At 46.3% G+C, this 212,500-nt stretch overlaps 10 protein-coding genes and 1 long non-coding RNA gene across 21 annotated transcripts in view; 6 read left to right on the forward strand and 5 right to left on the reverse strand.

Annotated features, from left to right (window-relative positions):
• The first annotated feature begins 29,808 nt into the window (after positions 1 to 29,808).
• Positions 29,809 to 31,948, forward strand: chrm3b (cholinergic receptor, muscarinic 3b). Its single transcript, XM_084669957.1, has 2 exons — positions 29,809 to 30,413; positions 30,619 to 31,948. Exons 1-2 carry the CDS (start codon positions 29,809 to 29,811, stop codon positions 31,946 to 31,948), a joined length of 1,935 nt encoding a protein of 644 aa, XP_084526083.1.
• A 4,274-nt stretch (positions 31,949 to 36,222) lies between these two features.
• fmn2b (formin 2b) lies at positions 36,223 to 79,704 on the forward strand. The gene is made up of 20 exons (XM_084670452.1): positions 36,223 to 37,656; positions 37,750 to 38,455; positions 43,179 to 43,345; positions 45,596 to 45,746; positions 46,772 to 46,833; positions 47,171 to 47,483; positions 47,604 to 48,177; positions 48,405 to 48,549; positions 52,007 to 52,094; positions 57,666 to 57,727; positions 62,080 to 62,171; positions 62,268 to 62,397; positions 62,501 to 62,647; positions 62,801 to 62,860; positions 63,601 to 63,721; positions 67,585 to 67,677; positions 71,127 to 71,178; positions 72,117 to 72,266; positions 78,349 to 78,430; positions 78,606 to 79,704. Exons 1-20 carry the CDS (start codon positions 36,466 to 36,468, stop codon positions 78,630 to 78,632), a joined length of 4,413 nt encoding a protein of 1,470 aa, XP_084526578.1. The 5' UTR covers positions 36,223 to 36,465; the 3' UTR covers positions 78,633 to 79,704.
• Positions 79,705 to 80,208: 504 nt separating this feature from the next.
• grem2b (gremlin 2, DAN family BMP antagonist b) lies at positions 80,209 to 88,895 on the reverse strand. The gene is made up of 2 exons (XM_084670310.1): positions 88,480 to 88,895; positions 80,209 to 81,289 (listed from the first exon to the last, which is right to left on the reverse strand). Exon 2 carries the CDS (start codon positions 81,287 to 81,289, stop codon positions 80,789 to 80,791), a length of 501 nt encoding a protein of 166 aa, XP_084526436.1. The 5' UTR covers positions 88,480 to 88,895; the 3' UTR covers positions 80,209 to 80,788.
• Positions 88,896 to 90,460: 1,565 nt separating this feature from the next.
• On the reverse strand, positions 90,461 to 125,955 carry rgs7b (regulator of G protein signaling 7b). Its single transcript, XM_084669968.1, has 18 exons — positions 125,799 to 125,955; positions 124,985 to 125,103; positions 109,831 to 109,927; positions 106,220 to 106,270; positions 102,341 to 102,447; positions 101,527 to 101,578; positions 99,197 to 99,261; positions 98,822 to 98,898; positions 98,527 to 98,608; positions 95,764 to 95,838; positions 95,548 to 95,646; positions 95,050 to 95,111; positions 94,763 to 94,873; positions 93,621 to 93,746; positions 92,838 to 93,024; positions 92,628 to 92,717; positions 91,608 to 91,644; positions 90,461 to 91,408 (listed from the first exon to the last, which is right to left on the reverse strand). Exons 2-17 carry the CDS (start codon positions 125,060 to 125,062, stop codon positions 91,624 to 91,626), a joined length of 1,380 nt encoding a protein of 459 aa, XP_084526094.1. The 5' UTR covers positions 125,063 to 125,103; positions 125,799 to 125,955; the 3' UTR covers positions 90,461 to 91,408; positions 91,608 to 91,623.
• A 2,033-nt stretch (positions 125,956 to 127,988) lies between these two features.
• Positions 127,989 to 133,781, reverse strand: fh (fumarate hydratase). The gene is made up of 10 exons (XM_084670985.1): positions 133,623 to 133,781; positions 132,869 to 133,000; positions 132,208 to 132,318; positions 131,867 to 132,043; positions 131,591 to 131,773; positions 131,011 to 131,176; positions 130,584 to 130,787; positions 129,601 to 129,728; positions 128,917 to 129,070; positions 127,989 to 128,207 (listed from the first exon to the last, which is right to left on the reverse strand). The coding sequence occupies exons 1-10, from the start codon at positions 133,740 to 133,742 to the stop codon at positions 128,065 to 128,067; spliced, it is 1,518 nt and encodes a 505-aa protein (XP_084527111.1). The 5' UTR covers positions 133,743 to 133,781; the 3' UTR covers positions 127,989 to 128,064.
• Positions 133,782 to 135,916: 2,135 nt separating this feature from the next.
• On the forward strand, positions 135,917 to 139,177 carry hhex (hematopoietically expressed homeobox). The gene is made up of 4 exons (XM_084670301.1): positions 135,917 to 136,412; positions 137,799 to 137,977; positions 138,136 to 138,186; positions 138,394 to 139,177. Exons 1-4 carry the CDS (start codon positions 136,052 to 136,054, stop codon positions 138,640 to 138,642), a joined length of 840 nt encoding a protein of 279 aa, XP_084526427.1. The 5' UTR covers positions 135,917 to 136,051; the 3' UTR covers positions 138,643 to 139,177.
• A 9,608-nt stretch (positions 139,178 to 148,785) lies between these two features.
• Positions 148,786 to 178,660, forward strand: exoc6 (exocyst complex component 6). Of its 6 annotated transcripts, none has more exons than XM_084669825.1 (22): positions 148,786 to 148,920; positions 155,809 to 155,980; positions 157,972 to 158,019; positions 158,151 to 158,241; positions 158,815 to 158,860; positions 159,554 to 159,758; positions 159,973 to 160,161; positions 160,493 to 160,561; positions 162,779 to 162,862; positions 162,978 to 163,145; positions 164,483 to 164,554; positions 164,662 to 164,759; positions 164,984 to 165,089; positions 165,335 to 165,444; positions 167,181 to 167,292; positions 167,411 to 167,545; positions 167,758 to 167,937; positions 168,838 to 168,867; positions 171,319 to 171,460; positions 174,112 to 174,185; positions 176,339 to 176,451; positions 176,824 to 178,660. In XM_084669825.1, the coding sequence occupies exons 1-22, from the start codon at positions 148,823 to 148,825 to the stop codon at positions 176,954 to 176,956; spliced, it is 2,475 nt and encodes an 824-aa protein (XP_084525951.1). In that variant the 5' UTR covers positions 148,786 to 148,822; the 3' UTR covers positions 176,957 to 178,660. The 6 variants fall into 6 exon arrangements, with proteins under 6 accessions (XP_084525951.1, XP_084525953.1, XP_084525956.1 ...); XM_084669827.1 differs by having other exon boundaries at positions 159,973 to 160,131; XM_084669830.1 differs by lacking the exon at positions 176,824 to 178,660 and adding an exon at positions 176,116 to 176,161.
• Positions 178,661 to 179,232: 572 nt separating this feature from the next.
• Positions 179,233 to 182,330, forward strand: LOC146259719 (cytochrome P450 26B1-like). The gene is made up of 6 exons (XM_084670208.1): positions 179,233 to 179,439; positions 179,685 to 179,909; positions 180,013 to 180,288; positions 180,481 to 180,633; positions 180,843 to 181,253; positions 181,427 to 182,330. The coding sequence occupies exons 1-6, from the start codon at positions 179,233 to 179,235 to the stop codon at positions 181,811 to 181,813; spliced, it is 1,659 nt and encodes a 552-aa protein (XP_084526334.1). The 3' UTR covers positions 181,814 to 182,330.
• LOC146259720 (uncharacterized) lies at positions 181,312 to 184,215 on the reverse strand. Its single transcript, XR_014729525.1, has 2 exons — positions 184,092 to 184,215; positions 181,312 to 181,755 (listed from the first exon to the last, which is right to left on the reverse strand). It is a non-coding gene; the product is annotated as an uncharacterized LOC146259720 (long non-coding RNA).
• A 1,055-nt stretch (positions 184,216 to 185,270) lies between these two features.
• On the forward strand, positions 185,271 to 188,169 carry cyp26a1 (cytochrome P450, family 26, subfamily A, polypeptide 1). The gene is made up of 7 exons (XM_084670206.1): positions 185,271 to 185,506; positions 185,636 to 185,860; positions 185,999 to 186,280; positions 186,379 to 186,528; positions 186,789 to 186,923; positions 187,036 to 187,188; positions 187,489 to 188,169. The coding sequence occupies exons 1-7, from the start codon at positions 185,318 to 185,320 to the stop codon at positions 187,825 to 187,827; spliced, it is 1,473 nt and encodes a 490-aa protein (XP_084526332.1). The 5' UTR covers positions 185,271 to 185,317; the 3' UTR covers positions 187,828 to 188,169.
• A 17,135-nt stretch (positions 188,170 to 205,304) lies between these two features.
• jmjd1cb (jumonji domain containing 1Cb) overlaps positions 205,305 to 212,500 on the reverse strand; it is an 83,224-nt gene continuing 76,028 nt past the window's right edge. For all 6 annotated transcript variants that reach the window (XM_084669708.1, XM_084669705.1, XM_084669707.1 and 3 more), the window contains 10 exons: positions 211,690 to 211,910; positions 211,201 to 211,506; positions 210,909 to 211,077; positions 210,577 to 210,667; positions 210,333 to 210,463; positions 209,986 to 210,108; positions 208,150 to 208,289; positions 207,452 to 207,628; positions 207,129 to 207,260; positions 205,305 to 206,535 (listed from right to left, as the gene is read on the reverse strand). In XM_084669708.1, coding sequence (XP_084525834.1) covers positions 206,440 to 206,535; positions 207,129 to 207,260; positions 207,452 to 207,628; positions 208,150 to 208,289; positions 209,986 to 210,108; positions 210,333 to 210,463; positions 210,577 to 210,667; positions 210,909 to 211,077; positions 211,201 to 211,506; positions 211,690 to 211,910 — 1,586 coding nt within the window. In that variant the 3' untranslated portion in view covers positions 205,305 to 206,439. The remainder of the gene's footprint in view (positions 206,536 to 207,128; positions 207,261 to 207,451; positions 207,629 to 208,149; positions 208,290 to 209,985; positions 210,109 to 210,332; positions 210,464 to 210,576; positions 210,668 to 210,908; positions 211,078 to 211,200; positions 211,507 to 211,689; positions 211,911 to 212,500) is intronic.

The following is a 212,500-nucleotide window of genomic DNA, read 5'->3' on the forward strand; positions in this document are numbered from 1 at the left end:
TACTCACAGTGTGATCAAACAGATGAGTTTGACACGCCATGGATTTAACCGTGATCATTAACGCCAGCTGGGAGAGATGGGAGAGATGGGAGAGATGGGAGAGAGGACCAGGCGCTGAGCTGATGGGTCAGCCAGGATGAACAGCGACGACTTCTGGAGGTGGAGAAAGGTGTCTGTGTCAGATGGTTAGAGATGCTCCACTCTTAAGTGCCAAATTTTCCATAATTACTATAAAGTGGTTATACTAATGAGGTTCAACATGAGGATGTGTGCATGCAAGAGTGTGTGTGGGTTTGTGTGTGTGTGTCTCAGTCATGTGGTGGGACTGGGAACCAAGATCTTTTACATTGGGTTCTCAGACATCACTTGTCTGGCAGTAGTCACTATGACAACGAAGACATGGGATTTTATTTTAGTTCCGAGCTCTTACAGGACACTCACACAGACACACACAAATAATCTAAGATCAGGGTGGTTATTCTTGAAGGTGTGTGATTTAAGAGGGGCTTTAGGTTTCATACCGGTCCAACTGGTCTACAGACGATGCCATCGCCCTGACAATGCACACCGCTCTCTCCCACCTGGATAAATGGAATACATATGTGAGAATGCTGTTCATTGACTACAGCTCAGCATTCAACACCATCATCCCTTCCAGACTTGTCTCCAAGCTTGTGGACCTGGGACTAAGCACCTCCCTCTGCAAGTGGATCTTCCACTTCCTGACGGGGAGGCCACAGGTGGTGAGAATCGGTGACCGCACCTCCTCCACACTGATCACCAACACATGCACCCCCCAGGGCTGTGTGCTCAGCCCTCTCCTGTTCTCCTTGATCACTCACAACCGTGCGGCAACGCACAGCAGTTCCAACCTCCTTTTTAAGTTTGCTGACGACACAACCATTGTGGGCCTCATCTCTGACAGTCACGAGTCAGCCTACAGAGAGGAGGTTGATACCCTGACATCATGGAGTCAGGACAATAAACTCTCTCTCAACGTCAGCAAGGCTAAGGAGATGATTGTGGACTATAGGAGGCGACAGGAGGAGGAGCATGCACCCCTACTCATCAATGGATCTGAAGTGGAGAAGGTCAGCTGCTTCAGGTTCCTCGGGGTGAACATCGGCAACGACCTCACCTGGTCTGCTCACACGGACAAGGTGGTCAAAGCGGCCCGGAAACGCCTCTTCTTCTTGAGGAGATTGAAGAAGTTTGGCATGGACTCAGTCATCCTCACTAACTTCTACAGATGCACTGTAAAGAGCATACTGACTGGTTGCATCACAGTGTGGTATGGGAGCTGCACAAACAGGGACCGCAAGGCCCTCCGTAGTGTGGTCCAGTCTGCTGAGTTCATCATCGGCAGGAAGCTCCCAGTCCTACAGGACACCTACCACACACGATGCCTCAGAAAAGCTGGCAGAATTCTAAGAGACTGTTGCCACCCATCCTTCAGTCTTTTTACCCCGTTGCCTTCTGGCAGGCGATTCCGAAGCATTCGATCTCGCACACGAAGACTGGACTATTTCTTTCCAAGGGCCATCAGGCTTCTTAATGAACATTGATATGGACATTGATACACTGTCGACACTCACACTTGTTCAGCCAAGACACATACATAATTGATTTCACCATTTATTCATATACATGAAAATAGGTTTAACTTTGGCGGAATGTATGTACATGGGGAAGCTCTCCCTGCCTTCACTGCAACATGCATGACATGAGGCAGGGAGCAACAAGTGAAATCTCCCAATGGCGAGTACAGACAGACAACATGGGGGAGAAAGGGAAGGTGGTGGGTGGCAGTAGCGCGAAACACTAAGGTAATCGAGGATGGGTGTGCGTGCATGTGTGCAACTTTATAGCGCCGCCTATCGAGCTTAACCTATAGGCTAAGAACACGGCGATGGGTGATATGACGCGTGCTGCCCGAGTGCCATGCCATTCACTGTACACACTGTCACTTCAGCTACTGGTTGCACTTCCAGCTACAGGTTGCACAATCAACCAGGGACTAAGCACTTTTAATAATTGTACCCTACTTGTCTCTAGATTAGTATTGATTATAAGGTTAGTATAGGATATTATGTGTATTACAGGTTTAGTATACTGTATTGTTTATTATTTTGTATATTTAGGAGGTAATTTTTTTATATGCTAGCTTATCATAGGTGTAATCAGGTTGCTTTGCGTTGTCTTGTCCAAATAATTTCAGTGTCCAGTCTGACCCTGTGTTGTTCTGTGCATCTGACAATAAAATATTTGAACTTGAACGTGAGGTGAGGAGATGTTCTTTCAGTCTTCTGCTCTCATCGTTCTATTCTAGGCCAATTGCTGTCAATTCCTATCTATAGGCTTACACAGAATATGTATACACAGAATATGACCCAAAATCAGATAAGTCATATTTATGTGTTTTAAGTGATCAGTGTGAGCAGTTTACTCAAATTATAGTATTTAATTAAATGCCCTGTTGATGGATAAATAAATAAATAAATACAAATAACGTTTTACTGACAAATAGCAATGGCTGCGGGCGCCCCCGCAGTAGATATGCTGCCATCAGAGCGCCGAGCTGCAGTTGTCCTCAAAGTGCGCACTTGACGCGTAACGGGAGGGGGCACCAGCAGTGCAGGGAAAACACCGGAGAGTGAATCACGAAGCTCCAAACTTTTCATTGAGTAAGTGCTGGAGCGCTAAAAGACAGAGAAAGAGACGGTGAACATGATATAAGGGCAATGTATTTAATATTTGTGGCTCACTAACTTGCTCTCGAGCAGATAGTTTTGGAGCATGAAGCACACACTGTCTTGAACCCACAATATACACTCTACTTTGATCACTTTAAATATGACTTAATATTTACCAAAATCAAGATAGATGGAGAATATTGGACATGGAATGCTCTGAGGCCATGAGTTCAGTAGACTGCTGGCGGCCTGCTGGTCCGTTTGAGGTTTAGATCACAGGGGCATTGTGCCACCTGCTGTGTTACGTCACCAACCCTCTGTCCAATCAACCCTGGACCGATAGAAGACCGTTTCGCCGGCGCTGTTGTCAGTCCAGCGGTGAATCAAATCATCGCTCAAGTGCAAGTGTTGGGAGTTTTCTGTTGCGCTTCCGTTTGTTGCGCGACTCGTTTTCCAGGAAGAAATATTTTACATTCTGCGCAGCCATTTAGGGTACAGCAGAAGGTGTGTATAGTCGGGATATCTTCTTGGAAGTGGATTCACCAGGTCAACGGAGCTGTTTTTGATGTTTCTACAAAATACTGTTTGACGTCTTCTGTGACTATTTAATTTCAGATTTTACTCAAAAATGGTAAGGGGAATTTGCATTTTATTTAATCAAGGTTTTTATTATTGCCCTGTTCTAGTCCACGCTATTTAAATCTATCCAATATATATATTTTTTTAATAAATGCAATGAGCACTTACATAATTAAAAATGGTGAACTTATTGAACACAAAATTGTATCACATTTTATATTGTATTATGTCCTTGATAAATTGATTAAGATTCACATTTTCGTTGAAGACTTGGTTATAATAGTGCGTTTTCTCATCTAGAGGTATGGACATTAATCTGCAATGATGTTACTTAAGTTCTGAAAAACGTATTTGCACACAGAAACGTTGTCTCTGGTCGACCAGCATCCCTTCAATTGAGAAATCTCCCGCCTCTCGTCGTAGTTGGACAGACCTCTGGTGAACTCGCACGGTAATATAATGACTAAAAGTCACTATAAAATTCAACTGCTATTTCATAGATTATTGGATAATTCTGTTGCTTCTATATTCTCTTACTTTGTGCCAAGCTATTTGCAGTTTGATTTATAGGCTATTGTCAGCATCCAATTTAAGGATTTCTTTTATTAGCACACACATAATCGCCATATTCAAATAATATCATCTTTGTTTGGATGACAGTACTGATTTATGCCATCTGCGTTGCATGAGCTGGACAATGATGCTGAAGGCTATAATGAGTGGTCACCGCTAAGCCTCCTGGGAGGGAAAGAATAGATGGATAAAACAGGAGATATGGGCTGACATTTTTATGTCATTTGAACCCACATCACCCAGGGCATTAGTAGTCAAATGATGGTACACCAGTAAACTCGAATTTCCCTGTGGGGATGAATAAAGTATCTTATATTTTTCTATTCTAAAATATCTCCTCATCTATTGCAACAGATAAATCACCCTCTTCTGCTGTTGATACATTGTATTGTGTTGAAGATGTAAAAAAGCGACACAATGGTAGGCTAGAGCATGTCTTGGATGTGTGCAGTGTAGTATGAGATATCTCACACGACTGTAGATTTCATCTCCAACTGAGGAAAGGCTGGCCTCAGCCCGTATTCACCTGTCCTCCTCTGACGGCTCCATATTCAGGGACTATTCAGATCTCCAGAACGTAACTTCCTCAGCTCACCCTCACTGTAATTCACAATGCCTCTTACAATAATTCATTTTTTCAAACCCAGGGAGGCATCAACTAAATGTGTTCCGTGTTTAAATCAAGATTATCAGTGGAGTTCTCTGACAGCCGGGGGACTTGCCACCTGAGGCAAAGTGGCAAAGTCAGACTTGGATAGTAGATCTCTACATACAGTTCACAGAAAGTGTGAGGTATTCAAATGTAAACATGCTTCACCCTGGAACATATTTCTCTACCTCATCTCTCTCTGATCTGTCTATCTGTTCCTCTCTGTCTGTCCCTCTCTCTCCTTCTCTCTCTATCCATCTGTCTCGTTCTTTCTCCCTTTCTCCCTTTTACCAAGACTCACTCGCTTACCCCCTTCCCTTCTTTCTTGCTCTCTGTCTGTCTGTCTTCAGTTTAGTAAATATTGCTGTCTATACATGGAAAGGTGTAAGAAATGGGACCGATCTGGCATGTGTTCAGTTGATAACAGACTTGCACTTCAGTCTGTTTCACTCTGTCTCAACACTTCTTATACTTTTCATCAGTACATGATCAACTGTAAATACACTGGAGATAGATGTTCAAAAGAAAAAACCATCATAACCACTTAAAACAGCTAATATAGATGTATTGGAAATTGTGCTTTTACTTGACCCAGAATCTTGTTTTGTCATTACATTTACATTTAGTCAGTCAATTTAGTAGACGCTTCTATCCAGAGCGACTTACAGTAAGTACAGGGACATTCCACCGACGCAAGTAGGGTGAAGTGCCTTGCCCAAGGACACATCGTCATTTGACACAGCTGTGTGTGTGTGTGTGTGTGTGTGTGTGTGTGAATTGGAAGGAGAGAGACAGAGAAGAGATCAAGAAAGAAAGAGAGAGAGAGAGAGAGAGAGAGAGAGAGAGAGAGAGAGAGAGAGAGAGAGAGAGAGAGAGAGAGAGAGAGAGAGAGAGAGAGAGAGAGACTATCTTTCACAAGGTACACAAGTACACAAGGAAACTTTTACAGTGTTCACTTTTTTAGTGTCCAATCAGGACTATTATCTCTATATTGAATTGTAACTGGAGCAGCTATTGGCAGATATACTTCTAGACAGCAAATACGATCTTGGTAATATTCCACCCAGAAGCAAATGAGCTGCACCATATTTAGTCTTAACCACTCATGTTCCATACTTTTATCTTTCCAAATATGGCTTTCTTCTTCCCAAACCCCATTTGAAACAAATTAACTGGAACTGACCACACAAGAACCAGTTTGAGAGTTACAACTCCAAGAGTTGTGCAACACATTCATTTTGTTATGGTTTGATGATTTTAGGAACACCTACAGGCACGATTTCCTTTAAAAGTGAAAGGTTGCTACTTGAGATTATGGCATGAATAAAGGAGCTTGTGCATGGTTTATCAAGGGCCCATTAACCCTGGCACTAAAGGCTCCACAACCATCACATCACATGTACGTCACGCTTCAACATCATGATATTTACTGATAATCAGTAACACAACGAGGATTTAGTTTAGTGGTGATGAATGTCCATTAATCTAGATCAAGTTGAGGCTCAGTTGCCAAGGCCAATGTCCTGTCAGTATGTCTTGAGAACCAAATACTTGTGTGACTCATTCATTGAGTATGAATATCCATGGGTATTATGTTTGACTAATGGAGTGTAAATCCATAGAACTTTGGCAGTTGTGTGAATATTGTCGTGGAAGTTTTTGAGAGCATCAATTGTTAAGCTGAAGTCGGGTGAAGTACAGAGTTAAGGTTTATTTGACGTATGAAGTATACATAATAACGTTACCAACATAACATAATTGACACACAAACTTAAGACAATAACACAAAGACAATTGCATACAGCTCCTTCTAGCATTCTAGAATGGAACCTGGAGAATCCAGCCCACCAGCACTACCCAGCTGATGGCCATGAACCCCCCAGAACATCTTCATATATCAAATCTCTTCTGTCATTGGCTAACTCCTTAGAACAATACAGTTGAATCCATATTGTCTTCAGACCAAATTCTTCTTCCTCCCTAGGTGATAAGAACTCTTTCAGGTCACCCAAACTTCACGTATCCTAGTTAGGTGTCATAAAACTACAGATGGAGTTGAATCAACATTCACTGTATCAAGCATGACCCAAATCCTTTTTACCAACTGTAAACTATTTTTAAATGACTATTAAAATACATTCATTGTACATAAGCCCAATTCTTTTTTCACAGTATTTAAAAATATCTGCAGTACATTTATATATTATATAATTATACATTTACAGTATAGAATTTGACCATATGCTGTCTTATACTGCCAACCTAAGATCTGAAGTGTTAAAGACCAATTTCCTCTTCCAGAGGTGTGAATATACCACAACACAAGCTCAATTATGATTTTGTGGTTTATTGAATTAATATTCTCTGAAACATACACACACTCAGAAACACACATGCACAGACTATATGGAGAGAGATAACGACTGCTTAGGGGGCAGTGTCAGCTGTTGCAGATAATGTTACCATGCAGGTAGGGAGAATCTGCTGAATCTGCTGTTGTTTCTGTTTCTATCTCATTCCTGAGGTCGGACTCAGTTTCTATTAGAAGAGTTCCTAAGAGACTCACTAGCCTATAGGAACTCTCCTGCCTGCATCCAAAGAGGAAAGCCGCTGTTAGTCCACGTCTGGAAAGCTAAACATGCAGCTTTAGTAACCCTCTCAGAATGTCACTGTTGCTTAGGGGAATGTCTGACCACTTCCAATGGTATGCTTCAGGTATAGTATGGACACCTAGCATTCAATGCTAGTACACAGATGAAGTCCAGAGCCCAACTCTTTGTGAATTTCAATGAGAATTAGTCATCTTTATCAGAATACACTGAGCGTATAGGCTACGCTGTTTAGGTTTACGTGCTAAATATTACTGTAACCAGCGGGTGGGAGACTAGTTTCCTGTTGACTGGGTGGACGTGGGATTACTAACTAACTGAAAGGTGGTGCTTACTTCATTGCACAGATCATTATGAAGGAAGATAATGTCATACAGAGAGCATGTGTGTGCATCTCTTCCTCTGTTCATTTGTCTGTGTGAAGATGTGTCCGTGTGTGTGAGAAAGAGGAGAAATGAAAGCGATTGTGTGTAAAAATGGATCTTGCCTTCATGCTGAATAATGCTGCTAAGGGACTGACCTCTTTATCTGGAGTTTGGTACTTTCTCATGGAAATTCGGTCTTGGTTTTGAACTCAATTAGAGAAAATGTAGATTATGAAAAAAAATCGCTATCAGTCATTGGCCGTTGCTCACAGACACACACAATCTGGAAACAGACCCACAGATCTTAGCATTCAAGGAGGCGTTTAATTGCACTTTTCTGGTCACCCTGGATGAGAAATTCAGATGTGCTGGACATTCTAATTTGGCTGCATTCACTGTGTGCTCCATCTCCATGAAAGCAGAGGAGTGCTGTGTGTGTAGACCTGCTGTGAGCCCCAGGGCTGTTCAACACAGACATACTCCATTTATGTAGGTAGGTGCTCACGTTGTCAGGTGTTTAACAAGTCAATTCCCCCTAAAAGAGGTTGATTGGTAAAAGCATGTCGGAGCCATTTTTGTCATCCTAGCATGTTTCGGCTGTTTGTGAGACATGAATAGGTCCCTTGAAGGCACGGTCGTGAGACATCAAATAGAGAGAAGCTTACCTCATACCATAGGGTAGCTCATAATGAGCCTGTATTTTTCATATTTGAAATGGTTTATTGTGTTACGTCATAAATCACGACGCGTTTTGTTAAGATGACATTTCTGTAACAGGATGTTCCTGTTGTGTTTATCTTGGGAGGCAACTGTTGCATCAAACAGCAACATAGCAACCATGGTTAAGTGATACACCTATGTGCTGTACACCCTGGCTGCCTCAAGTGGCTCTGCACTTGACTGACCTGTTAGTTAGTACACCAGGTTATGAAGATTGTGAAAGAAACAGCAGCTTTGGTGGACATGCCATCGTAGGGCACAGCATGATGAAAGGGGAACCTTTGAACAGGTAAGTAGAAAGTAAGGAATATGATATTGCCTCGAGGATCTGAAGAGAAACTCGTCAAACTCAAGTTTTTGGCCTTTTAAGCTGAACAGAGTCGATAGTGTTTGCAGGGTTTGCTGTTTTTACTGCAGGGTTGAATTCCATCGAGTGAGTTCATTGAGTTATGGATTTACAGTACATCCACTGTTTTCTCCTCCTTTATTCTGGGTTACGTAGGCTAACACAACATGGTTTGCAATCCTTTAAGCTTTACTTTGTACGTCTGGATTGAGTTGTTTTCAATTTATGGCAGTTTTGATATTTTTGGACTGAACTTGCGCTGTAAAAAGCCCATGCCATGTATAGAAGTACACAGTGGTAGGCACTGGAGTAACAAGGACAAGACACATGATACCAGCCTTTATGAGGGTGACAACTGCAGTTGAGGCAAGGCAATAAACACATTCATCAATACTACACTGGTTCTTCTGACCTTGAACTGGACAGTGTGGGAGCAGCCCATTATACAGACAGTACAGCATCACCAAGGGTCAGGTATTTCAACTGTTAACTCAATATTTTCAAATGGTACAGTGCAGGAGGGATAATTGGTTTCATCCAGCTTCGTTGTTTTCCCTTCACTCAAATCGTCCTCCCCTGCCAAGCTGGATCAGGGTTCATGGTTCTGAATCAATTACTGTCTCCCCTGGGAACATGTTTCTTGACCATGCGGCTCTGATAGTTCCATATGTAATTAGTGCCGTAGCTAAGAGATGGCTATCATAACACCAAGCATGTCCACATTTCGAAAACAGAGATACTGGTGGAGGTTTCTCCTGACCAACTGTAATAGTTCAATGTAATGTTATTGCTGTTTGCTGTTTGCTGTCTCTATCTCGGTGACTTGTACCTTGAAACTATGTTGTAGGACTATATGTCAATGCAGGTCATGGTAACGGGGGAAAAAAGGGTCTTAAAAAGGGTTTACTTCCAGGGTCATGTAGGTGTCAGATTATATATGAGCTGAACCACCAGCCCAGCTGATCACAGCTCAGAAAAAACAACACACTTTAGTCAGTGTCTGTGAAGCAGAGGTGGTGTTGACTCAAAAGATGAGGCAGTCCTGGAAGACTTCTGGTCCTCTTGGCCTTCTGGTAGATGTGGCTTTGGCAACATGATGGGGTTTTAACCCTGCTGGTTATGTGGACACACACTGAGGAAAGCTTTGGTAAACTGCACAGGCCATTTTGTACACACACACACACACACACATACACGCACGCACAATGACACACCCTGTCTCTTTACCTCCCTGCTATGCGCCACGCGACGCAGAGAAGCTTGGAAAGAATCTTGGCAGCACTGTGGTGCTGAGCTGAACGGTGCATAGAGTCAGGGGACACATCAATTAACATGGGGGGGTCTGAGGTCCTGAGCTATCAGACTGCACTCCATTAACTGGGCACGCTTGACAGAGCCCAAACCACACTCCTCCAGCGTTTTGACTCTGCACAAGCATCCACTGAGCTTCTTCTACTACTGTTTAGCACACACACACACACACAAGCACACACACACGCACACACATGCCCACACCGGCGCAGTAAGGCGCTACCTCACAAAAATCTCATACTCCCATACTTTCAGTTCATATTATTCGACACACGTAGTTGGAAATTAGGGCATTATTGTGGAATTGATTGCCTAAAACAATTTTCGCACCTGTAATCACAATTCATGGAATACGCTCAGGCAACTTGATATGTTTTTTATTTCAAAAAGTTGTGTACATTTACGTAACAGAGAAATGTGCCATTTCATTTGTCTTGATGTGCTTCCATCTTAATAGCAACTGCTTCTCCTTCATATAATCAGACTGATTGAGGTGGAAAGGGACCGGCTTCATTTCATTTTCTATTGTTAATTCGGCATCTGATCAGCATGAACCTGCCAATGTGTTTGGCACTGAAAACGGTAAGGAAAGAAAAAGCATTAAGCGTGGCTCATAAATTCTCTGATTGGAAGGCCAGCTTGTGTCTGAAACGACAGGACAGTCAATAGAGGGCTGTTACTGATATTAGTTTTGATATTTGAATCAAGGACTATTGTTTTTGTACATACTGGCTTTCCACGGACAGCGGGCAATGTGTCTGTTCTGTCAACCGTGCTGGCGGAGTGCATTTTTACACAAACATCTTCATATCTAACATTTTCAAATATGCATATAAAATGAATTTGCACTTGCTTGAGTAGGCTGCAAGTGAGGGAGAGAGTGAGGGAGAGAGAAATTAAATAGAGGTAGAGAGGAGATGGGAGACAGTGAACAACAGAGAAAGACAAAGAGAAGCATAAAATGAATATGAATGTGCTTTCTATTTCAAACAACAGGTTCAAAATGTGTCCCTTAAAGTCCATATTTTCCAGAGCCGTGCATGCAGTTGAATCTCATGAGAGAAGTTAGTTTTTATTAAAGCATAGCCCCGCAACCAAGTTCATTTAACTGGCCATCTCTTTATCTGATCTGTCCATCTCTACAGTTGACCCTGAACGACACGCTATCCACAGCAAGGGGTCCGGGGAATATGACTGTCTGGCAATTTTATGACTTCAGAATATTGCAAAGATCCAATAAACATTTCATCAGATTCTTTGTTCCGATAATGTTGGTCTTTAGCGTCCCATACGAGTTAAATGTAGATTCAAATAAGGTTATTTGCATTTCAGATTTCCAGGGGATGCTTTCAAGAATCATAAATCACCTTTTTTGGTGATTTCATGGCTGTAAATCTGGAAATGTAAATACCTTCCAACACGTGATGCATTTCAAAATATCATTTGAATTCAAACCAGATGTCTTTGTTTCACAACGACAATAACCCTGCATAGTTCTGCACCAGGCTTTGTCACCAATGGCAACCACTACACAGTCTGATATGGATGTGTGTGTGTGTGTGTGTGTGTTTGTGTGTGTGAACTCTTGTTCATTCCTCTAGTATCTGGTTACAATGAACCAGTCAGATGAACTTGTGACTTTGGGATGCCTGAGTGCTGGACTGTACTCCAATGAGACATGACTTCACCTGGGAGCACCCTCGTACCACTGGTGAGAATTAACTCCAACATTCACGAGTTGCTTGAGACATCCTACCAGTATTACTTGAAATGGCCTCACATGCAGTTCACGTCTTAGAACCTCACATGATTTATTTTATAATTTATTAGTAAAAGTCATTTTGAAAGTAAACAACCTTTGTTGTGTGGTAGAGAGCAGTATTAGGATGACAGATACCACTGATAAGAGAACCTGTCTGGACAGCCAGAGCTACCCAGCCTTTAGTTTACAGACCACGCTTCACTACCTTGGAATTGGAATCAGTGTTGATTTTGTTCCCTATCAAACCATCAAAAGGCACATAGTACTGAATTAAGCTTCAATGCGTTTTTTTGGGGGGGGGAACTTAAATCCTGCTCAGTTGGATTGCATACAGTGAAATTGACTGATGCTGGAATGTGAGACCGTATGAAGAGAGAGACAGTGAAAACGTAAAGGGTTTTATTCTCACAGTCCATGACTCCTATAGGATGTTGTTTTGGTGTGTGTGGGTATGTGTGTGTGTGTGTGTGTGTTGGTGTGTGGCCACCTGGAAAAAGAAAGAGCAGATTATTGCTAATGGAATGCAACTTCCCTATGTCTCTAAAATAGCAATCAGAGATATAATATGATCAATGTTTATTGTGTCTGGTCCTCAGCTAGAAGGCCAAACAAATAGAACAACAACTAACCAAAACAAAGGTTCTGTTCAAAGACGTCGATGTACTCTCCTGTTTGTTTCCTCAGATTACCCCAGTAGGATGCCTCCCTGGCTGGGGTCAGGTTGTGATGTTTGGTAGATCATTATGCAGCTGGGGTTGCAGAGTATTGAGTGACTCACTGCTGTGCTCTGCTCTGCAGTCCAGGCTTCATTCAGCTGCTGAGCACAGCAAGATGGGAAGTTTGTTCATCGTAGCATCTCCTACACATACCTGAGCTGAGAGGGCCATATGAGGTGGGAGATCTTTGACTAGCTTCCTTTTCCTGAATGGGACAAACTGTACTGTGCGTCCTGGTAAAGATCAACCATGATTCAATTGTTTAGGGTGGTCGCTGATATGGTCACTCTGTATTGTCTGAAAAATCTGTTTGCCTGTTAAACCCAGTTTTGAAATAGCCTCCAGGACACGTCTCATAGAAGCCTTTCCTGTCCTTCAGCCCTCTGGATTAACGGATTTTAATGGATGATTTTATCACAGATGAACACACCTGAGTGCTTTTGTTAGAGTACAATGACACTAATTGATGCACAATTAATAGCTTATTGTCATGGTGATTCCACTGCTCTCTGTTGATTTTTCTGTGTTGATTCTTCTAATGGATTTCACTCTGGCTTTGTAATAGGATGACAAAACCCCCCACTGCACTGTGATACTCATCCCCAAACATGGCAGTGTGTGTATGTGTGAATGTGTGTGTGTGCCTACAACTGTAGTTTCTGACTAGTGGAACATTTGCATAGTGCCCACATGGATAGTCAGATGGAATTGAACTTGACAAAATACGTATTTACACAAAAAAAAGACAACAAAAATTCAACTTTTCAAACTAGATTGGACCACATACTCTTACTATATGCTATAGACACTGTGAAAGGTTTATCTCACTCTCTTTATTCATAAACTAATCTCAATAAGTTCTGCTCTCTCTTTTCCACATATTATATTTATTACACTTGAATGTGCTTCTGTAGGGGAGAGGACTCAACAGAACAGTCAACCAGCCAATTCACCTTCGCTCCTTCTGAGAAATCTTTCTAGTGAATCCATGAATTTGTAAGCACACCATTTGTCCATGTGATGGGTTCAAATCCCATGACTGTACACCACAGACGGGCAGGACAGGAGGACACACACACACACACACACACTAGCTACAAGTCAACATATTCAACATATTAACCATGAAAATAACCAGGTATTCTCAGTGAGGATAGAACTGTGGAATGAATTCTCATTTCTTCATCAGAATCAGAATGTTCCAGACTCCCCTCAGCCCTTTTGCCTCCCTAGTGAGAGGGAAATAACCCCTTCCCACACATCTTCAGGGCACAGACACAGATAGGAAGCATACAGAATCTCCCCGGAGTAAAATAAATTAACATGCAAATTAACTATCCTAACCCTCTTTTGTGATTGTAAAATTCTCATTTTCAGAAAAAGTTATAATTTTTATTTTTTCTCCCTCCCACCTGCATATCATCATTCATTTAACAAAACAAAAAAAGAAAGACTGAATTTGACGTGCTGTGTGCTAGCAGGCTACAACTTAAACAACAAACAAAAGGATCAGAATGTGACATTCATTTTAATTTACATAACTTAACACAAAGCATTATTCAAATGTAACCTACAGCATTTAATGTGATATGTGTCCTGAGTAGAAGGTTTTTGGAGGCAGATATTTTTAGGACCTGTTTGTCTTGGCTGTCCCCACAGTCTCCCTTCAACCTGATGTGTGGTGGCCTTCAGACAGAATACTGGCCTGTCACAGCCTAGAGATGTGACATCATAACGTCAAGCATCTTTCAGTCAGGGGGAGTAAATCCTCTCTGTACTATAACAAATGGAATTGACACATTTGAATGGAAATAGGGCTGCATCTAAAAGTCCCACTTGCTCATAAACATTCACATTGCTGGTTATTTTCCATATACACAAGTCTATGGTGGAGTGGAAGACCATTCTACATAAAATGTGCTTCCTCCCTTTCGTCTTCCATTCCTACCTAAGCTCACATTCCTCTCCGTCCGCACGTATGTCTCCCTCCCTCTCTCTATCCAACCTCCCTCTCCCGCTCTCTTTCCCTCAATGACCTCTTTCACACACTTACCTTCATGCCTTCTGTCACATGCATCATGCCGACCCCCACACACATGCACAGACGTGCACACAAGCCCGCACACATACACACACAGTGACATCTGTGTTTGCTCTTTGTCCAGAATCTTTGTCTATTTAATCATGTTGCCGTTGGGTTGCATGTAGAAAAGAATTCAGACGAAACAGACTCTGTACCCACGCACTTAATGCTGCTCACGTACACACAGCCCTGCAGTCAACACACATCCTGTTACAGCTAACAAGTGATTGACGAATATCGTTACAGCACGCCTTTGAGCTTCAAAGATCAAACCACTTTGTTTGACCTCAGGCGGAATGACATCCAGCCATCCAGACAGACAGACAGACAGGATTCTAACGGCCAGGGCAGGATGGTAACATTGCGCCTCTGTTGCCCCTGCACAGGGGGACAGTGGCAGAGGTGTATGGTCCCTGCCCTGGCACAGGCCCCCAGCCAAATGAGAAAGGAGTCACTGGTAGAGGGCCAACAGAAATTACAGGAGCTGTTAGATGTTGAAGCTTTGGCATGTCAGCAGAAACTAGTTTGAACTTCGTCCATTAATTTACTTTCTATTAGTTTGCCTTTCTGCCTTCATCTTTACACGCACGCACGCTACACATGCACATCATGCGCACACACACGCACACACACACACACACAGATCGAAACACTGTGGTGGGGAAGCAGTGTTAATAGGAATGAATATTGTCTTCTATCCACACACATACCTTCACACCCACACACACAGAAATGCAAACTCCACCCCTTGTGAATAGTCAGTATTGATTCCTGTCCAAGTCAGTGTGCTCCTGCCTCTCTTGAGGATGGGGAGTTTGTCTTTGATCAAATTTTCATGACACCTATTCTCATTATGCATTCCTGACGAGGGGAACCAAGCATGATGTCAAGATAGCAGATGCCTGGACTCTGATTCACAACCTCGTCACATGATAGGTATCACTGCACAGATACTGATCACAGATGCACGTGTAAACACTGTTACTAACACTGAGACAGTAACAGAGATGGAGTTTAAGTCCTGTTTTGCAGCGCGGGGATGTACTTGAACTGACAAATGTGTCTTGCTCACAGCTTAAATGTTTTATACTTTTGAGTTGAAGTTGTCCTGGTGTTTTCTTTGTCGTCCCAGTGATGACATGGAGATCTCTCCCTCCGTCTCTGAGTCTATCAAGTGGGATACACAGTGTCCACTGGGGAGGACGTGACGTTCCCAAGTCGAGCTATTCGTTTCAAGGGCTTCTATTTCGCAAATTAAGAAAGGGTAGAAGGAGAAATGGTTACCCATAGCAACGCTTATCTTAATTTCTGGTTCTTAAGTGTCAACTAGCCTTCTGGGAGTCCCTGGATCTCTTCCCCACGTGCTTGTTCGCATGTGAATCCATGCCGAGAAGGAGCAGCAACTAAGAGAGGACATTCTGAAGACAGATTTGATGATTCTGGCTTTAATTAGTATAGCCTGTATTAGTGATGTCATCTATTCTTTACAGGCTATGCTAATCTATGCCAGAATCAGCAATGCAATGGGACCACAGGACTCAACAACTAACTCTGTTTTAGTGGGGCATTCTTTTGATCAATGTTTTACACATCAATGACTGTACACATGAGAGGGTGAGGCAGGCGGACATGCAGGTATGGAGTTTTTCTTTAAGTCTAACCTTTCGAAGTGTGTACGCTGGGTCATCCAAGACTGTGTTCTCTCTGGGTGTCCCAGCCCACTCTGAAGATCTGAATGTCAGATTGAATTCCACGTCCCCACCCCCCAGAGAGGGAAGCTGCCACACAGGGAGCCCAGACAGCCAGGAGACACACCTCAGTCTGCTCTCAGGTGGACCATCAGACCAAAATAACTGCTTTTAATAAACAATTGGAGAAGCCAGGATGCTCTCGAGCTGAGATTCATAAGCCCCAAATGCTAGCAGTGAATGTGCTGGGCTAGCTTTTTCCATTGTGTTTTTAAAACACAGTAAGCGTTTTAAATGACACAAGGTTATTAAAACCCCTCAATGATCCATATACTGCATGCCTTGTATGTATGCTTCCAGAACACCTCTCGACTAAGACAGCCTGGTCCAGTCCAAATAAGGTGCCTGGTTCTGGAGCCTGACCTGTCCAGGCTCTCCTATCACACTCATCTCGGTTTCATTGTTTTGCGTCGTAGCCAGAGGTAGAACAAATAAACTCAAACACTGCATGAATGACTCAGATTTCATCCAGGTATACTACTGGACCCAAACCACATTTCTCCTTCCCACTGTTCTCCATGGTCCCCGTCAACCTGAGGTGTTACATGGAGTCACAGGCTCACAGACTGTTCCTCTTCCAGCCATCTCCAGCTGTGTGGCTGTGTTGTATCGTCAGGGTTATGGCGTCCCTGTGCCGTCTGATCTGGCTCTCTGATGCTGGACCATGGGGATGTTTGATTGGCTGATTTGGGGGGTCTGCGAGGCTTCCATTTGACAAGCCTCGACTCTGATTGGAACATCACTGCAGGGACGAGAGAGAGAAGCCATTACATCTGAAGAGCTGGATATTTATAGGAGGATGAGTTCTATTGACGATGCTTTGTAGCTGGTTAGAACTGAAAGCCATCCTGCAGCTCCTGTTTGAATGTTCCTGCAGCACCGGTCTAAAGTTCTCCCTTAGGTTGTGGAAAGAGGATATCTGTCTGAGCAATGCTTTATAGTCATCACCCCTCTCCAACAGTCACATTTTTCAAATTTGTAATTCAGTTTTATTCAGTGATAACAGATTATTATGTGTCTCTGTTATTATAAATGAGATGATGAGTCCTAATGGGGTTGAAATACCAACATAGAAATATTCATTAACCGTTATACAGTTGTAATAGTCTTAATGTTGATTGTTCTGATACTGTGAAGTACCAAATACAGCTAACAGGCACAGTGTGAGGGTGTTTATCCATAAAAATGTGCCATTAAACTTAAGGATCCAATGAGGGGGCCTTTTGCTGGTGCCATAATAATTTCCCCTCATAGAGATGTTTTCCATCACTCTAGTCTCAAACACACACACACACACACACACACACACACACACACACACACACACACACACACACACGGTCCATCTCATAATTGAACACTGCCAGGATGGAAAGCCTGCCTGTTCTGTCCTTTTACCATGATTTCCATATCCATCATGGAGTTATGTGTCAGAACACTACAAAAGGACTGTCAGTTCCAAATGCTACGATATGAACAGGCAGGTGTGGGTGTAAGCAGGAGGGTTTTTTAACTTGAAGTTGTGTTAGCTCCCTGAAATGAAGGTTAAGTTTCATCGTAGGGCAATCATAAAGAGGGCCAAACACCATTTATTTACTCACAGCTGTGGAATCTAGGATTTAGATGAGTCGACGCCTTGCTTGTCGCGAAACGTGAGTGGAAATAACCATGTGAAAATAGTTTCTATATTTCGTCAAATACAACCTGAAAACCCCAAAATACAGGTCTACAGGTGAGTTGGGTTTCAAATCCCATCAGTCACAAGTTCTAGAGACATGATTGAATGTGACCTTAGTTTAGATGCCCTAGGGAACACCATGGTGTCTGCTCTGGGTCTTCACTGTACTGCAAGAAGACTGGGTCCTCAACAGATAATCACATTCAGATTGGATCCTCCTCTTGTTGGTGATAGGTATCATACTCTATTATAGACGTAGTCCCTGTTCCGTATCTTTTACATTTGCTCAGTGCTTCCATCATGTTAGAAGAGCACTAGAGAGAGAGAGAGAGAGAGAGAGAGAGAGAGAGAGAGAGAGAGAGAGAGAGAGAGAGAGAGAGAGAGAGAGAGAGAGAGAGAGAGAGAGATGGCTGCACACACTTGCTTCCTGCATCACACACTCACACATGGATACTTACACACTCACGCACTCATACACAGACACTTAGTACCCACACGCGCAAACACGCTCAAACACATGCATTCATACACACACAGTCACCCGCACACGCTCATGCACACACACCAATGTAGTAGACATACACTCACACGTGCACACACTCGCACACACACACCCTGTTCTCCAATTTGAAAAGAAGTCTTGTGTCATGTTGTCCTTTCGACGACGAGCCACCAAGCATTCAGATAACTAGCAGCCACAAGGTCATCTTCCCTGATTACCAGTTGCTCTGATAACAGTCCTTTTTTGATCAACGAGCTGGAAAATCTCAAACAACCCCTAAAGCCTTCTATCTTTCTAATTTCCCCTCCACTTTAAGTACACAAAGGAAAGGTCCCATCTGGGCCGTCTCAGCCTCAGAGCTCTGCTATGCAAATGCTGAAGCCACTGATGGTGGGTATTGTGTGGCCGTCAGCTCGGCCTGTCCGCCTCAGACACAGACTGGGGACGGGGTCAACACTCTCATCCCTGAGGAGGATACTCCTCGCCAACACAAACTGCTGTGCTTGATAGAATCATGACAACGTTTAAAGCCACAATCCAGAGCTTTGTTTTGGTTCAGTGGGGGGCCCTCATCTGCTTATGACGGAATCACTGAAAGAACTATGTCTCAAAGCCACAATGTGACTTTTTATAATGGCCCGCTGACAGTCCTCATAACTGGGTCAATAGCATGGTAAACGGCAGTATAGATACAGTCCTTGTCTATGGACCGGATTTCTCTGTAACGGCAATAGTAGATAATGGTTCCAGTATTGCTTGCTTAAGATAGATGAATTACTGTTCAGTTAATTTACGAAGTATGTGGAATGACAGACAGGATACAGCAGGCTAGTGGCTATGACTCACTCTCACTAGAGCAAATGCCAGTGAAAGTTATCTAGACTAGGATGTCCTGTTTACAGGAGGGTTAGCGTAACACAAGTCCTCTCGCATGGCTGCCACGAACAGCTCTGCAGACTGATCGAAACCATCCATGAGCCCCTGGGTCCTGGAGGCCTGCTTCTGGAAACTCCAGCCCACCACTGTCATCTCAGAGAGGGATAAAATACTACCCCAAACACCAAGCCAAACCACCAAGGCACCTGGCTCTGCATTCACACAGACAGAGTCAAAACAGGGTCCAAGGCTTTCATTACCAAATCGACTTTTTTTTCCTTCATCTGTTAAGTGCCGGTAATGACCTTTCTTGTAGTACGTCACTGTGGCATGTGGTTTGGGTCGCTAGGTTTTGATATATAGACCAGGAGGTGGGTGATTAGCTGTGGCGGACAGAGTTAAGCCCACTCAGAACGGCTGATCCACTCCAAATATTGACCAAAGTCATTTGTGAAGGAACAAGGGTGTGACGTCTTTACCAAGAGTCAACAAAGCAGTCAAATGTTTTTTCTATAGAAAGAATACCCAAACTGACCTCATATAGCAGGTTGGGCTCCTAGATGGATCTGGAGCACACTGTAACCCCTCCATCCAACACTACGACACCTATTTATTGGGGTGGCTAAGGGTGGTCAATGTTACCTTACGACTCAGGGTTAAGCACTACACTACCATAAGTAACTTGTATTGGACCAAAATTAACATTTACTCTTTGTCACTAAAGTTCAGCTTTTTATATAATATCCGCCTTTGGTTGACAGGTTTTGGTTGAGCTCCTACTTCTTCTCAAAGTAGAATCGCTTTCTGTCTGGTTCCACACTTATAGACACACTCAGGGCCTCATTTACATACATTGCGACCGCAGCTTAATATGCGCCTTTGCCAAACCGCAAATAGCGCACGGTGTATTTCTACATTTTGCGTGGTATTTATCAAACCAGATCCTCTTCGGGCAATCAGCGCCCATTACTGTTAATTCGCCGTTAAAAGACGGGAAAATCGCTTGCATGTTACTGCCACCATGGGTGATTTGAGGAAAAGAAAGTTCAGCGAACAGGAGCTAGAAATATACACACCCACTTTCCCTTATACTCTCCCAGCTGCGGTAATCTGCGTTTTTACTCAAGTGCGATGTCTTAGTGTTATGTCTTTACCGCTATTTCACGCCTGAAATGGGCACAATCCTGTTGGTAAATGAGGCCCGCATTGTCTTTCTGTCTGGTTCCACACTTACAGACACACTCAGTGCCAAACATCCTGTCTTATCCCTCTCTTGCTGCCCTGGTGTGGAGGTCTTCAGAGATTTTTTTTCCTCGTTTTTTTCTTCTTATCTGACTCTCCTCCGTCCTGCTCTCCTCAGTTTAGCAGTAACAAGATGGCAGACACCTCCCTGTTGGGGAAGATGAGAAAATTAAATGGGCGTCTCTCTGAGGATGTGGAAGTGCGTGTGTTGGCTCATAATCTGTATGCAGCCCCTAGTCTCTCCTCCATTAAGGGAAAGCCTCAGAGCCCTGCATCACTGGGGGCTCCTGGGTATGAGTGTGAGTGTGTGTGTGTGTGAGTGTGTGTGTGTGTGTGTGTGTGAGTGTGAGTGTGTGTGTGTGTGTGAGTGTGAGTGAGTGTGTGTGTGAGTGTGTGTGAGTGCGTGTGTCGGAGTGTGTCGGAGTGTGTTGGTGTGTGGTGTTTATCTCTCAAATGTTGGGGGAACAGATGAAGGGGTTTTCTGGGTTCTCTCAGAGCTGAGCCCTTCTCCTGGTTGCTTCTATTTATGACAAGTCTCACGCATTGTGCTGAGTGAGTTTCATCCCTCTCTGGGGATGGAGGTCAATTTTGAAAAACATCTCTCTATTCAGATGGATAACATTAATTGTCCTGTCCCTCAGTCTGCGGTAAAAATATTGTTTTTTTCAGTGGGCCTCTATAACATCTATTTACTGTAATTATCACTCTCTCACACTGTTGGCTACTGCATAGAGGCTTACAGAACTGCTACTGATTTACAATCTTCACAGAAAACAGGAGGACTATCCCCACCCACGCACCCCATGCCTATCACCCCTCACTGTTTCCTCCCACCTGCAGGTGTTGCACTCGCAGCTGGCAGCTGTCAATCAAAATGATCCTGTTGATTTCTACTCTTATGAGGGGACATTGCGTTTTGATTGGTGGACAGGCTTTTCTAAAGGTTCTGTCGTTCTCCATCCCCCAGTGTGGGACTTCTGAGTGAGGCAGTGGACAGTTAAAGGCCCATTAATCAAGCCTGTCTACCACTGTTAGTTACTGTGGCAAGGCATGGCTTTAAACACCCATAGACATGGTGTGTGTGTGTGTGTGTGTATTTAGAGAAGTTTTGAGCTTGCTGCATGTGTGAGTGTACTGTATAGTTAGCCAAGCTGAGGTGAAACTGAACAGACATGTACTGTAGGTTTACAAGGAGCTTAAAGGAGCCTGGTGAGATGGAGTTTAGAAGACTGTAAATGCATTCTCCAAGAAGAGGCCGAACCTATAAACCTACAACCAAGTAAAAATACCGTCCAGACAATTTTTTTATTTTTTGTTAAATTGTCAGTTATGACACTCACAATTGGTTAAACATGGAAATACAGTTGTGACAAGACAATTTACTCTTTGTTATATTTCTACTCTTCTCCCCTCTTTGACATTCACGATTTGTAAAATTATGTCTTTGACTTGAAATTGTCCACTTTGTTGCATTTACAGGCCCTTTTCCCCCTCTCCGACGTGCAGATGATTGGTTGAATTTCCACAGGATGTGTTGAAGGATGTTAAAAGGGCTCTGTGAGATGTCACCGTGTGTGCCGTGACATCCTGAATGGATGTTCCACTTCAGGAGAGTTGTTGATGTGTCTTTATACGTCAGTAAATGGCTCTGGCTGCCATATTTCATTAGAGTGAGCCTGACACGGTCCTCCCTCGCCAGCTCTCTCAGCCAGTGCACCCCCTACAGTGCTGTCGGTCCCTCAGCAGTGGAGAGAGACAGCTGCCTGAGTTGGGGGGGGGGGGGGGGTGGAGGGCTGGGGGGGATTGACAGACAATTTTTGCATATCCCACAGGTGGAGTAAAATGTCATAGACATATGTCAATGACATAGAATGAAAAGCACAGAAACGTTCCCCAAAGTCGATGGCACTCTGTCTGAAGCTGAACGTTGAAAAAAGTCTTTGTTCGGTTACATGGGAATAAAAACTGCTGCGTGATGCACCTGCCCAGAGCATTCATCAGACTGCTGGCAGTTAATCAGTCCTCACCAGAAACTGTCTGTCTGACTTTGTGGCCAGATGTGACACTGAAAAGTTCTCAATATTTTGCAGATAAAGTGCTAAAGGGAACTCAGCCAGTGTGTGGTTTTAGCACTGTTTATGCTCAGTGCTCCAGACTTGATATATTGGTTTTTATTGGTGAATTGTTCAACATGTCCACCTTTTTGATGTAACATTTTTAAGAAGACATTAAATAAAATTCTGTCTGGAAATTCTGTCTGGAAATTCTGTCTGGAAATTCTGTCTGGAAATTCTCTCTTTCTATCTCTTTCTTGCACTCTTTCTCACTGTCTCTTACTTTCCTCATCTGTATACATTTCTCGATAACAGACACACACACACATACACCAATTATTTCTCTCTTAATTTTGCAATCAATTTCAATTCCATAGAATAACTCAAGCATCTCATCTTGTAACGTGGGGTCTCCTTGCTTCGCCTCCTCAGTGGGCCCTGGCTGTCTCGCAGGTCTTTGAATGAGATGAGAGTGTGCTGCAGACTGTTTGAGGTTATCCACTTCCTCTGTTTGTCTGCCAACATGCGGGGAGAATGACTTCCTGGAAAGGCTGAGATAATGATTCTCAATCAAAGGAACGGAGCGAGGGAAAAAAGGAGGAACAAAAGAGTCAAATGTGTGTGATTGTGTGTGATTCCTTCTCTCCATCTGGCTCCTACTTTAGTGTGTGGTTCAGAGTTTTAAAACAAACACTTTTTGGCATGGCGAGGGCACACTTTGACACATTCTGATTTCATGACTCTGTCTTTGATTCCAGTTTATGGTGCACAGTTCCATTTCAAATGCAATGTCATGTGTATACCGTAGAAGGAAAGTCTACCTGTCAGTTTTGGAGCCGTGCTAAATCCTCAAATTGATGTTATGTTAGAAGCTGCCACAGGGTTCCTGGTGCTTCCCATGTCTGGAAAATGAAATTATGATCTGAAGGTCACGTTGAAAGTGAAGACAAATTGCAGAGGAAATCTTATTTTTCTGTTCATTTGTTCCAATCTGATGTGCATGGGTTGTCTATAAAAATTTAATTACAGCCATAAAGTTACAAACAGCACTCCTCCAATGTTAAAGTGCTTCTCATTATTCTTCCAGACTTTGTAGATAGCATTTAAGATGCTTTTTAGAGAGGGGTTGTCATATAATGGAGCCTTAGTATAAACCGGCCTGGTTACACATTATTATACATTTCTGCATCTTTGTCACACCTGCAAATCTAAATTTTTTTGGTTTGTTGTTATTCCCATTATTTAGTTAGATTGAGATCCTGTTGTACCCTACTACTCTGATGTGGGATTCAAATCAAACGGATACAGTATCAGACACATCCACTTGTGTGCATGCTCCCTTCTTTGATCTGAGTGTTTTACTGGGCTATGTAACATGGCTGTATTATACAGAGGCATTAGAACTACATTTAAGTTGTGTTATGGTGCATCATTTTCATGCATAATTGAAAATATAAATCACCCCACTCCTGTGATAAAACACCTCCTTTTCTTTTGAAGCCGGTCGTTTTGTTGTCCACGCGTGCATATTTTATGGAACAAAGGCTTTATTACCTGGACCATATGCAAAGTAGGTAGCAGTTTGAGAGCATCCCTATGATTATGCACAGGTTAAGCAAGATGACTGAATGTTCTGTAATGCAGTTAAGTGTGAAGAGTCTTGATATTATGTTCAGAGTGAGAGTAACACAGGCTAAAGTAGTACACTCAAGGCCCAATAGCATTATTCAAGCTTTTTATGACACACAATATCAATAATCTACAAATAATTAATATTTAGAGCAATGGACTTTCCATGCCTGTCTGTCATTTCGATTCTCTATGATGCTGGTCTGGCTGGAGCAAACTGTTTCAGATCGATAGACAGATTGATATTGGTGAACATTATTGCCATGGGTGAAAGAACATTTGACCCTCCATGATGGGGTTGTAATGGTTTTTGGCAGAAAGCCTCCAAACTTCAGATTAGACCCTGTCTAGGACTCTGTCAAGAAATGTCATGAATGACAGTTGAAACACTATACCATGATTTCTCATTCAGAGCTCTTTTTCATGTGTCATGATGCTGAGGGTCAAGGTTTGCTTTGGGAGGGAAATATCCTACAATTACTTCAAAAAGGCCGAATCAATACCAAGGACAGTTTGTATAAACTGTCAGTTTGTTCTGACTTCTTGCTGACTGCTGTCTTCAGTGCAGACATGACACACTGAGTGCTCTCCATATACATGCTACAGAGGCCAGTCCAACGAAGAGGAAATTGCCATCATTATCCAGAGACCCACCAGACTGCATGTTAATTGGAAACAACCATTGAAGTGGCTCAGTCTGACCTTTACAGCAGGATCTGAACTATCAACCTTACCTCGTCATTCAGTTAGGTTCCTCTAGGGGCTATACCTGCAGTTTGACTATGAGCTGCTTCTCTTCCCTCTTCCTCCCCTCTTCCCCTCCCAGTATGAAAGGTCTTCCTCATATTCCATCAGGCTCGGATGAAAAAGCTTGCCCTGGATCAGTGTCAGAAATAATGCAGTGTTCGAGGGAAGCGTTGTTGCTCGACTGAGTCCCTTTTATCATCTATTTGGCCACACAGCCCACCTACCTACGTGCAGATGTGCACATCCTCCCTCCCTCAGACAGCTGACCCGCAAAGCCAATTTCAGACCAGGGCACAAGGCCCCTTCCCCCGCAAGCCTTCATAAATGCATGCAACTGATTGGAGGAGAGAAGACAGCAGATTTGTCATATTGATGGCTGGAGCCCTGGGGTGGTTGTTACTGACGTTCTGCAGGGAGGTTAGTCTCACGGCCCTGTCCATCCTCTGGATGGATTGTAATTCATTTAAGAATTATATTCGGCCTGTTCCTGTCACAATTAAAAGTTATGCGTCTGGGACCAGCTGGGTGGGGGAGATTCAGCTTAACCTGAGCTGATGAGGACTGAGAGCGTGCAGGTCACATCAGGACAGAGGGGTGGGAGATGGGAATAACAATGTTCCTGAAGATATGAGGAGAATGTTAACTGTCACTTCTGTTTCAGCATCTGTAGCCAGCCTTAGTCACCGATCTGCAGTCATGCTCTCAACCTGTCTTTGTGCTCTCACTGGGCCCAGAGCTGCTGTCACTTTAGCCTTGGTCAAATATGGCTAACACAGGCTGTGTTGGCCGTAATGTCAGAACTCTGAATATAAATCTGAATACATTATTCCAGTTTGAACAATGAATACAAGTTGGCCTTTACAAGTGACTTATCTTGCATTGTGATTTGTTGGGTAAACAAAGACAGTTCAAGGTGAAAACAAAATATCAATGTGCCATGTTTTAGCAGGTAGATAAATGTCTATTGATTGTACACTTTGAAGAGTTTATTGTTCGGTTTTATTTTATTTTTCTACAGCACTCACAGATGGGGTATCACCTGCTTCACTAACAGAGTTGATGGTGTGGCCATTTAAAATCCATCATAATGGATCTGCAATTGCTCTAAGTGGAGAGTTTTACGTTTTGAGACAGGTACAACACACTTTATTCCAAGGTATACTTTAACAGGATCATACTGACAAAGTGGAGCATCAAAGATGAACTGCTCTGACCTACAATTGAGGGAATGAATTGACTTTTTAAAATTATATTTCTAAATGCCTTGGATTGTATTGATACACATTGCCTGTATTATTCATGACTGGTGATTTATGACTCGTGACATTTTTGACATTAGATGTTCTCCGACTACAACTGTTGAGGTAGGCTGAGCTTCTGAAACTAAAATGGCTTTGCCTTACGTAATGTAAGTGTCAAAAACATCAATGGAACAAAACAGCTTTCAAATGTGGACACCCCACTGCTTCCGCTAATTTAATTATATGAGGAGAACTCATAGTGAAGCATAATGCCCTTCCAAAACATAATGGGTTTTTTCTTCACGTTCGCCATACTTACAGTAGTCCCTCAGCGCTGGCTCCTGTCTCTGCAGCTTGAGATTCAACACACCAGCTGGATGTTTTCACAAACACTTTCAGCTTTTAGAAATAAATGGAGAGGATTTCAAACTGCTGCCTGTTGACATTAGTCTTTTTTCTGCTCTTTCTCTCTCACACTATATGAGCTGGCTAATAGAGAAAGAGACATAGAAAGAGAGAGAGGCTAAGGGGAGAGAGAGTGAGAGAGAGAGAGAGAGAGAGAGAGAGAGAGAGAGAGAGAGAGAGAGAGAGAGAGAGAGAGAGAGAGAGAGTGAGAATGAGCAAAAGAGAGAGTAAAATCACATAAATGTGATGTGCCTTATATTACAACCCAATGCATGCTGCCCCTGGTAGATAAACAGTAGAACTGGGCCCGTAGACCAGTTTGTTTGGAAGGGGGAATTGAATTGCCAGTGCAGTCTGGTGTGTCTCAGAGGAAGCTAAAGAGAGGAACAGAACCAGAAAAAGACCTCTCTCTCTCTCTCTCTCTCTCTCTCTCTCTCTCTCTCTCTCTCTCTCTCTCTCTCTCTCTCTCTCTCTCTCTCTCTCTCTCTCTCTTTCTGTCTGTCCCTCTCCTTTTCTCTCTGTCTCTCTATCTCTCTCCTCCATAAATTTGTCTAAGCCTTTTTAAGATGTTGGGCTATAGAAATACTACTACCAGCTCTCTGTGTCAAAACAACAACAATGACACAGTCATAGAAGACAGGCCTGTCTAACTATGTTAGTGGTCTTCAGAAGGTGTGTGGGTGCGTAGAAGCATGCTTGCAATGTATGTGTGTGTTTGTGTATCTGTCTGAGTGTGTCAATGTGTATTTTGAAAGTAACACCTTGATCCTTTGAAGTGAGATGGAACTTGAAGCTGTCACTATGTCTGACACTAATCTTCATGGTGGGAAGTCTGCCATGGCAAAAAATGGAGTGATAGAGAGACAACCAACCTTCAGACGAGTGACAGGAGGTAAGGGTGGAGGTATTTAGATATAACTGACATGAAAGGAGAAAGAGAGAATGAGAGGTCAGGAGAGATGGACCGAAGATTGACAGGAGGGAGAGAAGAGTAACACGTGTTATGCCGATCTAGATAGAATCTGCCTGGTGACATTGGTGTCATTTTGCTCCTTTGTGGTTAGAGTGTGTGTGTGTGTGTGTGTGCTGGGGAAGTGGAAGGGATGGCGTCCCGCCGGGCTGACTACAAGGTAATTACACATCTCCCTGTGCTCCCAGCAGCCACGTCAACTCTGATTGTGATCAATTACACACCAGAGAGAGGAGAGAAAGATGAGAGGAAGGAGCGAGAAGAGGAACATGGAAAGATGAGTGAATGGAAAGAGGGGAGGGGGGGCTTTTGTTTCTGTCCATCAGATAGGGTATTGGGGTTGAACACTGTGGCGAAGCAGAGGTTCAGCAATAAAACGTGTTAAATGCTCGTATCATTTCAACGTGTCTTACAGGAGTGACAGTGTTGTCAGGGAAAGAGGGAAGAATAGAAGGGCAGAGAAGGAGCGATGGAAAGAGGGGGAGAGGGAGAAAGGGAGGTATCTAGGATTGTTGCGGCTCAGCTGGTGCTGTCCAGATGGCGTCCATCAATAGGAGGGCTGGAGTGAGCGATGGAGGGCTGGAGTGAGGGCAAGGTCAGAGGAACAAGCAGGGACTCAGGGACCCCGTGGTTGCCTCGTGCCTTTTTCTTGGCTGGTTTCCATGGCGACGCGGTGGCCAAGCCCGATGACAGGTGAGAACCTCACTGCCAGGCTTACCCACGATGCACTAGGGCAGCTCTCCTCAGGTGGGCCTTGCTGCTACTAGCCTGAAATCTGACCCAATGTCAACAACGTCATCAGTCATGACATGGTTTTATCTGTGACAACATTTATTAGGAGATGAGCAGGTACAATAACACAACAGCAAAGGATCACAATGAAATCAGACCCTATGAATAGTCATGGCAACTTTTTTTGAAATTCATAAGTATGAATATCTGTAAGCTGCATATGCCAACATTGTTGCCTACTCCTATTCAGTTTCCCTCAACTTAACCCGACAGATTCCCTTTGGAACAGCAATTTGGCTGTGTTGGGCTCAGCCTATAGGAACTGCACAAATCTCTCAGTGCCGCCTCTATGCTCCTGGCTGTGCCAACCCTGCCCCCATCCTTTCCCAGGGTCACACAGAGGGTAGGAAGTAGTTGGCAGTGAGGATGCAGCGCTATGACTTCACTCTCAGTTAGCCTCGGCAAAGGCTAAGTAGATGATCATCTCTGTAGTGATATATACAGAGAGTAGTTGCCACATACAGTCTCTCTCTTTTTCTTTTTCTTAGTCTCTCCCCACTCTTTCCCTTCTCTAGTCCTGATCTCTTGTTTTACATTTACATTTAGATATTTAGCAGACGCTCTTATCCAGAGCGACTTACAGTAAGTACAGGGACATTCTCCCCGAGGCAAGTAGGGTGAAGTGCCTTGCCCAAGGACACAATGTCATTTTGCACGGCCGGAAATCAAACTGGCAACCTTCAGATTACTTGCCCGCTTCCCTAACCGCTCAGCCACCTGACTCCCTACATCTCACCTGACTTTTCTACCTCTCTTCTTCGCCCTCTCCTCTCTCTCCCTATTCCTTGCTCTCTCGATCTCCCTTTCTCTGGAATGGGACAGTTGGACCATGGTTTGATATCAGGGATGTGCTCTTGGCAGGCAGGCCTTGAGTGTATCACTGAAGGAATCGTTTTTATAGTCTACCTTTAGTCAGCAGAACTGGGAGGCCAAGCCATGACATTTACCACAGAGACTTCATCTTTTGGCTCTGAAATCTATCCAGAGGTCGAACTCAACACTCAGACACACACTCAGACACACACTTTTAACTCAACTCTTTCTTGACCTCTGTTCTTTATGTGCTAATGAAGTAGTAGAGGAGTGGGAGAGATGTGTACACTTTTCTAAGTCTATTGTTTCACGTAGAAAGCTCATAAATAAGGCCAACATGTACATACAGTGTTGTAACTGTATAACACCATGTCCTCTGATTGATTCCAATCCAAACAGTTCTTTCTCCTCTCATTGGAACAATGCCATTAATACAACCTGACATGATGTCAAACAACTGGAAATATATGTGCAATAACCTTTTTAAAATCTTTACTTTTATCTTTTATCTATGAAGTGAAATGAAGTGAACTATACTTTACTTGTGACAGGCTATTCTCAACCTTGGTAATGAACAGAATAATCCCAGGTGTTTCATTTCATGTTTTAAGAGAAAGTGATGCATGACTGGAAATCAGCATTTCTTTTTACTGATCTTTCTTCTGCTCTTTCAGGTCTGTTTCTAGAATATGCCCTGCTGCCATCATGACCCTCAACTCCAGCTCTGCCTCCGACCCCAGCCTCTACTTGTCAAACAGTTCCCCGGGAATGAGAGCCCACCCCGACACCGCCATTATGGGCGGAGCTTACGGGGACAGTACTTTAGTGGGCGGGGCTTACGCTGATTCTGCAGTCTTGTCTGTCGGCGGTAGCCAGTGGGCTCATCCCGTGGACCAAAGTCTGTCCAATGACTCCTCCCACTTTACCAACCTAACACTGGGCGGCACCTCTAACGGAACTGTCCTCATCCCCACGGTGACCTACGACCCCCTGGGGGGTCACACAGTATTGCAGGTTATCATCATTGTCTTCCTCACTGGTTCACTCTCCCTGGTAACAGTGGTTGGCAACATTCTGGTGCTGGTGTCGTTCAAGATCAACAAGCAGCTGAAGACGGTCAACAACTACTACTTATTGAGTCTGGCTTTTGCCGACCTGACCATCGGTACTCTGTCCATGAACCTGTACACCACCTACATCATCATGGGTTACTGGCCTCTGGGGCCTGTGGTGTGTGACCTGTGGTTGGCCATCGACTATGTGGCCAGCAACGCCTCCGTCATGAACCTGCTGGTCATCAGCTTTGACAGGTAGATAGACACCCATCTCATCTGTTGGGTTTGGAATAATGTTCAATCAGTGCACTGTCAGTGTACTGATACCAAGTCTAAAGCAGACAGGATTAAAGGGAAAACTGTTCCTGTTTCATAGTTGTCAAATTAAGGTCAAAATAATGACTTAAAAATGAAAAGTACAAATGTCTGTTAAAGGGTTCTCCTACTCCTCCACCCGCAGGTATTTCTCTGTGACTCGACCGCTGACCTACCGTGCCAAGAGGACCACCAAGCGTGCCATGACCATGATCGCCCTGGCCTGGTCCATCTCCTTCGTCCTCTGGGCCCCGGCCATCCTGTTCTGGCAGTACTTTGTTGGGGACCGGACGGTGGGGCCTGGGGAATGCTACATCCAGTTCCTGACAGAGCCCATCATCACCTTCTGCACTGCCATCGCAGCCTTCTACCTGCCTGTCACCATCATAACTGTCCTGTACTGGAGGATCTACCAGGAGACAGAGAACCGGGCCAAGGACCTGGCGGGGCTGCGGGGGTCTGGCAACCAGGGCAAAGATCACGGGAGCCAGGGAGGGAGCCAGAGGGGTAGCCAGGAGGGAGGCCAGGGTGGAGGCCAGGGAGAGACCGCACCCATGGTCCCCAAGACAGGAAGCTCCAGGAGCTGCAGCAGCTATGAACTCAACAAGCCGGCTCAGAGAGGAGGCCCGGGAGGCAACAAGGCCAGGCCGGGGACGAGGCGCTTCTGTTTCTGGCTGCCGTTACGGGGTCGGTCCAAGAAGGCCACAGTCACCACGGCAACCGGCGAACCGGAACACAGTAGCAGCGACAGCTATAACAACAATGATGCAGGCGCGTCCATGGACCAATCGGAGTCTGAGGACGAAGATGGGGCGGAGCCCAGGGCTATCTACTCTATTGTGGTGGACCTGCCAGGTAAGGCAGGATCAGGGGAGGACTCCCAGAAGACCTCACCAGAGGAGAGAGAAGCGTTGGAGTCTGACCCTCTCCGACCACAGGGGGATGGGAAAAGGGCGTCGTCCAAAGGGCGGAGAGAACACCAGACCTCTATCCAATCAAATACATCCACAGACGGCGCCAAAGCCTCGTCCAGTGAGGGGGGCGGCACCTTGAAGTCTGCCTCATCGGTCGCCGTCTCCATCAAGGATGCGGCTGTGGCCAAGCGCTGTGCCTCCAAGACCAAGAGCCAGAACAACAAGAAAAAGACCTCGGTGGTGAAGGAGAAGAAGGCTGCTCAGACTCTCAGTGCCATCTTGTTTGCATTCATCATCACCTGGACTCCCTACAACATCATGGTGCTGGTCAATACCTTCTGCACTGATTGTATTCCCGAGGCCCTGTGGGCGCTGGGCTACTGGTTGTGCTATGTCAACAGCACCGTCAACCCCATGTGCTATGCCCTCTGCAATAAGACCTTCCGGGACACCTTCAAGCAGATCCTCATGTGCCAGTGGGATGACAAGAGCAAAAGGAACAAACCTCAGTTCCAGCAGAGGCAGCCAGTTGCCGCCTACCGCAAGAAAGACCCTCTGTAGAAGAAGTAAAAGGAGGCGGGTTGATGGGTATTGTAGTTTTTGGAGAGGGGCTAGTCTGGTCGTTGTCTATAGAACATATTTCAGTGTTGTCACAGACTAAACGACCAAAAAAGATTGATGACCGAAGAATGACGATGAATGCTTCCCTGTACTGTGACAGTCGTAGGCAGGAGCGGATGGGTTCTACATTCTGCCTCCTCTACAGTGGAACATTGAGGCAGGCACGTCCAGTGTAGATGGGTTAACTCCTCCGTTGGAGACTCATGTGGACAGAGGAGGTGTTTAAGATGCGGAGAGATTGAGAAAGACTGATGTGTGTTTTTTAACAGGAAATAGTTGTCGAACAGAGCAGTCTATTGTTCTGAGCCTGGTTTGTTAGTGCACACATGCACATAGATGCCCACGCACATTCACATTGATCACAACAACTCACACACATCTGCCTTTCAGGCTGAGACAGCCTGATCAAGGAACAATGACAGATGGGAGTCATTGTTTATGAGGAGTATTGTAAAGGTGCACTATGTTTGAAAGGTCTTCAGTGCTACTCTTTTATTGGCCTCAACACAAGGACTTGAGTGTAAACACTACTTGTTAGTCCACCACCATGATTGAAGAGGTGAGCCAGAAATGTTCTTCCTGTTGTATCTGAAGAAAAATGTGGCTATTTTGTGTGCATGTGTGGTGGTTAATTTACAAATGTGCTGAGCATTGTTGTGGTCTGTCGATGTTGCCTACAGTGAGTCTGTGAGTGTTGTGAGCACAAAACAGTTCAGCTGCTTAGTACATTGACTGTATCAGGTGATATTTACATGGGAAAACAAGTGTGGATAATCATAAATAGATGTTTATGTATGCGGTTTTATGTTTATATAAAATGATTGTCATATTACTTTGTAAATCCAAAATGTGTCCTTGAGATTTTCTCATGTTTTTATGTATCAGTTAAATTGCAATAAAGTAAAATGTAGATCATTGAATATATTTTTACCATTAAGATATTGACTATGGTTCAATAGTATTTGATTATTCATAAGTATCTTTTGGGGATTTCATACGACTAATATTTAAGTAATTTGTCTATGACAGTAACTGCTTACAAAACGGGTGTCCTTGACCATTCCTCATCAGGAAATGGTTTGGAGCGACTTGATGTGAGGGAACAGCTCTACCTAGTGGTGAAGAAGCCACAACACCACCAGTCACAGACCAGAGGACAGACAAAACTGGCTTGTAGGTGCTTTCCTACTGAACAGTTGCTCAAATACAGTTTTATTATATCAATGCCAGAAAAACCAAACTAGACGGTTTTCCATTGATGTGAGGGAAGTTAATGTTTATGTTTAATTAATGTATTTTGTGTTTATCTGCTCATTTCTCGAGATCTGTGAGAATGTGGAGTTCCTCTTGTAGAAAGAAGTATTGGAAGACTAGGCAGGTGTGTAGAAATATAGAGTTGAGTAGATTAAATACACAACTGTATGTAAAGTATTACCATGTACAGGTAAATGTGTGGTGTTTAACTCAAGGTGACATGACTGTTAAATATAGTAACTGGTGTCACCCAACATGGGGTTTGAGATCACCCAGAAGCCTGTTTTGTTTACTTTGACACGTTATATTGTATTGGATGTTCAAAGTTCACTCCCAACACTTACATTTTACACCAGAATTTGTCAGATCCTTTCAGACAATGTTTTTGTGCATAATCTCATTTGCAGAATTTTTTGGATTGGTGTTACTGATATGTGTTACTCAGCTAGAACTAATTATGTGTAGAATTAGTATATATATATATTTCTTTTTTTCTTGATTTCATCACATTAAACACTAAGTGCATGTTCAGTACACAGTATTGAAGTACACTTCATTTTCCATTCACTTTTGAAGGCACATAGTGGTGACAAACCATTATTGTAACCATTCATGTATCACGAATAATAAAGTTTCATACAGTGAAGTTTAAGATTATTCCTATTCTGTGGGTCTCCACACACACACACACACACACACAGACACACACATACACACACACACACGCACACACACCCACATACACTTGTGAGTGAATGATAGACCGGGGTAGGCAGGGAAAGGTTGTATGAGAAAGTCAGAGAGGTTGGACGTGGTTAGGAATTTAGTGGAGTGGTGGGACTGGGTGTTGAGGGTATCAGTTGGGTCTCTTAAGGACACTGGGTTGTGGAGGAGTATGTCATGCTGGTCGCCCGTGAATGGCCTCACCCTCCAGCAGAACAGTAAGGTTGCAGTCATAGGCACCGATTTATGTTTTCCTCCGTGGGTGCTCACGGACGCACAGACCTAAAATGTTTAATTTTAAATGAATGTAGCCTACTGGCAGTCTGGCACACGTGGGTGCTCTGTACTTTCCGTGGGTGCTCGAGCTCCGGAGCACCTACGGTATCGGCGCCTATGGTGGCACCTTACTGTTGGATGCGGTCCGCCAACCAGAACCCAAAGAAGAAGAAAAAGACGGGAACGCTCAATATGCATTCTACCGAGCAGCCACTAGGGAGCAATATTGTATATGTTTGGGAGAATCACCCAGGCTTTCATTTTGCTCTCAACTTTATTTTGAGATTGACACAGTAACGTATGTATAACCAACCATAAAGATTTACATGAGTCATTATTAGAGTAGTACATTAATGCTGCCAATGATAGCCAGGCTGTTGTCCTTGACTCAATCAAGCTGTCAAATTTACACAGGTGAGACGAATCCACCTAAATCAATAATTGTGACGGCTGGACTATGGTGTAGCATTGGTGGACGCAAACCTCAAAGAGCGTAGAGTGAGTATTGAACAATGCAATTTGTTGTAAATAAACACCTCTTTACACATTTCCTAGAAATCGCCAACAAATTAACGCTTCCTGATTCATTTTTTTTTTACTTCATTCATTAAGTAAAAAAAATCAAGCAGTAAACCGACACGTTAAAACTGTAAAAAAAGTAACAGTTGTGAGGCATGTATAGGCTATTACGATGAGACCTGTTCTCAACAGAAACCTAGGATGACTGCTCCATGATCTTGTGAGGAAATGTGTTGGATTAACACAAAGCCTCTTAGTAAAATCTTTGGAGAACCCATCTCCATATGCTATGCATCTGTGAATCACAGCCTACATTGGGCGATTTAAGAAGAAATTAAAAATATCTTGTACCCATTTTGTGCGTGGATGAATCACAAAATAAATTGAAACGACCAAATAGTTTGTTACAAAGAATTGAATGTGCTTGTTCATAATCCAGTCCCTGTGTTAGGATTGTGCTTTCTGTCTGGATTAAGCAATATGGAACAAAAACAACGTTATTTTACTATAATATCTCTATAACTAAATTGCATAGTTCTCTTCAGCTGAAGACATTTTGTTTTCAGTTCAAAGATTCCCTTGACCGGGTTCTGGAGAAGAGGATGCAGACCATCCACACATTGGATAGCCAGGTGCATGCTGTCCTGGAGAGCATTGTCAGAGCCCCCTTCAGAGTTGAGCCTGGGGCTCTGGCCAGCTGGGGCTGTCTGGACAGGGACCTAAACAGGAAGAGGACCTTCATCAGCCTCTCCTCCCTTCAGCCTTACTTCCTCTGCCAACAGCTACATGACAACCATAGAGATGAGAGATATCAGACCCCGTTTCAGACCAAGACACTGCTACACGAAACGTGGCCAAATCATCATATCCAGCACCATTCCCTGCTCCAGCCCCAGCCCCATCCCCTCTCCCAGCCCAGTTTGCCCCAACCCCATCCCCTCTCCCAGTCCTGCCTGCTCCAGCCCCATCCCCTATCCCAGTCCTGCCTGCCCCAACCCCATCCCCTCTCCCAGTCCTGCCTGCTCCAGCCCCATCCCCTCTCCCAGTCTTGCCTGCTCCAGCCCCATCCCCTCTCCCAGTCCTGCCTGCTCCAGCCCAATCCCCTCTCCCAGTCTTGCCTGCTCCAGCCCCATCCCCTCTCCCAGTCCTGCCTGCTCCAGCCCAATCCCCTCTCCCAGTCTTGCCTGCTCCAGCCCCATCCCCTCTCCCAGTCCTGCCTGCTCCAGCCCCAGCCCCATCCCCTCTCCCAGCCCTGCACAGGCGCACTGAGCAGCCAGGCAGAGAGCTCTGCTGAGCATGCCCCGGAGGGACGCGTCTGCGTCAGCCTATTATGCAGACGGGGGGCCGAGCCAGCAGAGCAGAGAGAGAGAGACACTGACGCAGAGGGGCAGTCACGGAGAGAGAGCAAAAGCAGGAGGAGGAGGAGGAGGAGGAAAGCGAGCGTGCAGGCGCGGTTGCTACCGTCGTCGAACGTCTCCCCTGCATCATTGTCAACATCAGCGCTGCTGCCATCGTCATCGGAAAGCCAGCATAACGGAGGACTCTCTGTTCAGCACAACAACAACCACCACCAGCACCACCAGCAGCAGCAGGGAGCAGGAAGCAGACGAGGCCCACACTGGAGCATCTGTTCCAGGCATGGCTTGAGAGGCAAGCGGGGGTGCTGCCGGAGGAGGAGAAGCATCATGGGGAACCAGGAGGCAAAGCAGAGGAAGGCCGCGGCAGCGGGGGATGGAAACACCGTTGCCGCGGACGACGCTCCGGGGCTCCGCGAGGCGGAGAGCACAAAGAAGGGAGGAGGAGGAGCGGGGAAGAAATCCCACGGCAGGCATGGCAAAGGAGGAGGGGACGGAGGGACCAAGAAGAAAAACAAATCCGAGTCCAAGTCGTCCGTGTTCTCCATTCGTAAGCGGAAGAACCAGTCCAAGGGGAAGGGAGGGGGCTCCATGGGGGGGTCCAGGGAGGACGTTCTGATTTCCCAGCAGGACGAGCTGGACAGCGCTCACTCCCTGTGCAAGACCCCAGACCTCTCAGCGGACGAGCTGGGCCAGTCGGACACGGAGGCGGCGGAACACGGCAGCGGCCGTGTCGCCGCGGCCCGGGAGGAGAGCGGGAAGGCAGGAGCCACCACGGCGAAAAGCCCCGGAGAGGAAGGGCCGCGGGCCAGCTCGGGGTCGGACACGGACATCTACAGCTTCCACTCTGCAACGGAGCAGGAGGACCTGCTAGCAGACATCCAGCAGGCCATCAGGCTGCAGCAGGGGGGCCTCATCTCAGGGGCTGAGGGGCTGGGAGGCTGGGGGGGCAATGGAGGCGGAGTGAGGAGGAAGCAGAGCTGTGACACCACCACTCCCACCCCCCCTGAGCCAGAGAGAGAGACCCAGCTCCAGAAGGGGTCTGTGTGTGTGTCTGGACCCCCGGCTGACTCCCTGACTGTCTCTGCCTCCAAGACACAAAATGGCCTGGTTTCAAGCCTGCTTAGTTCCTTGAATGAAGCTGAGGAGAGGGAGAGAGAGGAGAAGGAGGAGAAGGAGGAGGAGGAGGAGGAGAGGGAGCATGCTGCCGCTGTAGCACAGCTAAACGGGGAGCGAAGGGAGCTGGAGGAGCCCGAGGCTCAAGCAGCCCTTTGTGTTGTTGCCGCGGGGACAAAGGACCAGCATGCTGCTCATCTCACTCCCCTCCCTCTTCTCCCCCCCACTACTGCCCCAGAGACGGATAGGGGGCTGGGAGGCCTGGTTGCCAAGACAACCAGCGCTAACAGCTTCATGGATCTCACCGCCTCGTTTGAGAGTGCTGTGGAGCCCCCAGAGGAATTGGAGGAAGTGGAGGAAGTGGAGGAAGTGGAGGAATTGGAGGAATTGGAGGAAGTGGAGGAAGTGGAGGAAGTGGAGGAAGTGGAGGAAGTGGAGGAAGTGGAGGAAGTGGAGGAAGTGGTGGAGGGTGATGAGAACGTCCTGTACCCAGAGAAGCCCTCTCTGTCTGCAGACAGCCATAGCGACCAGAGCAGGAGCCACGAGTTCCAGGGGGATCTCAGTGAGGGGGGGCTGAGTTCCGACCAAGCCTCCGAGGAGGGGGTCCGTCTGGGGGGAGGCACAAGCGTCGAGTCCCTGGAGTGCGTCAGCTCCTCGGAGCCCCTCCCCGAGGACGCCCCGACCGTGGAGCGGAGGAAGAGCAGCGTGTCCTTCTCCCAGTGGACGCTCCAGGAGAGCCCACTGGCCACGCGCCTGCTCAAGTCCAGCCTGGCGGGCGGGAGCGGGAGTGGGGGTGGGAGCGGCGGCGGGGGAAGCCCCATGGTCAAGCCCTACCCTCCCATCTTCCCCTCGTACATCAAGACCACCACGCGCCAGCTCAGCTCGCCCAGCTTCTCCCCGGGCGCCTCGCCGGCCCACAGCCCGCTCCTCCAGCGGCGCTACTACGAGCTGGGCCACCACCGGGCCGAGCAGCGGCGCCTGCGGAGGCAGCGCTCCCACAGCATCACGGGGCCACTCAGCCGCTCCGCCGACTGGACCGAGGAACTGGAGAGGCTGCGTCCGGGCGAGGAGGAGGGCGAGGGGCCCTACCTGGGGTACGGGGGCTCCGAGGACAGGCTGAGAGGGGGCAGCCATCCCCTCTGTGCCACGCGGAGGTCCTCCTGTGGACAGTTATCCACCGGCAGCTTCCAGGACGTCTTCACTGGTGAGTGGGCGAGCTGTGGATCGTCACAGATCCTCACCTTGGGCCGTAGAGGGTACTGCATGAACATGGTATCAGATGCTAGACATTGGGTCAGGGACATTGGGTCTACGTTCTAGAACGTTCTCTGTTTCTAAAGGGCCTTGTATTTTTTGACTGATTTAGACAACCATGTAAACCCTGAACCCAGAGGCAGGCTGCACACAGGACCAGCAGACTGATGCCAGTGACAGTCATCATTGTGTTATCTTAGTGCCAGAATCACCTCAAAGCTAGCAGTGTACTGAATCATTTCAACCTGTCTATGCACATCCACCACCAGCCTGGCAGACATTAGACATCTCTGTGCCCTCACCGTGTTTTCTTGCATGCTATTGCATAGAGAGTGAAAACAGACTTAATCTCTCACTTTCACACTCTCTCAATCTGTTTATCTTTTCTCTCTCTCGCTCTCACGTCTAGGTTTGCCATCCAGCTCATCCATATTAGTAACAGTGGTGGTTTTCTTAACGAGCTACAAAAACAGAACTGGAAGGTCTGCTTTGAGACAGTACTCTCAGTCCTCTAAATCAGAAATCTCAAAATGTTCCTCTACGTAGCCAACAAGTGCACAGCAACACACACCACCTGCATCAGCCTTGCTAGTTGAACTGGAGGATTACTAGGCGGGCTGGAGAGATAGCTGGTGTTTGTGTAGTCCTTGACAGTCAGTGTTCATTTCCTGACATGTTTTGCATAAACACACAGCAGTGCCCATTGAAGCCTAGGGACAGCTAGCTGGCTGAGAAAGACAGAAACCTTTGTCTCTCCCCATTTTTGTCTCCCTCTGTCTCTCTCTCTTCCTTGAAATGACATAGCAATTCCTCCTACAGGCCCGATTGAAAGGAGTAGAGAGAGGGAAAAGAAGCAGAGAGGAGGAGGGAAACGGAGAGAGAGAGAGGGGGATTAGGTCACTTCTTTTCACGTTTGTTCAACGGACAGTTAGCTCAGATGCTGTCACTGTTGTTGTTCTGGAGATGCAGGGTCTCAACCGCTTTTGTTTTGCTCAGCACTCGAATGTGCATGTGCTTGCACGCCTGTGTGTGTGTGTGTGTGTGTGTGTGTGTCTACATTAGAGCTCAGAGCTGTGTCCGTCCTCTGTGGTCTGCTTGGAGACTCATCCTTGAGCGGGAGCCTGGTTTATTAATAGAGTACTGGACTGGCCACAAGCCCTGCCTGCTGTACAGACACCTCATAGACACTACCTGCTATTCCCAGAAGGCAGGAGTAGTGTAGCAAAAAGGAGTCACCTGTGTTTATGAGCAGCTGTGTTTGTCCTGTAGGACTTGTGAAGGTTTAGATGCAGTCGTACAAGCCCACATAGACACACTCTGACGGACAGAACAGAGTGAAGGCCTGTAATCAGGTCTGGTCCCTTTCCAATCTCCTCCTCCCTCTACCAGATGGCTGTATATGTGAGCATGCCCAGTAGACCGCTAGCTCCCTCAATGCTTCCTGACACAACCCCCCCCCCCCCCCCCCTCTCTCTTCACCCCTCCCCTCCATGGCAACGGCCGGGGAGGTGGAGGGATGTTAATATTTTAGATGCTCTAAACCACCAGACAGGTATGGGGGATGATGAAGAACCTCTTTGGGTTGTGGTTACTTCTCTGGTCGTTGACCAGTGGTTGCGTTATTCTTGATTTCAGACCAAACTATAGTCTGTGCGTTCATGTGTATATTCTATACACATGCACATGCACTCAGACACAGCTGGTGTCATGGAAACCTGCTTATTAGCAGTGTGTGTGTGTGTGTGTGTGTGTGTGTGTGTGGGGGGGGGATGGGTGGCAGACCCAGAAACGCATCAATACTGTAGTAATGAGGCTCTTAGACACAATGACACAAACACATACACACATGGGCCCTGCTTCCGAGAGTTATTTTTTTATTTGATTTTTTAAACTTTTTATTTCATTTTATCAAATGCAGTTATACAGTACATCACACCCAATCATTTTTAACGTGGCATTAAGTGCCACGAGTACAAGTTTTAGGCTAGTGGGTTTAATAGTCCATGGACATCTTGGGCCCAAGCCATCAGGATCCAGGATCCATCAGAATTGAGTTACACATATTGTCCACAAACACAATACATCACACTTGACAGTGCATAAAGACAGTATTCTGAAAGAGAAAGTGAATGGCCTGCAAATGTCCATTGCTTAAAAGGAAAAACAAATATACATTTGATATGATAAGGTGTGTGTGTGTGTGTGTGTGTGTGTGTGTGTGTGTGTGTGTGTGTGTGTGTGTGTGTGTGTGTGTGTGTGTGTGTGTGTGTGTGTGTGTGTGTGTGTGTGTGTGTGTGTGTGTGTGTGTGTGTGTGTGTGTGTGTGTGTGTGTGTGTGTGTGTGTGTGTGTGTGTGTGCGTTACTATACACACAAACATGGGGGACCAGTTGTTTATGAATACCTATGTTTTTCCATTGTAATAGTGCAGTCAAGTGTTCCATCCTGTACATATCTTGAATTCTATTCCTCCATTGGGATATTGTGGGGGGCTGTGGCTTCAGCCAGGAAGCTGTTATTACTTTATTTCCTATTAGAAGAAGGGTTCTCAGAAGTTTTGTTTGGCTATTTTCTTCAAGGTTATCAGGCAATATCTCTAAAATATAGTGTGATGGTCCTAACGGTATGTCTATAAATAAACATGTTTTTACTTCCCTTTGTATATTTGGCCAGTATTCTGATAACTGTGGACAGTCCCAAAATATATGTGTGTGGTCTCCCACCTTGCCACAACCCCTCCAACATTGTGCTGAGGTATTGCTCCATTTAGATGTTATAAGTGGAGTTCTGAAGCATCTCATTTGAATCTTTCATCCAAATTCCCTCCAGTTAGGACTACTGGTTACTCTGTGTCCCTGCTCGCGTGAGTTTTCCCATTGTTCATCAGAGATTATTGTGTTCCAGAGAAAGTTATTTAGTAGGAACATTTGTTGTGTATATATATGTAGATATATAAATAGGCAGAGTTCTTATAGGCCAGATGAAAATACATTCACTAGAGTACTCAGGAGTAGAATTGCTCTAAAATATTTTCCTTGAATCCCATAATGACTCACTCACTTCGAGTCTGGCATCACCGTGGAAACCAATGCTTTCATACCCTCCTCTCCCCTTCACTCCTTTCCTGTCAACCTGAACCCCCTTGTCATCAGGGGTGTGGACAACTTGTACTGAAGTTTCTAGGACAGACGTCTGTCAGCCCTGCCATGCTCATATTGACTAATGAATCCAATGGAGCGATGCTAATTGGAATTAGCGTGTTTGCTCTTCAGCTCAACTGTACCAAGGGCCAGACAGCACTGTGGCATGACACAGGCGAGGGCTAAACTAGAGCAGATACTGGCCATTGATTGGTTCTCTCTATCTCAGCTATAAGTGAATTGAACGGTTACGGTATGACCATTCAATTTGGTAAAGTGATTTGTTTTCTTAGCGATGCACAACATTGTCCCTCATGATATCTGTTGTTCCGTTATGTAAATATCCCTCAAATTGAAATGTGTTAATATGAGAATGGTCGACTGTTGATGTTCTTGAGCATTGCTTCATTAAATGAAATACTGCCATAGTCAGTGTTCTACTTGTACTACAGTAAGCACTTGACACAGCCGTTCATCATTTAAGCATGCATATTATTTATTTCTGTCCTTTCCACTACAGTCTGTCTGCTGATGGCAGTCTGAAGTGGCTGTTTCTGAGCTAGCAGGGGTGCTCAAAAGTAGTACTTAACTGTTCACGGGTTTATGCTAAGGTGTTTGCTGCATCGCCTTCAAATTACATTATACCATCTGTCACTGTGATGGGCCATGGAGGACAGGATGGAGGATGAGAGAGGATCTGGAGGCGGGGGATGAGAAGTGAGAGAGATAGAGGATGAGAGGCTGGGAGGGAGGGAGGGAGGAGAGGGTGGCTGGATGGGAGGATGAGTGGGGAAAGGAAATACAGGGACAGAGGCGCCTGTGACTCATCAGTCACCACTATGGTTTAAGAGGGGAGGAAATGCACCAACTGCTGTGCATTCAATACTGAGTCTTTAGGGCTGGGTCTATCACTGGGTTTCAAGAATCCACACACACACACACACACACACACACACACACACAGAATGCATGACGTTGACAGATCCATAAATAGACACATTTTCGACTTGTTGTAAGCATATTTTAAGAGGTGTTGTCACAGTATTGGTTCCAGAAATCCTGTGAACCTGACTCAGAGACATACAGTACTGTACTGTTCAGTGTACTTTATGAACAGTAGTGGATCAATAACATCTTAGCCTCACGGTGTCTCAAGAGAGCAAGAAAACTCTTTATCAACCTCTTCCATTCTACTGCGCCTGTATTGTTGCCCTACACTTCTGTACACTTTACCAAGTTGATATCCCTTTATCTATTAAAAGGCAGATCCAGTTTACTGTATGTGCTGGATCTATGTAAAGTGCCTCCAGTGTGCACCCAGCTGTGCGTGGGGGCATCACAGTAACGTACTGTATCTCACTGGGTCTCCAGTGGTGCTGAAGAAAGAGCCAGTGTTCCTGCGACGTCTGTGCACTCTTTCCCCTCCCTCTGTTTCCAGAGTGTCCTCCAGAGCTGCTTAGGACAGGCTGAACAACCGCAAGGGTGGTGATGCTCTTCCCTGTTCCCCCTCCTGTCTCCCCTCTCTGTGACTCCAGGGCGCACCCTGCTGGAGAAGCTGTTCATGCAGCACGAGTCCGGCCCTCCAGAGGAGGCAGAGCGGCTGTGCTCCCGCATCCTGGCCATGGGCCTCCTCCTGCCCTTCGCCGACTGCTTCCGGGAGCAGCTAGGGGGCAGCACCTCCCACATTGTCTCCAAGTTTGACGTGAGTAGAGCTTCATGCTTTCAGCTGTGGAACGTTTATATTTCATTGCACAGTCCATTGAGATTTGTGCACAACATACAGGAAACAAAGCCCATTTATTTGCTGCAGAATCCTGACAGTTACAGTGCTACTTTGACTAAAACAGCTAGTCTTTGCGGGCCAGCAGGGTTGTTAAACCCAGATGGGGGTTTCTTCATGTTCAGGGTCAGAACCATTAGACTGCTGCTATGCCATGTGCTTGATTCCATCTCTGGATTTCATGCTGCTAGAAACCAGATCATAGAGAACCGTTGATGGTTACCACGACCCAACCGCAGTTGACCTAACTCCAAATTGGAGACAACTGTTCTCAGTTTCACAGCCCTCGATGTGCATGAGGCCGTTAAATTGAATCTTGGTTTGGACCCCACAAATACCAGCTGTACAGTGTAGGAAGAATCGGTCTCCTTTAGGATAACAGATGTTTTATCTTGTTGAGTTGAGGGTTTAACACAGGCCTGCCGTCTGGTACAGTCAGTACTGACATGCCCCAGGTGGGATGCATTGTGGGAGTTTGCTTCCGCAGTCTCATCCATAACATACGTTTTTATCTAAACTTGTTATCAAAAATACATTGTCAACCTTTTGAAAGCAATAGGTTAGCGATACGTTTCTATAAGAGAGCTATATACAAAATGCCCCCTTGTGGAAACCAAATGCCTCCCCATCCGATTCCTTCTGGATGCGATCCTGCTCAGCAGTGTGTCTGGCTCGGCTCAGGCAGGATCATATTAACACATGAGGACGCAGAGTCACTGTACAGTAGCAGTGTCTGGGGACCAGAGCTCAGCTGCCAGCGCTCCTGCACCACGTGTGACTTTGGGACTGTTTTGGACCACAGACTCACCGAGAACGGGACTGGATAGCTTCGCCAGGCATTGACCTGAATTAATCAAGTCATCCTTTGCCACTTTCCTCCATGCCCTCCATCCCCTCCTTACCCGTTACCCCTCCCCACCCTCTCGGTCCCCCCCCCCCCCCTCCATTCACTGCGTCCTCCCTTCTTTTCCCCCCACCTTTCCTTTCTCCTCCACCGTGCACGCCGAGCAGCGTCACTGAGAACCTGATCTGACTGCAAGCCGCAGCCAGGCTGGTCTGCAGCCTAGAAAAAGCTGCAAGGCAAGCAGGAAACCATGCGGGAGGGGGAGAGGGGGGAGAGGGAGACCGGCGGGGACGGGACAGGGTTGTCGTGGCTACGGCGGCCAGATGACCGGCCGAGGACGGGGAGGATGTCAGCTCGGGCAGATCTACAGCAGAGGAAGAGTCTGGATCATCAGGATCTAGGACAGGTGGAGAGAGGCGGAAGCTATCTGGAGCTGAGAGGAGAGAGAGCACTGCAAGGGGCGGGCGACACCTGCGAGAAATGAACACCACCTACTGTACCGCCACAACGCGGTCTGGATATCGGTCCTTTCCCGGGAAAAATGCTGACTCACGACCTTGTTCTGTATTCATCCTGGTTCGTTAAGGATCGTCCCATTCTTCAGGGAGCGCCGTCGAGCGCTGATCCGGCCGTTACCAGAGACACAGCTACACCATGAAATACAGCGCATGTGATTTACAACCCTGAAACTGACAGGAACATGGAGGGTGTGTCGGACAAGGAGACCGATGCGGACAGAAGAAAACACGCGGACCCAGATGGAGAGGCAGATCCCGCAGGCACTGACGCAGAGAGATCCAGGGACACCGCCTCGGAGAGCTACCCGGAGCCCGTCAGCTGCCCTCTCTCTGCAGTGGTGTGTGGGGATGCCGGCAGGTCCCTGGTCCTGGCCCAGGTGCCTGAGCTGGTCCGGGAGCTGCTGACAGTCAGCGGGCAGAGCCGGGGTGAGGAGAGGGAGAGGAGGCTGGACCTGGCTTGGCTCAAACTCAAACAGACCGTGCGGCGGAAATGTAGCCTGTTTGAACACTTGCAGGTTAGCCAGCTGGAGCCGGTGGACCACCTAGCAGTCATCTTCATCCAGCTATCTGGATTCTAATGTCGGTTATGTTGCATTGGATTTCTAGAGGCTCAGTTTAGTATATGGTGATGCCTCTGAGTGTGATGACACGTGATCGTCCTCCATGTACTGTAGCAGTACAGTCAACCACGAGACCTTGGTGCCGGTTTGGGCGGATGCTGATGTGGTTCTTACTGTAGTAGTCAAGTGGTGTATATTCATTTCCTCTACTGGTCCTAACTCACCCACCCCTGTTTCCTCCCGCTTCCAGCAAGACCAGCTGTACACCTGGGCGGCAGTGAGCCAGCCACCCCAGTCCATGGAGCACATTGAAGGGCGCATCCCTGGGCAGATCAGGACCCTGTGGCCTCCTCCCAGACCTGGAGGGGAGGACCGGCCTGGCCTGAAGTACACCGAGGCTGGTAGGCAGGGCCACCATTGTGACCGCCCCCATCACACACACAACACGCACTATATATCAAACAAGTAGCACCCACTATAGTTTAGGGATTGACTACGACTTACAGTAGAGAAGGTCCCCATGTGGGAAAACCCTTCCCCTTTCTGCAGTGAGTTCACTTCTCCATCTCTCCGTCCCTTCGCCAGTCTTATTTGATGTGCTCTATTCCTTCTCAGTCAACCTTTCTCTATAGCCAGCCAGGCACTTGAGACCCAGCTTTGTTTTTTGTGACATTTATGCGCCGATGTTGAAAGAGAAAGGGAAACGAATAAAGCTAATATATGCAGCCCTGCTCTACGCCTCACCTTTTTTACTCTCTGGCTTAAACAGTAGGATGGGTTCTGTCTGAGAGGAGCTTGTTTTAGAGGAAGGTCCCTAGCTTGTTTGAAATCTGCCAAGCATGGCCTGGACAAATGCCAGAAAGGTACTAAATGTTGTTTCTAAATGTAGTCTTTCTTTCTTCATGCATTTTCTTCCTATAGAGGATGAAGAGGGTGAGTAATAACTTGATTTGCATGAATAACTTGAACTTGCGCTTTGTGTTTATGGAGTTACCACTGACTAATTATGTCTTCCAAATGACGTGTGTGTAGCTGTTTTGTTGCTTCTACCGCATGGTTTAAAAGGGGGAGAGGTTGCCTGGCAACAGTGAAAGAGTCAGGGTTTGGGCAAGCAGAGATGGGGTGGTATTCCCACCATCACGTTGCCCCAAATCTCACGCCTGCCTAACTTCCCTTACCCTCTGCCTCACAGACTACCACTAGCTGACCAAAACATGCTTGGTTATTGTTTTTGTGCAATTTTCAAAATGAACCTGTCATCCCTGTTTATATGTCCCACATTGATTCAAATAATAACCATCATCACAATGCATGTTTATCTTGTTTTACCCGATCAGGCGACTGTGCAGCAGTGTTCACCCCTGTCCTCAGCTCTGGGGTCATGTCTGCCTGTTCTGATCTTGTTTCACTCTCCCCGTTTACACAGAGCACCAGGCAGCCATCTTGGGTCTGAAGAGACAACAGAAGGAGCAGGAGAAAGAGCTGCATGTTAGTACCACGTCCCACGTCTCCTTGACGCTGACCACCATGAATACTGTACAACTATGAGCTTCTGATCTTTAGTCTTCTTCAGAACTTTCTACATGCATTATTTGTACATCGCTTTGGATACAAGCGTTTGCTAAATGAAAAAAAATGTTATGTGAAATATAATGTATTATCCAGACTGCTGATCACAACTTATGTCAGCAGGGGGCAGCATTCTCATATATTTGCCTTAAAAGTGGGATCCAGTACAAGCATTCCATATTCCATCTGTCTGTGTAGATTCACCTAGTAGCTCTCTCTCTCCTTCTCTCTCTATCCTTTTCTCTCACATTACCAGGAGGAGTCGGTGTTCAAGACGGTGAAGTTGAAAGAGGAGCATGTAAATGTCATCGAGCAGCTGGAGCAGACCATTGAGGACCTGAGGACCAAGATTGCAGAGCTGGAGAAACAGTACCCCCTGCTGGACAAGGACGGCACTGCCACCAGGGACCAGGAGTGCGGGGGGGAGGCGGGGCTGCTGAGGGCTGTGTGTGATGTGGACCTGCAGACGGACGAGGGACTGGGCCTTCTCCTGGGTCGCCTGGAGGCCAAGTCCGTTCAGACGTCGCCCATGGACGAGAGCTTTAGGTTCAAAGTGCCTTTAATGGACCAGACACAAGCATCCATGGCCCCACCCCCCTCTCCCCCTCCACCTCCGCCTCTCCCATCCCAGAATGGGGTGGCTGTTTCCCCCTCTGGCCCCGCTGGCCTCCCCTCTGAACTACCCGGCTCACCAAAACGGGGGCAGGGATTCGTGTGTACGTGCCAACAGCAGCAGCAGAGTGGTACCCAACCTCCCCCTCCTCCGCCTCCCCCACCCCTCCCCGGCCTACCCGTTCCTCCCCCGCCTCCCCCGCCACCTCCCCCACTTCCAGGGCAGGCCATAGCCCCTCCACCACCCCCACCCTTACCAGGAGGGGCTATGCCTCTACCTCCACCCCCACTCCCTGGTATGTCCATGCCCCCACCCCCTCCACCCTTACCAGGCATGTCAGCACCACCACCACCGCCCCCTCTGCCAGGCGGAGGACCCCCGCCCCCTCCGCCGTTACCTGGGATGGGACCCCCTCCTCCTCCTCCTCCTCCCCCTCCTGGTTGTGGAGCCCCCCCACCTCCTCCTCCTCCTCCTCCAGGAGTGTGTTTCCCCCCTCCGTCTGGAGGGCTGGGCTCCCTGCCCCCTCCACTGCCCCTGGGACTCTACGCCCTGGGAATGGCCCATGAGAAACCCCCCCGGAAAGGCATGGTTGAGCCTCCCAGGCCCATGAAGCCTTTGTACTGGACCAGAATACAGCTGAATATGAAGAAGTACAAATACTTTTACATACCATGTATGCCATTCTAGCATACATAGTAGTTATAGTTGTTGCATGTTATTACATTATACAATGTCATTGTAACTGGACTGGTTTCGGGACACCAGAGTTGAATATTACCAGTATTCAATTCAAAGACATCAAACCTGTAATTGGCTTGCTACTGAATGTCCGCATTTTCTAAAGGTAAAACCTTGCCATGTCCCCATCTTTCCCCAGGGAGGTGAGCTCCTCTCTGGTGTGGGACAAGGTCGAGGAGCCTGACGTTGACTTCCAGGAGTTTGTGGAGCTGTTTTCCAAAACAGCTGTCAAAGAGAAGAAGAAGCCCCTGTCTGATACCATCACCAAGTCTAAAGCCAAACAGGTCAGTCTTCTCCTCCTCGTCATCAGAAGCTCCTGTATGAGGTTGACTGCGTGCTTGTTGAGGTGTCAGAGTTCTAGACTTTGGGCAGGGAAGGAGTCAGCCGAGGCAGGGAGGGAGCTGACTGAGGCCGAGGCAGGGAGGGAGCTGACTGAGGCCGAGCGCATGGGAAGCAGCAGGTTGAGGTTAGGGTAGCTTGATGTTAGAAGGTGTTTTGGCGTCTGTGGCTTCATGTTTACCACTATATGGAAGCGTCCTGTCTCCAACAGTGGCGATGGAAGCGTCCTGTCTCCGACATTTCAAAAAATTCATGGTCAAATGTTTACTATTGTGTTAACATTTTAAATACGTTAGAACACGTTCATATCGAATGATGAGTTAGCAGGTCGACTGACTAATTTCCTTCTCATACATTCCCGTAGTGCTTCCATGGACTTCAATGGGGCTGCTTTGAACAGTTTTTTTCAGTGCTTCGAAACTATACGGTCATTGGATAAATGCTGCGATTATGTCCCGCCCTGGACGCTCAGCGTCTCTGGGGGTGAATGGAGGAGTGGGCTGGACTCGACACTGGTTTTCCGCGTGATGATTGGAGGGTCTGTCGAAAAACAGCATCTCCTTTTGATTGACAGTGATTTTGTACTATAAAAAGTCATCAAAGCTATTCAAGCTCAGTCCCATCGCGGATTTTGCAACTGTAGTTGAAAGACAAACTGCAGCAACCTATTTTGGGGTATTTGCTTGGCAAAATTGCTAACCACCTTTCATCATAAATTTCATACAATTATACACCACGTTCCTTGTTTCAGTTGAACCTAATTTCCAAATGTTCTCCTTCAAGATTAATATTGTTTTGTTAGATTGTTCGTTCATTCATTAATTAATTCAGTAGGTTAGGCTAGTGTTGTAGGGGTGAACTAGCCAGTGACCTAGCCAAATAAATGGTTTTAGGATGTAGGTCGAAAATGAGCTTCCCCCTCTTTGAAAGACCAGCAGCTGCCTCTGGTCTCTGATCTTAGCTCCCCGACCACTGGTGCTAAAGGCTCATTCTACTGTCGTCTCTGTTTTTCTCCCTCTTTCTCTATCCCGCATTCTCTATCTTAGTCTTTTTCTAGTTCAATTAGATGTCATTGAACATCTACTGAATTAAATGTTTTTTTTTTTTCAGTCTTACATTCCTGCAGAATGTGTATTGATCCTGTATAGTGCTTTCTGCTTCATTTTATAATTATTTACAATTCTTACCCATGATTTGATCAGCAGAAAATATGTATTTTATTCATGTTATTAATTTCTAACCACCATATTTATCTTGTTTGAATTATAGTTGTCCCAAAATCACATTACTTTCCGCCAAGTTGTGTTTTTGCTGTAAATCTGGAGGCAATTTTGAGTCGCCAAATAAAAGTGTTTCAGGAATTTTATTTGTTTCAGCAATTGACCTCCTAAATAGTTTGGTTGAAAAAAACCTCTCACCTTTGATGTGCTTCAGAGGAACTGAGAGCTCAGCCAGTCTGTGGTTCCTGCTTTAAACATGACCTCAGACACAAACTGATTGAAATAATTGGTATCTTTTTATTTTTTCTTATTATTTTTTCCCCCCAAGTTTCCAAACGACCAGAAGTTGTCCAGAAACATTTTTCTTCATAGGAAGTAACATGTTTTCTTTACTGAAATTGCAGAAGGCATGTTGGCAATAGGAAGTGTTTAAGTAAGGATATATAATTCATTCCTAGGAGCTCTTAGAGGCTGCTAAAGGGAATGCCAGAGTTCTAAGAATGTCAGTAACACATTTGTGCTTCCATGCTGTTTGTCTAGACAAGGGTGCCCACCCAGCTTTGTCAAGGCTCACTCTTGAAGACGCACCATTGTCCAGCACGTTGATACAGATCTTGACACAAAGTTTGGAGAATGGGCTTTTGTTTTTCCTGGAGCTCTGTGTGAGCACGTGTGTTTGCGTGTAAGCGTGTGCATGTGTGTTTGCGTGTAAGCGTGTGCATGTGTGTGTGCAGGCACAGAGAAAGTCAGCACTGGTTGGAGACCCTTGGTTCTCCAGTATTGTGGTTGAGTGACCTGATATTCCCCTCTGGGCTTGGACCATAAACCCCCTCCCCCCCTCCCCCTCAGTAATGATCTAATCAGTGCAGGAGAGGAGTGTGGGCCAGCTGAGGCTGGTCAGGATTGGGACCCTGCTCCTTTCGGAAGATCATGCACAGGCATCTTTCCAATGTTTCCAATGCCTTGTCTTGTTTTCTTCAACTTTGCTTTTGTTTTTGTTTTCCTCATCAAGAAATGGTGTGCCACGGTGCTGTAGGGGACAGACTATTGGAAAAGTTCACAGACAGATTTATATACGTGTGTGTGTGCTGCAAGTCAAGTCCAGGCAGTATTCTGGGAGCCGTTTTCCCCGGCCCATCACATGTATTGTCAGTTTAAGGAGTTCTTGTCCATGCAGTGCTGCTGCAGTGGGCTCGCTGACAGACTACATCTCCAGGTACACAATGAGCACATCTGCTTCCAATGAACACTTAACGCAAGGAGATTATAAATGTCAGAGGAGCGAGTAACTGCTTAACTGGGATAGCAGGCTTTTAAAGTCAATTGACCATCACTGCCCTTGACTTCTGGGACAGGAGTCAGAGGATGTGAACTAGACAGTCAGTTTGTTTCTTTCTTTCTCTTTCTTTCTTTTTTGGTCTTTGGTTTCCTTCTCTCTATTCCACTATCTCCCTCCTTCATCTCTTCCTTCACCTTGACGTGAGTCTTTTACTCCCTTATGACCAAATTGCTTCAATAATGTAAATAAAGTGATCGTTTAAAGGGAAGATTTCAGCCAAAAATCCAAAATACATATTTGTGGTGCTCAAAGTGCCCAAAAGGGTGTCTCTTGTCTCTCTCCAGAAATCATGACCAGGTTACTCAAGAGAGTCCACAGATTTGTTGTGAGTAGTTTCATGTAGGACCTATTTTCTTTCTACCAAACTTCCTACATGAAACTGCTCACATGAGGTTCTGTGGTTTATCTTGAGTAACCAGGTCATCATTTTTGGAAGGAGACATTGCTGCTGAGTTTATCCAATGCATTTTTGGGCACTTTAATTACCACAAGCCGAGTGCCCATTAAATTCCAGCATATCTTAGAAGGCCAATATCTCTAAAACTCGGCACCTAAACAATTAACATGGATTCATAGTACTACAGGTAAGAGGAAAAATACGATTTTTGGGTGAACTGTCCCCGTAAGGATACATAGTATGTAAAGATGCATGTGCTCATGTAACCAGCTTTATTGATATTTGCATAAAATATTTCTAGCAGACGCTTCTATCCAAAGTGGTGTACAAACAGTGCACAAAGAAAGAACAGCAGAAATTCAAGGATCAGAAGTGCATGGTACTAACATGTTTGGTCATAGATGTTGCGTGTGCTTTCATCAACCCTCTCTACGTGTGTGTTTCAGGTGGTGAAGCTGCTGAACAACAAGCGTTCCCAGGCAGTAGGCATCCTGATGTCCAGTCTGCACCTGGATATGAAGGACATCCAGCACGGTGAGTCCTGGGGGCCAGGCCTCAATCCGCTCCAGACACCTTCCATATGAGGACCATGTGGACCCCGTTGATGAAGGCTGTGAGGCTGTGAGGGCGAGGCCGGTGTGCCTCATATAAATATCCTGACTTGATGCGTTCGGTCCAGCTCGGAGCTCTCCTCAGATTCCAGTAGGAGCTGCTATTGAATGGGGCTTCCTTCAGATAGTCTGTGTGTGCGTCAGAGCCTCCCTTGTATTCCCTTGTCCTCGTTTACTGACCCAGTCTCGCTGTTCCATTGTCGTCATTGTTGTTGTTTGTGTTGTTGATACGATTGTTTGGTTTCAGACATTCTCTGGTTCCGAAAGGTCCCTGGCTGGTATGTCTCTCTCTCTCTCTCTCTCCGTCACTTTCCTATCTCGCCCTCCCCCGTCTCACTTTCAACCCCCTCCTCTCTCTCTCTCCACTTTCCCACCCTTACTCACCAGTGCAGTTTACTGTAAGATGCAGTGCAGTTGCTGATTTGCGTCCATTACATTCTGTGTTAAATCTCCTCTGCCATGAAAGGCAAATCGGGAATTTATTTGTCGCCGCATTTGAATTATAAACAGTAAAGACAAAATTGACATCCATTTGCATGAGTAATGTTGGTTTCTGCTTTTCTCTCAAGCGCCACATCACTCAACAGCAACGTGTTGAGGTTTGGCTGTGTGTCGGAGTCACAGACATGACTGTTTGGTTTGTGTTTTGGAGGTTTCTACAACTCCCAATACAGGACATATGTCTGGATGGTTAATGTAATTCAACCAGCAAGAATCTCAGGAATTCCTTATCCACTACCCCCATTATCCACACAAACACACACATGCACAGACACACGCACAAAATGTTTTCATCAAGCGGGAGACGCATTCGTTCCTGCTAAATCTGTAGCAAGACAGTCAGCATTTTAAGGTGTCAGTGTTCAGGACTCCTGACATTCTGTCAGACTTACAAACACCATAACACCCCCCCCCCCCCCTGCACAGAGCGGTAGCGGCGTAGTGAGGAGCTGGGGCTGGCGCCAGGCGTGTGGTATTGTGGAGAACTGCAAATGGATCTCAGTCAGAGAGGGAAACGTGAAAACAATGATGTGGTCCTGCCTCTCTGTCGGAGCCTCAGCTCTGAGCCTCAGCTCGGAGCCGCTGGGAGCGGAATGGGAACCAACTGAAACACACGGGACACATCGTCTCCCATCTGTTTGTGGTGGTGGTGTTAACCGGTGGGAACCATATATCGTGTGGTCGAGAGAAATGCCCGCTTATCAACGACAGGGAATAGAGTGAGAGGGAGTGTGGGTTGGATCGTTGGGGGGGATTAAAATAATCCCCATATATGAAGATGTAGCTCAGTGTGGCACAAGATGATCATCTGAGAACAGCAATTTGCTATTGTAAGCCAGTTTGGGATAACCTAGTTGCTAGTAGCACATTAACTAGCTGTGAGATGTCCCTGTAGAAGACATTAGTTCACCTCTCACACTGCTGGGGGACAGGGATGGAGAGAGAGACCTCTCACTCTGCTGGGGGAGAGGGAAGGAGAGAGAGAGAGATATTCCGTCCGTTTATTTTAGCTCTGCATATCCATCAGGCCCCTATGGGGGTGGAATGTTGCTGTATATTTTATACCGGTTGCAGAAGAATTTGTCGTTAATTTCCGTCTAATCAATGTGTTTATATGCCAGCGGGCCAGGCATATGCAAGGGCTCTGTCACGAGGATCAGGCCTTTCCTTTGTTAAACATCTAGTCGCAGAATTGAAGGGAGATTCTCCATCGAGCTCTCCCTGGTTCCCATTGGATTGGTGTTAGCCTGCGGTTGCCATGTTTGAGCTCCCCGACCCTGTCCACCCCCCATCCTTGTGAGTCTGTAAAATGATCTTGGGAATTTGTAATGGTGTCAGGAAAGGTGCATGCCCTGAATCCACCCTGCACTCTTGCCCTCTAGGTTTGTGTGTGTGTGTGTGTGTGTGTGTGTATGGCTCCTAAATCAGAGGACCAGGCTGAGGTATGGATGCACTCTGTGTGATTACAGTATCTACAGAGGGGATCAGATAGATTGCCTGTGGTTATTTACAGGAATCTGTAAGTGTTTACATCTTCCATAGATCTCCTTCTCAGACTTGGCAAATTCGCATGGATATGAATCGCTAGCCTGGCGTCTAATAGCATAGTTGTGAACACAGGCAAGCATTCTCTTCACTATTATAAATACAATAGTGATATAAATATCACTATTAATTTCCTTTTGAAAATAAGCTACTTCTAGTCATTATCACATAGCTGCGGCTAGATCATAAAATATGATTTTCTGAAGTTTCCCTGCTGCCACCCCCCCACCCCTCAAAATAAAATAAAGGTTGTTGAGTTTTGGGAGGTTTTAGTGGTTGGGAATCAACTCCTTACAGCTGCCTTCCTTACCGTTAGGTAGAGGGTTTGGTTACTTGTCAGTCAGCATCTGATGAACCCCTGCTGTTCAGATTGCCTCTCCAATAGGTCAAATTCATCCTGTAGAAAGGATTGTATGCAGGTGTGAGAAAAGCCATACACGAGCTGCATCCCTCCCTGTGGTGGTTCTGTACTACTCCCAGTTCTAAGGGAGTTCTACTCCCTTGAGCCAAGCCTTGAGTCATGTCTTGAGTTTGACCTGTAAAAGGATTACATGTGTCTCATATATCCCTTGTCCCATACAGCATCTGTGACTGGACATGTAGTGAGATGGAGAGCTATCCTCCCCCATCTTGCCTCTGTCAGAGGGCTGATTTACAGCCGGTGTGTACATTCAAAATGTTGGCGGTATCTGTTTGCCCTGCCAGGAGGTCAACTCCAAAGAGGAGTTGGATGAGGACACACGCATTCATGCTTGCTGAGTTGCATGCGCTGAACACGCACCTTCTTGCTGTCCATCTTTCTCTCACTTACTCTCACACGCACACTGTATTGTAAAATACAGTAAAGTAGGAGCGTACAAAAGACAGGGTCAGCTTTTCAAATGTAAAATTTGTAAATTATATGTTTTGAGCACAGCTTTGTCTCAATGTTCTGGTCTTTGGTGGTCAGACCAGGAATACCTTGCCAGATACAGAAACCCAGCTTGATTTGACATGGGAATAATGTGCACGTCTACTTTTCAACTGATTAAGATTCAGTCCCAAAATAATATACTATTTAATGTATCAATTTTACCTTGGATTGTCAAATACTTGGACTCCAGCTGGTCTCAGCATCTTGGACCAATGAAGTTTTCTGTGGAATCCAATGAGGCTGTTCCTACTGTGTTTATGCCTGTCTCAGTGTGTGTTTATGTGGTGTGTGTGTGCGTGTGTGCACGGCCCTGTGGTAGAGCTGTTCCTATACCTCGATGTTATGCAGGGGATAAAGCCAAAGAAAGCCAAATAACTAATTTCTGTGTGATTGTTGATAGTGTCATTTTACCAACACACTCCTTATGTAGAATGGACTGTATACATACTGTAATATCTTAATGCCGTTTCCTACAGGTCTCATTTCAAACAGTGAGGAATGATAAACATGGATATCCTTTGAGCTGGGACCACGGCTGGATGCAGTGTTAACGAGGCTGGTTTGATGTGCGTGTGTGTGTGTCTGGCTCTTGTCAACTTCACACCTCGTGCTGAGAAGTTTTTCGTTGCTACCATCAATGCAGTAACACACACAAAAAAAAAAAAACTGTAGCTCATCAGCACTGAGCTCAAACAAGAGACTGGATTTCACCCAGAAGTGTTTATGGTTTAGTGTGTGCTACTCTGCCTCGGATCACAATTGAAAACAATACCACTCCTTTAGCCCTGCTTGGCTGGTTCCCAGGGTGTAAAGGAAACATCCATACTGAAGGTCTACACACCCAGAGCCATGCACGCCTCAGCACTCCCCTCCTCACCAGTGTCGTGGCAGTAGCAGCACAGTAACACGCTCTCGTCCGTTGGGTGCAGTTTCTCACTCGCTCAGACAAACCTGTCCCATATCAACACTCCTGACCCTCACTGGAGGAGTGTTGACTCTCACACACACACACACACCGCACACACACACGCAGATTGACCGATGGGCGGCCGAGCTCCGCCTCTCTCACCTCCTTGCTTCGTGGTCCTCAGCACCAGAGAGCCCTGCGATGTAACACTATATCTTAGATTCAACAATCCACATCTTCAGCTCTGTTTGTGTTCAAACATTTACTTTTAAAGGATTACAGTTGGAGGCGCCAGATCCCCGGCCGCCGAGACAAAGAGGCGACAGCGGGAATTCAGACGCTGCCTCTTTGTTCTCTGACAGGCCCGAGGTAGCGGGCGCTTTCATCAGCGCCCTCGTCAGCGCGGCCATGTGCTGCTGCCTGATTACATGTTGGTGGGCAAATATTTCCACCCTCCGTGGAGGTGAGCGCCTGTGTGTGTTTGTGTGTGAATAAAAGTGAGTTTGTTGCAATGTGTGTGTATGTATGTAGGTTTGTGTTCTCGGAATGCAGACATAGCTGTGTGTATTGGAGTGCTTATGTGTGCGTTTTGTGTTTCTCTCTACCCAGGTGTAGTGTTTCCAGAGACTGTGTCAGCCCACAGTAAAGAGAAAGCTGAAACACAATAGCACGACAGACTCTAGGGGTTTCTGCAGGGCTGTTGAGTGGAGATGAGTAATCCCTGCTCAGTTTGGACAGCTGTCATGTTCCTGTACATGAAGCTTTGAGAGAGATAGACATGCATAGGCTATGATGATGACATGAGTGGTCTAGGTGTGTGCAGCTTGGTATCTGTAGTTTTCAGGTGCTGGACAAGAGTAGTCCCAGTCTGACAGCCTTGACTGGAGAGACCCCCACCTGAGACAAATCTAGTTAATTGCCCCCAGACTCATCACACCCCCATTAAGCTGCTTAGTGGTGTCAAGCTTGGTCGGCTGGAAGGGGTGGTTGCTACAAGCAGTTCGGGAGAGGGTGACATGGGATTGGGGGGATCCTGTGGGTGGCACTGAACCCTGTGGGAATAGGAAAGAAATATGTCCAAATCTGCTGTAAAGCTGTGGGCTTGACACGGCGAGGGTTTGACCTGGAGTAGGGGCCAAGCAGAGAGGTTAATACTGGGAGGGATTAAAGCAGGCCCAGCCAGCCCAGCAGACCTGCCTGTGGGACACCAATGAGCTTATTTGGTGTCGCTGGTACCGGCCACCATCTCTCTCTCTTTTTTTCTCTCTCTCCCCCTCCCTCCCCCCTGCTGTTGGCTGTACGGTTCCCTCCTCCCCTTCCCTGGGCTCTCAGGGCTCCTGATCACGCTCCCTGGCGTCTTGTTGGCGCCTTGTTGGCGCTGGTGAGCGCGGGGTTTAAGACAAGTGGCGCCACGGCGTGTTGTGTCCCTATGGCGACGTGCGCGCGCGGGGGGGGGGGGTGCAGGAGCTCAGGAGCGCTGGCCTTTCACCTCATGACCAGTGGTTACACTCTATTAACCTCTGACGTGTCACTCCTCGTTGGAAACCTCTGATTAACCTCCCTCTATTTCTCGCCCCGTTTCTCTTTTTCTAACAATGTTTCTCTGTCTGTCTCCCCCCTCTCTCCAGCCATTATGAACCTGGACAACACTGTGGTGGACCTGGAGACCCTGCAGGCACTCTATGAAAACGTAAGTATCTCACCCCCAGCTGACCCCTGCATCAAAGGTAGTGAAAGGTCACTGAAGGTCAATCATCCGCAATCCCTTAACCCATCAGAACAGAAGGTATTGCAAGCTTTCTGGGACAGAGTACCACAATGCACCAGTGTAGAATATCTACCAGGAAGGAGACTTGAAGAAACAGACACTGAACATGGCCCCTTCAAACACACTGGAGGGAGAATACCAAGTGTTTCTCATCAAACTCCTAAATGGGTAGTGCTCTGTTCTATAACTTTGAAACCTACTGTACAGAACATACTGAATAATTGAGTCCATCTTGTTATTTAATCTCCTGAGTAATCAGATTGATCCAGAGCCTTTGATACATGGGCAAATAGGGAGGGACAAAGAGAGAGAGAGGAATTTTTGTACAGGATGTATACGCTTGGAATCCTCTCCAATATCTGGACTTCAAATGTAGTCTGGTAAACTTCAAAAAGCCCAAATCGAAATGAACTGCATTAATATTACAATGAATCTGTGGACTGCAAGGGCTGCATAGAAACGCTTTATGTTTACTGCAGAATCAGCCTTGTAAAACCCCAAATTACCCTCCTTATCCATCTCGGAAGAACGCACGTTTGTTTCATGTATAAAACCGGCACCAGAGTTTGGTCCTTTTTTTTCTTTCTTCATAATGTCATGCAATTGACTTTGGTTACACACTGTATCCAGTGACATTATTAATGTTGCTTTCATTAAAAGAAATCACGTAAGAGCAAAAGAAAGAGAGGAGTGCTCCTGGCTCTCTCTGCACTCACATACCTGATATCAATTACTGGAATGTCGTGGTGTATTAGCAGGCCAGTCGCTGGCTCTGTGTAGAAGCAGCGAGGACCCTTAAAAGGTTGTGTCTGGCTGGAGACCACTCACAGCTCCCACCCCCCCCCCCCCCCCCCCCCACACACACACTACAAACCCCCGGTCCCACTGATGGCCTCAATGTCCAATAGACTCTGATGTGTTACAATAAATCCTTAAAGTCAAGGTCAAAAGACTGGCCTCCCGTTCTCTCTCGCTCTCTCGCTCTCTCGCTCTCTCGCTCTCTCGCTCTCTCGCTCTCTCGCTCTCTCGCTCTCTCGCTCTCTCGCTCTCTCGCTCTCTCTCTCACTTCACTTTGAGAAATTAGTTCATCTTTAGTAAAATGAGTCTCTTATTGAGGGATACCTTTTCATTGTGGAGGACGTGTTTGTCTCATTGTGGCCAGACATGCAATGACCATGTACACACTTCTCTTTCTGGTTACCACATCTCGATTATTCTGGTAGCTACTGAATCTTTCCTTTATCAGGATCTGTCTCTGCTTTGTATCTGTCAGAAAATATCATATTTGCTGTCCAGAGCCAAATAGCAGATTGCAGCGCAAATGTTTTTTATCTTTTGTTTCTAACGTTCTTAATATCTTTGGTGCGAGCTTTCGTAAATGCCTTTGTGTTTTGACACAAGATTCTCTCCCTCTCTCTCTCTTCCCCCCCCCCCTCTCTTTTCTACTTGCCTGAGGCGCAGTTTCAAAACCCCCAGTTTGTGTTTCTATATTTTTGTTTTGACTTTTTGCATGCAAGACTCCATCCTGTCGCCCTCTCCTAATTCACCACCATAGAGAGCTTTATGGCAGGCCCCGCCAGGCTCGAACTGGCACAGCTCTCCTCTGGCCCCCTGCTCCTCCCAGGAGACCCTGTTTCTTGTAAGGCCCCCCTCAGCCCTCAGGCGTTCCATGGTTTGGCAGTTTGTCTGCCCATTATGGCACCAGGGCACCCCTGAGAAGGCCTGTGGCTGGAATGTCTTGGAGGATGAAGTATCATCCACTTTTCCCTCCTCTTCACTTCACCCTTCACTTCTGTACGCCCTCATCCCTTGTTCATTCCTTTCATCCATTCTCCACTCCTCTCAATCCACCACCCCTCTCTTTTCTCCTCCCCTCCCCCCTTTTTCACCTCCATGCTCACTCTTCTCAGACGTCAGCCTCCTCTTGGAGCTACAAAAGAGAAAAACATGTAGGGAGTTACAGTACTGTATGAAAAGAGAGAGAAATGGGAGAAGGAAACATTAAGATGTTTGCGTCTGGACAGCTTAGTCAGTAATTATGGAAACCAGGCCTGCCGAAATGGTATTCAGAAGAATTGGAAAAAAGAGAGACACTGTAAAAACATACATTGCTTTACAAATGTTCAATACAGGGTTTTTCCCTTCCGTTATTGCTGCAACTCTCTGGTTCATGTTTCTGGTTCGGAAGTTTAGGTCGTATGTGTTGGGATCGTACCCACACATCAAGATACTATTACTGATTACCCAGAGCCAAGATACATATTTATCCCTCGTGTCTTTTGACAATGGGGCGCTCTCTTGATTTCCCCTCTATGCCTCCCATCCCGAAATCACAATCCCACTGAATGGAAAAAAGCTGCTTTTTATTAAAACTATTTACACTTTAAAAACCTGGTGAATTAGAAGCAGAACCCCTTGCCCTTGTGGACAGATGGCAGAGTGAACAGAATCCTAATCACTGTGTTTGATGCCCACGTTTGAAGTGCTGTGGAAGCATGCTGCAAGCCGAGCGGGGACCTTGAAGCTTTGCCCCCCCCTCCCCTCTGATTGATTTTGGTGATGGAGCTTAATGGATCTGAAGGGTTTTCCAAAGTTTACATTCACACCAAGGCTGCTCTCCTTCCCCCTCCCCCTACTCACCCTCCCTCTCTCTCCCCTCCCTTCCCCTGACCCATGTCACTATAAAAGAGGGAGCTATAATACTACATGATGGAGCTCATTCGTCCTTAGTGGTTTTTTGTCTCCTTTCTTGTTTCCGCTCTCTCTCGCTCTCTCTCTCTCTCTTTCTCTTTTTTGAACACGCTCCATCCTTCCCCCCACCGCTGCTAAGTGGTTAAAACGGTGTTGGGTCGTCAGGGTGTTTGATCTAGACGTGAAGTGTTTACCGTGGTGTTTACTTTACTCTACAGCTGGTATGTTTACAAGGGCTAGCCAATCCATTCCGACAGCCCCTCACACCTAGCGCGCCTCCATCAGTGTTTCACAAAGGCACACCATTGAGTTTGGAGCCGAGGTACTTTGGATTACAATGATTGCCTTTCGGTTTCATGCTAGATGCTTCAACTTGACCAGGAGGGAGTTGGGTTAAAAAACAGTACAGTATGCAGTATAGTATAGTTGATATAAGACATGTTTAGCACATGATGACATGTTCTTGACCATGGAGCATATTGGCCTAATCTTGCTGAATTAAATCATCAATTGGAGGCTGTCAAGGTGTTTTGGTTTGGTCTCTTGTTATGAGCTATTCATTTGTTATCATGTTTATTTGTCAGTGTGTAAATGCACATATCTTGTTTATTTGTCAGTGTATAAATGCACATATCTTGTTTATTTGTCAGTGTGTAAATGCACATAACTTGTTTATTTGTCAGTGTGTAAATGCACATAACTTGTTTATTTGTCAGTGTGTAAATGCACATAACTTGTTTATTTGTCAGTGTGTAAATGCACATATCTTGTGTATTTGTCAGTGTGTAAATGCACACATCTTGTTTATTTGTCAGTGTGTAAATGCACATATCTTGTTTATTTGTCAGTGTGTAAATGCACATATCTTGTGTATTTGTCAGTGTGTAAATGCACATATCTTGTTTATTTGTCAGTGTGTAAATGCACATATCTTGTTTATTTGTCAGTGTGTAAATGCACATATCTTGTTTATTTGTCAGTGTGTAAATGCACATATCTTGTTTATTTGTCAGTGTGTAAATGCACATATCTTGTGTATTAGAAGCCCAGTGTTCTCTGGGGACCGTGCTGCACCGGCCCTCCTGACGTCAAAGAACGATTCAACGTTTTGTATAATTAAGGGCTAACCACATTCTCAGTTGTGCTATAGAATGCTGAGAGAAGGAAACGCTTTAGACATTGTGGCTTCTCTCCTCTTTTATTGCTTCGGTTTTCCTCTTAAGCCCCCTCAGCAAGGAAATGTTTGTTCTGGAGTTGTTGGCTTGTACACAATAGTTTGGGCGGCAGGATCAAAAAGCCTTTCTGGTAAAAGTGTTTAAATGCTAAACCTCAATAATGTTGTTGTGTGTATACCATAGTCTTATGTTGTGGTCCTAGTTCGCCACTCCAGGAAGAGTGAATTATGATATATTGTGTTGTTTACTATATTGTGTTGTTTACTATTTCTCCTATCTAGATTGCATAATCTTTGACCCCAAACCCCTAGTAAAGATCTTACAATTACATCTGGATTACCAATCATGTGTCCTTTAAAACATTCCTGCTGATACAGCAGTTATTGTTTTGTTTTTTCTTCTCCACAGAGAGCACAACAAGATGAGATGGATAAGATTGAAAAGCACATCAAATCCTCCAAAGACAAAGATAACGCCAAGCCCCTGGATAAGCCTGAACAGTAAGACCACCATACTTCCTTGTACAAACATTTCAGTGACTAGAATCTGAAGGCTCGTGGAAGGTCCCACTTATCTCCTTCTCTCCCCCATCCCAGGTTTCTGTTCCAGCTCTCAGAGATCCCAAACTTTTCAGGCAGGGTCTTCTGTATCCTCTTCCAGTCCACCTTCTCTGAGTGCAGCTCCTCCATCCACCGCAAGCTAGAAATCCTACAAAGAGCTTGCACTGTAAGTGTGTGTTTGTGTGTGCTAATTATTGTGTGTACTTTTTGCCCTTGTCCCTTAATCACCACTTCCTCTCTCACTCCCCCCCCTCCCCCACACACACCAGATCCTGCAGAGTGGGAGCGGGGTGATGAAGGTGCTGGGTCTGGTTCTGGCCTTTGGGAACTTCATGAATGGAGGGAACCGGACCAGAGGCCAGGCGGATGGCTTCAACCTGGATATCCTGCCCAAGCTCAAGGACGTGAAGAGCAGTGTGAGTGGGACTGAGCCTGCATCCTCATCATCCTCAGTGCTGCTGAAACCCAGTGCCACAGAATCCAGGGAATCAAGAATCTAGCGAATTAGACCTGTTTGCATATTACTGTAAGTAGTTACTTTGTGCTGTTTTTTTTTTTTTTTATCACAGGACAACATGCGAAGTCTTCTGTCCTACATTGTGGCTTACTATCTCAGGCACTTTGACGAGGTGAGTCCTCAACCTGTTCATGGTCACGTTCCCGACTCCCAGCCTTCTACCATGGATACATGTTTCAGACATGCTGCTCTCGAATGTCTTGGGAAGTGAGGAGAGAGAGAGAGAGTGAAAGAATGTTGTTAAATGTTACTTATTTTCCCTCCTTTATTTTCTGCTCCAACTAATGCTCTGCTCTGTTCTGCTGGCCTGTTCTGCTGGCCTGTTCTCTGCTCTGTTCTGCTGCCTGTTCTCTGCTCTGTTCTTCTGGCTGTTCTCTGCTCTGTTCTGCTGGCCTGTTCTCTGCTCTGTTCTGCTGCCTGTTCTCTGCTCTGTTCTGTTGCCTGTTCTCTGCTCTGTTCTGCTGGCCTGTTCTCTGCTCTGTTCTGCTGGCCTGTTCTCTGCTCTGTTCTGCTGGCCTGTTCTCTGCTCTGTTCTGCTGCCTGTTCTCTGCTCTGTTCTGCTGCCTGTTCTCTGCTCTGTTCTGCTGGCCTGTAGGCAGTTACAGCTGGCAGCACATCCAAAGACTGCCTGTTGTAAATAAGGTGTTTAGCTATACAAAACTGTAGCAATTCAAACGGAGCCAAGCACAACCTCAACCTACATGTGCACACACACACACACACCATGTACAAGAGATGTTTCAGTGTCTGAAAGAAATGTGATTTTGGATCCAGGTTTTTTGGGGGCGTATAAAGGTAATTGGTGTAAAAAAGAACTTGGATGTGTGTGTGTGTGTGTGTGTGTGTTGGCAGGACGCTGGCAGAGAGACGTGTGTCTACCCTCTCCCTGAGCCCCAGGACCTGTTCCAGGCCTCCCAGATGAAGTTTGAGGACTTCCAGAAGGATCTATCCCGTCTGAGGAAGGACCTGCGTGGTACGTTGTAATATCTCTCTGACCTCTGGACACTGGTCTCTCTTTGGGACATGTCTAAGGCCTGGACAGTGATCTCTCTTTGGGACCTGTCCAAGCCCTGGACACTTTGGTCATACTGTCTACTACAGATGCACAGATTGCCTCCGTAGCCTAACTCAGTGATTTATTCGAGATGTACAGACTAACGGCTAAGTGAGGCGGTGAGATAGTGAGACACTGCCTCATCCCTGGCTACTGTGCAACAATCCAGTAATCCAGGTGTTTGGTATGGAGGTTCTGGTGTCTCTGTGGGTAGACTTTAGGACTCTGTTGGGTTAGGAGAGGACCTGGGGGTAGGGTGGGAGAGCGTTTGATCATCTGAAGTGACAAAGTTCAGTGTGTGTTCGCATAAACATTTGAGGCCAGACAGATCCAGAGTCCTGTCACTGTATCAGTAGCATCGAAACGGGCTTTGCACGCCGCTCCTCTCCCCCTAAGGCCCCCGCTCCTGGTTGTGTTTAGGTCCTCTGTAAAGCTTGATCCAAAACATCTGCATGTTAGACGTTTTTCTTTCTTTTTTTTCTTTTTTTTTTTGTGTTACTTTTTCAAAGGAAAAGTCAGAAGTCTTTGACTGTTCTCCAGACAAGGCACACGTAAGCCCAAGGTGTTGTACAGTAACAATAGCCCGGACCACAACGCTTTTTACATGTGTAATGTTCTACTGGGGTAGATTTCTGAGATTATATGCTAATATAGTCCTGTTTTAGAGGAAGCTTTAAGTTATGTGCATGCTTTATTCCACTACAGTACATTTAGATCTGACAAGTGTATATGGAGTGGGGTAGGGGCTCTGTGTTTGTGGTCAAGGACTTTTGATTCAGGGATGCAGATGGAATTTTTGAACTGGGGGGGACTAGTGCCTCTACCTGCTAAAACACGCAAACAGCGTTACACACGCTAATACACGCTAACAACGTTACACACGCTAATACATCGCTAACATCGCCTAATCAGCTGTGCAGTGATTAACTGATGCTTGTGGCCTTACGTAGGGAGAGTGGTGGGGACGGATCGGGGTTAATAGGAATCTGGGGGGGACATGTCCCCAGTGCCATCTGCGCGCATGTTTTGATTGGCTCTCCTGGCCTCCCACCCAATCAAGCCTGAGTTATCAGTGTTCTGATGGAGACCCTGCTGTGACAAGCTCAGCAGAACTTCTTCCTGAACCAGCAACCGAGTTCCTGTTGGATCACCTGCTCTCCATCTCTCTCCCAGTCTCTCCACTGGCCCCCCCGCCCTAACTACATTATGCTCACCTCTGTAATGGCTTTACCATCTTTTCTCCTAGTTTAGAAAATTATACATTTAATGTCATGCTTATAATAATGTGCACACTATGTGATGGTATCTCTCTTCATCCAGTGGTTGTGTGAATCTGAGTTGAGAAGTAAATCATTGTCTTGCTTTTCTTATATTCATGATATAAAGAATGCATGATTGGACTTTTTCTTAAATTATCCAGTTGTCTGACCTAGGACCTTGGGCCAAATGACAATAAATCTACTTCCATAAATATTGATATGATTAGAGTTTGGATAGTTGGCTAGGAAACAGGGCTTTGAAGACAGTTCAATCAGCAGCTGATTACCCAAGGTCAGTCATTACAAGGCTGATGCGTTGAAAATGGGGATCTCTCCATGTCTGTTTAGCATTCTTTGAATCCACCTTTTATTCTCGTTACTCATTCTCAGCTTCCTGTGTGTGTGTGTGTGTGTGTGTGTGCGCGCGCGCGTGTGTGAGCACATGCACTCAAACACAAAGAGCCCTCATGTCTCGTGTCCAACCAGCAAAGTGAGTCAGAGTTACAGTATCTCCTGGAGCTGGTCACATGCTTCGCTGAGAGGGCAGGTCATTTCCTGCATACCCTCCTTGGCAGTAATTGGCTCGACCAATTAGGCTCTCACACACACACACACACACACACACACTCTTACACTCACACACAGACACGTGGACACACCCATACCCTGACAGACTGCTTACAGTACTACACTTTAAAATAAGTGTTTTGAGTGTTTTTAATGATATTAAAGAGAAGGACTTGAGTTTGTTTAGACAGGATAGACAGGGCATCTCCAGAGTGTATGACCCAGCAGCCAGCGCCCAGTCGGCGCTGCTCCCAGTCCCAGGATGAGCTCCCTCTCTGGGGGGTTAAACTGCAGGGTTAGTTTGTGGGCCCTGGAGGATGTTCACTTGTTAGGCTGTCAAAACAAACAAACGGGGGCCCTTGCTCCTTCCTGCCCGGGTGCTCTGGTGGTCCGGACAGAGAGAGGGAGCAAGACGGGGAGATTTTTGTAAACGCTGGGACCAGAAAACGTCATGCTTAAACCTAGTGAGTGTAAATGGAAACTCTCGTAAGAATATGAGCCTGTATATGAGGCTATATACGCAGAGAGGGGGTGAGGAAAGTGTGTGTGTGTGTGTGTGTGTAGGGGGGTGGGGGTCAAGCCATTTCTTTGCTTGTCTCATATATAGTTCAAATACGACGATTGTCCTGGTTCTGGCTCTGTCATTCTCATTTGGGTGTCTGAGAAAGTGGGTCGTGTTTTTATGGAATGTTTTTTTTTGTTTGTTGACTAGCACTTATCAATCAACAGTTCTGAAAGAAAGCAATTGGTTTTCATGCCTGCAAAGAGTCTGTAGCACTTTTTAGTCTTTTTCTTTGTCTGTCGGTCTCTGTCATGTTCTCCCACGGTCTCTCTCTTTCTCTCCCCCCCCCCAGCTCATCTTTCTGTGACTATATCCATTTGAGTTTTTTTATTTCAACACAGTGTAATATTATCTAGATGAATGGCATCTAGCCTGCTGTCATTCTGACAGTCTCATATCAGTGGTTCCATCTGTTAGCGCTGAGGTCTGGGGCAGTGGTGAAAGTAGACTGCAGCACATGTGGAGAGAGGCTGGGGCTGCGGCTGGGGCTAGACTAGGAGTTGAAACTGGATTGAAACCTGGGGCTAGACTAGGGTGTGAAACTGGATTGAAACCTGGGGCTAGACTAGGGTGTGAAACTGGATTGAAACCTGGGGCTAGACTAGGGTGTGAAACTGGATTGAAACCTGGGGCTAGACTAGGAGTTGAAACTGGATTGAAACCTGGGGCTAGACTAGGGTGTGAAACTGGATTAAGACCTGGGTCTGGAGCTAGACTAGAGTTTGAAGCTGTAGCTGGGTCTGGAGTTTATACTGAGGCTGGAAGCTGGAGTGAAAGCTAAAGTAGAGGCTGGGGGCCATGTTAACTAGGTAACCCCAACTATGCGGCACTGCCTGACCACAGGTCAACTAAGTGGTCTGTAATAGTCCAGATGGCATTTAGATTGGCATGTGGCCAGGCTGGGCCAGACCAGGCCAAGCAGGGAGAGATCTAATCCATCATGGCCACTGATTGTTACGTGACTCTCTGAACGTCATGGAAGTTCCAGAATTCCAAGGTTCTGCAGGAAGAGGACATCAGTCTTCTGTCTGTGAACGGTGTGTGTGATTGGCTGTGTGTGTTGAATGGACTGGAATGTAATTGACTTATTGGCTTTGCAGGAACATTCCTCCATATACTTTTCCATCTTTTCCGTTCAACTCTCTTCTGTCAAAGAAAAAGAAGACTGACATTACAAAAGAGTAGAAGAAGATAACTGTTAAATGAAAAAGGGATACAGGTGGTATAAATGTGACTTGCCCAGTAGTACTTCCCCAGAACTGTAACATATATTATGGAAGTACTTCTCTGTATTTACTTAAATATGCTGTGTCTTGTTCTGTATTCTGTAGTTTGTTTTCTTTGTTACTCAAAGTGTGTTCTTGATGTTGGTCTTGGTTCCCTTGTCGTTCCAGCATGCACTTCAGAGGTGGAGAAGGTGTGCAAGGTGTCGTCGGAAGAACATCTGCTGCCCTTCAAGGACAAGATGGATGAATTCATCAGTCAAGGTGAGCAGAGGAGAAAACGCATACACCCAAACATGAAACACACGCACACGTTTGGGCCTCATTGCCTATGACAGGGTGTGAAGCATTAGTCCTGTGGCCTACAGCTGTGAGTCTGTTCCATTGGAGGGATGGCAGTAGGGAGCAGAAGTGGGAAAGCTCTTTTCCCTGGTGAGGTGATGTCCAGTGTTCAGAGACCACGGATGAGTCTCCACTTGGACTGAGCAGGTGTACTAGACTGTCCGACTAAAAGACAATGATAGACACTTCACTGAACTGAAACGGCACATTACATAATGGCTTCTGTCACAAGACAGACAGACAGACAGACAGACACACGCACACTTCTGGTCGGTCTGACTGCCCGTCTCCATGACACCACCAGTGGAGTATGAGGATTTGTGGCAGAGGAGGAGGAAGAAAGGAAGGCTGTTTGGAGCTGGTCTCGGTTAGACTCTCAGACTTTTTTGATGTTGCAATCCATTGATGTTGCAGTACATGTGGTAAGACATGAAAGGCATAGCCCAGATATGTTCTGCATATACAGTCGCCTGCACACACTGCCGTCGCCCATTAACACCAACACTCGCCGGCAAAGAGCAGATCTGCGTTCACACCCTTCTGTTTGAAGACGTTTGGCGTAGATATTTCAACCTAGATCCTGTCACGTTGGGTTCACTCACCCGAATGCCACACAGTTAACCTTTTAATCATTATCTCCCATCATTATCTCTTGATTGTTTGAATGGCAGAGCATTCCTGGCGTTCCTCACCTCTCGTTTCCTCTCAGGGTTTTTTTGTCGGTGACCCCTGGAGCGGGGAATCACTGAATCCAGAGCATGTATAAATCAAAGTGACAACAACATTCTGGCGTGTGTGTATGGTGGTCGTGTGTGTGTGTGTGTGGGAATAATGTGTGCATACATTTGTGTGAGGTGCTGGGTCTCTTTGTGTGTGTGTGTGTGTGTGTGTGTGAGAGAGAGGGAGGATCTGAGAGTTTGTGAAGGGGGGACTGTGTGTGTGGGGATCTGGCTGTGATTAGTCTGTTGAGGATGCTGCTGCTGCCACGCCACTTAACGCGTTTGGATAATGTGTCGTGACCCGGTGACCTGGTGCCAGCCCAGCAGGGGATTTCGATCGCCCTGTGTGGATGCTAATCTGGGAAGGTGACCCATGAGGACCTGGGGTGAGGGTGGGAGAAGGAGAGAAAGGTGACAGGCTTGAACCCCTGGGCTGTCTACTCGACCCCCCACCCTCCCCCATAAGCACTACCTCTCCTCAGCTTAATTCTTCAATCCCTTCTCTGACACGTTACCCCTCCCAATCTCTGCCTCCACAAACACACATTACACACACTCAACACACACACACACACACACACACACACTCCGGTACCACGAGTTCCCCTCGACACCAGAAGCCCAGTGAGGGAGAGAGCCTGCAGGGCCTGCTCTGTGGAGTCTCTTCCCCACAACTGGGCTCAATTTGTCAATGAGCACCCCAGCAGCTGACCCCTGACGCCCCTGCTCAGCCCCCCAGGAAACCCTGTTTCCCCCCCAGCCTCCCCGGCTCCCAGAATGCTGATTGGTTGCTGGTCCGCACGATGCATACTTTCTCATGTACCGTACATTTTATCTCCCTCTCTCTCTCAAGCACTCTGTCTCTCTCCTACTGTCAGCTTATCCCGCTCTCTTTCTCTTCACTCCTTATTTTTCAGGTCTGCATCAAATGCTTTCTTTATAACTCATTATCTGTCTTTAATACTCACTGTCTCCATCTTCCCCTTGTATGTCTCTTTGTGTCTCTCTCTCTCATTCTCTTGCGTGTCATTTCCCTCCATGTGTGCGCGGCTGTTTGTTTGAGTGTGTCCGAATGATTGAAGAAGTGCACTCTGGGAAGTCACCTATGGGAGTGTCCTTATGAGCCTTAAAGACGCTGTTATCCAGAAACGCACGTAATATTGAAATGGATTTTAAACTGTTGCACATGTACCATAGCCCTGGCTTCTACATTACAAAGTATTCACACACACAGACACAGGAGTTCTGTCTTTGTGGGAGTCTCCTCTCCCGGGTACAGCTAGCCGGCTCGAGGAGGTTAGAGGAGGCTATTTGATGTTAGAGCGCCAGGGTCTCCAGCAGTCTGAGCTGACGCCACCAGGAGCAGCTGACAGCAGGCCCATTCCGGCCGGCCCCCTCCCAGCCTACCCTGTTTGACAGACCCTGTCATATCTAAGTGGTGTCTGTGGTGGTTGTCTCTGCTCCACAGTGTCAACAGTGGTTACTACCTGACCGTGAAGCCCGCTGACTGAGCGGGCGGGCGCTAGGGTGTGCCACCTAGCTGTAGGCCCCAAGTGAAAGCAGACCCCGACGGAGCGGCCATGTTTTGTCTATGGACGTTGTTCCCCGCCTCTTCTTTTCCTCTACTGTTTCCAGAACATTCCTGCCAGGGAGAGAGCACGCTCACGGGTCAGAATCCCTCAGAACACCGAAGAAAGAACACTTTGTGTTGTGCTGCCGGGACACACAGCGTCTGTTTTTCATTGAGAGACGGACAATAATGTAATACTTCCAGTGTTGTTGGTGCCGATTGCTTTGGCTCCAGTACGTTCGTGTAGGTTTCCCCACACGGCACCAAGCTGCTGTTTCTGCTCCAGTGAAAAGTGGCAGGCTAGGCCTATCTTACTCCAGCAAATCACAGGGTTCAATAATTCAGAGACGAACTGTGGGAAAAAATGTGGTCAAGCAAGCCAGCATGCTTTATTAAATAGATTGTGACTTACAAAATCTACCATAAACGTAGCTAATTCACAGTGAAAACACAAACAACCAACAATTACCCCCAATACTCCAGGATCCTTCACTGCTAACTTTCACTCTCTGATTAACTGTCCGGTAACAATAGATACCTCATGCTACAAGATCAATAGAAGAGATTTAGTGTTGGAAGCCACATATCTCCTCTTTGGCCATGTCTTTGCAGCTCAGATGTGGCTCTGGCTTCAATTACCCAAGCCTGATTTGATATTCCCCAGGTAGGGAGGACCGTAGATCAGGGCTGGAGGGGAGACCTCATGTCTGTCCAGGCCCCACAGAGTCCCTGCCTCCCTGGGCAGGAGGCGGAGGGGAACAGGGGAGGGTTGTTATGGCTGGGCCTAGTCCTGGATGAAAGCTGGAGCTGGGGAGCAGAGAGGGGTCTATGGATGTGATGGGGTTGTGTGTGTTTTTGGGGGTGAGGGGGCATCGGGGTTGAAGGGCTTGGGTTCAATTTCTTAGATTATATAATTGGACTGTCTCTCCCCACACCACACACACACACACGGTCTGTCTCTCTCCCCTGTTCCTTAGCCAATGCGGTCAGAAGTCATCTACCTAACCCTGATTCGATACGCACAGACTAACTAAGTACATCTAGAATTTACGTTATTCTGTTTTTGTTTTTGTTTTTTTCAGCCAAATGTGAACTGGAGGCTCAGGAGACGCAGCTCAACGGGACGCACAAGATGTGAGAACCCCCTCTACTTTCTGACTGTCCCTGTCCCTCAGTCTACCTTCTGACTGTCCCTCAGTCTACCTTCTGACTGTCCCTCAGTCTACCTTCTGAATGTCCCTCAGTCTACCTTCTGAATGTCCCTCAGTCTACCTTCTGAATGTCCCTCAGTCTACCTTCTGAATGTCCCTCAGTCTACCTTCTGAATGTCCCTCAGTCTACCTTCTGAATGTCCCTCAGTCTACCTTCTGAATGTCCCTCAGTCTACCTTCTGACTGTCCCTGTCCCTCAGTCCACCTTCTGACTGTCCCTCAGTCCACCTTCTGACTGTCCCTCAGTCTACCTTCTGAATGTCCCTCAGTCTACCTTCTGAATGTCCCTCAGTCTACCTTCTGACTGTCCCTCAGTCTACCTTCTGAATGTCCCTCAGTCTACCTTCTGACTGTCCCTCAGTCCACCCCGGATGGATGCTGTAGCAACACCGCTCCAGTTATCCACATTGTGTATGCAGTATGAATAGACTCCCGTTTATGGAATCGAGCTTGTTCCCCTTAATGTGGAGTTTGTAAACCAGAATGTTCTGTGTCAGACACAGACAGGTTGGCTCTGCAGATCAGACTATTACAAAATGGGGTGTGACATGCAGTCAAAACACTTTCAAAAGCCTTTAAATTAAGTTAAATAAGGATCCAATAAGTGTTTTTCAGAGAATATGGCTTTAATTTTGGTCAATTCTGATTGAACTAAAGTGTTGTGGCATCATGTTTGCCCTCAGACAGGCATCTTGACATTCAACAATCGAATTTTGGTCTTTGAGGAGGTTTTTTTTTTTCTCCCAAGAACGTGGTTTATCGTGTCTTTGATATGTAACAATACAATCAATTTTTCATTATGCTGCTTGTAAAATGGGCACTGAAATTTCTCCTTGTGAGCCTTTTTTTTTTTTCTTGCAGTTTCCTGGAGCTGACTGTGTTCTTCTCGGTAAAGGCCAAGATGGGAGAGAAGGAGGTTTCTCCCCACACCTTCTTCTCTGTGTGGCACGAGTTCTCCTCTGACTTCAAAGAGCTGTGGAAGAAGGAGAACAAGCTGATCCTACAGGAAAGGTATGGCTCCCTTGAGATCGACCATAGCTCACGTTGGTTGCTTTACAAGTCGTGCTAAGCATTGATTTCTACCCACAAGTCATGCCTGCGATTCTCATGAGAAAAAAATATATTGCAGCTTGATTTTCCACAAGGACAATGACTTAGGTCCTCATTATCCATCAGTGTTGTGAAAGCACCACTGCTTCACATTGAATGCTGAAGAATGAGCACAACTTGTTTCTAGCACAGACTTCGATCAGGAATACTCACACGGCACATTGTATTTCAGCCGCCATGCATATTCCACTTCCAGGATCTAATAAAAGGAATGTGGTGCCCCCAAAGTGCTTTCCTAGCTGGGTGCACATGGGCTTGTGATCCTCCATTCTCCACTTTATCTTTAGTTGTGCCAAGTTGTCTCAACATTTATTTTCCATCAGATGAAGAAAGATTAGGAGAGCTTTGTCTGTCTGTCTGTCCTAGTAGATCACTGCTCAAAGTTTAATTTAATGTGACCTGATGCTGAATCTCTCATATCCAGGCATGCCATCCTCTTTCTACCTACATACCCCCTCGAAAACGAGATGCTGCATCTCAAGGGGTTATCCTCCAAACAATAAATTAAGTATACAGTTGTTGGCTATAAAACCGGCAGCTCGGAGAAAATACCTCGCCTTGTCTCCTCTCCTCACCTCGCTCCTTCTCCCTCACCATCCCCCTCCTCCTTCCTCTGCCTCCTTTATCCTCTCCATTATTCTCTCGCCTCCCTCTCTTCCTCATCCTCCTCCTCGTCTTCTATCCTTCCTCCATTCTCTTTCCCTCCCAACTCTCCCCCCTCTCTGGAATCTCTCTCCCCCTCACTGCCAAGCTATCTGTCAGAGGAGGCTGAAAAATACTGCAGCTTGACTAAGGTCAAATTTGTTACACCTTGGAGTGAGTGATGGAGAGGGCCTTTGTTGTGACAGGTGATGGTGGATGCAGCAGAATTCCTCACATTAGGTACTCCTGATGGCAGAAATGAATCTTCTCGTTTGCAGTTGAGTGACACTCAACCACACTCTCTCTCTCACTCACACACACACACACACACACACACACTCTTAAACATGCACACCCCTTAGCAGCAGGTTTGATCTAGTCTCACTGAAACGTGTTGTCTCTAACACATCATGGCAGTGTGTTTTAGATCATTATGAAGCTGTGGTTAGTTTAGATCTCTTGTTCCGGTCAACCAGAATACCATAAACTATAGTCTTTCAGGTGAGATGCTCAGCCATTATCCTCCTGGTCTCTACCCACAGCTCTTTTGAGAGATCAAAGTTGGTGGCCACAATGTCTTGACAATCGGAAGCAAGTCAACTCAGCTTAACTGTTCAATAAGATAAAGGTTGGCTTGGCTGAAAGAGGACCTTGAGCTAGACTTGCTATGCTTTCTGAAGGCCTGTTCTGGCCTGGTCTGGTCTGGCCTAGTATTGGGAGGTCTGGGTGTCCCATTAGTATTCTACCACTGTACTCCAACACATCTTTGAACACCACCTTCCCATAACATGGCCCATATGTTTACTATTAGATTCTATCTGCCTCATTCCCATTCACCGAGAGAGGGAGGAGGGCAGGAGGGGGTTAGGCTGGTCTCTGAACCACAGCTCGCTCTCCAGTCTCTGTAATGAGAAGAGGACCTGGCTTGAACGAGTAGCTGCCAGTGGTCCGATGAGGTTTTGCGATAACGCCCCTAGAGTCAACAAATACAAATTAGCCTGCATGGCTAGCTAGCCGCCGATAAGACAGGAGAGCTTTCTACATTATTCATTTCAAACCACAACCAGAGAGGCATGTCTATCAGCCTGCATCTGTACAGAGAACAGCATCCAGTTTAGATCAAGTTCCTCTGATCCTCCATGGAATGTATGGGACATGCCTTGGCTCCTCTGCTATAGGCCTTCCTCATTGTGTGTGCGTGCTGGGGTGTGTGCGTGCTGGGGTGTGTGTGGGGGGCCTTATTGAGAGCGAGAGGACCCAACGGACACTGTCTGACTATATTGTTGGAGGGCATTACCTTGGCGAGGATGGAAGTGGTTTCTAAAGCAAACAGCGGCGGGACATGGCGTCCCCGCAGATGGGTCTCCGGTGTGTGCTGCCTCGTCAGCGAGGGGGGGCTCCAGAGGCTGCCTGGCACAGCTCTGACCTGTACTCCTCACAGTCAGCTCTGACCACGGCCAATTAGTTCTGCACTGAGGAGCACGTGGAGCACACTGCTGCATTTCAGATGGGTCCTATTCTGATCCTGCATTTCAGATGGGTCCTATTCTGATCCTGCATTTCAGATGGGTCCTATTCTGATCCTGAATTTCAGATGGGTCCTATTCTGATCCTGCATTTCAGATGGGTCCTATTCTGATCCTGCATTTCAGATGGGTCCTATTCGGAGCCTTCCCTTCTGCCCAGTTGAAACCGTGGCGAAGCCCTGTTCTACCGCTCTGCACTTCATGTGGTTTGCTATCGATATGGATGGAAGACTTGATAACCGATGGATGAGTTGGACGAGTCGTGCTATTGACGTTGACCAGATACTGTGTTTAACGAATGGCCAGGAATCCCACATGGATTGTGTTTGATTGGACACCAGCCTGTGTATGGATGCGTGTTTGCGTGTATGTGTTTACAAGTGCATGTAGCCAGTATGGAGAGGAGCTGAGTTCTTCCCGTCTCTCTCCTGAGTGACAAAGCAGATTCATCTCTCCGACGGCAAGCCAACAGTCTCCTAGAGGAGTTGGAAACCACAAGGCCTTATTACAATCCACTGGCTGGTCCCCAAAAACATTCTTTCTCTTGTCATTGATCGATCTAATTCATCAATGTTTCGGGACGGATGTTGAATTATTGAGATGAACCAGCGTCTGCCTCTCTGCTTTGAAGTCGAGGCAATGTCTCATCTCTCTCGGTCAAGCTGAACGGATGTCAGTTTGCTTTCTGAGAAGTGTAGCGGATTAAAGAAATCATAGCAACTATCCAGACATCTGTATTAGAGGGAGGAGACAGGCTGTCAGTGTCTGCCTCTGACCTGACTCACCAGGGCACATGGACACACACACACACACACACACAACCCCTCAAACCTTCTCTTTGTCCTTCTTGCTCTCTTTCACACACACACACACACACACACACACACACATGCACACACACCCTTAAACGCCCTGAAACGGACGATGTGTGACTGCTCATGCTAACCCTTCACAGCCCAGGGACCTCCGTCTGCTGCACTGCTAATTGTCAGGATGTGTGTCTCCTGCTGCCTCCGTCATTAGACAGACACGGAGAAGGTTCTGGAACAGAGCGTGACCCTGCCTGAGCCGGCCCTTATTTGGACCTGGCAGATCCTCGGTTCCAGAGACAGACAGACAGATGCGCACGCACGCTCGCTGGATAGCCTTAACCTCTCTCTCTCTGACCCTCCCTCTCTCTGATTTCCTCTTACAGACACACTTAGACACACACACTTACACACACACACCTCCAGCTCTGCCAGTGACGGGAAGCGGGGACTCTCATTGTCCTGTCACTTTCCCTCTCTCGCTCCTCTCTTCTCATCTGGAGTGGTGGTGTTCCAGTGTGGTGTTTAAAGTAGTCATGAAGTGGTAGCTACTGACCTGTCTGACTGACTTGACAAACCATGTGTATGTGCCTCTGTCCTGGGCTTTACCAAGGTCTCATAACTCTGCTCTGTATAAACACACAACCACAAGCGCCCGCCTGGTCCAGAGAGACAGGGAGAGGTATAACAAGGAAAAGAGGGGTTGTGTGTGTGTGTGTGTGTGTGTGTGTGTGTGTGTGTGTGTGTGTGTGTGTGTGTGTGTGTGTGTGTGTGTGTGTGTGTGTGTGTGTGTGTGTGTGTGTGTGTGTGTGTGTGTGTGTGTGTGTGTGTGTGTGTGTGTGTGTGTGTGTGTGTGTGTGTGTGTGTGTGTGTGTGTGTGTTTGGTGGGGGGAGATAGAGGGTGTAAGAAGAGAAGATGGAGAATAAGGAGGATAGCAGAGGGGAGGTGTTTGTGGTGGGGGGGTGGAAGTGAGAAAGAAAGGGGAGAGATGTGAGGGGTAGACAAAAAGGAGAGAAAGAGTGGGAGGTCTTTAATGGGGGAGGATGACTGAGGGGGGAGAGAGCACACTTGGTGGCCAGATTCATCTCCCTTCTCCCCACATTCTTAAGAATGAAGCTTTTTTTCCTTTTTTTTTTTTTTTTTTCTTGACTTCTCTGCAAGATCTGCATCCAAATGGCTCCTAACGTGCCTTCTACTCGTAACATAAGAAAGGGGAACTGGAGAATATGTGAGGCCAAGCTTTCACAGATCATAAGGGTCTACTTCTATCATCCTTTCAGCCCGGTCCACCACCTCATAAGTCAGGCAGAGAGACCCAGAACCAACCCCAGCCTTCTGGGTCAGAGTGGACTAGTCTGACTGGTCTGCCATTGATACTAATGTACAGTCAGACTGTTTGTAAGCAGGGCTTGCTTTCAAACTAGATCCTATTGACACCTTGGGTTCATGAAGATGCAGTAGAATGAAGAGAGAGCCCTGTCTGTGGTTGTCTTGACAGTGCTGGAAGAGATCATGTTGACTAGATTACCTCTAATGGTGTATAAGGAAGACTGAAACACAAACCGCATGCGCACATGTGCAGCACACGGCTTCAAATCCGCAGACAAACACCCACAAAACCAAACGCGTACACATCAGACACACAAAATCCCTTATCATTTTTCTGATTAAGCTAGACCACAGCACTTTCCTCTGGCGTCAAAGCCCACTCCTTGTAAAGCAGGCAGTGTGTCAGGAACATGCTCCCAGTTCTTCCAGTGGTGTGTGTGTGTGTGTGTGTGTGTGTGTGTGCGTGCGCGCATGGGCAGTGTACACCAATGTGTCAATAACGTGCTGCTAGTCGCTGACTCGCACACTAACACATTGCCAATTATGGGTCTGCAGAAAACCTGTTGCTGCTTTTGATGGTTAGGAGTTGAGGGAAATGAGAGACAGCCTTCCTTTCATGGCCACCCTCCCACCTCCTCACACTTTCTCATTTCTGCTCTCCCGTCGTCCTCACAACTTCCCTTTCTCACGTCCTCCTCTCTTTATATTCTTCTGATGCTCCTAAGGCACCCTAGATGGACAGGCCGATCGATTCTGTTTCTGTGTAAATGTGTCTGAGGTTGAGGAGCGTGTCAGATTGGAGAGCTTCCGACCGCGGAGATTAAACGACCGTCTCTACACAAAGAACTGTCACTAGCTATTAGATGCTGTCGAGAGGATGGCTCTTTCTTTCCTCTGTTCTCTCTCTCTTTCTCTGCGTGACTGTATGTACTGTGGTATGGTCCATAATTATAGCTGGACTAGGATTACACTCACCCACCCTGTGTGTGTGTGTGCATGATGCATTGGGATTTAAGGGCGATTATACTCACTTGTGACCTGCACATGTTTTGATGCTCTGTTCCACTGCCCCTCAACGGGTTAGACTGAGGGCCGTGGATGCCTGTGAGGGCGTAGCGGTGACGTCAGGTCATATCTATGTTTGTGCCTGTATTGTTGTGGATGCTGGCCCTGAGAGAGCTGGTACGAGGGCCAGTGTGTTACACCAGGGGAGGATTAGAGTTGTTTTTCGGAGTGTGTGGCGTGGCTCTTGTGGAAACAGCCCAGTAAGCAGCTGGCCGGTAAGCCCCCGGTACCAGGGTTGGTGCCGTACCTGGCAGGGGTCAGTGGACCCACCACAAGATTGACCAGGACACAGGGCAGCACCGATCACATCAGCGCTAGTGTGGGTGTCTGTGTGTCAGGGGGAGGGGCTTCACACGATGTTGGGACAAAAATGTGATTTAGACAACCCTGTGTTTGGGCCTGCAAAGACGGATATGGTTCTGCATAGGCCCCATCTGTTGTGTGTGTGTGTGTGTGTGTGTGTGTGTGTGTGTGTGTGTCCACAGTATGTTCTGAACCTGGCCTCATGGCCAGTGTGGTGACATTGAAGAAGAGAGAGATGAGAGAAGCTCCTGAAAAAACTCAAACTGTAGCCTCTCATTTGGGGTGTGTGTCTGTCCTCTGTGTTTCAGGTTGAAGGCAGCAGAGGAGTGTTTCAGACAGGCCAAGGAGAAGGCCACCTACAGTGTCAAACCCAAGCACGCCTCAGGAATCGTACGTTCACCTCAGCATTTCTTTCTTCTCTTCCCTCGTACACATCACCACACATCACCTCACGCATCTCTCAATGAGTGACTCGGTTCTGTGTTCCTCTGTCTCTCCCTCGTCTCATCTTCCTCTAGCGGCAGGGAAACAGTTTGTAGCCTAAACTTATGTTATGTTTCTCCAGAAAGCCAAGCTGGGTATGAAGATCTGATGGATTGGCTGGTGGAGCACAGTGAAGACAGGAGGATGAGGAAAAAACTAAGCTCAATTGGACTGCATGGACCAGCAGGTGAACTGTACAAGACCAACAATCCCTGTCTGCTTCTGAGGTACTGCTCCATCATCTTAACATGCTCATTCTCCATACCCACACCCAACAAGGAGTCCTGTGATTTGTCCAAATAATGTCAAGACAACAGGAACCTGTTATCGGATATATGGATGTATAAGACACAGCATAGTGACCAGCAACAGAGGAGCGTATGACAATAAGTCCTTCAACAGTATTATTTTTTTAATAATCTTGCATTCAAACCACAATTTAAGTTACATCAGTTCAATCTCAATGTTGTTCAAATCCTACTTGATTACAATTTTTAAAACAAAGGTGTTTTAAAAAAATGAACTAAAAATAAAAAAGTCTGTGTCCAAGTAAATAAGGATCCAGCTCGTCTGAGTTGGTTTTGAGTCAACAAAACCGCTGAATGTGGACATACCATCTCTGAGCTCAGCTAAATTGCTGCAGTCAACTGCTTTCTGGAGCTTTCCGTAGCTGTACCGGCACATCTGCTCTAAAGTACGGAATTTTTGGCATCGTACATCTGTGTCATCCAAAGTACGAGAAAGAAAATGCTTAACCTCTGTAAATGTATAACTGACTCACTTATTTAAGATGAGATGCTAATTTTGAATCTTAAGTTTGTTTGTGAGAGTGGGGTAGGTGGCAGGTTATTACATTTCTTTGGACACTAACATTGTAAGAAAGTATTCAGAGGAATGTTTAATTTTGCATTTAAATTACAACACTTGACTTGGTTGCAAAATATATATTTAAAAATGCTATTCGATGATTTTATCAATGTAAAGTAGTATTCAATTGTGTAACATTCTTTTGTTAATGTTGTGTTCTGTGCCCAGCATGTCAATCACTTAACAATCCTGGATTTGTTTGAGGTCTGAATCCTCCATGTGCAATAAGTGTTTGTATCAACCAGATCTTTTGTTTTGGTTCGGGAGCAGTGTAATTTATGTAAAATAAAAGGATGAATAAATTCAGCATTTTATTTGGTTTCATGTTTTTCTGATCTCATTTTAATAGATTGCAGTTTCTGAACAGTGGAGTGGCAAAATAAATCTGTCAAACTTTACTCACCTTTGAGTACTACCAGTTACTCAAACACAAAAAATGAACACAATTACTAGATTTAGTGTATAATTTATTCATATTTCTAGATATATAAATTATTTTATTGTACCATTTGATATAATCTCTATAATGTGCTGTCTAGTAATAATAATGTTTATTTATTTATACAGAGCAATATAGTGCTATTTGGATCCGCAGTAAGGTATTCAACACAGTTTTGAAAGGTCCACTGTGGTGTGGCAAGACTTCACTCAGTCAGCAGCTCCTCCTTCTTCAGACGGGGCTCTGAGTGGCGTACTGACCCAGTCTCTCCTTTCTGGATCTCTAACGCTCAAGACCTCTGTAGAAAGATCCCACCTAGGCCTACGTATGAAAGGCTTCCCCCCCCTAACCCCCCTAACCCCCCCCCAACGCACACACAAACACGCACACACACACACACTCCAGTCACAGTTCAGAGGGGCATGGAGGGGTGGATAGCGGATCATACTCTGAGTCTGTGATGCTCACACGAAATACTCAGATACCCAGAACCAGGTGAACTACAGGAGTTCATATTCAGGGGTCAATCATACAGCCTTCAATCTGCTGTGGAATGTCTTTCATAGTCTGTCTGAGAAGTTGATGCGAATCTTGGCCTCTTCAATGTCTCTTTTTGTTGGGAGAGGTCTGATGTTCCTTGTCTTTAAAACGGTCCTGTTCTGAGGATTTTTGGCACTTAGTATGTGTAATTATAAAGAAAGTCATAAACATCAAACTTGGTGTTTTCACCCTCATACACGCAGGGTGTATGGACAAGTGTCTTTGTGAGAGGACTCGGGGCTCCTCAGAAGAGCTCTTGGGGAGAAAGAGTGTTCGTAGACCCAGAAACCCGAGCGTGGCAGTGTAGGCTGGTCGAGGGTATATAAAGGTAGCCTATACACAGCAGGGGCCCCGCGTTTGCAGTCCACACTCCCACCGTGGCGGTCCATACTCCAGCTTGCCCTCGGCCTCAGACCTGGTCACTGCTTGCCGACGTCCCCCACGCTGACGGATATGCAGCGGCACTGCTTCACCCGCTGGATCTTACGGTGGCGGAAGGGCGGCTGGAGGTCGGGGCAGTCCAGCTCCACGGTGAGCGTGGTGAACTTGTGTGGCCGGCAGAAGGCGCAGGACTGGAAGGACTCGGCCTCCTTCTTGACGTGCCGGGGGATGTAGAAGGAGTTGCACTGTCCGTAGCAGAAGCGGTTGATGACGGTGCGACTTACGCAGCCTTCTTCGCTGACCGTCTGCCGGAGGGGCTGCGTCTTGCACCAGTCACTCTTCAGGTATTTCCTCTCCGTGACGACCAGTGCTTCCTGGCTGGAGGCCAACACTTCCTGTTTGCGTGTGCGGCGGTCAGAGGTGTTGCTGTTCCCCTTAAAAGGGGAAGGGATGGATCCCTGGGGGCGGTTCTTCCTGGATTCCCCCACAGCGAATAGAACACCAGCCAGCATTACTGACAGCACCACCTTCCAATACATCTTTTGAAAAAGAAAAGACAAAGAAGAACAACATTAGAGCTGAGGTAAATGGGTATAAAGCTTAACTACAAATGACACTGCTATGTAATACACACTGTTCTACACATTGACACTGTGAATTGATATACACTGTAGTAGTAGAGAATGGAATGTTGTCTGCGTCTTTTGACAAACAGAATTTATCAATACAGTTTCCATTGTCACCAGCGCCCAGCCCCCCCCCCCCTGTGTACTGTCTGATCCTCAACAGGTCTCAGCTCTAACGTAAACGTGGTGTTGTGAGACCACAGGGCAGTCCAAGGGTCTAATCTTCCTACAGGACTAGCTGTCACTAATCTCTAATTTAGCTCTAATCTGGGGAATATAAGATTATAATCTCCCTTCAAGAACAAGGAGAGAATGTACATTATCTAATGCTCCTGCTTGGCCTAGGAGACCTTAGCTAGTTATTAGTGTAGGATCTTTAGCTGTGTCTTAGCTTAGTATTACACTGATTCCTGCCAAGTTCTCAGTCAGCCTGACTGCAGTGTTCATGCTACAGGGAAACTACAGTAACGTAACCGAATGATGTAAAAACGTAGAATTCACTTTTAAATAATTACACATTTTTAGTGGTGTTTCATCAGTCACACTTCACAGATGGCCTATCAAGGTTTTTAAAAAGCGATAATCATTATGATCTTACTCTCCACCATCCACTCTCATCATCATTAGAACTAGTTTATCTTGTGGAGGAAATGGACACTTGGTGTAATATGTCTGCTTAACTGCGCCTCTCCTCCTTCCCCGTCATCAGGACATACAAAAGCCTGCCTTGTTTCAGCCCTGGGGACTGGAGTTCTCTCCTCTCTCCGCCTGTGTTTAAATCCGCCCTGTCTGGAAGCACAGCTAATCACCCTGATGTATGTCCGCTGTGATCTGAAGGGCTAGGACCTAGAGTGGTGGCCGAACCTCAACTGTCTCTCTCTTCTGAAGCCTCCGAGTCTCTGTTTATTTTTTCATCAGGGAAACGGGAAATTAATTTGTCGGCTCGAAAGACTAAATTGCCTTAATTGAGCCATTACATCTATTTGCTTTTTTGTCAGATAGAAAACGGGTCCATGTAAACATTATTAATAATCAAAGGCTGATTGTGCAAGGATGGTGGAAGCTGGATGGGCCTCCCTGAATGACCGATGCTGGCTCTGTTTTGTCTGCCTGACAGCCATATAAACACATTCAGCCAAACCGTATGAATATCCTCTGCAAATCATTGTAGAAGCTGTGGATTGTGGGTGTCTCAGCTTGTATATAGACTGTTCGAAAACTGTTGACGACACAGAGCCTATTTTTATTTGTATTTTTTTTGTAACTCATTTGATATATCCTTTTTTTTCTCTCCATTTATGTTGTTCTTTCTTTCGCTCTCCCCTCCCTTTCCCTCCCTGATTGGCTGAATAGTTTGCATTCAAAGGGTTAACCATAACCCTCCAAACTTTCCCTCCACTTTCACATCGTTCCCTTTAGGACAGGAAGAGGCAGTTTAAGCCTCATTTGTCCCTTTGTTACTCTCTCCAGGATGAATTAATCTTTAGGTAATAATGCTTCACAGGGAATTCGGTCTGTCTACCTGTCAGTCAGTCAAACAGATGTCTTTAGAACGTGTTTGGCAGATGTTGAGATGGACATGAATTTGCCAGTAGCTTTGACAATCTCCAATTCTCCAATGATGGAACCCATTACTGACAGACCTTTTTAAGCCGTTTCGTCCAGTTGGCATGTTCGTGGTCAATGTTCCTCTAACTTATTACATTGAATGTTTTTCTTTTTATTTATAGTTTATAATTGTACCCTTAAAAACACTTAGTTAGTTACAGGTAGTTGTTTCCATTGTAAATTAGTTCTGATATCCTATAAATCTAACATGGAACACTTTTGTCCCAAACGCCATCATAGATTTTCTGTTAGGACAGTTGTCTGTGGATGTGAATATGAAGTCAGCAGGGTTCATCAGAACCTCTTGGTTTGCTCGGAACATGATTTATGAGATCCAGAGGTGGTGTTGTTGCCTGGCAGAAGCTTCCTAGCCTGTGGTCCCACTCCAACTCATAAATCTCACTCTAAAACTCATTTTGAGTTTCTGAATAATGATTGTGGATGGAGCCACAATGGGTGGAAAAGGCTGAGTGTAACCCGGTCTAACCGGAGAGTGTTTAGCTTCTGTCAGAAAGTGAAGGAGGAGGAAGAGTGGAGGGGTGGGGGTAGAAAAGCTATTTGCGTGATGGGTCATTGAGGGAAAGAGAAATATGCAACTCAACATCGTTCTCTGTAAAGCAACCTTCTAAGTTTACTTTTAGTCTGAAAAATCTAGTATTGAAACTAATGAAGTCCTAGAGCAAGTGATGAGAAAGACTCTGGCAGAGAGACAGAGACCAGCAGCAGGGGCACGACCTCCAGATCAGTGGAACTGTGCCCCTCTTCACCTCTGCCCTGATTGGACCGCTGTGATGATGGCTGAACCCTGACCCTTAGTGTGACCACCCCCCCCCCACACACACACACACACACACATACACACACACACACACACACATATTTGAGGCCCCTAGCAGAATTACAATTCTAGCCCTACTTTTCTGAAACTTTCCCTCTCTTTCTCTCTATGGCGCCTCCATTGCCAGCCTATTAGCTATGAAAACAGCGTTTCGGGGCGTTTAGGGGAACATGCTAAATGTGGCTACAGAGAGAGAAACAGCCCAGGGCTATTTAGACATGGACTAGCAGGCCCACAATGTCTACAGTCACACACACCTACCACCCCTGTTTCCCCTTCATTGCCATAACTACCTCCAGCTGAGGGAGGCACACACACACACACACACACACATATGCAAAATCACTTCTCTAGCTTGTGAAGAATAGCAAGATTAGCAGAGCAGAGCTATTATCATTGGGATATGAGTATGTTCGTGGGCAGTGGTTGGCACCATTGCGTTTACTTCTACATGGCCTATCAGAATGAGAGATTACTGTGTGATTTCACTGGTCGGATAACGAGGAGACCTTGCAGGAGCAGCGCAGCCCAAACCCACCGGGGGGAATCTAATTTCCCAGCCAGCCTGGCCCAAGGTCCCTCCACTGGGGCCTGACCTTTCAGGCTTATCTCCCTGGGTAAACCAGCAGCATGGAAAGGCAAACACTGCCACCCTAGCACCCTGCCACCCACCTTGTGTCAGGACCTCCCTGGTTTGGCTTCATGCCCCTCAATCACTCTACCACTCTGATACATTATTACTCAGCCATCTCAGCCACTCTCTTTGGCTCCCCTGCATTCCCGTGCCCCCCCCCCCCCCCCCCCTGCCTCCTCTTGCCTCTCCCAACCTCTGCTGCCTTCCCCGGCCTCTTCCTACTTTCCCCTGCCTCACCTGCCTCTCACTGCCTCTCCCTCTCTGTAATTCCCCTACCTTTTCTGTTCCTCCCCTGCCTCCCCTACCTCGTTCCTCTCCCTAACGACCCCCTAGCTCACTGTCTCCTGGTTGGAAGGTTAGGTTGTCTGTCAGTACAGAATCACTGTACAAACAACCTAACTTAAGCGTGCCAAGAACAATCTTTGTTTCAATGTACTGAGGGGGTTGTGGATTTACAGAGGCTGTAGGAAAACTCGGTCCAGAGCTTTTACATCCAAGCTGAGAACCCACTGATCTTAGTGAACCAGCCTTGGGGATAAAATGCAGGAGAGCATGCAGGGGGGGTAGATGGATGGTGTCCCGGGGTCCAAGGAGGTAAATCCTAGTTCTGTTTCCCAGGCTGGCAGGCAGAGAGGCGCCTGGTCAGATAGAACTGAGCTGGAGATGGAGGAGGTAGATTATAGCCCTGACACAAACATGCCTCCTGCTTTCTTCCGGAGCCGCATCCTCTCCACTCTCCTTCTCTTGTCCTCACGCTTCTCTCTTTGCTTCCCTCTGCCACCCCGTCTGTCTCTCTTCCCCCCTGTCTTTAACCACCTCCTCCGTTCCTCCTCTTCTTTGCTAACCTTTGTGTTCCCTGCTGTCTTCTTCCCCCTCTTCTCTGTCCCACAGACCTCTGCACCAGAGATGGGAAGTAAAGAAGTACACATACTTTGTTACTGTACTTACGTAGATTTTTCTGGTATCAGTACTTTACTTCACTATTTATTTTTATGACACCTTTTTACTTGACAGTATATGAGGGAGATGTTCAAAATTGTCAGTGTCACAAAGGATTCCTGACCAATGTGCTGCATTTCTATATTGTCATTTTGTATGAAAGTATTAATTTGATGTGAGGTTAAGTTACCAGCATGACACTAAAACAGGTAGTAGTAACGCCTACTTTTTTTTACTTAAGTAGCGTAAATGTCACAGCCCATACTGCTTTACTTTAACTTGAGTGAAACACTTAAGTCAATACTTCAACTTTTAGAAGAGGTTTATAAACATGAATATCTGTACTTCTACTTCTACTTGAATGAAAGATGTGTGTATTTTGCCATCTCTGCTCTGCACCCCATGCTCCTCTAGCCCCATGGAGCCTCTCTTCTCCTCAAGCCCATCTCTCCCTGCCTGGGCCTGGGCCCGGGCTCTCAGCCAGGGGGATCAGCCATGGATCTGGGGGAGTTAGGCCTCTGTCTGCCACGAAAGCCCTCCGTAGACACCCAGTCCAGCAGGGGAACTCACACAATCAAACAGCGCAAGGGATCATACGCACAAAGCCACATGTAAAACCTTTGGGATTGACAAGGTTACAAAACACTGATCAATCACTACCTTGTAGGAGTTCCTGGCATGCCCCCACAGCTACAGTTACAGTACAAAGGAGGAGCAGTGTGTGTGTGCGTATGGGTGTGTGTGTGTATGTGTGTGTGTATACTGTATAGAAATATTTTGCAGGGATATAGAATCTGTTTCAGAATCAAAGTAAACATAAATGTATGCTCAAGCAACTTGTTAAATTAACAGATGAAACTGCTGATGCAAATTTTATTCCACAGCTGTATCTCATATCCTGTGTTTTTCTCAAAGATTTTTCTAGATCTCTGCGATTTCTGTAGCTTTTATATCTTATTGAATTGTTACTCAATAATCCGGTTTAACACCAATTCCTGCCTTTCCTTTGCTACCTTTTGACATGTCTTGATACCTTGATACTTTGGACCCCTTGTCTGTCTGCTCCAGACAGGTCTAGACTATTACACAGTAGACAAAGCCAAGATGGAGGACATAAAGATATCAGCCCCTCAGATCTTTAATCCTACGACAAATCTCTCAGAAGCTCCAAGATAACACTGGGCACTAAGTTTCTCTGCTGACAGGAGTAGTGGTGGTTTGGAACCACGCACCCGTGGTGACGAGCATCCGTGACTCAGACCAAAGTGTCACGAGGAGGGGCCTGAGGGGGCTTTGGTGTCGCTGTCTGGATTTGACTTGCAGGACTAGGGCACACTCAAGGCGGGTGGACAAGATCTGCACGTCTGGACTGAGATCAGACATGGGCAAAAAAAAGAAGCTTTTATTGTTTGGTGCAGTGGAATTAACTTCTGTTGTTGCTTTTTTGTGTTTTTACAAGACCGTAATTGGATGCTTTTTTCTGCAAAAACTGCCAAGAAATGTAATGAAACACCTACAGTTACAGCATGAGATCTTGACAACTCCAGCTACCCTGTCCAATCCTGCTCGCTTTGGAGTTTGAAAACATTATCTCAGGCCTGGCTCAAACAAGCACAAATATTTGAGATACTTGAGTTTATGAGCATATGTTTGATTTAGCCAAAATGACAAGGAAAGGTGGCCTTTTTTTGACTGTTTTGTTTGTTTCTTTTTGCCTGACAGGCTAAAATCAAGTTCACCTCACACATTGCATTGGACTCCGATCTACTTTACGAGGTTCTCTTAAGTCTTGGCAATGCCCCTGAACTTCAATTGTTATGCCACTCTCAATAGGCCTTTAATCACTACCTTAAGAAAACATAACTAACCCAACAAACGCTCCACTGTCTTCCACTACAATTCTAACCTCTGATACTTATTTACATACACAGTTACAAACATGTATAGTTTTCTCAAATTTAGTATTTGAATTACTGAGACTTAAAAGCAAAAAGCTTGCTTTTGCACGGGAACCTTGTGACTGTAAGTTAAACTGTTTGGCAATGATGGTAAGGTCACATCCGTCGTCGTCACAGAAAAATAATGTTCCCATTTTATCAAAATAATAAGAGTTATAAACTTGATATTGTTATCCCTGTAAAGCCTCTTTACCAAACAAGCTAACTGTGCAAGGTGGAGCAGTCACCAACTCTGGTATAAATCAATAATCGGATAATTAACACACACACACAAACATACACACATTCGGTCAAAACAAACACACTCTCATTACTTCACATGAGAGAGAGAGAGAGAGAGAGAGAGAGAGAGAGAGAGAGAGAGAGACAGACAGACAGACAGACAGAAAGCCAGAAGAAAGCCTTACAGGTCTACTAGGTAGTATGTACTAAGTATGTTCTATTATACTTTTACATGGATTTATGTTTGGATTTATATAGAGTATGTATCATATTAAATCATCACATCTCAAGTCAAACAATCACTATGGCAAGATAAAATCATGAATTAATAACATTATTTTGTTATTAAATTATCATACATAAAAAGGTAACTGAATAGCACGCATCCTAGTCTATTAAGGATGACCTTCAATGTTCCTCTACTGATAAGATCATCAGGATGACTTGAGTGAACTCATTCAGGCACAAGTTTTAATATCCACAAACATATCAAGTAATTTAATTAAAGCCAAAAATATAACTCAACTAGATTAGCAATGGAGCCTAAAATTAGAGGTGATAATATCTGATATAGCTGTCAAAGCACTAACAATTACTTGGAATCACCCAGTAATTTGTTCCAAATGTATATAGTGTACAGCTTACTTTTTGCCAACGTTTAATTGGGGTTCCACTCATCTAGAGCTTCTGGAATCAACCTTAAAACCTTACTGTTTAGAAATGTTTTGGAGATAAATCTTAAGAGAAATTATAGAGGTAAATGTTATTCATTATTATTTGTTACACAGTTTCCAGGTTCACTCAAACAGATCAAGCACCCTTAAACAGGTGCCCAAATATGAGCATTTAAACAGTGACAGTGTGTGGAAATAAGTGTATTCTCAGTGTTGAAAGTAGCAATTACCTTTTATCCCAAAGGGTATTAAGATGCTCCCAGCCTTTCTGTCAGTCTCTCTCTCTCTCTTGTTCGTCTCTGCTCTCTCTCTCTCTTTTCCGTGTGGGTGTCAGAGTATTCCAGCGCGGGTCACATTCAGAGCCGGGCTGGGAAGGTCCTGCTGAAGGTAATGGTGCTGGTTTTGGGCTCAGGTACGGAGGCTGTTCTGATGCCCATGAATAAGAACCCAAAGATGGGTCCGCAGGTCAGCGTGGCCTGGCACTTTGGAGGATGGATGGATGTCTTTCTCTCTTCTTCGTGTGAGCCTTTAACTGCATCCGTTTCTGTCTGTTTCGTAATGTACTTCTCTTTCTATATCTCTGTGTCAGTGTCTGTGTGTTTCTCTCCCTGTGTGCCTGTGTGCTTGTCAGTGCGTCCTGTCTCTGTGTTTGAAGTCTGGCTTCTGGCGGCTTCCCTGCACCCGCATGTGGATGTTATCACCCTCCAGCCTCTCCATTGGCTCCCATCACCAAACAAATCAGGCCAAGTCTCGCTCGCTAGCTCTCTCTCTCTCTTGGACACATACTCCCACCCCCCCCCCTCCCTCTTCTATTCTGCTCCCCCTCCCCTATGACTTTCTTCCCTCCTTCACTCTCCCTGTAGAATTGGTACTCAATCCCTCCACACACACAGGCACACACACACACAAGCCCCCAGACACACAGCAACTTTCTCTGTGGCTTCTGATGTGGTCAGCCTCCAGCTTCATACCCAGCAGAGAAGAGAGGAGAGAGAGGCAGGGAGAGAGGCAGGGAGAGAGAGGCAGGGGAGAGAGAGGCAGGGGAAAGAGGCAGAGGAGAGATGGAGGGTAAAGTCGGAACAAAGGCTTGGAAAGAAAGTAGGGGAGATGGAATTATGAGAGGAAGTAAAACCATGGAACTGTGGAATGGAGGGAACATTCTGGAAGACGGAGAGAAAGATGAGAGTGCTACCCAAGAGAAGGTGGAGTGAGCTGTACTGCAGGCCATTATTGTAATTTCACACATGACGTGTGGCTTAACCCCCCCTTAAAATACTTTCATTGAGCCTATTAAATGCTGAGTTTCCTCTCTGAGTCTGAGCATGGTAAGGCTTTTAGTGTGGCTTTGTGGGCTGGTGTCACTGTGACACCATCAGATCCTGAAGTGGCTGACTCCTTGTCTAACTGAGAGCCTCAGGCAGGTACAGGACCTTCTCCGACATGCCAGTGTGAACAATTAAAATAGTCTACTGTGGGATATTTGCTAGGAAATACACGACTGATTTATTTTTTCGATTTTCATACACTTTGTAACATTATTGTTACATCATTAATATTGCCCCATCTAGTGGCCAAGATGTGAAAAGCAGTGTTGCTGTCCTTCCAAGCTCAAAGTTTCTCAACACATTTCATTCTTCATCCAAAATCTCTTCTTATTACATTTGGAATGTTTTTATTTACAGAGCCCTACCCCCCACCCCACCACAACCCACCCCTTGCTCCTTTTATTGAATTGCACAACCAAGACCAGACGCCTTCTGCAGAAACATCCACTTGACACAGACGACAACAGCATTGTTTGGATCTCTGGCACACTTCCAGAGGGCCAAATTAGGGATGACAGAACAAAATGGATAGAAGAGTCTCTAGCGTTTCCAATTTGAATGGTGGAGTTGGATCTACCATTTGGTGAATCTGAGCGCTTTTGCTGTTCAATTCTACTGTGTTTGTTAGGTGTGTTAGGGTCGGGTCGTTCTTCAGTTGCATGTGGGTCTGAGCCTGCTCTATGCAGGAGGGACATTCACACAGAGTTAGCTGTAGCGGCTGGGTATCTCAGAGCATCTGACTGCAGATCAAGATGTTGTACATAAAATTCCCCTGTGTACAACTGATATTGCTTTGGATAAAAGCACCTGCTAAGTGAATACATTTTTTTTAAAGATGAACCTTTATCAAATAAAGAGTATCACATTCCTACTATCAGGTCTCTTTAATACAGCGTCATCACACTCTTCAATATAACATGGTAGAAAAATAAATGAATGATAATGTAATAAAGACACTAAGACTCTGTAAGACAATATATCTCTCCTCTCTAAATGTAGCTTTACCAGAGTGACATGGTGACATCTGTGCTAACTTCCATAGTGCAATAAAAAGGCAAATCAAAGGTGACAGACCTGGGTCTACTCAGAACTAACTCAACTAATACATACTACATAAGGTGCTCTTGGTTTAGCCTGTCTTGCATGGTGACGTTAAATCAAGCACCTCTAGAATGTTTCAGGTGTCTGTGGTGAGTATTGGACCCAGGTGTGAAGGTGATATAACAGTTGATGTGCATTCTCTAGTGCTCCATACTTAACGCCGTCTATGGTGACAGTGAGCGTGTGCTTCTAGGCAGAAGATTCCTGTTTTGTAGATTGGTACATTTTTACAGCATGTATTTTACATGTTCAACACACTTTCCCCACCTAGCATTTGACAGACACACAGACACATATACACACACATGGGCACACATGCACACAGACAAATTCAGTTGATATGTATAACCTAACAACAGGTGATCAGACAAAATGGCTATCCTTGAAGGCATTTTCTGAGTCCCGAAAAGGCCCAAAGTCCAAAATGCCTTTGCACACACACACACACACACAGACACACACACACACACACATGCACACACACACACACACAGACACAAACACACTACGGGGGTCCCAACAGATGGTGATGTGAGGTGAAATCCTCAGTTGATTCGGACATAAAACATCAGATCTACCATCAGTGGTTTATCAGGCCACGGCCAACAGCGGCCAACAGAAATGTACAAATGAAGATGTGGTCCACCCTCCTCCTCCCCTGTCCTCTCCCAGAACAACACAGGATCCTAGCATAGTCCCACTACGCCTGTTAGCCTCACCGGAATCCCTTCACCTGACAGATAGGAAGGAAAGAACAGGTAGCTATTTTTCACATACTGTACAGTTTATAGAACACATCAGCCTAAAGTTAGTCATCTGTAAACCAGATGAAGGCCCTGCCTGTCCTGCATTCTGATGACAGAAGTCACACATTGAGCAGCAGAGTGACAGAAGGTTAGAATGTGTATGTGAAGTTGTACGGTAGTCCTTACCTGGACTTGTGATTCCTCAGAACAAGTTCTTACTTTTCTGTGGAGAAAAATGAAAATATGCTTTGAATGCACCCCAACACTGTTGAACCCAGCTCTGAACAAGGAGCAGCTTTCTGTATCATTTCAACACAACACACATGATTGCTTGAGCTCTGAAGAAATACATTAAGAAAACATAACAAAAACAGTGGACCAGAATAAAAGCTCAAAACTAGAGAGACTGGAGGTAGTATAGTTCATTACAATTTCCGTATACAAAACGGGGGTATTCGTGACGAGGGTGTGTATGTTCTACAGTAGTAGTCCTGGAGGGAAAGGACTGATAAGGTTGCAGGACCGACTGAGTTGGACTCCGGTCCTCTGCAAGCTATGATCAGACACACATCTATAGTTTCTGCTGCAACTCACCATGTCACGAGCCAAATCTCTCAAATGAGGTTCTGCGATCCTCAGTACTTTCCGACTTAAAACAAACACAAGCAAAGCAAAGAAAGAAAAGGAAAACAAAGAGAAGGGAACACAAGCAGCAGGATGGAGGGAAGGGATGGACAGATCACACAGATCTACAAGGTGGGTGAAGAAAACAACTGAATCCTCCCAGAAGATACATGAGCAATGAGAAAGAAGGAAGGAACAGATGAAAACTCAAATAAAAGAACTCAATCCTGAACTTCTAGCTGCAAACATTTGTTTCTCTCTTTTGCCAGGATGCTCTTGACATGACCATTGTGTTGCTGAGCTCTCTTCATTAACCATCCACTGAAACCAGCAGGGACTTTGTAAGCAGGCTAATCTTCCAGGGCAGACCTCACATGGGCCCCTAGGGAGCGCCATCATGCCTAGATAAGGATAAACGAGGCACAGTTCTCTGTGTGTGTGTCCCAGCCGTGTGTGTGTGTGTGTGCTTCAGTCCATTGCGTGTTTGTGCCAGCTATGTGTGTGTGTTACAGCCCTGGTGTGTGTGTGTAAGTATCCCAGCTTGCTGGCTTTTCAGACATCAGTCTCCATCTTCTTCTTTACCTTCTTCTTGGCCTGCAGCAGCTCCTGGTAGGAGCTGGAGCGGATGAAGCGGCTGTACGAGTCACTCTTCATCAGCTTGTAGATGTGCTCCTGCACACACACACACACACACACACACACAGGATGACAACTTCCTACCAGGTTTGGATATAGGTGATTAAATAACACTGTCCAAACTGAACATGAGAGCTAGGACTTTCATCTACAGACCTGCGCGTCCTCAAATGCATATCGGCCCGGGTCTTTGACGTTCTGTGTGGTTTTGGCATAGCTCTTGGAGTCGACGTTAATGGCACTGGGGGCTCCAGGGGCCAGAAACTCCTGCCAGATCTCCTGGACCCTAGAAGGTACTTCTCTGATTGGGCGCTTCTTCAGCTCCTGAACAGCCAACCAAAACCTGCACAGAACACGTATAGAGAAAAACTGTATAAAATGCAACAATATGTACTGTTAATCATCTTACAGTCTCAGTGCAGAAGTTATATGCGACCTGTCAAGACCACCAGGTGGCGCCACAGAATTAATCAAATTGTAACCATGGAGAATTAAAGCCCTTGTTTATGTTCCAGCTCATATTAGTCGATTATTCTCTAGTAATTGTTAATTTCTCCATTTGTTCTCCCTATCGATCTGATTGTTACACTTAACGTTGATCTGCACAGTCTCCCTAGGCAGTTGTTTGCGTAATTTTCAATCTGGGTGCAGAAATCAATACAGCCCTCCACATGGACGTATAAGGAGACTGCTTGTGTGTAGAGCATATTAACCACAAGCATAAATCCTAAATGTTGGCATGTGAACAGTTTATAATGTTTCCACAAAATCAACTCAGTATCAAGTTTCTGGCTTTCAGATCTTTATGAAGTCTACTTCAGGACCAAGAAATAAAATGTTTCTGATGAGATTCTTGCCCTACCTGTTTAATCTCCAGAAATAAGGATATATTCCAGTTTAACCAGTATGTGAGTAGAACATCTTAGTTTCAGCACCCACCTAAGGTTCTCTGAGCTAAACTCCGACTCCAGGAACTTGAGGAACTGCTCTCTCCCCACCGGATCCTTTAGAACCTCGTTGATACCAAAGCCCCATCGCTTCACTCGTTGCTGCCCTGGTTCCTTACTGCACACACACACACACACACACACACACACACACACACACACACACACACACACACACATAGCATTTTAAAGCCGAGCAGTCTGATATTTCATCTTAATAAAGGGTAACCCGCTTCCATAGATCCCCAAGCCCAGCCTCAGGGTCAAGACCTGTTGCTGGACAGCTAAACTCTTAGACAGGACACACGCTTCTGACTGTTTGTTCTAAACTGGTATTACCAGCAGGCAGCTACCACTTTATATTATCACTGTAAGAAGACAGTCAGGGTTGCCAGGTTGTGTTTATCTTCCCTATCTGTCCACACTGCAGGGTTTCCTGGAAACCTGGCATCATAAGGGATGACAGATCCACTGTAATCTGGACATATAAAGTCATCTCTGCTGTTGACACAGCAAACAAGCAAACACGTTTAGCCAGTTGAAGGATAGAAGGATGGAGGGATATGGGAGGGGGGCAGCGGTAGACTGGCTATAGCAAGTCACTACACTACTGCTGCACTATCATCACAGCTGAGATGATGGTTAGTGAGACAGCAGGCCTGTTAGAGGACTGCGTTGACGTTGATGCATAGTGAGTAGAGAACAGCTGTGTGGGGGGGCAGACACTGATCCTGAGGTGTGCTGAGGGCCAAGGTGAAAGCTAAATGACAGAGAGTGGCACTGCGAGGGGCCCCGAGTGATGTATGTGGGGTTGGGTGCCGCAGGGACAGCTGCTGCTCCAGTGCTGCTGGAGGCTGCGGGCCGGGATGAAGCTGATGATGATGTAGCATGGCTGCACAACAGCTGGGACAGCCTAGCAGGTGGAGACAGACTGCAGAGGGCCAGATGCCCGGAGAAACACAGCGATAAGGTCCAATCCACAAGAATTCTGGGGCAAGGAGGGGGATGAGAGAGGGGGGGCGAAGAGCAAGAGAGAGAGAGAGAGAAAGGGAGAGCAAGAAAGACAGAGGGTGGGGGGGGAAAGAGAGAGGGAGCAGGAGACAGAGAGGGAGAGCAAGAGACAGTGCTCCTAACCTGGCCTCCAGCTCCCAGACAGTGGTGTCGTCAGAGATCCAGGGGTTTGAGGGATCTGGAGAGGTGAAGAAGGGGTCATACTCCATATACTGCTCTGTGTAGCTTAGCAAGCTGGGAACAGAAAGAGACAGAGAGAACCAGAGGGCGGGTAGAAAAAAAAGAAAAAGAAGGAAAATGAGAGACATGCAACAATCAGTCCCAGTAGTCACTCACTGCAGAGTGCAGAGAGATGACTGGCAGACATACAGTTTACCATTTCAATAGTTTAGAACAATACACCAAGGTACCTCTCTGCAACTTTGGACATTTTTAACCGATGCCTGTCGAGCTGCACCTGCCAGAACTGTATCTGAAAGGTAGAGGGAGGAAGGAGAGGAGGAAGGATAAGAGGGGAGGAAGGAGAGGAGGGGAGGAAGGGAGGGAGGGAGGAAGGGAGAGAGGGAGGGGAGGAAGGAGAGGAAGGAAGGGAGGGAGGGAGGGAGGGAGGGAGGGAGGGAGGGAGGGAGGGAGGGAGGGAGGGAGGGAGGGAGGGAGGGAGGGAGGGAGGGAGGGAGGGAGGGAGGGAGGGAGGGAGGGAGGGAGGGAGGGAGGGAGGGAGGGAGGGAGGGAGGGAGGGAGGGAGAGAGGGAGAGAGGGAGAGAGGGAGAGAGGGAGAGAGGGAGAGAGGGAGGGAGGGAGGGAGGAATGAGAGGAGGTGGTATTATTCACAGATATGAAGCAGGGCTTCCTAATGTGGCACTCAGACGCCTCTTGTTTCAAGAGCTCAGTTTGACACTTTGACCTACCTGGTCCTGTAGCTCCTCCTCGGTTGGCTCTTTGACCTCAGGAGCGGGGGGGTGGGTGGGGCTGTGGCTGCGGATGTCATTCTGGAGACCATAAACGGACTGGGGGGGGGGGGGGTCAAGAGAGTGTCATGAACTTTACTTTACCAACGCAAGCGATATCAGCATGCCAGATGTCTTTCCACCCAGGCTACTTGTATGTGTTTGAACTCGCCATACCTTTCTGGTTTTATGAGGTTGCTTCATTCTGGAGGACTTCTTGATATCAGCTTCTGTTGTGTTGACACATCCAGGCTGGGAAGCACAGAGGAAGAAAGCAGAGGGTTTAATGTTACATGCTTGAACTCCTCTGCTGTGTTCTGCCCATGTGTCATTAACAAGGCATGAGATTAGGAGCAGGCAGAAACACAGTGTAAATTAGACTTGAGCAGCAGTTTGTGTGTGTGTGTGTGTTCATCACAGCTGTAGTCCTGTGTCCCCCTACGACTGCCCTACTTCCTACTCATCCATCCCTCCCTCTATGAATGAGACTGTCTGAGACCTCCCCTTTCTCTCTGGCTTCATGACACACATACTCACACACACACACACACACACACACACACACACACACACACACACATTACAACAGAAGGCTTGGGCATCTCATTCCATGGACTTAGTGAGCGAGGGTTCGTGTCGGCATGGACCAAATTAGGAGACCTTCCTCCCTACCTTCCTTTCTAACAAGGGAAACAAAAGTAGCCAACCTGACAGCTATTGAGGATGCAGCCTCGATACTGCAAGAGGGCCTGGGATACAGTGTGTCTCTGTGCGGTGCTAAGGACCAGCCACCTGGGGTGTTGTATCGGACAGAGCTCAGCCCCCCCTAGCAGTTTCTCCTTCTCACAGCGTCTCGGGGGCTTGTCTGTTGTACTGAAATATTAACACAGACGAGAGGAGGAATACCCAACAGGGGAACAGCCAGGACCAGCAGCAGCAGCAGCAGCTTTGATGCTCTGTCCAGGGATGTTCCCTGCTCAATAGTCTGAATTCCAAACCACATCTCTCTATCAGCCTTGCAGAGAAGATACACAGGTATTAAAGGATAGCTGGAACGGAAGAAAACTACCAATATTGGACAGCAGAATGTTACCAAAATTCGGAACTGTATAATGTCACTCACCTTTACTTACCTTCCCTGGCTAATCTTTAAAAACGACGAAATGTTACCAACCTTCTTCTATAACTAAGTAGAACTTATTTTGAAAAGTTGCTCTTAATTTCAATGAGGAACTCGGTGGACAGCCGGGAGAAAAATGAGGGCATAAAGATCCATGCCACTTCACACATAATTACGCGTCATTTTCTTCATTTCTGCTTGAGATGTGCTAATTATTATGTTGAGAGGACTGGAGATATTTGACACTATGCATATTATTGAATAGCCTTTGCTAATTAGCATGAACAGCTGGCTACATTGGAGAAGCAATATGACAGGAAAGAAAGGAGAGTAAAATGATGATTGTTTCATGACTGTTTGAAACACTGGTTGAAGTGTTACTTGGACTGTTGGCTGAACTGTACCTAGATCTCTCCTTCACACTTTTCCATACTGATTAAGCTTGAGATAATGTGACAATGTTGTATGTCACTGGCTAGTCGTCAAATTAACAGTTTATTTCAAACTGTGATTAATCACCCTATAGTCATTTGCATTTGATTCCTTTTTTTATTTAACTAATGTCACTGAGGATTTACTATAATGGTTACTGGATCACATGCTCTTCATACTATTGCAGGCTGTGACTATACATGTTTCATCACTTTCCTTTACCTTCTCATCATCCCACTCTATAAGGGTGTTCCTCCGCCTGGCTTAGATCCATGTCCTGTGGCTGTCCTACAGTCAAGCCACTCACATATGCACTGGCATCATGGAATCAAACTGCGTAGTGTGAGTGAATCTACAGCCCGAGAGAAGCTCTTTAAAGATAAGTCATTCTTTCATGTCATGGTTTGTGAGTTTGTGTGTGCATGTGTGTGTGTGTGTATGTCTGTGTGTGTGCTTGAAATTTTGTATGCGTGTGTGCTTGAATGTGTGTGTGTGTGTAGGTGTGTGTGTGTGTGTGTGTGTGTGAACGCTTGAAAGTGTGTGTGTGTGTATGAGCCCGAACAAGTCCAGCAGTGGTTGGTCAGACACTGATTTCATTCTTTCATCTGCTATTTTCTATTGGCTGCACCACTCAAGTGTGAAGCTATTCAGGTAGTAACAGAGAACATGCTTTGATGACAGGTGCCCCTATTCCCAGCAACTAGGAATCAAAGGCCTCACCACTGACACACTACCAATAGTGGGCTGCACAAAGTACAAAGACACTAAGACTTGTATCGTTTGAGCATTACACGATACACAGACTCACACAAACAGGCACACCACCGGGCTGCCATGAGAAGCAAGCAGACAAGTCAGAGGTTCCTGAGGCATAACCACAATGATCAGGTGGAGAGATGTTTCACAGGGTACAGAGAATGTTTCACATAGGGGAAATAACAGGATTGTTATGTAACATGTAACAACCAGTCTGTTCTGTAATTTTAAGTAATATTCTGTTCTTTCGTTTTCATAACAACCCAATGCTACTCTATGAAATATATAGAAACTACTCTCATTTATCAAATCATCTATTTTATCAATATGGATGAACATTTTCTAACTAAGCCCAGAGGAGAACTTGATTTGATAAATATTGAAGTCTTGGAAGGATGACTTGCATGTGAGGAGATATTGAATCAGTCATTTCTAATTTGCAGCCACGTCCATGATGTGGTATTTAGGTAGAGTAGCAGTCTGCAGAGATAGCTTCCACAGGCCCCCAACACACAGCCCTGCATAGCCACGCTGGGTGCTAATGAGCTATTGAGAGAGGAGGGCTCGGAGACACTGACAAGGACATTGCGTATGCGTGTGTACGTGTGTGTGTGTGCATTGTCTACACTGACCACAGGTCTGTGGACATCCCAGAATGCCCTCTCCTGACTGTCCAGGATTTTCCTCTCAATCTTGTCTCTTTTCTTGTCGACTCTAGAAAAAGAGAGCAAAAGGCAGAGAGGAAAAGAGATAGGGTGACACAGAGGTGAAACACACATTGTTCCAAAAATTGACTTTATAGAGACCTGGAGTCACCACAGAGAAGTGGACAACACCACCTGTTTTACAAGACAGTCTGAATACAGTCCACATCAGCCTCAGTCCCATAAGTGTGCTTCCTGTGTTACTGTGTGCAGTACAACTCACTTTGCTTGTGCTTCTGCTTGCATAAATATAAATTCCCATTTCCTGGCAAAGGCTCTCTGTAGTCTGGCTAAGCTCTCCTGAAAGGCAGAACAGAGAGAAAGAGAGAGATCGAGAAAGGGGAAAAGAGATAGGAGGTCTCAGTTCTTCATAGAGCTTATTAAATCAATCACGCATGGTTAATGGATGCTAGAGAGTAGCTGGTTGATTAGTGCTTTTGGGAGAAGGTGAGATTTTGAAGCACAATCTGTCTAGAATCTGACACTGAGGAACTTGATTCCCAGAAACATTTTTGCAAAACACGCACACTCATGCACATGCACACACACACACAGTGAGATCAAGGGAGACTGGGGCGGAGAGGAGGGGAGGGCTTACTGCTTCATAGTCAGCTAGCTCCAGCCTGGCTTTGTTCTGCATGGTTCTCTTGCACAGGTAAACAGCTGCCAGAAGACACACACAAGAGAAAGTCAGCACAGAAGGGAGAAACAGCCAGGCAAGTCTGAGGTATAGTTGAAACCAGCAAGGCAATGGGATAACCAGTCAGTACAAACTGAAAAATAATCATCTTAATCTATACACTGCCGATTGAGAGAAAGAAGAGAGGTATCGAATAGGAAACAGGCAGTGTGATTTTGACATCTGAGGGAAAGATGTTACCAAGCTCTTGCAGAGACATGCACTGCTACTTACTGCTACACGTTCTTCATTGATCTGTCTACTCTCTCTCTCTCTCCCTTTCTCCCTTTCTCTCTCTCTCTCTCTCTCCCTCTCCCTCTCCCTCTCCCTCTCCCTCTCCCTCTCCCTCTCCCTCTCCCTCTCCCTCTCCCTCCCCCTCCCCTCCCCCTCTCCCCTCTCTCTCTCTCTCTCTCTCTCTCTCTCTCTCTCTCTCTCTCTCTCTCTCTCTCTCTCTCTCTCTCTCTCTCTCTCTCTCTCTCTCTCTCTCTCTCTCTCTCTCCCTCTCCCTCTCCCTCACCCTCTCTCTCCATCTCTCCCGCTCTCCTTCGAGTCCCTTTGTCTCATTTTCCTGAGGTGTTAAACCAAAGGAGTGGCTGGTGCAATACATCATTGCAGGAAACAAACAGCGACCTGTTTGTGAACAGGATCCGGTGACAGCAGGATGACAGGCGGACATCTTTTGAGATGCTCGATCCTAGACAGACCAGTAGCCAGACACACAGCCCTGCGTCTCCCAAAGCACGTACATTAACTGGGTTGCCAGTCAAGGGCAAACCTCACAAGGATGCTGGAATATACCAGAAACTAAATATAACGCAACAGCAACTGGATTTGACAGGATCCACATACAACACAACATATGTGCAGAGTTCACGGATGAGAGCAGATCTGAGCCGACTAGCTGTCCTCAACAGAGAGCTTCTTCCAGCCCTGCAGCCTGGGGGGACTTTCCCTGTCAGGCAGATGGTTAGAGGGGCTCTGCTGGAATTAATGAGGATCATTTTCCAGCACTACTCTATCACCCTGCTGAGACCGTACCGTTTTACCAGCACATCAGCCTGCCTGCTAGCCAAACAGCCAGCAAACCACTCGGGCAAATACTGTAGCCACAGCCAGTCAGCCAGAAGTCATACAGCCAGCAAACCAGTCAGCCATGCACTCGGCCATCCAGCCATAGAGTAAACCAGCCAACCAGCTAGTTTTGGGGGAGGGGGAGAAAACTACAGACTGTGAGAAGAGACTGAAGCTGAGAGCAATAGTGTTCAAAACAATTTATTGTACATACTGTTTCCATTTGAGTAGGATAACACAGCACACAGTAGCATAGAGGATTAAGCTAGTGGCAGTCATTCAGAGCGGTAAGGTATTCTCACTAAAAGGGGATTGTGTGTCTCCTTTCCAGTCAGCCAGTAGTGGGAGGTGGAGAGAGGAGATTAAGGTAGATCTGTCACTTCTCTGGGTGTGCATGCATATCACACCTCTCACACAGGAGAAAGGCAGCAAGGCTTATTTCCTCCTTTCTTCTTACAACTCTACCTTTCTCTTCCCTCTTCCTTTACTTCCTCTACCCTCCCTCCACTAGGAGCTTTGCTCTGTTTGGTGGAGAAACACTGAGAACTTCTTCTGGATGAAATCATGTAAATCTATGTATCTGCATTTTATATCCTATCGAGTCCTAAATATACGGTATGATTATCAGTGTTACCTAGTATTTCAGTAGTTCACCGGGCCACTAAGACTCAGAGCTTGCCGTTCACACATGCCTACACAGCCGCACCCTGCCCCCATCTGACCACCAGCAGGTGTCATAGGATGACTGTCTGCTGAGGATTACGTCAGACCATGTCTACAAATGCACTTAATCTGTATAGCATAAATCCACAATAGATTAATTCTGACCATCCCCAGAACACACGTTCTTCAGCATTGATGGTCTCATTCACATTTCTGATCACACATAATTACCATGTCATATACCACACTTCCAATACCTAATGTGCATTTATTAGTACTTGGTTTGTGTACCTGCACAAGCACTGCAGCTTTCATTCATCAGCTTCTGTTTTTCATAGAAATGCATCCTTTTTCTTCTCCATTAAATCTGCCACAGCCATCTGGACAGGAGATCTGGGCCACTCTCAGGCAGCGTAGCCCAGATTTACTGGACAGTGATGCCTGCATGGGTGTGTGTATGGGTGTGTGTGTGGTGTTGTGGTGTTGTGGTGTTGTGGTGCGTGTAATGTACTCACCATAGTCTGTGTTCTCTGGTTCCCAACAGTTAGACGGCCAGAAATATGGAGTCTGAGAAAGGAGGAGAGAGAGAGAGAGAGAGAGAGACAGACAGACAGAGAGAGAGAGAGAGAGAGAGAGAGAGAGAGAGAGAGAGAGAGAGAGAGAGAGAGAGAGAGACAGAGAGAGATATAAAGAAAAATACATGAAGAGAGAGACAGAGAGAGAGAGATATAAAGAAAGATACATAGAGAGAGAGACAGACAGACACAGAGAGATATAAAGAAAGATACATAGAGAAAGAGAGAGAGAGAGAGAGAGAGAGAGAGAGAGAGAGAGAGAGAGAGAGAGAGAGGGAGGGACAGGGAGCTTTAACACCTGACCTGACCTCTAAGATGATAATAACCCTATCTGTCATGAAGGTGTCCCATTCTCAGCATGAGCCAAGACTCATAAATATGCATCAGAGAGTCCATATTTAGTCCAGCTCTGCCCAGCCCAGCAGGACATGTCCTGGTTAGTGTGTGTGTGTGTGTCTGTGTGTAGTGTGCGTGTGTGTCTGGTTGTGTGTATTTCAGGAGCAGAGGGAACATCTGACATTTAAATGTGGTGAGAGAATAAATAGATGATTTAGCATACCTATTATTGAAGAGAGTTGAATACAGGCCAGGCTAAGGGAAGCACCAAGATCTAGGAGTAAAGATGCGTGTATGCGTGTGTGTGTGTGTGTATGTGTATGGAGGGTGCATGTGTTTGTATAATTTAAACAAAGTGACTGTGATCATGCAGTGACACCAGTGTACCAAGAGGCAGAGTAGAAGCTGCGGTACATACCTGGAACCTGTAGAATGTTCCGTCATCCTTCAGTGTGAGAACGTGGTCGGAGATGGGGAAAAAGTATCCGTGAGCTGCCATCAGGGTGCCCAGGTGTAGTGCCTCCACTGTCAACAGCATCCCCAACAACATCAACAACAACATCAACAACATCAAAAACACAGCATCATCATCCCACAACTAATAGCAGCAACAACAACTCTTTCTGTGCCCCAGGTCGAGGCTGGTGTGGCTGTACTCTGAATAAGACAAGACGACATGAATATTTCAGCACATTTACTGGTGTGCACCAGAGCAGTGGCCTTTTAAAGCCTGGATCAAACACGCTAAGGCACTCCAGCAGACCAGCACCTGTGTTCACAGCTAATAGACATGCATGACTGGGCAAAATGTCACCAAAAAAGAGGCAGAGGGATGGAGGCTGGGGTGGGCTGGGTGGATGGAGGAAGGGGGTAGGGGGGGTTCTGAGGGGGGGGGGGGGAAGAGGGGGGAAGGTGAGAAAAATGAGAAAGAGGGTGAGACAGGCGATAGAGAGGAAAGACTAGGCATGCATATGGAGAGATAGGGGGGCAGGAGACACTGGGAGGCCCAGAGAGAGTTGACAGCTTGGATTGACTGTCCATCTATCTGTCAGTCGCTCGGAGGTGCGACAAAGTAGTTGCTCGTCTATCCCTGTCTGGGTTGACCCAGGAGGTCAGGTAAGGAGGTGGATGAGCTGAATTGTCTGTCTGCAGAAGTACAGCCGCCACGCATGAACCCCCATCCTACACACTCTATTTTTAAAAGCAGGATACTTTGATCTATCTCGTCCACAGATAAAAGAGAAGTGGCTTTGGTGTACGGCAGGGGGGGTGAATGTCTGTGCCTGTGTGTGTGTATTCAGGTGTCTACACACAGGCCCCCAGAACACCCACACTTACGCACCCATGCTGGCAGGCAGGCACAATACAGTTTGTGTTCCAGACCTTCTTTGACACTGTCAAAGAGTGTGCCCACGAGAAGACAAAATGTAGAAACAGTCTGTACTGTTCTGTACTTTTGCAACCTGGGGAGATGTACTTTGTTCAAGCTGAGGGAAATAGATGGGAACGCAAGAGAGAAAGAGCGAGAGAAAGAGAGAGCGAGAGCGAGAGCGAGAGCGAGAGCGAGAGAGAGAGCGAGAGAGAGAGAGAGAGAGAGAGAGAGAGAGAGAGAGAGAGAGAGAGAGAGAGAGAGAGAGAGAGAGAGAGAGAGAGAGAGAGAGAGCGAGAGCGAGAGCGAGAGCGAGAGAGAGAGAGAGAGAGAGAGAGAGAGAGAGAGAGAAGGAAACTGACACAGTGAGAGTTTTAGATTCTCTTTTTGAGTCAGACAGTCTATTCAGAACAGGAACAGTAGTCAGAGAGCAATTTCGCAGCTGAATTCAGAGCTCCAAACTATCTCTCGTTCTTTCTCTCTCGTTCTGTTCCACCCCATTTCATGGTCCTCCATCTAGGCTAGTACAAGCTGAGATAACTCACAGACAGTCACAGAAAGCACAGGTTAGGTCAAGGCCACAGAGCTGCACAGATACTGTGGTGAAGCGGGTGATATGTGAAGGCCCCTCACAGTCCGCATATAGTAGAACCTGCTATACACTATGGTCAGACTCTTGGGAGACAGGAAGCAGGAAATATGCAGAAACTGACTTATATGAGTTACAACGTTGTCACCTGTTTGCCTGTTCTACTGTATCCATGTGCTCACTATGCTTGACCATGTAAGGAAACATTCTGTGCACCCTATTTTTGAACTTGTCTATCCATTGTATATAATGACGTCTGTGAACCCTGTTCCTTACTCATGCTGACCATTCTGTCATGGAAAGGTCACATGATCCGAGCTCTTCAACCCCTGGCCTCCTACTGACAGATTTCGTCCAATCAGCTGGGGACATACAATTAGGGTGTGTTCGTGGTTCATGATTACAGGCTTAAGTACACAATAGAATACACCAGTCTAGTGTAGACTACCTACACCAACATGTTCCAGGACACTATTTACCATCTTCAATCACAATGGCGTGAATGCGCACAAATGCCAAGCAGGTGAGTTGCTAGGATGATCTACTGTGGAAATGATGACAATGATTAAAAAACACTCAGTAATCAATGACTGAGTGATTGACAATAGAGATGAGATAAGCAGCAAACACTTCGAGGCTCACCTCTCAAATACCAACCCTGGATGACTCTATCACAGAACCATTCATTACAACCCACCGCTCTAGGGCAGCTTTCAGAGTAATTGAATAATGACACACACACACACACACTCACAACTCACATAAACACACACAGATCTGCTGTCTCTCTCCATCTCTCTGGCTCAATCTGTCTGTCTGTCTCTGTCTCTATGTCTCTATGTCTCTCTCTCTCCTCTCTTGTTCTCTCTCTCTCTCTTTGTCTGTCTCTCGCTTTCTCTCTTTTTCTGTCTTAATGAGTTTAACTTGGACGTCAGCTCAATCAGAGGAAAGACAATTCAATAGTCTGTTAGTCTCTCCATCGCTGCCAGCCAATCAAGTGTTTATGGCTGTACCCCCTGCTGGCTAGGTTAATTGGGTTTGGTCAGCAGGTGGACGAAGAGTCTTGAGACACAGTTTCAGCAGAGAATCTATAAAAGGCATTAACATGGAAATGGAAATCCTCGACCAAAATATCCTCTGTATGGCTATGGCCATTTGTTAGGTAAACTTTATGAGGTGCTGACAAGATAATGCCATAAAAAAACTTCCTTAAACGGTCATCTGAAGATTTCCCTGGTCCACCAATTAGAGATCTGAATACCAAAGGTGCATGACGTGCATTCTAGGAAGTCTTATTCCATGTTTTTCATCCCTGCACTAATTCAAAGCAGAGCTAGCATGCTCCCTCCAGACTCTCTCTCTCTCTCTCTCTGTATGGTAAAGCTCTTCTAATGAGGGGTCACGGTTGAAGGGGCTGCATAAGGCACACACTTACGCCAACCATGAGCACACACACACACACACACACACACACACACTATAGCACAGGGGCTTAACAGCTCAGATGCTTTGTTCAGGAGCACTCTCAAAAGGCTGGGAGGGATATCTGGAGAGGGGGTAAAAAGTTTAGGGGGTGAATGGGGGTGTGTGGAGAGAGAAGGGGGAGACTTGTGAGGAGAGAGCAGTACAGTGTGAGCTGTGAGCAGGGGAGCGGGTTATTGGGTAGAAGAGATGTTCCTCTCTCGACATGTCTCTCACTTCGGCCCAGTGTGCTGATTTCCCATGAGGCTTGATAGCGGGCAGCTGCCAAGATGGACATGAATGAAGGGAAGAAGGGTGGGTAGGAGGAGGAAGAGAAGAGTGGAGAGCAGGATGGGCTGGACAAGACATCTTCTAACCACTGCTCTGTATTACATTTACTGGTGATTTATTTGGGGTTTGATGGAATGTGATCTCCCTCTCGCCACTGTTGTGTCCCCTTACTTCCTCATCTGAGTGAGTGTGTAAGTGTGTGTAAGTGTGTGTGTAAGTATGTGTGTATGTGCGTGTCGGCATGTGTGTGTGTGTGCCTCTCTTGCCCCTCGGGATTCAACGAAAGACAGAATCAACAGCAGAGGGCCACTTGGGATCTAGGACACACCCACACCGATACACACGCACACACATTCACACATGCAGCCTGGGGCTGAAACGTGATGAGAGTTCCAACGCAGCACCTCTCTTCCCTGCATGCTCACCAGGGACAGACGGCAGAGGGGAATAGAAGCCTGAGAGTCCCACAGGATAATTTCTAATCTGAGCCCCTGTGCCTGTGGCTGCACAGCGAGAGCCTGGGCTACTGCACTTCACCACAGCCATTCGAGGACAAACCTGAACAAACACCCACAGAATCATCTTACCTTGATCTTCAATGTTTAGGTTTTTGGTCATCCACTGCACAATGTCTGAACCTGAATCAACAAAAACAGAAAGCAAACCCATAAGGCCAGCATGTCTGTGTGAAAATCAGACTGGAGCGGAAGTGGGGACGTTGTCAAAGACAACTCCGAACACTGTTCATTTCAGTTCTTAATGAATTCATAGGTCTTGTGTCCAACTCCAACCATGCAGCAAAAGGTGAAAACTAAAGTTGGATTCTGTGGCTTGAACGGATGAAGTACCATTAGAATGCAAATTGAATCTTAGAGACTAACTCAGCTCACACATTGAGCTGAACCACAAGCAACTGGAGATGTTGGTGATGAAAAGTATTACAATTTAAATGTTTCCAGTTATCAAGAGAAAAGTCCCTTTCCACCATCAAATAAGAATGACTTAAGTCATACACAGTCAGCAAACACACACACACAGACAAGCAGTGTGCAGGAAATGGAATACGGATAGTAAGAAAAAGAAAGGAGAAAAGGAGTGTGGGGACAAGGTGGTGTACAGAGAGTGAGGGATGGGGGCCGGAGGGACAAAAAAGAGGTGAGGGAAGAGGGGGGTGGGGGAGAGAAGAAAACAGACAGAGTGAGGGAGAGGGAGAGAGAGAGAGAGAGAGAGAGAGAGAGAGAGAGAGAGAGAGAGAGAGAGAGGGAGGGAGGGACAACCCACTGCTACCTGCCGCATGGCCACCTTCACACATAGTCAACACCAGCTGTTTCTCTCTGCTAAATTTATACTCTTTTAATTATCACTTCTTCAGCTGTAACTCTGAACACAACTGACAGAATGGAGTGGCAGGGTGAGACAGAAAAGGGGTGTGGAAAGAGAGAGAGAGGGAGAGAGGGAGAGAGAGAGAGAGAGAGAGAGAGAGAGAGAGAGAGAGAGAGAGAGAGGAGGGGGGGAGGGGTATAAGGGGAGGGGTCCATATGGAGATAAACAAGCCTCCAGTCTTTCCTCTTTCTTTCTTCTTTCTTTCTATCCTCACCCCACCCCATCCTCCTCTCCCTCTCATTTGAAGATTTGCCATCTCATCAGATGACTTTCTGAAGGGTTCTGCCAACAACTGGGATTAAGGGAGGCACCAACAGGTTTCTCAACACCACTCTGTTCTGAGTGCAGTGCGTGCATGTTTTTGTGGGTGTTTGTGGGTGAGTGTGCTTGTGAGTGAGACAGAGAGAGAGAGAGAGAGAGAGAGAGAGAGAGAGAGAGAGAGAGAGAGAGAGAGAGAGAGAGAGAGAGAGAGAGAGAGAGAGAGAGAGAGAGAGAGAGAGAGAGAGAGAGAGAGAGAGGGACTAGTTGGAAAACAAATTGATAAGGGATTTCACATCAATTGAATCAGGAATGCAGTGCTCATGCCAGCTCCTCACCATCTGCTTCACTGGTAACCTGTTTCTCTGGTAACCTGTTTCTCTGGGAACGTGTTTCTCTGGGAACCTATTTCTCTGGGAACCTATTTCTTTGGGAACTCCCCAAATTCATACTCTATCATTGACCCATTCTTCTGGCATCCTTAGTAACAATCCTGACAGTTACCTATCAATCAGGCTGAATAATAGATGTCTGAGTGTGTGAGGAGGTTGGGGTCTAAAGGTTACCCAGCGGTGGGGCCTTCCACAGGTGTGGAGAGCCAGGAAGGGAGGGAGTGAGGAAGCACTGAGAAACAGCAGGACAGAGGATGGGAGATACACATCAACAACAACAACAACAACATTCTTATCCTATTCCTCTTATAAATGGTGTAGAATGAAACAGGCAGGAGAAGTTAGGTCTGATCCCTAGATGGTCCCTTCTAGGGATGTGTGTTCTGAACCTGCTCCAGGATCCTGTATGCTTGCATAACCGCCGGGCCAGGTGGAAACACACTTATGATGGTTATGCTTCACAGCTCCTCCAAATGTCTATCTCTGAATACATACTAACTCCTCAACTGCTGTACAAAATCCACATTGAAGAGAGAGAGAAAGAGAGAGAGAGAGAGAGAGAGAGACAGAGAGAGAGAGAGAGAGAGGGCTGAGGGAGAGAGAGGGCTGAGGGAGAGAGGGTGAGAGAGAGAAAGGGTTGGGGGGAGAGAGGCAGAGAGAGAGAGAGAGAGAGAGAGAGAGAGAGAGAGAGAGAGAGAGAGAGAGAGAGAGAGAGAGAGAGAGAGAGAGAAGTGAAATTGAGTGAAAGCAAGGGAGAGAGAGTGACAGAGAGAGATGCAGAGAGATGGAGAACGAGCGGCAGTGAAGAGACCTGTACCTTTCAAATGTCATCTATTGAACACGGTTACGTAAGACTCTCTGTTACGTAACTCTGGAGGAGGAATCAGCAGCAGCAGACCTAGCCCCTACATGAGCCTCATTAACAGCTACCCTGCACACAAATGCCACAGCATTACACCCAGCCAGGGTATAGAAACCCACTTGATATCAGCCCATCACACTGCCAGCTCCCTCAAACTGAGCTAGGCTGTAAGCATCAGACAGAGATTAGACATTGGAGAGTGGAGGCTAAGTGAATTACCTTAGCTAAGTAGCTAGCTAATGGAATATCGGAATCGGAATCAGAATCAGATTCAGAATCAGCTTTATTCACCAAGTAAGTTCACACAAATAAGGAATTTACGGTGGCAGGAAGGTACATACAATTAACATAAGAATCTTTGATCTAAAAAGTAGAAAATGTACAACAAATTAATCAAAACAATACTATACAATGTACAAAACAATATATAAAATGAGATATAAAACAAAATATGTATAGTACCATAAACAGTAGGCTACCTCAACTGGCTTTGAAAATAATGACATATTGTACGATTATGGAAAAACTTTATGATCCTGGAGTGGGCTGAGTCAACATGATTTGATGGGTAAAAGAGCAGTCATCAGTGTTGCGGTGATGTTCAGGAGTTTCATCACCAATCACCATCTAGACAGTGTGCCTTAGCTCTGCTCCATATCATATTTACAGCAAGGAGCGCAAGCTGAGCCAGCTGGCTTATCGCGTCTCCGAGCGCCTTTAACCAGATAGCAGGGGAAAACTGTCAGGCACATAGCAGTCCCTGTTTTTCATCGATTCGGCTGTCTAGAAATACAGGGGAGACTTGCTATTCTGTACTGCTTGGTAGTCTAGCTCTCCACAAACCCTCAAAATCGTTTTCCTCTGATGAATGATGAGATGAATGTTAAACCACACACCTGTACTTAACAGTAGGTGTGTTTTTAATGAGCTACTGAACAGTTTCAACCATGGTAGTCCATATGGTTTATTTATCTCTGTTCTCTGCTCTCTTCTCTCTCTAGCTCTCTACCTCTATCTATCTAGCACTCTCTGTCTCCCTCCGAGAACCTGGACACCTGTTCAAGCATATAATATCACACCCCGTGGAATGGCTGAATAAACCAATCCTCCTCTCTGATATCTGATGTACTTGTTCTCCTCACATGACATGCCATGACGTGATTTATTATTTATATCACTATCACCATGACAATACAGTAGCACACGCAATAAACCAGGCAGGATTACATTATTGTGCAAAAGCAAACATAGTCTGAGTCACAGCAACACCTCAGTCAGACTACAAAAACAAGGCTTATGTTACCTGAAAATACACTTGGGATCTTGGATAGAAAGCTCTTCACCGTCCGGATGGGAATTCCATTTTTCTCGTCTTGCATACGGGCTATAACATCTTCCATCTGGTGAAAGAAAGAGAGAAAAGAAAGCATTAGAGATATCCATCATCTATAATAATATAATGATATCTGTCTGTGGGTGAAAACAACGTTTAAAACAAGTCTTGATCTTCGAATAAAGATAAACGAGACCTAGACTAACAACCGTGATGTCATCTTATTCTGCTGTTTAACACTTCCATTTTAACACAGGGGTTTTCTTCTAAACATCTGTGGTAGCATCGACTCAGCCCCCATCCCAGAGTTAAGTCGGATTAGAAACCCATGGGAGGAAACTCCAGCTAAGGAGGATGACATTTGGGACAGGAGGGATCTGAAGGAGTGGAAGGGGGGAGGAGGGGAGGAGGGGAGGAGGGGGTGAGGGGGTGAGGGGAGGAGGGGGTGAGGGGAGGAGGGGGTGAGGGGAGGAGGGGGTGAGGGGAGGAGGGGGTGAGGGGAGGAGGGGGTGAGGGGAGGAGGGGGTGAGGGGAGGAGGGGGTGAGGGGAGGACGGGGTGAGGGGAGGAGGGGGTGAGGGGAGGAGGGGGTGAGGGGAGGACGGGGTGAGGGGAGGAGGGGGTGGGGGGAGGAGGGGGTGAGGGGAGGAGGGGGTGAGGGGAGGAGGGGGTGGGGTCTTGGGGACCTGGGAAGGATTTCAGAAGCATCCCTCCCCAGGACCCTTTGTGCAGGTGTCAGGAGCCGCAGCTGGGGGCAGTGGGAGGGCTCAATACTGACATACTACACTACCACTGCTGTGCCCTTGAGCAAGGCACTTAACCTTGTGTTCTTGAGGCGACACCTTAGACTGCCTCTGTGCTCATGTGTTGGGTACAGACAGTAAAATGACAAATCTCTCTTGTCAAATTAACTAATAAAGCTATATTGTGTTGTAGCATTCTACCGGTGCTACAGAAGAGGCTCAAGCAAACAAGTCGTTTATGTAGTCTCTGTAGTAGAAAGCTACATGATTTGCAGGAGTCAATACAAATACAAAATGGGTCCCTCTAAACTCCTCCTTTTCCTCCTCCTCCTCCTTCCTCTAGCAACAACCACTAAGCAGCTTTTCCAGTTCAACAGTATTAACTGGCGTCTTATTCTGCCATTATCTGCTTATCTCTTTAAAGCAGCCTTCTCCCCACTAACACCTCTGTCACCAGTGACCTCAGCCTCCCTCAAGGCCCCACCGCTCACAAAACACCACAGATTTTCACTCGGGAAAATGAAATACATGACAAACAATGAAAAAATTAAACACGGGTCAAAGAGAACGATCAATCGAAAAAAGGGGTGCAGCTAATGGCGGGTCACCATGACAACATGTGTCTGTCCTGACCCAGTGAGAGTTGCCAGGGGTAACAGAGGAGGGATGGAGGAAATAAGAGCGGACTAGATGAAAAGTTGAAGGTGGAGGGCTGGCTGCCCTATATGGCTGCCCTAGCTTCCAGCCTATAAAGGCATCACCAGAATCCACCTTACGTCATGTAGAAAAAGCTTCTACTGACATATACTGCTGCATATCCAAACAAAGCCTCATTCTTCAGGTTACTGACAAACAGATAATATGATTTATACTGCTGAAAAATGCCATGTTATATTATTATATTGCCTAATATTCCTGGAGCCACTTCATAATGACCCAAATATGCCCCAAACCCGGATGCTGCCATTGTCTATCCAAGGTTCCTTAGTAACGCTGACCTTTTGACTTCAAACAGTTTTCAGAAACCCACGTCAGTGAAGCAAAGTCACTGTTTGGAATGATCAGCGAGGGAGGAAGCCCTGTGTGATTTGAATACATCTCATTTGAATTATTCTTCCTACTCTGTGACTGTTCGGCCCCAGACATCTGTTCCAGCCAGGAAGGCAATGACGCACACACACACTCAGCTATAGCAACAATGTCAATACAGAGAGCCTTTCAGTTAGACACCTTGCTTTTCTCTTCATATGCAGATTTCACACACAGAGACACACACACTCACATAAACATTTGAAGGACACACGTGTATATGGCCATATGTACAAACGTACGCACACACACATGCACACAGCATGTGTTTCCCTCTTTCTTCTATCCCTCTATCTCTCCTCCACTCTTCTGTTTCATGTTCATGCTCGCATTCATGAGAGTGGACTTCACAACTTTCTCTCAATCAGGACACTGGGACATTTCTTTTAGTAAGATTTCTTGAAATGGGGCTAGCGCTGGCTGGTCTTCCTGACACAGTATCTTATTAAAGTTTCAGACCTCAACTCTTGACTCCTCCAAAGCCCCTGTGCCTCCTGAGCACCTACGGGAGTGGAAGACCTGCTTCCTGTTAACCTCAGTAAGCAGCATTTTAATAATGTTGTGTGTGCGTGTGTGGGTGTGTGTGGGTGTGCACAGGGAACAATTTCAAACAGGTTCTCGATTACGCTCTTTTTCTGTCTCTCTTTCTGTCTCTCTTTCTGTCTCTCTCTCTCTCTGAAGGGGATGGGACTGATGGATGTACTGTTCTAGCCTGAAGGCATACCAAATACTCTCATTTCACTTAACAGATGTTCATTTGGGAGTTACCCTCGGTTCAGATGAACTTGGACTGGCTACTTATAGTAAACATCAAGAGGAATTTCTAAAGGAGTGGAATTTGATCTCCCCTTAAGTGGGGTCTTTCATCTAAAGCACATAATGGTCAATGTATTTTAACAATTGTACAGATTGGATAATCATATCTTTGTTGAAACCATAGTTGAAGTCCCAGCCCTTTCAAAAATAGTATCAATAGGTGAGCTTATTTCCAGCTGACCATTCTGACTAAATCCAGAAAGGGAGGTTCTCAGCTCCCTACAGATATAATTAAATTATAATTGATTCTGTTCTTATATTCACATTCTAGCTTCGACAGATCCTAAGCCCCTGGGTTTGAATAGGAAGTCAATTGTATTGTCGTTTATGGTATGTGGACGTCCTTGCCAATGAGATGTAAACAGAAAAGCCAGACAAAATCCATGTAGGTTGAGGCGGGAGGGTGCTATTGCCAATGTATGTTTGCACCTCATCACTAGACACTCAATCAGCTTGTGTATGTGTTTGTGTGTATGTGTGTGTGTTTGTGTGTATGTGTTTGTTTTTGTGTGTATATGTGTGTGTTTGTGTGTATATGTGTGTATATGTGTGTATATGTGTGTGTGTTTGTGTGTATGTGTGTGTTTTCTGTCCTCTCCACCCTCCAAACCCCCTCCCCGTCAACAACATATCAGCCTTTCCTGGCAAACACCCAGAACAAATACGATAATGACTGTCCTCCCCATTTCTTTTCACTCTCAATCACACATAGCACATTGGCTAAAGCCAATAACTTTTGGATTCTAAGGAGTACATTAGTATTCTGAGAACATTGACAGTGGCAAGCTGGCTATTGACAAGCACCAAGGTATTGTTTAAGAGGTGCCACAAGCCTGTATGCATTCTACTAAGCAACACCTCCTATCACGGTTTAACGCACACTTGCAAGGAAGTGTGAAGTAGCCATGTGTTCTTAAAGCTACACGAGAACACTGTCCTAAAATCCCCACTCCAATACACAGGAGTAGCATACCATGTTAGCCAGGGTCTGTGTTTGTCTTTATGCGTGTGTGTGTGTCTGTGTGTGTGTGTGTGTGTGTGTGTGTCCGTGTGTGTTTGTGTGCATGCTTCTGGGTACAGGAGTACAAGGGATACAGGGGTCTTTAAAACCCCACTAGAAAAACACAGTTATGTGTGCTTGCATGTGTGCATGTGTGTTTGTGAGTCCATTTGTGCATTTGTGTTGTTGTGCTTGCATGCAGGCATGGTACATGGTACATGGTACATGGTACATGGTTGGGTATGTAGAAGACTCAGCTTGGGTGATGGAAGCACAGTAGAAGTTCTAATTCTGAGAAGGTGACTCATCTATTGGGAAACATGTGCTGTGAAACATCGCTGTGTATAGAAAACACATTTAAAACACACTCTCGGCATCAGTGCAATGGACAATGGCTTGTTTGAACAATCTTTGTAATAAGCCTCTGCACACTCTCCTCAAGTGGGCACAACACACTCCAGCCCAGCTTCACAGAACCTCAAGGGAACTTGAAGGGGCGATCATTGTGATACAGTTGGCTTGATTTTGAAGATAACCTTCCCCCTTGTTGCTGGGGTCCTTGCCTGCCTGCTCTGTCACTAGAGGACATGTCAGCCAGCCCCAGGGACACGTTCTCCGGTCAGCAGCACCCAGTCCAGAGGCCTCCCACTGCAGCAGAGGCCTGGCTGACGCACAGCAACCACTCCCAAAGAGGCCCGGGTCGCTGTCGTCAAGGTCATTCTACTGCTGAATCATAATTGATTCGGCGGCAGCTAAACTATGTCAAGAAAATACGGAGAGACATAAAGAGAGAGAAGGAAAGAGAGAAAGGGGGAGGGAGTTAGAATGAGAGGGAGATGGGGGTGACCTTTCTGAGACAGATTTCCATCTGGACGATCATTAAGAAATAATTAGATCCTCACCATCACTCAATATATCACATTTTTGCTTTATGGGGGGGGGGGGGGGGGGGTGGAGAGGGGGAGGAGCGTAAGAATAACATTGATGATATAGCTTCTAGCCAGCTAGAGTGAGAGAGAGAAAAAGAGAAAGGGCACAGTTTAGTCGTTGAGCAATCCTCTGCAAAGGGATACCATAAGAGGAGGATTAGGAATACGTCCTATCTACCATCCATCTAAGCTCCAGAGAACACTGGCTCGGTGTATGTGCACTGTTTTCCAACAGTACTGGACATCAAATGAAATTCAGAGGGACTGTAAATAGCAAACTTCCTTCCCAAAGGCCCCGCCGGCCCAGTGATTTCTATCTCTGAAGTGAAAGTTGTCGTGTGCGATACATTTCCTCCCCAAAAGCACTAAAGAAAAAACAGGCAAGAACAACCATACTAGAATACAGCAGTTTCGGAAAGACTTCTATAAATACATATAATGCTAAAGACATAATGGTGCTGTTAGTGCCCTGTTGCTCCCGGTGCCTGTGAGTAATGTGCCTCACACATAGGGATATGTACAGCATGCTGCAAAAGCACATTGGATACATTATCAATCAGTTGACGATCCCTAATATCTGTGTCAGGGAAGGTAATCATTACTACTGTATGTTTTGTCTACATACTGCACAGAAATGTATTACCTCTCAATTACTGTGACTTCAGTGTGTAATATTTTTTCCAGTTTGACAGTTGGAGTGTATTGCACAGCATGCACACACACACACACACATTGCTGCCCACATATAAACATTATACTTGTTTAAGAGCACATGTGCTTCTCAAAGTGAGAGAAGTAATAAAGTTTTTTTTTTTTTTTACATGACACATACGCAGAACATTTATACGTCTCTACCACACTTGTAACAGCAGGACATATCATCATAATTAGTGAGGCCAACATATGCTAATGAAGCTAATCTGGATCATGTTGAATAAACAATTACCTCAGATTTCTGACTGAGCTTATGCTAAATGACCCTGCAACAAAGCTTTTCATGGGGAGTACAATTACACAGTCAAACGACTGAACATTATAATGGTGACTACAATGGGCTTGCAACAGGGCTCCACTTGCTGCGTGCTGTTTTATACATGATACAGCTTCTTTTGCTTTTCCCAAGGCAGGTTGTAGCTTTTCTTCTTTTCACCTGAGCCACCTCCCATGGTCTGATGTAATGAGGCGCTTGTGATGCAAGGAGGCTCACACTACATGGGTGTGGTGATAGTCCGCCCACACCCCAACCTAGACAGCCCCAGGTGGCAACCCTCTCCACACGTTGCTGTCTACTTAACATGTTGTAAATAATACAGGTCCTGGAGTGTTTTAAAAGGAACATTACAAATCAACCTTATTGTTACAGTTTATGCCACCGGCCTATCTTTAGAGAACATGAGATTGAACCTGGAAGTTCTACCTTAATATCCTGTATATCGGTGATTTAATAGTATTGTATAAATGTCATCTATACATCAGAAAGAAAAATTATAAAACTTGATGTAAAATGATGCATTAGTGTGCAGCACACTGGCTGTTCACTCAAAACAAGGCCTATTATTCAATGATCATTTTCCCCAGTGGAATGTCAAACAGTTAGTGTGTAATCATAGTCATTAGTGAACTTGCAGGGCCTCCACAAGGCTGATGTGACATGGAGAACAGACAAATAAAAGACATATGACTGAGTCAGGGACTACTGAGAGAGAGAGAGAGAGAGAGAGAGAGAGAGAGAGAGAGAGAGAGAGAGAGAGAGAGAGAGAGAGAGAGATACAGAGAGCGATACAGAGAGATACAGAGAGATACAGAGAGAGATATACAGAGAGCAAGCAAGAAAGAGAAAGAGAGGAGGAAAGAGAGAGGGGAAAAAGAGAGAGTAGGAAGATAGAGACTGAGAAACATTGACACAAAGACAGAAAGAGAGAGACAATGAGATACATGGATAGCCACATTAAAGACAGATAAACTGAGGCAAAGAGAGGCAGAGACACTGAGCTCCTGAGGGAAGGGGAGCAATTTAAGCCAAGAGTTTTCACTTTTCCATGCTAGATGACAAGAGTGATAGATGCTGAGGTTACATAATGTTCACCTCCCCCAGATCTGAACACAGCTGACCACATCTTTACAACCTAAGATGGCAGGAGGACATATTCCACATATAAGCCAATGAAGTCAAGGTTTTAAATTACTCTGCCCATAAAACATTTTTTTATATCCAGACTCAATATTCAGAGAATTCATCCAATCAAAGTGAAGCTGCTGAGCCTTCCTCTGTTGAAAGTGAAGGATATGAATGATCTTACCAGACAGAGAGCCAGCGAGGCTGCTGTCTGATGAGCCTTCCTGATTTATGCAGCCAGGCACAGAGCAGAAGAGCTTGTGTAACAGCATGGCAACCGTGTCTGGCTTCCCAGGAAGAAATATTCACACCCCAGCAGCCATGGTGCCTAGCTCTCCCTGTTGCATATTAATAACAATGCTTTTCAAACCACAGTCCTGGAAACTGGGCTGGATATATTGCAGTTAACCCATATAAATACAGTCTTCCATTCTTCTCTGAGGCCATCATTTTAAGGCAACTGTACACACCCTCAAACCATCAGTTTAACCCTTTTGATTCCAATTTTGCTAAGCTTTTAATTTCTCATTTCTTTGGGCTAGCTAGATGATACACTTGTGGTGTACTGAATGACGTTCTGGAGGGGTCTTTGTGCAATCTGGTCTGACGGTAGGAAAATGACTGTTGCAATATGGAAGTATGTCACACTAAAGTGACCTTGAACCTCGTCAGTACTTGTACATCACCACCACTCCAACTCCACACACACACATACACACACACACACAGTACACCCCCACCTGCTCAGGGGCTGATGGCTAACATATGACTATAGCAGATTGACAGGGACACGTTAGGGCCGCTTCACCGCCCACAGAGGCCTGAATCTGACTGGCTGAAGCTAGCAACCCAACTGTCTCAATGGATTCAAATCAAGTATTCCCTCCAACATTAATACTGAGCTATCGATTCATTTCACAGTGTCTAGCTCCATGTACCTCCTCAAGATAGTCATCTCCCTCGGAAACCTTTGCCTCACACCTAAACACATGGGGCAGATATACATTTAATACTGACTTTTCTAGTTTCAGCTACCGTTCCTTAACAACATGTATTCACATCATAGCAACACTCGTCCATTCTGTGACAGCATGACAATAAAGGCTTGGCCCCTCCCCCACAACCAGTGAAGCAGGAAATGAGCTTACAGCTCTTATCATTAGTAGATCACACATGCTGAGGTGAGTTTACTCAGGGAGGGCAACCTGAAGAGCGCAGATGAGAAGCTCCCCGTCTCGTCAGTGTGGGGTGGGGGGTGCTAAAGAAGAAGAGTGTTTACCAAAAGCTGATGAAAACCCACAATTGATGTCTGGTTGAGTTTACCCAGGAGACCCCATTTAAAACAGTCGTACATCCCCCGCAGCACTGACATAACCACACACACACACACACTGACTAACCCATCAGCTGACAAGACCAGGGTAAGACTCGCTTTGAAAGTGAACCAAACAGTGGCTTCCTCCCCCTGTCCCTGAGTTCTACCCACCCATCCTTTCTTCTGCTCTATCCATCTCTCTGTCCTCCCATGTGTCTCTTCCCCAGTCACAGGGCTGGATCTGTGCATGCAGCACACCTGAGGTTTGGCCAACCTTTGGAGGTGCAGTAAAAGCGTTTTATCCTCTCCTGACTTTGTAAATGTTAGCCAGCTTGGCAGATCGGTGCACAGCATGCCCGCTGCAAGCCATGTGACCTCGCACGCCTCGGCCAATAGGACACTGCAACCTAGGTGCTGCTGCCTACCTGGCATCATGCAGGTTTGGTCAAAATGGGACACAATTGGGGTGAACCAAATGTCAAGTTCCACAGGTTGTTTTGTTTTGTTAAGAAGATCACAGCCTCGGGTATTACTGTAACGGAACGTTGAACAGACACATTTTAGGCCTCACAGAAAGGTAATGACTGCTTGTCCAGTGTTTTCAGAAATCTTGCATCATTTCTCTGCCTAGCCCCAGACACACCAATACCCTTCCTGGCATGAGGCCCTGGCATGAGAAAATTGCACTGAATCTTAATGAACGCCCACTCCCCAAACATTCATCTTTCCATCATGCCACTATCTGTGCTTTTAGAGCTGGAAGACAGAGACTACTCAGAGACTCTGTTCATCCTCAACAGCTGGAGTCAGCGCTGTCTTTCAGGGTGTAGCGCGTAATCAAAGAATGTGTTTGTGTGTGTTTAACCATCGGAAGTAGAATCTTCATTTGCAGCCTGTGTGAGTTCTGAGTTCAAGGCCATAATAACAGGATTGAATTCTCATTGGGATACTGTGTTATGACACAAATAAGGTTGGGTAGGTAGTTAGAGTAATTATAATGCAAAAGGCTTCATTCCTCTTGTTCAAATGCACCCCTGGGACATAAATGTGTGCCATAACTGGAGATGGTCCATTGCTGCAGCACTAGAACAATGCCGGAACAAAGAGGAGGGCTGTAGCTGTTCACTAAATGTCCACGACTTATGAACGACCTATCATACATTTCTAACGTCATTAGTTTTAATTCAACAAACAAGCTGCCTCGTCACCAATACCACATTTAAGCTGTCGGTGGGACAGCATTACCAATGGCCGCTGATGTAACGATCTCCCTGTCTGTAGTAGTCCAGTACTGGTGCACTGAGGAGAACACTGGCCTTTCCTGCTCAGTGTGACTCAGCAGTCTGCTTCTCTCCAGGAATCTTGCTCTTTTCTGTGCTCTACTTAGTCTGTGAAATCCTCCCAGGGTTTGACACAGAGCCCAAAGCCCAGACGCCAGATAATATTGACATGGTTAATGTCTGACACAGACAGCCGCCCCAGCCGGCCGACTATAGACTGACTATAGACTGACTATAGACTGACTATAGGCTGACTATAGACTGACTATAGGCTGACTGTAGACCGACTGTAGACTGACTATAGACTGACTGATCACAGAATAAATGTGAATAATAAATTCCACTGCAGGTAGACCTATTCTTCTGTGAGGGGGGAGGGGGTACAGGGACTGAAAAAGAGAGGAACACAGAGAGAGAAAGGTGTGTGTGTGTGTGTGTGTGTGTGTGTGTGTGTGCACGTGCACGTGCACGTGCATATCAATCTGTAGGGGACAACATTTACAAGGTCACTGTCCGTCTGAAATATTAATTTCCCAAACTGCATGCTGCTGAGGAACTGCATGTTGGCAGTATGCTAAATCTGTTTGTTCAATCAACAGCCAGCCCATAACGAAATACCAGGTGTAGCAGAGGCATTTAACTACACAGCAGTGATGTTGACATAACTTTAGAGGAAGTGCTCCATTTATCCTTGTCTAGACAGAGAGACCATGACCATGCATTCTGACACATATCCTTGAAATGCAATTGTCTGTTCATGTCTTTGTTAGATTTTTCATTCAGAAATACATTTGTAAATGCGTTAAGGTAGTTCAATCACATACATTATACAATGTATATATAGAGAGAGATATATTGTTGATCATTTATATACATGATATTTACAATTCCAAAAGAGCGGTAGTGGGATAGGTTCACACACTATCTCCCCTCCTCTGCCTGAAGCACAGCTGACAGATTCACACACTATCTCCCCTCCTCTGCCTGAAGCCCGGTTGGCAGAGAGAGCTGTCAGACCTGATGAAACCTTCCAAATGACTCATGTGCCCCTGCTCCCTCGCCAAAATAACCTGTTTTCCCTTCAGACATTAAAGGGAAAAGAGGGGCAGTTATTCATCAGCAATTTATTAATCTTTGATGCATTATTTGTGGTAGGCAGTTTAGTGATGATGTGGCTTTCAAAGAGATCAGGGAGAAATGTTATCACTCCAATCAATGCACAGTCTCTCTCCTACTGCTACTGCTGGTATCTGACGCACCTAGTTCAGATGAAACTCAAATCGGAATCTCCTATTGTTTGTGTGCATATGTGTGGGTGTGTGTGTGTGCAGGTGTGTGTGTGTGTGTGTGCAGGTGTGTGTGTGTGTTCACCTTTCACAACAGTACGCTCTCTGGCCTGCTCCACTGCCATACCGATTGAGCCAGAAGCCTGCACTTCAACTAAAGTGGTTGCTCTTTCTCTCTGTTCTACCTTTGGAGAGATATTGGCAGAGTTGAAGGAGTCCAGAGGTCTACATGGGGGCCTTATGGGTACACTGATAATGGAAGGACCTAACCACCCTCTCTCTGTACCTCTAAGATCATGCGGTGAATAACATAGTTCTAGCCAAAGCATACCTTTTGGCTAGACATTTTCAAAGCAATAACAACACATCAGATCGATAGGCATTTCTTATTTACTAATAATTGAACAACATTCAAGGAATGCACTGTACCGTGAGATGTAGACTTTAGACTCTAGCCTCTAGCCTCTACCCACACCCGGATCTATGTGAATTAATGTATGTGAGTGAGCGAGTGAGTGAGTGCATGCGTGAGTGAAAGAGTGAGTATGTGTGTGGGTGTGTGTGCCACAGGGCAGAGCTGTGCCTTTGGTGCTGCACTAATGGCTGGGTGTCGTGCTGCTGTGAGCAGAGCAGCAGGTGACTGAAGTCTGGAGTCCACGAGAGGATGAACCACTGAGCCATGAGTAACGCTGGGCTCTGGAAGTCCACTCCCACACCATCATCCACCCAGGCCTGACGAGCCGCAACTAACGGACACATTTCAAATACTATGGATTGCTCTCTGCAAAAATAAACTGGGATGAGGTAGCCCACTGCTGGATCAGCTCAGGGTTGGACGTACAACCATGTTTCTTCCTTCAATGTCAACGCACACATTTACATTTAGTCATTTAGGAGACACTCTTATCCAGAGCGACTTACAGTAAGTACAGGGACATTCCCAAGAGGCAATTAGGGTGAAGTGCCTTGCCCAAGGACACGTCATTTTGCAAGTCTGGGAATCAAACCGGCAACCTTCTGATAAATAGCCCGATTTCCTAACCGCTCAGCCATCTGTCGCATAAGACCTCAACATATCATGATGTGTGGAAGAATGGTAGCTGGAGCTCTACAGAAACATCTGCCTCTTCCTCTTAGGTCTACACAAACACAAACACACTCCAGAAAACAAAGTATGATCCAGTCTTTTATGGCAGCTGATAAAAGCATGGGAGCCCTTCCAGGCATTAGAGGAAAACGCAGTCCCAACCCAACAGACACACTCAGAAGATTAGGGCGTGTATGTGGGACAACAGGGAGAATTCGGGATGGGTTCTTTTGTGTGCATATTTTCTATTTATACCTAAATGGTGTTTGTTCATTCATTTACAGGCAAAAACGTTCCTACAGAGAGAGAAATGGTTTACATAAAGCCTTTACTATAGAGGCCTACTTTCCACCAGAAGATATTTAATTCTGTTAGGCTGACAAAGGCCTGATTGGAGTCAGCATTGTGGCAGTGAAGAGACTTCAAAGAGCAGATTATGGGAGCTGCGTGGCTGGCTTGGACCCAGATGGAGAGAAAGTCACTCTGGAGGGAAAGGATGGATAAACAGGACAGGCAGAGCATGCTTATAGAGAAGACAGCATTCTCTCCCATCACACTTCCCCTTTAAAAAAGGATTCCCCACCACCTCCCCCTTTAATACAGTGTTCCTTCCCAACATAATTCCCCTTTCAAACTGTCGTCCTTCCCATCATACCTCCCCTTTAATACAGTGCTCCTTCCCACCACACTTCCCCTTTAAATACTGCACTCCCTATCATAACACTTCCTTTCTAAAACGGTGTTCCTTCCCACCACACCTCACCTTTAAAATCATGTCCTTCCTTCAAACCAGACATGGGTTAAGAACGTATTAGAACATCCAGCTCACAGTGAGCCAGAACAGTATACACACAACTAAATTACTCCTCTGACGGCACAGAAGGAAATGTTCTGAGAGCTCCTCTCGTTTCTACTTTAGTACCTCTCAACTCTCCTCTATTTCACTCAGGGCATTGTGTATTGACAAAGGCAACAGAAAACACAACACATTTCCCCGGGAGAAGGAATGGAGCTACCATGGTCCCTGTGTTGACGTCACAACCAAATTGCTTGGATGGAAACCATATTATTTTATTTTTTTTCTCAAATTTTCTTCCACTGCTGGAAATGGCTGCCATCGTCCACTTAGCTCCATGCACAGAGGAGCTCTAGCTGCAGTCCTGGCTTGTATTTAGATGAGAGTGTTCTGCAATTTTACCCATCTCTACAGAGACACAGACTGAGAGACATACACACAAACAGACACAAACAAACAACCAGACAAAAATGGATACAAGTAATGTACAGAGTTAAATGCACAGATACAAGCTGGCTGTGTTTGTGTGCATGCATGCACGTGCATGTGCGTGGTAGTGTGCCAGCATGTACAAACACATGTGCTTTTGCAATCCCACCAACTGATCAGGAAGCACAGAAGCCACAGTTTGAGGCTTTTAATTAGTCTGATGTCAGCAGTCGAGGACAGCTCGCCTTTCGCCTGGCTGGAAAAGACTCCACTGGGACTTATTAGCCTGATACATATTCTCATCTCAACTGACTTAAAACTATTGTACTTGCTTGTAATATATTTTTGTTGCTTGCTTTTTTACAGAGGTATACCCTTGCACTTTTTGAGGTTCATGTTGTTAAATTGTTTAATTGTAACTTGTTCAACTACATGCTCTTGTGGTTCTTCCCTTTGGGACTTATTTAGTTTTCACAATGTTACTTCATGTTTTGGCTACCCGCAATGTTGCGGCTATCTCGTTGTTATGATCAGTGACCTATGCACTTTTGTAAAGCTCTCTTTTGGAAGTCGCTTTGGATAAAAGCGCCTGCTAAATGCATAAATGTAAATGCCATGGCCCAAAGCTTCCAGGACGGTGGGGTTCTTTTGTCAGCCCCGTGCTAAACACAGTCTGACTCCTACTCCCTTTGAATTACATCAATATGGAAACCATTTTCATGCTCAATGACACACTAGAGAATGATCTATGTGCTGTACCTCCACATACTGTAGCAAGAGCTCACAGGGTAAATATTTTATAGTACATAAAAGCTATTCTATTTCAAGCTGTTTCTTTGTCATACATCTAAAATAATGAACGCCAACTAAGACCAATCATCCTCTAAGGCAAAAGATGGTGGGGGGTGAATCACTGTCACACAGTGATGATCATCATTGTACATGGTTATGTTGCCGCCTGCCAAAGATCTTTCAAGCGTAGGCTCAGGGGCATCATCATCGCCACACCTGATTGGTGGAGTACTGTATCTAACACCTCATTGCTGCATAGAACACTGGCTGAACCAATCAGAGTGCCGGCCGCCTCCTCCATACCTTTCAGACGTTCACAGATGTGGGTCCGCATAAAACATGCATCATCTGGCTGACTGAGAGGGGAGCATGATTTACCCCACGGTTCTGACGGGTTAAAGAGCAGGCCGGGTTTCCACAGAGCGTATCAGAGCAAGTCTGCTAGCATCCTAGCAAACACATGGCTGCCACTGCTACTGTCAGCAAGCCTCCCCTCTGTTGGTGACACAGAGAACACAAGTTTCTGCAGAATGTCCATTGAAAGTATAGAAGAAAGCACCTATTGAAACTAAGGGGAAACACAAACCGACTATTTACAGCCTCCTCAGACTGACATTAACTGTGGGAGTAAGTTTACTGTTCCATACACCACATTATAAAGTCCTGGTTCAACATATATATCACCTTATTTATACGCTGCATTCATTTACAAAATAGTTTGTTGCAATTTTGTCTATTACTTTTAAAAAGAATACAAAAGGCATGCTGAGTTTCACTGCCACAGATGGATCAACGGCTACAAACTGCGTTGTCTTGTCTTAAGAATTGCAGTGCCCAGTCTGACCTTGTGTTGTTCTGTGTACCTGACAAATAAAAGACTTGAACTTGAACAAACTAAAGCCTTGTTACTATAAGCTCGAATCCATATCATTCTACAGCGAGATGTATGACTGGATTCCTGGACAGATAAGAGTTATCCTGCTTAACACATGAAATGTGCTGAGAGAGACAAAGAGAGAGAGAGAAAAAAAGAGAGTGAAAGAGAGTGTGTGTGTGTGTGAGGGAGAGAGAGAAAAATCAAATCTACTCCAAGCCTGCCTTAGTCAATATTGTTCTACATTCACCATAGCCCACGAATTGAGCACCATGTCACATGGCATAACATAATCAAACATCCAACAGGAACTAACACAGTAGGGGGGAATTGATTGAGAATTTAAACAAACCAGTTTTGGGGATACATCCTGGTCGTTTGCATATGGCTCACTGACACCTAAACCAAAAGGTGCAGCTCATACACATATCCAGTTCATTTAAAAACCAAGGCAAACCTACAAATTGTCCAGTTAGATATTGGGAAATTCTAGAACCCAGTAATCCTTCGTTTGACTGGTGAGATAAACTCAACATACAGAGACCTTCTGGCTCCAGAAGCAGTATTTCTTACCTTTCTGTAAACCAGCATGTTGGGAGACTCGTCCGCCACCCCGTTGCTGCTTTGCCCGTAGTTGTTTGTCTGCGCCATGCTTCGTGTGATCAACCGTCAACGGTACGTTTAGCCTACTCCTGAAAGAGATAAACGGAAATAGGCTACCAGACGCGATTTCAACAATGTTATCTTGGTGTGAAGGCTACACAGAACGAGGATGCTGAGCGGGCATAGTGTCACCCCTGTGGACAAATCAGACTTTTCCACATTAAATTATCATTTACGCTATGACGACGACAAGAAAAGCGGTTAGTCTCCGTTTAGAATTGGGCAAAAATCATTATAGTTTTGGCCAGACTACTTGTAAAACATGACACACATGTATGTATTCAGATGACAACTCAAATCATATTTTATGTTATCAAAATGAGCAGCAACCATTGCTGTCATTTCGTGTCAAGGTAGGTCATAATAAGGTAGGTCAGCACATTATTTTTAAAACAGGATGCTTTGGCCGTGTCCCGAGCGATTTATGCATAAACACACACACACACACACACACGTACACGCATATCACACTGTATTCTAGCAACAGTGTGGTAAGAAAAGCGGACCTCCCACATTCATGAATTAAGGAGGTTGCCCAACTCTTCCATGAAACACCAAAGGGCACTAGGCGCGATCTGCAGTAGCCCACAGTAGCCGATCTGAAAGGCTGAACCTGTTTCTGTTTTCAGCACCTGGGACAGTTCCACCAAAGCTATGCAGCCATAGGCGACACTCTATCCCTCAATCTCGAGACATTAGTTTAACACCATTTTCGTATATTTACCTTTCTCCCCAACCACAACTCGCGGACAAATCCCAGTTTTCTTTAGAACGACGTTCAGCGCAGGTTGTCAGCTGCCAGTGGAAATAATTATTCTGTGATAATTCATCGGAAAATTTCGAAATCTGGCACTCGATGTGAACCCGCCACTGCTGCCGTCCTCTGCTCTCCTCTCGAAGCCAAGAAGGAGGAGCGCGCAGGCACTCTTAGAACTCCGTGAACGCGCCCCGACCTGGGGGCCAATCGCGTGCTAGGAATCCACATCAGCTTTAGCTCCTTGGTAACTGCCTCAATGGTAAACACGGTTTGAAAGAATCGATTTTAAACAGGGCATTTCTTTACTTCATGGGGAACACATTTCACATATCGTGACAACGGCACAAATATGCTTATTGATCCTCAAACAGTAGTTGATAGAGGTTACATTTGTTTGTTTGTTTGGGGGGGGGGGGGGGGGGGCTTCAACAAACACTTGTAATATTGTTTTATTGGTCATGTAGGCTATAGGGCCTTCCTTAGAACATGTACTCACAAAAACTATACTCAGTGCCTACAGATTCCTGTCATTGTGCTGTTGATGATACATGTTCAAATAATCTCAGACTCTCTGATAGATGTCCAGTATGCTGCTTACATCATTGAACGCCCGCAACTTCAACGTCAAAAGAAGCCTATTCACACTGGGCACTACTAATGTGAAACACTCTATTATCCTCTGAGAATACCTCTCTTGCGGAGCATTCATAATCCAAAGTCCCAAGGCTACTTGGAAATCTAATTTGTGGAATTCATTCAGCACACCTTAAATCAATGGTCGTATCAACCATTAATTTCAATCAGGTGTGTTGGAACAGGGAAACATCTAAACATGCAGAACAGGGGGTCCCTGAGGACCAGGGTTGAAAACCACTGCCTTAAATGTATTTATTGTATCCTTGTCCGGGCCATGTTAGGACCCCCTGGCTAATTTGTACTCCGGGCCACACAATCTAAATCATACAGGAAAGCAGGGGGTTCCGCTGGGCCCCCTGTCTGACCTGGACCCTTAGAACCCTCCTTATCCTTCCTTACACATATCAACCCAATGTCTGATGCATATGTCTTGAATCTCCATGCCTTGGCAGAACGAAAGCAATACAAACTTGATCCTTGATGTCGGGCTAGTTGCGTTAGTTCGGCGACAGCGGCTCTGGTGTGGTTGTTCATCAATACCAAAGATCCAGCATCTGCTAGGAAGGCAATAAGTTGCAAAATCCTTGGTTAATTGATGCCATTGCAGCTTGGATCTAGGCCCATTTCACCCCCCAATCCCCAGGGCTAAGTGTTTGTTCGGAGGGAGCTACCCAGAGGGCCATCACCCATCACCCAGCATTGCTCTCCTCGTCCACAGCGTCTTTATCATCAGTCCCTCCTCGTGCTCCCTCTCCGGGCCCTGCTTCCCAGTCCCCCTGCAGGTTTCCCCTCCATCCAGGTCCATTCCCTTTGCCTCTCCATTTTTCTTTCAAATGGTCTTTCTGTTCTGATACTGCAAGGATTGGCATCAGCTGTCAGTTTTTAACCTCTAATCACGTTCCTTCAGGGATAATAGGACAGAAGCTATTTGTAGTATTGGAGGCTGGGTGTACGAAAGCCATAGAAGACTGTGGAAGGTATAGTCCCATTGTTCAGACCAATGGCAGGTATGACATCATTTTCCTTGTGCTGTATCCTTTGAGAAATGCACAAGCCAGAGTGGACACCAGGTATTCAACATTGAACAGTGGAATAAATGACTCAACACCTTCATTCAGAAACACACCATGTATCCAATCTCAAGTGTGAGTATAGCCAATGAATGAGGGATATGGGAAACATCATAATGTCCTCCACCGTGGCATTGATTAATAGAAAGAACATACCTATCTATTTTTGTATCATTTTTTTGCAACACCATGGCCACACATGCACACAGAGGGAAAGTCTAGAACAGATTTAATGTGTGAATATGGTTCACGTTTTGGCCAAAACAAAGGAAGAAGGAGAAAGTGCATGTGTCCAAGAGAGTGCATGTGAGAGAAATAGAGTAGCAAAGTAGCATAACTACATCCTGACCTTTCATGAGGCAAACATTTCCAAATGCTACGTTAGATTTGCATTGAGAAACCAAACACAGTCTGAATCGGATGAGAAACATCATCAAAGTCAACTGTACTGTTTCAACAGCAAAAAAAATGATATTTATTTGTACAAAGACATAAGACATGTAACCATTGTGATGCTGTGTGAGTGTCTATTTGGGGCCCAGCATCTCGTGAGGCTTCACCCACTGATCAAACTCCTCATCTGTAAGGTAGCCCAGCTTAACAGCCATAGCTTTTAGTGTAGAGCCCTCCTTGTGGGCAGTCTTGGCGATGGTGGCAGCTTTGTCGTAACCTGGAACACAGAAAGGCAGTGGAATTCGATTTAAAACAAACAGAGCGACAGCCCTTCCCCGCTGAATATTCTGGAATCACTCCTCTGCCTCTGTCACATCCTTCCTTCCCATACATACTGTCTGCTTTAACATGACTGAAGAGCTATCCTTCCATACACCTTTAACCGGCCTATAATCAGTCCAGGGCTTCCTCAAAGGAAGGCAGGAAGGAAAGAGACACGGTCAGAGTATTCCAACTGGGGCCTTGTGCGCATCTGCAAGTCTGATGAGGATCATCGATAAGCAGCCTGCTAGCTGCCCATGCACCCCTGAGGAGGAACACCTGGGCCCCGCTCAGACCTACTCCTTCAGCCCTGGCACAGATCGTTTGTGTGTGTGTGTGTGTGTTTTTGTTTGTGTGTGTGTGTGTGCCTGTGATAAAGGGAAGGCAGTGCACACAGAAAAATCGAAAGGCATATCTCTGTGATGGCTTATAGAGCACCGTGCAGTCCTCGGGTAACAGGTTAATTTCTTGGAAAGGCCAATGAGAAATAACAGGATTATCCAATCAATTCATATCAATGAATATTTCAAGGAGGCAAGGAAGAAAGGCTTCATCGGAGAAAAATCAACCAGCACCTGAATGTCATTCACAGTGAATTCATCTGGGCATTGCTGTGAATGGGGGTGTCTGCCATCTAGTGGAGTGCAGGGTATAAAGCATTTTACCAATGTGGGGGTTGAGGGCTGTGACCAGCATCAGGGACTCGTTCATCAGCTTGTTGATCCTTTCTGTGTTGGCCTCGATGCCCACCACACAGTTAGTGGTGAAGGAGACGGAGGCATCGCCCAGCAGCTTGGCAGAGTTGAGCACATTCTTAATCTGGGAGAGGAGGTACAGAGAGCGCAGAGACAAAACAGGACTGCAATGAACAAAGAGAGCAAACCATTCCACTCAAAACAGGGACAATCATTTTAGTTCATGATACATCTAACAAACAATCACAGTCCTCCAATGATTACCAGTACTACCAACTATCATTATTGCAGAGTTGTTTAATCATTTATATCCTGATTTGGAGGTGTTGTTAGAAGGCTTTTTGATGAAACAATGGTAGGAGCTTAGAGGACCTCTTGAGGACAATCAGTTACTGGGATGAATAATGAAGCTGGCTGTAAATATTTTAGTAGACAACAATGGCAACAACCCCATTTAATAATTCACACAACAAAGACAGCAAACCCAACAATAAGCTGAAGTATTCAACATGATGTTCTACTGGGATCTGAAAATGTCCTTGAAAATAACAAGGCATTCCTTACTCAATGTTTGCTTCCATCTTGTATAAACTATTAATAGTTTGTGTTGAAAAAAAGATGGTGTGAGAGAGCCAGCTCACACAGGCATCTTACCATCATGGGTTTGAAAACGTTGAGCTCGAAGTGTCCGTTGCTGCCTCCGACAGTCACGGCAACATTGTTGCCCATCACCTGGGCTGCTACCATGGTCATGGCCTCACACTGGGTGGGGTTCACCTTGCCTGGAACACACACACACACAGCATGAAACACACAGTGGTCATCCCCCTGGTCTCCAATGATCACCACAGGAGTACAGCTCTAGAGACTCAGTCTCAGAGTTTTTGTTTTGTTTTTTACTGATCCTGGAAAGCTACCTTCCTGTAGGGTTTTGCCCCAACACCAATCTAGCACACCTGATTCTAATACTTAACTGGTTGATGTGGTAAACCAGGTTAGCTGAACCGGTGGTTGGAGCACACACCTACAGGCAGGTAGCTCTACAGCAGGGGTAGGCAACCCTGGTCCTCAGGTGCCACTGTCCAGAATGTTTTAGATGTTTCCCTGCTCCAGCACACCTGATTCAAATGAATGGTCATTACCCAGCTTCCATAGAGCTTTTTAACAACCCATTCATTTGAAACAGATGTGATGGCGCAGGGAAATATCTAAAAAATGCAGGATGGTGGCACCAGAGGACCAGGGTTGCCTACCCCTGCTCTACGGGAACAAGGTTGGAGACCGCTGTCCTACGATACTAACTAATTTGTATAAGGTTAACGCATGTTACTGGCCAGCTAGCTGAACTAATATCAACAGTCTCTCTGGGTCTGGAGGGCTCAAAGGTCAGGGAGTGGAGAGAAAGTGCTCGTCCTAAAATAAGAGCCGTAACCTGAGAGCCAGCTGGCAGGGATGAGCACAAGCAGCTGGGGCTTCACATCCCAGCTGACTTACTGCCCTCAAGACAAAGAAGGCGGACATATTCTCGCTTGCTCCTACTAACGTTAACAAAGCTTGTGAGCTGGCTACTGGGGCTTATATAACAATATTACATGTTGAATCGTCGAAAGCAAACTCCAGGGTTGGGCTGGGCTCACCAGGCATGATGCTGCTGCCTGGTTCATTCTCAGGCAGGATGAGCTCTCCCAGGCCCGATCGGGGGCCGGACCCAAGGAAACGGATGTCGTTGGCGATCTTCATCATGCTGCACGCCACGGTGTTCAGAGCCCCACTCAGCTCCACCAAGGCATCATGGGCCGCTAGTGCCTCAAACTTGTTGGGGGCGGTCACAAAGGGCAAGCCTGAAGATGACATGGAGAACATATATGGCTCTGTGTGCATGCGTCATTTCGACATGTCTTCCAAGGAGAAATAACTGTTCCGATGATGTCACCTCTGATACCAAGACTCCAAACAGAACAAACAAATCCATCTCATCTGTATCTGATGTTCACAGTAGGAGAAGTGAAGGAGCCAGGAGAAGTGTCTCATTGGTGGAGGGTTAAACAGTGGGCGTAGCCCTACCTGTGAGAGAGGCGACTGTAGCTGCCACCTTCTCAGCAAAGCCGATACGCGTGTTGAGGCCAGTGCCCACTGCAGTGCCACCTGCAGCCAGCTCATACACTCTGGGCATGGCAGCCTTCACCCGTTCGATGCTGTACTTCACCTGCTGGACGTACCCTCCAAACTCCTGCATGATGCACACACACACTGTTAGTAAAGACTTAGTAAATATACGCATCTTCAAAAAGGTTTATAACTTGTTTATGATTTTTTAAATACTACGTTCAAGAATAGCCCAAGACGTGTTAATAGTATGCCATATTACTACTAATACTGTCATATTCCTTCAAGCTAATAAGTAAGCTAAAAGTAATTCCTTCCATTGAGCCAACCAGCGAAGCATCCGTCACATGACATTCACATGCCAGTTCCCAAGACCAATCAGTCAATGGGAGAGCTCCTGTTATTATGGACCCCATAATAACAGACACATGGTTTTTAGTTAACAAGTTCAACTTCCCTAGTTGCTTCAACCTCCTCCATCACAGCCATCGTCGAATAAAAGCCGAGATTGAGATGAAACAGCCTAAAAGTGCAGTACCTGTCCAAGAGAGAGGGGAACGGCGTCCTGTGTGTGCGTGCGGCCGATCTTGATGATGTCTTTGAACTCCTCGGCCTTGGCGGCCAGGGCGTCGTGCAGCATCTGCAGGCCTGGGATCAGCCCCTCGTGGACCTCCTTGGCTGCAGCAATGTGCATGGCTGTGGGGAACGTGTCATTGGAGCTCTGCAGACACACAGCACCATCATACAACAGGCTAGGATTACCACTGGACTGCCCCGCTGAACAAACATATGAATGATGATCGGTCTTGTTTACCTGGCTCTTGTTGACGTGGTCGTTGGGGTGGACCGGGTCCTTGCTGCCCAGCTTGCCCCCCATCATCTCGATGGCTCTGTTGCTGATTACTTCGTTTACATTCATGTTGGTCTGGGTTCCAGACCCAGTCTGCCACACCACCAGCGGGAAGTGGTCATCCAGTTTACCAGCTGTCACCTGCAGGGAATGGACCCCATGCATGAGAGGCCAGGTCCCAGAGAGTGACTCAAAAGTCCAAGAGATTATATCCTGCCGGCCTCAGTATAGAGTTTGTCTTTGTTGGTAGTTTTTTATTTCTTTGTCAGAGTATCAGCATGTTTGATCTAACAGCTGGGCCGTACCTCATCTGCAGCCTTAACGATGGCGTCAGCGATTTTTGGGTCCAGTCCATAGTCCTTGTTTACCTCTGCTGCTGCCCTCTTCAGGATGCCAAACGCTTTGATCACCTGGATCTGGACCAACGAACAACAGGTCTGAGGATGATATCTCCATCTTTAGAAATAACATGTATAAACTAGAGAGGGGCGGCCGCAAGCGGACTTCTGGGAAAGATTGTAAAGTGTTCTTGCGGCCGCCCCATCTGTCCATACTGAGGTTAACACTTCTGATGCTACTGCAGCTAACTTCTACAGCCGGAACACACAGCTGTAGCTCACACAGCTAGCTCGCAACATGCCGTTAGCTCGATTCTGCACCAAACTCGAATATTTCATAAACTACGCAACGGACCCTTCCACAAACAATATTAAAGCAAACATGATGCACATTTTGACACCTGACATCGAGTCTAGGGACAAGTAGCAATGGCTATAATAATAATGTAGGCTGTATGTAAGATAACAGTTGTTTACCTTGCTTGCAGTCAGTAACTATATTGATTTTCACAGATATGTAGATGTACAGTCACAGAAATTTTTGTGATGATGTGGACCCTGGAATATTGAAAAGTGCTCGATTGTATGCATCTGTTGTTAAGCAAAGTCATGTTGAAGAAGGACTTACTGGCATCCTCTCTGTGGGTCCTCCGATCTTGAAGTTCATGGTGGACCTGACAGTCTGAGCACCATAGTATTTGTCCACTGGCACCTTGAGCTCTCCAAATGTGTCCCGCTCAATTCTGTATTCTGAGCTGGCCTGATCGGAAAAACACATTCAATGTAAGTATGTTCATGTTACATCACATTGTATTAAAACAGAATCACAATAAAATCTGAAGTGTAACTAGTGCATAATATATACTTCATTTCACACAGTGATTTTCGTTTTTGTTTTATTTATATCTTATTTTATTATTTTACACTGCAACAGCATGCTATGCCAATAATGCGTAGTGGCTTCACTGAAGAGTTATGCAACTGCCAGTTCTTCAAAGAAACTATGGTATTGGCTCTGCATATCGCTAAAGTAGAACTAGCTGGTAAGCTAAAATTTACTGACTTTGACCTTCTCTCCTTGCTTGTGATACGAGTAAGCTAAAACAGTTGAAAAGCTAATCAGTTAGCTCATACTAAGCTAAAATCCAACCACATTTATTTGTATGTTAATATATGACATTAAAAAAACGATAGCTACTGCAGCTGACACAAAGCACAAAATGTTTCTGATCATGTTAGCTAGCTTGCTACTTTAAACCAACTAACGCTATTCATTCATTTCAGATAGTAAGAGCTAGCTTGGCTAGCTAATAAGGTCATTTATGGGCCTGCAGTTTACAAGGAGAGTTCATTACTTTTTGTCTATAAAGCAAATGACTTACCATTCTGGTTGGTGTCACGATTGCGCTAAACGAAGGGCCGTGCTTTCTGTTGGCAATGTTCCTCTGCAACGCCGGGAGGTTGCAGTTTAACCGCTGGACGTGTCTCAGAGACCGATACATGGCGCTGTCTCGGCTGTCAATTCAGGCAATGGTGGAGGGCGGAACCATAATAAACCAACCAAAATTCTCGGTCGGTGGGCGGAAACTTTTCCCTGTTACAATGCTTGTGCACGGGGGAGATAATTGAAAGCAGCACCATTTTTATTTTATTTTATTTTTTTGTCAACAACAATGTCATTGTTGTTTTGTTTTTTAAACCTTCACTAATGTGTTCTGTAGACACATAATATCTGTACATAGATCTCAATCAAAAATAAGTATTGTCTATAAAAATGTGATTCATTTATCAGGAACAGTTGTTGAATAGCTTTCTATTGCCATACATGCTCCATAAACTCATTCCTACTCAGCAACTCTCAGCAGATGGCAGCAAAATGCTTTAATTCTCAGCCTTTCCTTGTGCACCAAGCCATGATGAAAATGTGCCACCAAGATTGCAGTGTGAAACATTGTAAAAGCGAAGTACAAGCAAAGTACCCTCACAAATTAGTATTTTATGATAGCAGATTAATAATTAAGACATAGAATTTGGCCTAAAATAAAAAATCAATAAAAGTCAAAATCCTGATTAGGCCAGTCTTGGTAGTTGACTACTCTCAATTTTCTCAAATACTGAACTGATTTTCAATCATTTGATTATACAGAATGTAGGCCTATTATAGTACCGTGTTAATAATCCTAATTAATAGATTGATAGCTTTCATCACAGTACCTGATATTTTAGGAAGATCTATGATTACCTGATTCGGGAAGCCTAGGCCTACCTCAAATTTGTATGAATTAACTGACATCTTAACTCGCTCAAGCATTGTTTTTTACATTTTATATCAAAGGTTTTGGATATGCAATATTGTCTATTTGAGGCTACCTGTTGCTTGTTTCTGTTTAATCGAGTTCATATCAATTAAATCTTGCAAACCAATTTACATATGATTGTAAATTGGCCCATAAAAAGTAATTTATCAAACAAAACAAAAAAAATGTGCATGGCCTACTTGATCTGCTAAATAGCCTACTTTAAATGACTTATTTCTGATTCTCCTTTTGATTTCAACTAAACAGCTAGACCATAGGCCCTCGAACAGGTACTATGGCGCCAACAGTGTCACCGAGGCGCTCGATGGCATTAGACCAGCGATAACCAGTGTTCTCCCCTGATTTATCAGCCGTTTGGACAGGGGTCCGACGCCAGAAAGTCACAGGCGGATCAATTCACTGCAATGATTGTCAAAGTCCAAATATTGGCCATTTACTGATTTGTCTTTCATGTGAGGTTATATGTCCTCTGCTTTTCTTGAATCAATGTTTATTCCTTGGGTCACGCTATCTAAATGAGGCCTACCTACAACCGTTAGAAAGTTGCCTTTATCTCTTGTATAGGCCTAAATGTCGACGCGCATGTCAAACCGCTCGCGTCAAAGGGAATTATTGTGTAAAAAAGCTTTTTTGTACAGTCGTAGGCATAGATGTAACAATAGGCTATGCCAGCAGTGCATATGGGCTATTCAAAGTCCCTTAGTATTTCCCATTTTGCACAGACAAATCAATAACGTTTGATAGTGAGAGAGCAGAAAACCTATAGGTGATTGTATTGAAACGTTTTCCGAAGTTTATCAATTGCTGTTCAACAATGTGGAAACGACCAAGGGATAATCATATATAAATGAGTGCGCTAAAAGCCACTAACTGATATGTTGTTAAATTGATGAACCTACTGATATCAACGTCGGGATAAGTTAATCACGTGCTACTATTTTATCTTATTGTTAATTCAACGATAACATTAAAAGTCTGATGAGTCACGCAGGCTTCTCACAGTATTCGCCATCATCAGTCCCAAAACAATGAGCAAAGAGATAGATAATGTAACTCAACGTTACAATCAAATGAACCTACTTTTTCCGTCACCATTTAAAGGCCTACTTTATAGACTTAAATTACAAAAATACAGCCAACATTACAGTCAAAAGAGTTGACTAAGTTATACAATAAATATTTGAAGAAATGGGGTAAAACATTTTTAAGGTGGGCCCTGCATCATAACGCGTTATCTCATTAGAAAGCACACTCTTAAACAGAGTGGACCAATCAGAATGTGTGTGTACCTGCAGGAAGTTGTCTACTCTGCTATCTCCTCCCTCTCTGAGCAGCGATATGAAGCAGACTAAACTGTTGTCGGATACGCCAACTGACCCTAGGCACCCCATGGACAGAGACGCACCTTCAACACTTTATCCTGAAGCCTAGACCTTTCAGTAAGGTAGATCACAGCGCATTCAGCAGCACATTACACATATAGGTCTGTAACCATGCAGTACCAGCACGCATCGCCAGCTCCTACGGTTAGCGTTCCTCTTTACGCACCTACTCCAATCCAGCCCGTCCACCCAACTCCTTTCTACATTGAAGATATCTTGGGTAGAAATGGTTCGCCGGCATCTTCTACGTTGATCCCGATGCCCACCCTCCCATCTCCGAATTCTTCCTTTACCAGTCTGGTGTCACCGTACAGGACCCCTATCTATGAACCAACGCCTATCCATCCAGCCCTCTCGCACCACGCCGCGCTGACGGCCACGTATGCCTCTGGAGCTTTCGCCAATTCCATCTATCCATTTCACCGTTCTATGGGAGACTACACTCAAGCGCTTCTAAGACACGACCCTCTTGGTAAGTTGAACATGGCGCATCTTGTCCGCATCATAAACGATCTGACGTTTAAATTAATGTATTGCTGGTCAAAACCACCAAGACAGTCAACTTGGCAATTTTCCAATATTGTGTGTGTGTGTGTGTGTGTGTGTGTGTGTGGTGGTGGTGGTGGGGGGGGGGGGGGGGCTTAATCATTTCCACAAAAGTTTTTCTTTGTTTAGTTTTTTACGAATGCGGGCTGTGTACATTGGAGGGTTTGCATGCATTATCACACTTTATCATGGTCATTTTTTGGGACAGACATATTGTAATGACACAAATTGTCCTGTCTTGGACGTCAACGGCCTTGACTTTAAAAAACCCTATTGTTCCCAACATCAGAGCAGTGACTAAGAATGCTCCTAAATCACTTGTTATTTCAGCAGTAAAGTGTCGGCCTGGGGTTAACCGTCTCTGTTCAGCAAGCCTGACCCTTTCCGTTCATACAGGAAACCTTGAGCTCTCGATAGGAGTAAATCTGGTTTCAGAAGCTGTTAAATGTTTTCCTGCCCGCCTCAGGCAGGCGCTTCCTCGGGAGTCGTGCACGATGCTGATTATTTTATCGACATCCTCAATACAGACATATTCAGGAAACACTCGACTTCTGATAGCCGGGATCCGTTTTTCTGATATTGTTTACTTCCTCTGTGCGGGATGTAGCTTTAAGGACACTAAAACAAAACATTACACAAGCATGCATCTGTTTTTAATCAATACTGGTACTTGTTTAATTACTTAGGTTTATTATATTGTGATGCACTTTTAATCACATTAATCAAAACGAAAAGGCCTACGATATTTTTAACCGTGTTTGGTAGGCTATTAGTTTCACTTCACTATTTAATTAGGCTAATATATCTATAATAGGCCTACAATAGCCTACTGTCATCAATTATCTTCATAAACCCAACGGCTTCGGGCAATTTTGCCTTTACACATTGTCAGCAAATTTGATTATTTCAAGACTCTTTTTCGGTTTGACATCATAATTCGTGATGTCAATGTCGATGTTGACACGAAATGCAACAGTTGCAGTAAAGTGCAACGGATTGGGCGTCAATGGTAAAGCCTCTCTCATCAGATAAAGCTTCAGGAAACACATGGACGGATATTTTGCCATTGTCCCTCTCTCTCACTCACTCTCACGGCCTTCCTTAAAAGTGGAGGATGTGTGCAGTAAACTGACACTCAAAGATTATCTTTATTTGCAGGATGCCTTGTGAAAAAATGAATAAAACCGCTGTAGATGTAAATTTTGATTAATGCATGTTTTATACTGTTCATTCATTTTCCGTGCATTTATATTGAACTCATTTTTGACTAATAATATTTTACATTCATTATCTATTGTATGTGTTTTCAAAGGTAAACCACTTTTGTGGACGCCATTCATCCAACGCCCTTTACACAAGAGAAAAGGGGGTCAAGTGCGCTTCTCCAACGACCAGACAATAGAGTTGGAGAAGAAGTTTGAGACGCAGAAGTACCTGTCACCTCCAGAACGAAAAAGACTGGCTAAAATGTTACAACTGAGTGAAAGACAGGTCAGCAAGCAATTTCAACAATTTTACCAAGTTGTTCACTTATAGGCCCCATAGCCTAATTTTAAAATGTATAATATATTAAAACACAAATCGATTAAATATTGTCTCTTAATGCATGCTCTTTTGCATTGAGACAAATTTGAAACTCTGTTTTTCAGGTGAAAACATGGTTCCAAAATCGAAGAGCAAAGTGGCGAAGACTCAAACAGGTATGCCAAGAGGAATTGCCTTGGTTTAACATCGTATTTCAACATTTGCATTGTTGTGTTTGCAAGACGAATGACAGGATCGGAAACAGAGTCAATCGAATGGATGTTTACTTTTTTGTTTAAATCTGCGTAAAAGCCATGCGTAGTAGCGTACTTTTGTTGCAAACGCTGTCAAGCTATTGATCTTTATCTTTTTTATTTCCACAGGAAAATCCTCAGGGTAGTAAGCGGGAGCTGGAGGATGAAAGCGCAGTGAGAAAGTGCGATGGTGTCTTGTCAGAATCTGGGGCGAGCCCGGACCTGAGGCGCACAGAGCTGGCCCAGTCACACAGCCGGTCACAATGCTCCTCCTCGCCATTATCACAAGGAGAAATAGATTCGGACATTTCAGAAGACACAGATCAGGAGCTGGACATTGAGGAGGATATAGAGTTTCCCTTGAATACTCAGATATGACACAGTCTATTGAAACTGCCGAACGCTAGTGATGTGAATGTCTATTAGTTGTCTTTGCATTCATTTACATTTACATTTACATTTAGTCATTTAGCAGACGCTCTTATCCAGAGCGACTTACAGTAAGTACAGGGACATTCCCCCCGAGGCAAGTAGGGTGAAGTGCCTTGCCCAAGGACACAACGTCATTTGGCACAGCGGGGAATCGATCCAGCAACCTTCTGATTACCCGACTCCCTCACCGCTCAGCCATCTGACTCCCTCAACATCCCTCATCCCTCATCCCTCAACATCATTCAGATGTTTTGTTTTTGTAAATAACGTGTTCTTGTATATTTCGCTTTGTGTACATGATCTAAGTAGTAGACAATTTAAGCTTCTGTTTCATCCACCAGAACGCCTTGTTGGACGTCAGTGACCTCCAGCCACTATGGGAATTGATCAATGTGTTATCTTAATGTGTAATCTTGTTCATTTGATTGGATAACAATGATGAAGTTTAGAACATCAATAAACTATATTTGGGGATAAACAAGATGGCTAACCGTTAAGGTCTTTCTTCTTTCCCATGTTGCATTTCATATGATGGTGCGAGATTATTTAACAGGGTTTTCTGATATTACGAAACGATTAATAGGTGTTATTATCAACGCGTTGCGTTTTACGCGTTGCGTTTTACGCCTCATTTTGACACTTCACAACTTGTCTGGAACAATGTGGATTACATAACTCCTTTTCAGTCCATTCACCGGTATGCCACTGTATAAAAAAATAAAATAATCGTTCTGGCCAACTTCATAGGTCTACTGGAAAAAATCATATGTTGAAAGCTGGTTACAGCATGATTCCATGTGGCCTATGCCCTATAACAACATTGCTCTTGTCTTTGACTCAAATAACAGCGAATCGAACTTCAAATGGGTTATCATTTAGCAGAAAAACAAACAAAAACTTCAAATGGGTTATCATTTAGCAGAAAGAGGAGAGTTTTCGGTAAGCAGGATGTTAATGATTGTGAGAACTCCAAATAATTCGGTCCTGAGAGTGTGTGATAAATATTTCAACTGTATGGTCACTCTTAGAGTTCAATGGCCTTAAACATACAAGACTATTCCCAAAACCAATAGTATGCACACAGATCCTACCGCGATTGTGTAATGGTTCACAAATTGTGCTTTGTAAAATCAACACTGGAGAGAGAGAGCACACTAGTTGGACAGTGGAGGAACTATTCTCTGGACAGCCCCAGGTTCCAAAGTGCCAGACCAGACAGCAGGGAAGAAGGTTCATATTTCTATACTCAAGGACCGACATACAACAGAGACATGGGCAGCGCAGGTATCTGGAGCCAATGGAGGAGGATTCTGGTTGGCTACTCGGGAAAACCAAGCATATGTTTTTGTACACATGGTTTCTGTATAGGCCTCATTCATTAAATAACTAAATTAAAAACCTGCATTTTTTACACACACCTTTGACACATTTGTGAGTAAAGGAAACACAAAAAAATGATATCTTGACATTCATTTAATTAAAAATGAAAAAAGAGAGAACTTAGGTGATAGGGGAGATATAGACAGAGAGAGAGACAGAGTGTGTGTGTGTGTGTGTGTGTGTGAGAGAGAGAGAGAGAGAGAGAGAGAGAGAGAGAGAGAGAGAGAGTCCTCATTTGTCAGGAGATTTTTTTCTCATTCCCTTTTACAATTGTTTTAAGATTTGGGCCAAACTATTTATTATCTCTGCTTGTTATTCTGTCAGCCTGCCTGTTTGAGCAAGTAATCGTTTTCCTGGAGCTATCTAAATTGGATGGTCAGGCAGAAAATCTTGTACTCATTTAAGTAGCAGATGAATACTTTTAAAACGTCCTATCTCCATTTGGATTTGCCCTAATTGAAAAGCAAATAGCACACTTGAGTGCACACTAAATCTGTGAGTGATATCTCCATAGTAGCCAGAGGAATCTATGGCCCTGGACAAATTTCCATTGCGTTCAACGGCACCTGATCCATTGAATTAGTGTTTTGAGAATGAATCTTTAAACAATCCCTTTCAAGAGGAAGTGGGTTCCACGACTGGCCTAATATTGACAAAATCACTAAGATGGTTACGCAGGCTTAGGCTATGAACGTTGATGTAATTGTTTAAAAGATAACTTCTAATTGACTAGATGCCTTGAGAGCATGTTTTCAGTTAGACCTACATTAAAGCTCTGCTATCATAATGCTAAAATGATATCAGTTCAAAACTGTGCATGCTCCTATCTTGAGGTTTTAAAACTCCAATCACTCGAGGCTGTGGTGACAAAGGGGGCTTTAGTTCCTAATGGTTGTTTGTTCCTTTTAGCTAGCCTTGATTAAAGTGCTGGAGTCAACCTGCATAAACATCACATCCACTGTTTGATAGAGATCCAACAGATGCTATCTCCTGCTAACAGGACAGATAGACCATGATGTGCCTTAAGAGTCCACAATTTGAGATGGAGACCATAAGTGGCTCTATTAATGTATTTTCAAAATAATGTAAGTCAGCAAGATCAAAACCAGAAGCATGTAGAAGATATCCTTCTTTGTCTTGCCATATAATAACTATTGTTTTAAACACATGGGCACACAGTAGTCGTGGTCAGATTGTTCCATTATCACATTACCAAGATGAAGTTGGAAACTGTTGAGTTCAGAGGACTCCTAGAATCACATCTCCTTCAATCTACCATCAGCCAAACACGCTCGGTTAAAAGCACTAAGGGCAAGGGTCATCTATCTCTGAGATAATAACCCTAAACCTTAAGTTAAGAAGCAGTTTTGGACCTCAGCACACCAGCCAGATGAGCCACTGTTTGCTATCTTTCCGAGCAAACGACCTCATGGCTAATTTAACATTTAGTCCCCCATGCAATGATTAAGCAGATAGTGCGGTAAAAGGGGGGTCCACTGGACAACGTCTCAGTGGTGGTCTCAGATTTATAACCAGGCTTTAGTACAGGTAATGGCACCTTCGAGTTGCACACAAACGCTCATTAATTTGACTGGTTGACTTTGTGTCACGAACGAGCCATCAGCTGAAAATTTGGAGAAGGAAAATAAAGGAGCCCAGAAAGATACAGTATCAATGCAAACAGTGTCTTCTCATTAATTTATCAACTGCCGTGGGAAAGATAATGGTGTCCATTTATCCAAGGTCAACAAGCAAGGCAGTTGCCACTGTCACATTCCACAGTCGTTCAATTATACCAACACATTAACTCATGTCCACCTACACCCCCACCTCCTCCCTTCCCCTGGCTGATAAATTGTTAATGAATGAGACCATACTTCCCTGTACTTTAATGGAGGGTTGGGCACGGTTAGACCTGTTACTGATTTCATACAAGGTCTTTCAATAGAGGGTCAGGCGGGTGATGTTCTATACTCCACAGATTAGCCAATTTAACTGAATTACACCTGTGCATCATTCAATTTTTGTAGATCAGTTCGATTTTCACTGTCAAGTCATTAACGTGACTTGCTATTTATTGCATCATCAGGAACAAGTCAGTCTATATGTGCTTGTGGGAAGTGTCTGTCTAATCACCAGCCAGTATGTCACAGATTTTCTTATGGGAACAGGAAACCAGACAAAGCTACATCGGTAACGAGTTCTAGACACAGACGCCTATGACAAAATACATTAAGACTAGATCATAAATCTTTTTTTTTTAAGTTGTATTTTTTCCTAATCTGAACAAAGCCTCTACTGTCGAGTGCCACCCCTTCAGACAGAAGAGCTGTGGAATTCTGGGTGAGGTGGATCAAAAGACGTGATTAGAATCTTATCAGCCCAGACCAGTCGTTATGGAGAAGGACACCACTAGCTGCTTATTGTGTCAGCTATACACTGGATAGACATTCTTATCAGCACACTGAGACAACACACCAAATTGACTAGTTAAAATGCTCAATTGATTGCTACTGGGCTTTTTTTATGACAGATTGTGTTGTTGTTATGGTCAAGCCATTGATTTTTACTACTTAAGTTAACAGAACCCCTTGTAAAACAAACTCAGGGGTAATGAGAGTTTCAAAGCACTCCCTTATGTGTTCGTTGAGGCTGAAAGTTGAAAGTTGGTCTAGTGAGGAGTAGTGAATCAATATAAGCCACTGTTCAACTACACTGAAAAAGACTACTATATAGAATCACCTATTGATCTATCTATTGTCTCAGTGGAAGAAACCTCTGAATACATGTTCCATATGGAACCATTGTCAGATGCATAAAGTTCTGTTTGAAACCTTAAATGATTCTTCCTGTCCTTATAAGTTTCTTAGAGAGAGAGAGAGAGAGAGAGAGAGAAAGAGAGAGAGAGAAAGAGAGAGAGAGAAAGAGAGAGAGAGGAGAGAGAGAGAGAGAGAGAGAGAGAGAGAGAGAGAGAGAGAGAGGGAGAGGGAGAGGGAGAGGGAGAGAGAGAAAAGAACTGAAGCGCTGTTTCAGTTGCCTGAAAACTAAAACTCTGACCCTGGGGTTAAACAAATAAGGACAGCACTTGTCAGGTGAGAGGAGGGCTGATAATGGGGCTGGATCTGGAGTCTCCTCTTTTGCTTGCTCTGTTTGACTGATCTCCTCTACTGGCTGCAGAAGAGCTCTCGTTTTACCAGACCACAGCAGTTTCTCAAAGCCAAGGTATGGGAGGCTTCCTAAACTCAGAGCTGGTTGGATTGTCAACAAACTGAACAATTAAAGGTATATTTTTTTAAAGCCTGCTCCACTATTGTGATTTGGAAAGCACTACAGTTTACTCCAAAAAATCAGTAAATGTCTTTGTCCAGCCGCCTAGCCATTTCTTCTCAGACACTTGGTTAGGTCCTTCTACAGTTGTCCATCTGGCGGGTGTGTACTTTAGTGGAGGAACAAGGACCAGTTGAGCATGGAGCACATATCCTGTTTTCAGGCCCTCTGCATTGTCGATTGAGGGGGTCTGACTCACCATCAGTTTTTCCTGCTTCTCTCAGCAGCAACGGGATGTACCAGCACTGTGTGTTGATGAGATGTGCATGTGTGTGTGTGTGTTCTACTTTCCTTTCTGTGTTTCTCTACTTGTGTGTGGATGTGTGAACATGTGCGCGTGTCTTTGTCTGTGAGTGTGTGTGTGTGTGTTTTTTTTGGGGGGGTGCAGGGGTCAATGTTTGAGAGAGATGAGCTTCAAGGCCTTGTGTCGGAGTGGCCCGGTAAAGTTCTCGGACAGGATGACTATCTCCTCACGACACAGCCTATTAATTTCCCCCACTCAGGAAGTTATTCTTACATGTATGTTTCCACAAATACTGTTATTGGGAGAGCTTAGGGCCCTGAACAATGGCTACTAATTTGTTTTGCTTCCCCTTTGGCCCACGGAGAACTGTGAAAACAAAGATGAAAATGTGAGGAAACACCCTTAATTGAGAGCAGAGGAATGCAGGGAGGGCGGGCGACGCAGCGCTAGATTTCTCTCAATGGGGACAGCAGGAGAGGAGGGCGAATGGTTAAAATGTTTCCCTTTTCTAGATATTATAGATAGAGTTGAGGGAAGATACCTCTGCTATTAAAGTTTTAGTGGGCCGTGAACCTTGCTGAGGAGAGGCTGTGCGTGTGTGGGTTTTGCGTATGCTCGCGTGTTTGAGTGCATGTGTGGATGCACATGTAGATTTACAGAAAGATTTAAAAATAACAGTGTCATGAGTGTGTGTGGGAACTTGAGAAGTGTTATCAACTCTATCATTGTCTGAGCTGTTGTCCTATTACTCAATTTATTATGCATCATATCTACGTCAGTGTCAGCAGAGTTCAGCCTGCAGACTGCACACTTACTAAACACTGTTAAGTGTTTAGTAAGATTGATCAATATTGTTGTCTGTGTAATGTGATAAGATGATGTGTGATGTGATATTCCTTTGCATCTTTCTGATGGTGCTGTCAAGACATTTAATATTTTAATTCGTTCCAGGTTAAGTAATTGACTGGCCAGGCTAGTGTTGGTTCCACAGAAGTAGCTTCAACTTCAGCTTCAAGCCTGGTCAGCACATTGTACATGACACTATGCTGAGTGGCTATAGAGTGTTCCGTCAGGTGACCTACATGGCTGACACAATCAGACAGCATGACCATCGGAGGTGGACAAGGGGCCCTCAAACTAATCCTAGTCTACTACTCTGCAGACATGCTGGAATCAGTCCTCTTGCCCCTCACAGACACACAGACACACAGACTTTGTCTCTCCAGCTGTTTGCATACATTATTATATTCTCAAACACACAACCTTTGAGACATATAATTATGTATTTATGAAAACACACATATGTCATGCATTTATTTATATTCCCTGGTGGGCAACGGCACTCAACAGCCTCATTGGTTCTAAAATCTTGCCTCACTCTGCCCTGGTAAAGTGTTATCTTGGGCAGCTTTCGACAGGAAGTTCTGTTTATCACTTCCTCCCAGTCTTAGTTTGTTTAGGGCTTCATCACATGATCAGATTGCATGACACACACACACACACAGACAGAGAGACAAAGAGAGGGAGACAGAGAGACAGAGAGGAATATTTGTGACTGGTGCTCATCAAATGGCAAGGCCCACAGGATTTGTTATCACTTATTGCATGTTTTGATGTATGAAAACAAGGGTTATCAGAGGGTGACAGATTCTTGCTGTGCTAGGGCTCACTGGAACACTGGTTTGTGGAGGAGTCTGTATGTGTCTGCATGTGTGTTTGTGTGTGGGAGAGTGTGTCAGTAAGATTTCAGAGAGAGACTTTTCACTTCCCCTTTCTAAATGAACGCTACAGCAGCCAGCCATGGCAGCAGGATCATTTCACAACAATGAAAGGCTATATAGGTTAATCTAACATGCACACCCACACACACGCACATACATACACACATACTCACAGACAAATGTGCAAGCACATAAGAGGAAACAAAAAGCATTGGCTTTTTGTTGTTTTTAGTTTTGTCATTAGTTTATTTTTCTACTGAGACAAAGCACAAAGCCTAAAAAGTAAACAAATTGTTTGAAAATGTTGGTTTATTGAAATGTTACCTGTTGCTGCAGAAATCTTGCATAGGGCTGGTGTTGTTTGCATAGTAATCAGTGCAACTGAGTTTCATGTAACTTGTAGTTCTCGAGTTTAAATATAATGAGCTTACTTTCCATATTATAAATCTTACTATGTTGTCCTTGACCTCCTTACATAGAGACATGGTGAACAAGAGGATATGTACACATCCATCTCAACATGTCCTGGTCCTCTTAACCACTTAGCTGGCTGTGAGGGGAGCAAAGAGCCTCTGAAAGGGTTTTGTGTGCAGAGCCATAGCCGTCTATGTCTGATGGGCAGACAACGAAAAGAACTCCTCGAGGGTCTCAACCATTCCTCTCAGACAAAACTCAACAGAGACCGACCCCTTTGTTGAACACTTAAGTCACAGCTGAGTGAGACAGAGAGAGGGAGAGAGAGATTGGTGGAACAGTGAGAATATTGATGCTTTGGGTGCCCTCTACAGGACAAAGCCAAAGTTACTACTAAGATTTTGATACAAACCCAGCACAGAAATGATTATCAGCTACTCCAAAAACATTACATTCTCATTACCAGATTCTTTGTAGTTTTCAAAGCAGAGCTATTGATTCCAGGGGTTAACCCCCTCTCCAGCTGTGCTTTAACCATACTAATCTAATCTGTGAGGATTGACAGGAAACACAATTACTCCCTAACTAAAAGTCTATGTAAACACAGAGATCTCCAGTCTTATCCTTCTGTCAAATAACAGCTCTGATTAGCACTAGGTTTCTCTCTGTCTGCTTATAACATAAGGTTTGTTTCATCTTTGACCGTTTCATTGATTTGTGCTTAGCAGCGTAGGTGGGAATGGGGAGTCAGTGTTTCCTTCTCTAGTGAGATAATGTCTCCAGAGAGACACCAGGAGAGTTATTTACCAGAAAGTATTGGGTTTTCCAGGTTATGTGAAGTTGATTCATCAATCCGGAATTGTTTTGGTCCTAATGTTGTACTTTTATCTTGGAAAACAGCAGGAAAGAAAAAAGATCAGTCTGGATGTCAATGTCACAAAGGTGGTTTGACATGTCATGGTCTGTAACACAGTGGAGCAAAGTTCAAGCCTCAATTTGAACTATTCAGTCTGGATGTACATATGTTTAGCACAGTAATTCCCCAATTGATGTCATGGACAGATACAAAAAATATACATGGTCAATCGTTTCACCAAAGGCTGTTTACACCCCTTTCACTGTGTGTGTGTGTATTGGAGGGGGGGGGGAGTGACAAAGGAAGCTGTCAGATCAAGGACAGGAAGTGCACATGGAGGAAAGAATGGCCCAGCCGTACACTGAAAAGGTCCCTAGTGGCAACCAATCATGACTCTCTCTCCACTCCTGTTGTTCGTCTATCTGGGTAGTGGGTTTCTTCTCACTGATGTGAAGCTTGGCTGACATTGGCTGTATCCGTTTGATAAATCCCCTCAGAGGGAAGCAGGGGAAGTGTCCACTGAACAGGCGGGGTGCACCATGCCATCCAACCACCCATCCATCCATCCAGCCAGCCAGCTGCAGCTGTTCTTGAGCCTGAGACTTGTTCCCTAAACTGGTGTGTGTGTGTGCGTGTGTCTGTGTGCAATCATGACCACTTCTTGTTTTTGTCTGAGCAATAAGGAAACTCATAAGAAATAGTTTTTTTAGAGCATATTATCAACTAGCCACTACACCCAGCCACTAACGGGGAGTACAGTGGGTTATTTTCATAATGGAGAACAGTACATTTAGCCGTATGTACATTTACAGTATGTTTGTTCACACTGGATCGAATAACATCAGTATATGGCCAAGAGAAATCTGATTGCAGCACAGAATTCATACTTTAGAAGAAAACTCAGTTGATGAAAGAGATGTGCATTCAGTTGATAGGGAGTTGGTAGTCTTACATTGTGCTTTTTGCACACAGCAGTGAAATATAGACTTTATCTTGACCAGCAAAAGCATATATTTGGAAGCCTAACTGGTCAAAATTCTGTGTGTACCAATGGATCAGTATTGCACAGTCCACTAGAAATCTCAGTGTTCAAATCCATTCGGAAAGTCACACTACATGGACGTACAGCACTCGATACTTGAAAGAAGTTCACATGCAATTCACATTCATAGTTATAATAATGTAGATCAGAAATGCACTGTAACATTCTTTGGCTTGTAAAATGGATGTTTGCAAGGCAATGTTTAACAAAAAAAAGCAATTATGTCAGTTTTGTTGGATGCAAAGTTCTGTGGATCATAAGGTCATCCTTTTCCTCTTAGCCAACTTTTTTCTGCTGACCTTAGTAGATCTGTTGCCTGGATTTCGGAATAACTCAGCCACAGACAAACATCTACATACAAATACACACACCAAAGACATAGCACACCTAAATCACAAACTCTAAAATAACGAAATGGCCAGCGACAAAGAGAAGCCTTTACCAAATGTTCCTGAGGAAGAAGGAAGAGAGGACAAAGTTTATGGAAATGTTTTAACTGAACTTGAGTCAGTGGACTTGCCCCTGGGAACCACTTTAAGGTATTTTCAAAATAATTAAAATAAGATTTTGACTATTTCAGTTTCAATCCAATTATAAATATACATGTTTTGAGTTTGGCATAACACATTTGGATACATTCTCCTCACCTACCCGTTTTACAAAATGCTATTCATTTGCAGACTTGCAATCCTATGGAATCTGGATATTATTTGGTTATCAGCACATTACATCAATTTTATACCTGTCCTGCTAGAGCTTACAGACATGTATCATGACACTACTGGGTTACACTACAGGACTGACTTAGTACAGTAACTGAGCGCTAAACCTGTCAATGGTCATTTATCTTTCCAAGCTTTACATAATTATCTGATACTGGACTTGGAATCCATTAAATGTTGGCCTATGTGTGGGTTTTCTTCTATTCTTCTCTCTCACATGTACAATATGACATGTACAATATGAGATAAATATACTCTGTAAGCACACGTAGCCTATATCATTTATTCAACTGTGAGGCGTGAGTTAAAAATTCCCATACACAGGGGTTGGCACTGCGGCAGGTGCCTAAACACCCCCTACCGGTGGACTGTGGACCTAGCCTCTTTCCCCGCAGTGTCACCGTGAAGAATACAACCAACATGGCGGAGAATGAAACCTTGGAGTGTATAACGGAGCACGAACGTATTTTGCAAGAAATTGAGAGCACCGACACAGCCTGTGTTGGTCCTACTCTTCGGTATGGAAATGTGTCTTTTAATTAATTCCATTTCGATATCATTTTTTAGGTGTCGAATTTTGGTACACGCCAAGACATTTTTAAAAGCTAGCAGGTTAGCGTCTAGCTAGCTAACCTAGCTTGCTCGCTAGCAAGCTTGAATATACCATTCTTTATAAGGGCCGGCAGATGCTAACCAGCCAAAAGGATAAACCTGTTGTTTTTTACTGGTCCAACATTGTGACCACAATACACCTTAGGTTGTGTGGTACTCGTACTTCTGGTCTTTAGTGACAATGGATGGCAGCTGTCAGAAATGTAAACATCATTAAGTGGGTGTGGCTGTGTAGATAGCTAGCTAATTCTGCCTGGGCCAAGGTTGTTAATATGAGCTAAGCTAGATAGCTAGCTAGTTAGAAAGCTAGCCAACGTAAAGAACCAGCGAGCGTTATCCATCTTCAACATTGGATGGTCGATAGAGGCAAGCGTAGGGTGATTAGTTTGGATTGCAGTATAATTGGAATTCTGGTTACCCAGCTGCTTAAATCTGTTAGTGTGTAAAATAAAGTAGGTTAAGTAGTTGTCGGCGCTGTTGTACGGGTCTGTACATTCTATTTGTACAAGCTAACTAGCCTAGCTTTCCACTTGGGGCACAAGCTAACGGCTATTTAGCTATCACTAGCACCGTAGCTAGATTGGACGGTGACTGGCAGATGCCTCGATCTGTGATGATGCTACAGAATGCTCCTCAACCCCACCCCATCCCTGTAGCACATGCCCATAGGCGATGATATCTTTTAGCTCAACACAGAGCAGAGGAGAGCAGTGACGGAATGCCCTGGGGATACCAATCTCAGCTACAGTGGCTGTCAAGTATGACAGGTATGCTTCCAGGCTGGGCCAGTTCCTACAACAACCTACGCCAGTAGCTCTTCAAAATATAGACTAGGTCGGACAGGGCACTTCCCAATGTGGATTAACATTTGCTGCTGTGGTTGAGAAAGGTGTCCTGAGGACAAATGCATTTAAATTGGCAATAAGTAAATCAGGAATGTATGTAGCTAGTAGTTCTACATCTAGACTGTGGTTCCACATGCTGACTGTATATATGTCTCTTTTGGCTATTTAAAGCTGTTCATCCTGTCAATCTGACATAATGGGTTATTTTCCTGTGGTCAACTGCAAGGCTAGTACAAACCATTACAATGTGTGCAAAATAGTACAATAAACTGCTCTCTAGTCACTCGACTGACATAGGTGAAAGCAGGGCAGTGGGACTCTTGCATTTAATCATCCCCTTATGTGCAAGATACATTTCTACCCCCTGGATGGGAAGAAGGAAGGAAGGAAGGATATGCTGTCAAGTGTGCTATTCAAACAGGGCCCAGACTATATAGTCCAGAGATGGGCCTTGGTTATTCTAGCTTGTTATTGTTTAGTCATTCAACACCAGTTTCCCCTTTATCTCCCCTGGCAGGCGCACAGGGCAGCAGGCGTACAGGAAGACTCAACCCTCTGCTTGGCTGCGTCTGTTGCCACTGCTTGGCCTAAACAACAGGAAAGAGGAAACTCATAGGGGAGAATGGGCGCTGCTGATTGCTGCAGTGTGTGTGAGAGAGAGAGAGATAGAGAGAGAGAGAGAGAGAGAGAGAGAGAGAGAGAGAGAAAGACAGACAGACAGACAGAGAGATAGAGAGACATAGACAACGTGATATGAGATGTCCATTAGGGTCACTGTGATGGAAGGTCCTGAATCTCCTGATGGACGTGTCTGACCTTGCACTCGACAGGGCACCAAGAGTAGCCTACTAAGCCTATGTGTTTTATTGGTGTCTGTGTGTGTGCTTACTGCATAGTATTGAGTGTCGACCCATGCCATAGGAAGCAAAGTGAATAGGAACATTGTGCTGAGCCCTTTCCTCCCTCTGGAAAATGAATTGCTTAAGGAGAGGAGAACAATACTCCTGGATCCTATAGTAGACCAAAGGTTAAGGAGTAGCTCAATGAGCCTGATGATAGTTAACTAGGTTAACTCGGGTACCGTGAACAATTTAATTCAAACATGCACACACTCGTATAGGTTGTCAGCCATGTGCTCTCTGTGTGGGCTACATTTAGTCTACTGCAGAAGCTGTCTGGACAAGCATGTTGAAATATAAAACATCTGAAATACAAGACATGTTGAAAGGCATAGTGTGACATGTTTCTGAGGTAGACCCACTGTTCAATTTGAGCTTTAATAACAGGTGTCATGGTGTTCCAGTGGCTGCAGTAAGGCCAGTAAGGAAAGCCACTGACAGAAGGAGACCCACTATGTTATCAATAACAACACTCTCAATGTGTTAGCAGGAGCATCCATTGATGCGGCGCGTTCTGGTTCCTAATCGGTGTGTCTCGTGGACAGACGGTTGTTGCTAATGGCGACCTGCTCTGTCACACTCTTTTCATGAATCACTGTCTGTGTGCGGAGGCTCCTCTCATTGCTCCCTCTTCTCTCGATCAGTGCCAAGGCTGACGACGAAGGGGAAACCAGAGAAGGGATGCTTGGGAGCAGTAGGATTTGTCCTCTGTCCAGCCCTTGTGGGGCAGGGTGTTGTGAGGTCTCATTCTGTCTGAGGTCGCTACTGTGTTTGTGACATGATGTGAGTCATCCACCGCTTTGCAAAACAAACTCGGGGCCAGCCATGTCCATCAAGACGTCAGGAACTAAAAGCTAGAGGTGGAACCCAACATTGGACTGCTAGCAGGTGCTCGGAGGCTGTGGCTCTGGCTCTCCTGCTTTCGTGTGCAGGTCAAAGGAGGCTTTCTCACATTGATCCTTCCCCTCTCTCCTTGTTTTTCTTGCCCACTCTCGCTTTGTTAAAACCAATGTTGCCTTTTACCTATGCACACACACTCCCCTCTCTGTCTTTGTCTCCCCCTTCCTCTCGCACACTTCCTCCATCCTCCCTCCCTTCCCTCACTCCCCCGTGTCCCTTAGCTTCCCCTCAGCCTACAGGAAGCACCTGGTCTCTCTCTCTCACTCTCTCACTCTCTCACTCTCTCACTTTCTCACTCTCTCTCTCTCTCTCTCTCTCTCTCTCTCTCACACTCTCTCTCTCTCACACTCTCTCTCTCTCACACTCTCTCTTTCTATCTCCTCTACCTCTCTCAATCTCTTTCTCACTCTCCCTCTCCCACCATGGCTGGGCAGGATATGTCTTTGCATCATAATCACAAGCAGCCGGTTGTGTGATGGACTGTTTTTCCCTGGTTGACACCCACCATTCTCCTGACTCCTGCATTGTTAGGAAGTCCTCTGTGGCCCAAGGCGAAGGTCTCTACTCCTTGGATATCTAATAACCTGGCTCTGGGTCACTCTTTGTATACCTCTCCACCAATAATAGATTAGGATGACCTAACAGGTACTGGAAGGCTGCATTGAAGAGTCAGATTGATGGGGACTGCCAAGACTGACCTGGTAGCTAAAGGGGTAGTTTAAACTTCCCAGCCTTTGTCTTTCCATCATGTTTGTGCATGGCAAAGCACTGACTGCTTCCCTACACCAATCACAGTGGTGAGTGGTGAGCCCGTGCTTCTCTCTAGTGTGTTTGTGTTTCCTCTGGGGTGAAAGCAAAGCACAGGACGTCTCTGCTGCAACATGGAGAAATGACACACTCATTCTAAAGAGCTTTATTAATCAATCTCTTAGCGTTAGTGTTAGATAACCTTATGACAGTGCGTCACAACCAAGTGTGTTCATATCCTTCCTGATTTCCTTCCAAAAAATACAAAATTTTACTGGAAAATTGGGTTAACCACCTCCCACATTTGTGATCTGATCCACATCTTCGGGGTAGCTAGTCAAGGTCTTGTTGTCAAGTGTTGCCCATATGTTTGTGACATAGGTCCTGTGCTCTCAAACACAGCAACCCTTTACTTTGCCTCTTAGTTCCATCTCATTTTACTGAGCCGTCATGAAGCCTAATGCATGTTGGGAAATGTAGGCAAATGTGAGGACGAGGACAATGTGAAGCAACACACAAACTTTCATCTTCGTGACACTGTGTTGTAATGTTGTCACAGCAGTTGTGGACTGCTGCGAGACCTGACCTCTGAGATGTTTACACATCTGCTCCTTGTTTTTGAATTTGAATGTCGATTGACCTACAGTGGAAAAATGATTTGCATAGCCCACTTGTGCCTTACTGTTATCATAGTTCTCTGAGTTTATAAAGCCACACATTTGGAACATTTGTTCCTCAAGTAACTGGATAACGTTTTGGTTTTCCATAACGACTCTTCACTGTTCTGGCAATACTGAAGTGTTTGGCCTCTAAATATGATTCATTCACCTTTGTGTAAATACTCTGTGGAGGTAGTTGGAAAGTGTTTTACTGTAATTAAACAATCGGGGCCATTGTCCAGGTTTATCTTCACAGATGGCCTAATCTCTAACCATGGGCAGTGGAGCTGCACAGGAGTCCTCCCAGAGACACACTGGCTGATACTAGTAAACTGCAAAGCCAACCACATTGAAAACATACTGAAGTACATTGCTGAAGTAAAACTAATATTAGGTGTTTTTTTGTTGTTGTTTGTTTTACATCTGATTTGCAGTAGGGTGAGGCATAAGTGTGTGGAGCCTCGTCTAGTAGCCTGGATCTGTCTGCACTGTGTATGACTGGGGTTAGTCTGGGTGAACATGAGCTTATGTTTCGCCAGCCTAAATCTGTGGTTGGCCTCTGTGTGACCATGGCCTACTGACGTGGTGAGTCTGATCCATGACCCAGTGGACAAACTGGAAGCAGTAATCAGGAAACTGGATCTTTTCTGATAAAATGAATTCCGTTCAACTATCGCACACTTTGGACTGGCGCAGACACCTGCTTGGCCAACTGTGCTATTCTAGGACAACCGTTTTCAGTGGGAGTGTGGGCCAGTGTTTGTTGGAGTGGATGGCCACCTGTATTTCTATTGCCCTCCATTTCCATAAACCAGTACAGCCAGTTAGCTAGAGATAGAGAAACAAACTAACTTATTTTATTGCACCATACCAGCCTACCTGTGCTGATAACTTTGATAGTTAGGATGATGTAGTAATTAAGCCTACTGCTGTTGACTCTGCAAGCTTTTATCCGTGTTTGGCCGTAGAAGGGCTTGGCGATTATTTATTTTTTATCGAAGTAATGACTTCCCTCGATATCGTAACATTCATTTTCAATAATATTGATAATGTCGTTAGAGAATAATTAGGAACAGCAGTCCATTTTATTTCTGTGATGCAGCAGGAAGTTGCGGAGAAATGGTAGTCTACGCTCCCTAAAATATACTGACTGAGCACCTCAAGTAGTGTAGCTAATGTTAACGGCGGAAAATTAGTCTTATTGCCGAAAACAGTGGCAGCAATAGCCATGGCGAGGGAGCAACTTCTAATGAAGAAGTTATTGATAAAAAGGGTTTGTCTTCTTCAGTTATTTGGAAGTGGTTTGGCTTTTTGAAATCTGACAAAGAGCAGTAATACAACAAACCTTTTTTACCACCTGAAGCAAAATGACTTGTTGGAACATGCATAAAGTGTGAGTTACTTTGCACCTAGGTATTGATAAAAAGCAAGTTTTTTAAAAGCTTAAGTTACTTGACCCCAGGTACGTGCTCCCTGGCCGCAAACATTTCTCACACACCACGCTGCCTAAACTTTATGCCAAGTGTAGGGAAAAAGTTGAGGAAGAGACTTATTTTGCTACTACTACGGATCTGTGGTTTATCGTCTTAATTATCGTTATCAAATGGAAATATAAATAGCTATCGTGATCATTTTTTACCCATATCGCCCAGCCCTATGTCCTAGGCTAAAGGTTTAATTTTTAGGTCTCAGAGTGTAGGTATGAAGTCAATTTAGATGATGTAGTAATCTAAATGTATCTATGTACAGCACAATGTTCTCTGTACTTTTATGCTGTGCCAGTTGATAGACTGTCCAACAGAGGGTGCTGTAGGACCACAAATTACCAGAGTCACCTTCCCACCTTTGTTTGATCTAACCCCTTCAAGTAGGTTGTTGTTGCTGTGGTCAACCAGCAGATGGAGACATCACTCAGAAGTACAGTATATTTACTACCAGTCATTATATTGGTATCTAAAAAGAATGTACGCGAGTTCAACCCTGAGTGGTTTCTTTTGGCTTTTGCTTGGTAGCTTTAAGACCACACAATCCTGTTGTCCAGAAGTTGTCTTTAGACCTTCAGCGAAGTTATCTTTCTGAGATCGCACACTGGTTTGAGACTGACCGGTCAAGACAGTAGCAAGGCCTCAGCCAAGTTTGATTCCCATCTTGTTTCCACGTTGGCAGGTCTGGCTTATCATGCTCGCTAGGCCTAGCTTACATCCTCCCTGCCTGTCTTGTTGTTGCCTCCACCCCAGTTTTGTTATGTCCACCAGTCATGTCCAGTCAGCTGTCTGTGTGTGGTGACGGATGGGGATGTGAATGATCTATGAGATTGTGTCTCCCTCCTGTGAGAGAGAGCGGCCCATCCATCATGGCTGGCCCGGCCATCTGGGCTCCCTGGGCCAGGGCCAGCGCCGCACACAGAGCTGGATCACAGCCTCACAGTCATCTTGCAACACACTGCAAAACAAGGAACACCTGGTCCTCCTCCCTCTCAGCCAGTTCTCTCTGTCTATCTCTGGGGTTTAACGCTTGCTTCTGGGGGCTGACTGCACTAAATAGAATGCATACATATGGGTTCATCAGCAGAATTTGAGTTTCCACGTTTGTAAGCTTGGAAATCCTAATGAGTAGTGTGTCGGTGTGCTCATTGCATAGTCTAAGACCAAGGTTTGACGTTCATTCAGTACAGTGGGCAGTGTTTTTCTAGATGCTGGGCTAAATGAATTCATCCCCCGTGCCGATTGTGTTGCATGTTTCAGATCTGTGTACGATGACCAGCCCAACGCACACAAACGGTTTATGGAGAAACTGGACGCCAGGATACGTAACCATGACCGCGAGATCGAAAAGATGTGCAACTTCCACCATCAAGGCTTCGTGGACGCCATCACGGAGCTGCTCAAAGTCCGCACAGACGCAGAGAAGCTGATGGTGAGGAGGGAGAGAGAGGGGGGGGGGGAGAGAGAGGGGGGAGAGAGAGCTGAAGGAGAGAGGGAAAGAGAGCTGAAGGAGAGAGGGAGAGAGAGAAAGAACTGAAGCAGAGGGAGAAAGACAAAGGGCTGAATGAGAGGGAGAGAGAGCTGAAGGAGAGGGAGAGAAAGGGCTGAAGGAAAGAGGGAGAGAGGGAAAGTGTTGAGGAAGAGTGAAAGGGCTGAGGGAGAGAGAGGTAGAGAGAGAGAGAGAGAGAGAGAGAGAGAGAGAGAGAGAGAGAGAGAGAGAGAGAGAGAGAGAAAGGGTTGAAGGAGAGGGAGAGAGAGCAAAAGGGTTGAGGGAGAGAGAGAGAGAGAGAAAGGGTCGAGGGAGAGAGAGGGTGAGAGAAAAAGGGTTGGGGGGAGAGTGAGCGAGAGAGAGAGCGAGATGGCTGTGGGAGAGAGAGGGTGAGAGAGAAAGGGTTGGGGGAGAGAGAGAGAGAGAGAGAGAGAGAGAGAGAGAGAGAGAGAGACAGAGAGAGAGAGACAGAGAGAGAGAGACAGAGAGAGAGAGAGAGAGAGAGAGACAGAGAGAGAGAGAGAGAGAGAGAGAGAGAGAGAGAGAGAGAGAGAGACAGAGAGAGAGACAGAGACACAGAGATAGAAAGGGCTGAAGGAGAGAGAATGAGACTGGAATAGTGAGAGAGGTGAGGATATTTGAAAAAGAGAGAGAGCATAATGGAATGTATTAGCATTTATATAGCTTCCAACAATAGATGTAGAACCTTTCATAGAGATACATATATTTTCTATTTATTTAACCTTTAGTGACAGGTTATTCTCATTGAGATGCATCTCTTTTACAAGAGAGACCTGTTCATGGCCTCGCCAGACAGCTCGTTAACATGAAGTGTAGTTGTTGAGTTTAATGTCTTTTTTTATTAATGTTTGACTAGCATCAGACATTGTCCTTTCACCATTCCAAGATGCCATGGGAGCCATTTCAAAGGTTATCACAGGTAGTTGAAAAGTTGCAAACAGGCCCATACAGTCGGTGTTGAACGCGTTCTCAGTCCCATCAGCGAGACTCCCCGGACCGGCTAATGCATGGGTCAGTCCGTTCAGCTCCTCCTGGCCCTGGGATGCCTGGAGAGAGCCGAGCGTGCAGCTGCACAGCTGAGCCTGGCAGACATGCAGGCCCAGGCCAATTCTCTTTAGCTCCCTTTCCACCTCTGAAAGTGCTGTATGGTGGCTGACCCAAGCTGGTAATTACAGCATGATTATATAAAGAACAATCAGGTTAACAAGACGAGAAGCAGTTACAGCATCAACCAGGTCACTGGGCAACTTTGTCCCATTACTAATGAGACTTTTAATAATGCCAAGAAGCCCTTCTGTATCACGTCTGTGACCTAATGAGAGTTTTGTATGTGGGAAACTGCTGCAATGGGGCTCGGAGCAGAGCAATAGTCTCCCTTCCTGCACCTGCATCCCGGGGCCTTTGGACTGTCACTGGCCTCTGTGCCGCGGAGCGAGCAGAGGTGAACTGTCTCTCCTCCAATTGAAGTGAGTCAACCACCCAGTGTTTGTATTCAGCAGAGAGGGAAAGAGGGAGAATGTTTAATTACCAGAAAACGGCCCCTGGCCCCTGGCCCCAGACAATGATTGGCGCATAGAGCTCATTGAGGTTATCAAGAAGGGACCAGTGGTCAATTGGGTCATTGATTTGGATTGTTTGACAGACCCGCGGAGACAAGGAAAGTTCAAAAATCCCCCAGTAAAATTGAGAAGTTTGTCACAGAATCTGTTAGAAAGGCCTGTCATAAGTGATTATGGCGCATAAAAGCTTCCCTGCCGACCGAGAGTTCAAGTCCCCGCTGCACAGTTAATTTGAATTGGCCTGTCTTTGTCCCTGCCCCCTCATGAAGTATGATCTGATTACAAGGGTGAGCAGTTACAACGGGGGGCGCCCGGGGAATGATTTGTCTAACAAAAGTGATCTTATTTTTGAAGGGCCAAGTTACGGACACTAACCGGAGACTGCAAGACGCCGGGAAGGAGGTGAGAGCTTTGTTGTCACGTCAGCCTGTCTTGTTGCCAGGGCGGGGAGAGGGAGGGGTTTGACGGAACCTTGCCGTGACCTCGGGGTTAATTGAGAGGGCCTTGACCTTTGTGACCTCTGCTTATGTAAGGTGACTGCCCAAACAGAGGAGGTGATTCGCTGCAGGATTCAGCAGAGGAACATGGCTACCACAGTGGAGAAGCTGCAGCTATGCATACCTGGTGAGATGTCTTGTAACCAGTAAAATGTGTATACCAGGTGAGATGTGTATACCAGGTGAGATGTGTATACCAGGTGAGATGTGTATACCAGGTGAGATGTGTATACCAGGTGAGATGTGTATACCAGGTGTGATGTGTATATCAGGTTAGGTGATGACTTGGTTAGATGTAATCGCAGCCCATGGCAGAAGCTAAAGCTGTGTATAGCAGGCGAGCACAGTACATGTCCCTGGTGAGCAGACCAAACTACACTTGTAAGATGTACAACATCTTAGACACGTATACCAGGTTAAATGCAGAGCAGCCAAAGCAGGGGTAATGCTAGGTTCACACAGGTGAGCTATAATATACAGGATACAGAACAACAGCAGTGTGTACTAGCTGTATACCAGGTTGGACTGTACCAGCTAAGATGTAGTAGGTTTACCAGGGTAGTGCCACCAGGGTAATGAATGTCTAAACCAGGTAAAGGGGTTGACCAGGTGATAATAATGTTATTTAAGCTCAATTGAGGCTTTATCACGCCACACGCTCTAAATCTCACTCCCTGTGTCTGTGTCTATGCCTTTGCAGTTCTAGAAATGTACAGCAAACTCAAGGAGCAGCTCGAGTCTAAAAGGTAGGAACTGTGTCTGTCCTTGCCTCACCGAGTTCCTTGTCCTGTGGTGCACAGCAGTGTGCTTGGCTGGATCTCCACTGTCCGCGGGCCACGGCGCTTCCGGGGATCAACCCTGCGCACTTCCCTCATACAAACAGGAGAAGGGCTTCTGTTTACATGTCGATCCGCGAAAGGGGACGTTAAGTTCACTCTGAACCGCAGAATAATGACCCTTCCTTGTCCATTAATGTCTGCTTAATCAGTCAGAAGACACCATGAAAGAGCTAGCCGTTCAAACGCAGGACAATTGACCTTGTGTGTGCCCTTCTTCACAGGAAGGCCCTGTACACAACAGGGCTGTCACGGCCCTCAGCCAAATGAAGGCAATCAGTGTAGCGCCCCTCTCCCAGCACTGTGTGTGTGTGTGTGTCTGTGTGTGTGTGTTTGCATGCATGTGTGTGTCTCCTCCGAGCACTAATGACCTGGCCGGGACATGGCCTAAGGACACTCGTTGGGATCTCCCAGAGTTCACATCGAGCACACACAGGGAGAACCAAACGAACACACACAGACACAAAGGCTTCCAGCACAGACAGAGACACGCATCCTTCCTATAGCCTTTTTTTCCCCAATGCTTTATTGTGGCATGTGTTCCGCGGTTCTAATCCGTCCGATTTCTGCGGTTCTAAGCATCCCGTGACGTTGTGTCTGTAGGTACTATGCGGCTCTGAAGACCATGGAGCAGCTGGAGAACATCTACATTCCCAGGGTGAGCCAGTACCGCTTCTGCCAGATCATGGCAGAGAACCTGCCCCGACTGAGGGAGGAGATCAAGGAGATCTCCATGTCCGACCTCAAGGACTTCCTGGAGAGTATCAGGAAACACTCAGACAAGATTGGAGAGACCGCCATGAGACAGGTAGACGCTCGGAGCCGACCAATAGGAACACCATGGGCGACTCCAACTAGATACAATACCGTTCCTGCTTTGTGTGTACCTGGCTGTATTTACAGGTTGGACAGCTGGACAGTTTGCGTGTCAGTGCGTGTGCGTGCACACATGGATATATGTATATGTCGGTGCCTGTGTGTGTTTCCTTCTGACTGACGTGTGTGGCTCGCCCTCGCTCCAGGCGCAGCAGCACAGAACGTTCAACAGTGCGGTGCAGAAGCAGGCCAGCCTGGGCGACACCAAGCCACTGTACTCCCTCAACGGACGCACCCCCACCCAGCACAACGGGCTGGCCCTGGAGGAGGGGGGCGAGGAGGAGGAGGAGGAGGGTGATGAGGAGGTGCGGGGCAGATCTGCGAGAGACCCACAGGTCCTGACAGGGTTGCCAATACTCACCTTACTCCTCTATATCTCCTCTTTTCCACACTGAAACATTGTCCTTCACTCCGTAGAAACCTAATGCTGAAGTGTACGTATGTAAATGCCCTGCCTGATAGAAGGTCAGATTTGGCAACCCTGCCATGACTTTTCCAAATATGGCTTTGATATGAAGTCTTCTTGATTTTAAAATGATTCTTCAAATGACTCTGTTATTTCCCAGTTTCTTTGAATGCAGCATGCGAAAGCCTTCAGCCAGTATTGCCCTCCCAGGGTTCTGGGAGGCCACGACAGAGTGTTGAACCTGTGCCGTTTCCCCGCAGGTGTTGACAGCCCAGGATCTGGTGGACTTCTCTCCAGTCTACAGGTGTCTCCACATCTACACTGTCCTGGTGCGTATACCCAACGCCAAGTCTACTGAGAGATCTGATCTTGACCCCCCCCCCCCCTACCAGTATTACCCTTACATCTAATATGGGTTTACTCTCTCCTCACCTGGTGATACTTTTTGCTGTACACTATTCACATGAGCAAGATGTGTTCTACAAATCTTCCTGAGTGTGACGCAATAATAGTAAACCCTGGCTGAGTGGTACATGGCTAAAGTAATGGGCGTAATAGAGCTGTAATTAATTAAGGTAATGGATCAACAGCCAAACAAACGGACTGGCCAGTTGTGGAGGGACTCGAGGGTTCCAATGCCACTTAACTTGACACCCTAATCCCCTTGAGTGTGAATAGCTCTGAGCCTATTGTTGTGAGCTCTTTGCTGCCAAACAATGGCCATAGGCCCAGCAGCTTAATGACATTCTTCAGTTTACCATAGACAGCTTAGGATCAGGCAGAAAGAAAGAAAGACAGAAAGAAAGAAAGAAAGAAAGACAGAGAGTGAGGCTGTTAGTTGTTGAGGAATTGTATGTTGTCCAGGTACAGGCCTTGGGGTCAAAACACTTCATGTGAATACTGAAGCTTCATTGAGTTTTAAAGTGTTGTCGATTTACCTCTCTCGGGTGAGGTGAATCTAGTTGAGACTCTGACCTTTTGGTGTGCCTCGTTAATTGTACTGCGCTGGGGGAAATTCATCATCGAGCACACCTGAAACGTAGCAGCGGACCTTAGCTAAAGTGGCTGTGAAAGGCCCCATCAGATCTCTCAACTGTTTTCCTTCATGCATCAAGTGATCCACCCCAACAGCAGTGAGCTGGGTAAGGCCCGGGATTTCCACAGTTTGGATTGGCACGGCAGCCCCTATTACTGCAAGAGAAGAACGATTGGGTGGGCGGAGGCCGGAGGGTTGGGGAGGGGGGCGGGGGGGGGGGACTCAAACATCGACATCTTCTCATCCAGTGTGTGAACGAATCCCGCGGTCTTCAAATGAGCGAAGCCTCGAGCGTTTAATAGGATTGACCGAGCGCTCACCTCCCGTTCGCCGTGAAACAAACCCCCCCCCCCAGAATGGGGCGCGCTGGTGCATTCATGTTGTGCACGAACTGCCGCTCATTCAGTGGGCGACGGATGAGTCAATGGAGAGCGCTCCACCCTGAATAGACGCTTTAATGAGAGGACAGGGACTTCTGACTGGGCCAGGCCGAGCTTCTGGAAGCACACACACACACTTACACACAAACACGTGCACTCTTTCGCACACGCACACGCTTCCTTCCCACAGGGTTCGAAGACGCATGCTTGTGCAGGTAGGAAAACACAGAGCACACCGCCTCTGTACTGTAGGCAGGTGGGGAGCTATCTGTACCCGTGTTAAATCACTGTGTTGAACCCATTCTGTTATAGCAGTTGCCAGTAGAAGTTAATCTTATTGGAGCGAGGGCCCCTGCTCAAATCTCCTATAAGAACAGGTGTGGTAGATATGCATCTGTTGAACTCCAAAGGAGAGGCTCGTCCCACAGATGCCCTGGAGAGATAAAGAACGTCATGATTAGAGTTATGAAAGGCTGGAGCCAGCTAGCAAACCACAACAATGCAGCCTATAAGTTGCTGATGTCTCTGTCTCTCTCTCTCTCTCTCTCCCCCCCCCCCCCCATCTCTCCCCTCTCCCTCTGGCTGTGTCTGTCATAGCTTCTCTCACCAGTTGAAGCGTTTAGATTCAGAACACATCAACGCCGAGACAGGCGGTTTAATTAGGCCAGTGTGATGGTTTTGACTGGAATAACGAGGGCTCCGGGCTTTGTTGCGTTTGGATCACACTGTTACTGTTGCCCCTCCACTGTTGTTAGTAACCTCCCAGCCTGGATGCCCAGGAGGCTTGGAAGGAGATTCTGGACGGGTCTCTGAGACACGGCGCACGTCTCCCCGTCTGAGCTGTGTCTCCGCGGGACGACCTGTAAACTGTGTGTGTCTGCCAAGCAGAAAGGCTGTGGGGGCTCCCTGCCTTTAGCAGACGCAGTCAGCTCTGTTTCCAAAGACTGGAACTACTTGAACTAGACCTTGTCAGGGGTTACAGAATGTCATGAAAGGTGGTAGCTATGTCTAAGTGTTCTCATGGAAACGTTATTCGCCGGTAATAATGATAATGATTCCGTTGAAATGAATGCACTTTGAAGTCAATTTAATCTAATCAGGTTGTCTTGGCTGCTGTTGTACGTTGACAGGGTGACAGAGAAACATTTGAAAATTACTACAGGAAGCAGAGGAAAAAACAGGCTAGGCTCGTGCTGCAGCCTCAGGCTAATATGGTGAGTATCACAAACACGCACACACCTTTTCCATCACCTGGTTTGGACTGGATGTCTCTTCATCTGAACCAGGCCAGCTGTCTCTGTGTCACTACTTTGTCCTCCTGATCCCCAGCACGAGACAGTGGAGGGTTACAGGAGGTACTTCAACCAGATCGTGGGTTTCTTCGTGGTGGAGGATCACATCTTGCATGCGACGCAGGGACTGGTCACCAGAGCCTTCACTGATGAGCTGTGGAACATGGCCCTGTCCAAGATCATCGCCGTGCTCCGCACGCACTCAGTAAGAGGGCACACACACACACACACACACACTCTCCTTGCACGCGCACACACACCTGGCTGGCAGGAGGGAGGTGAGATACTAAGTGAGCGGCCTGTGCCATGCATAGCGCAGTAGGGTCATGCAGAGCTGTGCCAGTGTCTTTGTGATTGAAAAAGCCAGAATGAGCAGCGGAGGTCGGGGGGCTGGGGGCCGAGTCCCAGGGCCTTTGTTAGGCCCCCAGGACCCAGGCTGTGAGGCCCGTTAGCATAATCCCTGCTTGATTTACAACTGACTGGGCCCTCCAAACACACTCTTGCTCCTGCAGTGGGGAATATGCAGGCTTAATCTGCTGTTATTGTTGCAATCTGTCCTCATTAGGCTCAGCTGAGCTCTCCGTCAGGTCAGACTGAATGGGAGGCTGCTGAAAGGAGCCCACCAGGATAGGGCGACCTCCAATTATCATTCCAAACGCCTTCCGGCCTTCTAAATCAACCAGCCCTCCCCCAGCCCCAACCTCTAGTCCCCGGCTTCCAGCCCCCGCCTGGGCCAAGCCAACCAGGACACGGCTCCGACCAGGCCCTGTTGTCCAGTCCAGGAGACCTGCTTGACCCTAAGATGATACCTGATGAGAGGGGACAGAAGCAAAGTTTGTCCTTCACTGTTGGTCTTGTCGGAAGTGCATCTAGTAGGGGTGTGTGTGTGTGTGCGCGTCTGTGTGTAAGGTGTGTAAACATGGTGCCCGGAGACTGCTGCTGTGTGTCACACCCTGGGCTGCGCTCATTTAGCCTGGTGATTTACACACCTCCCCGGGCCAGGAGCCAGGGACAGGCTCCATATGTCAATGTTTAACACCAGCAACACATAGAACCCCAGGGCCATAAATCACCTCTCTTAATGCCCAGAGAGGCAGAGAGACCTGACTCTGCTGGTCAGAGAGAGAAAGTCCAGGATACTTCAGAAACTTGACCTCTTTCAGGGAGCGAGAGGAGGAGGAGGGGGGGGGGGGGTGGGAAGGTCAAAGAAGAGAGAGAAAAAAAGGAAAAGAGAGAGAGAGAGAGAGAGAGAGCTTCGACCCAGTGCGGTGTTCAGCTGTGTAATGAGAGTGTATCCTGATCCTGAGGTGGTGACAGGTCAGTGTTTTTGTGGGCGAGAGAGAAAGCGAGAGAGAGAGACAGAGACAGAGACAGGCTCAAGTTCTCTCTGTATTTATTTTCACTAGCTCTCTCCCACTTTGCTCCCCCCTCCCTCTCCAATATTGCCTGTCAGAAAGTCTGAAAGACTTTGACCCGTGCCCCTCCTCCTCCTCCTCCTCCCTGCACCCTTGCCTAAACATCAAATGTTCTCGTCCCCTCCAGTCCTACTGCAACGACCCAGACCTGGTCTTGGAGCTGAAGAACCTGATCGTCATATTTGCAGACACGCTACAGGTGGGTTCCCCTCAGACGGACACGTGCCCACTTCCTGGATGTTTTAACCATCCCTGGCAGGCCGGTCAGTATTGGTGACTGTTTTGTTTTCTCTCCCTCCCTCTCAGGGCTACGGCTTCCCAGTCAACAGGCTGTTTGACCTGCTGTTTGAGATCAGGGACCAGTACAACGAAACCCTGCTCAAGAAATGGGCCGTGGTCTTCAGGTGAGGGGCTCTTCTCCCCAGCCACCTTCGCACCCACGGTGCACAACAAACACAATCGCTCCTGTTGTATCCGATAAAACCAATCCCGGTCTCCTCTGTCGTGTCGAAGCGACCGATCGCGAATTCACGACAACGTTATTTACACGTCGGTGTCTGCGGTGATCCCCACGCGTTGGGGACTGACATGACTGGAGGCTCACGTGCATAAACCGCTCCACTTGCAGGGAGATCTTCGAGCAGGACAACTACAGTCCCATCCCCGTAGACACGGAGGAGGAGTACAAGTATGTTCTCAGCAGGTTCCCCTTCCACGACCCCGAGATCGAGAAGGTTGGTCTCACTCCTCCCCTTGTGTGTGTGTGTGTGTGTGAGTCGCTTTATAATGGCCTTACATGGCCAGAAACACTGGTCTGAACTCCACTTCCTGGACTGGAGGTGTCGCTTCATGCTCATTGGATGAAGCGGCTTCTAAAGTTGAACTTTGGTCATTATCCCAGATCCGATGCGTCTCCTGTTGAGGAGCCTTTGTTCGTTTTTCTAAGCCACGTTGTTGGTGTTGTTTTGTGACCGAGCAGCAGCAGTTTCCAAAGAAGCTCCCCATGTCCCAGTCAGTGCCTCAGATCTACACCCAGGTCAAGGAGTTCATCTACGCCAGCCTTAAGTTCTCAGAGTCTCTCCACCGCAGGTGAGAGACATGCACACACGCACCCTCACAGGCATGCAGTGACACACAGACCTGAAGCAATGTGTGGAGAGAGCCTACATTCTACACACACACACTCACAGACAGCAGCTCGAGGTAACAGCTCGTTACAACATTCTTCTCACACCTAGTCGTTCTTATAAAGCCTTGTGCAGGTGTTCCGTGTGTGACTATAGTGGGGGGTTGTGTCAGTGTGTTACGAGAGTTATTCTTACATCTGTATGCTACACAGGTGTGTGTGCGTGTGCGTTTGTTAATGTTTTGTATTATTGCTCCATTCCCCACCCCGTTCTCTCAGATGATGTGTGGTAGAGTTGTTGTCACACAGCGTGGTGGGAAACCCCAGTCTGTCTCTCACGATACACTGACCCATCCCTGTCCTCTCCCTGAGCCTGCCCATACTCACACACACATGCACACACTCTCTCTCACACACACACACATGCACACACTCTCTCTCACACACACACACACACTTGTCCCAGCCTGGCTGCCTCCAGCCACTGGGCCAGTATTTGTTCTCTTTAAGCTCTGTGGTATCTGTGCTTGCGTAGGGAGAGGAGGGTCTGTGTTGTGGTAGTCACCAGCCCCCCAAATCCTTTCCCAGAGGGACTAGGTATTGGTGGTGGGGGCTGGGGAGGGTCAAGCAGTGTCCAATCCCAGTAGCAACACACACACAAACATTCAGTTCCCACTCCATACTGTTTACAGTCTGCCCCTCAGACCTGGCGGGCACCAGCATCACAGGGATGTGGGCCTGCACTTAAACCCGCCTCCACTCACAACACACATCCTCCTGTCATACTCCCTCCGACACCACTGCACCCCCCCCCTCCTTCCTCCTTCCTCCTTTCTTTCAATCCATCCATGAATCCATCCCTCCCTCATAAACCTCTTCTATCCTTCTCTCTATTCTCATAATACTGCATCCTGTCTGTGTCTCTTCAGTTCTTCTCTCCATCCATCCTTCCTCTCTCCTGTAACATTCCTTCGTCCTCACCCTGCCCTCTCTCCGCTCCCCTGTTGATGGGTTTACCAAGTCCCATAATCCCTTGTGATTCCATATCGGAGCCCATCCAGTAGGTCCTGTTGGTTTAGTCCAGCGTGTGTTTAGTCCAAGGGCAGCAGAGCACAGACCGGGTCAAACCAAACACAGAACAGCAGAGTAGAGTATACACAGAGGGGAGGGATGGGGGGGGGGGGGGGGGTTTGACCTGCTTGTTTTCACTCTGAAGACTGGTGTTGTGCACTGCTAGCAGTACAAGAGAGTCAGTGTCTGAGAACTTGGACAGGTTGAGGCCTATGTTGGTTTGCACACCTGAGCCCCCCCCACACACACACACACACACACACACACACACAGACAGACACACAGACAGACAGTAAACATGTCATGCACATTCTGTCTCTAATGCACACGTCACAAACCCCCTACTCTTACCCCCCAACTCCTGTCTGTATCGTCAACACACACACACACACACACGTGGTACACTGTTAACAGAAACAGATCACTGTTTAGACTGCTTTAATGAATCACTGTTGGCAAAGGCATGTTATCCTAATTGATTAGTTTAAAAGGTAAATTGATGTGTATAAAATCAATGGGTTTGTGTACACATGAATTGAATGGATTCAATGGGTCGTTGTGGTTTTGTTGTTGTTGTCATGGGATGATTGAAATGCGGCAACACTAAGCACGTTGTTTGTGTGTCCAGTTCCACAGAGATCGATGACATGCTGCGTAAATCCACCAACCTCCTGCTGACCAGGACGCTGAGTAGCTGTCTGCAGAACCTCATCAAGAAGCCCCACATTGGACTGACTGAGGTACACGACACCACACACACACACACGCACACTGCACTGCACTGCACTGAAGTACCAATACAGAAGCAACACTGGGCTCAAGTGTGTGTGTGTGTGTGTGTGTGTGTGTGTGTTGCAGCTGGTCCAGATCATCATCAACACCACCCACCTGGAGCAGGCCTGTAAGTACCTGGAGGACTTTATCACCAACATCACCAACGTGTCTCCTGAGACGGTGCACACCACGCGCCTGTACGGCCTGTCCACCTTCAAGGTACGTGCTCCCCGTCAGCGCTGACCGCCTGCAGGGCCTTAGCACACCAGCCCTCTCCTGTAGCTGCTTATCAACACCTTTTGGATAGACAGTGACGGCTGGATGGCTTGTATTAGAACTGGTTCAGACTGAATAAGAAGGAGTTGTAAAGATTAGTATGATTCTTTTGTCTACATTGCTTGATTGTGTGTGTGTGTGTGTGTGCGCCCTAGGATGCGCGGCATGCCGCTGAGGGGGAGATCTACACCAAGCTGAACCAGAAGATTGACGAGTTCATCCAGCTGGCGGACTACGAGTGGGGCATGCCCGAGTCTGACGGCCGGGCCAGCGGGTACCTCATGGACCTCATCAACTTCCTGCGGAGCACCTTCCAGGTGTTCACGCACCTGCCGGTGAGCCTGCCACGCCCCTCCAGCCTCTGTCCTCAACCCCCCCCCCCCCCCCACACACACACTCCCCACCTGCCCATGCCACAGGGAACTCTGGGAGATGGAGTTGTTATTCATAGTGATGTTGTTGGTGTATCTCTCCTGTACCACACCTACGTACCGTTCATGTGAGTTCTATCTGTTGTGTTGATGGAGTGGAGTTGACCGCTGCTTTGAGGTCATGATTAGGCTACTGTAGCATGGATATAGGGTCTCTGGTATATGTACGTGTGTGTGTGTGTGTCAGTGTGTTGTCAGAGTTCTGTGCTGCTTCTGTCGTGGAATCCTCTCTGTATTGTAGCAGTCCTACTGACACCAGTGAAGGAACATAGTGAGTGGGAGCGATAGCACAGGATGTGTAGGCAGGGATCTGCAACACACTAAACACACACACACACACACAGACATGCAGCTGTAGAAGATGAAGGCACCAGTGGAGCAGCCTGCTTCTTGTCTGGGAGGACCTGGCAGAGCTGAAGGAGAGCAGTGTCAAACTGGGCTCCGGGCCGTCTAGTCCAACCTAAACCCTCTCACTCTCTCAGCTTGCTTGCTTGCTCTACTGTCGTCTGTCATCTCTCTGGCTTCTGTGTGTGACTTTCTGTTATCTGTATAGGAGTGTCTCCCTGTCTCTGTCTCTCTGTCTCTCTCTCTGTCTCTCTCTCCTCAGTGATGCATATTATTGATTTGTTGATTCCTTTTATCAATGGATTGATTATTGATTTTGACTTCTGCCAAGCATGCCAGGTGTGTGACTCTTCCACTCCTGTCCATTTATTGTTGCCCTACTTTCTTTCTCCTGCCCCCCGACCCCCCCCCCCCTCCCTGCCCCTATTTCAATCTTTTGGGGGGGTGTTTCTGCCTCAGAGTAACAACAATGACCATGCAGCCATGTCGGTAAGTACCCCTTCCCTGTCCTGCCCCTCCCTGCTCCCCATGCCCTCTTGCCTCTACCTGCTCTCCCCTCCCTCCCTCCCTCCCTCCCTCCTCCGCCCCGCTCTAGCCTGCTGTGCGGAGGGATACGCATGCTCCTGTCAGTAATGTCACTGTCGACTCTCTCCAGGCTTGTTGCTTCCTCCACCTGTGGTGCCGTCTAGTCCAGTCAGCTGGAGCAGAGAACAGCAGAGCTGCTCTAGGTGCAGGGCTTTCTGTAGGCTGTCCACAATTAATATATTCATTTGTCTTTGTTCAATATATGCATTATGTTATATATGAGATATTATTTAAGATGGATTAAAGGCATGTGACTTATTGCTGGAACAGCAAATTAAGCAGTAGCTGCCCAGTGCAGAAGAGACACTTTTACAGACCTAATAGTTGGCTGTCAGCATTGGCTTGTTGATTGATCGACTATTGTATATGGAAGCTTGCCCAGGAATGAGAATGTTGGAGATTGGCTTCTCGTGTTCTACCATTCTTCTCATTCCCTTCTAGAAACAGTCAGAAGGTTAGGCAGCAAGCAGTCATTAACTCAGGCTTTGGGCCAAACAGCCAGGCAGGCAGGCAGGGCATCTTGAGACCTTCCTCTCCTTGGCTCAGTTAGTCGTGCACCTTTACACAGCAGCTGTGGAATGACGTTTCATGTAGACCCTGGTCTAGGACCAGCTAACCTTTTGCTCATCCTTACCAGCACCATTAGAACAGACTAAACACACATCTGAACCTGGACCAGCATCCAGAAGCAACATCATGATCCCTTTCTCAACAAGCCTGTAGACTAGTGCATGCTGGGTGATCTACCGAGAGCCTTTGCGCTATGTTTTGTTTTTTCATTTCCCCCCCCTCCCGATCAATCCTCAATTTAGTGGTAGTCTGTCTAGCAGGTCTCAGGAGAGATCCATGTTCTCGATCAACCTTTAACCCAGTTTGGAAGCTGATCTGACGCTCTGGGCCTGAAACGGACTGGCTGGCTGTCTGGCCCCAGTCTGGCTGTGGCTGGCTGACTGGAGGAGAAAACCCAGACCCCCTCAGACCGTCTGACACGTCTCTGGGCCAAGGCCTGGGCTGGTGCTAACGTCTAAATCTGCACTGCAGCATCAGCATGCCTCCACACCTCTCTCTCTCTCTCTCTCACACACACACACAACCTGGTCCTGACCTTCAGCGCCACCGCAGAGACGGTCTGACTGGCCCATCAGCCCTGGTCTAGAGCAGCCGGAAGGCCCTGCCTCACCCTCCGGAACCCTCCAGCCCACTAATGACCAGCCATAGAGATAGTCCCCTGTCATACAGTGTTCTTCTGCACTCGACTGTCTCTCCGTAACTGTCCCCATCATGTGATGACGATGACATCTGCTACTCACAGGCTTCCTGAAGACCCAGGGTTGAACATGTGCAGAGGTCTCGATGACACCCTGCCACTCTCATGTGACACTGACTCCGTCCTGTGCTGTGACTCTTGGGTGTTTGAACGGGGTCAGGGGTGTGTGTGTGTGTGTGTGTATTTTGGTCTTGAACACATGACGCTGACAACACTGTAAGTCCGATACATAGCTTGATCACTGTGGACCGCAAAGCTTGCTAAGCCATGTATCAGCAGTGTTATTTGACAGCTGTCAGCATGTCGTTGACTTTGAGCAGGGATGGAGAGTGAAACACCAGTTAGTCTACCTCAACAATGAACAATATGGTCTGGTATCATTTAAAAAGCGTTCACTGTTTGGGCCTACCTGGTGTTTCCCATCACCCAAGCCCTGGATGAGGTGGTCCTGGGTGCATGTGTGTGTGTGTGTGTCCGTTCATGCTGGCTCTGGTAGTTTGCGGTCTACTTTTTATACAACCAGCCCACAACCTTGCTCTTTAAGACCAGGGTCCCGTTGGAATATTCTCCAGATGCGTCCTTCCTTCCTTCCTTTAAGAGATGACTGATCACATGTGGTTGGATTGCTATCAGCTGCGTAGCGCCATGCATGCGTTCACATCATGCCGGAGTGGAAAGTGCCTCCAGGGATGAAAGCAGGAAGGAAGGACCCGTTTTGAGAGTGATCCAATGGAGCCAGGAGCCAGTCTGGTAGTCTTGGTGTCTGCCCTGCCCTGCCTGCATGTCAGCCCCTCTCTGTTCAATGTGTAACCGACACCCTATCCACTGTTGCTGAGATAACACGGGGGCAGCCCCGACTAATCAATTGCAGACACAAATGCAGGGATGGCAGAGGAAGTCGTGGCTCCACTATCTTCACTCCCATGTTTTCCTGTTCCGCACCCAGATTGCAAGAAACTCACATGTTTTGTTTTTTTCCTCTTTCTGTCTCTGTCTCTCCTCACTCCTTTCCCGGTCTCTCTCTCCCTCCCTCCCTCCTTCCGTCTCCTCCCCTCCTCCCCTGTCCCCCCTGATGGTGCCCCCCCCAGGGCAAGGTGGCCCAGACGGCGTGCATGTCGGCCTGCAAGCACCTGTCCACCTCGCTGATGCAGATGCTGCTGGACACGGAGCTGAAGCAGATCAGCATGGGGGCCATCCAGCAGTTCAACCTGGACGTCATACAGTGCGAACGTAAGTTGGGCCTGAGGCTTGTTTCCCCACAACTCTGGTCGGGGGTTCAGAGACACGTTGGACGAACGGCAACTGAAAGGCCACAGCTTGGCTCTTTTCAGCTCAGGTGTAAAGTAGAGGTGGAGCGGCACGGGGTCTATGAAGAAGTGGCACTCTTTCACTTCACTGGCTGAAGCTAATGGTTAATCGAGCAGTAGGGAAATGTTCTGGAACGTGCCTTTTTTGAAGCAGCTGTCCTGTTGAGCTGAGTGAGAGTGGCAGAGGGGCTTGACCTGACTGTTCTGAGGTGAAGCCTGGCCGCAGGCCACCAGTCCTTCCTAATCCTAACATCATCTCTGTCTGCCGACATCAGCCGAAGAGATGATTATCTCCCTCCCTATCTATAGCTCTCTTTCAGTCCCCCTCTCCCCCTTTTCTCGGATCCCTCTGCTTGGAGGGATCATTTGCTGGATATTCCCCCCTTGGATAAATGAATCAGCAGAAGTGATGAGATGTCTCAAGAGATTTGCCTTAGTCAGGGTTGTGCCAGTGGAAACACCTGCCGACTGTCAGATATCTTATCTGCGGCATCTCTCGTTGCACATAAACAGAGCTATCGCTGTTAGTGCTCTGACTGCCGGATACGGGCTTTTAGTAGTGTCAGTGGGAGGTAACAATGGATAGGTAATGATTGTTGAAAGGAGGAGATATGCGTCTCCACGTGGACACGCGTTTATCAGTTTAGAAGAGAAGAGGGCACAGGAAGTATGGCGTGTTGACTGCCTTCGAGGTTCTTCTTTAGTTATGGCATGTTTACCTTCCGCCGCGAACCAGCCCAGTAACCACAGCCAGTTACCACTGTGGGTTAACCACCCGGGAAGAACATCAACTACCCACTTCCTCCCCTTCCACCACCCTCTTCTTCTCTTCTTCCTCTCTGCAGTAAGCGGTTGATTTGGCTTTGATTTGATTCGACAGCGTCAGAGTTCCACACCACGGAATGTGCTCAAGTTCTCAACCTCTCTCTGTCGGGCCTAAAGTTTCTCTCCAGTGGGAGACTTGATCTCTGAAGTCCTCCCTAGCCTGACAACATGGAGACTGTACAAAAAATGAAAACTGAGACTTTCAAAGCCTTTGTCACCCCTGTTTCACTTCCCTACTCTGAAAGAAATGGAAAACTATTGGTCACGGTTAGACAGACAAATGACACAGATCTACAAGGGCAGGGAGCCGTGTCTGTTTTCACACACACATTATCTCTCTTTATCCCTTGACGTAGTCGACAACCGCACTTTTCGAAACCTTTCAGGCTTCGCACGGCTGCAGGTGGACACGACAATAGTATACATTTGAGGCTGTTTGGTTTCAAGTGTGGGTCTTTGAAGTGTCCCGGGTAAAGAGTCTTGACATGACAGTGACATGGCGTCAGACGCAGTCAAGTGAAGCCGGGCTGGTATGTCGAGAGCCGTTTTGACAGACAGCTACACTCACGCTATCTCCCCAGCGTCTCTCAAGATGGGGGGGGGGGGGGGGGGGGTTGGAGGTGGGGCTCCACTGCACCGGTTGCAAGTCTGTTTGGAGCGGCTCTCAACCAAGACAGGGTTCACAATGAGGTTGGGGTCGATCAGAGTGCAGTGTAAACTGAGAATCCTTTTTGTTTTCGATGTACTCCAAATGCTAATCAGAATTCCATGCACGTCTCTGAGGCACGTCTCCCATGCATGTCTCTTAGGTCTATGGACTGGACTTTTTTTTCAGAGGGCCCGGGGGGGAACTTTGTCCTCAGTTCCTCCGTTGAGCCGTGTTCCAGATGAGACGGTTCCCCCTGACCACATGTGCTGGGTCTGCACTCCCATCAGCCTCTCTCTCTGTGTGTGACAGCAGCAGTGATGTAGAGTGTGTGCAGTGATGACACTGCTCGTGTGAGAGGGTGTGTGTGTGTGTGTGGGATGTGATGTGTGGCTCGTGGAATAACATGCAGACACAACTGTTCACAAGCAGGACAGTCCCAAGAGACACGGATCCATGACGGATAGAACCCACACCCTCCCAGCCTCCCTCCCAGACCCCCGTTCGCCCAGCCTCGGTCTGCTGCATTAAGGTTATCTTGCTGCTGTAGCTCTTGTTAGAGCTAAATGGGTCAGGGGCCCTTTAATCTTGGGCCTGTGTGCAGGAAGAGCTTATACCTGCCGATCCCCCCAGAGGCCTGCAGTGTGAGGAAGGGGTCAGGGTTGAGATCACACGTTTTCATCAGGACTACACCCTTCCATTCTTTATCCCTCCTCTCTCTTGCTCTGGGGTTGCTCTCTCTCTCTCGCTCCTCCACCCCCCACCCCCCCACATCCCCCCATTAGTACTGCAATGCAGCGTAGCTCCAATGGCAGTACCAGGAAAGCCCCAGTGACTGATTTCCTCTCTGCTCTCTGGAGGTGTATCTGTGTGTTCAGGGCTACTGTGCCAAAGGTCAGGTTCTGGTGGATGTTAACAGTCAACAGGATGTGCCCTTGACTCTACCTTGTGTATGGCTGGATGAAGCACTATGTATCACACGTTAAAGAAGACGGATCCTTACTTACATCTGTTGGATGCTGATAGAAACCATGTGCATACCTGCATTAAGGTGTGCTGACAGCATGTAATGATGATGATGATGATGATGTGTGTTCCTACAGTGTTCGCCAGCTCTGAGCCAGTGCCCGGTTTCCAAGGAGACACACTACAACTGGCGTTCATCGACCTTCGACAGGTGAGCCTCTTTCACCTGGCCTCTCGCTGCCAAACCTACCAAAGTCACAACATTGCCCTATTAAAAGACTACCCCTGCCAGATATCTGTAATTGCAGCTAATGCACTCAGTAGTGTATAGCATCGACCTCTGCTCTCAGCCTTGTTGTTTAAGAAAGAGGTTGATGACAGCGGGTCTGTAGTGGTTCAGAAAGATTAGACCAGAGGCTAATGGAGAGCCCCACTCAGGGGTCACTGTGCTCCTCACAGGAGAGCCCCGCCACAGCACTGAGGAGAGCCATCAGGCAGACAGTGAGTGACACAGAGGACAGGAACGAGGGAGAGCTAGATTGAGAGCAGATAGAGAGAGAGAGAGATGCCCAGTGGTCAGGATTTACCTTTTCCTTACCTCAGTCCGACCCCCGCCCTCTCTCTCAGAGGTCGGGGTCATGGCCCGGCGGATTAGCGGCCAAATCACTGGATCAGCTTCACCGCTCTGGCTTGAAACGCTTGCTGAGGACTGTTGAGTCCATCATGCTCTGAGAGGCCACAGCCTGCACATATGTCTGATCTCTCTCACTCTTGTCTACCTCACTCTCACCCCCCCCCCCCCCGTCTCCTCTTGTGTTCAGGTAACATGCCTGTGCGTGGGTGACCTGTTGATGACCCCGGTGTGTGGGGACTTTGTTCATAAAGGCAGGCATGGTAGTATTGTTGTGCTCAACCAACTCCCATTGTCCAGGTGGCCTCACCTCCACCAAGACTGGGGCTCCAGTCTCCAGGAGCAGCTTCTGTAAAGGTTTCTGAGCGCACCAAAAGCCTTTGTTCACTTGCAAGGGGATATAGCTTTGGGAATATAACACTGGGAGATAACAGGGTGTCACATACCAGTCATTTATCACAGTCGATCTCACTAGGAATCGACAAGTCGAGTCTCTCGCCTCACATACCAATAGCGACGGCCAACATTTCTTTGCTCTGTTTGCTACGTGATTACGACGTGATTGTGCCTGCCCGGCGCCCGTTCCCAAACTGCTGGGTCGTTGTGCAGAAGGTTACCTGTCGTGTTGTGGTCTCCTGGCTGCTGTCAAAGTTAATGACACCATACAGTGAGAAGATCTGCCGGAAAATCCCCCTTTGTCCCCTCTCCCTCCCTCGCAATCTGTCTCCCTCCATCTGGTGGTAGAGAGGCATAGATGGAGACCAAGGTTAGTGTGGAGGTAGAGGCATATACGGTGTGGAGGCAGGGAGGCCTGGATAGCTAGAGAGGCGTAAAGAGGCAGAGTTAGTGTAAGAGGTGGTAGAGAGGCCGAGGCAGTATAGAAGTAGTGAAGAGTCAGAGGCAGTGCAGAGGGAGAGAGGGACAGGTAGTGAAGAGGCGTGCCCTGTGAAGATGCCGTGCCCCGTGGCTCTGAGTCATTTACAGAGGATTAGTATCAGCCTAGATCAGGCCTGGGCCAGAGTCAGAGATGAGCAGGAGCTGACAGCCACACAGCCAGTAGGCCTATCACCTGGGACCACTTAGCTCCTTCTACAGGAGCAAACCCACCTTCCCTCCCCCCCACCCCCTGTGTATTACCCCCACTTTATTTATTGTGGAGCAAAACAGAGAGACAAGGGGAGACCAGCCCAGATATGGCCTGGGCCTGGGCCTGGATTCCAACCAATGTCAGTGACTAGGGGGACACGTGCGTGGGCTCCTGTCTCCGTCCACACCGGGACGTCTCCCGACAGCTTGTGATGCCATGTGAGGTGGTGAGGTCCTCCTCCTCCTCCTGACACGGCGGTGTAGAGGACCGAGGTGGAGATCCCCGTCTTGCTGGTGTGAAGAGCGGCTCCTAGGCTGACCGGCTCTCTCACATCTATTCACTTGCAGCCTGTTGTTTCCCCCTATACACATTAACAAACAGTGTTGTGTGTGTGTGTGCGTGTGCGTGTGTGTGTGTGTGTAGCAGGGAGGTGAGAGCTTGGGGACGACAGGCCCAGCTGCGGAGGATTGTGAGTAGGTTAGCTGGAGGTCAGGGTGGATCTGTGTCCTCTTAACGCTTTTGAAGTGTCCAGTGCTCCTCTTCTAATGATCGAGGCACACCCGTCTTCCCTTGCGCACTCCCGTCCTCTCCCTTCCTCCCTCCCCTCTCCGGGAGATCCTCTGACAGGTGTCTGTTTGGGTTTCAGCTGCTTGATCTGTTCATGGTGTGGGACTGGTCGACCTACCTGGCGGACTATGGACAGCCCACCTCCAAATACCTGCGAGTCAACCCTGCCACCGCCCTGGCACTGTTAGAGAAGTCAGTACACACACACACACGCACGCGCGTCTAAATAAGTGTCTTCTTGCTTGGTTTCTGTGCACTTAATATGCCCTGCCTTTCCCCTATTCCTCTCTCTCCCTCCCTCTCTCTCCTTCTCCTCTAACTGCTGACCACAACAATGCAGAGTCTACAGGGGGTACGTTGTGCTTTCTAACTGCCCCCCTATCCATCTCCTGCCTCCTGCCTCTCTCTTTCTGAAGCCCACCTCGTCATCTAGTGTCCAGGCTGGACTGTTGATGTTTGTCTACATATGTATTTATCCTATATGTGTTAGATATCTCATCAAACCAGGCTCACTGGTACAGTATGTGTTGTGATGGTGTATGTCTCGTTGCTGTGTCCCTGCAGAATGAAGGACACCAGTAAGAAGAACAACATCTTTTCTCAGTTCAGGAAGAATGACCGGGACAAGCAGAAGCTTATTGAGACGGTGGTCAAACAGCTGCGGAGCCTGGTCAACGGCATGTCCCAGCACTCCTAGACACACACACACACACACGTATGGGGCACAAAGCATGGGACGCACACAAACACACACACACGTGATGTACTGTGCGGACACGCGTGCTTCTACAAAACGGACACACACCCCGCTACACAGGACCACATTCAGGCAGTCAGGGATGATCATAAACACTTCTACATAAACAGTTGTAAACTAGACTGAATACATTGTGTACAAAATTAATTTACTCTCCTACACACACACACAGAATGAAACAAAACAGTTTACTGAACTCTGTAAAGGAAAGAACAGTAAAATTGTTTTTAATGTATTTTTAATGGCTATGAAGAAGACTATGTTTTGTACATTGTGAGAGTGCAATGATTGTAGCCCAGCCCCAGAGAGGGCTGGAGCTGTGAGTAGTGGGAATGTATGAAACGATACCGCTCAGAACACTGGACCATGAAGTCTGACCCTGAGACTGATGTTCTCCATGATCCACACCTGGGACCAACACGCCTCAGATACATCCTAGTAGATTGTAGATGTGTTGGGTTCACCTCTTGAGTTTCCACCTATTCGTACCTTACAGGTGGTGATGGGGTCTTCGCCCCAGGTCTGTGATCATGAGTTTTCCCGAAGAAAAAAAACAACCCCACAATGCAATACTGTGTGGAGTTTGTACTGTAAATATATGAAGTGTATGTTTGAGAATACTGAACACTACGGAGAGAACCGTGTTATCTGGCTTGAATCCAACAGCTCTGAGGAAGTGGCAAAAACCAACTTGCATGATGAAACCTTGTTCACGACATCTAATCACCTAATGGGCAGATATACTGTAACCTTACAGTCGTTATACTGTGCCCTAACAGGTATGATACTGTTCCCTCGCAGTAATTATACTGTGCCCTTACAGTTAATATACTGTACCCTTGTAACCTTGACAGTTAATCAATAGAATAGTTCCCCAATCAGTGTTTCTTCTAACAAGAAAGCAACCCAAGATTATGATTTTAATATTATTATTAGATGTTTTAACAACTAATTCTTGCATCAAAAATTTGATATTTTTGTTCCTCAGGGTAAAATAAAGCTTTATAAACTCATGCTAACATAATATTTTCAGATAAAAAGCAATAATTAATTGGTTCCTTAACAGCCTCTTCAGCAGGTCTGCTTATCTTGTGAAAACAAACAAACAAACAAAAAAACATTTTATAATCGGGTTCTGTTTCTCTTTGGTCTGTGCTATACTTTTACCAACCGTTTTGCACTGAAGATTATTTAAGTTTGCCTTTTTTAAATAGTTGCTTGTAAATGTAATGTACATACTGCATATTTTGTAAAGAAAATGATAATGCAGTTTCTCTGCCACAAATAAAAAAGGAGATTTATTGTTGTGGAAGATGATGCTTCTCCTGAGCCTAACTATTGAATTAGCCTTTGACTTTTATGGATAGCAGTCAGCGATGCCCCTTCCGTGGAGCGGCGGTTGTCCCTTTCCTTTCTAGTCCCATCATGAAAACAGAAATGCAAATAATAAATCCCGTAAAACATTCCAATTAATATTAAGTTAAGAATGTCCATAACGATTTCAACTGGTATTAGAGTATGCTGCTGCCTGCCATGGCTGTAGACAAGTACCATACGCCCCCGCCCCCACTGAGATATTCTTCTGATTCTATTCGTTTTTATTTGTGTGCTGTAATAATAAAATACAACAAATGTGTTCACTCATACTTGACTCTGTAAGTTGATTTACTGTAGCCTTTGTTGAGTTCAGTACTGTAGCAAAGGACATTGAATAATGTGAATGTGTTATTGTATTAACTTATAACTACAACAGACTTCAGTGGTAGACAAAGCTACCATCACTAACGGTTGAGTGGAGTTGAGAACAGTGTCTTCTGTCGCTGCCAACTTTACTAAGTGGACAACTCAACAGACATGGGGGCACTCCTGGTGGCAATCCGTGAGGAGCTTTGAATATTCAGAACAGGACGTCATCAACGAAGGGGGATGAAGTATTTATACAACGGTTCATAAAGCTCCATAAAGAAAGATTAGCGCACCCGAGAGCAACTCACATTTTAGAAACGGCAGTTTTGCATATGTGTATTTAAAGGTGTCTCTACGCAACCTGCTTAATGGGCTGGAATTTGCATTTTATTTAGCCTCTTCTCTTCAAAGAAAAAAACGAAAGATTACATGTATCAAAATACAGCTGGTGTGGTTGTTTTCAGGTGACTGGCGTTACTCCCGAATAAAATTATAAAACTGAAAAAACACGCTTGAGAGGCTACCCTAGAATGACTTTATTCGAACTAAGTACCACCTTGTCGGTGCTCGCTTCCGCCGTAACATCGGTGCTGTTGGTGTTGTTGCTGACTGCGGTTTCCCGGCAACTGTGGACGTTGCGATGGACCATCACCAGGGACAAGACGAGCTCGTTACCGTTACCGAAGGGCTCTATGGGCTGGCCGCTCATAGGAGAGACGTTCCACTGGCTGTTCGAGGTAAATTCTTTAGTTTCCAATGTTCATAGCCTACCGTGCGTAATTACGCATGCATGGTGTTCTTCATAAATAGTTGCTTTTGTGTAAAAGTAAGCTATTGATTATCAGAAGTTTAAGAGATCACGTTGGTACTGTGCCGATGTCGTTGTCGTTTTATCATAACTATAATAATAATGTAGCAAACTGTCGCGTCCATCATATGATTTAAGTGTTGTTGTTTTTGTTTTGTTTATTTTTCTATTCAGGGTTCTTCTTTTCATGTGTCGAGGCGGGAGAAGTATGGAAACGTGTTTAAAACGCACCTGTTGGGGAAACCCGTCATCCGAGTGACGGGCGCGGAGAACATTCGTAAGATCCTGATGGGAGAACACACCTTGGTGTGCACACAGTGGCCCCAGAGCACGCGCATCATCCTGGGACCCAACACTCTTGTTAACTCGGTGGGAGACCTTCATCGGAAAAAACGGAAAGTAAGGGAAATTGTAATTTACCATTTCCGTTGGGAAGTTGCATGTTATTAAGCAATATTGTATCAATTAAGAATATGCTTTTTAAAATGTATTATCCCATCAGATCCTAGGCAAAGCGTTCAGCCATGCAGCTTTGGATACATACATTCCTCACTTACAAGACGTCGTAAAGACTGAGATAGCCAGATGGTGTTTGGACACCGGCCCCATTGATGTTTTCGCTGCCGCCAAAGCCCTGACGTTCCGCATCGCTGTGCGGATCATCATTGGTTTGGATGTGGAGGAGACGCAGATAAACTACCTTTCCAGGATGTTTGAGCAGCTGATGGACAACTTATTCTCCCTCCCGGTGGACGTGTGCTGCAGCGGCCTTCGGAAAGTGAGTTCTGCCGCACATTGTTCCAAAAAGTGTAAACTCCACAGCAAACGGAATTATAATTAAATGCTAGCCATAAAATGCTATATTTGCAAAACATGTTATGTGGAAATGTATATGACTCCCTTTAAAGAGCCATTAAGCACATTTATTACAACTGGCAAGCATTTTTATTCTGTTATGTGGTGTTGTCAGGGTATCCAGGCAAGAGATGTCCTGCATCGCTGCATGGAGAAGATGATCGAGGAGAAGCTCCAGAGAAACACAGAGGGCTGCAGCCATGTGTTTGACTACATCCTCAGCAGTGCCAAGGAACAAGGCCATGAGCTCACCATGCAGGAACTTAAGGTAAGCAATGTTCACACACATAACATCACACAATACTCCATAGTAATGGAGCATGTCATAAAGAACATTTATCATTGGGATCATATCAATTCAAGTGGAATACTATGTATTGAAACAAATCATTTGGAGTGTTACTTAGGTGTTGAAGTGATTTAAAAGAAATGCCTTTTAAGCAGAATGCACCAGTTGAATGAGACTCTGTATCCTAGGAGACGGCTGTGGAGCTGATCTTTGCTGCCCACTCCACCACAGCCAGTGCCTCCACCTCTCTGGTCCAGCTCCTGCTCCTACACCCTTCAGTGGCTGAAAAGGCAAGATCTGAGATACAAGAAATGGGACTGGGCCATGTCTTCAACAGCAATAACAACAACAACAACAAGTCAATCATCAGTGGTGATGCAGACATGCAGACCACCGGGTCACCTAGTTATGACACGGACAAGCACAAGAACTGCATATGTCCGGCAGAGTCTGGTACGTGTAGTTTCCAGGAACCAAATCTAACCCTGAAGGTCATTGGTGGGCTCCAGTACTTGGACTGTGTGGTGAGGGAGGTCCTCAGATACCTGCCGCCTGTCTCTGGTGGTTACAGGAGTGTCCTGCAGACGTTTGAGTTAGACGTAAGTATGATGAAAGGATTAGCAGGGGAACTGAGGGATGACACCAAACACTGACCTCTGAGAATTGAAACAGCTGTTTATTTCTATACTATACTTTTTACAGCGCACCAACATCACATTGCTCAATTCCGGGTTCTTCCACCATTTCTTATGCGTTGTCCTCTCCTCTGCAGGGTTGCCAGATCCCTAAGGGCTGGAGTGTCATGTATAGCATCCGGGACACCCATGAGACCTCCCCCGTCTACCAGCGCCCCGACCTGTTTGATCCGGAACGCTTCGGCCCAGAGAGGGATGAGGGTCGGGCGGGGGGACGCTTTAACTACGTGCCATTTGGCGGTGGCATTCGTAGCTGCGTGGGCAAGGAGCTGGCCCAGGTGATCATCAAGACCCTGGCGGTGGAGGTACTGGGAAGCACGGAGATGAGGCTGGCCACGGACACGTTTCCCAAGATGCACACTGTTCCTGTTGTCCACCCTGCCAAAGGACTACAAGTCTATTTCACCTACAGAGACAACAACATTGAAAAGCATAATGTGTCATGTATGCCCCATCATGGCTAGACACTGACTTCTCAGAATCATATACTGTAAAGTAGTAGACTGTCTATCATATTCTGTAGACTATAGTAGAAATATTCTGACTTGGCTGGTTTTACTTTGTACCTCTGGGTGGTCCTCCTGACATGTAAAATACTAAATGAACATACATGGAAGTGTATGAAGTATTTATGTGCTATATTATTGACTCTAAAACATTGTGTTAAACTGTAACATAGATGCCATGAAGTCATCACCAATGGTATTTACTTACCCTGGTATGTTTACAATGATAATCTGGTTGATTGCCAGCCAGGTATGAGTGTCGGTGATACTGTGGTTGTTGGTTTGTTTATTAGTATTTGTCTGTTCAACTATATGTTTGTATAGGGTAGTACTAGGGGAAGAGGTAGACACAAAGTTTTATAGCATTTTTTTTTCTGAGGGCCTTTGTTCACTGTTGGACTTGTGGGCCTGGTGGGTTGTTATGGTATGTGAATTATTTAATGTTTATTTTGACTTGACTGTACATCTATTTAAATAAATGTGATATTCAACGAAAATATTCAATTCAATTGATCTTTAATTGATCTGATGACATTGATCACATGCTCTCCACTTTTCAACTGTCGCTTTATCCTGTGTAGAACCAGGTGATGAGAGGTCTTCCTCGACACCAATTGCCTTTCATTGGGAACGAGTGAAAACATAATCCCTTTACATGGTTCTGACACCTAGCGGTAAACGTTTCCATAGAAGAGGAAAAGCGGGGCTGGAGGCGGGGTGTTTTCACAGGAGAGGTGCAGCCCCACCTTCGCTTCTAACAAGCCGTGAGAGATGAGGCCTGCAGGGCTGCACCTAGAGAGACAGTCGGTGGGGTGACCTCGGTGTGAACCTGCTGAGTATTGCTCCCTTGACCCCCTCCCGCTGCGGCAAAGCTTCAAACTACAGATACGTTATGTAAACCTACAAATCAAATATCTAGTCCTTTGCCGCTATAATCTGACACAGCCGCGGAGCGTTAGGACATGGGTGCCAGTATTTCAGTGGAATTTACATTTTCAAATATTAGTATTATTATGTTGTAACGTGCATTACATTGCACATACAATTGACATAAATATGCATGTCAAATTAGGCTATGTTAAATGTTGACAGAGTTCATTTCTAAATGAAATCTGACTTGGAAGTGACTATCAGGATACATGTGATGAGATATTATTGTGATTTAAAAAAAAACCAGAAAATGCACCAACTCTGTGGCTCTAACTAAAAAGTATTTTTCCATACAGAGGACACGGTTGTTTATCTCTTGACCTACTTACAATGTTACTGTAAGTTTTTTTTAAATTATCCCCGCTGTTTGATTTGTGTGATTGACAGTGAATGAATCACTGTGAACATAATCATGCTGCTCTCCCACTGTAATTACCGCTGCTCGAGCTCCCGTAACTCGTTATTTGACGGACAGTGAACTTGGCGAGGTTTGTGCGAGAGTTCAGCGAGATGTCAGGGTCCGTGTTGTAGGTCACAAGCAGGTCAGCGCACGGGAATGGGAAAGATCCCCCGAGGGCATTGTGGAGCTCGCTAGTGCTAATCGCTGACGATGCGCTCCTGACACAGACCTTATGTCTCTCTCTCTCTCTCTCTCTCTCTCTCTCTCTCTCTCCCTCGCGCGCGCTCTCTCGCGCTCTCTCTTCCTCTCTCTCTCGATCTCTCTCGCTCTTTCTCGCACTTTCTATCCCTCTCTCATAAACGCACACACGTACACACAAACACACAACAGTCACGGATATTAGTACTAAAATTTGTGGAACGGACACCCAATAAATATAACAGGTGGCCAGTTGACTTGCAGTTGTGATAGTCTGGTCTTGTTTCCACAGGAAGTCTGATCAAATTATCCCAATAATGTTGTCTCGTAAATAGTCTCATATTTTACAAGTTTTCTCTGTGTCCACAGAAGCGGGGAGGGTGCTTTCTTGCTTTAAAAGACCTTGAGTGATTCATAGAGTGAATGAGTTAACTGAACGGTTGTTAGGAATGTTGCTTTACAGCAAAAACATTTACACTTGAACTTCAAATAACCTTTAGTAGCAGTATGAGTAGTATGATATGGCACCAGAACTAATTCACACTATATTTAGATTGTCCTGTAAATTGAAAGCGCAATTACGCATAGACTGAGTTGAATTGTGCAACAGTCTATATTTAAAATGTGTCCTGTTATCAAAAATATTTTCTCTGAGGCATAAGGTGCATGCTACTTGAATATTTCGAGAAATATGGATGTGTTACTGACCTGTTATCTGTCATTCTGCCATTTGGATAGAGAACGAGCTAAGAGGTGAAACACAGGGCAACTGCCTCAGCACCAAAGTGCGACACGGCAGAGAGTGAGGAAGGGGAAACCCATGACGCGTCGCTGTAAACGCCGGAGCCAAGCTGTCTCCTGCTTCACTGACTTATTCACCAGTCCCTTTTCACGTTATAGCTGTCGTAAAAAGTGATGCCAAATGCAGTGTGGCTGGGGATGTTTTCTTTTCATGCAGCCTTTAGCTCACTAATAACCCAGCCTTCCTTGTGACAGTTCTTTCCCCATGACCCAAGTTTGAACCCGCGGCGAGCAAGATATCATTTTTATAACTCACGCTTCGAGGATACAGTGTCATGGTCTGTACATGAGAAGACAGCCACCGGGTTAAAGTCCAATTTTAGATTAGTAGTGCAATCAGAGTGCAAAAGAGATATGTCACATATAGCCTATCTCTAACTCTGAGAAAGGGGGCATTTAAAGGGCAATGGTTTTGGATCCTATATGTTAATCATTCAGTAATTCGAGTAGTCTAAAAGACTCCAGTGATCTGAAACCAGTGTTAATTTTGGGCGGAAAGGAGAAACCAAAAATGAAAAAAAAAAATGGTCTTGACTAAAGTTATGTTTTAAGCTTTTGCTTGAGTAACTATTGATGTTAAATCGGGTTTTCGGGTCAACTTTGAATGAACCGCATGAAAAAACAGAATCTGCCTAATGGAGACTAAGGATTTATTTAAAGCGAGAGGGTTTTTACATTTTCGCAAACAGCGCAAGTTTAAATCAGTTGAAAGCTGTTCAATTACACCCGCCCCAGGCATTACGAACCAGAGCTTAAGTCAATGTAATGACTGTAAACTGCCGAATATTTGCAACAAAAGACCTTCGATACTTCCTATTGTGTAAGGGAATTAACACCTTTTCAAAGTTAAATCCTCGGATTGTCAAGCTCCAACAGGAGGTAGTATTAAAATGCGCCTATAACAAATGGTTAAGGGTTTGGAGAAGCTCTGACCCTGTGGGCGGAGCGAGATGACACCACAATTAAAGATGAACTTTGTGTGAACTAATTTATCTGGGCAAGGTAACAGGAGGCCGAGACCAGCCGAAAGACTATAAAAGCTCGTATAAACAGCCAGACTTTCAGTAGCAAACAAACTCTTGCTGCACCTGAAACTCTGAAATAGTAGCTGATTACTTGAGTGCGTAACGGGAATGGCTTTGAGCACGTTAGTCGCTACTTTCCTGTGCACAATTGTGCTTCCTATCCTTCTCTTTTTAGTGGCGGTGAAACTCTGGGAAGTTTACATGATCCGAGGGCGCGATCCCACTTGTCGCAGCCCGCTTCCTCCTGGTTCAATGGGGTTACCTTTCATTGGAGAGACGCTGCAACTGATCCTCCAGGTAAATACGTCGTTCTATTGATCAATTTAATACACTATTACCACACACCTCATTACCTTCCTTGACTGGTCCTTGTGTTATTAGTAGCAGACACGTGTACTTAATCTGTTTCATTGGTCCTTTTTGCAGAGGAGGAAATTCCTTCGTATGAAGCGCCAGAAGTATGGCTGCATATACAGGACGCACCTCTTTGGCAACCCCACCGTGCGCGTAATGGGAGCCGACAACGTCAGACAAATTCTGCTGGGAGAACATAAACTGGTGGCCGTGCAGTGGCCGGCGTCTGTACGGACCATTCTTGGATCGGACACACTCTCCAACGTCCACGGGACACAGCACAAAAACAAGAAAAAGGTACAATAGTTCTCAACTTTCAAATTTTATAATTTTGCCGAAGGTACTGCTGTTCTATTGTTTATAGTTACATTATGCACAAATGAATCAACCGATAAATCATGCATTAACGTTGCTAACAATAACATTTGCTTTTAGGCAATAATGCGAGCATTCTCCCGGGATGCCCTTGAACACTACATTCCGGTGATTCAGGAGGAGGTTCGGAGCGCCGTGAAAGAATGGCTGGAGAGTGACTCGTGCGTGCTGGTTTACCCAGAGATGAAGCGCCTCATGTTCCGTATCGCGATGAGGATTCTCCTTGGTTTCGACCCAGATCAGATCAAGACTGACGAACACGAACTGGTCGAAGCCTTTGAAGAAATGATCAAGAACCTGTTCTCCCTCCCAATTGATGTCCCTTTCAGTGGTTTATATCGGGTAAGTGGCCTGAAACTGTGATAGTTGCAATGAGAACGATGGCCAACAATCTAGAGCAAACTTTTTTAACCGTACAACTTTTTTTATTTTATTTGCAGGGGCTGAAAGCTCGTAACTTCATCCATTCTAAGATCGAGGAGAACATCAAGAAGAAGATCCGGGATTCCGACCAGGAGAAAAAGCATAGAGATGCGCTGCAGCAGTTAATGGACAGCAGCAGAAAGAACGGCGAGCCGTTTAGCATGCAGGTGATAAACACATTCCATATATCCTAGGCTGTAACTCCCTTCATGGAGAAACGTTTGTATATTTACATGTAATTAAATTAGATGTTTTGCTTGTGGGGGGGACACATGTTTTTATTATATAGGGCATTTTTTATTTCCTTTACAATTTAATAAAATACAATTTATATTTTATCATAATAAAATGTAACATATGTTCACAGATACAGTTGCCTTGCTCATATACATAGACTAAATTATTTAAATTGATTCCCTGGTGCTAGGCGATAAAGGAGTCTGCCACAGAGCTGTTGTTTGGAGGTCATGAGACCACAGCCAGCACAGCTACCTCTCTGGTCATGTTCCTGGGACTGAACCCTGATGTAGTCCGAAAGCTTCGACAAGAACTGCAGGAAATGGTGAGATATTAAGACAAGACATGAGTAAATGTCCGTATATATACTTACACACACACCTTACGTAAAACTATGTGTATTAGTGCTCTAAAGTCTCTATTTCTGCCTATCCCAGGAGGAGCAGGGTGTGGACTTGCAGGGCCAGAGTCTTAACATTGAGGTTCTGGAACAGCTCAAGTACACCGGCTGTGTCATCAAGGAGACCCTCAGGATCAATCCCCCTGTACCAGGAGGCTTCAGAGTTGCCCTCAAGACATTTGAACTCAATGTAAGTTGACAACAAGATCCTGGGGTGCAAGATGCAATACATATCTCGACCCTGTACTAACCTGTGAAATGTTACAGGGTGTAGACGTAGAAATGGGCTTGGCTAAAACAGACCCACTTAAAATATATTATGCCTACAATACCAAGTGTCCAATTTACCACAGACATTACCACAGGATTAGCCATAATCAAAGTGAACTACTGCAGAAACTATCAACACATTAGTGTGTCCATCAGAAGACACCATAACCTCTGTTGTCTTAACTACTCGTTAAGTGACGCATTGTTCTTGCTCCTCCAGGGATACCAGATTCCAAAAGGCTGGAATGTCATCTACAGCATCTGTGACACACATGACGTGGCTGACGTGTTTCCCAACAAAGAAGAGTTCCAGCCTGAGAGATTCATGGCCAAGCCCTCGGAGAACTCCTCCAGGTTCTCCTACATCCCCTTCGGCGGGGGTTCCAGGATGTGTGTGGGGAAGGAGTTTGCCAAGGTGCTCCTCAAGATCTTCCTGGTGGAGCTCACCCTGCAGAGTGACTGGACTCTCCTAAACGGCCCCCCCACCATGAAGACAGGACCTACCGTCTACCCCGTTGATAACCTCCCCACCAAGTTCAGCCACTACAGTCGCAACTAAGCCATGGGTCTCGAGAAACTAAATCTGATGTTGATGTTGTAAATATTGTATGGATATTTTTACGTGTTGTAGATGAAATATACATATATATATATATATTGTTTTGTATTTTGTAAATGTTAATATGATAGATTTGTGTATATATCAATTTTTTTAAACAAGAAGCACTGCACACTGAGATGGAACACTTTAATATGGTCAAGGTGTCTATGGGATGTACATTTGAATGTAGATTTGTTATATAGCTTTTTGTATTTTACTGCAACTTATTTAAATCACACATGATTATACAAGCTCTATTTAATAAAACTATTATAAAATAAAAATGTTATGAACAACAAAGTTTCAATGTGGATTCTTGATCAAGAACATCTAATCATAAATAAACCAGCCAGGTGTTGGTGAAACATACTTCCAAACACCTGAAATTAAAGTTTAAAACTAAAATGCATGTAGACAACTCATAAAGAAGGTTGAGCACATTTGAGTATGGAGTTTTTATTGAGGAAGATGGAACAGGGTTAAGGTTAATTTAAACCGTCAGAAAACCATTAGCAGGTTAAAAGTCACAGTGAGTGATGAGATTAACCCTGAAGATAGTGAGGTTGATCTTTTAGTTTATTTGTGAACATCAGGTAAAAGTTTATAGATGATAGTAATGTATTTACTCAACAAACAAAAAGACTGGGTGGTCCAGGATTTAGAATAACTATATAGAACAGAGGAGCAGCTTTTAAAATATTACATCCACAGTCTCACCTACAATCTCTCTCTCTCTCTCTCTCTCTCTCTCTCTCTCTCTCTCTCTCTCTCTCTCTCTCTCTCTCTCTCTCTCTCTCTCTCTCTCTCTCTCTCTCACACACACACACACACACACATAAATCTGGAAATAAAAGTTTAATTTGGAAGCCATGATTCGTCAAGACACATGATTAGCATAAAAACAAGTTAACACAAACGAATGTGAGCATGGATATTTAAACAGAATGAACTATTAAAACGGCAGTAGGGCCCATTTGGCGACTTGCACGTAGACTTCAATATTGACCTATATCATTATGGAGACTGCAACTTTAAACCCTCCAGCAGCCTTGGAAAGAGCGGCGTCTCCCAGAGCGGCGGGGTCATGTGGAAGGAGGAACATGTCCTTGCCTGACATTGGAGTGAAACGATGCGATGTAGCAGTGCTGGCAGATGCACCGCCAAGCTGGCCGTTTCCCGGTCCCGCTCTGCCCCGGCCCTGATTTACGCTCTCCCCAGTTCCATGGCTGACACCTTTACGTCCCGTTGTCCTATCCGCGCAGGTCCAGCCTGCTTGATAGATGCCGCTGAACTTTTCCTCCGAGGAACGTCCGCCTCGCCTATTGTTCAGCATCGCAGAGCGAAGACAAAACTTTTCTTTTCCTGAGAGCCATTTTTGTCTGAATTTGCGCGCATATACTGAATTTACTACTGAGGAATAAAAGAGGTTTAAAACCCAGTTCTTTTTATGCAGTCCTGCAGGAGCGTACATTGCGCAGAGTAAATCAATGTAATTGCTCCTAAAGCTACATTGTTGCGGGCCTTGCTTCACACACTGTGCCACTTGTTGTTGAGCTCAGTAAATCTGGAGGTCCCCAAGGAGAGGAGAGAGAGTCAAGAAGCTTTGGGTCTAAATATGCAGTTCAGCCCTCCATGCTGTCACCCCACACAGTCATACACGGCCTGTGAAACATACAATGACACCTACACAATTATATAAACTCTACACACCTACACAACATTATAAGCCTACTTTAGAAATGTGTAACAGGATCTTCCGTTCCACTGTATTAGAAATTAAACTTCTAGCAACTGGGTATAGTTGAGGCAGTTGTACATAGATTAGAACCAAAGACAGCAAGCCTCTTCCCTTTCCTCTCCATCAAGCTCCAGAAGTGTAATCTGGTTAGTTAGAGAGCTGGCGCCCAGAGAAATCAGAAGCTCCCGCTCTGTGTATTGGGCCTGTAGCACAGCAACGGGTCAGTCTGGGAGCAGCTCACAGCTGACAACAAGATAGCTACATCCTTATTGGAGAAGATACACTTGGAAGCCCACTTCAAAATGAGCTTTTGATGACCAGTGGGTCCATGAGAGTCAACAACGATGCTCCTAACAGTATTTAGATGTCTGTTGCCCTCCTGACCTCCTACAGAATCATATCAGAGCTAACCGGCCTCGTTTGGGTCGACTATTAGCAGCCCATCGCTATTATTCATGATCAGGGCAGCGGGTGGGGGGGGTTCTTCACAGGTCTGCTGGGTCAGGCAGAGTTCAGCGAATCTGGGGAGGAAGGGTTGACCCAGGAGAGACAGGAAGAGAGAGGCCTCTACACGTTCAGTGGGAGGTATTTATTTCATTCAGTGTCACTGCACAATCGCAGATGTTTATATGTAAGGAAAGGGAAAGGGAAAAAAAGCAGAGTTATAAAAAAGAGCATTTGAAGGCTAGACGGAGAGGTTCTGGAGTCGGCTTGTCTTCCAGAATGTTGTCAACATCCAAAGTGAGAGAGAGGGAGGACAAGAAGGTGGGAGGAACAGAAACAGATTGTTCACTGTATCTTCTTGCTATTTCTTTCAGGAAAAAATGTTAATTGGACTTCAGAGGTCCATTTGAAGTATTCTTAGCTTTGATACTCTGATGAACAATGGAGGGCATGCTAATATGTGAGCGTGTATGTGTGTGCGTGATGGGTGTTTCTGAAGGATGATTTTAGAGCTGACTGCAGAGGGGTCACACCCCGGGCCCCAGTCCACCTCCTCCCCCTCTTCACGCCTGCTGAGAGACAAAGCCCCAGGTAGAGCGAGAGAGGAGCCGAGATGATATTCATGTCCCATTACTTCCCCATGGAGAGAAGAGGGCCATTAGAGCATCTTAACACAGGTGACAGCATTCCTGCTGTTTGGATAGGCTTGTTTTCACTCAAAGGCTCGCTGACTCAACAACAGCAGAGTCTTCTGATAGCGATGGAGATAGATTAGTTCTTGCTCTAATGTCTGGGGGTCCACCAGGCACTCTCACTGCCGCTTGAAAAATGTCCGTGGTCTCAGTTCTTGCAACCTTGTGACCTTAAACGTTTTACTGTATAAGGAATGCAGTGGATTCAACATGAGTTGGAAGGAGTGTACATTATAATTTTCCATTACTGGTAAATTTGACAACGCAGTAGCAGAGGTTTTCAGACTGTAACCTCCATTTATCCTCTGAAGATGAAAGTAGTCCTGATGGACATGTATGATTATCCTGATAGTTGCATCTCCAGATCTGCTGAGAGGTTACAGACAGAAAATCAGCTAGTGCAACATCTGCTGCAGCAGCATTCCCCTGGAGATTTGCTGTGTTCTCTGCACGACAAGTTGAAACCCCCTCTACAGTTCATGACCGACACCTGGCTCGCAAGGCTGTTACATGTTGAATTTTCTGTCTTTTCTCATGCCATGCAATGCATGAGAAAAGATGCAATACATCTTTACTGCTTTCACATATTTATTTTATGTTTATTATTAAAGTTTTACGTTCATCTTTGTTTTCCTTTTCTAGTGTAGTGTCTCTTACTCCTTGCTGTTGACTCAGGCAATTAGCAGGACACCCATAGGGGTTGATGTGGGGTCCTGAGGAAGTGTGTGGTGTTGTCAGATACCAGAAACTGATGTCACCTTTCACACCTCCATGAAAACATCTAGCAGTTATGCCTCAGGAGCTGACCTTACTGTTCTAAAACATGTACACAACAAGGCCAAACTATGAAGCAACCAAAATAGGTTGGCTAACCAAAATAAACTCCCTTCAATTCCTATTGTGTCCTGATTGTTACTGGCCAGAGGACTTTCCCGCCATCAATTATCTCAAACCTTGTTTCTTGGGAATGCAAAAAGGAACTGAGGTATTTAAAATATATTTATTTGAGAAATATGTTGTTTACTGCGTAACTACGGCGTGAAAACACATAGCTCTATTCAGGTGATCTCTACGGAAAATGATCCCATGCTGCCAAGTTGCACAATCACGGAAATGTTATGTGAGAGAGCAGATATGAGTAGAAATATTTGATCCTTATCATATCATTTACCCATCAGCATGAGCTACAGGGAGCGGCTTCCAGGAAACCCTTTTCATTGAAGGGCAGTCAATGCCAGCAGAGCATGTGATCATTGAGATTTTAATTCACTGACATATCAGCATGTCAGTCACATACCACAATAAGTTCAAAAGTTCAACTCAAACATGAACTCTAACAGGACTCTGCAGGCTTCTCTACCAATAACACCATTTCCCAGTAAAAAAGCTTTGAATGCCTGAAATACCAGGAGCTTACACCTAAAGCACTAGGTGAAGCAGACCACAATAGCTTGGGGTGAACCATGAGTCAGAGCTCACACCCACTCATGTCCTTTCCCTTCACACACAGGCCAGTGGTCCAGGCAGAGTGCTCTTCAGAGCAGCCTCTTCTGAGCACATGTGTCCCCTATCACCAGGCACTATACGAGAGGGGAGGAATGTGGCTTAAATGATGGGGAGACGGCAGGGCCAGTCAGGTCACATTTTAGTGGCACACTTTAAGAAACATCCAGAAGAAAGGACTCTCACACTCTCCTCCAAGGTGAATGGCCGTCGAGTGTACCCAACAAAAAGGACCACACAATGAGGTCACACAATGCTCGCTGTTAACCTCTGCCCCTAACGACCATTGACGTGAAAATGAGTCCTCGTCATAAATGCACAGGAGAGAACCGCTGGCTCGGCACTCACCTCAGAAGACCGGCAGCCCTCAGCCAGGCAGGGAGGATGTGACACGTCTGTGTCACATTGGTAAGAGGAGCGCCTTTGAAGAGCATTGTCCCCTCGGCAGCCCTATAACAGCTTCATGACCCGGGCCAGGAAGGAGGAGGCATCACACCCTGCATGAAAGGAGACCCTCGTCATTTAGAACCCCAGCAGTGGTAGTTAACACACCAGTAAAAGTGAGGAGAGAGGAAAGGAGAGAGAGAGATCCAATGGGACAAAGAGAACGAGTGGGAGAATGGGGAAGATAGGGAGGAAAAGAGGGAACTTTGGTGTCCTTGGGATGGGGGGGGCGGGGGGGGGGGGGGGGGGGTCATGGATATGTTGACATTAAAATTGAAGTTAAAGTTGAACCAATTGCTCTGAATGGTTCTACAAGCCCAGTCAGATGATCTGCCCTTCTCTGGTGATGATTGGTTCCTGGTCGGTTTCTGACTGGTACATAACTGTTACCTCAAATGGTATTCAAACATCCACATGGCCAGTCTATGGTCAAGGCCCCAGCTTTACTCTTTTCAGTTCTCTAATAATAAAAAAAGATATGGGACCATAACCTCTCGCTGTCAAGCTACAGCAGCTCGTTCCTATGACGACCGGTCCCTGTTTGCACCCTCAAATGGCAACCTGGCACATGTGCAGCCAGTTGTTGACTGCGGATTTTGAAGCAAGCCAAGCTCACTAACTGAAGGAAGAGACGGGGTTAGAGAAGGTTCACGGACACTCCTGGCTACCTTCCTCGAGGCTCTCTCTGTATAAGGTGTCTTAGTTAAGGTCTTAAGAGGAGCAGAGGCCCTCCTAACTGAGCTTTAGCAGAGCTTAGTCTGTGGGCCGCGAGATAAGACAGTCTCTCTCTCCCTTTCTCTCCCCCCTTCTTTCTCTTCCCCTCTCTCTCCCTCTGTATCTCTTTCTCTTTCCCTCCTCTTGTCTCTGTCCTCGTCTAGTCTGCCTCCTCCTTTGTTTGACTCCTAATCTCTCAATCACACAGGAGCCGCTGCCTCTCAGACAGACCAGCTTAGCTCCTCTCCTCCTGCTCTTCCTCCTCCTCTTCCTCTTCCTGGTATCTGCGCTCTCTGTCTGTCTGTCTGTCTGTCGGTCTGTCTGTCTGTGGTGTTACCATCCCTGGCTCTGTTACATGACGCTGTAACTAAGGATCTTCTCCAGCAGCTTGGGACAGGAAGATGAATTGGCTTTTTGTAGCAAAAGAGGTTGGTGTGTGTGAGTGCGGGGGGGGGGGGGGGGGGCAGCAGACGGCTGTCATGCTGGGAAACAGAGAGACTGTCTAGTTCATTGAGAGGACAGAGGCAATGTGGGATGGCACGCTCGTGATGCTTGTGAGAAAGTGAACCGTGCATTTGCACGCACCCAACCATGCACGCAACCACAAGCACACACACACACACAACTCCATTTCTCTCTCTGACACACACGTATCCCCCCACAGATACATAAGCCAAGTGTGTTCCATGAGTGTCACAAACTTGCCATTACCTCAGTGATATGAAGAGGCCCTGCATGCTACCTTTTACCCTCTCTGGAGAAGCCAGCCTCCAACTCCTCCTGTCTGGCTCATGTCCTTTGATTACATTGGTAGTTATTATTTATTTTACCATTTACCTTTATTTATCCACGCAGGTCAACTCAGAACACACGAATGACTTTCATATCTCCCTCCTTCTCTCCCCCCCCTCTTTTATAGCTCCCTCCTTCTCTCTCCCTCTCCCCCCCCTCTTTCATATCTCCCTCCTTCTCTCCCTCTCCCCCCCCTCTTTTATATCTCACTCCTTCTTCCCCCCCCTCCCCTCCCCACTCCAGGGTTCATGCGTGTGTCAGCTGAGGTGTGTTAATCAGGCGTGTCCATCAGCGCTCAGAGAGAACACGGCTGGGTTCCATTAGGAGAAACAGAGGTTTGACATAAACACTCACAGGCACACCAAACTGTCTGAGTGTGTGTGCATGCGCTCATGCATGTGTGTGTGTGTGTGTGCATGTGTGTGTGTGCATATGTGTGTGTGTGCGTGTGTGTGTGAGAGAGATATCCGTCTCCAGGGACAGGAGAGAGCAGGATGGTGTACTGAGTGAAGAGGGTGGACTTTCTCTGAGGGATCATCAAGGAATGGAATAAAGTCAATTCAAACCCGCACATAGATATTGACTGTTGACAATCCTCATGGAAAACTGACAGACAGTACAAGGTTAGTGGTCTGAAAATGTCATATCTGTATGTTCCACCATAGAACACACTGTAAAGTAATTATCCTTCTTGTGTCATCAGAAGAAAGGTGGGTTGAGAATATGGAAAAGAACTAAAACAACTTGAAAAGACGCCAGGTGGGACCACAGGTACAAAAGCCCCATCTCTGACCTTGTTGCTGGGTTTGACTGATCAGCTGTGTTGGAAGAGAGTGGAGGGCTGGTGAAAAAGTGTAGAGGGGGGCAACAGTGGGGTGATAGTCCTGCTTGGCCTCCCCTTCACCTCCAAGCTCATATATCCATCCCTACCCCATCATCCATCTATTCATTCATACGTCCTCATCCATCAGGTCCGGCCCAGGTATCCCCAGTGTCTCTGGAGGAACCTATACACATTCCACATCACACTGCAAGTTCAACAACTGAAAGGACAGTGGATTACAGACTGTTCCAGAAAGGTACTAAACGTTCATTTTTTTGCCTGGGGGAGTTGAAATGAAACATATCTGACTCCAACCTTGTGGAAAGAAGGTTTCTTACATAGGAGGGTGAGGGGTTATTTGTGTACGTGTCTTTGTGTATGTGTGTTTGTGTATGTGTGTATGCTTGTGTGTGCGCCAATACAAGGCGGTGTGATGTGACTGTGGCTGTATGGTGACAGACAGGGACAGATGAGGCACAGAGGAGGAGGCAGGGAGGAGGAGGCAGGGAGGGGGAGGCAGGGGGGGGGGAGGGGGAGACAGTAGTCTCATACTACAAGTGCTGACCCAGCTGGGGAATAAGTCAGGCAGTCAGCCATCCAGTCAGCCAGCTCGTCAGCCAGGCAATCAGTCAACCAACCCACTAACCAAACAACCAACCAGTCAGCCATCCAGTATACAAGCCACCCAGTCAAAAGTGACCAGGCACCAGCCAGTCAGCCAGCCAGCCAGTCAGTCAGTCAGTCAGTCAGTCAGAGACAGAGAGACTGAAGGTGAAGCCAGCAGCTCAGTCAGAGGCCTGGCTGACCTCAGGCCAACCCCTGTGATGTTAACGGTTGTTTATTGGTCATTAAGGCGTAATACTTCACCCTCTGAGTGACCTGACCTGATTTAGGTCCAGATTCATCACACCTCACACAGGAAACTACAGAGATAGATGACCTCTCAGAGGAATACGGCACGCCAACAAGATGCTGCTCCGTTCATGTTGATCTAATACACACAGGTGGTTGTAGCTTTTCATAAATTCAACCTTTTAATCTCTCTCTGTGTGATTGTGGTGTGTGTATGCATGTGTGCATATGTGCATGTGTGTGATCTGATAAGTGGTACAATTAGGCTGGAGTCAGGCCGTCTAGGTTGTTGTATAGTACTGCTGCCACAACGGCTTCCTGTAAAAGTAATTGTTCTTCAGAAGGTGTGTGTGTGTGTACTTGTGTGTATGTGTGTTTCAATAAAATACTAAAACAGTTTTCCTTCACCCATTTCTGTGGACGTCTACAGACTACACACAAGCACTCAGACACACACACACACAGACACAGCTCAGGGTGATGAGCCAGGACCCTTAAGGGACCATCAAAGATACACAGAGGGATCAAAGGGACTCCCCTGTCCATAAAACAGACTTTAATACACTTCTCTTCAAACTGATTTGTTAGCATAACGACGTGCAAAGGGGATTCTGAATGGAACTAGGACGCTCACTGACAGCCAGGGACGGGGGAAGGACCTGTAATCAACAATGAGCAGGCCCTTGCAGGCCGGTGGCCAGGCCTCCTGTCCCCATTGTGAAGCCAGGGCCATTAAACGGTTAGATGGGGAGTGAAAACGCTGGCCTGAGGCTCTGTGAAAGCCTTGCTGCACCTCAGGAATCCACTGTTCCATACTGGTACTGTCACACACACACACACACACACACCAGGGTAAACCGATCCCCAGGTTTGATGACACAATGATGCTTCACAAGTTCCATTAGCTGTTTTTCCCTTTCTTTCTGTTCTCCTCCAAGACCTCCCATCCTCCCTCCCGTATGTCTTACTCTGGCCTTCTCTTCCATACATCCTTCCATTCATCATCCATTTTCACTTTTGTTCAGGCCAGAGTATTCACATGATCAATCATAGCCATAGTGTTTGTTTTAGCATCGGCCATCTTTCATTGTCACCATCAAAGGACTATCTTGTCTCCTCTGTAGGGGGGGCAGCCTAGCACTTTAAGTGCAGAATGCTAAGCTGGTTTGCGCTCATGTGTGTATGTGTGTGTGTGCATGTGTATATGTTTGTGTGTGTCAGAGGCAGCAAGGTTTTGGACTGCTGGCATGCTGTTTTTGTGTGTGCTCCATTCCCAGAAAGATAGAGAGACAGAGAGAGAGACCGCAAGAGACAGGGAGACGGTGAGAGAGAGAGAGAGAGAGAGAGAGAGAGAGCAAGATAGAAATGCTAAGAGAGAGAGACAAAGAGAGAGAGAGAGACAGAGAGAGAGGTCTGTGGTCAGTGAGATTCCTTCATGTCTGCCCCCAGATTCACCTTGAGGGGAGAACGTCCCATCCTTCTCAATCTGTCAACAGGGACGACCCCCCCCACCCCCCTTTCACCCCTCCACCCCCAACACACACTTCACCCCCTCATCTCAGCCACTGTAGCCTCTTGATAGTTCAGGGGGAGGGGGGTTAGGGATTATTTACAAGTATTTTACATTGAGATGCAGTGGCCTTTATATATTGAGAGAGAGAGAGAGAGAGAGAGAGAAAAAGGGAGAGAGAAAAGGAGAGAGAGACTGAATTGACAGGTGTCAAAGCGAGTGGTGGAGCCGATGGACAGAGCAGACTGAGACGGGTCGAGATAGCAGGGTTTGTGTGTGTCTGTGTGTGTGTGTGTGTGTGTGTGTATGTGTCCTGATAAAGGGACATGCCTGAGGTGAGTGTTTTCCCTACGTAGTCACCCTGCAGGGTATTGCTTGTTCACACACACACACACACACACACACCATTCCCTCTTTTTGGCCCTCATCTGGTGCCCCTGGTAAGACAAGTTAGATCCTCAGCCGTCATGAGAAGGGTTGGCATTCAAGCGGTGAAAACACCCTTACATGCAGCATGTGTGTTTACGTGTGATACAGTAAATAACAAAACTCTACTAAATGTGTTGATAGACAGAAGACCATTTCTAGTGAGTCAGATGTGTACACACATACTGTTTAATGGAGTCATGGATTCAACTTTCTCTGACAGTTTGGACAAAACTATGGCACACACCTACCAGACCATGCCTAAACTGTTTATAAAGTCATACACGTCATTTTGTTTTCATAGAGATAATATCTAACTTTCACTTTGTTCTGTCAACACATCCAACACAGTGAACTGTACTTCACCCCGGTCAAACTAGACTATGTACACGTAATCACTGTATGGAAAGTGTGTGTGTGTGAGTGTGGAGGTGGGGGGCCTGCCGGTTTCCTTCTGTGTGTGTGTATGTGTGTGTGTTGGCGTGAGTGAGTGAGCCCAGTGCCTCAATGCACCCTGAGTTACCCCGGCTGAACTGCCGATGAACCCAGGAGGACGCTGGTCATGAAAGAGGCAGCTGCCCCCAGACTGAGGCCCACGCTTCCCTTCCTCTGACCTCCACACACACACCCACAGCCAATCACCACACTGCTCAGACACGGTCATCAAGCCAATCACAGAGTCTTGGCCACGGTCATTTGACCAATCAGGGCCCTTGCTCAGCCTGTCTGCTCACTCAGGATCATTCTCTGACCAGAGAACCCCCCCTAACCTCAACCAATCACTTCTGTGCTGAATTGCAATAACTCAACCAATCCCCTGCAAGATAACCCATTATCAAGACTGTAGCCAATCAGCCAACTCAGCACAACATTGAGCTCATCTTCGCTGTAATAATGAGCTACAGGAATAAACTGAATTAACTCCCAATGCACTGTACTGCTGTGTGTGTATACATGTGTCAATCGACCATGCAAACACTCTGGAACACAATAGCCTTCTAGTAAGCAATCTGCTTAACTACAGATCCGCTGTGTGGCTGCTTTAGGTCAGAGAGGGGTTCGGGCTTGTATCACTTGAACCAATCGAACCGGATCTGCAAGAGAGCAATGAAAACATTAACACGTAAGCATATGTTGTCGTTGGTGAAGCGTTGGAGTTGCCGGGAATTATGTAACATTTGAACTTGTGTCGCCTCGTTCACATCCTGTCGTGCCAGGCAGATCAGCAGAGTCCGCTCCGCTCCCTGCCCTGTGACAAGAGACACACTGTTAGCCTGCCGCCTCCCCCCTCCACACCCCCATGCACCCCCCCCCCCCTCTTTTGCCCCTCTTTGCCTCTTGGTCAACCCTGCTGCACCTTTCATTGCACCCATCTTACCCTCCCTCACACACTTCTCAACACCACCCACTCCTTCCCCCCAGCTCTACTCCTACTTGGGCTGAAGCTGGCAGGCAGACCCTAGACCCCAGCACAGTCATGTCACACTCTATTTTTCAGTTCACACACACACACACACACACACAAACACACACACACAGCACCGGGACAAGGCACACACGTCTCTACCAGTATCCTGAGGCCACAGGTCTCTGAGCCTGGCCATCTTGACCTGGCTAACCAAACACCAGAGGAAGGGCCGAGCGGTCAGAAGTTCGAAAGTTGAAAACAACAACCAAATAAAAGGCAGGAATGCTGTGAAACATGAGCATGTTTGGGCCCACAGTTTCAGACATATAATAGAATGATCCAGATGGACAACAGGAGACAGATAGGCCATAAAGATGCATCAAACAGTTTCACACAACTTTCACAGGCGATTCTTTCATATAAACCTTTTTGTCTTGGAATGTAACAAAAAGGCATTAGTATTATTGCAGGGTGATGACAGATTTACAAACACCTGAAAAATCTATTAAACAATTGAAGGAGCATGTACCATTGAAAAGCTTACGTGTGAGCCAGCTAGCTTGACATGTCCACTTGGCTGGTTTGTGACAATGAAGTGTTTGTGTGTTATTTTCCAACAGAGACAATGCTCCTCATCTGATCACCAGCAGCCCTGCACCTGTAGCACTGGGTCCCCCTGCCACTCACCAGCCTGCCACTCACCAGCCTGCCAGCCACCAGCCTGCCACTCACCAGCCTGCCACTCACCTGCCTGCCAGCCACCAGCCTGCCAGCCACCAGCCTGCCAGCCACCAGCCTGCCAGCCACCAGCCTGCTACTCACCAGCCTGCCAGCCACCAGCCTGCCACTCACCAGCCTTCCAGCCACCAGCCTGCCACTCACCAGCCTGCCAGCCACCAGCCTGCCAGCCACCAGCCTGCCAGCCACCAGCCTGCCACTCACCAGCCTGCCAGCCACCAGCCTGCTACTCACTAGCCTGCCACTCACGAGCCTGCCACTCACCAGCCTGCCAGCCACCAGCCTGCCACTTACCAGCCTGCCACTCACCAGCCTGCCACTCACCAGCCTGCCAGCCACCAGCCTGCCACTTACCAGCCTGCCACTCACCAGCCTGCCAGCCACCATCTTGTGCCTCAGGCATTGGGATTCATGTGTGTAAGGTTCAGGCCATTCCACTGTGCGTGTGAGAAAATTGTTTACCTCACCTTGTGTTTGTAGGTGTATACAAATGTTTTTATTAAGGCCCCCCCCTCTGTGTGTGTGTGGTGTGTACTTGCGTGTGTGCGTGTGTGTGTGTAAATGTGTGTGTGTGAGTGTGTGTGAGGTAGGGCTGGAGATGAGCTGACAGGATGCTCCATTACACGGTGTAATTCCAACCAGAAGCCGCAGTTCTGAGTGTGAAAGCAATAGATAACATCAGGTCATCCACTGGCTAGAGTTCACCAGGAGCACGGCAGGGTCACACACACACACACACACACACACACACACATACACACTCTGACATGTTTTCATTGGCCCTGGCCACACAGCCTCTCATAGCTCATGCTGAGCAGACCAGGTCAAGTCATGTTTGATATGTGGGTTCGGAAATCTGTTCCAGTATTTCAGCTGTGTTGGACTTGGTACAGCGGGACCCAGAGAGGGAGGGGAGAGATCAGCACACACGCGTACATTTATAGAAATATAAACAGATCTCTCTCTCTCTTTCTTGCACACACACACACCCCTCTCATTCATCTGGGGAGGAGGTAAGGGGGTCGTGGAAGGGACAGAAACACACAGGCAACTGCAGCCTCTCCCCTCTGCCCTCGGCTTAAACCCTCACCCCACAGTTCCCCCCACCCTCATCTGCCCCTCCCCCACCACATACACATAACAACCCCCAAAACCCTGACACGCGCTGATTTCACCATTAGATTTGTCAATTTTATTTGGAGGTCTCGACCCCAGCGCCTTTGGGAATGTGAACTCTTCCTGTTTATTGGTGGCCGTCAGGCTGCAGCCTGCCAATGACAGCTGTGTGTGTGTGTGTGTGTGTGCCTCCATTTGGCTGGATGTGGATTGCTCCTATTAAATCCGACCACAAGCTACGACTGTCGTCTCTTTTTCACACCCAAGCACACACAGTTCCAGACTCTTTCCCTCTCTCTCTATCTCTCTCTCTCTCTCTCTCTCTCTCTCTCTCTCTCTCTCTCTCTCTCTCTATCTCTCTCTCTCTCTCTCTCTCTCTCTCTCCCTCTCACTCTCTCTCTATCTCTCTCTTTCTCTCGCTCACACTCTCTCACTGTCTCTCTCTCTCACACAACTCACATAGGTTGACATTCCTAGTCCTTGCTCAGGTACCCCCAAAGAAGAATCCCAAGTCTGTTCTGTCACGTGTGCTCTTCCTGTATCGAGTCACTACTTACTTTGTTTCTGACTCCATTTCTTCCTCATATTTTCATTCTCTCTCTCTCTCTCTCTCTCTCTCTCTCTCTCTCTCTCTCTCTCTCTCTCTCTCTCTCTCTCTCTCTCTCTCTCTCTCTCTCTCTCATGTACACACACACATGCTCTGTGGTTGTTGTGAGGAGCAGGGAGGAGCAGGGGCCTACAGGAGCGTAGTGGAGGCCCTGCTCTCTGTCGCCACGCAGGATTTATGACACCTCTTCTCACTTTGAAGGCTGCTTCTGTTTGCTCAGAGCACACTAAGTACTTTACATGAGCTGTCGCAACAGTCACTCACCCTCTGGCAGGCTGGCTGGCTGACTGTCCAGGTGACTGGTCCAATTAACACAGTCTCAGTACTGCACAGAGTTAGAGCAGCAGCAGGCAGGAGAATGTCTGAATGAACTCTATCTGACAAGCTTAAGAATCCGGTTCAGTATTGTTTAGTAATGAACATTGTATTAAATATGTGGGCCTCTAACCTCATACAGTACTCCAGTATAAAACAGTCATTATGGGGGTGGATGCTGGGACATTATGGTTATGGTTGCATCGTTGCGAGAAGACTTAAACAAGAGTTGGATTGTCTCGTTGACAGAAGAAGAAAGTGTGGATCAAACTGTACATGAAGACGCTCAGCTCTGACTGGTTATTCCCAGATGAGTTGAGTTCCCAGAATGGCTCCAAGGAGCTGAAAGCAAACTAGATACTACTGAACTAATAATTGTCCAGCCAACTCACTCACCGGAGAGAGAAAGAGAGAGAGAAGTGGGAGGGGGGGGGGGGGGGGGGTGGAGTGTGTGTGTTTGTGGGTCAAGGGGGGCCCCCACCATCTGTACCCCTCCACTGAGCACGCTCTGTCTACTGCTACAACAGGAAGTCTCTGGAAAGTTCAGCCATGGGTCAGCCACTCCCCCACCGTAACACACACACACACACACATACACACTCCCCACCCACCACCCACCTGAGTGGTCTTTGAGAGGTCAGGAAGACTGCAGAGGGAGATGAGAGTTCAAAACAACAAGCACCATATAATTCAAACAATTAAAGTAACATTTCATGACCACCCCGGGACTGGCTGGGGTGAGTGTGTCTGTGTGCGTGTGTGAAACACAGTGAACACAGATACAGAGAGGGAGCAAAAGACATAGTGAAAGAGAAAACAGAAAGAGAAAGAGTGAGAGAGAGAGAGAGAGAGAGAGAGAGAGAGAGAGAGAGAGAGAGAGAGAGAGAGAGAGAGAGAAAGAGAGAGAGAGAGAGAAAGAGTGCGAATGACCTCCCCCTGAACTCATTTGTGAACTTCTGTCTCCGTCTCTCTCGGTCAGAGTGGACTCTGTTTGCCCTATCACGCTCTTACCTACTTTCAAAAGGAGAAGGAGAAGGGATCTGCTAGCCATGCATTACAATTACACACACATAAACACACACACATACACACACAGCATAGCTTTGTTTACCTTTATGTAATCCAGTGGAGAGATATCTGTGTTTTCCAGGGTTTTGTGTGTATCAATGGGAGAGTGCGACCAAATGTTTGTGGTGTCAGCAGTGTGTCTCCCAAACAGCGAGCTGGGACCAGAGAGGGCATCGCCATGGGCTGCATGCTCTCCTCGGTAATGATCGCTTAATAAACTGCTTGTATGACAGTTGTAATTGTGGCCTGGTTTAGCATCCTGGTGTTATAGCCACATTCCCATGAGGAGTTGTGTGTGTGTGAACCAGACAGACAGTGAGCATATATGAGTGTGTATGTATGTCAGTATGTGTGTCTGTGTGTGTGTGTGCCATTGGGGTTAGCAGCCGGTCAGATATGAGCGAAGCAGGGGGAAAACATCTCTCTGTATGATTGAGGAGAGGATCCTGGACGTTCTATCTCCAGAATGTAGAGCAAGGTCTCCAGGCCCCTACACATGAGACCACCAGGGGTCAAAGACTCAGACATTCTGTCTGCTTCACAATGAGATCACTCAGGACTTTTGAGCAAAACAGGGTTAGTAATCATCCTAATTATTTTCTGCTGTTAAGATCATTGACACTCGATCTGACCGATTAGGTTTCTTTGTTATAGGAGGAAAGTTGTTTTTATAAGTTGGTCCCCACAGGCGCAGTGATAAAAATAATAATAAATCAAATTTGCCAATAAGCATTTTCCAAATACTAATTTATTCTACCTTTTGGCATTTTCAATGATACGTCATAACTAAACTTAGCAATATTATATAAACTAGGGACTACTTGGAATAATACCAAAGTTCAATTCTTTGCAACTCAGTCATAAAGACTAATAATTAATACTACTCCAATTATTATGAGATGAACGTGTTTATATTTTGACAAGGTGCTCCTATAATGACCCCTAGTGTAGAAAACCAGTACTGCAATGAAATATCACCGGAACTGCGGCGGTACACACCGCTAGAGGTAGCTCTTCTCCTTGCGACATTTACAGGTGGTAAATGATGGGAAATTAGAACAAAGGAACCCAGCCACACACCCATTCTCGAGAAAGTCCTCAGTTCAAGAGCATGTGGACCTACCATGTATTAGTTGTTACCGAAATGAGAGCATCTTAAATTAAACACATCTTAAAAATGAATCGTAAAATATTTGCATAATAGCGATCAGCAGCATTAGGTGATAAGACAATATTTTCCAAATATTTTTTAACAAAACAGAGGGTTCTGTCCATTTCTGCCCACTTTTGAAGACCACTGTTGTGGTTTTTGTTCCAAACATGGACTCTAACGCTCTCTAGTGGTTGAGAACTCCACACTGCAAGTCATATTGTAAAAATAACAACCAAGGAATAAAATGATTAAAAAAAAACATTTATTTACCAACATAAGCTTGTCATAGAAAGTGTACCATGAATAGAAATACACAACACATTTTCCGATAGGAACATCACAAATTGAGGACGTTTCTCCGACTGTTCTCAGAGCATCTCTGAACAGCAAACCCAAAGAGATCATTCCCCCCACGAGCCCCCAGGGTCCCCAGCTCCATCTGTAACAGTGTTTCATCCTGACTGAACGTAGGCCTGATCAAGCAGAAGCATCACAAGCCTGGCAGCAGAGCAGGCGGCAGGGGGGAAAGCTTTGATGTACTGGGGACATGGTGACGCCTGGAGAGGAGGAGGAGAGGAAAAGGAGACATAGGAGCAGAGGAGAGTGGGTAGGAGAGAAAAAGGAGAGAGAGGAGAGGGACGAGCTATGAGCCTTGTGGATAGACTGCTAAGTATAGGTTATTATGCTGCACATTCATGGATGCCTCTCTTTCTTAACCCTCCATGCCTCCAGTCTCAGCTGCTCTCAGGCTCTCATTACAGCCTGGACTGACTGGCTGGCTCCCTGACTGGCTGGCTCCCTGACTGGCTGGCTCCCTGACTGGCTGGCTCCCTGACTGGCTGGCTTCCTGACTGGCTGGCTTCCTGACTGGCTGGCTTCTGACTGGCTGGCTCCCTGACTGGCTCCCTGACTGAGAGACTGGCTGTTTGAGTGAATAACTAGCTTTCTGACTGAGACCGTCTGAACAACCTGCAGACTGACAGGCTGATTCCTCTGCCAGTCCTTGCTGTGCTGCACCTATAAGAGTTGCTCCCAATCAATTCTAGTGGAATCACTCCAGGCAACCACTCTATTAAAATGACACAGACACACTTTGATAAATCCATTTTAATGGAAAATGTAAAACCCTTTTGAACTTCAATGTACAAAGCATGTAACACTTGCACTTTAAAATTTGAAATTGAAGCAAGCCATGTTTTAAAAAAATACATCAGTGAATGTATATATGTATATATTTACACAGTATAGTAAGTTTTTCATCCTTTTTCCATTTAACTTTCCAAAGTTCACAATAGTAAATCTTTAACAAAAAAGGAGAAATAAATCGAGACAATTTTCTTAAATAAATTACAACTTTCTTGTAAATGTCTAAATTTTACAGTGAATACTTCTTAATAAAATTGCTGAAGTGTATTATCCATTTATCCTTTCTTTACATAACACAACTTTACACTGTATACAAGTTTGGCAGTTGATTTTCAAAATATATGGCATGAGGACTGCAATTCAGCAACAATTCCCAAAGTACAGGCAATAGCTGGTGTATGTGTCTGTGAGTGTGTGGGAAAGAATGTATTTGTGTGCGTGCGTGTGTGTGTGTATGTGTGTTAGTCCTCAGTCACAGTATCTGTCTCAATGAAGTGAGCGGTTTATCACAACTGATTTAGCAACAGAAAACAGAAAACTGTACAGACATTTACATGGTTTTGATCTAGAAGAACATGATCATTGCATGAAACTCCTATAAAATAAATACATCACAGAAACAATATACAGCATTAAAAGAAAAACAACGAACAAATTAACCAACAAACAATGGAACAACAAACCGAACAGAACCAAATAACAAACAGTAACAAACAAATACTTTGATAGGAGGACCAGCAGTGCATTCTGTCTGCTGCAGATTCATCTATCTTCACACTTCTCTTTTTCAGTTTCTTTTTCAAATGAATCCCAGGTTCATCCTGATGGCCGTGCTGTGGGCCCGAGCCAGAGCAGGGCCATACTGCTATGGTCAGTAACATAAATACCCTTGATGTTGCTGATTCTACGTTTAGTCTGCTTGGCACTGGAGGTTGAGGGTACGAGGGGCTTCTTAGTGTCTGTGCATACAGAGAGGTGAAAAGTCACTGTAGGGTCCCAGGTCACGTGAGTAGGGGCGCCGGGCATGAGGCATGAGCCGCAGTGGCGCTTCTGCCGCTGGGTGGAATGGGAAGAGGAAGGGTCACGAGCGCTCCTCCTCTTCCTCCTCCTCCTCGGCAGAGCACCTCCTCAGGGCGCCCACCGCGTCCTTCACACAGTGGAACAAGATGTTCTTCACCTGCAGACCAGAGCAGGGAGACATCAGTACACATGGCAGACCCAGACAGAGAGAGACAGAGAGAGAGACAGAGAGAGAGACAGAGAGAGAGACAGAGAGAGCTATTAGGTGTCTTCTTAAAAGGTCCTCATTGCCAGTGTTAAGAGCTACCTCTGCAATCACTGTCATTTTATGCACTCACACACAAGATTGGTACAGAGCCGACAGGAAAGAGGGGGAAGTGTGTGAAAGGGGAGAGGGGAAGGGGGTCTGTGTGACTAAGCAGCCACAGTGCAGTGGCAGCTCCACATCACACCCCCCTGACTCAACATCATGTCCTATTGATGGAAATAGACAGCCTCCTAATCATCCCACACTGGAAGAGAGAAATAGTCTACAGGTACATGAGGGATATGGGAACATCACTGAATGAGAGAGCAGATGTTCTGTTAACATGACTGAAAAGACACAAGAAATGGACCAAGTGGCGTATTGGAGGGAGATAACAGGGGTAGAACAGAGAACATAACTCAGTGTCTCTGAAACACACAAAGTGTCAGGCACACACACACACACGCACACACACACACACACACTCAGGCAGGATCACACACCTGTAGTTTGTCTTCATAGTTGACGTCCTCCTTGCAGGCCCTGAGCTCCTGGGTGAGATGGAAGGACTGGGCCACGTGCTCCGGAGACACAAAGTCATTAATCACCTGGACACAACTGTGGAGATTCTGGATCTGGAAGCAGGACAGACCGAGGCAGAGAGGGCGGGAGGGAGGCAGGGAGGGAAGGAGGGAATGAGAACGAGAGGTTGAGAACGTGTTATCACTGAAGCCTAGCATGTTCCAAGAGTGAAGGAATATTGGTCAACTGGTCAAGAACAGCAGAACCATGCTACTGTCTTATCTTTGTTTGTGTGTGTGTGTACCTGGTGCATGGCGCCAGCAGGGATGAGGACAGAATCTCCTAGGAACTGCACCACAGTCCAGCCCTGGACCCCATGCTCCTCCAGCAGACGCTGCCGCAGCTTCCTGCTCAGGTACCAGCCGGGCTCCCTGATTGGATCATGGTCAGCCGGCACCTCCACCCCCTGCTCCTTAGACACCTGAGAGAGAGACAGAGAGAGGCAGGGAGGAAGGGACCGAGAGAGAGAGTAAGGGAGTGGGAGGGAGAGAGAAAGTAAGCAAGGGGAAGAGAGAGAGAGAGAGAGAGAGAGAGAGAGAGAGAGAGAGAGAGAGAGAGAGAGAGAGAGAGAGAGAGAGAGAGAGAGAGAGAGAGAGAGAGAGAGAGACCCTCAAATAATAGCATTTGTGTGGAGAGCAGGTATTTTTTCCATTGTATCTCAGGATGTAACCCTGAACCACAGTCTACCCATGAGTCATCCACTCATCTAGGCCCGGTCGGAGAAAAGGGTCAGTACAGAATCAGAACATTAGGTAGACACACACAGACACACAGACACACAGACACAGATCATGGGGCAGAGACTCATTAAGAGTTTCCGTCTCTGAGAGCCAGGGACAGGAACACAGTGTCTTCTACATCCCAGCCAGAAGGAGGGGCTGGGGGAGGAGGAGAGGGAAAGGAGAGAGATTGCTAAAACGATGGAGGAGCAGGAAAACAAACCTTGTGCAGAAACTCTTTAATTTTTTCCACATCTTTGTTGACGTAGATGTGCCACAGAGCTCCGGGGGTCTCGCTCGAGTCTTTTAATCTCCTCTTCACGTTGTCATCTAAGTCCTCCTCCTCCAGCCTCTTCAACACTCCTGCAGCACACACACAACACACACACACACACAACACAGGCAGGAGGTTAAGTAAAGACTGTAGAATATGCACACAAACACAAAACTTTATACCGTCAGCTGAAGTGATTACAAAGCTACAGTGGCGACAGTGTCATCAGCACGAGTCTTTGGAAAGAAGTGTTTAAATATTAATAATGATGATGGTACAACAACAGTAATTGTCTGCTGCCTTCACAAAAGCTTCTGGCAGGCTAGCTGGCTGGCTGGAGAAGCAAGGGCGGGGGTTGCAGGAGAGAGAAAGAGCAGAGATTGCATCGACGCCACCGCCTCTCTCCCCCCGCTCCTCCCTGTGCATACACACTGTGTGTGTGTGTGTACAGTCCTCCAGACATGCCTCCACCCTCTATCTCATGTGGACAGCAGAAGGCAGTGGTGCTCCCTGTCTCAGTTCAGCAGCAGATGAACCTGATGGGAGTGACCTCTGCCCTACTTCTCCTGCTGAACATGGTCCCTGGCTCTCTGACTGTCATCAAACTAAGTGCTAATAATGTAACCTATCAGTGGTTAACTAGGTACTGAACACTGCAGCTATCTGAGGTTAACTAGGTACTGAACACTGCAGCTATCTGTGGTTAACTAGGTACTGAACACTGCAGCTATCTGTGGTTAACTAGGTACTGAACACTGCAGCTATCTGTGGTTAACTAGGTACTGAACACTGCAGCTATCTGTGGTTAACTAGGTACTGAACACTGCAGCTATCTGTGGTTAACTAGGTACTGAACACTGCAGCTATCTGAGGTTAACTAGGTACTGAACACTGCAGCTATCTGTGGTTAACTAGGTACTGAACACTGCAGCTATCTGAGGTTAACTAGGTACTGAACACTGCAGCTATCTGTGGTTAACTAGGTACTGAACACTGCGGCTCTCTGAGGTTAACTAGGTACTGAACACTGCGGCTCTCTGAGGTTAACTAGGTACTGAACACTGCGGCTCTCTGAGGTTAACTAGGTACTAAACACTGCAGCTATCTGAGGTTAACTAGGTACTGAACACTGCAGCTATCTGAGGTTAACTAGGTACTGAACACTGCAGCTATCTAAAATGATTTGGAGAACAATAGAGAGAAAGAGACAGGGAGAATGAGTAGGGCTTAACCTGCTCCAAGCTACACATGGTTCTAGTCAGCCCCTCGTCAACATTCCACTGCTGGGAGAACTTTTCAGAGTCTGATTGCTGACTGTTGTTTTAGCCCTGCTCTGGAGCACAGCGGAGAGGAGAGAGGGGGAGGAAAGGAGCGGAGCGCAGAGATAAAGGAGAGGATGAGGGAAGGGGCATGAAAGGATGGTAAAATGGGTGAAATGAGTCAAGGGAGGACGATGATAAGAGGGAGAGAGCAGAGGAGAAGAAAAGCGACGGGCAAGAAAAAAAGGAAGGAAACTCGGATAGCAAGAAGCAGATTGGCACTTGTGTTCAAACGACTGACTAACTGTTTCCTGTGAAGAAATGGGACACTGACCTACTTCTGGGAAGAGTTTTAGTGTCAAACCCACAACAGTTACTGACTGCACTCAGCTCACTGGCTACATATCTAGCGAGAGTCGGTCTGAGTCAGGTTGTGGTTGGAATTCAGATGGGAAGAAAGATATGCTTGAGTCAGGGTTTAAACAGGTCGGTCACTCTCCGAGTCAAAGCAGTGAGCTAGCCTTACCGGTCTTAGAGAGGACCCCGTTGCCCTTGGCGATGCCCACGTAGACGAGGACGGAGACGATGTCGGAGACCTCCATGTGGAGGTTGGCAGTGCCAAAGTCCTGCTCCTGCGAGGCTGCCACACCTGCAGAGGGAGAGGTCAGACGGCGGAGAGGGAGGGGAGGGGGTAGAGGACACTGGTCAGAATGGAGGAGCTGGTGTGTGAAGGAGTAAGGCGGTGTACATAAACGAATAGGAAATAGAAAGGATGGTAATGGACAACAACAAGCACATGATTGGATGGGTGAACCTGAGTGAAAGTGAACAGGTGGAAGGTGTGTGTGGGTGTGTGTGTGTGTGTGAGCTCACCGTAGGCGCAGCAGAGGCGGGGCCCTAGGTCAGGCCTGACGAAGAAGCTGGGCAGGTGAGAGGCCAGGTTCAGGTGGCCCTCAGGGTCTGAGTACTCCGGCAGGGGCAGGTTCTTCATGAGGTCGTCATACCTGTACACACACACACACAAGAACAAAGGGTTCTGTCTCTCTCTACTTCAGCACATGTATGGGAGGCTGACCCGGGTCCTGGGCGTGCTGCAGATGAGGTGAGCTGAGCGTACCTGGAGGGCATGAGGGCCATGAACTCCTCTCCAGAAGGCCAGTCCTTCAGACGGTACACCATGCTGTCTCCATCCTTGGACTTGGGGCGCTCTGAACACAGAACACAGGTCCAGGTCAGCTCCACTCACCCAGAATGACACAGAGCAGCAGAGATACTCACTCGTACGGAGCCTCTCTCATAACAGAGCCATATCCATGCAGTGCCACACAGTTAGACATTAAGGCCTGTACACATACAGCACTACACTATCATTCATACACGTTGATGGACCGGTCCAGCCTGGTCAGTACAGGGACATTCTCACTGTCGCCAGCCTGGTATGAGACTCACTGGTCAGATCCTCGAAGCCATCCCAGAACTCCTTGATGCCAGAGTTGGTGACCACGCCATCCTTGCAGTTGAGCAGGTCTCCCTGGTGGTCGGCAAACTCCTGGTTGAAGGACTCGGCCTTCCAGAGGCTGGCGTTCAAACGCCTGTGGACCCCAGACACCAGGACCGGCTGGGGGACGACAGCACACAGATCAGAGATCATCTTTTACGGTGGTTCAGTGCCGAGAGCAGTCACTGACACACAGAAGGATCATTAGATAATCTGACAGAAAGCAGCGGTAGAGGGACTGACCTGCCCCTGTCGCCAGCACTCTCTAAACAGCCGCCAGTTGCCTCCGTTACGGTGGTCTTTGAGCCAGAGCATGCGTCGCTCGTACAGCCAGCAGTGGGGAATGTTCGGGTGCTGATTGGCCGGTTCCTCTGTTGCCATGGTCACCGCAGGCGGCTTCTTCCTGTCGACCTTGGCCTCCTCCACAGCTGGGGCGCTCTCAAGCTTGATGCTCAGTTTGGCGCCGCGACCGGCCGGGATCTTGTTCTCCACCACCGACGCTATGATGTCATCCAGGATGTTTGGCATGCTCCGCCCCCCCTTCACCGTCTGTGGGGGGAGAGATGAGGGGGGGGGAGATGATGTCAGAACAGAGAGGGTCACATGACGATGGCGTGTGTGTCTGTGTGTGTGTCTAAGACAGACAGATAGACAAACAAGCAAGGCAGACAGACAGACAGACAGACAGACAGACACAGGCAGGCAGACAGGCAGGGAGGGGTGTAGCGTCACCTGTGAGGCGGTGGAGTAGACGGGGGCAAAGGCGATGCCGGCGTCGGTGGAGCCCAGGCGCAGCTTGCCGGCGGTGGTGGTGAGCAGGTCCCTCAGGGTGGAGCCCTGCTCGCTGCTGTTGGCCACCAGGGGCGGAGCCTTGCAGTGCTGCAGGACCTCCAGAGACTCAACATCCCTCTCCTCCTTCAGCTGCTTCCCCAGGGAGGGAGACTTCTTGTTTTCTGGAGAGGGAACACACCAAAGAGGCAATATGTTCAATCCTCCTCTCTCATTTTCTATACTGTAGATGACCTCATGGTAGACCTGGAATCTCAGCTTCAAAACTCGGTTATTTTCTGAGGTGAAAACAGACACGAGCGAAGAGAGGAAAACAGGACATATGTATCCCATTAACCAAAACATTACAAACCATGATTTGAGAAACAGACATGGATTCAATTGTTTTCAGAGATACAACAAAAACAAAGATTCAGAGAGATAAGTGCTTCTGGACTCGGAATGTATTGCATTGAACATTTCTCCAGGCTGTGTTCTAGGGGTTCCTCCAGTGTGCACAGGGAGGGTGTAGCAGGCCAGGCTGTGGAATCATGTGGTCTGGAGCCTGTGAATGTGAGCTGCAGTAACAAGACCCTGCTAACAGGGAGGGGTAGTGGAATGCTGGCTCCATGACAGGTGAACACACACCCTCTCACGACACGTGCGCCAACACGCTAACTGTGTACAGAGACACACGTACAGGAACATATTCGCGGCAGGCACACGCACACACTCGCCTGCACTCAAAAGTTGGCAGGAATAATCCCATTGCTCA

This window comes from Hypomesus nipponensis, chromosome 13, assembly GCF_054491055.1.
Source record: "Hypomesus nipponensis isolate SF chromosome 13, ASM5449105v1, whole genome shotgun sequence".
In the NCBI taxonomy this organism is placed as follows: Eukaryota; Metazoa; Chordata; class Actinopteri; order Osmeriformes; family Osmeridae; genus Hypomesus; species Hypomesus nipponensis.

What these genes read in the sequence shown, in the direction of transcription:
- exoc6 (XM_084669825.1), top strand. Translation starts at nt 148,823, where the DNA reads ATGGCGGAGAATGAAACCTTGGAGTGTATAACGGAGCACGAACGTATT. An exon ending in TGTGTTGGTCCTACTCTTCG is followed by an intron (nt 148,921 to 155,808) that starts GTATGGAAATGT and finishes TGCATGTTTCAG; the next exon opens with ATCTGTGTACGATGACCAGC. An exon ending in GCCCTGGCACTGTTAGAGAA is followed by an intron (nt 176,452 to 176,823) that starts GTCAGTACACAC and finishes GTGTCCCTGCAG; the next exon opens with AATGAAGGACACCAGTAAGA.
- hhex (XM_084670301.1), top strand. Translation starts at nt 136,052, where the DNA reads ATGCAGTACCAGCACGCATCGCCAGCTCCTACGGTTAGCGTTCCTCTT. An exon ending in TCTAAGACACGACCCTCTTG is followed by an intron (nt 136,413 to 137,798) that starts GTAAGTTGAACA and finishes GTGTTTTCAAAG; the next exon opens with GTAAACCACTTTTGTGGACG. An exon ending in TACAACTGAGTGAAAGACAG is followed by an intron (nt 137,978 to 138,135) that starts GTCAGCAAGCAA and finishes TCTGTTTTTCAG; the next exon opens with GTGAAAACATGGTTCCAAAA.
- chrm3b (XM_084669957.1), top strand. Translation starts at nt 29,809, where the DNA reads ATGACCCTCAACTCCAGCTCTGCCTCCGACCCCAGCCTCTACTTGTCA. An exon ending in CTGGTCATCAGCTTTGACAG is followed by an intron (nt 30,414 to 30,618) that starts GTAGATAGACAC and finishes CTCCACCCGCAG; the next exon opens with GTATTTCTCTGTGACTCGAC.
- grem2b (XM_084670310.1), bottom strand. Translation starts at nt 81,289, where the DNA reads ATGTATTGGAAGGTGGTGCTGTCAGTAATGCTGGCTGGTGTTCTATTC.
- fmn2b (XM_084670452.1), top strand. Translation starts at nt 36,466, where the DNA reads ATGGGGAACCAGGAGGCAAAGCAGAGGAAGGCCGCGGCAGCGGGGGAT. An exon ending in AATTGGAGGAAGTGGAGGAA is followed by an intron (nt 37,657 to 37,749) that starts GTGGAGGAAGTG and finishes TACCCAGAGAAG; the next exon opens with CCCTCTCTGTCTGCAGACAG. An exon ending in TCTGAGGAAGGACCTGCGTG is followed by an intron (nt 63,722 to 67,584) that starts GTACGTTGTAAT and finishes TTGTCGTTCCAG; the next exon opens with CATGCACTTCAGAGGTGGAG.
- rgs7b (XM_084669968.1), bottom strand. Translation starts at nt 125,062, where the DNA reads ATGGCGCAGACAAACAACTACGGGCAAAGCAGCAACGGGGTGGCGGAC. An exon ending in GATCCCAAGTGTATTTTCAG is followed by an intron (nt 106,271 to 109,830) that starts GTAACATAAGCC and finishes TTGTTGATTCAG; the next exon opens with GTTCAGACATTGTGCAGTGG. An exon ending in AACCTCATAAAACCAGAAAG is followed by an intron (nt 95,647 to 95,763) that starts GTATGGCGAGTT and finishes CCCCCCCCCCAG; the next exon opens with TCCGTTTATGGTCTCCAGAA.
- fh (XM_084670985.1), bottom strand. Translation starts at nt 133,742, where the DNA reads ATGTATCGGTCTCTGAGACACGTCCAGCGGTTAAACTGCAACCTCCCG. An exon ending in TTCCCCTCTCTCTTGGACAG is followed by an intron (nt 131,177 to 131,590) that starts GTACTGCACTTT and finishes TGCATCATGCAG; the next exon opens with GAGTTTGGAGGGTACGTCCA. An exon ending in ACGTTTTCAAACCCATGATG is followed by an intron (nt 129,071 to 129,600) that starts GTAAGATGCCTG and finishes CTCCTCTCCCAG; the next exon opens with ATTAAGAATGTGCTCAACTC.
- cyp26a1 (XM_084670206.1), top strand. Translation starts at nt 185,318, where the DNA reads ATGGCTTTGAGCACGTTAGTCGCTACTTTCCTGTGCACAATTGTGCTT. An exon ending in GCGAGCCGTTTAGCATGCAG is followed by an intron (nt 186,529 to 186,788) that starts GTGATAAACACA and finishes CCCTGGTGCTAG; the next exon opens with GCGATAAAGGAGTCTGCCAC. An exon ending in GACAAGAACTGCAGGAAATG is followed by an intron (nt 186,924 to 187,035) that starts GTGAGATATTAA and finishes TGCCTATCCCAG; the next exon opens with GAGGAGCAGGGTGTGGACTT.
- LOC146259719 (XM_084670208.1), top strand. Translation starts at nt 179,233, where the DNA reads ATGACTTTATTCGAACTAAGTACCACCTTGTCGGTGCTCGCTTCCGCC. An exon ending in TTCATCGGAAAAAACGGAAA is followed by an intron (nt 179,910 to 180,012) that starts GTAAGGGAAATT and finishes TTATCCCATCAG; the next exon opens with ATCCTAGGCAAAGCGTTCAG. An exon ending in GCTGCAGCGGCCTTCGGAAA is followed by an intron (nt 180,289 to 180,480) that starts GTGAGTTCTGCC and finishes TGGTGTTGTCAG; the next exon opens with GGTATCCAGGCAAGAGATGT.